A 266,277-nucleotide genomic window follows, 5' to 3' on the forward strand; every position below is an offset into this window, starting at 1 on the left:
ATATCATTAAATTGATGCGGACGACCAAATCCATCTGGCCAATTGTCTTTCAGGACCCTACACTACCGGCAGATAAAAATACTTCCATCTTCCCATTGTTTCGCAGAGGTAGAAATATTAGACATTGTGGTACATAAGGATTTCACTGAACTGGTGACGCCCCAACCCGCACACTTTCTGACCCGCAAGGTGGGAAACTATAGATGTGTAGGGTGTATAACCTGCAGTTCATAAGGAATGGGAGATAAGTTCAAGGATCCCCAATCTGGCAAGAAATGGGTCATTAAATATCCACTCACCTGCATGAGCCAATATGTAATACACCGGATTCAATGCCCGTGTAGACTTCTGTATATCGGCAAAACCATCAGACAATTGAAAGAACAGACGGCTTTACATCATTCCCACATTAGAACTGCAATTGAGAGGAAAGGTTCTGAACAACCAGTTTCCAGACATTTTAGGGACTTACATCATAAAGTTTCCAGTTTGAAATGCCATATGATTGATTGGGCCCCCCAGCCACAGTCGCTCAAGTGTGATAAAGTCACACCTTGATAAAGTTCTCAGATGGGGAAGAAGCGTGTCGGTGAAGCCCGCACCTGTTGAAAGCTGACGGAAAAGGTTCGTTACCAGGCTGGAGAATGCATCATCTTGCCTGGGGAGAAAGAATCACCGGGATCCCTATCCTTAGATACACGCTCATGTTGAACTGTATCTTGCAGTTCTCATTCTCTGGTAATTACCTGCCTCAACGCTGACATTTTTCTGCTATACAGTACATACCAAATGTTTTATATCTTATGTTTTATATACTGTGTATGTCAATTACATTTTCAAGCTGTACCATGCCATGAGACTATACGGTGAGGACTGGCGCTTCGTACTGTTTGCCCAAGATGTTCTATTTTTGTGCTTTTAATTGGCCAATTTATTGTATACCAGAATACGGGATGCAGTTAAAATCCCGGCGGTCGGGATCCCGGCGTTCAGAATCCCGATGCCGAAATCCCGACCGCCGAAATCCCGACACATTCTCCCTCCGTGGGTGTCCACGACACCCCCTGAAGGGAGAATAAATTAGTGTGCCGAGCGTAGCGTGGCACCGGGCCCGCTGCGTGGCGAGCGCAGCGAGCCCGCAAGGGGGGGCGATCCACGTCCCCCCCTTGTCGGCATTTCGGCTGTCGGGATTCCGGCGTCGGGATTCTGAACGCCGGGATCCCGACCGCCGTGATTCAGTACTGAATCCCAGAATACACACGGAGACAGAGTAATACTCAATTGTCCATAGAATATGTCTCACGTGTGTATGTGGTTCAGGCAGCGTGTCGAGGGAAATTTGCCAATTCCCAATGTGAAACACAGAAAAAGAAGGAAAATACACGCGCTACAAACAATGTATATGAAAAAGAAAACAATAAATTTATTATACACAAATTTGCACTGGCCAGTGACACCTAATGTTTAAAATGACAATAAAAACATGTGTTACACACTGTTTACTGTTAAAAACCTGGCTATGGGTTCCTTGGTAGATCTCCTACTGAGGTAGTTTATGTCCCCAAATTATTGTTGGTTAGTATTGTGTCAACAGCTTTTATGACACTCTGGACAAATGGACGGCAGTTTTGAATGTCCACTGTCTGGCTTGACAATTTACAATCAGAAAAAAGGGAAAAAAATACACAAGATGAGGATCCCAAATAAACTCGATTTCCACCTGCAGCTGAGTGCAGTGGCGAGTATACAAAGTTTTTGTACTGGTACTTGCTTTTAGGCAGGCAGGTGAAGGATCACACTTGGAGCTCCAAGAAAGGGGAGCAAGAGGCGCCTGTGGCTGTATAACGCGTTTCTCCGCCTCCTAGCAGGTATCAGTGGCTTCATCAGATAGTACCATGCCATGAGATGCATATTTTGTATTTACATGTCTTGATGGTCTACGAGATGGATTAATACAGCACGTGGATCTTCTCATAAGCGCCGGATAGGATATATAATCCATTTGTTTTTTTATGCAGGTTGGTTGGGTGAAGGATTAAGGAGACCTTCAAGAGGGTATGGATCATTTGGTCTACAACATGATGGTCGACAAACATTAGGTCGACATTCTGAAAGCTCCACATCGGTCTAGGTCGACATGGGACAAGGTCGACATGTGTTTAGGTCGGCAGGTCATAAGGTCAACACAATCATTAGGTCGACATGGGCAAGGTCAACAGTGAAAAGGTCGACATGGTGTTTTTCACAGTTTTTTTTCAGCCAAATGTCGACATGGACACTGAAACGTAGCACCGCGTCCCCTCGCATGGTGTGCTACGCTCGGCACACTATTTTATTCTCCCTCCACACCCTAGTGGATGGTAGGGCATGAAATACCACATGTCGGCACATGTCGGCTCCAAAAACAGTAAAATAAAACATGTTGACCTTTTGACTGTCAACCTTGCCAATGTCGACCTAGTCCCATGTCGACCTAATGTTTTCGACCTAATGCTTGTCGACCATCATGCTGTAGACGAAATTACTGTATCCCCTTCAAGAGTATCACCGCTTAGGCTGCTGTTTGCGCACTATGACTCTGTTACTATCATTTTTTATTGGTATTACCTGGTGGACTCAATGAAATTTCATCATTAACTGCATTTCTGCAATCTAGCGTCACTGTGATTGCTTCTGTCTCCATTACCTCTGCTATATGATGTATGGCTTTGCCTTAGTATCCTTTGAAAACATGTGCGTTGTCTGCTTTATTTGTTGTGTCGATTTCTACAGCCGTTTTATTTACACTGTTTGTTTATAGTTTACACAAGGTTTCTATGATGACTGCAGCAGTAGTTGTAACCACCACCTCCAGAAGCATCCGGCAGCCAGCAGGAGGTCACGCTCATAACATCACAAGGGCGCTGTGACACTGGGTGATAGACAGGGTTTCTGTTTTCATGTCTTGATCAAATAAAAATGCTAAATAAATGTTAGGGTGTGCCACCCAGAAAGCAACTCAGCCACACCAACCCAAGGGGAGCCGCGCACCAAATCCATACCCAAGACTAGCAATTCATGTCAATTTTAGGGCTTACCTATATAGTGCCTCCAGTTTGCATCTGTGGCTACCAGGGACCAAGCTGGTAATATAATACTCAAATCAGGTAGGTTGGGTGCTACTTGTTGAAGGAGTTCCAACCTTCAGGTGTACAGGTGTACACAATATTAGCTTATGGGGGGATCTTAGAATGCACACCCTATATACATGAGGTGCTATCATTCTGGGAATTGTAGTTCTGCTTCTTTCTTATTAATACACTTTTAGCTTAGTTTTTCACTTGTGTGCTGCCCTGGGGTGACTGGCGATGCCAACCTTTTTGGGGTTCCGCGCCCCAGATTCAAACTTAGTATTAGGGACCGACCAGAAATTAGGTCACCGTGAAGCTGGTTGGTAGGCAAATGTACATCTGTACACCTGAAGGTTGGGACCCCCACCCCCATGGCTATAACCAAGAATGGGGTACAACCATATTTCTAAAACAAGCACCAGACTCAAGGGACGGTCCTGGTTCCCAAAATATGGGGGGAAACATACTTTTTATAGTTCCCATGGAGTGCCCTGGAAGTTGCTTTTTTTTGTTGTTTTTTTAAAGGGGAAAATTGTGCTTAATTTTGTTAAAAAGCGCTTGTTTTAGGTGTTTTTATATAAATTGTGTATGTGTGTGCATGCCCTTAAAAACTGCTTTAAGCAGTAAAAGTAAAATAATAATTTGTTCCTATGGAATAAAGGCTATGTTCAGTGGCATAACTACTGCAAGGCAGCCCCAGCTGCCGCTTGGGGGAGCAAGTGGCAGCGGGGTCTGTGTGGGAGCCGGCACACTGTCGATGCACTGACATGCTGCTGCCTGCCACTGCGCACTGGATGAGCACCGGAGGTGAGTCAGCCGCAGCACGGGTGCGGCCATGGCAGAGATGACTAATCCCCCCACTGATTCAATTGACTGTACACAGAGCCAGCTATTGGGTACTGTGTAAGGATGGGCGGGCAGATGGGCATGCTAGGGCGGCCTGGGATGCGTTGGAGCCAAGGGAAGCAGCAGTGTCTGCTGGTCTCTCTTAAGGAGCCCATACACGCTCCGTTGTGGTCCGGCTCCGTTCTGTACTATGCGATGCGCGCTCCCGAATATCAAATAGTACGGTACAAAAAGTATGTGCTGCACATACTTTTTGTACTAGCTACACATCGTATCAGATCGCAGTACATGCACAATGCATGCGATCCGATACGATACGAGGTAGGCTGGCTAACTATCCATAAACTTACCTACATCTCTGGCTTCTATCTTCAAGCGGTAGCGGTGAGATCTTCTAGCCGCTCAATGTATTCAGCGGCTTCTCTGTGACCAGAAGTTCGGCTTATGGGAGCGAGACTTTTATTGAGTTCCCAAATTATTACATCCAACACACAGAGGAAATTGTGGATGTAATCCACCATCACCTTAACATCATCCCCAGGTGCTACCAATATGGACTCTACTGATCTTACAACAGTGATTGCCTATATTATTTTTGAATAATGTATTTGTGCATTTTTATCGACTAATGCAGTGGTTCCCAAACTGATTCAGCCGGTGGCAGGGAGGTATGAGCAGCTGGCTACGGCACTTACCTGTGCCTGAGTGCAAACGGTGGTGGCTTCGGGAGGAAAGCACAGCAGGCAGTGTGGAACAGCTGTCATTTTTTTATGTTTAAAAACGCTGCTGCGCCCATTTATTGTGATCCCCAAAGCTGCCCGCCCACCCGGGTGTAGTCTCCCTCAAGATTAGCTCCTGCACACATGTGCAGGAGCTTAATAGCAGTGGGACGGGATGGGACAGACTGCACGGACATTGGCAGAATGTACTTCCGGCTCCGTGGAGGTGCATGTGCGGGACGATTCCGTGGCTGTTCTGCTGTATTCTGAAGACTGGGGAGTCATTTCCAAGGGATGGCAACCAACCACAAAGTCACACTGGGTTAGGGGCAGTTGAGGGCTATAGCAGGTAAAGGGGAGGGTAGGGGGCTCCACCTGCAGTCTGTTGGCTCATATTGAGCGCTGGTGTGCTCCTAGGGGATCAGTGGGGACACTGGGGAGGAGGGTGTTAATAAAGAAAGTGCTATGGCATTCACAGAATGCTGGTCTGTGTGCCAGGACCACAGTAGGGGAGTGTCCCTGTCCAAAACCCTGTCCCTATTGTCCATCTGTGTCCCGGCTGTAATTCCGTCCCGGCTGTCCCTGTCCGTCTCGGTGTCCCTCTCTGTCCCTTCCATCTCTCTTGGTGTCCATGCCGTCCCTCACCTGCCTTTGCTGTCACACTCTCTGACCCGACCACAGCCTCCTCTGCACCACTGCAGAAGCCAACCACAGCCACTTCCACACCACCGCTGACCACAGCCTCCTCCTCCTCTGCAAGGTGTTATACATGTGGGGCATAACATGTAATGGGCATTACGGTGTGGTGTCATGTGTAATAGGTATTATGGTGTGTGGCGTCATGTGTAAAGGACATTACGGTGTGTGGTGTCATGTGTAATGGGAATTACAGTGTGTGGCATAACATGACCATTCCCCTATTGTCATGTAGCTACTCCTCTAGCTTTGTGTGACCACACCCTCTCTTGGCGCTATCAGTACCACCAAGAAAAATATGTTAACGAGTGTTGTCAATTGTTCTTTGAAAGAAAGTGAAATTAAAGAAATATATTTTTTCTTGGATTTATGTTTATTATTTTTACAAACAAGTGAATACTTTTAGCATTGTTTTAACCCAACTACTTTAAAAAAGGGACAATTTGTTAAATATTTTGTGCCTTCAAAAAGTCATGGAGACCCAAAGGGTGTCTTAAACTGAAAAAGTTTGGGAACCACTGAGCTAATGTGATACCCCCGGGAGGTTTTGGGATATATATTGTTTTTTATGTTGTAAAATAAATTATTAATTTATACAATTGCTGTTTATTTGTGTTTTAAGCACCATCCACAAACCCCAGTTTGTTCTACACACTGCACCGCCACCCGGGGTTTTACCCTGCAGCTAACTGTCAGTACTGCCTGGTTCAGACACTGGGGGTTATTCTGGTTTACGCACAAAGGCAAATTCACTCTCTAATGGACAAAACCATGTGCACTGCAGTTGGGGCTGATGTAACATGTGCAGAGAGTTAGATTTGGGTGTTATATTGTTTCTGTGCAGGGTAAATACTGGCTGCTTCATTTTTACACTGCAATATAGATATCAGTTCGAAGTACAAACCCCACCCAAATCTAACTCTGCACAAGTAACATCTGCCCCACCTGCAGTGCACATGGTTTTGTCCATTAGAAAGTGAATTTGCCTTTGCGAGTGAACCAGCACCCCCCCCCCCCCCCCCCCCCCCCCAAGAGTGCTAATCCCCAGAAGTAGGATTTTCTTTTTCTTACAGCCTCATGAGCAGCAAGGAAAATCAGGCTTAAATGCCATTTAGTAAAGAACCAAGAACTCTCAATTCATAAATAGCCCTCTGACGACAAGGAACAGAGTATGCACAGATCTCAAATCACCCAATCTTCCCTATTACAGCAGATTTTCTTGTCTATACAACATATGTGCCCCTCCCCCTCTTTCCACTTACCCCTAGGGCCACCATAACACTAATCACAAGATAAATGTTTATCACACAGAATTTTAATGTAAATCTGCAGCAAAATGTATGTACAGTAAATAATCCGGTTTTGCTTTATTTTTTATTCGTTATTCAAAACAGTTTGGAAGGTTAAGTACTACAGTATATAATACAATTTACAGACTAGATAGAAACTCATGATGGTGTCCATAGGAACTGAACTCCGCAGGATTATCATGTGTTGGCCAGGTCTTTTGTGGCATCAGAAGGATTAATGTTAGATGTTTTTTGTTCTGTAGTGAACTCAGATTAATTGGCCGATGCAGAGTTGGAGGTACAGTAAAATGGGCACATCTTATGGAAAATAAATGTGCATTAAAAAATAAGAGCGGTCTCACACTAGAGCCAGATGTATCAAGCTTCAAATAGTGATAAGTGGAGATAAACCAGCCAATCAGCTCCTACCTGATATGTTATAGGTTGGGTTTGAAAAATGGCAGGTAGGAGCCGATTGGCTGGTGGTTTATCCCTCTCCACGTTACCACTTTTTGAAGCATGGTACATCAGGCACGAACACTAATGCACATTCAAGGATACTTAAGCCTCTGTGTACGCAGCACGTGTCAGTGTGTACTTGCACCTTCCCTGTATGGGTGAACAGAAGGGGATATGGTCACTAGGTGGACCCTAATTAGGTAGACATGCATTAGGTCAACCACTGAAGGGCGACACTCAAAATAATTTGACAGGGTTGGCATTAGTTCAACAGTCAAAAAGGTTGACATGATTCTCACTTTTTATTTTTAAGCCGACAGGCAGTATTTCATACTCTACCATCCTCTATAGCATCGTGAAAGAATACAATACTGTGTTGAGCTCGGCGAAGAACCGTGCCCAAAGTTTGGCGGGTACAGCGAGCCATGCATGGGGGTGCATTACACTGAAATGATGTCCATGTCGACATTCAGAACAAAAAAAAACATAAAAAAACTCAGGTACTTGTTTCCTAGCACGGCCACAATCTTGGGCATCGTGTACCTTTAAGTTAAGGTACACGATGCCCACGATGGACCGGATTTCCTTTGAAATCAGGTCCATTTTGCAGGCAAAGGAAAAATCGCGGGCATCGCGTCCGTCGGGACCATTAACATTGGCCCCGACGCGATGCCCCCGATTTCCCCATAGGCTTCAATGTTAAAATAATTTTTAACATTGAAATCAGGAGCATCGCGTTGGTCTTGTGCCATTATAATGGCACAAGATGAGATGGCCTTGATTAAGTCCATCTCACATAGTAAAAAATGTGATAGTAGGGGAATGAAAAGGTCGGAGGACGCGCACCGCCGCCGCTCGCCACGCTTCGGGTTGGCGTCAATCATGGGGTGGGGTTTACGGTGTGAAATTTGTGGGTCTAGGGAATATTTTACATTGAATCCAATGTAAAATCGGGTCCCAGGGACCCTATTCACATTTGATTCAATTAAAAAATCGGGTCGGTCGCATCGCATGCGACCAAATCGCATGCGATGCGACAGACGCGATTTTTCCGACACGACCACCCCGATGGAAATCGGTGTGGCCGTGCTAGGAAACAAGTACCAAAACTCATGTCAACCTTTGGACTGTTGACCTTCCCATTGTCTATCTAATTCTTGTGCGACCTTTTGACCTTAGCCATGTGAACCTACTTTAGGTGTTGACCTAAGCCCGGTCGACCTTCAGTGGTTGACTTTAATAGGGTCGACCCAATGACCCATACTCAACAGAAGAGTGTAGATTTTATGAACATGTGCAGTGCGAAATGATGCAAGATACAGATGGAGCCACAGTCAGCCGGCCCACCAGATCTGAACGGCTGGGGACGCGCAAGCTGCTCGCGCGGACAGGGTGCTTCCCTGCACGTCTCCGCTTGAGGGTCACAGGCAGAGAGTGGGCAGCTGTGTACACCAGAACATTTTAAAATGCTTCTGGTAGAATTACACCCATGTAGGGATTCCGACGTCAGCATTGTTAGGTCAACATACTCGCTGGACATAGGGGGTATTCAAATAGCGGTGGCTAATGATACCACGCTATAGTAAACCCCCGCATTGCATATTCTCGCTGTGAATGAGGTGTACGGCTGGCACAATCCATTATGAAATGCTATTACACTGGTCACCACTCATCGCAAACTAGGAGTAGCCAGAGACTTACTCAGCGGCTGTGATGAATACCGGCCTATCCGGCCCGGTGCTGACATCACACCCCCTCCCCCAAACTCTAGGGCACTTCTGCGGTTTTCTTAGCACACCCATGAAACGGCTGGTTACCACCCCCAGACGCGCACTTCCTGTCAATCTCCTTGTAAAACGGATAGTGAAGGAAAAAGGTAGCAAGATTTCTTCTCTAGCAGGAGTCATCCACGTGCACATAATCAGTCGCTGTGCGAATTTGCAAAGCAGCAATCAAGTCTGAATCAGGCCCATAGTCTGTATCGATCATACTGAACCCAAGCCATCTACCAGCCATACACCAACAAAGCTGATCAGAACACCAATGCTTTCATCATTATCAATATGTTTTATAACAACATGAATAGAACAATATAACAATATGAATAAATGGATCATGTTCTGCAATACAGAGAACCCATATCCTACTAGTAAGAATCTGAGAGCGTGCATGGATTCCTGTACACAAACCTGTAGTCCTCTGCTCAATGATGCCTTGAATAGACATAGACAGCACCGGCTAGTGGCTAGACCATCATGTAGTACCAGCATCAGATGATTAGGTCATAGTAAAATCTACCGAGCCTTTGTAAGCATCCTTCCTATTGTATGAATATTATAGACACGTGTGCGCTTTGTACAGGTATAGAAAACAGGCGTCTTACTTTATACCCTTGTGTATAAGCATGATCACTAGCATGAATCCCCATATCACACCCAAGCCCTAATTACATTCTCACTTCATGCACTGAAAATGACACACACACCAATTATAGAACCGGTTGTAGGAGTTTCTAATTAACACTCCAGTACACAGCACAGGCTGTGGGGGATGTATTGGGAGTGTGTGGAGAATATAATAGTATGCCGATTGCAGCGAGGCACCGTGCCGGAAGCATGGCAAGTGGTGTACATGTTGACCTATGTCGACATTCAGGACAAAAAAAAGTTAAAAATAGACCTCATGTCGACCTTTTCACTGTCAACCTTCCCACTGTCGTCATAATGCTTGTGTTGATCTTCAGTGCAGAGAGTGGTTAAGAGCGGGATGTTCTAACATCCGCTGCCCTGTATCGCCGGGCATCGCATTATTAATAACCACATATGCTCTAACGCAAGGGACAGCTCTTGCGATAAGAGTTGTCCATTGCGATGCGGCACCGGTGCTGGACTTCCGAGTCTGTGACCCGGGAGTCCATCTGTTCATGTGCAGAGCATGGCGCCGGCCGCAGGGCATGCTGGGAGGGATCCGTGACCGATCTCTCACACAGTGCTGCGGTAAGAAGCCCATAGGCTTCTTCAGGGAATCACCAGCTTTTGCTGGCGATTCACTCCGCAGCAGTGACACTGCGGAGGGGGGACAGAACATACAGAAATGCGGTAAAAACCCAGATAACGGGTTTTTACCGCATTTCTGTGTTAGAGAATCGCCCCCTCAATGAGTAACTCCCAACCCCACCTTTGCACATCGCCTAGAACTGAAGTGATCCTATAGACCAGTGGTTCCCAACCCTGGTCCTCAAGTACCCCCAACAGTGCACGTTTTCCAGATCACCCAGCAGGTGCACTCAATATTCAGACACTTTTTAAAAGATCCACAAGTGGAGCTAATTATATCACCTGTGATTCTGTGTGGAGACCTGAAAAACGGGCACTGTTGGGGGTACCAGGGTTGGGAACCACTGCTATAGACCACAATATATCAGGTTAAACCCACAAAGAGCCAACATTTTTTTAGAAAATTTGAGTAATTACATTCTTGAACAGAGCCTAAAATGAGAGTACCCTTGTTTGAAATTCTTTAAATGTTTTAATGTGATACCATGCAGTTGCCCGGTATCACCTGTCCCAGCCACAGAGAACATGCTACCATCAAACACTAAAACCCCGTACACACGTGGGAGATATATTGCTCAGTTTCTCCTTTTCATCAGCGACCAGAGATGGTCGCTGATGAAAGGGAACCTCTGCCGGCAGTGCAGGCAGAGTGCAAGCTCCTGTGACCAGCGATTAGAACGGGTCTGAAAACGGGAGCTCGCACCCGGGGCACACTCCCATCACTGGCAATATGGTCGCCTGCGACCATATTTCCAGCGATTTCAGCCCCTATCGCCCCCGTGTGTACACAGCTTTACTTTACAGGTGATTGCGACAGACGTTTTATGGCCAGCTAGATTCCACTCAAATTAGGCCACTGAGATTCAGACTTTACTACATTCATAAAAATGTTACAGTTATAGAAAGCAATGGTAGGAATTAGCTCATAACAAATCAATATATTTCAATGTACTTGTCAAGAATTTTTGACCAAATAACCAATTGGCACTGGGTAGGTGTAAATGAAACTTTTAAAACTTTTTTTGGGTTTTAAAATAAATGTCAGCTTGATGGCCGAACCAAACCGCAGCTCCGTTCTTTCTCTGTAAATAAATAGCACTACAGTATTCACTACAACAGTGATGGCTAACCTTGACACTACTGCTGTTGTTGAACTACACATCCCAGCATGCACTGAATCAGTTTTAGCATGGTCAAATAGTAAACCTGTAGCAGGGCATGCTGGGATGTGTAGTTCCAACAACAGCTGGGAGTAGCAAGGTTAGCCATCACTGCACTACAACATGGTTGTGATGTGATTCATGGCAAAGCAACATCATCATGCCCTTGCTTTCAAAAATGGGCATAGGGGGCAGGAACCAGAAATACTAGGCGAGTACTGTATGTTTTAGATCCCATTAATTCAGTATAAACCTGGGGTAGCCAACTCCAGTTCTCGAGCGCTACCAACAGGTAAGCTGGTTTTAACATTGCAAACCTGCTTTCAACCAGTTTATATAAAGGTGTCTTAAAACAGGTCAAAAGCCAGTTAAATCCCTTTCATTTTGCATGTTGTAAATGGTATATTGCAGTTTCAATACCGTTTTTGTACCTTTCAGATTCAACCCGTTTCACCCATAGAAAGCCATACAATGTCATTTTAAATGGCCTTTTCCTGCTTGTGGGCGGGGATCATGCAGGGAGATCACCCTTGTGTGGTTATCATTTGTAGCAAATACAGTTTCTGAGCTGTTCAGACTGCAGGGAAAACGGCTCAGAAACATGAAGGATCCTGCTTTTAACACGTTTCAAAATACTGGTATTCTGTAACCGGTAAATTGACAATGGAGCTGTCACACTGCAGCCGTACCCGTTTTAAATCAATGGGAGAGGGGTATTAATGTTTTGCAGATCTCCTCACAGAATCACAAGTGAAGTAATTAGCTCCACCTGTGAATCTTTTAAAATGTGTTAGTGAGTAATGAGTGCACCTGTGTACATGTGAGCCGAGCTGGAAAATGGGAACGGTTAGCTCTGAAGGACTGGAGTTGGCTGCCACTGGTCTAAACTAACTCCACATAAGTACAGTGGTATGCACCTTCCAACACCATTTCCCTGTAACCAGCTCCTGTGTGGCACTTAAGTGACTGTTCAGTGGCGTAACTATAGTCCCGCAGCCCCCGCGGTGGTGGGGAGGTGCTAAGAAGGTGTGGGCGTCGGGGGGTCTGTGGGGCTATAGTTACTTGCTGCTGTCTGCCCGCTGGCGCTTCTGGGTGCGGGGAGCTGGGTGGCTGGCTACTCCTGTTTTCCGGCTAGCTGTCAGTGACAGTGTGGCCGGGCCGCACCCCCTGCTGCTGCCGGACACCAGGTAGGTGAGACGCGGCTCCTACTTGTAAACATGCTCCCCACATTGGCTGCCAGCGACGGGCACCCTGCCCGCTGGCACCACTTCTGTCGGGTCCCGGGCCGGCCCCGGCTGCTAACAGAAAGTGACGCACGGAAAATGGCTGCCCCCATACCTCAAAAGCTGTCTGCAGTATGGGGGCAGCCATTTTCCGATTGTCACTTTATATTAGCAGCCAGAGCCGGGGACCCGTCAGAAGCACTGGCGCTAGGAGGTACCGGCCGCGGGGGAGGAGAGCTTGTTAACTCTCCGTGGGGGGGGGGGAGGCGGTCCAAATTTGCGGCCGGGGGGCGAAAAATTTATAGTTACGCCACTGTGACTGTTCTTGCTTTCAATTTAAAAGAAAAAAAAGGGTTATTAGGTGTTAAGTCAAGTGAAAGATCAAAGTTCTATTACATGGATATACCCTAGTATTGTAATTAGTTAGCCCAATTTACTGTGTTTACGAATGTCTGTGTAATATAAAAGTGGGAAAGTGCGAAAAAATAAATAAAAAAAAAACAAGCAAATAAAACTAACAAGATCTGATTAAGTTTATATATCAAATGAAAACCATACTTTTATTCTTATTTGCAATCCAATTTGGTCCAATGTCAGTAACCCAAGTAAAACACTAATGGGGCCTATATGCGGGTAGATTTTACTAAGCGATCTGATCAATGCAGATCCCTCGGCACACAGCGAGGTGTACTGGGCGATCTGTCAGAGCCACTATCACTAGTGTGAGAACACTGGCCCCTGACTGGCAATCGCGCTAGATTTATCCTGCATGCAGGATATTAATCGCCGGTGGATAACGACACGCGGTACACATGGAGCGAGGTAGGGGCATTTTCTAAGCGATCTATTCTGATTGGTTAGAAAATGCCCTGCGTGTACGCCCCATAAGGGGAGTATTTATCAAAGCTCCGAGAGATACAATTATGAGAGATAGGTACCATCTGATCAGGTTCTACCATACACTTTACAGGCAGTGTTTGAAAACAAACATTCAGAAGCCGATTGATTGGCATTTTATCCCTTAACATTTTCTCTCTAATGTTGTGTACACACGGTGAGATTCCTTTGCTATTAGATTTAAGATTCGCGTGCTATACAATCTTTGCTATCTCTGTACTTTTAACATACAATCAGCATTAAATTTTCACTATATAGGGGAGTATTCAATGAATTTTTTTCTCCATGTGCAGCGAATCCTGTTTAGGATTTGCTGCACATTCGCAAAGTTCCGGAGGGCTGGAGCATTCGCTGCCAGCCCTCCCTGTCACCCTATTCAATGTCGCAGGCTCGCTGCCCCTGACAGTGAATTTTAATCAGGAGCCAGGGGACGGCGGCAGGCAGGGAGATGTAAGCCTCCCGGCCCCAGAATTTGTGGGGGAGAAGGAGAAGGAGCACATGAATAAAATAGTATGCCCCTTCACAGGAAAAAAAATTCTGATTTTTTTTTTACACAAAAAAAAAATTATTTTAAAAGATCACTTTCCAGTTCACCTAAAAAAGATGTTGAATGCAAAACAATGAATCATGGCGAAAATCAGGGAGAAAGCAGTTCTCCATCCTAGCATTGAATACACTCTTGGCGAACCCAGTGAAAACCCCATTGAAATACACCAGCGAATTGCAGCGAGCATGAAACGGAGAACTGGCCGGCATTCACTTTCGCTGAACAGTGAACATTGAATAGGGTGAATCAGATTTTCAGTGAAAAAGATTCACTGCAAGGAGGAAAAACAGCCCGATTCGCCAAAAAAAAACGGTGAATCGGGAGCATTGAATACTGGCCTTAGTCATTGCTGACCTGTCTATTTGGGTCTTGATTTGTGCTGTCACGGGAGCGCGCATCGGGATCGAAAGGTAAAAAAAACCCTGTGCGATCTGCATGTGATTTTGACTATATAGTCAAAATCCAATGTCAAATCTCACCGTGTGTACACAGCATAGGTTGGACTATGCCTGTTTTCTACCAGCTTTCAATATTTTACCTGTCATATGTGTAAAACCTTTCATTGCTCAACAGAATGAATATAGAACAGGAGTCTAATTCAGGCCTGATCGCAGGGCACATTTTGGTTGCAAATGGTCAAAACCATGTTGCACTGAAGATGGGACTGATGAAAAACGTGCAGAGAGTAATGTAGGGTAGACACCACAATAATCATCATAGTGAGCAGATTGTGAGACGCCCATACGATGGTCGCGCGATCTGTTGGAACACACAATATGCATACGTTCCGATCACAATCTGTACCCAGTTGAAGGGATCGTTTTCAAATCTGACTGCGGTAGGTATGATCTGCAAAATGACCAGTGGGGATGCACATCGGATCGGATCTAAAACATGCAATCGGTCGAGATTGTATTGAAATTGGGGGAATTTATGCCAAATCGTCCTGGCGTGTACCCAGCATTAGATTTGGGTGGGGTGTGTTCAAACTGAAATCTAAATTGCAGTGTAAGAATAAAGAAGTCAATATTCACATACAAATAACTCACCCAAATCTAACACTCTCTGTACGTTCCATCTGCCCCACCTGCAATGCAGCATGGTTTGGCCCATCTGCAAACAAAATGTGCCCTACGATCAGGTCTGAATCAGTCCCCATGAGATACTAGCCTCATCAATGCAAAATCTAACCAACCAAATAAAAACCATAACACGGGACATCATAAATAAATATCCTCCAGCGAATGAGGGGACATTACTGTGGAGCGCATTGAAGATACTGAAGATTGCAGGAAGAATCAATTTTCTCATCCAAAGATCCGGATTTACCTCTTAACTTCAGAGTCCAAAGAGAACCAGATCCACTGGGTAGGCAACAACTGTCGTGTCATTAACCCCTGTGCTGACATATTACTACCTCATGATGTACACGGAACATATCCAGAAGACAAGAATTGACTGGATAGAGAAATACAGTATAATTCCCAGGTTAATCATGTTTGAGTCTTTAGAGCAGCTTCTCCACAAAAGGCTGGGGGTCTTCTAATCTCTTCTAATACTTATTCACCTGGGTGTCTGCTACTTGGCTGGAGGAGCAGAACGGGGGGAACCTTCTTCAGGTCAGAAGTTGACCAGTGACCCTAAAAAGAAGAAAATAATAATAATAAACCATGTTCAACAGAAATATGAAGCATTTGCATAGGTAATCTAAAATTAGAGATGTGTAGAATCTGATTTATTCTGATTTCAAAGCAGGATCTTATTGGCTATCCCAAATCACATAACAGTTGTTGACAGTTGATAGCCAATAAGATCCTGCTTTGAAATCAGAGTAAATCAGAGCCTGCACATCTCTATCTAAAATAAACATACAAATAAAAAAATCAAGAATAACTCAAGCCAAAAATAAAATACCCGACAATGTGAATTGAGTGAAAAATGAAGAGGCTTTATTTTTAGAGTGTTCTATTTTCACAGTAGTTTGTGCCAGATTCAGGCTCACTCTCCCCCCCCCTGGTCTTTTTGCATACGATATATGGATACGATGGAATCCCAGCCAAGCCAGTCCATCACGGTTGCTATCCAACAGACCGCTTCTGCAGCCGGTGCGACTCGCAGACTCCGGTGCGATGTGCACGGGCCTGCACATCGTATTGGACAATCGCATGAAGAGCACCCAAATCACATGCGATTCGCCCTAGTGTATAGGCACCTTAACACCCAGACACAAATGCATTATGTAGCCTTAAGTGTAAGTGTGTGTTCATATTGTGTGTACAGAATCAGGTGTATAACAAACAGCTTGGGGGCTAATGCAATAAAATTATACTGTTCCTATAGACCCCACCTATAGGGAGAGGTGCAGATCGGACGGCGCAATGGTTAGCATTACTGCTTCACAGCGATGGGGTTGGGTGTTCGCTTCCCACCATGGCCCTAACCGTGTGGAGTTTGTATATTCTCCCTGTGTTTGTGTGGGTTTCCTCCTGGTACTCCCGTTTCCTCCCACAATCCAAAAATATACTGGTAGGTTAATTGGCTCCCAACAAAATTAACCCAAGAGTCAATGTGTGTGTGCGTGTGTGTGCATGTGGTAGGGAATATAGATTGTAAGCTCCACTGGGACAGGGACTGATGTGAATGTTCAAATATTCTCTGTAAAGTGCTGCGGAATCTGTGTGCGCTATATAAGAAACAAAATGAATAATAAATAAAATCGGCAGTGCTCTGCAATTCTGCTTATATTATCACAATCAGATTTTTCGGCCACATGAATTGTGATTAGAATTTTTTCCCATTTGGCAGAAAATGATATCCTAGTTATGGCATTCATTCTTTCAGGTGTTAAACATACAGTTAAATTATACCTGTCTGAACTACAATAATTATAGATCCAATAATCCCTTAATAATATAGAGTAGGGAAAGGTCAGATACTAATTAACGCCATCCACACAGCACCCCAGCCGGTCACGTGTCCAGATCACGTGACCGCGCCCGCCCCATGTGTCTACACAGCCTCATTCTTATTGGTTTAGTCTAAGATTGTTTACATGTATCTATAATAACATACCCTCCCACTGGAAGATTGGCAGAAGGTCTGACCAATCACTCTTTATGAAACTCTGACCCGTATTATTATTCAGTATTTTTTATTTTTCTACATTATGGTCTGTCTATATATATATATATATATATTATATATATATATATATATATATATATATATATATATACATACATACATACATACATACATACATATATATATGTATATCCTTGCCTCTCTGTTCATGCATTACTCTCTCCTCATTTTTATTGATATTATGATTCATGTATGCCCAGGTGCACTCATTTCCCTATAATGGGAGGGGTATATAAACCCTTAGCAAATGCTATGAGACTATCCTTTGATAAAGCTGCTCCTTTATGCAGTGAAACGCGTCAGGCACCACTGCACCAGCCACCTATTACCAGCCAACATCTGCCATCAACCAGCTCTCGGGGATCCAGACCAGCCGCCACCGGATTGTACCATCTTCCAAACAGACCGCTTGAATGGAGTCCTGAGGCCAATTTACTCAAAACCAACTGTTGGACTTTGCTTTTATGCCATCCTAAGAAGGATTAAAACCACCTGCAGTAAATATCACTCTAACCCTATATATGAGGAGACTCTTTATTTCCGGAAATAGGCGGCATTTATAGGAATGGACCCTATCTTCAGGCAACCAATCTTTTTAGGTGCTGGTGCATTTGTTTTATGAATTTGTTTATTTTTAAATTGTTTGTGCACTTTATATATTAAATGTGATACTGCTTTTATATGGTCTAGCGCTACTACTTTTTTGTAAATTATTTTGTTGATTACAATCTCATACAGAAACGGTCTGGGGGGTTACAGTAACCTTATATAGTCATTGGCTTTAAGAAAAATATAGTCTCTTGTTACTGGTACATCAGTCAGACTTACACATGAGACTCAAATTTGCCGGGTGTAGAAAAAATCATAATCATTGCTTTTGCCCGTTTCACAAAAAAGTTGATCCTGCAGACAGTACCATAAACTACCTTGCATTATAACAGGATCATATGAATAGTTTTCACAGGAACCCCTAGGGGCAAAGGTTCCTCATTGGCCAGTATTCAATGCCTCTGATTGTCCATATTTTCTGGGGAATCAGGCAATTCGCCGGATTTACAGGGAATTTTCTCACAGGAAAAACAATTCGCCCTATTCAATGGACACAATTCTCTGCAATGAAGAGCGAATGTCTGGCGATTCTCGGTTTGTGATTCTCCAGGATTCGCCAGTGGTTTTCAATGGGGTTTTTAGTGGAATTCGCCGGGAGTGTATTCAATGCTGAAATGAAGAACTGCTTTCTCCAGTGATTTTCGCCATGATTCTCCAATTTGCATTCGGCATCTTTTTTGGGGGAACTGTTATGTGTTCTTTTTAAATAAAGGGTTTTGTTTATTTTTGGACTCAAAAAATCATTAAATTGCATTATGTAAATGGTCTTGCTATTTATTTTACTGGTCAACGCACACAAATATATTTGTATTTCTTTTTTTTTTTAAACATAACATATGCAGGGGGGGCACTGCTGATTACATACACTTACATTTTGCAGGGGGGGCTCCGCTGATCTCACATAAGGGCTGCACCTGCCCGCTGGTGGGTGGCATGCAGCGGGGTCTGGCAGCGCAGGGTCATGTCAAGTAGCGCTGGCGGGCAGGAGGTGGGAACTAGTGGTTCTTATCCACTGCAGGGACCCCGCCGCTGATCTCACACGCAGGGACCTCATGCCAGACCCTGCTGCATGCCACCCACCAGCGGCCAGGGGGTCCACCATCCCCGACACGCCGCCCGCTCTGCTCCCCGACCCCAGAAGGGGAAAAGGTGGGACACTCAGCAGCTGTCAGCAGGGAGAGACCTGTCCAGCAGCAGCAGTCACAGTCAGTGGCGTAAGTTTGTTCCAGGTGCCTGGAGGCAAGATATTTATTGGTGCCCCCCCACACACACACACAAACCCTATATAACCTCTCTCACCCATTTCTTACCCTTACAGGGCCAGGCTGCCGCTGCAGCGTCTACTAGCCAGCTTCTCCAGGTACTGCTGTCACTCACCAGCCGGCAGCAGATCAGTCTCTTCAGTGGGCAGTATTCATGAGTCTACCTCCCGGCTGTTTGTACTGGGACTGCTGCTGGCTTGCTCACTCACAGGCCGCCGGCGGATGTCCGGCGACTTTGTCAGAGAAGTGAGCAGCCAGCAGCCGGGTGACAGGGGGGGCGGTGCCACGGTCGTCGTGCACCGAGTGTGTGGGGGGGGGGAGGGGGGAAGCTCCGGCAGCAGCTGTCACTAGGGAGAGACGGGTCTAGCAGCAGTCGCAGTCCTCTGGCAGCCCCAGCGATGTGATAGCAGATGTCAGCACCGGGGCTGCTGGAGCCGGAGGTCTGCTGCTGCTGCTGGACCCGTCCTTAGGCTGTGCGGCATCAATGTGCTCCCCCGCCGGGACTCCGCTCTATCCCCTGCAGTGGCAGTGTAGCCGCAGGAGCAGGGGAGAGAGCCAGGAGCACAATTTGTCATAGGGGGTAATTTTCGCCGTCAGGGGCTGAGAGCCCCTGACGCGTTGAATACTGCGGATGGGCGGCTGCTGGCAAATCTCCCAGCAGGGAGAATCACGGCGAAAGTGCTGCGAATCCTACACAGAATTCGCTGCCGCCCGCCACCCCAGGCCATTGAGTACTGGCCATTGAGAAAATCAGAAAAAAAACATTAAATTGAGTAAATTGTGTTTTTTATTTCTTATCCTTCGGGACAGTTATCTGGTAATGGACATAATTCACTTCTGTTTGTCTATTTGCCTATTACATTGGCCAAAAATAATTTGTATTGGTCATGTAGCACCAAAACTAGGGCACCCCTGCAGGTCCTTCAAGGCACCCTAGGGTGCCACGGCACACAGTTTGGGAACCACTGACATACACACAATATATTTATATAGTATGTTATCAATATTCATATACATTTAGCCCCCTCATGTGGCCTGAGTAGTGTACTACACCATCAACATTTCCTGTAGGTTTAACGGATGATACTAAAGATAACCACACGCAAATAGATTCTGTTGCTCTGCCCAAGTACTATTAGAATCAAATGTAACCAAGGTAAACACATATGTAAGCAATGAAATTGGTCCAAGTCCGGACATCAGCCACTAAGGGTTGAGCAGCTATATAATTTCTGGTACATAATTATTACATTTCACTGGACCCAAACATGTTCCGGGCACAATGATCAATATACCCTGATTTGATTAAGCAGTCTGATATTTGCTCACTTTCACTATTTTTTTTTTTTACATTTTTAAACAGTAAACACTACTGTGCTAGAATTGTGGCCATCACATTTTTAAAACTGTGAAAATGTATAAATGTAAAAAACTTAGTATGCAAACTGGTCCAACAATATAAGAATTTAAAATGTATATATTTAACCCCTTCCTGACAGAGCTAGTTTTTGCGTTCCTGACAGAGCCATTTTTTTCAAATCTGACATGTCTCACTTAAGTGGGAATAACTTTTTTTTGCTTTTACTTATCCCAGTGATTTTGAGATTGTTTTTTCGTGACACATTGTACTTCAAATTAGTGGTAAATTTGGGTCGATACAGTCTGTGTTTTTTTGTGAAAAATACCAAAATGTCGTGAAAAAATGGAAAATTTAGCGATTTGCAAAATGTTAAATTTTCTGCTTGTGAGACAAATAATCATACCACTCAAAATAGTTAATAACTAACATAGACCATATGTATACTTTATGTTTCCATCATTATTTCAACTTTCTTTTAATTTTTTTGGACACTAGGAGGCTTACAATATGAATAGCAAATTCTCAAATTTTCAAGAAAATTTCAAACACTGATTTTTTTAGGGACCAGTTCAGTTCTGATATGACTTTGAGGGACTTGTATGTGAGACACCCCCATAAATGATGCCATTTCAAAAACTGCACCCCTCACAGTATTCAAAACAGCATTTTGGAAGTTTGTTAACCCTTTAGGTGTTTCACAGGAATTAAAACAAAGTGTAGGTGAAATTTCAAAAATTCATTTTTTTTGCAGATTTGCAATTTTAATACATTTTTCTAAGGAACACAGTACATTTTACTAGAGAAATGTGACTAAAAATTGATTCCCCCAATTCTTTTGTTTTCAAAAATATCCTATATGTGGCCCTAGTGTGCACGTTGACCAAACCACAGGCTTCATAATAGAAGGAGCACCTACTTGATTTTGGAGCCTCCTTTTTATGAGATTATTTTTTAGGCACCATGTAGGTTTCTAGGCACCATAAGATGCTAAAATTTAGGAACCCCCCCACAAGTTACCCCATTTTGCAAACTACACCCCTCAGGGAATTCATCTAGGGGTATAGTGTACATTTCAAACCCCCAGGGGTTTCACCAATTGTGGTACAACTGGGCAGTGAAAATGAAAAATTACATTTTTTACACAAAAATGCAGTTCTGGCTCAAAATTTTTCATTTTCACAAGGAATGAAGGAGACAAAGCACCCCAAAATCTGTGCCCCAATTTCTCCCGAGTACCGCAATGCCTCACATGTGACCAAAAAATACCAGTTGGGTGCATGGCAGGACTCAGAAGGGAAGGAGTGATTTTTGGATTTTGCAGCTCAGATTCTGGTGGAATTTTGGTGGGTGCTATGTCGCATTAGCAAGACCCCCCAAGCACCAATACAGTGGAACCCCCCCACAAGTGACCCCATTTTGCAAACTACACCCCTCAGGGAATTCATCTAGGGGTATAGTGTACATTTCAAACCCCCAGGGGTTTCACCAATTTTGATACAAGTGGGCAGTGAAAATGAAAAATTACATTTTTTTACACAAAAATGCAGTTCTGGCTCAAAATTTTTCATTTTCAGAAGGTATGAAGGAGAAAAAGCACCCCAAAATCTGTGCCCCAATTTCTCCCGAGTACGGCAATGCCTCACATGTGAACAAAAAATACCAGTTGGGTGCATGGCAGGACTCAGAAGGGAAGGAGTGATTTTTGGATTTTGCAGCACAGATTTTGGTGGAATGAATGGTGGGTGCTATGTTGCACCAATACAGTGGAACCCCCCCACAAGTCACCCCATTTTGCAAAGTACACCCCTCAGGGAATTCATCTAGGGGTATAGTGTACATTTCAAACCCCCAGGGGTTTCACCAATTTTGATACAAGTGGGCAGTGAAAATGAAAAATTACATTTTTTTACACAAAAATGCAGTTCTGGCTCAAAATTTTTCATTTTCAGAAGGTATGAAGGAGAAAAAGCACCCCAAAATCTGTGCCCCAATTTCTCCCGAGTACGGCAATGCCTCACATGTGACCAAAAAATACCAGTTGGGTGCATGGCAGGACTCAGAAGGGAAGGAGTGATTTTTGGATTTTGCAGCTCAGATTCTGGTGGAATTTTGGTGGGTGCTATGTCGCATTAGCAAGACCCCCAAAGCACCAATACAGTGGAACCCCCCCACAAGTGACCCCATTTTGCAAACTACACCCCTCAGGGAATTCATCTAGGGGTATAGTGTACATTTCAAACCCCCAGGGGTTTCACCAATTTTGATACAAGTGGGCAGTGAAAATGAAAAATTACATTTTTTTACACAAAAATGCAGCTCTGGCTCAAATTTTTCAGTTTCAGAAGGTATGAAGGAGAAAAAGCACCCCAAAATCTGTGCCCCAATTTCTCCCGAGTACGGCAATGCCTCACATGTGAACAAAAAATACCAGTTGGGTGCATGGCAGGACTCAGAAGGGAAGGAGTGATTTTTGGATTTTGCAGCACAGATTTTGGTGGAATGAATGGTGGGTGCTATGTTGCACCAATACAGTGGAACCCCCCCACAAGTCACCCCATTTTGCAAAGTACACCCCTCAGGGAATTCATCTAGGGGTATAGTGTACATTTCAAACCCCCAGGGGTTTCACCAATTTTGATACAAGTGGGCAGTAAAAATGAAAAATTACATTTTTTTACACAAAAATGCAGTTCTGGCTCAAAATTTTTCATTTTCAGAAGGTATGAAGGAGAAAAAGCACCCCAAAATCTGTGCCCCAATTTCTCCCGAGTACGGCAATGCCTCACATGTGACCAAAAAATACCAGTTGGGTGCATGGCAGGACTCAGAAGGGAAGGAGTGATTTTTGGATTTTGCAGCTCAGATTCTGGTGGAATTTTGGTGGGTGCTATGTCGCATTAGCAAGACCCCCCAAGCACCAAGACAGTGGAACCCCCCCACAAGTGACCCCATTTTGCAAACTACACCCCTCAGGGAATTCATCTAGGGGTATAGTGTACATTTCAAACCCCCAGGGGTTTCACCAATTTTGATACAAGTGGGCAGTGAACATGAAAAATTACATTTTTTTACAAAAAAATGCAGTTCTGGCTCAAAATTTTTCATTTTCAGAAGGTATGAAGGAGAAAAAGCACCCCAAAATCTGTGCCCCAATTTCTCCCGAGTACGGCAATGCCTCACATGTGACCAAAAAATACCAGTTGGGTGCATGACAGGACTCAGAAGGGAAGGAGTGATTTTTGGATTTTGCAGCTCAGATTCTGGTGGAATTTTGGTGGGTGCTATGTCGCATTAGCAAGACCCCCCAAGCACCAATACAGTGGAACCCCCCCACAAGTGACCCCATTTTGCAAACTACACCCCTCAGGGAATTCATCTAGGGGTATAGTGTACATTTCAAACCCCCAGGGGTTTCACCAATTTTGATACAAGTGGGCAGTGAACATGAAAAATTACATTTTTTTACAAAAAAATGCAGTTCTGGCTCAAAATTTTTCATTTTCAGAAGGTATGAAGGAGAAAAAGCACCCCAAAATCTGTGCCCCAATTTCTCCAGAGTACGGCAATGCCTCACGTGTGAACAAAAAATACCAGTTGGGTGCATGGCAGGACTCAGAAGGGAAGGAGTGATTTTTGGATTTTGCAGCACAGATTTTGGTGGAATGAATGGTGGGTGCTATGTTGCACCAATACAGTGGAACCCCCCCACAAGTCACCCCATTTTGCGAAGTACACCCCTCAGGGAATTCATCTAGGGGTATAGTGTACATTTCAAACCCCCAGGGGTTTCACCAATTTTGATACAAGTGGGCAGTGAAAATGAAAAATTACATTTTTTTACACAAAAATGCAGTTCTGGCTCAAAATTTTTCATTTTCAGAAGGAATGAAGGAGACAAAGCACCCCAAAATCTGTGCCCCAATTTCTCCCGAGTACGGCAATGCCTCATGTGTGACCAAAAAGTGGCAGGACTCAGAAGGGAAGGAGTGATATTTGGAGTTTGCAGCACAAATTCTGGTGGAATGATGGTGGGTGCTATGTCGCATTAGCAAGACCCCCAAAGCACCAATACAGTGGAACCCCCCCACAAGTGACCCCATTTTGCAAACTACACCCCTCAGGGAATTCATCTAGGGGTATAGTGTACATTTCAAACCCCCAGGGGTTTCACCAATTTTGATACAAGTGGGCAGTGAAAATGAAAAATTACATTTTTTTACACAAAAATGCAGTTCTGGCTCAAAATTTTTCATTTTCAGAAGGAATGAAGGAGACAAAGCACCCCAAAATCTGTGCCCCAATTTCTCCCGAGTACGGCAATGCCTCATGTGTGACCAAAAAATGGCAGGACTCAGAAGGGAAGGAGTGATATTTGGAGTTTGCAGCACAAATTCTGGTGGAATGATGGTGGGTGCTATGTCGCATTAGCAAGACCCCCAAAGCACCAATACAGTGGAACCCCCCCACAAGTGACCCCATTTTGCAAACTACACCCCTCAGGGAATTCATCTAGGGGTATAGTGTACATTTCAAACCCCCAGGGGTTTCACCAATTTTGATAAAACTGGGCAGTGAACATGAAAAATTACATTTTTTTACACAAAAATGCAGTTCTGGCTCAACATTTTTCATTTTCACAAGGAATGAAGGAGAAAAAGCACCCCAAAATCTGTGCCCCAATTTCTCCCGAGTACGGCAATGCCTCACATATGACCAAAAAATACCAGTTGGGTGCATGGCAGGACTCAGAAGGGAAGGAGTGATTTTTGGATTTTGCGGCTCAGATTCTGGTGGAATGAATGGTGGGTGCTATGTGGCATTAGCAAGACCCCCGAAGCACGGTGAAATTATGAACCTAATATTCCATAGATGTGTGGTATATTTTAAAACACTCCTTTATACATAGGCCGGGTTTGTCGGGGCAAGTGTCACACTGGAAAATAGTTTGCTTTCTTATTCCCTTTTTATAGCAAACTTTGCACCTTTTTTGTGTCCTGCCCTTTTTTCCAGTGGAGGGGATTTCATCAGGAAAATGCTGCCCTGGTACAATACGGGGGCCAGTACTAGAAGTACTGGGGCCCTCTGCCTGCTGGTTCCCAAATATTAGGCCCTTTATGACTTCCTCTTGAAAGTGCATAAATGTCCCCCTCTGGCCGGTAGAACGGAATAGCACGTAAGCGTTATACAGTGCCATCTGGATGATATACACGGCCACCTTCTTGTACCAGATTTTTGTTTTCCGCAGGGCACTGTACGGCTTCAGTACCTGATCTGAAAGATCCACTCCGCCCATGTACCTATTGTAATCCAGGATACAATTAGGTTTTGAGGTGTGGGTACTGGTACCTCGTACAGGGACGGAGGTGGTACTGTCTCCGTGAATTGTTGTCAGTATAAGGACATCCCTCTTGTCCTTATATTTGACCAACAACATATTTTCGTTGCATATTCCCCTGCTTTCACCCCTTCTCATTACTTGGGCAATGTGCGTTTTTGGAAGGCCTCTTTGGTTCTTGCGCACAGTACCGCAAGCTGCTGTACCTCTTGAACCAAGGGCCTTAAACAGGGGGATGCTAGTGTAAAAGTTATCCACATAGAGGTGATAACCTTTATCCAGGAAGGGGTGCACTAAATCCCAGACAATTTTCCCACTAACACCTACGAGGGAGGGGGGGCATTCTGGCGGTTCAATTCTTGAATCCTTCCCTTCATAAACCCTAAACCTGTGGGTGTACCCTGAGGTGCTTTCACACAGTTTATACATTTTTATGCCATACCTTGCCCTCTTACTGGGAAGGTACTGGCGGAATTTAACCCTTCCTTTAAAATGTATAAGGGACTCGTCGATACAAATAAATTTTTCAGGGATGTACACCTCTTCAAATTTGGCACTGAAATGATCAATGACCGGCCTGACTTTGAATAGCCGGTCAAAGGTGGGATCATCTCTGGGTGGGCACTGTGCATTATCGGTGTAATGTATAAATTTAAGAATTGTCTCAAATCGAGTCCGGGTCATGGCCATACGGTAAAATGGAGTACTGTACAGAACATCTGTACTCCAATATTGCCTAATTTCTGGCTTTTTTACTATGCCCATATGAAACACCAGACCCCAAAACGTCATCATCTCTACTGCATCTACAGGGGTCCACCTAGCAAATGATGACGTGGGGTTTTGAGCAATAAACTGCTGGGCATATAAATTAGTTTGGTCCACCATTAAATTTATAAAATCATCAGAGAAAAATAATTTGAAAAAGTCAATTTCTCTGAGACCTGTGGAATCAAATTGGATTCCTGGCATGGCCAAAAACTCAGGAACCTGGGGCTCAAAATTGTCTGGTGGTGGGGTCCATACGAGATCAATTGTTGGGGGGGGGGGGTCTCAGCTGCTCTACGGGGGCGTCTTTGAGGGGGTCCCTCATCACCAGAGGAGGAAGAGGAGCTTAAGACGAATCCTTCAAATTCCCCGCTTGCATCACTGGCTGTGTCAGAGTCAGAAGCAAGCATGGCATATGCCTCCTCCACTGAATACATTCTCCTGGATGACTGGGAGGACATTTGGGAGGACATTTGGGATGCCATTTTTATTTTTGTGTTACTGGTAGTGAAATGTTTCAACACGTGTATAGTGTAGGGGGGGGTACAAACTTTATTTCAACCTGGGGGGAATGTAGTGTGTAATGTGTATGTAGTGCAGAAAAAAAAAATACTTTATACCAAAAAAGAAAATTGAAGGGGTTAAAAAAAAAAAAAAATTGAAGGGGTTAAAAAAAAAAAAAAATTGAAGGGGTTAAAAAAAAAAAAAGGTCCTGCGCCAAAAATTGAGCACAGATGTTGGTCAGTAACGTTTGTCACTGAACAGCGCTCAAAGGCAACAGGAATTTGATCAAAAAAAAAAAAAATAGATCAACCCTGCGCCGAAAAAGCTGATCAGTGATGTACGTCACTGATCAGCGCACAGTGGCCACAGGACACCCACAAAATCACAGTGTGTGTAAAAAAAAAATTAAAAAAAGACCACACAGCACCCACAAAAAAAAAAAAGGTGATCAGTGATGCGACACTGATTACCAGTGAGGGGCAGCAGGTGCACAACCTTTGGTGCAACTGACAGGTATATATAAAAAAAAAAAAACCTCTGTACCCCCAAAAAAGTTGCTGATCACCTCAGATATAGTGATCAGCACAAAAGGCGGGGGCAGCAGACACAAAATTTAGCACTCTCTATCACTCTCTGTCACTATCTCTCTCTATCTCTCTATCTCTCACTATCTATCACTCTATGACACTGCAGCAGCAGCACTGACAGGTATATCTATATATAAAAAAAAAACCTGCGCCCCCAAAAAGTTGCTGATCAGTTAATTTATACTGATCAGCACAAAAGGAGGGGGCAGCAGTCAGTTATATAAAAAATATATAGCACAATCTGTCACTATCTCTCTCTATCTCTCTCTATCTCTCTCTATCTCTCTCTATCTCTCTATAACTATCACACTGCAGCAGCACAAAATATAGCACTCTGTCACTAGGCCTCTATCTATCTCTCTCTCTCTATCTCTCTCTATCTCTCTCTCTCTCTCTATAACTATATCACACTGCAGCAGCACAAAATATAGCACTCTCTGACACTATCTCTCTCTCTATCTCTCTCTATCTCTCTCTATCTCTCTCTATCTATCTCTCTATCTAGCTATTACACTGCAGCAGCACAATTTCACAGCACAGTATCTCTCTCTATCTCTCTCTATCTCTCTATCTATCTCTCTATCTAGCTATTACACTGCAGCAGCACAATTTCACAGCACAGTATCTCTCTCTATCTCTCTCTATCTCTCTCTATCTCTCTCTATCTCTCTCTATCTCTCTCTATCTCTCTCTATCTCTCTCTATCTATCTCTATCTATCTATCTCTATCTATCTCTATCTATCTAGCTATTACACTGCAGCAGCACAATTTCACAGCACAGGAAGGCACAAGTAGCAACAGGATCCAGGAAGCATCCAGCACACTACAAGCACAGATCAAGCAGTGATCAAGCAGTGATGAAGCAGTGATCAGGTAAGTATGGAGCAAGGTTCTGGTCAGTATATCGCGGCAGCTAGGCACGGTGACCGCACTGCACGCAATTCCAGACCGGAATGGCGTCTGCAGTGCAGTCACCGTTAGTTTAAACCCCCCTCCATGGCTGTGATTGGTCCGTCGGTCCGACGGACCAATCACGGCCTTTGGGGGCGGGCGGGGTGAGGTGGGGTGACACCAGTGTCACCCTTACACCCCGCGGTGATTGGTGCTGTACTTTACAGCACCAATCACCTCCGATCCCGTGTCACCGGCGAACGTTATTCGCCGGTGACACAGGAAAACGCTGTGAATGGCTGTTCACACTGAACAGCCAATCACAGCGATCGCCGACGGGGGGGCGGCATCGCAGCCCCCCCTGGGCATGCACGGACATGTCTGCTGTCAGGGACAGCAGACATGTTGAAACTGTCACCGCGTCTATAGACGCGGTGACAGTTAAATGGCATGACGTACATTTATGCCATGTGTCGGGAAGTGCTTCCCGACCATGACGTAAATGTACGTCAAATGTCGGGAAGGGGTTAAAAAAAAATTCTGTCAAATTCTCTCTCTGAAGTTAAAAATTCATCCCTGAAGAGTTTAAAAAAAAAATAAAACAAAATAAAGTTTGTGGATAGCTTGTACATCTCAAACAGTCTCAATCAAAATCGGTCAGATAAAAATGGTTGGTACTCTTTACCTAGAAGGGCGCCCGCGATTGGAATCGCGGGCGTCGGGGTTAAAAAATCGCGGGCATCGCGGGTAAATCGCGGGTACATAAAAATCGGCTGCCCGCGATGACCGCGATTTTCCCATAGGGAACAATGTTAAAAAGGATGATTGACCGCGATTTTAATGTAAAATGCCTCAATGCCCGCGATTTTACCATAGGAATCAATGTTAAATGGGCTACAGAGCCCAAATAGGCACAATTAACCCTTAAATGTCCCCCCAAATTTTTTTTTTTTTTGACTTTTAAGTTTTTTATTGATTGTTACAAGTCACGTTTTACAATAAAGCAATACAAACAATCAAATGTATAACAATCATTTTTAGGGGGTTGGTACAGAAAAAAGAAGAAAAGGGTTGGGGAAGGAGGGGGAGGGGGGAAGGTACGGTACGGTTTTGAAGTTATCCTTTCTTGAGAGTTATCCTTAAGCTTAAATTTTTCCTAGCAACTGAAATTTCCCTGTGTGGTGATCACTCACTCTGCCCATTTTTCGTAAAATTTGCTCATTTTGAATTCTACCCATGGTGTCCACAATTTGGTCGCCTTGGTGTTAGGCGGTACGAAGAAGCGCCATCTTGTTGCTTCAAATTCGAAGTGGGATTGTACCTCCTTCAATATCTCTGCCAGGCCAGGCACCACCGTTGTTTTCCAGCGACGGGCTAGTAGCCGCTTTGTGGTGGCCAGTATGTGGCCTATTACATATCTGTCAGGTGGCAGAGCCGAACCAGGCAGGACATGAAGCAATGCCACTTTTGGTTGGGGTATAATGGTTTCATGTAGTATTATAGAGATACATCTGAACACTTGATTCCAAAGGTTTATAAGTGATGGGCAGGACCAGAATATATGATAGAGAGAACCTATTCCTCCACACTCGCGCCAACATGTACATGGGTTAGTGTTACTAATCTTATTGAGAAGGGCTGGTGTAATATAAAGCCTATGCAGTACTTTGAAATGTTGTTCTACGTGGGTTGTACAGTTAGAAAGCCTAAAACATATTTGGAAAGCCATTTGCCATTCCTCTTCTGACAGGCTTAATCCAATATCCTTCTCCCATTTAATCTGGGATGCTAGTTTGACGTATGTTTTAGGAGTGTTGATACAAGTGTACCATCTAGATATTGCTCCTTTTGAGTTAGTTTTAAGCAGTAATGCGCGTATGTCATTGGGTAGGGTCTTAAGAGATTGGGGTGATGGAGATATCGTATGCAGCCAGTGTCTTATCTGCAGGTATTTGTAAAAATCCGTTTTAGGTATTTCAAATTTTTCCTGCATTTGTGTAAAAGATAATAAAGTATTAGCCTCAAATAAATCTTTCAGTGTCCTAACGTTCTTGGTCGTCCATGTATCCAGGGACAAATTTGGTATTAAGCGTGCCATTCCCCCTATAGACAAATCTAGGGTAAGTTGAGTTCCTTCTGACGCCATTGACCTCAAGGCATACCAAGCCCTGCATGTCGTTTGTACAGCAACAGACTTTTGTATGACGTGTTTAGCCTCCTGTGGTGGAAGCCACAGAAGGTCCATTAGCGGGAACTGGGAGACCATTCCCCTCTCCACCGAAACCCATGGTTTGGGCTCATCTGATGCCATCCAGTCTCCTAAGGAAGAGAGCACCGAGGCCAACTGGTACGCCCTGAGGTCTGGATATGCCAAACCCCCATGTGATTTAGGCAGGGACATGGTCTTCCTTGCTAACCTGGGCTTTTTCCCCTTCCAAACATAAGAAGTAAATACTTTATTAAATTTAGCCAGTAGGGTTTCAGGTAGCAGAATTGGTATGGTTCTAAATAGATACAGTAATTTTGGTATAAGGACCATTTTTAAAGCTGCTATGCGCCCCATCCAAGATACATGTTGCATCATCCATTCCTGAGTCAATTTTTTAAAGCTTGACAGCAGTGGGATGTAGTTCCGTAGTAGTAAATCCTGAGTTTTTTTCGGGACATGTACACCCAAATATTTTATACTAGTTTCTTGCCAGGCGTATGAGTACTTATTTTTCAGTTGGTTTACCAAGGGGGAGGGGAAGTTTATCGGCAGTGCCTCCGTTTTGGTACAGTTTAATTTATAAAAGGACACCGCTGCATACTCCTCCAAGACTCTATGCAGACCTTCCAAGGAGGTACATGGGTCCGTGAGGGTCAAGAGGACGTCGTCAGCGAACAGACAAATCTTGTGTGATTGTCCAAACAGAGAGGGCCCTGAGATTGATGGAGTGGTTCTAATTGTCTCAGCTAATGGTTCAATTGCAAGGGCAAAGACCAATGGGGACAACGGGCAGCCTTGGCGGGTACCGTTTGTTATAGGGAAAGGATTTGACAACATTCCATTAGTTACCACTTTTGCAGTGGGGTTCGAGTAGAGAGCCAATATTGATGATAAGGCCCTACCTCTAATCCCAAACTTCATTAACACTTCTTTTAAATATCCCCAGTGCAGACGGTCAAATGCCTTCTCCGCATCCAGGGAGAGCAACAGTAGCGGTTCCGAGGCCGCGGAGAAGGCGTCAAGAACATCCATCACCCTTCTAGTGTTGTCAGACGCTTGGCGTCCCCCCACAAATCCCACCTGGTCTTGATTAATAAGAGATGGTAACAGCTTTGCAAGCCTGTTAGCTATAAGCTTTGCGTAGATTTTCACATCAGTATTAAGGAGTGCTATTGGGCGGTAGTTGGCCAGCATAGAGGGGTTTTTCCCTGGTTTGGGGAAAGCAGCTATTTTAGCTTCCAACATTTCAGTAGGGAATGTCCCCCTCAGGGTCGCTTCTTCAAATACCAATTGCATGGGGTGGGCTAGGGTGTCTTTAAAAGTTTTATAGAATTTATTTGGGTATCCGTCCGGGCCGGGAGCTTTCTCTGAGGGGAGATCTGATATGACTTTGCTTATTTCCTCCGTTGTCCAGGGTTTCTCTAGAGATTCCATGGAGGACTGATCTAAGGAGGGGAGGGATATTTTTTCTAGGAAGTTTGCAATACTCTCCTTAGTGGGTTGGGGTGTGTTTGCATCATCTTTCAGATTATATAATGAAGAATAGTATTCTGCGAATGCATTGGCTATTTCGGCTGGGTCCGACAGTTTTGTTCCCTTTAAGTTCACTATCCCCTTAATTCTCTCTTGTGCGATTTTACCTCTAAGTTTGCGCGCCAGGAGTTTCCCTACTTTGTCATTTTGTGAGTAAAATTTTTGTTTTAGCCTGAATAAGTTTTTGTTAACTTCCTGCAGGGAGAGTACGTTCCATTCCTCTCTTACCTTGAGTAATTCTTTATATAGAGATTTATTCGTGGGGGAGGATTTAAACCTAGCTTCTAGTACTGTCAGTCGGGTTTCAATCTCACTCATCTGCCTGTTCAATTTTTTACGTCGCCTAGCTATTGCTTGTATCAGTGTACCCCTTAGAACCGCCTTCAGCGTGCACCAAAAATTAAAGACCGTGGTATCCTTGGGGTCATTAGTGTCTAAAAATAACTTTAAACTTTCCTGCACCGATTCTTTGATACTTGGGTCGTCCAATAGATAGTCTCCCAGTCGCCACTGTCCCGCGGACGGACTCTGGTAAGCCATGTTCCATCTCAGAGACAATGCCGAATGGTCCGACCAGGGTATAGGAATTATATTCGCTTTTTTTATCTGTTGCAACGTCCATTTATCTGATAAAGCTAAGTCAATTCTTGAAAATGAATTATGGACCTGAGAGTAAAACGTGTAGTCTCTACAGGTGGGGTTTCTGGCTCTCCAGATATCATAAAGGGCAAACTCATTAAGTATTCGCCTAAATTGATGTGACTGATCTGTGGTTGTTGTTTTGGATAGAAGGTGTCGTGGGGAGTATTTATCAACGTGAGGTTCTAACACTTGGTTGAAGTCGCCCAGAAGTAGTACCTGGCCTGATTGGTTGGCACGCAAAGCCATACAGAATTTTCGGATGAACCGGGTTTGCTTGGTGTTAGGCGCGTATACATTTGCCAATGTCACTTGTTTATCTTCTAATTTACCCACAAGGATTAAATAGCGGCCTTCCTCATCTGCTATTTGCTTGTCTAATGCAAACTTACAGGTTGCGGAGAAAAGAATTGCTACCCCCGCCTTTTTCCTAGGTCCATTGGAGGTATAGATCGTAGGGAATTTGTGATTAGTGAATGTAGGCGCTGAGGGGGCCATGAAATGAGTCTCTTGCACTGCCACCACGTTCGCCTTCAATTTAGCAAAGTGGTGCAACGCTAGGTTTCTTTTATTTGGGGAGTTAAGACCCTTAACATTTAATGATAGGACATTAACCATAGTCGAATTTCAAGGGTAAAGTGCTAACGATTGCTGTAGAACAAGTCGGAGCTTTGGCCGCGTTGGCCGAGACCAGCTCGACCCCCGTGGTTCGCTCCGCTAATTGGGAACTCTGGGGACTAGAGGCGCACCTACTGCACCGTACCATAGGGATGGGCAAGGAGGGTAGATTAGGGTACCATAAAGGGGATGGAGAGTGCCAACTTGGCACTGTTAGATATGGCCGCCGCTGGGGGCAGCTCATTTAGGGGGCGTGGAGAGAAATTTGTGCCTCCGTCCATCCTAAAACTTTATAACTGACTGGGTATCAATAGTGCAATATATTAATAAAATATTAAGTGAACGTAACATTAATAGCATCCATATCATAACCATTAACATATCCACTGCAAGCCATACTGCCATTTGCATATGTCAGTGTCGGGAGGGGAGGCCACCCCACCAGTCCACCCCCGCCCCGGTTGTACACGAGGTCTGACCCATATTCAAGCCTCGTCGATCTGCTCGGGCAGAGTGGCGCTGGCGGAGCGCCCCCCCCCCCCTCCCCAGCCACAACATAACATTAAATGCAATTATAGAGCATGGCAGTTCCCAACAGTAATTCTCAGCTCAACGGAGCATAAAGGTTACTGGCATGCAGTAGCAACTAATAACAAATAAGATCGTTCAATTCACTTAGCCTTGGACCATTCCGTTTCGATCCTGGGGTGTCTTGAGTTTGCCGCTGAAATATCATTTAAGTTCCATTTCACAAGGAGCTTGACGCCCTCCTCCGGAGTTGTCACCACCGTAGTAACCCCGTTCTTTCGAACAATCAGCTTAGTGGGGAAGCCCCATCTGTACTGAATTTCAGCTTTCTGGAGTGCCTTGGTAACTGGTAGAAATGATCGGCGCCGAGCTATGGTGGCAGCTGAGAGGTCGCCAAATATTTGGAGATTGCCGAGGATTGAGTCCGCTCGTTCTTTTGATCGTGATGCTTGTAGGATTTTTTCTTTAAAGTGGTAATAGTGAAACCTCATGATAGTGTCCCTGGAAGCCTCCTGGGGCGCTGTTCTTGCTTTCGGGAGTCTGTGAATACGATCCAACAATAGGTCTTGTTCGCTGGCGTCTGGGAGCAGATCTTTGAATATTCTTGTGACATAATGTTCTAGATCTGAGTTATTTACTGATTCCGGGATTCCTCGTATCTTGATGTTATTTCGTCTAGATCTGTCCTCGAGTTCTCCCACTTTGTTGCGTAGAAGTTCCACCTCCGCCATCAGTTCCTCATGAGATGTTAGGAGGGTATTGTGAGATGTCACCATTTCTTCGCATTTATTTTCCAGATGTTCTGTTCTATGGCCAATCTCATCTATAGATTGCTGGCACGAATGCAGGGCTGTTTTAAATTCCGCCGTTATGTCTGACTTAAAGGATGCCAGCAGTTGTTTTATCAGACCAACGGTTAATGGGGCGTCGTCGCCCATATTAGAATCGTCCGTTGGGGTGCTCCTCCTTTGTTCACCCGTTGATGCTGCCGACTGGACTTTGTGGTTCGGCAGGGCAGGGGAGGGCGAGGGCTTTGAAGTCGATGGGGAGGGTTGGGTTCTGAAGAAATTTGTTTGTGGGGTATTGGAAATGTCCTTCTGTCGTTTCGTTGGCATGCTATTTCCGTATAGGGTTTTGGTTGAAAGATTCTTGTTATGGCGCTTTGCCCTTGGTCTCGATAACGGAATGGGCTCTGAATGCACTATTTTCGATAAGTAGGATGACAAAGGCACTTTTATAGAGTTACTTCATACTGGAGCCTATGCAAAGGTAAGGTAAATGGATTATTGGGTGTCTTTTCTCCCCTGAGTCACTAGGTGGTGCTGTGGGGCTATATCAAGTGTAATTGACTTGTTTCTCCAGGCTCTGTTCACTGTGCCCGGAGGCCTGCTTTGTTTTATTATAAGGTCAGTGAGGAATGATGCAGTGAGTAATCTTATCCTGACATGTACAGGGCACAGCTCATATCCCGTACAGGCAGTCTCTAGGGTGGTCAAAGCTGCCCGGTAAGCGATGGGGCTCTGTGAATCTGCACTTTTTCCCTCTGGGGGGGGGGACTCACTGTTCCCTCAGAGTCAGTGACATGGGCAGGGAGAGGAGGGTTTCAATTGTATGCCCCAGCGAGTATTCCCAGGTCAAAGGGGGGCCAGGGGTTCTTAGGAAGTCGGCACAGGGGGGTTAATATTGTGTATTTGGAGGTGCTCTGCTCTGTAGGAGGCCCAGCCGCCGAGTGCGCCTCCTCCAAGATGGCGGCCGCAACTCGGGCAGCGCTGCCTCAGGCAGCCTCCCTGGGTTCTCTAGTGGGGTGCCACCTCCAGGGCTAGCGCTGCAGGGCTGAGGGAGCTCTTTTAAGGGTGGCTGCAGGAATCGCCGCTCGCCCGGGCAGCCTCTAGAGCTCGCGGCGTCCCGCGCGCCACATCCAATATGGCGGCCGCGATTTAGGTTCCACAGCTCCAGGCGGTTCCCCTTACCTCCCTGGCCGGGATAGCGCTGGATCCTCAGCTGGTAGTGGGCAGGGGGTGCCTCTTCTCCGGTGGGCTCCGGTCAGTGATCGCTGGGGGGTCCTCCCGATGGGCTAGCACCTCACGTCAGGCGGCGGTGAAATCGAGGCCCCGGCTCCTAGGGGGTACTAGGCCGCAGTCCGCAGGGACCTCCAAACACGGTCCCCCGACTCCGCAGCCGTTCCCTCACCTTCCCCTTACTGTCCCCAAGCTGCTTCTGGTCCCTGGGGGCACGGATGGGCATAGATGGCGTGGATTCAGCTTGGATTTAGTGGCGCTGGACAGGAGCTCAGGGAGATCACGTCCTGCTCCTTCCACTGTCAGGCCACGCCCCCGTCCCCCCAAATTTTTAACGCCACCCCACGATCCACGCCAACCCGAAGCGTGGCGAGCGCAGCGAGCCCGCGAGGGGAGGCGGTACGCGTCCTCCGACCTTTTCATGCCCTACTATCCACGTCGGCGTGGAGTTGAGAATAGAATAGTGTGGCGAGCGCAGCGAGCCACCGAGCCCGAAGCGTGGCGAGCGCAGCGAGCCCCGCGAGGGGACGCGGATACCTTCACAGGTAAACGCGTCCCTTCGCGGACTTCACAGGTGTCCGCGTCGCCACGGACACCTGTGAAGCCCGCGAGGGGACGCGTATAACTGTGAAGGTATCCGCGTCCCCTCGCCACGCTTCGGGCTCGGTGGCTCGCTGCGCTCGCCACACTATTCTATTCTCACCTCCACGCCGACGTGGATAGTAGGGCATGAAAAGGTCGGAGGACGCGTACCGCCGCCCCTCGCGGGCTCGCTGCGCTCGCCACGCTTCGGGTTGGCGTGGATCGTGGGGTGGCGTTACAAATTTGGGGGGACATTTAAGGGTTAATTGTGCCTATTTGGGCTCTGTAGCCCATTTAACATTGATTCCTATGGCCAAATCGCGGCCATTGAAGCATTGAATGTAAAATCGCGGTCAGCACAAAATTTAACATTGAACCCTATGGGAAATCGCGGTGATCGCGGGCATCGCGTCGCGGCCGTTAATGTACTGCCCGCGATCACCACGACGGGCGCCCTTCTAGGTAAAGAGTACCAAATGGTTTTCTTCCAGGCACTGGACAACTGCATTTTTAAATGTTAATGGTTAATGTTAATGGTGATGGTGATGGGTGATGGGTGATTCATCAGCGAGGAAATAGATTTGTACTAACGATTCATTCAAGATTTGCTTGTTTAGGTAGCCTCCAGTATAATTGTGTAGATATTGATATATGGTTGTCCATCAGCAAACTAATTGTGAGGATCATGCAATTAAATAATTATTTGTGATGAATGCACCTGCTCTTAAGCTGGCCATACACCATAAAGGTGCCAATACAGGTTACAATTATTGTATACAATATTGTATACAATATCACATATCGGTTTTGCGATGAGATGAGATCTAGTACAAAAAGTATGTGCTGCATGTACTTTTTGTACTAGATCTCATCTCATCGCAAAACCGATATGTGATGAGATGTGATATTGTATACAATAATTGTAACGTGTATGGGTACCTTAAGATTTATTGTCCGATCTAGCTGGTAGGAACAAAAATCTGGTAATCTCTGAATTACTTTTTGTCCGTTTTCCAGCACTTTGAAGCAAATGGTCAAATGTTATTTGCTCCCAAACTGTAAGTTACCAGATTTTTGTTCCAACCAGCCAGATCGGACAATATATCTTTAGGTGTATGGCCAGCTTTAGATAATATGCACAGGGCCACCAGGAGGGGAGAGAGAGGCTATAGGAGCCTGTCCTCTCTCCCACTGCCCGGCTCTATGCAACTGGGAAGGGGTAGCAGGCCCCAGGCACCTCATCAGACCCAGGCATCAAGAGGAGGACAGGAGCGGGTATTTGCCCATTTCAGCAGTGCTGCAAAAGGGGTCAATATCCCCCATAGGAGCTGACCCAGGCCCCATGCGGATTCCTCCACCAAACCATGTTCCGGATAGTTAGTAGCACTCAGATGTGTATACAATTTTGATGTCAATTAGAATTTTGTAAGGAAACAAATGCATTTAAGAAACTACTGTTGGGAAAGTTTATTTGATATTCAGTTGCTCACCTTGGTCAGGATACCACACACTTGCAGTTGAGACATCCCTTCTCGCTCTCATCTGGAGGATTCAGTTTCCGTAACTTATGCTGTCTTATCTCTCTCACTAATGTGTAAAACGCGTCTTCCACTCCCTGGAGAAAAAAAAAACCAAGATACAAAAGCAAATATATTTATAAGAACATTGAATACATCAATAGTGGCAGAATAGTTCCTTCAGAAGGGCCCTTCTGAGTGATATCTTTTAATTTCTCATCTAGGGCCAGATGTATCAAACTTCAAAAAGTGATAAAATGAAGAGTGATAAACAACCAGCAAATCAGCTGCTACCTGTCAGGTCACATGGTGGTTGATGATGAGAAATTAAAAGATATCACTCAGAAGGGCCCTTCTGAAGGAGAGAGATAGAAATAGAGGGCGAAATGTAACAGGGTGCAAATTTTTTTTTTTGCGTTTTTTTTTGTTGCAAAAACGATTGTTTTCGGGCATTTCCCGAAAATTGCATATTTTATAGGGTGCGATTTGTTGCAAAAATATTGCACTTTTTGCCCCGAAATCGCCCATTTTGAAGTGGCGATTTTTAGTCACACTTCAATTCGCATCCAGATGTTTTCCCATTGGAAAGCATCTAACTCGCACATGTAAAAGGGTGCGATTTTTGGTAAGCGTTACCAAAAATCGCAAAAAAATTAGACCAGGTTCTGGCTGGCCCCCAGACCGGGACATAGGCCCGCCCACCAGCCAATGATGGTCCAGCATGGGGGTTTTCCCGGACTATCATTGGCTGGTGGGCGGGCCTATGTCATGGTCTGGGGGCGGAGCCCCAGATGTAAACAGAAGACCGGACCGTGATTACAGTGCTACTGGGCACCCGGAGAAGCACTGAAGACGGCTGTGAGTTCTCTCCACAGGTACCCCAGTGGATTCTACAGGACAAGGGGACCGATCTACTATCAACATACAGTAGGTGAGTATGGATGAATGGGCTCCGTGTGAAATAAAGTTGTACTGTACGTGTGTGTGTATTCATTTAACTATTTGTGCTACTGTGGGACTACAAGTCCCAACGGGCCCTTTATTGCTGGGACTTGTGGTTCTCCAAGTCCCTGCATGTGGTGCAGGGTTGCTGGGACTCAGTTCCACTGCAGTATACAATAATATTTCTATATTTTTAAACCATTTCTCAGCTCGATGCCCACCGCCCAGGGGCATCGAGGACAGCCCCGGGCTTCAGCATGGGCAGGTAAGTTCTGGAGGGGGGACCCCTTCTTTGGGTGGGTCCCCACTTCCCCAGGACCCCTGCCCATGCTGACCGGTCAGGGGGTGAATGCTTTGGCTGGGGGGACTTGTATAAAAAGTCTCCCCCCCGGCTGTGGCATTACCCTGCTGGCTGGTTGGGCCCGGTGCTGGTTCTTGAAATACGGGGGACCCCTAGTCATTTTGTCCCCCGTATTTTGGGAACCAGGACCGGCCCTTGAGCCTGGTGCTGGTTTTATAAAATCCAGGGGACCCCAACTTGTTCGTTCCTGTGATTTTATGAAACCAGGACCGGCTCTTTGAGCCCGGGGCTGGTTATGCTCAGGAGGGGGGACCCCACGCCGTTGTTTTCTTTTTTTTTTTTTTTTACACAAAATCGCATGTTTTAAAATGTGCACATTTTCATTAGTAAAAATCGCCCGAATTTGCCTCAAAATTCGCATCTCATTACATATGCGAATTTGCGATTTGGTGCGATTTTTTTTCTTACGAAAAAACCGCACCCTATTACGATAGAGATAGAGATATATATAAAACCTCTATATTGTTAACAATGCATGCTCCTGTGCATCGTTAACAATGGGGGATTGGCTGAACATTCAGGTCTACTTTGGCTATGTAGCCAATGACCCACATGTTCAACGGGTCCCGACACAGACATCGTTCAGTGTGTACACTCAATATCGTTTGACCAGCAGCACCGCAGATATTGTTCATTAGGATCATCGGTACCCCTAGTCATCTAGTGTGGATGGGGCTTCAGATTGAAAAAGTAAATCTGAAAAGAATAGGTAACGCCTTGCTGCCGCTAGGTTAGGAAGGGCTCTATTTAGGAATGAGCCATAACCCCTTTAGCACTTGCTAAAGGCTTAGCTTCATTCCAATTATTTATCAGTGTCTACTGTTAATCAATTTGACTGCCGTGGGGGCGGGGTGGGCATAGGAGGTTTTGCGAGTGGCACATGGGTGGGCATAAGACAAGGTGTGAGTGGCACATGTGGGTGGGCATAGAACATGGGGCCAGGTGCACTAAGCTTCAAAGATTATAGAGAGTGATAAACAGCCAACCAATCAGTTCCTACCTGATATTTTTCAAACATGAAAGTTAGGAGCTGATTGGTTGGTTGTTTATCACTCTCCATTTTATCACTTTTTAAGCTTAGTGCATCTGGCCCAAAGTAGGAGTAGAACATGTGGATGGGCATAGGAGCAGTTGTCAGTGCCTTATGGCAGGTGGGCATAGGAAAAGGTGTGGGTGGCACCTTTGGATGGTCATAGGAGCAGTTGGATTTAGTATTACCAAATAACATAGATTTAGTTTCAAACACCAAAGTAATTGAACATCTAGGGAACAGTGACCACAACATGGTTTCACTGGAAATCAACTCCAGTAAACTACAAAAGCCAGGCAAATTCCATCTGGTAGTACTTTATCTGAGGAGCATTGGCGCCTCCATCCCAGATTAACAATGGGGTGGAGGGAGCTCCGCTCTCCGAACTGCAGCTCAGTGTCTCTTCTCTGAGCTTCTCCCGAAGAGGAACACACAAAAAGTATCCAAGCACGCTAATTGAAATGCACAGTATGGAACCTGATCCCTAGAGGAAGAGAAGAGCCCCATGGCAGTGGGGCTCATTGGGGTTTTCTCCTGGGTGTGGTATAGGGTTCCGACAGTCATTAGCCCGACTGGCCGGACTCAGACAGCATGGCGAGCACAACAAAGCCCCTTGCAGGCTCGCTACACTCGCCACCTATTCTATTCTGCCTCTATGGGGGTCGTGGACCCCCACGAGGGAGAATAGCCGGTGGCCACCAGGAACCCATCTGTCGGTGTTTTAAACAGTCGGGATCCCGACGTCGGGTAAATGACTGTCGGGACCCTTTCTCTGGTGCACGTACACCAACACTGGTTTTCGACCATCATGAACTCTCACTATCTGATAGATCATGCCTGGGCCAACCTGTGGTTCTTCAGCTGTTGTAAAATGAGAAGTTCCAGCATGCCTTGCCACAATTTTGCTATTAGAGAATGTATGCAATGCGTGCAGGGAAGTGTAGTCTCAAAAACAGCTGGGGAACCACAGGCCAAGCCTGCGATAGATGAACACAGCCCCGATCAAGAGTAATTCAAGTAAATTGTAGAATCAGTCTGAGCAGATATGGCTCAAATGAAATTCACACATTTTGATTAGAACTGGGGGTGACCATAATAAATACAGTACTACAAAACTAAATACATTAATGTCAAGCAGATAGAAGTCCAAGCTATTATCTCCACATCTTCATATTTTTATTTGAACATGGTTACATTTCTGATGTGAAACATACCACTATTCTAAGTTGTATATGGGGCACTCCTAGTATAAAAGGCTCTGCACTTACCTGCCTAGTTTTGGCTGAGGTTTCAATGTAAGGGATGCCATAACTTCTGGCCAGGTCCTGAGCTTGTCGTGTCTCCACAGTTCTGGCTGGGAGGTCACATTTGTTCCCCACCAACACCATGGGGACATCATCTGAGTCCTTCACCCGTTTAATTTGTTCTCTATATAAAAGAATACAGAAAAATCTTAAAATGTTTTTACCATTTAAATGGCTACTTTAAAAAAAAAAAAAAAAGATTAAATATAGGGCACGATTTAGACCTCAACACTGAGCTGCAAATCCACAGCCCGAACGATTATTAAGGGACTGCAGGCACACGTATTGTAGCCAGCACCGGCATATTAACACTGGCTATATACAGGGAGACAGAGCAGCCGGCACTTGGGCGGGGGATACCCGGCTGATTCCTGGCAGTGACCAGGAAAACCGCAGGGGAGACCAGTCATTTCCTGGCTGATTGGTCACTGCACACATGGGGGGAAGGGGATGTTTCGATGGTGGGCGATTGCCAATGGATTTGCAGAAAATCGCAAGGGTGCAATGCCATTCGCTGCCTTGAACATGGGCTGGATTTCACTCTGGCAGCTAAACGATCACGGACCTCTGAAGACTAGAAGCCCAGCAATCAGGTGTGAATCAGGTCCATATTGTTAATGCTTTTATCAACCGCACTGATAGCACTTGGAACCTCTGTGGTCTTAAATGTTGGCACTTACCTGTAATGACCTCATTGTCAGTGGCAAAGTCGGTACTTATATGTTAGTTGGGCACCCACTATAGTTAGTACGCTCATACCCCCACTATCCATGTCGGCATGGAGTTGATGGTATATAGTGTGGCAAGCGCAGCGTGCCACCGAGCCGGAAGTGTGGCGAGGAGACGTGGAAAACTAAGCAAATAGCTTAGTGGGAGCCCAACTAACATACCGTATATACTCGAGTATAAGTCAACCCGAATATAAGCCGAGGCACCTAATTTTACAACAAAAAACTGGGAAAAAAAGTATTGATTAAAGTGGGACCCTCACTCGAGTATAAGCCGAGGGAGGCTTTTTCAGCATAAAAAAAAATGTTCTGAAAAAGTAGGCTTATATTCGAGTATAAATGGTAAGTACCGCAAAGTCTGAGTCATTGGGAAATGACTCAGGCAAAAGTATTTTATTTCTGTCCACCCACAAAAATAACAGATCTCTTTTTGTTTAGTGGCTATTATGTAATTTCACAGTCACTAACCGTTGACAGTGCTGTTAGATTATATATCTGATGAGGGGAGAGTTCTAAGCCTTTACCAGGAGCGGCCTGTTGTTGCCGGTGCGTGGTCTAGAACTGTGGGGTAAATGTATGAAGCTTGGAGAAGTGGCATCTATCCCCATAAAGAACGTTATATGCAAAGTGATAATGCACCAGCTCAAATATGTAAATTGACAGTTAGAAGCTGATTGGCTGGAGCATTATCACCTTGCACATAACGGGCCAGATTCTCTAAGCTTCAAAAGTGATAAAATGGAGAGTGATAAACAGCCAGCCAATCAGCAAGCCAGGGGGTGGGTGGGTCGGTATCTGTGGTGCGGGTCAGTGGAGGCGGCGATAGAAGCCCATAGGCTTCTATAGGGTAAAGCCACCCAGAGGTGGCAATACCCTGCCCGGCGAAAACGGGGCAGCCGGGGTGTTGGTACATTTGAAAATACAGAAAAAAAACGAAAACGGGGGTTTTACCACATTTTTCGCTTAGTACATCCTGCCCAAAGTGTGTAAAATACGGCTCTACAACCTACTAACCCCACTTGCTGAATTGGCAACAAACAAATACCCCTTTCACACCGAGCGTAAAATCTCAATTATTGCCCAGGTCCCGACTCAGGCCCTTAGGGCTATTTCACACTGTCCGGCTCCTGCTGGACGGCGAAATCCCGCACAGCCAGGAAGCCGTGCCATGCACAGTAGTTGCGAATGGACACTTGTGTCCATTCCCACGGGACGGCCACGGCCCGGCCGTCCGGTTGCAGCCGGATCCCGCCACTGGAAGGAATGGCTACTGGGCTGTGGCCATCCCCTCCATGATAAACTACTGGCCGTGCGGGTTTTCGCCACCCGGCAGGAGCCGGAGTGTGTGAAACCGCCCTTATTCTGACTCACTCGCAAAGGAAAATTTCTTCTCAAATGGACAATATGCAGATAGAGTTAGATTTGGGTGAGTTATTTTGTTTCTGTGCAGGGAAAATACTGGCTGATTTATTTTTACACTGCAATATAGATCTCACTTTGAAGTAAAACCCCACACAAATCTAATTCTCTCTGCACAAGTTACATCTGCCCCACCTGCAGTGCACAAGGTTTTGTCCATTTGAGAAGGAATTTGCCTTTGCGAGTGAACCAGAATAAGGGCCTCAGAGTGAAAGGCATATCCAGTCTTGTGCATCCAGAGTTCGGTACCACCAGTTGTGACCAGGGTTAATCCAATGTCTGAACAGGGGAGGCAACAGTGCGTGTGGTGTGACCCAGGTCATGCTAAATATCTGCTAAATGGCCGTCAATGGCAGAGAAGGCAGCACAGAAGACGGCAGACACAAGTACAGTATAAATGGGGTTGACCTGGGCCCAACGTGCGGTGAGAAAAGGGTCTTAGTCAGAAAGCAACATGCTAGATCTAGACCTTGCTTAAATACACTGAGTGCTGTAATAATTTTCAGCAAGAACTCAGGGCCAGAAGTATCAAGCTTTAAAAAGTGATAAATGAAGAGTGATAAAACAGCCAGCCAATCAGCTCCTGCCTGTCATGTTATAGGCTGGTTTTGAAAAATGACAGGTGGGAGGAGCTGATTGGCTGCCTGTTTAGAACTCTCACTTTTTGAAGCTTGATACATTTGTCCCTTAGTTCCTGAGCCTCTCATTAAATAGGACCTAAATCAGGAACTGGATTTCTGAACCTGCCCCAAAATTATTTTAAAGCGGTTTTTGAGTGCCTCCTCTCTTTCGGAGTTCCGGAACCTTTTTTCCAGACAAATAGTACTGGACTTACCTGTATTGATGAATATCTTCAAATGATTTTGTATTGTTGATGGCAAATACACATAAAAAGCCCTCTCCAGTTCTCATATACTGATCCCTCATAGCACTGTATTCCTCTTGTCCAGCTGTGTCCAAGATGTCAAGTAGGCAGGTCTCTCCATCTATAACCACCTGTTTTCTGTACGAGTCCTGCGGCATGAACAGGAGACAAAGATAAGGCAAACTGGAAACACATTCCCTGGTTTTAAGATTAAATTTTCTGAAATGCTTCAAACAAGCAGCACCCCAACCGCTTACCACCTGTATGTCGTACCCAAGCAAGCCCATACAGGGGCATTACATGTGCTGCCATTTACACTGACAGCAGTTACAGAATAGCAGACTATGAGGACATCATGTATAGAACCAGATGAGATCCACTGGTCAAAGACATACCCAATCAGTAAAACCTCTGAAGGCCTAGATACTTTTAATTAAAGATAATTATATACACATCTATATTTACTCTGAGAAAATAAACACAGTAAGTGTACACATGTAATTTACCATATAGGTCAGGCACTTAAATGTAAAAGAAAAAAAAAAGTACATATGTTCTTGGGCCTTATGTAATAGTCTGCGAGCAATTTATACCATATTGTTAAAGAGGAAATCCTTTACAAAACTCAGCGTGCCCATGGGCAGCACCTGCTGGGGTCGGCACGGCATTCCCCCTCCTCGCGGGTGAAGGGTTAAAATCTAGAATCCATGTAGCATATAAGAATTTGCACGTAGACTGTTTTTTCATGGTTACATCGCAAGGTCATTGTAAGCCTGAGTGTGTCTTATCTCTCTCTATACTGTTTCTATTTCCCCTTGGAATTGGTATGCAGCGTGCACCTGCATAAACTCTTGTATAATCGAAACCCCCCCTTGTTACTCATTTCTTTTGTGTATAATATTTTGTATGTCTCCTGTTTAATCTGCCCAGCAACTGTTAAACAGCCAATAACAAAGTACCACACATTTGTCCACACCCATGTATCATGTCTTTTAACTTACTGTGAAACTCCTAATAAACCAGAGTGAATCTTAACCTACTACTGTGTGTTTCATGTGGAGTTTAAGTTTCATCTCTCACGGGTACCTAAGGGGCCACCAGGTCGAGGGGCTACACATTTATCCTTACAATTTGAGGGCTTCGTCTGGGATTCAGCCGGCCGTCCCCTCCACGGGATTGCGGCCACCTGCTGAATTTGAGAATCTGAACTCACTCCGTGTTCCGGGAACACGTGACAAGGTAATATTTAAGTCCGGGACTTAATATTACGTAATTGTATGTAAGGAAATTTATGACGCCATAAATGTATCAGGGATACAAGGACCAGGGGTCCACGTCATAAAAAAGGACCTGGGGTCCACGTAAAGGTAATTCAAGTCCGGGACTTGAGATTACGAAACAGGTATCCGGGATACCGCAATTGAACCAGGGGTTCACAGAGAAAGCCTCCTCGATCTGATCGCCTAAATATATGTACGGTATGTACATGTTTGTCTGTTAATGTTGCAAACTGTGTATTTGTTTAAACACTCAGTAGACGGATGGTAAGTGTACGTACGCTGAAGTGTTCTGTCTGCCTTTATGTATGTTTTGTATTAAGGATACTCAGTGAACGGGTGGTAAGTGTACGCCACTGAGTGTTATTGCTGTTTAAAGTGATCCTAAGTAGATTTGCAAAGTGATTTGGCTACTGAATGTCATTTTGTTTAAAGTAATTTTAAGTACAATTGCGACTTGACTTGTGACAGATATTATTGTGACTATATTGACTGACATACTGTTATATTATGGGATTATATTAGAGTAAAGAAACAGAATATTCCCCGCTTTTACCAGGAGAGACATGTAAAGAATATGTTGCCCGTGTCTCCCCCACAAGTTACTATTTCATTAACCCTTGAGTAGACAATTTAGCGGGATAGATAGGATAATTAAAAATTGTCCCAAAACAATAATAACACCAATAGGATGTATAATATATTTAAAGAAAGCATGCAAAGGACGCAGCTTTACCCAAGGAGATATGAGACTCATTGTTAATGATATAATTGACCATTACAATAAATGAGACTGGGAAAAAGTTCCACTTATCAGTGTACCCTCAGTCACACAAACAACTGTAGGTTACCCACTTAATACACAAGAAGGCATAGATGCTATGTGGGATCAACTTGCTGCACATATGAATGAAGTGTTTAAAGCACGCTCATCTCTCCCCATAGCTGTAAGTTGTAAGCAGAAAGTGTCAGAAACAGTGACAAATTTCTGGAAAAGATTCAAGAAGTGCTGGACCGAGGAAGCAGGTCTGCCGCTTCTGCATAATGATAATTTACTTGTTTCCACTTTCATTAATAATCTGCTGCCGATGTATAGCCTCGCTGTGAAGCAGAGTGTTTCAACTTAAACCTCTGATACAGTGAAGGATTTTGAAAAACATTTGTATAAAAAGGAAGCAGCAGGTTGTTTTGAAGTTAAAAGAAACACTGTCACACCATCACATACCCCGTTCATACGCTTCCAAAATCAAAACAATCCTAGGAGACAGAATAAACCATTCCGTCCTCCTAGAGACAGACTACCTCAGAGGGCTCCTGCGGGACCCCCACCCAACAGGCAGACAAGCTGCTATAACTGTGAAAGGGATAGCCATTAGGCTAGAGACTGTCCGTTCCCTTCAAACAAACCCCGACAGATCAGTAACCCCATGCAGCCCAGCCAACCCAGACCTAGAGACAACCCCAGATTTCAGATTGACTGGCAGAGACAGACCTTAAAGGGCCATGACATAGGAAAACATGAATTTACTGTAATACCTGACTGCCCAATGAATTTGCTAGGCAGAGATCTTCTCTCTGTGCTAGAAATCACAATTAGTCCATCAGAAGCAGGAAAGGGAATTGATGTTTCATCACCACACTTGCTCATGACTGACAGTTCTGACCCAAACACAGAATTAGACACTGTAAATCCTCAGACATGGTCAACAGGACCTCAGAGCAATAAACCAATTAATTGTTCCCATTGCACCCACTGTACCTGATATAAACTCACTCATCTCAGCCATCCCTGTAGATGCCACCTACTTCTCAGTAACCGATTTGAAAAATATATTTTTTAGCATATCTGTGGACACCCAGACACAACTGTTATTTGCATTTTCTTTTGAGGCCAGCAGTTAACATGATGCAGACTGCCACAGGAGTATATTAACTCCCCTGTTGTGTACAGCATCGTGCTCCAAGCCACAACCCCCCTGGCACCCCCCTATGGTTCAGTCCTGCTACAGTATGCAGATGATCTGCTTATCTGTAGTTCAACAAAGGAGGCATGCCGAGAGGATGGTATATCACTGTTAAACTGGCTCTGTGAATGTGGGCACAAAGTGTCAAAAAGCAAAAATGCAATGGTGCAAAAAGAATGTTGAATATTTAGGTTTTGTCTTGACAAAAGGGGAAAGGAAAGTCAGCCCACAACGCATTCAGTCTGTACTGGGTCTGGTCCGCCCAAACACTATTATTGCAGACAGTGGATTTCTGACTGTTCCTACTATGATAACATTTTAAAACAAGCCACACTCAATGACAAACCTAAACAGATACAATGGTCACAAGAAATGTTAAATGCATATGAAAGCCTTAAAAAATGTATGTTGATGAAAAGTCCGGCATTGACCCTCCCAAACTATGTACAACCATTTCATTTATATGCAAGGGACAAAATGTAAAACCATGGCGGGTGTGCTGACACAAAAAATATGGAGGTAAGCTGCGCCCCGTGGCATTTTTTTTCCAAAGTGATGCCGATGTCGGTCCAAGGTATGCCTGCCTGTCTTCGGGCACTGGTGGCCTGTGCAATGGTAGCTGAGATGGCAACCACACTCACCCTAGGCTCACCCACTGTTCTCCATACCACACATAATGTTGTAGCATTACTTAAAGGGCTACACACACAACATGTCAGCCCAGCGTCTTAGTGGAGATGAGGTTCTGTTGCTAGGAAGCCCCTCACTCACCATTAAGTATGCAAACGCATCCTCAGGCCCCGCACCCATTCTTAATGCACTTTTAGGACTAAAGGGCTCCCAGGATGACATTCCTGACGATCATGACTGTTCTGCATCAATAGAGTCAGAGACCTCCCCTAGACTTGACATTTCCCTTGTAACAATACCAGGTTCTGACCATGTATTTGTGGATGGTTCTTGTAGTAGACCCAATGACTCGACATATCAGGCAGGCTACGCAGTGGTACGCCTCCCAAATGACATTTTAGAAGCGAGACCCATTCCATATCAATCAGCACAAGCTGCAGAACTCATAGCGCTCACAAGAGCTTGCCAAATGTAGAAAGATAAACCTGATCACTGAACTACAAAGCTCAGCATCACAAAAAAGACTTGGATGACTGGTTATTTCCAATATTGCAGAAAAATCCTATAACAGGATTGATCTGCAAAGAGGGGAAGCCATGCATACCACAATCAAGCGCCCCATTGTTCATTGCTTACTACCATGGGGTAGGACTTTATAGCAAAATCACCACAGCTATACTTTTGAGCAAAGACTTTTATATCACAGATGCTAAAACATTGGTAGATTAGTACATTAGCAGATGTATTACCTGTCTGCGCAACAACCCTAATAACCCAATGAAAGCAAAGCATCAACACCCGGAGTACCCAACTACTCCTTTCACACATTTGCAAATTGATTTTACACACATACCTAACAAAGGTACAAAACAGGAGTATGCTCTGGTCATAGTAGATATGTTTTCCAGATGGCCAGAGGCATTTCCCACAAAAGCAGAAGATGCAAAAACAGTTGCACGCATACTAACACAAGAAATCATCCCTAGATGGGGATGCCCGCTCCAAATAGATAGCGACAAAGGCACTGCCTTTACAGCAAAAAAATCACACAAGCTTTAGTGAAAGCATTTCAAATAGAGAGGAAATTTCACATTCCCTATCATTCTCAAAGTTCAGGGATAGTGGAGAAAAGGATAAACTTAGGAAAGCCACAGGAGGAACATTTAATAAATGGAAACAAACCCTCCCCATAGTCCTAGCAGAAATTAGAATGACCCCCCAAAAGACTCTGGGTTATTCACCCTTTGAAATTCTGATGGGAAGACTTTTTCCCACACCTTGGGCCAAGAAACCAATGATAGTCCAGGAAGGAGATCTAGAACAGATTAGAGAAGAGTATGTTAGGTCCCTCATCACCAGACTTAGTGAAATTGAACATGGTGTTATTTGTAAAAATCCTTCTAATCCACAGGAACCAACACACCCCTTCCAGGTTGGAGACAAGGTCGTTGTGAAGGTCCTCGCCAGAAATAAGAGCCCAGGAGACTTCACCTATGGTCCAGAAACAGAGATCGTAGCGGTAACAAGGACGGCTGTCCTTACAGAAGAGAGTCTAGTGTGGATACACGCATCCAGGGTAAAGAGAATCCCGAGTAACGTCCCGGATAGAGAACAGATCGAGGACGAGGTACTAACGAGGGTAGACAACCCTGACCTCCAACAGGACGAGGTACTAACGAGGGTAGACAACCCTGACCTCCAACAGGACGAGGTACTAACGAGGGTAGACAACCCTGACCTCCAACGTGGAGAAGAGGACCCATTCCATGATGACTCCAACTCTGGACCAGCCCCTGATATTGACCCCAATAACTTTGCTCGTTCTTGCTCTTTGCATTCCCCTTAAAGCTGAAGTAGATATAACCCAAAATGGTGAACTACTAACCCTATGGTTTAACTCATCTAACACTCATACTGCCACATTTGTACTTGATTATTTCCAGTTCCCAAAACTAGCTGATACACATAATAGAAGTAATTGTTATGTCTGTGCAAAATCCAGGCCTCATCTAGGCACTGTACCTTTAAACATCCCAGAATCCCAAGAGAATTGTTTTTTTCAGTTTATATAATGGTACTCGTACAAATGATAGTGAATGTGAGTTATGGAAAATGAAATATCCCATATTGTCAAAGAATTCTAACCCAGGAAACACCATCACCATTTACCCAGGTAACTACACATGTTATGTATCCAATGACACAACAGGAAGAAATTTAAGAACCTTTCCTGATGGATACTGTAGTAAATATAGACACATTGTACTTGTCAACCAGACTAAATCCCTTGGTGACATTTACTATATTTGCGGTGATATGAAGATAAGAACTAAGCTAGATACTCCTTGGCAGGGACAGTGTGCTCTAGCCAAAATTATTATGCCCTTACACATACTACCTGCAGAAATAGAGGCACCTTTGCCTGAAGACACAATTAATAGAAAGAAAAGGGAAACACCTTTAGGGAGTTTTGATCCACATGTATATATTGATGCAATTGGTGTCCCAAGAGGGGTCCCAGATGAATTTAAGGCCAGAGATCAAGTTGCGGCTGGCTTTGAATCCATCATACCCATAATCACTGCAAACAAAAATGTTGCTTGGATTAATTACATTTACTACAACCAGCAGAGATTTGTAAATGATACAAGAGATGCTTTAAAAGGCATTGCAGAACAATTAGAAGCCATATCACAAATGACATTTCAAAATTGTATGGCTCTAGATATGATATTAGCAGAGAAAGGAGGAGTTTGTGTTTATATAAGGAAAGTTGAAGGATGTTGTACATATATCCCTGACAATACAGGCCCCAATGGTAAAGTTACTCTAGCTATTAAAAAACTGGAGGATTTATCAATAGAATTGAAGAAGAATTCAGGCATCGATAACCCATGGAGCCAATGGTTTGGATGGTTTGAAAACTGGAAGCAGGCCCTTGTTCAATTAGCAATCTATATATTGATTATTCTTACTATTATCTGTATTGTTGTATTTTGCATTATACCATGTTGTAGAAAACTTGCTACCAAAGGTATTGAAAATACTCTTATGTATGAATCCATTGCCCCTGCACACGCAAATTCCCCTGAAGGCTACAAACAATATCTTGCTAAGCACAGAAATAAGGAATTCAGTAAGAAGAATCATATCATCTAAATTCATGATTCTAAGAGGGGATTGAAGGGTTAAAATCTAGAATCCATGTAGCATATAAGAATTTGCACGTAGACTGTTTTTTCATGGTTACATCGCAAGGTCATTGTAAGCCTGAGTGTGTCTTATCTCTCTCTATACTGTTTCTATTTCCCCTTGGAATTGGTATGCAGCGTGCACCTGCATAAACTCTTGTATAATCGAAACCCCCCCTTGTTACTCATTTCTTTTGTGTATAATATTTTGTATGTCTCCTGTTTAATCTGCCCAGCAACTGTTAAACAGCCAATAACAAAGTACCACACATTTGTCCACACCCATGTATCATGTCTTTTAACTTACTGTGAAACTCCTAATAAACCAGAGTGAATCTTAACCTACTACTGTGTGTTTCATGTGGAGTTTAAGTTTCATCTCTCACGGGTACCTAAGGGGCCACCAGGTCGAGGGGCTACACATTTATCCTTACAGCGGGCGGCATCCATGAATCGATGAAGGGATGGTCATGGGAGAATGCCAATTGCTGGGAGGCAAAAATGTGTAGTGTATGGGTTGCCTGTTACTTAAAGCCAGCCCTGAAGAGAGCACAATAGATTTGGCAGATTGTGTGCTCAGATCCAGGATGGCCTAAAATGCAATACAAATTCATAAGTTGGGCTTCAGAAATACTAAAAATTGATAAAGACTAGGGGGGAGATTCTCTAAGCTAAAAATGCGGTAAAAACCCCGTTATCTGGGTTTTTACCGCATTTTGGGATGCTGTAAGCATCCCCCACCGGGTTACCGCGGCGGGGGGCATCGCCAGAAAAATCAGGCGATGCCCCATAGAAGCCAATGGGCTTCTATCGAAACCCTCCGCCGCCCCGCATCGCCCCCTCCCCCCTCACCTGTGTCCGGGCAGCACAGAGCTGTGCTGCCCGGACCTGTGACCTCCTCCCTGCACTGATCCTCTTCCGGGCGCAGGGAGGAGGAGAGCCCGGCGCAGTAGCAGCAGCGCCGGGTGTGGGAGGGAGGGGAGAGCCGCCGGGACCTGCTGGGACCCGGCGACTTTCACCGCAAAGGACAGCTCTTAATGCAAGAGCTGTCCTTTGCCTTAATTATCGCATATGTTACAGCATATGCGATAATTAAATATGCGAAGGGGGGCGGAGATTCTTAGAGAATCTCCCCCTAGGGGCGGGATGTTGTAACATCCGCTGCCCATTATCGCCGGGCATCGCATTATTAATAACGGCATATGTTCTAACATATGCCGTTATTAACGCAAGTAACAGCTCTTGCGATAAGAGCTGTCCCTGCGATGCGGCGCCGGTGCTGGACTTCAGGTCTGTGACCTGGGAGTCCATCTGCGCATGCGCAGAGCGACCGCAGGGCACGCTGGGAGGGATCCGTGATGGATCCCTCAAACAGCGCTGCGGTAAGAAGCCCATAGGCTTCTGCAGGGAATCGCCAGCTTTTGCTGGCGATTCCCTCCGCAGCGCTGTCTCTGCAGAGGGACAGTACAGCATACAGAAATGCGGTAAAAACCCCGATAACGGGGTTTTTACCGCATTTCTGTGATAGAGAATCTCCCCCTTAATCTCTGTATATGACATTTTTTATAAAATACGCGCTATTAAAACAAACCGAATGAAATGCAACTGAACTGCGTTAAAAAGTATCAATATCCTTAACAGAGTTAAATACTGCCATCTAGTGGCAGAAGGTGAATACAACAACAGCAGCAAACTTTCATTTCTATGCACATAAGCACTATGGATACAGATGACAAGTTATTTAATTGTGACAAACCTATGTGAAAATACGGTGGAAAGCAAAAAGATCATGAAAGATAGCTACTTAAAAAACAATAAAAGACTTTTAGAAGTAAAAAAATAAATAAAAAAGGATGGCTCACTTCAGAAGGGCATAGCGACATCTAGTGGCAGCTGTAGTCATTGCACTTCTAATTATGTGTACTGAAAAATAAATTCACTACATGTGAAAAAGTAGTCTGCCCATATCTTGGCTATACATATACCCTTCTATTAAGCCACATTTAATTCATCATAGGCAATAACAAAGGCCTCAAATAAAGACATAAAAAAAAAAAAAAAAACATTTTTTTTCAACATCAGTATGTGTAATATGGATGAGAAAAATATATGGTCTATTTTGAAACCACCCTATCCCTAATATATGTCCTTTTGCTCACAAGCAGAAAATGTTTTTGCCATTTGTAAGGAAAAAAAAAAGGAAATGGCAGCTCAACGACGGTGGATAAAAAAGTACCACTGTTTGAAGGCAGGTGGCGTTGCTTTGGTATGGCGTGTTTAAACAACGCCATACCAAATTTCAGATTGATTCATAGGTTAGTTTTTTTTAACACCACGACAATGCACCAGCTCCCTCACCTGGAATTGTTGCGGCCAAATTGCATGAATTGCGCTATAAATTGTTGACGCCAGGGTCGGCGCCACCACTAAGCAAGTTTAGGCATTTGCCTAGGGCGCCGGCCACTGGGGGGCGGTAGTGAGCTGCAGCCGGGGTGAAGCAGCAGCCAGCAGGAAGCTATGCTGTTGACGCTACCGCAGAGCAGAGCCCGGAGAAGCTGCCAGGCCTGCAGAGACAACAAGCAAGCAGCTATTTGTGAGTAACTCTACTTATTTGGACCCCCACCGTCCCCGGCCCGTCCCCCCGCGTACTAGCCAGCTGCTGCGCTGACAGACAGACTCCCCAGTTATCAGGCCTGCCTGCTACAGCGGGAAACTTCGTAGCCCCTGTCAGTCAGTCAGCTGCCTGTCAGCGTTAATCCCCTGCCCGCCTCCCCACCCTGGATGGTCTGGACCGGACATCGACACACATGATGATGCGGGCGGCAGAGCAATGTACTGACTTTGGCGGGTGGAGGAGCCGCCGCCGCCCACCCAGCTACTTAGTGAATGTGTTTCACTAAGTAGCTGGGCGGGCGGGCGCTCCTCCACCCGCCGGAGTCAGTACATTGCTCTGCCGCCCGCTCGTGTGTTTCGGTGTCCGGTCCAGACCGTCCAGGGTGGGGAGGCGGGCAGGGGATTAAGTAACGCTGACAGGCAGTTGACTGACTGACGGGGGCGACAAAGTTTCCCGCTGTAGCAGGCAGGCCTGATAACTGGGGATTCAGAACTGTCTGTCTGTCAGCGCAGCGGCTAGCTGGTACACGGGCGGGCTCCGTGTGTTAAACAGTGAGTCAGTGGAATTAAAATTTTAAAAGAACCTGCATTTGCTCATGGGGGTGGCCGGGTGCGGTGTGTGTCTGCATCATATATGGTGGCAGTCATTTACAAGGTGGTTTTGTTCATTCTGACTGTTATCAGGATTTGAGTCTAGGGTAATGTGTTTTTGTTTTGGGGGGGGGGGGGCAGTATCCTGTAGGTTTGCCTAGGGCGCCTAGATGCCTTGCACCGGCCCTGGTTGACGCATCCACCATACTCACCCGACTTGGCTCCCTGCAACTTATTTCTGTTCCCTAACCTGCAAACGTGGCTTGCGTAGAAAAAAAAAATAGGATTTTGGGTACCTACCGGTAAATCCTTTTCTCGTAGTCCATATGGGATACTGGGCTTCACTACTATGGGGATTGAGACCTCCGCAGGAGAGACAGGCACATAAAAGAACTTTCAGTGTGGGTGCACTGGCTCCTCCCCTCAATCTCCCTCCACTAGTCAGTTAATGCAAAAACTGTGCCGAAGGAGAGCATGTGAGGAGTATGTGATAATGTATTGTGGTGAGATTCATCCAGCACACCCAAACGAACAAAAAACATATAAAAGAGGTGAATCCTAACAACTTAAGAGGACACCTGTAACTAGAACAAATCTATAGTCATATTTATCCTATAGAAAACAAGGCAATAAGCCTAACAATGAAGTAGGTCTGACAGCAGAAAAAGCCGCACTGAGGCGGGCTCCCAGTATCCCATATGGACTACGAGAAAAGGATTTACCGGTAGGTACCCAAAATCCTATTTTCTCTACCGTCCAATGGGATACTGGGCTTCACTACTATGGGGAGGTCCCAAAGCTACCAGAACGGGTGGGAACGTGCGGATTCTGCTGTAGAACCGCATTCCCGAACTGGGAATCCTCCCTGGCCAGGGTGTCAAACTTGTAGAACTTCACAAATGTGTGTTGCCCTGACCAAGTTGCGGCCCTGCATAGCTGCATTGCCGACACCCCTCGAGCAGCCGCCCAAGAGGTACCTACAGACCTGGTTGAATGAGCCTTTACTGAAAAAGGAAGCGACAAACCAGCTGATGCATAAGCCTGCTGGATAGTACATCTTATCCACCTTGCAATGGTACGCGTTGAAGCAGGTAAACCCTTCTTCTGCGCATCATAAAGCACAAACAGGCTGTCCGTCTTACGGATCCTAGCTGTGCGCTTGACATACCCCTTAAGGGTGAGGACCACATCCAAGGTATCTGGTATATCTGGGTGTGTCGCGCTAGAAGGAACCACAATAGGTTGGTTTAGGTGGAACCCTGACACCACCTTTGGAAGGAATTGTGGTCTAGTCCTGAGTTCCGCCCTATCGTTGTGGAACACAAGGTAAGGGCTCCGACAAGATAAGGCCCCGAGCTCGGACACCCTCCTGGCCGAAGCTAGAGCCAGCAGAACAACAGTCTTCCAAGTGAGGTGTCGCAGCTCAGACTCCTCCAGTGGAACAAACCGGGCTGATTTTAAGAAAGTAAGAACTACTTCCAAATCCCATGGTGCATTGGGAGGCACAAAGGGGGGCTGAATCCTCAGCACCCCCTGTAAGAAGGTTTGCACTTCCGGCAAGGCCGCAATCTTTTTCTGGAAAAACACAGATAGTGCGGAGATTTGGACCTTTAAGGAACCCAATCTGAGTCCCTTATCCAAGCCAACCTGAAGGAAACGTAGCAGACTGTTTAATCGAAAACTGGCCGGAGGCAAGTCATTCTTCTCACACCAGGCAATATATCTGCGCCATATTACATGATAATGAGACGCCGTCACCGGCTTCCTGGCTTTTATCATTGTAGTGACGACAGAGGGATGGAGACCCTTGTGGACTAAGATCTGCCGCTCAACCTCCAGGCCGTTAAACGTAGCCGCTGTAAGTCCTGGAAGACGAACGGGCCCTGGAGGAGCAGGTCTTCTCTTAGGGGCAGACGCCACGGGTCTTCCACTAGCATGGCCTGAATGTCCCCGTACCAGGCCCTTCTTGGCCAGTCTGGTGCCACCAGTATGGCCTCCGTCCCCTGATGCCGGAGCCGCTTTAGCACCCGAGCCAACAATGGGAGAGGTGGGAAGAGGTACACCAATTGGAAATCCCAGGTCCAGGTGAGAGCGTCCACCGCTATCGCCCCTGGGTCTCTGGTCCGTGCACAGTACATTGCTACCTTGTGGTTCAATCGTGAAGCCATCAGGTCGATCTGAGGGAGCCCCCACAGATCCACTATGGCATCGAACACTTGAGTGTGAAGGCCCCACTGTCCCGGGTGAAGATCGTGACGACTCAGGAAGTCCGCCTCCCAATTGTCGACCCCCGGGATAAAAATGGCAGACAGGGCCTGGACATTCTGTTCCGCCCAGGACAGAATTTTTGACGCTTCTCTCATGCAAGGCATGCTCTTGGTACCACCCTGCCGATTTATATAGGCCACAGTGGTGGCATTGTCCGACTGGACCTGGATCGCCTTTCCCTGTAACAATGGAGCTGCCTGTAACAGGGCATAGTAGACCGCCCTCAACTCCAGCTTGTTGATATGAAGGCCTGACTCCAGTGGAGACCATCGACCCTGTAGGCGGACTCCCTGTGTCACAGCTCCCCAGCCCCTCAGGCTGGCGTCCGTGGTTACCAGAATCCAGTCCTGGATCTGGAACCGTCTGCCTGCCAACAAATTGGATGAATCTAGCCACCACTGTAGCGAGATCCTGGTTTTTGTTGCAAGGCCAATCCTTCTGCGCATCTGCAGGGGGGAGCCGGACCATTTTGTCAGAATATCCAATTGAAAAGTCCTGGAATGGAAGCGGCCAAATTGTATTGCTTCGAATGAAGCCACCATCTTGCCTAGAAGCCGGAGGCAAAGATGGATCTGTACCAGAGGTGACTGTAGGACCTCCCTGACCAGCTGTTGTATTGCAGTGACCTTTTCCATCGGCAGAAAGACTCTTTGTTCCGATGTATCCAGGATCATGCCCAAGAAAACCATCCTCTGGGTCGGAACCAGCGATGACTTGGGCATGTTCAGGATCCACCCGTGGTCTCTTAGAACCTGTATGGACAGATTGAGAGCACTGCTTAAAGCCTCCGCCGACCCTGCTTTTATTAGCAGGTCGTCCAGGTATGGCACTACATTCACCCTTCGGAGCCTGAGTAGTGACATCATTTCCGCCATTACCTTTGTGAAAACCCGCGGGGCTGTCGACAGGCCGAAAGGTAACGCCCGGAATTGGTAATGGTCGTTCCCCAAGGCAAACCTGAGATAGATTTGGTGTGGGGGCCAGATAGGAATGTGTAGATAGGCGTCTTTGACGTCTATAGAGGCCAGGAACTCCCCTCTTTCTAGGCTGGCGATCACAGAGCGCAAGGACTCCATCCTGAACTTGAACACGCGCAGGAAGGGGTTCAGTGACTTTAGATTCAGGATGGGTCTTACTGAGCCGTCTGGCTTCGGTACCAGGAATAAGTTGGAATAATATCCCTGGCCCTGCTCCGTGTCTGGCACCGGTACAATTACCTGAGACTGAAGCAGCCTGGTAATGGCCCCCTGAAGGAGCACCTGATCTTCCTGGGATGCTGGAAGTGCCGACCTGAAGTATCGTCTGGGAGGGGGTTTGTCGAATTCCAGCCTGTAACCTAGAGAAATGAGACCTCTGGCCCAGGAATCCAGACCCGAGGCGTCCCACACATGGCTGAAATGCAACAATCGCGCTCCCACCGCGAGAGAGTCTCGTGGCGGGAAAACCCCGTCATGCTGCAGGCTTAGAGGAAGTCGCGGCATTTGGACGGTCCTGGGTGTTGGAGGTGTTAGGCTTCCTAAACTTGCCTCTCGTGCCCCTGCTGGCATTGGAGGCGCCCCTAGCCTTGGGGCGAAACCTGTTCCCACGAAAGGACTGCTGGGAAGCACCTGTGAAGGTACGCTTTGCAACCGTGGGGGCTGATGGAAGGAAGGTAGATTTTCCTGCCGTGGCTTTGGAAATCCAACCGTCTAATTCACTGCCAAACAGCCATTCTCCTGTAAAGGGAATACCCTCCACACTCTTCTTTGAGTCTACATCTGCAGACCACTGACGCAGCCACAAGGCCCGTCTGGCTGAAACCGCCATGGCTGAATTGCGCGCGTTTATTGCGCCCAATTTCTTTTGTGCCTCGCACAGGATTTTTGCGGTATCCTGAATGTGACGCAGGCTGTCCCCTATCTGGGCCACAGTCATGTCACCCAACAACCCTTCCTGAATCTGGGTTGACCAGGTATGAATAGCCTTGGCCATCCAGCAGCTGGCTAAAACTGGACGCTGGGATGCCCCACTAGCCGTATATATGGACTTGAGGGTAGCTTCCAGCCTTCTGTCCGCCCGTCCTTAAGGGTGGATACCCCTGGGACTGGTAACAACACCTTTTTAGAGAGGCGGGAGACAGAGGAGTCCACTACCGGTGGCTCCTCCCACTTCTTTCTGCCCAAAGGTTCAAAAGGATAAGCATTTGTGAACCGCTTTGAAAGGGTAAACCTCTTATCAGGGTTTTGCCATGCAGCCCTGAAAACAGTTTCTAACTCCGCCTGCTCAGGGAAGTATACTGGCTGTTTCCTCTGAGTCATGAAGAAAGGATCTCCTTCTGCGGATGCCTCCACTGGGAGATCTAAAACATCCCTAATGGCCGCCTCAGGAGCTGGTTCCTGCAGACCCTGCTCCTCACCCTCCTCCAATATGTCCTCATCATCATCATCTGTGTCAGGATCCATTGCAGTCGCCTGCCTCCTTTGAGGCTGTGCGGGGGGAGGAGGTACATTAAGGGTATGAAGAATATCCACCCTGGCAGCTAACATGGACAATTCCCTCTGAACCCTCTGCGTTTGCTGAGTGTTAGTGGAAAGCTGTGAAGCCACAGAATCCAACAAGGTCTTTATGTTGGAGGCCCAAGCAGGCTCCTGCTCGTCTGCCTGCGACGGCCCCACAAGCTGTGGGGGCACCCCACTGATCTGGGTGTCAGCACTGCTGGGCTGAGGTGACATACAAGCCTCACAAGTAACCTGTGACTTGGGCACAAACTTGGTGCTACACACCATGCAAGTGAACTTTTTCACCATGATGAGACAGTACTAACAATGTCTGCTGTACAATCTGCAGTACAACACAACCCCCACGCAGTCACACACGTGCACACACCGCACCACTGGATATGAAAAACAGACTATGTGCTTGTTTTATGCTGTGTTCTGTAACTAATCAGTGGGGAAAAAACAGAGCAATTGGGGAGCCAAGTACACCGTTAACCTGAACTCACAGATCTGGGTGAGCTGGTAACGCTTACACAGTGATATGAACAACACAGTGTCTGACTAAGCCAGATAGCGCAGCAGCGCTAAATCGCTATGAAAACCTGCTGTCTCTGCCGTGCTGCAAGTACCCGGATCCACCACGCCAGTGAGGAGCCCTCTGTAATGGAGTCTGGCAGCGTGTTGAAGAAGCAGGAAGTGACAGCGCGCGCCCAGCAGAGCTTGGTCCCGCTCTGAGTGAAGCCCCGCCCCCTGTACACGGAGCTGGCGCTTCTATATATTTATACTGACATTAATAAAGGTGTAAAATATATATAATACATTATAACCTGAGGGGTGTCCCTGGTGGTCCAGCGGCAGCACCCCTATGCCAGTTACCAGACGCGGTGTTCACGCGGTCCCTGCTGGAGAGCCGCCATTACTAGCCGTCGTCTTGCCGCACCAGAAATGGCTGCGGGGACCCCTTGTGGGACCCCCAGCCTGTACTCACCACTGAAGTCTTCAGACCTGTCAGGGGTGTGCGGCGGCTAGGAGACTTGCTCGCCACAGCGCAATGCTGTGCGGTGACAAGTCCCACGCAGGACCGAAATGTCCTGTAGCAGGGTCAGCTCTGCACCTGAAGAGGTCGGGGACTGACCCTTCCCCTGACACCCACGAAGCAGGACAGCTGTGTGGTCACCACAGCGCCCCAAAATAACAAACTTAAAAAATAAATGTAGAAAAACTCTGGAGCATCCAGAAGCACTGCCTCTCCTGAGGCACATTTTTCAAAACGGACTAGTGGAGGGAGATTGAGGGGAGGAGCCAGTGCACCCACACTGAAAGTTCTTTTATGTGCCTGTCTCTCCTGCGGAGGTCTCAATCCCCATAGTAGTGAAGCCCAGTATCCCATTGGACGGTAGAGAAAAATACATTTCATAGTGCAATTCTTGCAAATTGGCCGCAAAAATTTCGGATGAGGGAGCTGGTGCATTGTTGTGGTGGTGGGGGGGTACATATGAATCAATCTTAAATAAGGTATGGTGAAAGATGGTAGTACACAATAGTAATACAGACTTTCCTCAGCAACACCACCTGCTTCAAACTCAGGTACTTAATGATCCACCCTCATACTTTGCTAGAGTCAATATTAGAAGTGGTTGATAGCAGCCAATAAATTAACCACTATTGGTTGACATGGGACAACGGATTCCATAGTGGTTGATTCAATTCACAGTAATGTGAATATCGCCAGGAGGGAGTTCCCAGAGCTATTGAAAATCGGCACGCTTTTATGCTGGTACTCGCGAGTATTTGGATTGCGAGAACCGGCTTCTTTCGACTTCGTGCCCCCCCCCCCCCCCCCCCCACAATGCGGTCTACGCTGTGCTAGAGCAAAAAAAATTATAAGTGGATTACTGCTCACACCCCGAATCTACTTGGACACACGCTGATAACATTAGCTCCTGAAGCTCCCCACTACCGCTATTCACATTGCTGTTAATTGAATTGATCCCATTAGCTCAATGTAGCTCTAGGAAATAATTCACCTCTAAAGATGGCACCGTATGAATTGTTATATGGCAGTTGAGCGGTGTATGCACTGTACTGGTATCAAGACCAGTTACGTCTGCTGGCATAGTATTTTGGTTTACCGTGGACCCGTTTTCTAGTTACAAAGTTGTAATTTTTTGGCGGGTTTGAATTAGGTCTCAATGTTTAAAAAAATGTTGTTGTGTAAATGCTTTTTTGATGTATACAAATAAGGACAGTGTGTGAGGGGACCCTTCTCATCCTGCTGTTCCTGATTACAACTGAATGCAAAAAATGTATCACCGCTGTATTCTCCGGTAATACATCACTGCTGATGCATCCTTCAAAATAACACCAAAGGAAACCATGTATGTGTGGATGATGTGTCTGATGTGTGGAATGTAAAACCCTAGATTAGAATGTCACATTCATACACAGTTTTTAGTTAATTTTGCACAGCACTATGGGAAATTGGTTTTAGGTGTTCATAATTTTTTTTTACTATTCCTAATTCAGGTCTCTCTGCTATCACTGATTTATCACATCTGAAAATTATATAGGTTTAACAAACCCAAAACGTAAAATATTCTCATTTATCGATTCTTATATAAGAAAAGTTAACCAATTATTATTACTTTTTATTGATATTTGGTATTGTTAGATTGTATTCACCTGAGTGTTTTGGTTCTAATTAGTCATTGGGCAGTATTCAATGAGAATTTTGACGATGTGCAGCGAATCCTGTTTAGGATTTGCGGCACATTCGCCACTGCCCGCCGCGTTCCGGAGCCTTGCCGGCTCCAGTATTCAACGAGTCAGGGGCTCACTGCCCCTGACCGGCGAATTTTAACTGAGGACGGCGGCAGGCAGGGAGATGGAAGTCTCCCTGCCTGCCCCAGAATGTTTGTGGGGGGGAGGTGGGCTCCCCGGGAGCCAGGCAGCACAGGCTGTCCCCCGGGATAGCCAACAGGGGACCGGGTATTCACTACACCCGATCGTGCATATGTAATGATCGGGTGCAGTGAATATATGAATATCTAATGAGCGGCTCGGCTCCCTGCTGGCTGCTCTGTGTAATAAAAATTGCACATGAATAAAAATAGCATGCCCCTCCTCAGAATAAAATGCCTGATTTTTTTTACACCAAATGTAAAAAAACAAAACACTTTATTTTAAAAGTTCACATTCCACTTCACCATAAAAAGATAACGATTGCTACTCGGTGAATCATGGCGATAAAAACCTTGAAATGTATTCACCATCTGGTCATTGAATAGGGTGATTCACCGTTTTAGTAAAAAAAAAAAAAAAAAAAAAAAATCGCCGTACAGCACGAAAATAGCACAAAATCGCCATAAAACATGGCAAATCAGCCTCATTGAATACTGCCCATTGTGTTTAGATTTTGGAAAATCCACCCTCAAAGTGCTTTGGTTCAGATTCTTTGGTTTAAAATTAATAAAAAGAAAAAAACCAGAACCTGAAATTCAGATTTAAAAAATCTGAATTCTGAACTGTGGGATGATTTGGACCGCGTCTCATTTCGGAACTCCTCCGGGAATCCGACCGGTGCTTTGGATCAGTACGGATCCACAAGAAATTCGGATGGATTAGGATTCCTTGATTGCCGAATTGCACACTTCTAGTCACTGTCTATGTAATAATCCACACCCATTAGGTCAGTGATGGCTAACCTTGACACTCCAGCTGTTGTTGAACTACACATCCCAGGCATGCCCTGCATCAGTTTTAGCATGGCCAAATAGTAAAACTGTAGCAGGGAATGCTGGGATGTGTAGTTCAACAACAGCTGGAGTGTCAAGGATAGCCATCACTGGCCTAAGTCAACAGTCATTATTTTGACCACTACTGTTAGACAGTGTAAACATTGACGCAAGCAAAAGGTCAACAGTTTGGAGCTAAGAAGGGAAAGGGGGGACGTCATAGAAACTTTGAAATATATCATGGGTTTTAACAAGGTCCAGGAGGGAAACATTCTTCAAAAGAAGTATTATAACACAAGTACATGCACTTAGGGGGTTATTCTGATTCACTGGGAAAGGCACAATCACTCTCTAATGGACAAAACCATGTGCACTGCAGGGGGGCTGATGTAACATGCGCAGAGATCTGGGTATTTTATTGTTTCTGTGCAGGGTAAATACTGGCTGTTTTATTTTTACACTGCAATATAGATGTCCGTATGAAGTACAGCCCCCACCCAAATCTAAGTCTCTCTGAACATGAAACATCAGCCCCACCTGCAGTGCACATGGTTTTGTCCATTAGAAAGTGACTGTGCCTTTCCGAGTGAATTAGAATAACCCCCTAAAACTGGAGGGAGGTTCATCGGAAATCTGTGGGGAAAGGACTTCACAGAAAGGGTAGTGGACAAGTGGAATAGCCTCCCATCAGATGTGGTAGAACAGGCATGTCCAAACTATGGCCCTCCAGCTGTTGTGAAACTACAAGTCCCATCATGCCTTGCCATAGTTTTGCTAATAAAGAATGCTAACACTATGGAAAAGCATGCTGGGATGTGTAGTTTCACAACAGCTGGAGGGCCACAATTTGGACATGCCTGTAGTAGAGGCTGACAGTAGAACAACTTACACATACATGGGATAGACAGAAGGATAGCCTTACAAAGAAATTAGACTGAAATAGTGTTTGAGGTAACAATATGGTAAAAAAAAGGGGGAAAACTAGATGGGCCAATTGGTTCTTATATCTGCCGGTCTATGACCAGGAAATGGTCAAAGCTTGATTAGGGCGACACGAGTTTTCGTGTTTTTCTTTGTCTATGTCAACATCTGTCAATATGTACCCACAATTAGTGTAACATGTACCTTTTACAGTTCCCATTTGTAGTTCACGTGGATCGGAGTGTAAAAAGATCATGTCGGCCTTTTGTGTGTTGAACATGTCGGCCTATTGCTTGCGTTGCCTTTTTGTCGACCTTTTGACCCTAGTCATGTCAACCTATTTCAGGTGCCGGCCTAAAGGTGCCCACAGACGCTACAATTGTACTGTGCTATGCGTTTTTGACTGTACAATGGTTCTATACAATTTTTCTTCCAGCTTGCTATGAGATGTGCACTTGGATGCATGTGATGAACCCATGTTTGTAATGTTAAATTTCAGATGTAGTCTAAAAAGTACGTGCAGCACATACTTTTTTAGACATACAATATCGGGCTCCCGGGAACATAAACACCATCCAATAATTGTACATAAGATGCAATTTGTGCTTAAAAAGTACAAAACGCATTCGATAATTGATGCGTCTGTGGGCACCTTAAGCCCTATTGACCTTCAGCGGTCGACCCTATCACCCATACCCAATGTAAGGATAAAAGCATAAAATATATTTCTTCCAAAAAAAGAATAAGATTTATATTTGTTTTCATTATCGGATGAACTGATGAGTGACATGTTTAGATCGTAGTGGACAAGTGTTTTTACATAGAAGACGTTGTTGAAAACATGTTGGTGGAGCAGTCTCTGAATGGCGCGTCCTTTCCCCGGCACCAGCACAGGAGGACTGGTGCACTGGTCTGTTCCACCTGCACTCTATTTTCACTTAACCAAGCCCTGCTTACAAGTAGGAAACTTATCTGTTCTTAATGTTCAAGAAGTTGTATTTGTGTAAGTGCATTTTATGGAATACATAACCTAGTTATACAGGATAAAGCTTTGGAGAGTGTTTTCTCTAGGCTTGGCCCGGAAAGTCTAATAAACCACTGAATACAGAAGGACAGAACAAGCACGCTGCAAATCCTATACGTTCTATGGCTCAGAGATAAGAGAATGACCATAGACAAGATTGTTGAAAACCCTTCCTCCAGAAAAAAGGAGTGCGTGCTATATTATTATTAGGAGTAAGTGGGGAAAACAACAGACTTCCCCATATGCTCTTGGATTTTATTATTTCTGTAAACATTAATACAGGTCATGGTCAGCCGATTTTGTGCGTACCCACTGAACGAAATTGGCCCCCGATATCGCTAATACCCCTGTCACACCACAAAAATAACCAGGGTTGATCCTGGGTTGTTGCCGGGTCAGCGTGCGGTGTGAAAGGGCCATGTCAAATATCCTGAGTCCAACAACCCGGCAATCCGACCCAGGATAAAAGCAGTGTTCTTCCCAGGTTGCTGGGTAGTGTGAACAAGTAACCCAGGTAGAGCGACCCAAGTCCCATTCACTTCTATGGAGGAGGTAGCAGCATCACCTCAGTACTGCCTATACCCCCAGCCCCCACCTGATGCACTGCCGCCCCACCCCGCCCCCCAGATGACATCAGCGACCGGGTAATAAGCCGGGTCACTTAGCAGCAGGCAGTGCAAATGCTGGATCGCTCTCAGATCGGACCCATGTCCAAATCCTCAGTGCGACACGGCATTTGCGATGTGAAAGGGCACCGGAACCCGCTGAACATGCAGGTCCTTTGGCTATATATAGCTAAATTGACCTGCAATATCAGTAGACCTTAATCATCATTAACGACTTGTGGGAGCGTGCATCGGTAACGATACTGAGTGTACACAGACGATATAGTGAACGATATCGCTCAGAAAGCCCTTTCTGAGCGATATCTTTTACTATATCCTCCAGTCTGTATGGGGCTTAATGGGTTCATTTACTAAGATGGGAGTTGTTGAAGATGCAATTTTGCTATGGGCAACCAATCAGAATCTTTCCATTATCTTCTATGAGGTGCTAAATAATTAAGAAGTAGAGTCTGATCCCATCTTCAATAGAACTCCTATCTCTGTAAATAAGCCCCTACATTTCCCCAAGTCAGAAAAAAGGGGTGGAGCGCTGTTCTTATATTAACCTAATAAATCATTATCAGATATAATTACTTATATTAAAATAATATAGTATGATCAGTTGGGTATCACAATAAGATATATTTATTATAATATATATATATATATATATATATATATATATATATATATATATATATATATATATATATATATATATATATATAAATATCTATTAAAGATAAAAAATTCAAATAAAAATTAATACATTTAATGATGCAAAAAAATAGGAATAATAAATCTCATATGAATTAAAATACAATTGGAAATTAAGAACAATGAATGGTTTGTGGGAAAAGCATTATATAGTAAGATGCTTAATGCAGTCCCGCTTGTTCCTATTATGCTCCCCTATAAATTAGCAATCCACAGACATAAAGTCCATAGCAATATCTCTGGAAATTAATGGGTATCCATATACCTGACCGGGTCCTTGGTACAAACTTGGTTTTCCGGAGGCAAATGACTTGAATTGCCCCAGAATTGAGCAGGTGGTGGTGTCCCGATATGACGCAGTCCAGATTTCACTAAGATAAAGTAGGTGTGGAGTCAGGGAGCTGGTTCAAGCCAGGAGAGGAGTAGGTCCCACAATCTAAGCCACTAATAACCATGTGTACTAACGCATTTCGTCGTCTGCTGACAACTTTTTAAAAGGTATGACACTATAGACTGTCATGGTTTAAATACCATACAACAGGAAATATATCACAGCTCATTAGCATAATTACCCAACTGATCACTCTACATTAAAATATAATAAAATTGTTCTCTGATAATCTCTATTAGTAATAATTATTATAGGAGGCAGACCTACAATATATAATATTAATACTAAAAAAGAGAACAACAACCAGCATATGTTATGAAAAACAGTAAGAAGTGCCCACCTTCCGGTCAGTGGAGTGCACACCATCGGCTCCAACATATATTCATCAATAATATTCCTTTGGTGTCTAAAAGTTAGTCACCTGATAATAGTTATACCCCGTGAAATTAGCGCCCGCCCATAGAGGCATTTTGGAGAGTCGGGCCGTTTTCCCCAAGTCATTTAATGTTTACATTTACTTTGGTTTATTGAGTAAAATGGATGCATTAGAAACCCTCCCACACCCCGCCTACTTCACAATGAAGTGTTCAGGGTGCACAATGACATAATACGCTGTTAACTGTATCACCATGGCAATAGGATAGCATCACAGCAAAACATACACGTGGACGTCCCATCCCCCCTCCGAACCTGCACGAAGGATAAATACAAAAAGGAGTTAAGCATAGGATGGGCATGTTGCCCCAATTCTTACCTCCTTCCTGCACCAAATATCTGTGACCTTGGAGATATATAAAAGGTCAGAGCTCTGCTCAATCCCGAAACATACCTGCTTTCTATGTAATAAGTAAATATTGCATATGGCACCGCTACAGTATTCTCCAACAATATACCTTGGCCCTGTAAAATTCACTTACAACCTTACAAGTTTTCAAATGGTGATTACAGCTGTAAAGCTTCTTGCCAAGAACTGTACATTAACATACAAGGCTCATAGGCTCTGCTCAGACTGCTGCCTGCGGAAGGGTTACCTAGCAAGCCGCACATTTCTGACTGTTTTCTCCATCACCCCCTTCCTGCTAAATCATAAAACCTTCTGTCTGCAGATTAATATCCACTGTGCTTTCACTTACATACTTCCAGAAATACAAACGCCTAAGTACTTCTACATGTGCAATGAGACGGCCGATCTTCTAATATCAATGCTTTTATTACAAGGAGATCCTGTACGTCATAATGTGCATAAAAGTCTGGCTTTTACTATTTTTTCGAAGCTGGCAATAACGGTGGTACAGGTTGAGTATCCCTTATCCGAAATACTTGGGAACACGAGCATTTTGGATAAGGGACTTTTCCGTATTTTGGAAATTTTATTTTTCCCATACTTACCCGGTCCCCTGGTGGTACCCAGATGGTCCCCCGGCGGCCTTCGGGATCCTCTTCAGCCGCATCTCCAGTCCCAGGGGTGCACTGCCAGAGATGCCACTGGAGAGGATCCTGAAGGGCACCGTGGACATCTGGCGATAAGGTTAAGTATGGGGGAAAAAAAGGGGCGAGAGGAAAGCACACACACCCGAAATGAAATATTCTGAAAAACCAAGGTTTTCGGAATATTTCGGTTTTTGGAATACACAGATAGAGAGATCCGACCTGTACTGCAAGTGCCAAATGTAGACGGAGCACCAGCATTCTAACAAATGTATGAATCTCCTCACTCAGCGTTAGCGCTAGGAAAACGACATTGGCACACCAACACGGGATTCATTATGACATTACTGCTGCAGTGCACTGCAAAGGGTTTCATGGTCCTGACTTAATAATCTTACAATGAAACATTGCACTGTGATCTCAGTGTGTGACATTTAAGTTGGAAAATAGGTAAAAAATAAAATCAGTAAAAATGCCGACTGAGCATTGATGGGTAATCGCTGGAAGGGGTGTGGCTTATTAGACAGACAGTGGGGTCGATCCTATTCGGTACGGAAGATTCGCACTTGTAAATCATCACGGCACCGGGTGCACTTTCTGAATTCGCTTAAAGGTGCCAGCACCTCCATAGGGGTGGGAGTCATTATAAGTGAAATCGGCCCAGTTAATGGGTGCGACAGTCTTATTTCGGGTGCTGTTTTCAGCATTTAAACGGCACCCAAATAGCAACTCCCACCCTTCGGCACTAATAGACTCAACCACAGTGTCTGGATAGACAGTCATTAGGTCAATACCAATAGGTCAACAGGGTCAAAACGTCGACATGTTGAAGGTTGACATTTTTGTTGTCAATGTCAACACCTGTTCACAATCAAATATGCCGATTTGGACACTGATCCGTCCTAGCAGCGCCGGGTAAGGGAGGGAGGGGGGAGCCGATAGGACCCGCTGACTCACCGCAAAGAACAGCTCTTAACGCAAGCGCTGTCCTTGGCCATAATTATCACATATGTTTGAGCATATGCGATAATTATGTATGAGCTGCGGATGTTAGAACATCCCGCCCCCAATCCTACTTTAAAAATAGTCTGATCTGACAACCTTCAATGCTGTCGTTAATAGCAGCATTGAATAAGGGAGTGCTGGTATTTCCCCGGTCAGGACATTTTTGCACATATTGAATATCCCCATAAACAGAAATTTAGCATAATCCCATAAATAAATAAATACACATCACCAAAGAATAAAAAGTACATATATAATAAGTATAAAATAGCGATTAACTCAATAAAAAAATGACAATGACAGGTAAGTATGCCATAAGTTTCCCCCTGACACAAGTTCTTGGTAAATACAAAAAATAAATTAAAAAAGAAAAAAAGTGCACTTTCTAATAGACTACGCAGACAGAAATAAAAATATTACTTTGATTGAAGCTTATTAAATAAAAGTTATTCATTGTCAAAGGGAATTAGCCACAAATAGGGATGCCAATCCCGGGCAATATTTAAAAAAAAACAGGAATCGGGATTGAAAAATGCTCAATCCCAGGATTCCCGGATCTGCATTCCTTAAAAGAAAACCGCCCCTGTCCCCCATATTGACTTACTTTATGGGAGTGGTGGAGCAAGGCAGGTGGCAGTGGAATGGAGGCAGGGAGCGGGTGTGACACCGGAGGTGATTGTGTCACAGTGTGTGCGGCTGGGAGAGGTCGGTGGCGAGAGGGTTCTGGTGCCGGAGGTGCAGCACTGCGGTCTGCACAGCCTGACATATGACCTAGTCACGCTGTGCAGGCCGCACCCCAGGTCGCCATGCGCAATCTAATCCAGAAATCCTGGGATTGGAGTATCCCGGACATTTTGGGGCCAAATCTTGGGATCCCGCCAATCCCGATCCCGGGATTGGCCACCCTAGCCACAAGTCTATTTAATTAAATAACTACGAGAGAAACCTATAGTATTTTATATTAATAAATGGAAAAGTATGAAAACATTAGACATTTTCATTAAGAGACTCACCTCTATGGTAGGATCATATTCATCAACAAAGTGGTTTTGTATAAGCTGTATGGTTAAGGCACTTTTCCCAACGCCACCTGCACCCACCACCACCAGTTTGTATTCCGTCATTCTCCAGACACCCCTGTAAAAAACATGCAAAGACATTTTATCATCAAGTTAGGATACTTAAATATTTCGGACAGAAGTGGTTCTAGCAGTTTATTGTTGCAATTTATATTTATATATATCTCACATATACAGCCGTTGCATATCCTATTTTCCAATTCGCTTTGATCTTTAGAAGAAGAACTTATCAAGTTCCATAGTCAAATATACCTCAATTAAAGTTTTTATTAGGATTTGCTAGTGGAGAGTGATCCAACAAACATTACAAAACCTGTGCAGAATAGAAACTTGTGGACTGACCATGCTTAACCCTTTGCAGTCCACATTTTTTTTGCAATTCAAACAGTGGTTCAAATGCTTAAATTAATTATTATTTTTTAATTATTATTCAAAAATGGTCTACATTGAATGTTGGACGATGTTAATGTTCTTAATTTAAAGTGGCTCACCATTGGATCTGCTACTAGCGCTAGGGCTGTTGAGCCTGACTAGACATTGGATCTGAAAGGGTAAGGGCATACACACGTAGAGATGTGTGCTAAGCTATTTTGCTAAGCTATTTAGAGTAGGCAAATTTCCTGGTGTCCAGGTCTCCCATGGGGAGCACATACACATGCAGAGATTTGTGCAAAGCAATTTTGCTTAAGCAAAAAAAGGCCGGGTAGTGGTTCAGGATGAGCGATTGCGATCAGTATCTATCATTCTGTACACAGAGAGATTTGAAGACAATTGCTAAGCAATTTCACTAGATTTGGACTGCATGCACTGACTTAGTTAGCAGAAGATAAGTAAACTGTCGGGGCATACACACGGAGAGATGTGTGCTTACTTTCTAAGCAATCTAGTCAGATTGCTTAGAAAGATAAAACATTTGCCCCGTGTGTATTTCCCTTTACACACCAATCAATCAACTTCTAACTCAGTTTACAGATTGTGCTTAAAGAGACACTTACCGCTGGAGCCTGGATTGGTATGTATAGTGGTGTAAAATTAGTGTATGTATATCAATGTTATACTTTTCTCTGTGTCCAAGGGGGCCCATTAATGCCCCACATGCTGGGACTTGTGGATCGCCAAGTCCCAGCATGCGGGGAGGCATGCTGGGACTTGTAGTTCACCTGTAAAAAACAATGCTTTTTTTATTATTTATGTTTATCAGCACAGCATCCAACGCCCAGGGACAGCCCCCGGCTTCAAGCCTGGACAGTTGAAGCCTGGGAAGTACCCCCTTATTTGGGGGTCCCCACTCCCCCAGGTACACCGCCCAGAGCTGATCAGCTACGGTGTGCATGGTACGGCCAGGGGACCTTACGTAAAAAGTGGCCCCCGGCTATGGCATGACAGTGCGGGCTGTTGGAGCCCGGTGCTGGTTCCATAATACGGGGGATCCCCAGTTTCTTTCCCACATATTTTTGGAATCAGGACTGGTCCAAGAGTCCGGGCTGGCTTCAGAAATAAGGGGGACCCCTACGCTTTTTTTGTCCCCCATATTTTTGGAATCAAGTCCGGCTTAATGAGCCTGGGGCTGGTTATACTCAGGAGGGGGGACCCCACACCATTTTTTTAATAAATAATTTTTATTTTTACACGTTTTTTAATACAGAACCATGCACAAATCTCAATTATCTCTGCATGGTTCTGTCAAATTCGCAGTCAGAACCTGGTCTATTTTTTTTTTTTTTTTTAACAAATTTTGGAAATTTTTACCAAAACTCGCACTTTATTAACCCCTTGAGTGGTGTGTTTTACTGGGGCAGGACAAACCTACCAGGGCAGGTTTGTCCCACCCCAGCAAAACACACCAAAGATCGTAGGAGGCCGCCCCCCCCAAGCTCCACCTAACCTTCGCTAAGGCATTTGTACAGCGGAGGCTGGGCTCCCCTGCCACCGCTGCCCCAGCCGCCAGTCACAGCAGTGACCTCAGACGGCAGGCTTGGGAGGACTCGGGCGCCTGAACTCCCGAGTCCCCCCAAGCCACCCCGAACATCCCAGAGCCTGCTGCCTACGTCACTGCTGTAAACTGCATGGTAGCTGGCAGCTGGGGGGGGGGGAGCAAAGGTGATGGGGGGGGGGGAGGTTTGGGGGGGGAGCGACGGACAGCGCAGCTGAGCCCGGAAAATTTCCCTGGCATGCCACCCAAGGGGTTGAATTTGCGAGATGTATACTTTATAATGGGAAAACATCTGGATAAGAATTGGAGTGGGAGGGGAAAAAAATTTAAATAGAGTTAAAATTGTGCGATTTTCACGGCAAAAGGGTGCAATTTTTACCACGATTCGCATCCTATTAAAATGTGCTATTTTCAGAGAACGTGCGAATTCAGCCGTTTTTGTCAAAAAAATTTGCAAAAGTCTAAAAATCGCCCATTATCTTTGTTTGCAATAGGAACATTTTACTTTTAACAAATATTAACATGAGCTTCAAAATGTGATGTGCTACAATGAAAATACATGTACTAATAAAGGTCAGCTACCCACGGGGATAAGTATGAATTGCTTGTGCAATCTCCTGGCAAACACACACACATTTTTATAAGTATATATACACACACACACGAACACATTACACAATGTGGTGTCTTGTCTATGTATGTCATTTCTATAGCAGGTTTGTAATAAATCCACAACCCAGTGCTTCTGTAAGACAGTCTCCAAAGACCTATGTTTAACCCCATCCAAAAGGTCATTTCCTCAGCAACTCTCGGAGGGAGAGGAAGCTGAACAAAAGTTTCCTCTGCAGAAGACACATGGATTATACATAGCAATGAAACCGCCCTTTTGTGCTGTAAACATGTAAAGAAAATAAGCTACAGTATGTGCAAGATTGTCTATATACATAAAACAGAACAGTCAGCAAGAGCTTCTGAATCAATAATACACAAGGATGACCCAAATCTATATATAGGTCTAGTGTCTGATTGTATGTCTCCGAAATGCTGCCACCTGTTGGCAGCCAGTGAAACAACATCTTTCACACATGCACAAACACAGAGGCAATCACAAGGTAGCAGACTACCTTTGGAAGCATTTGCTTTGAACGGGCTTACTAGTTTGCTACATCAGGTTAAGATTTCCAGTTTATCATTTCCTGGCTTTCTTTCTTGACCTTTGTGCATCCTACTTACTCATACATTCTATGCCGGTGGTCTACTGTAGAATTACTTTCACAAAAAGCTTCCCAACATTGGGTGGGGTGCGCTAAGATCCGCAGCCCCTCTCCGACGCACATCGCCGGCTACCGCATAGATAAATTGTCACATATGCGATAATTATTGCAAAGGACTAAGAGCTGTCCTTTGCGTTGTGCAGAGGGTCCCCGGCAGCTCCCCCTCTCCCGTACGCGTCCGGATGCTGCTCCTGGGGGCGGGCTCTCCTCCTCCTCCCTGCACGAGGATTTGCAGTGCAGGGAGGAGGAGGTCACTGGTCCGGACAGCACAGCACTGTGCTGTCCGGACAAAGGTGAGGGGGGGGTCGATGCAAGGCGGCGTGGGTTGTTTTAAGAAGCCCATAGGCTTCTATGGTATATTACCAGCTTTTGATGGCAATACCACCCGCAGCGAAAAACCGGCATGTGGGTTTTCCTGCATATCGTAATGCAGTAAAAACCCAGATAACGGGGGTTTTACCACATTTTTCACTTTGTGTGTTGAGGACAAAGGGTGGGATGAACTCTTACAGTCCAGCACAGGCTGTTACATCAAACTGACTGAGGTAATATTTAAGTCACCTACACATAAGTAGTGTTTATTCTAGCACCCTGCACCTTTCAAAATCCATGCAGTTCCTCTTTCCTCCCTGAGGTGTCACTGACTGCCTGCTGTGGGGTCCTAGCACAGTCTGTTATGTATAGAGACAGGATTATATGCAATATAAAAAGCTTGAAATATGCATGAAAAGTGTTAAAATATGCTACATTAAATAATAAAAAAAGTAATTTTTAACTTATTTATTTAAAAATCAGCATACAATTAGTTGCAAATAAACCTTAAAAATAGGCCCACAGCATCTGCAGATGTCAGTATGCTGGCTGCTACAGCCGACTGCAGCGTCCAAAGCTCTTTTTGCATCAACTGCACGGACCCTCATCTCCAAAACCGATGGACCAAATGTCAGCATAGCGTGTGAGGGCGGCGCAGTGGAAGGCTTCTTCCCTGCGCCGCATACTCTCTGTGACACGGCATTTCCTCCGCGCTGAGTGATGTCACAACCCTTCCGCAAACCTCCTCTGCTTCAGAAGTCTGTCTCTTGGTGTAAAGTCCCAGGCCAGGGGCAGGCGAAGGTTCAGGAGCTTTGTAATTGTATCCGCCCCGACTGACTTATCCACATGGATTGGCAGCCTCGAGCAGTGTCAGACATAGCGTACATCCAAGGTTCCCCACACTGCGCACATATTGCCCCAGCCTGTACACTCTACCACTACCTGGCCAGCAGCAGCAGGGCAAAGCAGTGCTGTAACTCGGGGGTGGGAAGAGGACGGGGCCTAAAATATGCACCATCACTAGATTTTAGGTAAAATATGCAATAACCAGTGAGAATGGGCAAAACATGCAAATGCATATAATCCTGTCTCTAGTTATGTATCTAAATACAGACCTAACTATACTAGAACCATCAAAACACACAGCGACACCTCAGGCAGGAAAAGGGAAGAAACTTCTTAAATTTGAACAGTTGCAGGGTTCTAGAATGAACACTACTTAAGCATGCATAGCCTTAAAATTGTTATGTGCCTTTTGGGACAGTCTGAGAACCACTGCCTTAATGCATTTGACAACATTTATGAATTGAAAAGAAGCCAGATTTAAGAAAAAAAAATAAGACAATTGGGTAGCAGTCAATTTACAGACTGACATTTTACCTAGTGTTCCAGCTAGGCTGTTTTAGCAGGGCGCTGCACCCTGCCCGATTTTTAAAGGGCAAAAAGCACCCTGCCCCTCTCGCAGCGCCCCGCTAAAAACAGTCTCACGGGGAAGCCCAGCGTCTCCGTAGACGGCGATGCCCGGTGCTTCCCTGGCAGGAAAGAGGTGGCGGCCCGGGCACGCCCCCTTTCATGCCGGTGGCGGTGGTCCGCCCCACGGGAGCAATTTTAGCCCAAAAACAGACTTGTTCATACCTTACCATCCCAGTGGACCTGGAGTGGGAACAGAATAGTGTGTTGAGCGCAGCGAGGCACCATGCCCGAAGAATGGAGAGCGCAGTGAGCCATGCAAGGAGACGCAGTACACTTAGATGGTGTCCATGGCTACCTAGACACCAAAATATCCCACAGAAACGCATGTCAGCATGTTAAAGGTCAAAATTTTGACTATGTTGGTCAATTGAATATATCGGCATAATGGATTGTGTTGTATTGACCACGTTGGTATTTTGACTGTCAGTCAATGGATGTTAATATACAGAGTTCAGTAAAACATCTGTTGAGGAATCAGACTTAACCCACATTAACAGGTTTATAGGTTACACAGTACCTGGATGGGTTTACGGTATTCTAAGGACAATTAGCAACTGAGGCAGGAGCTGGCGGGTTAATAACAGTTCTTAAGAACAAGCAGCTCCTACATTCCCTATGGCGATCACATTTTGCTCCTACAAGTTTTAAATTCCTAGTGTATTATAAAGGGAAGAAACCTGACAAACATCTCTTTGTATTCTGTCCCCGTCTTTTGAACACAGAAATGTTATAGTAAGATGGTGGGGATTTCTAAGAACGCTCCTTGTGTGAGAAGCTGGAGATACTAACTGTATGTCTAATACCCCTTTCACACCGCACAAAAAAACCTGGGTCGATCACGGGTTGTTGCCTGGTCGATGTGCGGTGTGAAAAGTCCATGTCCAATATCCCAGGTGTAGCAACCCGGGAATCCGACCCGAGATAAAAGCATTGTTATTTCCAGGTCAGACCCAGGTTGCTGGGCAGTGTGAACGGGTAACCCAGGTTGAGCGACCCGGGTTCCGTTCACTTCTACAGAGGAGACAGCAAAGTCACCTCAGTGCTGCCTCCTCCCTGTCCCCCAGATGATATCAGCAATAAGCCGGGTCACTGAGCAGCTAACAGCGCAAATGCCGGGTTGCTCCCGGGACGATCCCATGTCCAAATCCCGAGTATGACCCCGCATTTGCAATAACTCGTGAAGATCGGCATCATTTTAGCCACACCCTCTCCGAGGACCCGTGTATGCAGGATTTATCATTATGGGGGCGGGGCCTAGACAGCGCACCCTAGCTAAATGTAATGTGATGCCGAGACTTTTAGTGCCACAGAGAGTGCAAATGTAAACATTACTAATCAGAATTGTAATACATTTTGCAATTAAACGAGTTTTGTTCATAATTTTGGCCAAAAAGTACGGACTTACTGTATTAACCACATCCAGGTAAGTCCAATAACATACTCTAGGAGACACCCCGCAAACCAGCCAAAATTATGCAAAGAACCGCTCATTTAATTGCGCATTTTATTCCAATCCTGATTAGTAATGTTTTAGACTTTCTTTCTGTGCGGGACTTTGATGTCTCTCAGTCATGCAGTTACATGTAACATTAGTAGAGTAAGAGGTTCATTGCAAAGTACAGTTACAAAGCAGTGTTACAAATACCTTAGGTATTATTTAAATTAGCAGCGGATGTAGGTTTAAAATCCAGTTATACTAATCCTCTGATCATATAGAAAACAAAATGCTGAAAGCTGGCAGACTGCCTACAGTTTGATGCCAGGCGTGCAGCGAGCATGAAGAAGCCAGTACACAGCAGGGAAGTGCCCTATCCTGGTTCTGCACAGATTTAACACCTATCACCACATATGACTGGCTAGCAATGTTGGGAACATGGAACCCCACCTAGATAATACACCGCTTACCACCACACACGCACATCAGAATTTCTATCAATTGATAAAAATTTTATTATTCCGTAAATCATTCTTCTCTGTCTATCTTGGGGTTAGTCCACATATTTTATGATTAGCAGCCACTTGTTTGGCCTATCACACTGACTAAAAAAAAAACAATGGAATTCTCCCAAAATTGTTTAAAGTCGGCTGCCACTAGAGGGTGCCCAACAGCAGCTATTCAATTGTTCTGCCATTGGAACACTCAGCAGCCACAGAGATTTTTTTTTTTCACAGCATCCTGAGGTGTAAGGAAAAACATGAGCAAACTCGGCACTTCGGGCATCCAAACAGTAGTTTGTACATCCAAAGCAGAACTTTAGAGGAGTTTAGCCATTTTCCACAGCTAAACCCTGTCTGTTTGGCTAAGACACACATGTACGCCTGAACCAACAATTGTATTGTGACAACTGTTTGGGCACAAACATCGCTGTTTAAATGCCCAATACAATTTAATTCCCCTCTTTGATTTTGTCCTGGACCTTCAACTTCGAGGCACCCCTGCCAAGTGCTTCACGGAAACCCAGTTTGGGAACCACTGATTTTTTAGGTCCAGATTAGGGGCGAGATGTACTAAGCCATGAAAAGTGATAAAATAGAGAGTTATAAACCACCAACCAATCAGCTTCTACCTGTCATTTTTCAAGCACAGCCTGTGACATGGCAGGTAGGAGCTGATTGGCTGGTGGTTTATAACTCTCCATTTTATCACTTTTCAAGCTTAGTACATCTGGCCCTTAGTCTTATTGCTGCTGACCATGTGCATTTGTTTATATCGTAGCTACTATGGGCGGGATGTACTAAAGGAAAAATGTACTAGGGTGGCGATACCCTAAAGAAGCCTATGGGGTTCTTTTCGCTGCCCACCGCAACCCCTCTGCCTCGCCGACTCCCCCTCCCTTGGGCTTACCTTACCTTCTTACAGGTCCTCCTGGACTCTGGAAGGCAAGCCCTTCCTTCCCCTAGCAATGCAGCCGGACGGGGGGGGGGGGGGGGTCTGGGAAGAGGCGCCGGGGACAGCTACGCTGAGCTGTCCCGGCTGCAGGGGAGAAGCAGGCTCCCAAGAGGTGACGGAGACCCCCAGCAGACCACATTACAGGTAGGCCTCCGTCATCACACTGTGATGCCAGCCGCATATGTTAGTACATATGCGCTGGTATCGCGGCGGGGGCATGGTGAAGGCTGGCGATGTATATTAGTACATCCCGCCCTAAAGGTTCGTTGCAGCAGGATAACAAGTTTGGTCACAGATCATGGGCCAGATTCTCTAAGCTTTAACCCCTTCCCGACATTTGACGTACATTTACGTCATGGTCGGGAAGCACTTCCCGACACATGGCGTAAATGTACGTCATGGATTTAAACTGTCACCGCGTCTATAGACGCGGTGACAGTTTCAACATGTCTGCTGTCCCTGACAGCAGACATGTCCGTGCATGCCCAGGGGGGGCTGCGATGCCGCCCCCCCGTCGGCGATCGCTGTGATTGGCTGTTCAGTGTGAACAGCCAATTACAGCGTTTTCCTGTGTCACCGGCGAATAACGTTCGCCGGTGACACGGGATCGGAGGTGATTGGTGCTGTAAAGTACAGCACCAATCACCGCGGGGTGTAAGGGTGACACTGGTGTCACCCCACCTCACCCCGCCCGCCCCCAAAGGCCGTGATTGGTCCGTCGGACCGACGGACCAATCACAGCCATGGAGGGGGGTTTAAACTAACGGTGACTGCACTGCAGACGCCATTCCGGTCTGGAATAGCGTGCAGTGCGGTCACCGTGCCCACCTGCCGCCATATACTGACCTGATCCTTGCTCCATACTTACCTGATCACTGCTTCATCACTGCTTGATCACTGCTTGATCTGTGCCTAGTAGTGTGCTGGATGCTTCCTGGATCCTGTTGCTACTTGTGCCTTCCTGTGCTGTGAAATTGTGCTGCTGCAGTGTAATAGCTAGATAGAGAGATAGATAGAGAGAGATAGAGAGATAGAGAGAGATAGAGAGAGATAGAGAGAGATAGAGAGAGATAGAGAGAGATAGAGAGAGATAGAGAGAGATAGAGAGAGATAGAGAGAGAGATAGTGTCAGAGAGTGCTATATTTTGTGCTGCTGCACAGGGGCGTAACTACCATAGGAGCAGGGGGTGCAGCTGCTATGGGGCCCAGAGCTGAAGGGGGCCCATCTTTGCTGTCAAACTAATATGTTTTGCATACATTTATCACCATCAGTTGCTAAATAGGGGGCCCTTACAAACTTTTGCTATGGGGCCTACGAATATCTAGTTACGCCTCTGCTGCTGCAGTGTGATATAGTTATAGATAGAGAGAGAGAGATAGAGAGATAGAGAGAGATAGAGAGAGAGAGATAGATAGAGAGGCCTAGTGACAGAGTGCTATATTTTGTGCTGCTGCAGTGTGATAGTTATAGAGAGATAGAGAGAGATAGAGAGAGAGAGATAGAGAGAGATAGTGACAGATTGTGCTATATATTTTTTATATAACTGACTGCTGCCCCCTCCTTTTGTGCTGATCAGTATAAATAAACTGATCAGCAACTTTTTGGGGGCGCAGGTTTTTTTTTATATATAGATATACCTGTCAGTGCTGCTGCTGTAGTGTCATAGAGTGATAGATAGTGATAGATAGTGAGAGATAGTGAGAGATAGTGAGAGATAGAGAGAGATAGAGAGAGATAGTGATAGAGAGTGTATATTTTGTGTCTGCTACCCCCCCTTTTTGGGGGTGCAGGTTTTTTAGTGTCCTAGAGTGATAGATAGTGAGAGATAGTGAGAGATAGTGAGAGATAGTGAGAGATAGTGACAGAGAGTGACAGAGAGTGACAGAGAGTGACAGAGAGTGCTAAATTTTGTGTCTGCTGCCCCCGCCTTTTGTGCTGATCACTATATCTGAGGTGATCAGCAACTTTTTTGGGGGTGCAGAGGTTTTTTTTTTTATATATATACCTGTCAGTTGCACTGTCAGTTGCACCAAAGGTTGTGCACCTGCTGCACCTCACTGGTAATCAGTGTCGCATCACTGATCACCTTTTTTTTTTTTTGTGAGTGCTGTGGGGTCTTTTTTTAATTTTTTTTTTACACACACTGTGATTTTGTGGGTGTCCTGTGGCCACTGTGCGCTGATCAGTGACGTACATCACTGATCAGCTTTTTCGGCACAGGGTTGATCTATTTTATTTTTTTTTTGATCAAATTCCTGTTGCCTTTGAGCGCTGTTCAGTGACAGACGTTACTGACCAACATCTGTGCTCAATTTTTGGCGCAGGACCTTTTTTTTTTTTTTTTTTAACCCCTTCAATTTTTTATTTTTAACCCCTTCATTTTTTTTTTTTTTTATTGGTATAAAGTATTTTTTTTTTTTCTGCACTACATACACACTACATATCCCCCGGGTTGAAATAAAGTTTGTACCCCCCCCTACACTATACACGTGTTGAAACATTTCACTACCAGTAACACAAAAATAAAAATGGCATCCCAAATGTCCTCCCAAATGTCCTCCCAAATGTCATCCCAGTCATCCAGAAGAATGTATTCAGCGGAGGAGGCATATGCCCTGCTTGCTTCTGACTCTGACACAGCCAGTGATGCAAGCGGGGAATTTGAAGGATTCGCCTTAAGCTCCTCTTCCTCCTCTGATGATGAGGGACCCCCTCAAAGACGCCCCCGTAGAGCAGCTGAGACCCCCCCCCCAACAATTGATCTCGTATGGACCCCACCACCAGACAATTTTGAGCCCCAGGTTCCTGAGTTTTTGGCCATGCCAGGAATCCAATTTGATTCCACAGGTCTCAGAGAAATTGACTTTTTCAAATTATTTTTCTCTGATGATTTTGTAAATTTAATGGTGGACCAAACTAATTTATATGCCCAGCAGTTTATTGCTCAAAACCCCACGTCATCATTTGCTAGGTGGACCCCTGTAGATGCAGTAGAGATGATGACGTTTTGGGGTCTGGTGTTTCATATGGGCATAGTAAAAAAGCCAGAAATTAGGCAATATTGGAGTACAGATGTTCTGTACAGTACTCCATTTTACCGTATGGCCATGACCCGGACTCGATTTGAGACAATTCTTAAATTTATACATTACACCGATAATGCACAGTGCCCACCCAGAGATGATCCCACCTTTGACCGGCTATTCAAAGTCAGGCCGGTCATTGATCATTTCAGTGCCAAATTTGAAGAGGTGTACATCCCTGAAAAATTTATTTGTATCGACGAGTCCCTTATACATTTTAAAGGAAGGGTTAAATTCCGCCAGTACCTTCCCAGTAAGAGGGCAAGGTATGGCATAAAAATGTATAAACTGTGTGAAAGCACCTCAGGGTACACCCACAGGTTTAGGGTTTATGAAGGGAAGGATTCAAGAATTGAACCGCCAGAATGCCCCCCCTCCCTCGTAGGTGTTAGTGGGAAAATTGTCTGGGATTTAGTGCACCCCTTCCTGGATAAAGGTTATCACCTCTATGTGGATAACTTTTACACTAGCATCCCCCTGTTTAAGGCCCTTGGTTCAAGAGGTACAGCAGCTTGCGGTACTGTGCGCAAGAACCAAAGAGGCCTCCCAAAAACGCACATTGCCCAAGTAATGAGAAGGGGTGAAAGCAGGGGAATATGCAACGAAAATATGTTGTTGGTCAAATATAAGGACAAGAGGGATGTCCTTATACTGACAACAATTCACGGAGACAGTACCACCTCCGTCCCTGTACGAGGTACCAGTACCCACACCTCAAAACCTAATTGTATCCTGGATTACAATAGGTACATGGGCGGAGTGGATCTTTCAGATCAGGTACTGAAGCCGTACAGTGCCCTGCGGAAAACAAAAATCTGGTACAAGAAGCTGGCCGTGTATATCATCCAGATGGCACTGTATAACGCTTACGTGCTATTCCGTTCTACCGGCCAGAGGGGGACATTTATGCACTTTCAAGAGGAAGTCATAAAGGGCCTAATATTTGGGAACCAGCAGGCAGAGGGCCCCAGTACTTCTAGTACTGGCCCCCGTATTGTACCAGGGCAGCATTTTCCTGATGAAATCCCCTCCACTGGAAAAAAGGGCAGGACACAAAAAAGGTGCAAAGTTTGCTATAAAAAGGGAATAAGAAAGCAAACTATTTTCCAGTGTGACACTTGCCCCGACAAACCCGGCCTATGTATAAAGGAGTGTTTTAAAATATACCACACATCTATGGAATATTAGGTTCATAATTTCACCGTGCTTCGGGGGTCTTGCTAATGCCACATAGCACCCACCATTCATTCCACCAGAATCTGAGCCGCAAAATCCAAAAATCACTCCTTCCCTTCTGAGTCCTGCCATGCACCCAACTGGTATTTTTTGGTCACATGTGAGGCATTGCCGTACTCGGGAGAAATTGGGGCACAGATTTTGGGGTGCTTTGTCTCCTTCATTCCTTGTGAAAATGAAAAATTTTGAGCCAGAACTGCATTTTTGTGTAAAAAAATGTAATTTTTCATGTTCACTGCCCAGTTTTATCAAAATTGGTGAAACCCCTGGGGGTTTGAAATGTACACTATACCCCTAGATGAATTCCCTGAGGGGTGTAGTTTGCAAAATGGGGTCACATGTGGGGGGGTTCCACTGTATTGGTGCTTTGGGGGTCTTGCTAATGCGACATAGCACCCACCATCATTCCACCAGAATTTGTGCTGCAAAATCCAAATATCACTCCTTCCCTTCTGAGTCCTGCCACTTTTTGGTCACACATGAGGCATTGCCGTACTCGGGAGAAATTGGGGCACAGATTTTGGGGTGCTTTGTCTCCTTCATTCCTTCTGAAAATGAAAAATTTTGAGCCAGAACTGCATTTTTGTGTAAAAAAATGTAATTTTTCATTTTCACTGCCCACTTGTATCAAAATTGGTGAAACCCCTGGGGGTTTGAAATGTACACTATACCCCTAGATGAATTCCCTGAGGGGTGTACTTTGCAAAATGGGGTGACTTGTGGGGGGGTTCCACTGTATTGGTGCAACATAGCACCCACCATTCATTCCACCAAAATCTGAGCTGCAAAATCCAAAAATCACTCCTTCCCTTCTGAGTCCTGCCATGCACCCAACTGGTATTTTTTGGTCACATGTGAGGCATTGCCGTACTCGGGAGAAATTGGGGCACAGATTTTGGGGTGCTTTTTCTCCTTCATACCTTCTGAAAATGAAAAATTTTGAGCCAGAACTGCATTTTTGTGTAAAAAAATGTAATTTTTCATGTTCACTGCCCACTTGTATCAAAATTGGTGAAACCCCTGGGGGTTTGAAATTTACACTATACCCCTAGATGAATTCCCTGTGGGGTGTAGTTTGCAAAATGGGGTCACTTGTGGGGGGGTTCCACTGTATTGGTGCTTTGGGGGTCTTGCTAATGCGACATAGCACCCACCAAAATTCCACCAGAATCTGAGCTGCAAAATCCAAAAATCACTCCTTCCCTTCTGAGTCCTGCCATGCACCCAACTGGTATTTTTTGGTCACATGTGAGGCATTGCCGTACTCGGGAGAAATTGGGGCACAGATTTTGGGGTGCTTTTTCTCCTTCATACCTTCTGAAAATGAAAAATTTTGAGCCAGAACTGCATTTTTGTGTAAAAAAATTTAATTTTTCATGTTCACTGCCCACTTGTATCAAAATTGGTGAAACCCCTGGGGGTTTGAAATGTACACTATACCCCTAGATGAATTCCCTGAGGGGTGTAGTTTGCAAAATGGGGTCACTTGTGGGGGGGTTCCACTGTATTGGTGCTTTGGGGGTCTTGCTAATGCGACATAGCACCCACCAAAATTCCACCAGAATCTGAGCTGCAAAATCCAAAAATCACTCCTTCCCTTCTGAGTCCTGCCATGCACCCAACTGGTATTTTTTGGTCACATGTGAGGCATTGCCGTACTCAGGAGAAATTGGGGCACAGATTTTGGGGTGCTTTTTCTCCTTCATACCTTCTGAAAATGAAAAATTTTGAGCCAGAACTGCATTTTTGTGTAAAAAAATGTAATTTTTCATGTTCACTGCCCACTTGTATCAAAATTGGTGAAACCCCTGGGGGTTTGAAATGTACACTATACCCCTAGATGAATTCCCTGAGGGGTGTAGTTTGCAAAATGGGGTGACTTGTGGGGGGGTTCCACTGTATTGGTGCAACATAGCACCCACCATTCATTCCACCAAAATCTGTGCTGCAAAATCCAAAAATCACTCCTTCCCTTCTGAGTCCTGCCATGCACCCAACTGGTATTTTTTGTTCACATGTGAGGCATTGCCGTACTCGGGAGAAATTGGGGCACAGATTTTGGGGTGCTTTTTCTCCTTCATACCTTCTGAAAATGAAAAATTTTGAGCCAGAACTGCATTTTTGTGTAAAAAAATGTAATTTTTCATGTTCACTGCCCACTTGTATCAAAATTGGTGAAACCCCTGGGGGTTTGAAATGTACACTATACCCCTAGATGAATTCCCTGAGGGGTGTAGTTTGCAAAATGGGGTCACTTGTGGGGGGGTTCCACTGTATTGGTGCTTTGGGGGTCTTGCTAATGCGACATAGCACCCACCAAAATTCCACCAGAATCTGAGCTGCAAAATCCAAAAATCACTCCTTCCCTTCTGAGTCCTGCCATGCACCCAACTGGTATTTTTTGGTCACATGTGAGGCATTGCCGTACTCGGGAGAAATTGGGGCACAGATTTTGGGGTGCTTTTTCTTCTTCATACCTTCTGAAAATGAAAAATTTTGAGCCAGAACTGCATTTTTGTGTAAAAAAATGTAATTTTTCATGTTCACTGCCCACTTGTATCAAAATTGGTGAAACCCCTGGGGGTTTGAAATGTACACTATACCCCTAGATGAATTCCCTGAGGGGTGTAGTTTGCAAAATGGGGTGACTTGTGGGGGGGTTCCACTGTATTGGTGCAACATAGCACCCACCATTCATTCCACCAAAATCTGTGCTGCAAAATCCAAAAATCACTCCTTCCCTTCTGAGTCCTGCCATGCACCCAACTGGTATTTTTTGTTCACATGTGAGGCATTGCCGTACTCGGGAGAAATTGGGGCACAGATTTTGGGGTGCTTTTTCTCCTTCATACCTTCTGAAAATGAAAAATTTTGAGCCAGAACTGCATTTTTGTGTAAAAAAATGTAATTTTTCATGTTCACTGCCCACTTGTATCAAAATTGGTGAAACCCCTGGGGGTTTGAAATGTACACTATACCCCTAGATGAATTCCCTGAGGGGTGTAGTTTGCAAAATGGGGTCACTTGTGGGGGGGTTCCACTGTATTGGTGCTTGGGGGGTCTTGCTAATGCGACATAGCACCCACCAAAATTCCACCAGAATCTGAGCTGCAAAATCCAAAAATCACTCCTTCCCTTCTGAGTCCTGCCATGCACCCAACTGGTATTTTTTGGTCACATGTGAGGCATTGCCGTACTCGGGAGAAATTGGGGCACAGATTTTGGGGTGCTTTGTCTCCTTCATTCCTTGTGAAAATGAAAAATTTTGAGCCAGAACTGCATTTTTGTGTAAAAAATGTAATTTTTCATTTTCACTGCCCAGTTGTACCACAATTGGTGAAACCCCTGGGGGTTTGAAATGTACACTATACCCCTAGATGAATTCCCTGAGGGGTGTAGTTTGCAAAATGGGGTAACTTGTGGGGGGGTTCCTAAATTTTAGCATCTTATGGTGCCTAGAAACCTACATGGTGCCTAAAAAATAATCTCATAAAAAGGAGGCTCCAAAATCAAGTAGGTGCTCCTTCTATTATGAAGCCTGTGGTTTGGTCAACGTGCACACTAGGGCCACATATAGGATATTTTTTAAAACAAAAGAATTGGGGGAATCAATTTTTAGTCACATTTCTCTAGTAAAATGTACTGTGTTCCTTAGAAAAATGTATTAAAATTGCAAATCTGCAAAAAAATTGAAATTTTGAAATTTCACCTACACTTTGTTTTAATTCCTGTGAAACACCTAAAGGGTTAACAAACTTCCAAAATGCTGTTTTGAATACTGTGAGGGGTGCAGTTTTTGAAATGGCATCATTTATGGGGGTGTCTCACATACAAGTCCCTCAAAGTCACATCAGAACTGAACTGGTCCCTAAAAAAATCAGTGTTTGAAATTTTCTTGAAAATTTGAGAATTTGCTATTCATATTGTAAGCCTCCTAGTGTCCCAAAAAATTAAAAGGAAGTTGAAATAATGATGGAAACATAAAGTAGACATATGGTCTATGTTAGTTATTAACTATTTTCAGTGGTATGATTATTTGTCTCACAAGCCGAAAATTTAACATTTTGCAAATCGCTAAATTTTCCATTTTTTCACGACATTTTGGTATTTTTCACAAAAAAACACAGACTGTATCGACCCAAATTTACCACTAATTTGAAGTACAATGTGTCACGAAAAAACAATCTCAAAATCACTGGGATAAGTAAAAGCAAAAAAAAGTTATCCCCACTTAAGTGAGACATGTCAGATTTGAAAAAAATGGCTCTGTCAGGAACGCAAAAACTAGCTCTGTCAGGAAGGGGTTAAAAGTGATAAAATTGAGATTGATAAACAGCCAGCCAATCAGCTCCTACCTGCCATGTCACAGACTGTTTGAAAAATGTCAGACAGGAGCTGATTGGCTGGTTGTTTATCACTCTCCATTTTATCACTTTTCGAAGCTTAGAGAATCTGGTGCCATATCTGGTTCCACAAACATGACAAGGACTTTAGTGTACTCAAATGGTCTCCACAGTCACCAGATATCAGCACGAGAGGATTTGGCAGAATTGTACTATGATTGCGCAAATGAAAAAATCAACATGGCCCAGAAAATCAGTAGTTCTCCCTAGTGTTACATTTATCAGCTCACTATTAGCCATTCGATCTCAGAATTATTATTTAGTAATGATGTTTTGAGCACCAGTGACTCACAGACTTCCCCCAAGGTCAGCAGCAGCGGACACGAATTGTATGGAAACGACAATCTGATGCCCTGTCAGCAGTCTCTGCTCACATTTCTCCCCACCAATCGAAGTATTTTCAATTAGAAGAGGCAGCGAAAATTGGGCCGCTACAGCTAAATATAACAGACGCAGGCCGACTAAATGGCTTAGCCTGCCAAAAAGCATATTGATTTGGAGAAATGCTTCCATTAGCAGTGTCAGAGAAAATGCATCTGATGTTCTCATGTCTTCACTGTGTTTAGCGCTCAGCTTTCCTGAAAACTATACAGACTGGGTAAGAGACAGACAAAGGCTGACACTTGGGGGTCATTCACTAACGAATGTTCAAATGTGCAGTATCCCACAACAAACAATTCATTTCAGTGGAACTACTCCCACTGCAGTGTTGTGTGTACAGCTGTGGCTATAGAACATTGCCCATATAAAACAGGGACCATTCCCAATGATGTCATCAGTGGCCTACAATCTATTCTACGAATGACGTATCCGCAAGAGGCCGCACACTGGGGGGCGAAGGTAGTTTACTCGCTATTAAGCAAGTTCGGCCATGTCCCAATGTTTTGGGGACCGCGCATGGTCTATTATGTACATGTGCAGCCCCCCTTTTGCAAATGACTTTGGCGACTTGCATAGTTGCTAAACCATTCGAAGCATCAGCGCGGGCCAGCGGCATTTATGGGAGTATCCATTAAACCTCTGGGCGTTCCCATGTGTTACTTTCACTGAGTGCTAATACATGGGAGAAAGTAAACACGGTCTTCTCCATTTGAAATTGGTAGAATCTGGGACTTGTGGTTCCACAACTAACAAAAGAAAACTTGTGAGAGAATATTTAGCACACTATCGTTTTCTTTATATATACACAGGTTGAGGGGGATATTCAATCCCCGACAGCATTGAGCAGGGTATCTAGGCAGAACGAGCCCGACATCACAAGCTGTCGGGCTCGTTCTGCCGAGAACGGCTGGGAAGTGACGAGCTGCCGGCTGCAGCTCGCCTCTTCCCGGCCGCAACTCACGGCCACGCCCCCTTTTCGCTCCCCAGCAGGCGGGACATTGAATACCGCCTGCATGTTCTCGGTCGAGCTGACCGAGAACGGGACTGGGTCATGGCGGTTGAGCCTCAGATTGAATACCCCCCTGAGTATCCCTGAGTATCCCTTATCCAAATATCCGTTATCCAAATTATGCCGAAAACTATACATTCCAGAAAGTGTGGGGGGGGGGGGGGAAACATGTTTCTTGCTAAAAGCACTACTGAGGACATGTGTAACAGCACTACTGAGGACACGTGTAACAGCACTACCGAGGACACGTGTAACAGCACTACCGAGGACACGTGTAACAGCACTACCGAGGACACGTGTAACAGCACTACCGAGGACACGTGTAACAGCACTACCGAGGACACGTGTAACAGCACTACCGAGGACACGTGTAACAGCACTACCGAGGACACGTGTAACAGCACTACCGAGGACACGTGTAACAGCACTACCGAGGACACGTGTAACAGCACTACCGAGGACACGTGTAACAGCACTACCGAGGACACGTGTAACAGCACTACCGAGGACACGTGTAACAGCACTACCGAGGACACGTGTAACAGCACTACTGAGGACATGATATTTAATTGGCACTAAATATGTGCAAGACAATGATTGCTTGACATTCAAAGTCAGTGCCAGAGATAGTACACAAACTTTTTTTTTCATGTTTGAAACCTTGTTTTATGCACCAATAGATGTGTTTGTTTCATGTGTTTGTACAACATGAATGCAAGATACCTAACTGAAATAAACAAATATTCTGAAATACGGAATAATCAGTTATCCAAAATTCTCCTGGTCCCGAGCATTTTGTATAAGGGATACAGTGGCGATTGACAGTGCAACTGGGCAGGCACTGCCTGATCAGTCTATAGATCTATCTGCAGATATCAGTAAGTTTGTACCCAGCTTTACAGTCCAGGTTTTAGCAATAGCCATGTTTGAACATAGATGGTTAAATAGAAATAACTCAAATACGAACAAAATCACCTATAGGCATCACTGACTGTGTAATGGTTAGCATTACTGCCTCACAGCGCTGAGGTCATGGGTTCGATACCCACCATGCCCCTGTGTGGAGTTTGTATATTCTCCCTGTGTTTGCGTGGGTTTCCTCCGGTTTCCTCCCACAATCCAAAAATATACTGGTAGCTTCCAGCAGAAATTAACCCTAGAATGTCTGTGTGTGCGTGTACATGGTGATAGGGAATATAGATTGTAAGCTCCACTGGGGCAGGGAGTGATGTGAATGTTCAACTATACTCTGTAAAGCGCTGCTGAATATGTGCACGCTATACAGGTTAAGTATCCCGTATCCGAATTATTCCCCAAAAAAATTATTTTATTTATTTACCCCCTAACACTATTTTTATACTTACCAAGTCCCCCGGCACCCACGGCAGGCCTTCAGCATCCTCTCCGTCGTCTCCAGCGGTCCCAGGAGTGCATTGCGTGAGTGCGTGCGCGCGCGCCGGTGATGTCACCGGCATGCCTGGGAACTCGCCGGAGGACTCCATGGATGCCAAGGGACCATCGGGGCACCACCAGGGTACAGGTAAGTAGGTTTAAAAATATATATTCCAAAATCCGGAAAAATCCCTTATCCGGTAACTCGTGGTCCCCAGCATTTCGGATAAGGGATACTCAACTTGTATAAGAAACTGTTAATAAATAATAAAATATCTGAACTGTTATAGAGTGCCTTGAAGAGCTGCTATATCTCCAACAGATAGCAGGGAGAGCATTATTAAACCTCCTGAAAAGTAGCGCCCCATATACACTATCCCATATACCAACTCTCTCGTTTAGTGTGTACACTCAACATTAATGATGCGCGCTCTCTAGTATGGTTAGTGACCACTGTACAGACAAGGGAGGACCTCTTTAAACCCTCGTCTGTACAGTGGTCATTAACAATCCACTACCCCTCCCGCCAACATACACACTTTCCGATGCCGGTGCTGCGCCAGGTCCCCGTTGCCAATATCGCTGGGCACACACATCGCCTAATGGAGGTCATTCTGGTCGATTTGCAAAGCTGTAAAATTCTAAAAGCCGCCGGTACAGATGCACACAGATTTTCCCCGCAAGCATGTGAACGGATTTCTACAGCACTCGCCAATCTAAGTCACCCTCTAGTGACTCAGATTTGCGGCACCCTGGTAGGGGAAGAGGGCGCGCAGCTGACATTCGGCGACGTCGGCTGCCCGCGTCATAGGCGAAAAACAGTGTCTATTCACACAGATGGCCTGTACATGCGCAGCCCATCACCAACGCTCACCATTGTGAATTTGCAACGGTGAGGATCAACCAGAATGAGGGCCAATGTGTACCCAGCTTAAAATTGGAGATGTTTTCATAGCATCCAATCAGATTTTAGTTATTTAGAAGATGGATAAATAAACCTCACAGACAGAAGGGCCCTGTCTAGAAAATATATAGAGACTATATCAATAACTATACCTTATTTAGTAGATGTTTTACCCTAATATTCCAGCTTTCCTTTCCCATGCAAGATCTGGACTTTAAAATCAGCCAACTGGATAGATCCAGCTAGTTCATACATCCCTAAATGTCATTGGGCGAGATTCTCTATTACAGAAATGCGGTAAAAACCCCGTTATTCGGGTTTTTACCGCATTTCTGTATTCTCTAACCTTCCTCCGCAGTGTCACCGCTGCGGAGGGAATCGCCAGCAAAAGCTGGCGGTTCCCTGCAGAAGCCTATGGGCTTCTTACCGCAGCGGTGTGTGAGGGATCCGTCACAGATCCCTCCCAGCATGCCCTGCGGCCGGCGCGTCAGTCTGTGCATGCGCAGACGGACTCCCGGGTCATAGACCCGGAAGTCCAGCAACGGCGCCGCATCGCAAGGGACAGCTCTTACCGCAAGAGCTGTCCCTTGCGTTAATGACCGCATATTTTAGAGAATATGCGGTCATTAGAAATGCGATGCCCGGCGAAGAGGGCTGCGGATTTTAGAGAATCCCGCCCATTGCCATTTATGAGGATGCAGGCTGGTCTATGCCAAATACCCATTCATTGCCACCTGCACAGCAGCAAGTGCCTTACACCTGTTTACCACTGCTCTACAATGCAGAGATGAATGGCTGCCATGTTTCCCACCACAGGGCAAACACACACGTTTGGGTACAACTGGGTTATATTTATTTCATAGCTCCATTCTGTCATGCCATACTCACTACCTCTTTAAACTACAGATCCAATGAATTGCTATTTTCTCCCCCTTCTCATCATCTCACTGTAACCCCAGGGGTTTATCAAGGAAATCGTTTTTTCCTTAAGTGTTGGTGGTAAATCTCACAGCCCTGGCCACACTCCAGGCCAGTGACAGAAAAAAGGGGAATAGGATTGAAATGTTGCAGCTACTGAATTCACTCTGGCCATGCAGCTCTTCCACAGCCAACTTAAAGAAGAAAAAACATATGTTTTCAGGTTAAAGGAATGAAGGAGCCCAAAGAAAGTAAGTACAAGGTGTCTCCAGCATGAGCCACACGGGCCCAGATAACCAGCTCTAGACACATATCCCAGGACCTTATCCCAGAAATTTTTTGTCTAATAAAAAGAGGCTAAAAATAATTGGTGAGAAAGACCATTGGTCAAAAAACTTTTTTTGGGGGGAGGGGGGGGGGGGGGTTCTATTAAGCCACCCAAAGAGGGAAAAAAAACTAAGAGAACATCTTCTCATGGAAATACATCCTACATGTGCTTCAATTTTTCTTCCTCTCCCGCTTTATTCTGGTGACCCTGCTCTCAGAGCATGTTCACTATTAATATATATGTATGTTAAGATATTATACAGTTAGGCAATCTAATGATAGCCAGAAGTAGTAGGACAGATGTGTCCACATGCATTTCACCTCCTTGTGCATTAAACTGCCCTTCCAGTCATGCCAACCAGTGTTGTGTAATGCGACTTATAGTGCATGCAGGATAGATTTACGTGGACACATCTGTATGTAGAAAAGCAAGTGAGGACTCCTCACTCTTGTATATAAAGATCAAACAACATTTATTTGTATGGCACCACAAGGGTTCCAGAGCACCTTACAAAGTACTGTGACAAGGACAGCAAACACAGGGACTCAAATGAAGACTTTAATGTTTATTTTGAACAGCTGGTCATAGCAATTCATGTTAAATCCATATGCAATCATTATTACAGGCGGTCTCAGCATCACAGACTTTTGCAAAGGTGCCAATGGTCCCTACAATAGCCCACATACTCCAGCCTATCACTTGGGCATCTAATCCACCATCAAAAGCAAGCTGACTCTGCCCTGGAAATCCTTATATCATGAAATCCCAGGTGCTGCTTATTATACACCTGGGATTCTGCTACTGCTCCCAAAACCTGATCTGGAACCTCCACATTACTTTCATGTGGGGAGATGCGGTCTCTGCCACAGTACATACTGTAAATAAGTGATCAAAACAAGGCATACATATGTTGAGATGTGTGCTTAGCAATATGTGCCAAGCGATTTTCCTTTAACTTCCTGGTGTCTAGATCACCCATACACACATAGCGATGTGTGCCAAGCTGATTCTGGCAAGTAAAAAAATAATAATAATAGCTAAGCAATCTAGATTGTGCCTGCATGCTCATATAATCAGAGCCAGCAATAGCCATGACTGTGCATTGCCATGCGCTGCACATATAGAGCAATTTGTGCTTAATTTCTAAGCGATTTAGAACGATGACTTAGAAAATAGTCATGTGTACAAAACAATGCAGGACAAGAAAGTTTTTATAAAATGGTTCCTCAATCCTGTGATATACCTATTCACTCTGCATGCTTTCTGCCCCCTAGCAGGGTGTGTTGTGGCAAGGGCCACAGTGCAGGTGGATGGGGGGAGAGGAGTATAGGAGGAGGGAGATTACTACTTTGTCCATTCTCCCTCCCTGCTGCCTCATATCCTGACCCTCCCTGCCATCCTCACTTCTTGCCCAAGGTCTACTTACCATGTCACCTGTCTGTCTCCCCCTCCTTCTAGATTGTAAGCTCCTTAGAGCAGGGCCCTCTTCCCTCCTGTTCTCACAGCACTCTTCTTGCATTTCAACTACAGCTCTCTAACTCACCTGCAATCTATTCTCGTTCACTTCCTTATATCTCAGCTGTATTGTATACTAAAATGTGTGCTATTAATTGTGCTCTGTTTTGATCTTCTGTCATTGTTATGTCTAGTTCTGTATATCCTGTACTGTTCGGTGTTCTATATGTACGGCGCTGCGTACCACTTGTGGCGCCTTATAAATAAAAATATAATAATAATCATTTCGGCATCAGCAAATAAGCAGCAACCAAGGTTTGGGCACAATTGTAAAAGGTGCCTATACACTAGTCCAATTTGGGCCGATTTCACCCCACCGGATGATTTTGATGTCCCCTTCGGGCACAATGTGTGGTCCTGTGCACATCGGACCTGAGCCAGAGGTCAGTCCTGCTGCACGTCCCACCTCCCTCCCCGCAGCGGGGAATAGGGTTACATGCGATGTATGATGTATCAATAGGGGGGGAGGGGGGCATATGGCCAACTTAAGAGTAGATGATAGCATATGTAAGGGAAGGAGAAGCGCATGATAGAAGAGGGCACAGCTTGTAAGAGCTTACATTCTAAAAGGGGAGAGGACAACCAACAGGGGTAACAAAAAGGGGGTAAGCCAGTGTCGAAGGAGAAAGTGAGCTAGACTGCAATAATAAAGGAGTGTTGAGAGCCAGTTTGAAGTTTTGTATAGAGGTTGAGTGGAAAATCTGATAGGGAAGGGATAGCATTTCATAGATCGTGAGGCACTGTGGGCTAAATCTTGGAGGCAGTATACATTTCTGGAGCAAAGAGGGCAGACAGGAGTGTAAAGAGAGATTAGGCCAGATATATAAATAGGAGAGGAGAGTATTAGGTGAGGGGTTTTGTAGCCAAGTAGGAGAAGCTTGAATTGGGTTCTGAAGTGGCTGTGTATGGGAGGCCAGTAAGAAGGAGGTTACAGTAGTCCAATATGGAGAGGACCAGTGAGTGTAGTCTTCCTTACCTCCAGGGCGAGTAAGGACCTGATCCAATAAATCTCTCTCAGGCATAACCTGCAGGACTGAAGAAGAGGAAGTAATTTAGGATAACTACAAGACAGCACTCTTGTAGTCTAGAGAAGATAGTTGTGATGTCAATATATAAAGAAATATTAAGGTTATGGGGGAAATACGACTGCAAATGAAAGTGAGGAGAGGTTCAGATTGGAAAAGTAGATTTGAATGTCATTGGCACATAGATGATATTGTCGGTTAAAAGAGCTGAGGAGCTCACTTTGGGGGAGATTCTGTAAACTAAAAATGCGGTAAAAATCCTGTTATCGGGTTTTTACCGCATTTTGGGATGTTCTAAACATTCCTTTGCCGGATTACCGCGACGGGGGGCATTGCCCCATAGAAGCTATGGGCTTCTACCGTGACCAACCGCCGCCCCGCAGCAAACCCCCCCCTCACCTTTGTTTGGGCAGCCGCGGACCTGTGACCTCCTCCTCCCTGCACTATGATCCTCTTCTGGGTGTAGGGAGAAGGAGAGGCCGGCGCAGTAGAAGCAGAGCCGGGTAAGGGAGGGAGGGGAGACCCGCTCACTTAATGCAAGAGCTGTCCTTTATGCATATGTGGTCTTTATGCATATGCCCTATATGTTACAGCATATGCAATAATTATGTTGGCGTTGAGTGGCGGAGTTGGGCTGCGGATGTTTGAACATTCCACCCTTAGAGAGGATCTATAAAGGGTGAATAGGAGAACAGGAGCTTGAAGAACGCCTACTATCAGTGAAGGGTGGGGGTGGTCATGAGAGGAGACAGAAAGAGTGGTAAGATAGGTATGAGGAAAGCCTCACACAGACTGAGAAAGTGAAGGATTTGCAGTAGTGGGTGGTCCACAGTGTCAGCAGCAGCAGAGAGGTAAAGGTGAATGGCTTGGTTTTGGTAACAAGGGTGTTATTACTGGCTTTCGTGAGGGCCAGTGGGGTGGAGAGGACAGAAGCCAGACTGAAGTGAGCCATGCAGGTAGTGGAGGACAGAAAAGCAGAAGGCAGTTGTAGACACTCAAGAAGTTTGGATGTAAATGGGAGTAGGGAGATGCGGCGATAGTTGGACAGTTTGAATTAAGGCTGTTTTTTTTTATTTTAAACAATGGGGAATACCGGGACATGTTTGAATGCAGAGGGGACAGTGCCTGAGGGGAGGCAAAGATCAAAGAGAGCAGGAGGAGATTGTCAACTGGGTAGGTGGAATGGATGGGCAGATGAGGGCCATAACTTCTTCTCCAGATGCAGGGGAGGGGTGGTCTAGGAAAGGAGAGGGTGAGGTACTGATGGCGTGGTGGTATGTGATGTATATTGTCAGTTTTAAATGCACAATAGGTTGCAAAGTCAAGGGTAGGAGGAGGAAGGGGGGGGGGGGAGAGTAGCAATGAGACAACATGGGTTTTAGAACTGGGAGGAGTCCCGTAGGGTGCCTGGTATTTAAACACCATGGTAACTTGCACCCTTTGCCAGCAAATTAATCCCCCCCATAGATTGCAGACCTTTTCCTAGTAAATTCTGAAGCACATCTTGCATCCTCAGTTTTAAAATACTCAGAGTACTTTATGCTTTTCCTGACAGCAGTGCTGGCTGCATCATTATGTCCTCAAAACAAGATTCTTCCAAAGTCTGAGATATTCATTTATCCTATTATCCTATACATATTCATAGTCATTCGGTTTTCTTCTTTTTTTTTTCCCAAGTAAAATATGTTTGAGAACTATGGCGCGTGTTCTCTTGCCGTACCAACGTGCGGTGCGGTCGGTAATTTCCGAAAGAACGCACATCTGAGAGTGAACTAGAATAAGGGCCTATGTGACAACTGGAAAATTTGTGAATACATTTGTTTTTTTCTGTCTAAAATGACTAAAGGGCCCATTAAGAAGGATTCCAAATACGATCACATTGTAACATGCAATCCTATCACGGAGATTTACCTTCCTGCACATGCAGGGGCCGAAAGGAGCCCATCCTTGCGATACACTCACCCAGGTCCCGGGGGATCTGGGCATGCACAGTTAGCACTGATCCCCTACTGACTGCACTGCGCCACCAGGAGTGAGGTCTTCAGCCAATAGGCTACAACGAGCGAACACAATCTCAGAATGGCGTTTGTCCCGGGACCTAATGCGATGCTGCCTGATATTGATACCTATAGGGGATGCGGCTAGTGGCACGGCCGGAGGGATTGAAGCAGGTGTTAAAATCCTGCTGTGTTAACTCCGTGATACATTCGGTGGATACTTAATATTTGTGGCTGATCCCCGATTACACCCACTTTTGGATAATTAGCAGCAAATATTAAATGATAAATGGGGCCCTAAACCCCTTATGTCTTAGTGATCATTTGTTCAATATGTGAAATAAACTAAAATATGGAGCATATTGTACATTTAAAAGTCAAGTGGAGAGTGAGTGAATGACACCCCTTTCAGACATACGGCAAAATCCCGGGATCTTTCACGTGCACAAACCTGGGATTAGCATATGTCTGAATGGCTCTACCCAGGATTTTAGTCGTCTAAAATCCCCGGTCCTGCGCACCTGCAATGGACCTGGGATTTTTAAAAACCCAGGATTGAACCGGGTCTAAAATCCCGGGTAGTATGTCGGGTGAGTCTTCACAATGCATGGCCAATAACACTACACAAGAAAGTATATTAACAAATGCTACATGTTCAGAAAAAGTATTTGCAGCAAACATATGTCAATGTCTCGGGAGTGCGAGATGGGAAACGTAGCAGGGAAGTCAATTCCTTCCTCCCAGCCACTCCCGTTATTCCCAGGAGAGTCCGTGTGCTTTCTGAGGTGGGAGCCTTAACCCTTCTCTTATAAGTGGGGGGACAACAATTTCTGCATGTTTCTTGCCAAGTAATGAAGTCTCCTCATATCTTAGTTGAAGTGCAATATACAACGATTCTCCCATTGTCCTCATGTGGGCACTGTGCGACGCTGTCCTATTGACGACAATATTCGTTATTTCTCAATGATACAGCAAGCAGGTTTGGGTCATAGGGTCGATACTATCAAAGTCGGAAGGTCGACTTGGACACCGTATCAGTGTCCTCGTGTCCCCTCACATAGCTCGCTGTGCTCGGCACACTATTGTATTCTCCCTGCACACCCTAGTGGATGGTAGGGTATGAAATACCGCCTGTATTGGAAAAAAATATTTTTTAAAAAGTGTCAACCTTTTGGCTGTTGACATTCCCATTGTCAACCTAATGCTTGTGTCGACCTTAGCCATGTAGACTTTTAATGATCAACCTAATGTACATCTGCCTTTATGCTATTGACCTAGCAACCATAACCCTGAGTTGCAATACTTCTACTTCATACCTCCCAACATTTGTCGACGGCGACTCGGGACGCATCTCCTGCACGCCGAAGGCGTGTAGAAAATTTTGGGGGCGTGGCCTACTTTCGGGGCGTGGCCTATACTCGCGGCTCCCGCGAGGCCACGCCCCCATTTTGCCGCTATGGGGGCATGACCCAGAGGCTCTGTGAGCCTCTAGCCATGCCCCCAGCCCCCTGGATGCGGGAATAGACGCTGTGCGCATGCGCACAGCGTTTATTCCCCGCTGCTTAGCAGCCGACAGGGGGGACTCCCAACAGCCCCCCCTCACCGCGGGACACTGCCGACCGCGGGAGGGACAGCGGGACAGGCCCTGATAATCGGGACTGTCCTGCTGAAATCGGGACTGTTGGGAGGTATGCTACTTATTAAATGGGAATATACTCCCAATGTATCCTTAAATAAGGATTCCTTTACATTGTTGTCCCTATACATTGGGTTTCACAGCGCCTGACAATTCATACATGAAAAAAAAAAAAAAGTTAAATAACGAATTACAGTAGAAGGCAATTTAGTACATGGTAATTAAAGACCACTCCATCAGGGGACAGGACACTGAAGCACTTATCAGAGTGGCAGAGAAAAGCACATAAGGAGAGAGGATCCTGCTTGTGGGAGCTTACATGCACCTCAGTATTACATTACCACGGTCAGGAGTCTGTGCACAGAATGCTGGAATAATGGAGAGCTGAAATGTATACCATTGCTACATATGATTAGTGTTAAGGTACCCATAGACGGTCCGTTCCCGGACCGTCCGTTTTGTACTATGCGATGCGCGCTCCCGCGCATCACATAGTACGGTACAAAAAGTATGTGCTGCACATACTTTTTGTACTAGCTAAACATCGTATCGGATCGCATTGCATGCACTAGGCATGCGATCCGATACGATGCATGCTAATTAAGACCCAAACGGATCCGTTTAACGGACCGTGTATGGGTACCTTTACCCTACAAGGTGAATCCTTTCATGTTTCCCCATTGCTTGGTTGTGCAAAGTTTTGCAGTAGTATATACTTTTCATAGGGTGCCCACAAAACACTTGTAAACCCTTCTACCTTTTCCATATCTCAGTGTAAGAAAGGAGCCAAACTTAGTCTTTGTAGCAATGGTCTAAAGGGGCATAAACACGGGCGATTTTTGCCACTTTTCTAAGCGATCTGTCTAGAACGCTTAGAAATTATGGGCCTTATTCTGGTTGAGTCGGATGGCTCCGAATGCGTACGGGCGGCCGATGGTTTGTTTTTGCGCATGTGCAGAGGCGTATCTGCGGACGCCTCACACATCCGAACACGGCGTGAGTTCCGTGCAGAAAATGATTATACGGAACCATCCGAGCAGGGGGTGGAGAGGGCTGTGAAGGGCTGTGTGGGCTCATTACCATATGCATACGCCCCGCATTTCATGGGGGCTCCCATGAAAACGCTGGGCGTACATATGGTAATCCGTCCGTGATGCACGTGTGGGGGGCGGACAGCTGACAGATGCCAGCTGCCCGCCCATATCCCTGCATTTGCATGGAGAAATGTCCGAATGGTCTGGAGCACTCAGTCCAGCGACCATCGAATGATGGGGGAGGTTCTCACAGATGAGAGTGCGTGTTCATATGGAAAATCCACTCGTGGTCCGTTCGGTCGGCGTCTTACCGCATTCGGACGGTGTGAGCAATCTGTACGGAAGGCGGGGCTAAGAACACTCCATTCCAGTCTGCAAATACGCATCCGTCCGAACCAACCAGAATAAGGCCCCAAGTGCGCATCACTCTGTATGTATGCCCCATAGCGATGGGGACACGCGGGACCACACATGGTCAGCTCAGATCTTGATCACATGAAGTCAAGATCTAGTTAGATCGCCTGCATTTGCATCGAGAACACAGATCACTCAGCACACATTGCTATGCGTGTATGGGCAGTCTAGCCAGCGATGTGTGCTAACTATATATAGTCCGACTTTGGACAAATACTTGATTGCTTAAAACCTCCCAATGTATTTGGTCGTAAATTTTACATTGTAGTTTCTCAAATGTATGACAAAGTATACAGGGTTCATACATTGGGGACACAATTCAGTGGTTTTGGGCATCCAATTCCCCTTTTCCACTAGCCTAAATATCCCGGGTTTTTGCACAGGAGTGTGCAAAACCCGGGATTTTAGGCAGGTGGAAACGCTCCCTGTAGAAATAATCCAGGTCGTGACACCCGGCATTTCTACCCAGGTAGTGACCAGAGTTGAACATGTGTTCAACCTGGGTCACTGTGTAATGTAAACGGGTAACCAGGGTCGATGCAACCCGGGTCCCGTTCACTAAAGTGCAAAAGCCGGTGCTGGGAGATGCTCTCATCTCCCAGCGACTCCCCGACCCCACCCCACGATGACGTCACCCGCCCGGCATTATGCCGGGTTGGGACTCTAGTGAGAATGGGTTTGCAAGCCGGGTCGCACCCAGGTTGTAGCCGGGTACAAAATCCTGGGTGCGACCTGGCTTGCAGATGGAAAAGGGGTATATTTTTCTGGTCTAAACAATAGTCACAGCTCAATTGTTGTTTAGGTGAACATGCATATCGCTACCATCGGCCACCCTCTAGTGGCAAGCGCAATAAAGACAACTGAATTTCCCCCCATTGTTTGCTGTGCATATACTAGAGTCCACCTTGATAATTGTTGGAAAGTCAACTAACAAAGCAGCGAATAAATTTGACCTGGTTAAAAAAAAAAAAAAAAAAATAACAAAATAGAGGCACTTTGGATCAGTGGTTTTTAATGTAATGGGGCATACACACGAAGCGATTTAAGCCCCATTTCTAAGGGATCCGACTAAATCGCTTAGAAATAAAGCACAGATCGCTCAGTGTGTATGGGGCATAAATCCTTCAACACTTTTCTTGCTTTTTTTTTTTTCATGTTTGATTGTCTTTGACATTACATAACCATTGTTCTCTGTGCTACAAACCGTTCATGACTGCGTACACAAAATTACAACACAAGCGTTTAAAGCCAAAAGAGGGGGTATCAGAGAAATAAAGGAAAGCCTACGAACCTTAAGTAATGCAATTATCAAATTCATTTCAGACTTCTCCAGATCTAATAAACCTATGAAGCCCCTACATACATGAACAGTTGGGAATAATATTGGTGACTCTGAATAGAGTGGAGTCCTCTAAAAACAAACAACAAACCCAGTACAAAATAAAAAAATATTACATAACCATGTCTTGGGAACAGCCATGTTTACCAGCATAATTGTAGATAATCTGCTGCTACACTATAAAATACATTTAAATTAGTCTACCATATTATCTGTCACACACTATATTGAGTTAACCCGCAACTGAATTTAAGGATGCCATGTGCCTGATTCCTGTTCACTCGCAAAAGCAAAGTATCTTTCTAATGGACAAAACTTTGTGCACTGCAGGTGGGGCTGATGTAACAGGTGCAGAAAGTTAGATTTAGGCAAGTTATTTTGTTTCTGTGCAGAGAGAATTAGATTTGGGTGAGTTATTTTGTTTCTGTGCAGGGAAAATACTGGCTGCTTTATTTCTACACTGCAATATAGATCTCACTTTGAAGTAAAACCCCACCCAAATCTAATTCTCTCTGCACTTGCTACATCTGCCCCACCTGCAGTGCACATGGTTTTGTACATTAGAGAATTTGCTTTTGCAAGTGAACTAGAATCAGGCCCCATGTCCCCAAAATGCTAAACCACAGCCTTTTAAAAACCCAAAAGTATAGACTAGGTTGTTGATGTACACATTATGAAGTGAAGAGGGCCTAAGCAGCAACTTGGGAATTGGCAATTATCATTCCAGACAAAATCCCAAAAGTTGAACACACAGTACATTATAGCAAATACGGGCATGCTGGGTACACACTGGCCAATATAAAAGACATTCAATTGAATGGGCAATATATTGTAAGCACAGCAGCATGTGTACCATTGATCTGTCTAGGAGGAGTGACATCATTCACAGACATATCGGGTGATATTTAATGATATGCGAATATGTGACTTTTGCGATATTTTCTCCAAAAACGGCCGAAATCACACTTTCACGAATTCGCATATTTAATGAGATGCGGAAAACTGCAAAACCCGCCGATTTTGCCGCGAAATCGCACTTTCTGAAAGTGCGATATTTACTCGCGCCGGAACTCGCATCCAGATGTTTTCCCATTGAAAAGTATACAATTCGCATATTTAATGAGATGGGAAAATGTGACTATAAAAAAAAAAAAAAAAAAAAAAAAAAAAAAAAAAAAAAAATCGCCAAACATTTAGACCAGGTTCTGATATGCGAATTGGGTACTTGTGAGTTATCTGGGCGTCCGATTTTGGATCCGATATCGTATGCGATATCGTATGCGATATCGCATGCAAATCGCATGCAAATCGTAAATACAAAATCGGGAGCCTCACAAGTACCGATTTGCTATTCATTTCATTACCCCACTATCCCCAAAGTGTGTCTATCAACGTGAACCCGAAGCGTGGCGAGCGCAGCGAGCCCGCGAGGGGCGGCGGTACGCGTCCTCCGACCTTTTCATGCCCTACTATCCACTAGGGCGTGGAGTGAGAATAGAATAGTGTGGCGAGCGCAGCGAGCCACCGAGCCCGAAGCGTGGCGAGCGCAGCGAGCCCCGCGAGGGGACGCGGACACCTTCACAGGTATCCGCGTGCCCTTGCGGGCTTCACAGGTGTCCGCGTCCCCTCGCGGGGCTCGCTGCGCTCGCCACGCTTCGGGCTCGGTGGCTCGCTGCGCTCGCCACACTATTCTATTCTCACTCCACGCCCTAGTGGATAGTAGGGCATGAAAAGGTCGGAGGACGCGTACCGCCGCCCCTCGCGGGCTCGCTGCGCTCGCCACGCTTCGGGTTCACGTTGATAGACACACTTTGGGGATAGTGGGGTAATGAAATGAATAGCAAATCTGATGCAAATCGCATGCTAAATCGCATGTAAATCGCATGTAAATCGCAAATCGGATCCGATATCGTATGCGATATCGTATGCGATATCGCATGCAAATCGCATGCAAATCGTAAGTACAAAATCGGACGCCCGGATAACTCACAAGTACCGCGAATTGTCCAGAACCCTGCACAGATCATTGAGATCTGTGCATGGTCCGGTGTTAAAAAATGTGTTAAAGTGTTTTTTGGGGAACAAAATGGCATGGGGTACCCCCTCCTGAGCATAACCAGCCCCGGGCTCATTGAGCCAGACCTGGTTCCAAAAATACGGGGGACAAAAAGCATAGGGGTACCCCGTATTTCTGAAACCAGCCCCGGACTCTTGGACCAGTCCTGGTTCCAAAAATACAGGGGACAAAAAATCTGGGGTCCCCCCCCCCGTATTTTGAAACCAGCAGCGGGCTCCAACAGCCCGTGGTGTCATTTTACATAAGATCCCCCGGCCGAAACATGAGCACCGTGGCTGGTCAGCCTTGGACGGGGTACCTGGAGGAGTGGGGACCCCCGCTATAAAGGGGTCCCCCCCCCCCAGGCTTCACCCGTCCAGGGCTGAAGCCCGGGGCTGTCACCGGCGTCCGTGGCCAGTGGACGCCGGCCTGATAGGGTTAAATCTCACATACGTAACATTGCTTTATGCAGGAGAACTACAAGTGCCAGCAGACCTCCCCCGCATGCTGGGACATGGAGAACCACAAGTCCCAGCATGCGGGGCATTAATGGGCCCGCTGGAACTTGTAGTCCACCTGTAAAAAATAATGTTAAAAGAAAAGACACACACAGAAAAATATAACTTTATTTTACATACACCTCACTTTTACACCAATATACTTACCAATCCAGGATCCAGCGCTGGCTCCCTGCTCCACAGCCGGTTTACCCAGCAAGGACAGCGGGCTGACCGGCTTTCTCCGACGCAGCTAACAGCCTCTGTAGCTCTACAGAGGCTGAGATCGTCTTCGGCTTATGCTTGATTGGCCATGGAGACGCATCGGCCAATCAAGCTCTCAGCCTCTGCAGCGCTGGGACAGAGCTACAGAAGGTGATAGCTGCGCAGGAGAAAGCCGGTTCAGCCTGCTGTCCATGCGGGGTGAACCGGCTGTGGAGCAGGGAGCCAGCACTGGATCCTGGATTGGTAAGTATATTGGTGTAAAAGTGAGGTGTGTGTGTATGTGTGTAAAATAAAGTTATACTTTTCTCTGTGTGTGTCTTTTCTTTTAACATTCTTTTACAGGTGGACTACAAGTCCCATCGGGCCCATTAATGCCCCGCATGCTGGGGCTTGTGGTTCTCCATGTCCCAGCATTCGGGAGAGGTCTGCTGGCACTTGTAGTTCTCCTGCATAAAGCAATGTTACGTATGTGAGATTTAACCCTATCAAGCCGGCGTCCACTGGCCACGAACGCCAGTGACAGCCCCGGGCTTCAGCCCTGGACGGGTGAAGCCTGGGGGGGGGTGACCCCTTTATTGGGGGGGTCCCCACTCCTCCAGGTACCCCGTCCAAGGCTGACCAGCCACGGTGCTCATGTTTCGGCCGGGGGACCTTATGTAAAAAGTGTCCCCCGGCTGTGACATGACACCGCGGGCTGTTGTAGCCCAGTGCTGGTTTCAAAATATGGGGGACCCCCAGATTTTTGAACCAGGTCCGGCTCAATGAGCCCGGGGCTGGTAATGCACAGGAGGGGGGGACCTCATGCATTTTTTTTGTTTGTTTTTTTACAAACACAAAATCGCACGTTACCTCCAATTCGCACATTTTCATGCCTAAAATTCGCCCATTATCGCACTTTTCTTTCCGGAATACGCACCTCATTAAATATGTGAATTTGCGGCAAAAATGCAATTTTAAAAAAAATGCAATAATGGGTGATTTTGAAAGTGCAAAAAAAACGCATCTTATTAAATGTCACCCATCGCGTCAGCTGCGCAGCACAGCAGAGGCACCAACATCGCAGCTGGGTGGGCAAATTCAAATGAGTCATCCGGCGGGGGGGAGGAGGCAGAGCTTAAAGCTGGCGTTGCCTCCTCCATAGTGTGACATTCCCGTTCGCTCGACTCATTTAACCCGTTCACATCGCAAAGCAACATGCCAACGAACTGGTAAGAACTCTGCTTTTACCGGTTAGTTTTGCTACCAGTTTTTGGAAACCGGTAACCCCGTTCACATCACACTAATTACCCACTCCACTGAGGCATCCTATCATTTATTCCCCCCCTACCTGGGCAATGCAGGGAAGGGGTCCCTGCGGCGTATGCGAGATCAGTGGTGGCGTTAGGGATGACCATCAATGATTTTGATGATTTATGGACGATGTTGAATACTTTTGCCATCGATGGGGGAGAACCAGATGGTTTCCCCACATCAATGGCATTGTAGAAACAATGTTTCTTTTTTTTCATTCAAGGTGCTGGGACACGGAGCATAGCTCTGCCCCCACAACCGGAAGCCCCACCCCCACATTTTGATTGATTCACCGGCCATTCAGTCAAATGTGATGGATAACCATTAATAGCTAATCAATAACTACTAGTTCCCATCTGGCGCAGGGTCCCCGCTGCTGCTGATCTCACATACGGATCCCCAGCGCGATCCCTTCCTGCGTCGTATATGAGATCAGCGGCGGGGTCCCTGTGGCAATGGGAACTAGCATTTCCGCCACTGATCTCACATAAGCCGCAAGGACCCACGTGCCTGACAGTGCTGTCGACCGGACCCTGCTGCCCAGCAGGATCCCTTCCCTGCCTTGCCCAGGTGGGGGGGGAATTATAGGATGCCTCAGTAGGGGGGCAGGGGGAGATAGGATGCCTAAGGGGGGAGGGGGGGAGGAAAGTGCCTGCGCTGCCCAGGTGGGGGGCCCAGACCTCCGTGCATATCTAATGACCGCAATGCATAGTTAACGCTCAATGTCCACCCGCTCATTAAATATTCACTGCACTGGGTCCTGCTCATTAGATAGATATGTACAGAGCGGGACCACTATTGGCTGGGTCCTAAATACTGTTTCAGAACCGTTCAGACTGCGAAAAAAGAAAAAAAAAACGTGTCTGAAACGGGAAGGACCCTGCTTTTTTACCGTATCCAAATACCGTTTTTTGGGAAACGGTAAAATCACTGTGGACCTTTCTGACCGCACATACAGATGGAGCCCCTCTCAACTATCTTCCATGGCTATCCTATTGTTCTCAGCAGCAATCCAATACATAGAATAATACAGTAGGGGATTAGCAGAGTAATCCTATTACTCACTTAATCCTATAAAAGGGCTAGTTGAAGTAGCGGTATGTTTGTGTGTACGGGCAATCCCCCATACACTCGCAACCGGGAATCGGCAGTGATTGACAGCTCAACTGGGCAGGCACATGTAAAGTCATAATGGATTGGGCGGTGTGTATGCAGAACATGCTGCTCCCATCTGTACTGGTGTATACCCAGCTGTAAAGTGCATTTGGGGGCGCAAATTCGGGGTCCACTGGTATAAAGAAATAAAGTTCAAACAGATTGCACATGGGCAAAAAACAAATGACATCATTGCAGCACAAGAACAGATTTGACTTTACTAATGAGAAGTCAGGAAGGAGATGTCAGTAGCAGAGAACATGCAGTCAGTAACAGCTTGGAACGTTAGCAGGTGCTTCATACTATCTGGAAAATAGATATTCCCAGCAGCATCCAAAGTGTTCTTAAGTAGCGTTTTCTGTGTCTAAAAGGAAACTTTCTTAAAATTTTGAGCACTTGTTTAGTTTCACGGCGGCAGCGGCCGTGCGTCTGAGTCCCCTTGCGCGGCTCGCTTTGCTCGCCCACGCTGCTGGCTCGGTGGCTCGCTGCGCTCGTCACGCTATCTAAAATTAACTCTATGCCAACGTGGATAGTAGGGGTATGAACTATCTTGTTGGCATAGAGTTCATTTGCCTTATTTTTGATAGTTTAGTGAGCGCAGCAGCTGGAAGTTCACGGCTGCCGTACTGCCGCCATGAAACTAAACAAGTACCAAATTTTGGTAATTTAAGCAACAAACCTGGCATCGCCGGAAGTAATTATGAATATCTGGATGAGTGCGTAATATTATATAATTATCATCAACTTCCATTTCTAAAAGGCGCACCAAAGTTTACACAAAGGTGTAAAGGTGCCCGTACACTGAGGCGATTTGGTCCGATTTCGGCCAATTGCGACTAATTGGACCAAATCGCCTCTCCCTGACATGCAGTCGGGTCCGATGCGCGGTCCCGGGCGCATCGGACCTGACCAGGCGGTCGGACTGGCTGGCCGTCCGACCACCTGTTCTGGGACCTCCCTCCAGGCGGAAAGGTGGGCGGGAAGCAGGGACTCATGCGATCCATCACAACGGAAGGTCCCGGCGGCTATCAGCAGTGTATGGGCACCTTAAAAGTTATATATAGAAAACAGTAACAGGATATTAGAGCATAAACATTATATACTGTATAATGGGAAACCAAAGCATAAGTGCCAGACATTAATAACACAACAAGAACAGGGACAAGGGCAGGGCAAAACACAGAAGCCTACAGTGGACAGTCGCAGGAAGCAATCAATTCAGTATTCTCTAATGCTGTACATATGGGCGAGAGGAGTCACTGATGGCTACTGAGCACTAGTGACATGCAGTGTGGTAGGGAGGGAGGGAGGGGGGGGGGGGGGGGGAGAAGCCCTCAGAGCTTACATCAAAGGTTCTCAAACTTGGTCACAGAATCACAAGTGAAATAATTAGCTCCACCTGTGGATCTTTTAGAATGTGTCAGTGACCTGGAAAACATGAACTGTGTGGGGTCCTGAGGACCAAATTTGAGAAGCAAGAGTAAAAAAAAAATTTCCAGAATTTCTCTAAATAGTTTTGGAGTAACCCACCTTGCATAGTCATCCTGGAAATGCTCCTACTGTATGTATAACTTGACCAACTTCATTCAGTATCATTCACCATTAAGTTTATCTTTTTGTTATTCATCCATTGCATGTTAAAAAAAATGATATCAATAAAACATCACTAAAAGTGCTGTGTACAAAGCTTTTTCTATACGAAGAAAAAACTAGTTACTCAAATATAAGACATTGGTTTGTTATGGGCCTTAAAAAAAAAAAAAAAAAAAAAAAAAAAAAACGATGCCCTGGTCCAAAGACGTGAGCACTGGAAACCCACCAGTGGATTGGCTCCCATTAAATACATGTCACTATTAATACATGTCACTATTATACTACATCCCCCAATATATAGTAATCAAATACAAATAACAGTTTGCACTGGTGAAATAATCCCCCTGCATCCAGTTATTCCAGCTCATATCATGACAAGAGTGCTGTAATTAGACATCTACATCCTCCTTGTTCTATAGGCAGATTTGATATAGGGGAAGCAGTTGGGGTGACTTCAGGACATCATGAACTCATGCTCCTTATCTTCTATATTAGGGACAACACATAAGAACATGTAAGGGAGTTGGCTGACCCCACAATGGCCACTGCACTTTCATCATGGCTACTAAGGTCACACCAGGACTGTATGAGCTCATTCATGCAGATATCCTGTGTAGAGGTGCACAGCAGCCAAACCATCCCATAGAGGTAAACAAGCACATGTGCTGATGCATGTTAGGTGCACACAGCATCCCAGGCATCCCTGCATTGCATCAGGTCATAGGACATGGGAAAAGATCAACAGGGTGGTTAATACATCCCAGTCACATCAAAGCCACACTCACCAGAGATCTGTTGCAGAGAATCACCCACACTAAAACGCAGCCAGCTCTTGGCATTGAAGATCTGCCTTATAAGTGGACGAGAAAAAAGTTTCAGCAATGCAGAGGGTCTGGTAGGGTATATCCACAGCAGCCTGCAAGCTCCGAAGCCACCCTGTGCGGGCTCCCATACGATGGGGTCTGCAGTGTGCAGATGAATGGGTGATCTGGGCGTTGCTGTCTATGCAGCTGCTGCATTGACTGCTCTCAGCTCTGGAACAATGTGTGCAGCCCACGCCCAGGGAGCTGCTGGATGCCACGCCCACCGGGGAGTCAGTCATCAGGTGCATCAGAGCTGGTATTGGGCGAGGGGGGCGAGTTTAACCCCGCCCACCCGTCACAGTCTATAACGCTGCAGCATGGGGAGCTGCCTGCTGTTGGAAATCTGCAATGGGTGATGGAGTAGTCTGTGTGCAGGCTTGCAGCACACTATAAACCGGGAGACATTTACTAAGATGGGAGTTCTATTTCACAAAGGATGTTGCCATGGGCAACCAATCAGAATCTACTTATTTATTTAGCACTGTCTAGAAGATAATAGATAGTATCTGATTGGTTGCCCATAGCAACATCCCATGTGAAATAGAACTCCCTTCTTAGTCAATTTCGACTACTGACTATACATTGTAAGGATCTTGTAGCTTCTGTAATGTTGTTGCATTTTACAATCCTCAAGCATATTCCTCAGGTACAGTATTGTGCAGCAGGTAACATACAGCTCCGAACATCAGACATTGCAAGCAAAATGGTACAATAATACCCCTTTCAGACATACAGCAAAATCCCGGGATTTTTCACGTGCACGTGCACAATCCCGGGACCAGGGTATGTCTGAAAGGTTCTACCCGGGATTTTAGTCCTCTAAAATCCTGGGTCCTGCGCACTTGCAATGGACCCGGGATTTTTAAAAATCCCGGGTAGTATGTCTGAAAGGGGTATTGTGCACTTTCTTGCCCCTACTATGTTGCCCATAGCAATCAATCAAATTCTATCAATTACCTATTGCTTTCTAGAAAATGATTGGTTGATATGGGCAACATACTTTTTTTTTTATTATTCATTTTTAGAAGCTTTAAATTACTCCTAACTTAGAGTTGTCTACCCTCCCGGAATGGCCGGAAATCAGATCCCCCTCCTGGCCCCCAGAAGGGGAGGCAAGTTTCCCGAAATGCGGCCAGTCTCCCGCACACCTCCCCCGTGTGGAACCAAATGATGTGAGTCGTGTCATTGTAGCCTAGCCTACCACTGTGCAACGCCTGAAAAACCGGCATTGCATGGCGGGGGCATGGCCACGAGGACATGATCGCGCTTGCCATGCCCTCAAACATTTGCGGCACCACCCCGCCCCTTTCCCATCCCGTCATTGGCCCATAACCGCCCCCCCCCTGCTTTTAACACGTTTTAAAATACCGGTATTCTGTAACCCAGTAAATTGACAATGGAGCTTTCACATTGCAGCTGTCCCGGTTTTAAAACGGTAAAAAAAATGGCAATATACCGTGTTAAAGCTGCAATGTGAAGCTGGTATAAGATGGGAGTTCTATAGCAACCAATCAGATTCTATGTCTTATTTATTTAGCACCTTCTGTCTAGAAGATAGAATCTGATAGGTTTCTATGAGCAACACCCCCTCTTCAATAGAACACCAATCTTTAATTTACAAGAAGGAATGTATTAGAACCACAAGGTAAATGCAGTTCTATGGCACTTGTCTTAAATTAAAAACACGGATGTCTTCTTATTGGGATTCGGTATGGAATCCCGGCGTTCAAAATCCCGACTGCCAAAATCCCGACAGGGGGGGACGTGGATCGCCCCCCCTTTACTTATTACTTTATTATTACATTATTACCCTTCTTTTATTTGTTTAAACCTCTGATTGCCAGATGCCCTCACCATTCAACAACCCTATAAAACCCAAATCCCCTGCTCTTCCTCCCCCCCCCCCCCCCCTCCCTCCACCCCTCCTCTTCCCTCTGTCCTTTGTACCTGAAGTAACCAGATGGAGTCATGTATTATGGTGAATTAAAGGTCACAATTTATTAATCTGATAACAAAATATACTGTTACTTAATTGGGTGGCTAAGATAGCACTGCGGTCCACCAGCCCTTATCATAGCTGAATCACGTAACTGCCTGGTGGCAAAGATAGCACTGCGGTCCACCAGCCCTTATGGCAACTGAATCATGTAACCACCTGGGGGGCCGGGTTCCCCTACTCGCAACAGAAAACCTGTAACTGCCTGGGGATCCTGTTTTTCCCCCCAAAACCAGGCCTGGCGCCATACCTTGGCTGGCCCACAGTACTTCCGCTTCCGATGCCAGGCCTGGCGCCCAGGGGCGGGCTGGGCCGGGGGGCAGGATGCCACATGCCCCCCGGGCCGGTATGTAGTGGCTGGGTCTGGGCCGGCTGTGTTCACTTACACTGCCGCAGTCGACATTGGGTCCTACTGCAGTGCCGCACACAGGCCTCCTCCATGGTGACAGCCCCTCCAAAAATGCCGCCTAGGAGGAGACAGACACTAGAGGTACTGCTGTACCTCTATTGTCTGTCAGAGGATGACAGCGCTGTTTAAAAGGAACCCCAGCATTTACTTAGGCTGCCGAGAGAATGAGGGAGGGGGGGTTGCAGTTTACCTGCGGAGGCCGCCTGCGGGAGCGTGGGTGGCCCTGCTTCAGGCAGGTACATGGAACTCTTTATGCTGCATGTAGTGAGGGGGCCCTGGAGGAGCTCATGGAGGCTGAGCTTAAGCTGACCCTGCTAGAATAAACTGCCTGTACTGTAAGTACATTGTTCTGCCTAGACTTTGACATGGTGTGTGTGTGTGTGTGTGTATATATATGTATGTATGTGTATATATATATATATATATATATATATATATATATATCAGTAATGAACAAACCGTGCCACTCCACAAGTTAAATCAGGTAAATATATGTTTATTGGGCATTATGGTTTGTGGCATTATGTGTAATGGGCATTACGGTGTGTGACAATATGTGTAATGGGCATTACGTTGTTGGCATTATGTGTAATAGGCATTACAGTGTGTGGCAATATGTGTAATGGGCATTGCGGTGCTGGCATTATGTGTAATGGGCATTGATTAATTGGCATTATGCTTAATGGGCATTGCGGTGTTGTCTTTATGTGCAATGGGCACAGAGGCGTAGCGAGGGCGGAGCCGGTGGAGCACTTGCTCCAGGCGCAGGTAGATAGCATGGCGCCGGAGCTGTGCTGGCACCGGCACCGCCAGCTCGTTCGCCCTCTCCCCCGCTCCCCCATTCCTCCGCTCCCGTGCCCGCTGTGTCCGGGAGAGACTAGAGACGCGCTGCTATGTAAATTTCACGTCTCATGCTGGACCGCTAGCCAATGGGCGCTTGCGGTCCAGCAGCCAATCAACTGGTGGCTGCTGGACCGCGAGCGCCTATTAGCTAGCGGTCCAGCCAGCGGGAGATATGAAGTTTACAAAGCAGCCAGCACGGCTCTCACCCGGACACAGCGGGGGGATGGGTGCACAGGACAGGACAGGACGGATGGCCTTTTTTGTGCACCTGAGCGCGCTGCCTCCCTGTCAATCACTGTGCGCCTCCCCGCCGCGTCATTTTCATATTGCAGGTCATCACGCCGCAGCAGCGGCCGCTCCTGACCCCACAGCCCTCAGCCCTGGCCGCCCGACCATCACTGTGTGTTCCCTCACCCGGCATTAGCTAAAAATGGTATATGGAGTCCACATTCATGAATGAAAATAGGTGGCTATGGTTATAAACAGACTGTCGCAGAGTGTGAGCAGCCGTTATCGCTGACAGCGGATCCTGCGGCAGTCTGTTTAAAACCATGGCCGCCTATTTTTATTTATGAATGCGAACTCCATATAGTTATAGTTATATGCTGCTCACCCCCCCACCAATGCGAATACTTTGTATGTGGAGGGCAGCAGCGCATCCATGTGGGATTAGTGACTGTATGAAGCCCCTTGGCATTGAGCATGAAGACCCTCTGCATTGAGCATGAAGACCCTTGGCATTGAGCATGAAGCCCCTGGCATTGAGCATGTAGGTAAGTGGCACTTTTGTGTCAAATGTGTAATGGGCATTATGGTGTTATATAGTATGTAATGGGCATTGCGGAGTGTTATATAGTATGTAATGGGCATTACAGTGTGTTATATAGTATGTAATGGTCATTACGGTGTGTTATATAGTATGTCATGGGCATTACGGTGTGTTATATAGTATGTCATGGGCATTGCGGTGTGTTATATAGTATGTCATGGGCATTGCGGTGTGTTATATAGTATGTCATGGGCATTGCGGTGTGTTATATAGTATGTCATGGGCATTGCGGAGTGTTATATAGTATGTCATGGGCATTGCGGAGTGTTATATAGTATGTCATGGGCATTGCGGAGTGTTATATAGTATGTCATGGGCATTGCGGAGTGTTATATAGTATGTCATGGGCATTGCGGAGTGTTATATAGTATGTCATGGGCATTGCGGAGTGTTATATAGCATGTCATGGGCATTGCGGAGTGTTATATAGCATGTCATGGGCATCATGTGTGGGCTTATGTGTAATTGGAATTACAAAGTTCACTAAAATGTGCAATGGGCATTACGGTGTGTGGTATAACGTTGGTCCGTGCCCACTTTTCACTGTGCAGGAGCCTCACCTACTTCATATTGGGGGGGCGCAAAACATGCCCTTGCTCCGGGCGCCGTGGCACCTAGCTACACCACTGAATGGGCATTACCGTGTGTGGCATTATGTGTAATGGGCATTACGTTGTTGGGATTATGTGTAATGGGCATTACGGTGTGTGGCAATATGTGTAATGGGCATTGATTAATTGGCATTATGCTTACTGGGCATTGCGGTGTTGTCTTTATGTGGAATGGGCATTACGGTATGTGGCATTATGTGTAATTGGCATTATGTGTAATAGGCATTACGGTGTGTGGCAATATGTGTAATGGGCATTGTTTAATTGGCATTACGGTGTGCGGCAATATGTGTAATGGGCGTATCCATGTTGGCATTATGTGTAATGGGCATTGTTTATGTGTAATGGGCATTACAGTGTAAAATTTTGCAGCCCTGTCCCTGTTTCGGGGGTGTGTGTGTAGGGGAATGATTGTTTAATAATTGGTAATACCAGCAGATGATCGACATTCCCGGCGATGATGCGGCAGCGCTCACCGTTCATCGCCGGGCCATACACACTGGGTGGCTTTGAGCTGAAAGATGCTCAAACCTGCTGTTTTGAACGACTTTCAGCTCAAAGTCACCCAGTGTGTATGGGCCTTTATTCCTTATAAGCATCATAGATTTTGACATCACTTGTTTTAGTCCTGGTTTGACGTCTTGATAAAAGCCAGTGCAGTGCATTGATACTTTGGGCCTTATTCTGGTTAGGTCGGTGCAACGTACGTACGGTCCGTTTCACCGTACGTTTTGCATACGCGGACGGTGAGTGTAAGTCCGCATACGGACGGTCACAAACACCTACAATGGGGAGTGGCGTACACTAGAGCTTACGCCACCGTATACGGACGGGTCTCGTCCGTATTCACACCGACATCTTCCGTATATCGGAAATAGATTTCTTAGATTTTAATGGAATTAAAAACTAGAGAATCCCACCTACCAAATGATACTGGGAACTAGGGGATCAGAGTTCAGAGGGAGAGCAATCTGCCAACGAGAATATAAAACTACATACCAGGTGTCTGGAGCTGGAGCAGTAACCAGCTGCTGGAAGGCTGATATCTCTGGTTCTGGGAACAGTAGAGACAAGCTACTAGTGTCCATAAAAGGGGGAGAGTCCCAAACCTGCTGTTTTGAACGACTTTCAGCTCAAAGTCACCCAGTGTGTATGGGCCTTTATTCGATATAAGCATCATAGATTTTGACATCACTTGTTTTAGTCCAGGTTTGACGTCTTGATAAAAGCCAGTGCAGTGCATTGATACTTTGTCACAATGGGAATACAGCTCCTGTTGGGATCTCCTGAGGAATGCTGGTAATAGTGCAGCCAAATTCAAGTACATGCTTGGTAATGATATCTTGATGTTTTCAATACATTTCTGGCATATTTCTATATTTCTCTCCTGACAAACCTTCTTTCTCCAATCCAAGCTTTTGGAAGCTGACCTTGTCATTCCATTCAAGGGTGGAACATATCAATGCATTGTTTTTACCAACCTCATCTGACAAATGTCCCATAGTATACTAAATTCTATTTAGTGGTTCCTTTTGCAAGTGTTGGTTGATCATTCACGGGACAAATCTAAATGACTTTTGCTGTTTTGGGAGAACTAAATGAGTGCATTAGCTAAGCTCAGTAGGATTTGGCCCTCTTTACAGTTCACGTGGACTTTGGAATATGTCTGACACTGTACAAATTCAATAAGAAGCCCATTTACCATAAAATCGCATATACAATGTGATATGGGTGGGATCTATGCCCAGGATGGCATTGCAATATGCAATCTATCTGCAGGATGTATGTCCCTGCAGACACAGAGGCAGGGGCTCTAAAAGGAGCCCATCCCTGTGATCTTCTGTGCCGGTTCCCAGCAGTGGAGTCTCTGTACTCTTCTAACTAGGGATGGCCATCGACCATCGATGATTCAAAGTCAATGGTTTATGACTGATGTAGAATAGGTTGCCATCGATGGGGAGAAACAAATGGTATCCCACCATCGATGTCAAGTTCAAACAAATAGTTTTGCTTTTCTTTTCTCGCCAAGGACCCGGAACACGGAGCATAGCCCTGCCCCTGACACCCGTGAAGCCCTGCCCCCATCTTTTTGCACAAAGGCCAATCAGTCAAAGAAAATGCATGACCACGGATATGTAAAAACATTGCATAGTATAGTATAACACTATCGATGGCAAGGCAACAATGGCCATCCCTACTTCTGACTAAGGGCCTGATTCTGGTTCACTTGTAAAAGCAAACTCATTCTTTAATGGACAAAACCATGTGCACTGCAGGTGGGGCAGATGTAACATGTGCAGAAAGTGCTAGATTTGGGTGGGGTTTGTACTTCAAATTGATATCTATATTCAGTGTAAAAGAAAGCATCCAGTATTTACCCTGAACAGAAAAAAAAAAACTCACCTAAATCTAACTTTTTCTGAACATATGCAGTGCAGCATGGTTTTGTCCTTTAAAGAATCAAGGAAAAGATTGTTAAAATCCAAGATGAAATGACTTGCTCTTCTTCAGCCAGTGACTTGCTTACTTCCTTTCCTGAGCCCTTTGCCACTTTCTCCTCATTTGACCCCACAAGTGAGGATGAAGTATCCACACTCTTCTCATCTTCCTACGCCACTAAAGGTGCCCACAGATGCTACAATTGTACTGTGCTATGCGTTTTTGTCTGTACAATGGTTCTATACAATTTTTCTTCCAGCTTGCTATGAGATGTGCACTTGGATGCATGTGATGAACCCATGTTTGTAATGTTAAATTTCAGATGTAGTCTAAAAAGTACGCGCAGCACGTACTTTTTTAGACATACAATTTTAGACATACAGCATCGCACAAGCCCATAAACACCATCCAATAATTGTACATAAGATGCAATTTGTGCTTAAAAAGTACAAAACGCATTCGATAATTGTAGCGTCTGTGGGCACCTTTACTCTCCTCTTGATCCTATAGTGAAGCTCTATCTCCTGTGCTTATCCCAAGGATAACTAAAATCTGTAACCTCTCTCTCTCTCTACTGGTATCTTTCCTTCTCTGTTCAAGCATGCACTTATTAAAAAAAAAACTAAATTCTGATCCAAACTGTCTCTCTAACTACCATCCTATCTCTCAGCTCCCTTGTCTCTCCAAGCTACTTGAGAGACTTGCCTACACTCGCCTCACACACTATCTTAACTCCTACAACTTATTGGACCCACTTCAGTCAGGCTTTTGCTCTCAACACTCCACAGAGACAGCACTGACTAAAGTAGACAATGATCTGCCCACTGCTAAATCTAAAGGCCATTTCTCACTTCTTATTTTTCTAGATCTGTCAGCTGCCTTTGACACTGTCGACCACTCTCTTCTCATACAAACACTACAATCCCTAGGTCTTCAGAACACAGCCCTTTCTTGGTTCTCTTCCTACCTATCTAATCGCTCTTTTAGTGTTTGCTTCTCTGATTCTAGCTCCTCCTCACTACCTCTGTCCGTTGGAGTACCACAAGGCTCAGTCTTAGGTCCTCTGCTTTTCTTAATCTATACCTCCTCACTTGGGAAACTAATCAACTCTTTTGGATTTCAGTATCATCTGTACGCTGATGATAATCAAATCTATCTATCCTCCCCAGAATTGTCACCATCATTATTGCTCCGTGTCTCTGAATGTCTTTCTGCCATTTCATATTGGATTTCATCTCGCCCCCTCATACTTAACATTTCCAAAACAGAATTAATTATATTTCCACCAGCCAAGAGTAGTTACCAACCTGATATTTCTATCACTGTTGAGAACACAACAATTAATCCTACCCCACAAGCTCGCTGCCTAGGGGTCATCTTCGACTCTGAACTGTCCTTCACTCCTCACATTCAATCTGTCTCTAAATCATGTTACATGCATATAAAAAACATATCCAAAATTTGTCCGTACCTTACACAAGACACTGCAAAAACTCTAATCCATGCACTCATTATATCACGCATTGACTATTTCAATAGCCTCCTTACCGGTCTTCCTAAGAAAAGATTCTCACCACTACAATCCATTTTGAATGCAGCTGCAAGGCTGATCTTCCTGGCTAGACGTTCATCGTCTGCTGATCCGCTCTGTCAGTCCCTCCACTGGTTGCCTGTATAGTACCACATTCAATATAAAATACTTCTACTTACATATAAAGCCATTAAGACTACACCGACTTATATCTCTTCTCTTATCTCAAAATATGTCCCCACCCGACCTCTCCGCTCTGCACAAGATCTGTGTCTCTCATACACACTCATTACTTCCTCCCACTTACACTTGCAGGATTTTTGTCGGGCAGCACCTACCTTATGGAATACCCATCCACGCACACTAAGACTCTCCTCTAGCCTCCAAACTTTCAAACGTTCCCTGAAAAATCACCTCTTCAGGCAAGCTTATATTCAGGACCCCCACACAACCTCCAGTAGCATTTATATCTAACTGCATCCCATCAGGACTGTCTTGTAATCTGATGGGACTGCCATGCTATGGAATTCTATTCTTATGTATCCCTCCTATTATCCTATTGTTGCCCTCGCCACGCTCTCTTAGGGGTATTCAATGCTCTGGCGAGCACACAGCAGCGAATCCTGTTTTGGATTCGCTGTGCACTCGCCGTGATTCACTGCCACCCCGCTATTCGCCGTCAGCTCCCAGCTTACACTATTCAATGCGTCAGGGACTCGCTGCCCCTGACGGCGAAAATAACCCCATATGGCGAATTACAGTCAGTGCTCTACTGCCGGGAAGGATGGCGACGGGACAGTACTCTGGGGATGGAGCTGGAGAAACGGCGGGGGTGCACGGGGACGGGTCAGCAGCAGTACCAGACCTCTGGCTCCAGCAGCCCTGGCACTGACATCTGCAATCACCGTGCAGGGTCTGCCGGAGGTCTGCTGCTGGAGCCTTCTCCCTACTCACACGGCAGTGTCCCGGCTCTCTCCGCTGCTGCTGCGGCTGCACTGCAGGGAATGGAGTGGAGTCCGGCCGGGGGAGTGCAATGACAGCCTGAGGATGGGGACGGGTTCAGCAGCAGTAGCAGACCTCCGGCTCCAGCAGTCACAGCGCTGACATCTACTATCAGCACGCTGGGGCTGCTGGAGCTGGAGGTCTACTGCTACTGCTGGACCCATCTTCTTACTGGTCAGTGGCGTCCTGTCCCGGCTCTCTCCCCTTCCTGCAGACCTCCGGTTCCTACACGCACAGCAGTAGCAGACCTCCGGCTCCAGCACCACGCTGGGGCTGCTGTAGCCGGAGGTCTGCTGCTACTGCTGGATCTCCTTTACTTATCAGTGGCAGTGTTTTGTCCCGGCTGTACCTTCCAATAGCAGCTCACGTCCCCCGCATCCCCGTCCCCCTGTTCATCTGGCTGCCAGTTCGCTGAGGAAAAAAATAAATGAAAAATAAAATAAAAAGAGGTGCTTGTAAAGGTGTAAAAAAAGCAAGACCCTTCAAATAAAATTAAAACTGATTTTTTGGTCATAAAAAAATAAAAGAAAACATTTATTTTACAAGTACACATAACAGTTCACCAAAAAAAGATGACGAATGTAAAATGGAGAATCCGGGGGAAAATCAATGGAGAAAGCAGTTCTCCATTTCAGCATTGAATACACTGTCGGCGAATTCCACTAAAAACCCCATTGAAAATCACAGGCGAATTGTGGAGAATCATTTACGGCGAATCGGCAGACATTCGCTGTTCATTTGTGGCGAATTGCCTCCATTGAATATGGCGAATTGTTTTTTCTAACAGAAAATTCGCCGTTAACCCAGCGAATTGCCAGATTCACTGAAAAAAACAGCGAATCTGAGGCATTGAATACTGGCCTCTGAGTCCGGTCAGTTCAGATCCCGACGTCGGGCTAATGACTGTCGGGATCCCGACTGTCGGAACCCTGTACGACACCCAGTGGCAGTAGCCTGTAAGACCAGAATTGTTCTGCTAATATCATGACATTAGGAAGGTATGGATAGTTACTAATAGTTACTAATATGTGAAAACAATTTGCCAGTCAAACTATAAGTCCCACTGGCAGTGCCGGTGCAAGGCACCAGAGCGCCCCAGGGGGGACGCTCCGGTGCTCACCCGCCCACCGGCTGCTGTACAGGAGGGGAGGGGGGGGGGCGCTGGGGGGGATGCTGCGGTGCTCACCCGCCGCGTCATTTCCCGGGGGTGGCGGGGGGTAAAGGAGGTGCCAGTGACACTCACTGCTGCGCTGGTACCTTCTTCTGCCGCTGCGGCTGTTGGGGAGAACCGTCCCTAGTCCCTGCTGCAGCCGCTGACTGCCTAGAGCTGCTGCACTGTTCCCCGCTGACGCCAATGGTGAGGGGCGGGCGGCAGCTGGGACCAGAGTCTCACCACCAGCGGTAGCAGCGCTAGGCAGCCATCGCCAGCAGCAGGGACGGGTTTTAGAATGGTGCTGGGAAACTAGAGATAGCTATTCCCAGCACCTGCCACAATTATATTTGATTTAAATGTTGGGCTGAAGAGGCGCCCTCCAGTGTCCATTCACAACTAATGTGTGCGGCACGGCTCCCTGGCCATGCGGGATTTCACCGTCCGGCAGGAGCCGGAGTGTGTGAAACCAGCCTTAGGCCGGTTTCACACACTCCGGCTCCTGCCGGATGGTGAAATCCCGCACGGCCAGGGAGCCATGCCGCACACAGTAGATTATCATGGAGGCAGTGTCGGACTGGGGCATGAAGGGCCCACCAGGGAAATCACTCTCAGGGGCCCACCAAGGGGCGTGTTGTGCGCCGCTGGCGCGCCGATTTTTTTGGGGGGGGCGTGGCCTAGCAATATGGGGTGTGGCCTATTTCAATTAGACCACACCCCCATTTTTGACGCTGTGGGGCATGGCTAGTGGCTCTGAGCTGCTGGCTATGTCCCCGGCAAGGACAGAGAGAGTGACAGCGAGGACACAGAGAGAGCCACATATGTATATTGAGGTCCCCCCACTTAGATAATAGGCCCCCATACAATACATAGGTCCCCCCACTCATATAATAGTACAGCACAGCACGTAGGCCCCCAATAAAATACACTACATATGCCCCCCACTCAGATAATTGTACAGCACAGCACATAGGCCCCCAATAAAATACATTACATAGGTCCCCCACTCAAATAGTACAACACATAGCCCCCCCCCATATAGTACATTACATAGGTCCCCCACTCAAATAGTACAGCACATAGGCCCCCATATAGTACAGCACATAGGCCCCCCATATAGTACAGCACATAGGCCCCCCATATAGTACAGCACATAGGCCCCCCATATAGTACAGCACATAGGTCCTCCCTACCCAGATAATATAGCACATAGGTCACACACACACACCTAAAAAAAAAAAGGGACTATAAAAAAGTTAATACAGCACCAACACATGGTTAGGTTAGTTACCTACCATTTTGCAGAAGTGGTCCAAAAGCAGCAAGCAGCTCCCTCTTCACCAGCCGGGAGGTCTCGGGACATCTACCCCCGCAGTTCTTATCCTGCAGCCGGGGGAGGTGGTTACCATGCGGGCGGGGATCTTTGTTTGGGGCCATGGTGGCAGTTGCTCCCGTCCCAGTGCAGAGTCCTGTGCTGCGCCGGCGGGAGTCGGGAGAACTGTCTGTGGCGTGTGGGTTCGATTTCACTATTTCAGCAGTGCCAGTGCGCAACCAAAAACGGCGCTGGCAGGGGATTCAATCAGGCTGCGCCCACCCTCTCTCCCCATGAGTGACAGGATGCCTGCGCTGCGCGCCCAAACAAGGTGCCTCCCTCCGTCCCCTGGGGTGGCCAATCCCCACACAGGAGGGGGAGGCACCCGCTCTACGCCGCCGCCAGCCGCCCAGCCTCCCTTCGCAATGCGCCCGGGCCGCACCGCACCGCACCGCACACACAACAGGGGGAGAGGGGGGCGGGTCGGCATAGCATGATGCGCAGTGCGCATCATGCTATGTCGACCCGCCCCCTTCTCCCCCTGCTGTGTGTGCGCTGCGGTACGGCCCGGGTTCTCAAGACATACGTGTTGCAAGTGAGTGTAGTCCCGGCTAGCCCCCCCCCCCCCTCCCCCGGTCTGTGTGCCGCTGCAGCGGCGCTCACAGCCTGCTGGCCTGGCCTGGCTGTCTGTCACTGAGAGTGACTGACTAAGCCAGGGCCGGGACAGAGAACACCGGCGACCGTCTCAGAGCTCTGGGTGTCACCCCAGAGACTGGTGACACCCGGTGCGGCCCGCTAGCCCCGCCCCCCTAAACAAGTGGGCGGGGCTAGAAATCACCGGGGCCCACCGGGGGATTCCCCGGTTCCCCGCCAGGCCAGTCCGAGCCTGCATGGAGGGGATGGCCACAGCCCGGCAGCCGTCCCTTCCAGTGGCGGGATCCAGCTGCAACCGTATAGTGTCCATTCACAACTAATGTGTGCGGCACAGCTCCCTGGCCGTGCGGGATTTCACCGTCCGGCAGGAGCTGGAGTGTGTGAAACCGGCCTTAGGGCTATTTCACACTGTCCAGCTCCTGCCGGACTGCGAAATCCCGCACGGCTTAAAAGCCGTGCCGTCCCTGCAGTGTGTAATGGACAGCTATGTGTCCATTCACACGGGACGGTCACGGCACGGCTGCCGGGTAGCAGCCGGATCTTACCACTGCAGTGTCCGGCTGGCGTGCCGTGGCTGTCCCGTCCTCACATGTCAGTGTGTGCTGAGGGCGATGGGGGCCTTTCACACACACCGGTCATTTGGTGTCCGGTTTTAGCTCTCCACCACCACCAAACTGACGTCACTTCAGTTTCTACCCTTAAATTTACACAGCACTGGCTCACGGAGCCGGTGCATGTGAAAGAGACAACTGTCAGGCAAAAAGCCGGAGTGTGTGAAACTAGCTCCCTAGCCGTGCGGGATTTCAACGTCCGGCAGGAGCCGGAGTGTGTGAAACCGGCCTAAAGCTGCCTAGTGGTGGCACCGGCCCTACCCACTGGCACTGGTAAAGTCTAGTACACCGAACTGATATGAATTAAATGATAATTACAAACTCAGAACATACATGCAGTGACCCTGATTACATGGCATAGTAAACAAATCTTTGCATAAAAAATAATGAACATTTTATTTTGCAGTCAATGCTTTACGTTTATTTCATTGTGATGTAGTGCACATATATATCCACATATACTGTATGTATTGTAATGAACATGGCTGCATGACTTAGGAAAGTTGCTGAAGCAGCCTGCTCCCTTCCCCAGCCAGCAGGAGGAGACCAGTCATGCTCCAGTTACCTAGGGTAGGGATATTTGGTTATGCTAATGAGAGCTGATTATTTGCGGTTGCTGTGACACGGTAACCCATAGCAGCGGGGCCTGGTAATGCTGCAAGGCGGTCTGCGCCTCACTCTGGGCCCGGAACACTGCGGCCACGAAGCCGCATTATTATCGGGGCCAGGTAAGCTGTGTGCGGGGGGGGACTGGAGCCCGGGGGTGCGTCCTGCGGTGACAATGAGAGGTGGCGCTGCGGGAATATGAGCACTGTGAGGAGGGGGCATTGCGCCTGCGGGCACCCGCACACTGTGATGGGCAGTGCGGGCACATGAACACTGTGAGGCGAGGGCAGGGGGATAATACAAAGTGCGCAATGAAGTGATCTCTATCATGGAGCCGAACTTTTGTAAGTAGTGTGATTATAGGGGTATGGGTGAAAACCGGACCAGGACAAAACCTGGGGCTGTCCTGTCCGGGGGGGGCTGCCTGTCACCAGGTAGAGGAGGAGGGGTAGAATAAAGCCTCCCTGTATACATACTGTACATCTGTACTGACATACTGTACATCTTATTTGTAAATACATAGGGGGTGATGTTTGGGGCTCTGCGCATGGTACATTATGTGCATGTGCAGCTCCCCTTTGATAACGTCTTAGTGGGACTTTCATAGATGCCGGGCCAATCGCAAGGATCTGGGTGGGCCAGAGGCGGACGGTGGCGAGAATGGGGGTCGCCCAAGGGAATGCCCAGCACTGTTCTATTGGCATCACAAAGAAAATGCTGGGAGTTCCCATGAGTATGTGGATGATGTGTGCCGGGCGCAGGCAGCGCTTCTGATGCTCGGTAAGCTGCAAGCTTAAGGCCCTCATTTACCATTGATCGCATTTACAATGCGATCTGGGCGGAATATTACCGCCCTGGATCGCATTGTAAAATGAGATCATTTCACCACAATGTATTACCTGTCAGGGCGCAGGGACAGGCTCCGAAAGGAGCCTTTCCCTGCGATGCCGGAAGCCGGAGTGTCTGCGCATGCGCGGTTACGTGCTGACCGCACTGCCGCTCGGGCAGTGCGATATGCACCCATAGGCTACAGTGGGCTATCGCCATATCAGAATGGCGAAAGCCCTGGGGTGCGAAGCCGAGCTGCCCGATGTTGATACATCGGGCAGCTTCTCATCCCCCATAGAAACCTATGGAGGATGTGGCCGGCGGCGCTGCAGGGGGAGATCGAAGCAGGGATCAGAGATTCCTGCTGCGGTCCTCTGTGATACATTTCAGTGATACTTAATATTTGCGGTTAACCCCCGAAAACGGGTGTTTTTGGGGATTTAGCCGCAAATATTAGTTGATAAATGGGCCCCTAAGCTCCGTACACAGTGATTTGGTCATTCAGCGATAAATCGCTCAGCGACCATAATTGCTAAGTGTCCCATTTTCATCAACGACCAGCAATGGTTGCTGATGAAAAGTCTTTGCAAGTGGAAACCGCTGGTCACAGGAGCATGCACCAGGCTGGTCGCGGAAATGCGCTCCTACTTATGAGGATATGGTTGCTCAGCGACCATATCCCCGGCGATTTTGGGTGAAATTACCCAGTGTGTATGTGGCTTTAGTGTCATTGCTTACCTATCGGTAGTATTTGCAGGCTGCTGGTCTATAAGGGAATTATATGATGCATTGTGTAGGCTGCCAGTCAGTGCAGCTGTGCAGCAATCAGAGCAGGCAGGAGCCTAGTAGTGTATTATCTCATTAAACAATAAAGGGTTAAATGAATCTAAAGCTTGCTACTAAAATCTGGATCATCTAGGCAGGATTGTACATGGTTGTATAAGCTGCTGATTACACGGGGTGTGTGGGTGGAAATGCGAAGTGCTTTTGTAGCAAACACAATTTCTTTCAGCCAGGGACCAGCAAAGCAAACTGCTGATTAATAAGAGCCTGATTCAGACCTGATCGCACATCTGCAAATTTGCAGATGACTGCGAGTAGGTAGCCACCTTCCAGACAGAAAGAACAGAAAACCCGCCCTGTGTAAATCTGCAAGTGAATGGCGAAAATATGGTTATCCGGTATCCTGTCGCACGCCCATGCGCAATTCACTCACCATAAAATGAATTTTCCAGTCTGTGCCAATCTAAGTAATGTGGCATACACACGGGGCGATATGAGGGCTATCTCTAAGCGATCTGACTAGATTGCTTAGAAATGAAGCACGAATCGCTCCGTGTGTATGACTCCCGGTGACGGCGATGCCCGGACTTACGCATTGCCTTGCCTGACTAGATTTATACTGCATGCAGTATAAATCCAGTGATCGCCAGTGTTCTCTCACCAGAGAACGCTGGCCATGACAGATCGCTTGGTACACATCGCTGGTGATCTGTGCTTAGCTGCACATAGGCCAGTGATGGCTAACCTTGACACTCCAGCTGTTGTTGAACTACACATCTCAGCATGCCCTGCTACAGTTTTACTATTTGACCATGCGAAAACTGATGCAGCGCATGCTGGGATGTGTAGTTCAACAACAGCTGGAGTGTCAAGCTGATGTTAGCCATCATTAACCCTAACCCTAATTACATACAACAAGCAGCAGCAGTTTTTCTCCAAAAACCGTTGTGTAGTCTTTACCCCCTTTTCTGTTCTTACTACCTTTATCTATTAATGGTTACCGCTGATTTTGGACACATTTAAGAATCCAATTACCTGACATTTTCTAATATAGACTGATTTAATACATATATATTACCCCAGACAGGTGACCCCCTAGGGAGTGTGAGTGGCGCTTTGACAGAAGCTGCTTCGACAGCAGCTGCTGGGAAGGGATAGTCGGTCCCAAAGAACATATGAAAAGAAAAAAAGAGAGAAAGCAGCGCTTACACTGTCAATTTTTTTATAAAATATTGAACTGATTTTACGTAAAGAATGGAATTTTTTTAAAACACATATAACATTTGACCATTAGTGTTTAAATCTCAATCAATAGATTGCACAGGTGTCGAATAAGTAGATCCTACACAGTTCCTGATTTGAGGTACTGTCCATTCCTATTTTGCAGCTGATGGTGCATGCTGGATATATATAAAAGAGATATTTACCATCCACCATACATGGGTATGCAGTCCAACACTGTTATGCAGGGTATGTACCAGCCTACCGTTGCGGGCCCTTGGCTGTCCTGTTTGCCTCCTGCGAACTAGGCTTCACCAATAACAGCTACGTTCGAAGGGGTAGATTCCACCCCAACCCTGGTGTCGCCTGGTCTTACAGATAACAAAGCTGCTACAGGAGGCAGGGATACCGCAAGAGTACCTGGCTTTATCACACTCACCTATGGTACAATAGATAACAGCAACATTGCAGAAAGGTGACACACTATAACCCCAAATACCAGGTGTAACAATACACAAGATGGAACCAAAGCAAGGAATACCAAAAGACCAGTAATGCAACAATGCACAAGATGATAACGGAAAAGATAATAAATGCACACAACCCCTGACTTATCTGTGATGGAATCCACAGGAAGTACAGGGGTTAAACAAGCTGACGCCGGCTATTTATTTCAAAATACCCGCCCCCCGGCAGCTGGTGACGTCAGCCGCTTCACCCGGAAGCCGCCAGAAGATCGGGTCGTTGACACAAAGCCGCTGTCAATCACTCGGCAGAGGCTCGGGGCATTGCCTGGCAACGTCCCAGCCGCCTCTTAAAGCACAGAACAGCAATCGGCGTCCGCCGCCAGCCCCTGTCCTCCCGGCCACTGCAGCAGAGGGAGCAGTGCCTGGAAGGGATGGGCGGCAGCAGCTAACAAACACTCCTGATTACCTCCTATTAGGTTGGTCCTGAGAGAGTACAATCCACCATGGAGGGTTGTTTGTGGTGTGGAAAATCCCAATGGCGAATTCCCATTGCAGGGATCCAAGCACAAATGCAAATGACCTTTTTGGGCTTGTCCGGATCAGTAGAATGTAGATTGGCCAAAACCAAATCTGGAACACTGTGGGGATCTAGGCAAGTGACGCATTTCGCCGTGTCAAAGCAGCTTTATCAAATGATGGATTCATGTTGCCCCTTTTCGGGTTATATACTGGATCGCTAGAACACTAATTGGTCAGATGACAAACATTAGTCAGTCCCAGAGGCAGAACTCTGGGAGGCAATGGAGTCATCTGCCGCCGGGCTTCTGCTCCCAAAGGGGCACCTCTCCCTGGAAGTTTAAATCAGTTATTTAAAAGCCAACGATATTGCTTCTGTGGCTGAGTTCTGAAATATATATACATGTTCTATCTATCGATCGATCGACCTATCTATATGCTGAACAGAATATATATATATTTTATATAAGGTTATAAAGGGTTGTGTGTGTGTGTGTGTGTGGGGGGCACCAATATATATCTTGCCTCCGGGCAACTGGAACGAACTTACGCCACTGGTCAGTCCAATAACATTAAAATAACCTGCAGGATCCAATATATAGCTAATATTAATAGTAAAAATAAGTCACAATAAAAATGGGGTTAAAAACATCATTTATTTTCTTTAAAGAAAATAACTTTGTCTGACTAATGCTTTCATTGGTGGACAATGATCACATGTATCCGCCCTGTAATTCCTAAACCAGTTTATGATAGGTTCCTGAGTTGCCACAATACATTATTGCCGAATGACAATAATACATTCTGATTATTGTTCATTTTTCACCAGTGTGTGGTGTTTGCTCTCCCTTATTACAGCTGTCAAATTAGAAATTGTCATATAAGTACCGCTGCAAGATAACTAAATATGTTCCACGGAACCTTTGTTGTAATTATTTTTCTGTGGATTACATTGTTTATTGTTGTGAATATTTCGCAGGCTTATGGTATGTACACACTGGTACAATCAGCATGAGATTTTGACTATATAGTCAAAATCGCATGCAGATCGCACAGGTTTTTTACCCAGTGATCCCGATGCTCCTGTGGCAGCTCAAAACCCAGATGGACAGTATTGCAATGACTATATAGTGCAGATCTGCACTATATCGTCCAAATTGCATGCATGTCAGGTGGCTTGCCGTGCGATTCAATCTGATGCATCGGGATGGAATAGCAAGCCTTATCGACCGTGTGTACACACCATTACAGGAGCTATGTTCCCTTCCTCTTTGTGACTATTGGTAGTCCTTACTGATACTGGTTTACTTTCTGCACCATATTACGGTTTTTACATTAGTGACGTTTATGTGTTTATGTTTGTCTGTTCACTAGACTGAATAATTCCAATAAAGGATATATAGTTTTTAACATATAATAATAAATGTTTAGTTTTAATTACCACATTTAACCGTTTCATTGCCAACATCTGTGAGAGATGCGTAAAATACCGGTTTAAATGCCAACGTCGCTCACATTTGTTATATAAATTCAAATAAAAAATGTTGTGTAAAAATAGATTCTATTTCCTATGTAAGGTAACCATTACAGGTGATTATGATTAATGCAAATGTTTGCTTGCCAATTTTCACACCGATTTTGACAACTTTACTTGACACTCAAAGGGTTAAGCGTGCCCCCCCCCCCCCCCCCCAAAAAGTGAGCATACTATTTTCTTCCTTCTTTGTTCACAGCTACAATTGTGTATCATTCAGATAGTAAAAGTTCAACAGTGTGTGCAGTGTTGAGGATTTCCTACTGATTTACATCTTTACAGTTTCACTTTAAACTGACAGAAGTTTGCAATGGCAATGTAAAACTGTTGCGTATGCTGCTCACACATATTGCTCTGTGAGTGTGTGGCTTCAAGACAATGATCTAGCAAAATTGATAAGATCTTGGTAAGGATTCGGTATGAAATCCCGACATGGTCAAAATCCTGACATTTAAAATCCCGACAAGGTCAAAATACCGACATATAGAATGTAGACAGGTGAAAAAGTCAACATGACTTTAGGTCGAAAGGTCACGAGGTCGACATGGGTTTTTTCACAGTTTTTTTACCCGAATGTCAACACAGTTGACATGGACACAGTTGGATGTCAACCGCATCCCCTTGCATCACTCGTGATGCTTCGGGCATGGTGCCTCGCTGCGCTTGGCACACTATTTTATTCTCCCACCACGCCCTAGTGGATGGTAGGGCATGAAATACCGCCAGTCGACACATGTTGGGTCAAAAACCAGTGAAAAAACCCGTGTCGACCTGTTGACCGAAAGTCATGTTGACTTTTTCACCTGTCTATATTCTATATGTCGGAATTTGGACCTTGTTAGGATTTTAAATGTCGGGAGTTTGACCTTGTCGGGATTTTAAATGTTGGGAGTTTGACCTTGTCGGGATTTTAAATGTTGGGAGTTTGACCTTGTCGGGAGTTTGACCGTTGGTCAATGGTTGTCGGTATTTTGACTGTCGGGATTTTGACTGCATCCCCTTGGTAAGCATAAGATCACAAGGAGCCACTGTAAACCAAAACATGGTGGCCCGGCGGCACCTGCCTGTGCAGTCGGGGGGGCTACCATAGAAATGTAAAGGCATCACATTTCTGCGATTGCAGATTGCATATGCATCATGGGGAGGGATTCGACATGCTGGACAGCCTTGCCCTTGCAGCCCTCAGCGTGATAGAGAAAGGAGTCGTTGCTTTGCTTTTAAAACAAAACCGTGTGTCTTGACCCATTGTCTAGTGGGCCGTTCAGCACAGACAACTGGAAGATATCACCGGTGACCGCAGGAGAGCACAGATTTGGTGCTCACACCGAATAATCTGGCTAATACGTGATTTTGGGATGGCCAGAATGATGTGTATCCAGCTGAGATTGCTAGTGTGTACCCAGCTTAACATGCACTCATTTGATCCAGACACTCAGCCCTCGTAACTCACATAGTAATGGTAGTAATTTTATTAATGGCAGTATGTTCGCTTCAATTTGGGAAGAATTATGGAGATTCAGAGCTGATATATCCACTGTCCCACAGTCCAGAGGATTATTTTAAGGTGATATTTTATTAAGAATTCTTGAATAAGAAATAAGTCTCTATCTCTAGTAATTAATGCATTTTACATTTTGTATTTTTTCCTTTTTTTTACAGCAGAGAACGATACATGAACAAGACATTGCCATTTAAAACTCATAGGAGACATTTATTACATTCTCTGAGTGGAGGGAAACGTAATGCAGCTGTAGAGATGTGAGAAACATCTGCTCAGATCAGGATCTCTGGCTGGTGAGTACAAACCTGCATCAGAATACATCTGAGACATTCATCCTGCTCATGTTTCACCCACAAATGAGCAATATTCCATCAATTTCCACATCAGTCCTTTCTGCTAGGATGGATATAGATATTATACAGCAGGCATCTCATGGCAACTATCCTTGACAGAATGTCGACACAAGGTGAGAATTCGAATTCTCACCTTCTTTGGTAGAAATGAATACATAATGACTAGACTCCATACAGTTTCTTTCACACCACAGTCTGCTCAGGCCAGTTTGACAGAAACCTCACCCCTAAGAGAAAAGTTACTAAAGTCCACATTTTTTATTATCGTAATTAGCATATGTGTGTCACCGTTTTATGGAACGATAGAAGATTATTTATCGTTGCTATTTATAATGTTAGTTATGTGTTTGAGCAACGCATCCCATAGGATGCTGCATGATGAGGACTTACCCAATAAAAAATGTCCACCACCGCTTACTTGTCACAACAGTGAAGGAGATGTTTGTATTGGGCATTTGATCACGCATGCTGCTGGAAGATCCCGCTCCTGAGAAATGGTACCCTTAAGGATATAGCAGATAATGCTATCTGAGGATGGCATTCTGTATTAAGGTAAAGCTTCAGAGAGCTTGGTAGATTGCCTAAAAGAAAATAAAAATGGAACGTGCAATAATCTGCATTACTTAACCGAATGCTGGCGATATCTCTGATGTCTCCCGCACGCAGGGCCGGATTAAGGTCTGTGGGGGCTGGTCAACAGAATTGTGGTGTCCCCCCCCCCCCCCCCACCCCAGCGGGGATCCGTGCAGGGCCGCAGTGGGGGCCGTGCAGCACTGGGGAGGCAGCAGGGTCCCTGCGGCAGATGGAAACTAGTAGCACTACTAGTTCCCATCCGCCGCAGGGACCCCGCCGCTGACTTCCCATCCGCTGCAGATGGACTTAATCAAGTCCATCTCATCTTGTGCCATTATAATGGCACAAGACCGACGCGATGCTCCCGATTTCAATGTTAAAAATATTTTAACATTGAAGCCTATGGCAAAATTGCGGGCATCGCGTCGGGGGCCATGTTAATGCACGTGACCGACGCGATGCCCCCCGATTTTGCCTTTGCCGGCAAAATGGACCTGATTTCAAAGGAAATCGTGGGCATCGTGTACCTTAACTTTAAGGTACACGATGCCCGCGATTGTGGCCGTTCTAGGAAACAAGTACCGCAGCTAGTATTTATCCTGCACAGAGACAAAATAACTCACCCAAATCTAATTCTCTCTGCACATTTTACATGTGCCCCCCTGCAGTGCACATGGTTTTGTCCATCTAAGAAGGATTTTGTCAGAAAGAGTGAACTAGAATAAGGCCCAATGTTCGGAAAGCTGATGAGTACTATATATCGCTGTTGCATTTGTTGTACATCAGAAAGATCTACGCACAAAAAAGAAGATAACTTGTTTGCTAAATAATGACCTCTTACAAAATGTGTTTCTTCCTTTATAACAATAAACATTATTGCATGTTACCGCCCTTGTAGAATGTTCATGTTAAACAATAGAGGCAGCTCTCAGGGCATGTGCTCTACACCCAGATATATTGCATTGATTTTTTTGCACTTTTACATTAATGTAAGATTTCTAGAATGCTCTCCTGAACCTCCTGAGGGATATTTAAGTGTTTCATAGGTTATTTGTGGTTAAGGGTCCTGCAGAGACAAAGCTTAGTGCACAGACGCTCTTATGGCTGTGTGTCAACAACCTGTTAATCTAATTGCATCAGATCTATCCTTATGAATTGAGTCACTGTATCTTAGTATAGTCCTTGCATGATAGAGGCTTATTTATCAAATGTTACAATCTTTATATTCTGCAAAACGGCATCTTTCAGCAAATATATATAGGTATGTTCAGGTTTACCTGTCCCAGTTCAGAAAAGCTGAATCTGTTGGATGGGTTTATTTCCAAGTCATTAAAAACCAAACACACATGAAAGACAAATCCCACATTTCTACATAGAAATTGGATATAAGACCTGATGAAACTTGTGGAATACATACGGATAACTGTCAGACGGAATGCTTGTGGTCAGAATACCGACACACCATCTCGATAGTTACCCCAGTCCCCCAATCCTAAAGGCCCATACACAGTAGACATGTGTTCAGTTATTGGTGAACAATATCCCTCGGACTTTCCAGTGCCCTGGAAAAACGATATTGTGCACACACTGAACGATATTCCGAGCGACCAAAGATATAGCTCGTCCAGTAATATGCACCTTCTTGTGAGCAATATAGACAAAACTGAGCAGCGTGTACAGAGGACAGAATCCCTTGTTAACGAGCCACGGGAGCACGCATAGTTTGTTGTGTACACATTGGCCAATATTTTGAACGATACACTCAGATGGGCCGAAATGAGCAAAATTGTTCAAAATATTGTCCAGTGTATACGCACCTTAACCCCCCCCCCTTCCCCCGCAGCCTAACCCTCCCTCTAGTGCCTAACTCTATCCTTCCTACACAGCTGCCTAAACCTAACCCTCCTACTTCCTAACCCCAACCCCCTTTTTTAATTGACTAACCCTCCCTCTCCGCAGCCTAATCCTAAATCCCCCGTTAGTGCCGGAACCTATCTTTTTACACAAGACACCTCCTGCAGGATTTGCATAGTTTTGCACAACCGCTGCATACAAAGCCTCACTGTGTCCACCTCTGAATCAGGTAATCCAACATGCATTCCACCCTGCATCACCCCCTAAATATCTATCTCTGACCCTGTGGTGCCATTATCCATAGCCCACTTGTGCTGCTGCAACTTTTAAGCACATTCTATTTAAAACTGCCTCTTAAACCCCCACTTTCACATCGCTAAGCCGGCTCTGGCACTTTCACATAAAATCTAAAGCTGGAGATACACTACTGTGATGTCTCGCTGCATTATATGCCACCAGGAGGGAGGTCCAAGGTCGGAGGTTGAACCTGCATGTCGGTCTCAGGTACCCCGCATCGGACCTGTGGGGACATCACACTGACACAATTTTGGCCTGTTCCGTCGGGAACGGGTGAAATCAGCCCAAATCGAGTTAGTGTATGGTGGCCTTTAGTCTCCCATTTCACAGAGGATGAACCGGTTTTAACTCTTCTTTTAACCCTGGTTGAATTCCCAGGTTGGTTAATCCGGGTTATAAACTTTGTTGCTTTCACACCCCGACCTGGGTCGGCACGTCAGCAGCCCGGCAATTATTCAGCTGGAGGTGCAGTATGAAAGGGGTAATAGCTAACTATAATGCCATCCTGTTATTAATCACAAAGTACCTTAATCTCTGCATTATATAGTGTGGGGCGTGGCCACAATGATGTGCAGACTTTTTGGGGGGCTGTCACCCACCCCCCCCCCCCCCCCTGTCAACACAACCCTGCGCCAGCCCCCGTTGTGCCTTTTCTGACTGACCCCTCCTGGCAACTGTAATTTAAAACCTTAATGATTAAGTCATTTATTCGCGCCAACATATGTTATGCAACACTAGAGAATAAATCATTTTGATTATAGATTGGGAATAATATGCTAAGGATTGGATACATTTCAGTAATGTGCAAATGTCTGCTATCATGTTATCTAGAATGATTTCAGATGCTGATACCATGACATAATCATTTATATCTATATGTATGTACATAATGAAGGTGACTATGAGTTAACTATTTTGGCATCGCTCCCGTGTTCCCTGTGTTGACTAAAGACCGTATTCCTGCATCTGTGCCTTTTACTGCTGCATCAATAAATGAAGTCATTGCTGACACATATATTTAACTGTTTAAATGAGCTGCAGGCAGCTGACGTATTGGCTGTATAATGGGAATCACAGCATCATTTCCATTAACAAATGTGTATTATTTGCTTCTACATAATTAAATACGTTAGTATACCATGATACAGTACACTCTATAGCCCAGCATGACTCAGCTAAATACATTTACAGTAAATGCAAATGTTATAGGTGTGCCCAGTATATTGAACATTTATGGTGACCAGCTCATACCAACCTATAGTGTCTAGTAGATTAAAGAAATCCGTGCCTAGCATATTATAACCTCTAGTGCCCAATAGATGATGAACTCGTGTGTAACCCATTCTAAAAATATTAGCAGTGCCCCAGATGAGGGCTGCCATCAGTGGAGTATAGCGGGTACTAATGTATTGGGCCCAGTCTCAGAGAGGGGCTAGCAGCCAGCTGATGATGTCACACTGTGATGTAGGATAGCCATCTGTTTTGTTTTTTTTAACTGTGTTTGCCATTGATGGCAGAGATCCAGTTATTTTCTGTTCTTTCTCCCTGGCACCAAGTCAGTGTAGATGTATTCGTGTGAGATAGAAATAGTGCATTCACCAACTAATGTTTGAATGTTTAATGTCTTGTCTTGCTTGTAAGCCTTAAGGCTCTCAGCCAATCACATTTGTATGTGTTTTTTTATTTTTTTATGTGCCCCCACTGCCCGGCTTCCCCTATGCTACCTGGCTCTCTGGTCCCCTCACCGCATTCACCACCCACTGCCTCTCTTCGTGCAGCCCCCCACCTCGCTCGGCTCCCGGCTCCCTCCACCTTCTATGTGCACTACCGCCCGGCGTCCCCTGGCCGCCTCCAGGCTGCACATAAGATTTTAAATCTTATGTGCAGCCTGTCCGACCTCCCGACTCCGACCCAATGCGCTTTCTTACACATGCTATTCGGGCAAATTGGGCCCGAATCGCATAGCGTATGGGAGCCTTACTCTGAATGTCAAGGCTTGTTGGACCTCTCTGTCCAACGGGTCAGATGCCAGGAAGTAGGATAAGGGAAGGGACAGTTACATCTGTACTGAGCCATACAATTCCATCCCCAGTGCACAAAAACATTATGTTATGCGCTTAGGGGCCCATAGACCAGTTCGATCTCCTGTTTAAAAAACCTCAAATCCTTTACACATAATTATGTGAAACTCCTCAGCACTGAGTAAAATGTAGCATGCCTTGAAACGCATCGGTAGCAGATCAGGGTGATGTGATCACTTTATATATCTTCAGAACGTGGAAGCTGCGTGTCTGTGGAGACTGTGTTGCCGAATCGGACAACCAGCAGTTAAAGGGCTTAACTGTACGGAGCAGTAGCGGAGACAAATGAATATGGTGGTTAAAGGTCCAGTTTAAATCCATTTTCTTTCAAGAATGGTTATTACTGGCAATGCTATAGTAGACAGGTCTCCCAAGGATCTAGACAACAGAATGAACAAACCTGTTTATTCAGAGGTTGGGTTTATGGACTGTGACATGTTGGAACCTGTTCTTGCTGTAGGCAGGAGACTGCAAACACACAGAAAGAGAGCACACATCTGAAACCTTAATTACAATTACAATTGGATTATTCTCATGTTGTAGCCACACATATAGGCAAATCTGGTTATAATGTAATCTGAAAATATTACTGTGTTTCTGACAAACAGAAAAGAAAGAGAAATAATGTAATGATGGTACTACATCAGTGGTTTTAAAATTGTGTGCCTAAGCACCCTGGGGTGCCCCAGGCTCCTGCAGGGGTGCCTTGTGTTGCCAGACCAAACCAGTGCTGCTGACTTCCAATCAGAAGCACAACTGTACACCACATTACTGACCCTAAGGGTGACAGGTAGGCACAATTTACTAGATGCCATAAAAAAAAATGTTGATACTCTTTGGTGCCTTGATTCATAAAAGTCTGGAAACCACTGTACTACATGTTAGCATAATAAGGGTATATAGTATAGTGATGGGGCAACATAATGGCATCAGATGTATACCTAATATAATGATGGAGCAACATGATGGCATAATAAGGATACATAATGTAATTAAAGGGCAACATGGTGGCATAATAAAGGTAAAGTGTAATGATAGGGTAACATGGCATAGTAAGGGTACATAATGTAGTGATGGGGCAACATGATGGCATAGTAAGGGTACCTAGTAAGGGTACCGACTGGTCTATACAAAATGTAGTTTATCCCCTTCACTCCTAATGGAGAGTGGAACTGCAGTGTTCTAACCAGAGAACACTGGTCAGCACAGATTGCCCATACACATATTGCTACATATGTCTTAAGGTGCGTACACACAGGGGCGATTTTGTGCAAAATCGTGGGAAATATGGTCGCTGAGCGACCATATTGCCCGCAATGGGAGTGTGCACCGGCGATATATCGCCGGGTGCGCGCTCCCGTTTTTGCCCCTGTGGTGATCTCTGGTCGCTGATGTAAAGTAGAAACTGAGCAATATATTGCTCAGATATATATTGCTCAGCAATATATGGCTGAGCAGTATATCTCCCCCGTGTGTACACAGCATTAGAGATTAAAGGGACATTTAAATTCTTGTTTATAAAAATTAGTCTGGAGTCTGTTTTGTAAGTCTCTACAGTGGGGACCGCTCAACCTGTAAGAGGAAACAAGTTTCAGAGCTTCTGTTAAAGATTGACCATTGAAATGAAATGAAGTTGGAGAAATTGTAGGAAGTTGTAATAATCCTTCAGCTGCTGAGCAAAGTAAGCATGTGGCAATAAAAGGCAGAAGAAGCTGTGATCAGGATTATGTGAAGGCCAGTAAGTAGCATCATTTAAATAGAAAAATGCACTTTTTGACGGAAACCCTTTTGTTGCCTGAGTAACCAAGTGATGGGGAGATTAAAAAAAAACCTGCACTCAGATATTCTTATGTCATTTGAGACAAGTGATTCGCAAACCTAACAATTCTGCTCAACCATTAGCTTTTATTTAATGTCATTTGGCTTCTGGTCTCTTAAAGTTGATACTGTAAACTGGTCGCCTACTAAGGTTATGTTTAGAATTACCAGTCTGGTCCACTGTGAGGGGGATCTGCGTCAAGTTCAGATAGGGTCAAGGGTGTTCCCAATTGACAGTTGTCACAAGACAAATCATTTGTACTGCATTTGACACTAGAGTTTATCTGGACATATTTAACAGAGGCCTCTCCTTGCTCTTTCTAGATGTTGGGGATCCTTTCCTGCCTTCAAATCATGGACTTGACTCTGTGAAATAAATCCCTGCCTAAGCCACATAATCACAGGAGTGAGCAGGTAACTTATGTTTTCAAGTATTTAGTGCTGTTACGAGCATTAGAGTGATTTGATTGGCTGCATGAAAGACTGCTGATGGGCTTGGTTACAGCATCACGGGGGGGACATGATTACACCTCCCCTGAACCGCTGGTCCCCTACATAGACCTGGGTTATCTATACACCAGCCCCTCTCTGCAGGTTGTTCTATCCCCACTCATTTGGAACATAGAACATACAGTTGAGGATTTTTTTTTTTCTTTTTTTGAAAAGTATTTTTATTGGGTTTTAAATTACAAACAAACATACAAAATAAAAAACATACAAAATAAAGTTAGAAAATGACCATACAGTACAAAGAATTAGTGCTATTGTTTGTTGGCATACAGACAAGCTGTGGTCTAACATTATTCAAACGTTCAAAATGACTTCTTTGGGGGGGGGGGGGGTGGGGGTAGGAAGAGAATGAGGGAGCATGGTATAGGGGTTTAAGCTTGGCAAAAAGAGAAGAGGGTTACAATTTCAATACGTGAGTGAAAACACAGCATTTCTTAATCATACATAGTCGTATCTTAATCTGGGAAACCAGTGACTATAAAAAAATAAAATAAAAGGATAGATACACTAGTTCTTGGGATTAGATTTCTGTCAGAAGCTAGACCCTTGTAGTGGGAGGATCGAGTTTTCATATAGTTGGTGTCGAGATATCAAGAGCATGCAGAAGTTTTTCCTGCATCTCCGTTGTTTTTGTCCTGATGTAGGGTTCCCATTTTATCAGGAAGCTGCGTGAAATTGACTGGGTAGCATGGATCGAGTTATATCTGTCGAAGGCCATATAAGTATTGAGTAGTTCCTCTACGTCTGTCAGGGTGGGCATGTGTTTGCTGGTCCAGGCCTTTAGAATGGCCTTCTTGGCCACAGTGAATAGTAGGGTTAAGAATGGGTTTAGGCGGCCATTTGTGTCTCCTACATTCCAAGCCTCAAAGTTCAAGAACATAATCGGGATTGGGTGGAGTTGTACCTTGAACTTCAGGTCTCTTTCTAAAAAATAGAGTATCTTATACCATAATTTCTTTGCATAACCACAGGACCATAAGTTGTGAATCAGTGAGGCAGAGTGGAAACCACACTTCAAACATTTGCCTGTTTCCTCAGGGACAAAAAAGCTTCTCTGCTTTTGGGATATATAAGCCTTGTTAATTATTTTGAAATGGACCTCCTGTAGAACCGAGGTCTGGAGAATTTTCATTGATGTTTCGTAATGTTTAAATATATCTTGTGTTGTCACCTGAGGAAAGTCTCTGGCCCACTGTTCTCGAGTTTTGTCTTGTAGTGACAATAGGGAGTTATTCTGAAGTTCTGAGTAAATCATTTTAGTTTTGAATTGGTTTGTAATTATTTTGTCTGACCAGGAGTGTAAAAGGGATCGTGGTGTCTCCACCATTATTCGGGGGGAAAGAGATTGTACAAAGTGTTGCAGCTGCATTATAGAAAACAGTGATGAACCAGGCAAGCCAAACATCTCCTGCAGTTTACTAAAGGTTAATATTTTCCCTCCCGGGTCGAACACCTGCGTAACCAGGCTGAGGCCCTTTTTCTTTAACCTGTTAAAGTTTGGATTGTTTAATCCTGGTGGGAATAGAGGATTACCACAAATAGGTATCCATTCTGAGGATTTTAGGTCTAGTCTCAGCTTTGTGCAAACTGTGTGCCAGGCCCTGAAAATATCCTGAAACAGGGGGTTTTGGTATATTGAGGAGGGGATCTGATGTTTTTTTAAATGTATAAGGGCTTTGGGGGAGTATGGGAAAAGAACTGCAGCATCGACCTTGTAGTGAGAATAGCAATCCGCCTCCTGTAGCCATCCCATAGCAAATCTAGCGAGGAGGGCATCTGCATAGGTGGGTATATCTGGAAGGCCCAAACCGCCTCTGTCCTTGGGCTGTTTCAATTTGGCAAAGGAGATTTTGGGCTTTTTGTTATTCCAAATAAACTTAGTGAATGCTTGTGTTAGTGTTTTTGTGTCAGCGGGGCTAATTTTTAAAGGTAACATTTGCATTGGGTACTGCATTCTTGGGAATATTACAACAGTTGAGGATTTATATAATTGAAAGCTCTGACCCTAGTCAGTAGCATCTTAAACATGTTGTGATGTGATCTATCTTTCCACTAATCCAATTGGTGGCTTCCTCCGTGTTTTCAGATAAACCATGAATGAGACATTAGAGATGCGTCCTGATACGCCTAGTGTCAGGGTAATAGATTTTGGATGGCAAGGACCCCTAAACCCCAGTCCTCTAAGCAGATATGAAGACAAAAGCCTGGTAGATGAATATCTATCGCCAGCCAGATTGGTAAGGATTCTTCACAATAGCCAAAAAAGGCCACTTTGGTTAAATGATGATAAGTCTTTTTCTCTTAGTTGTTTTCTCCATTTGTTTTCATCCTCTGCAGAAAGCACTTACTGGGGTAGATGATCTCCAAGAAGTTAAGGACCTCCAGATGTGTGTGGACACCAGGGAACACACCCTGGGGAATTTTGGTGAGGGATGTTTTTTAGGTGAGGGGTCAAACATCAGGCCCTGCATAAGCCATTTATAGGTTCTGTTATATTTTTTAACTTAAATAGTGTGCTACATATTTCTTCTGCTGAGGATTGTGCAGTGGCGTTTTTGAGAAAACCCAAGGCGTCAACAGTTTCTAGGTTGGCGCCATCTGGTCGATATACACAAGGCTGATTTAGACAAAAGGACGACACAAGCAAAGGTCAACGTGGCAATGGTTGACACATCGAAAAGTCAACATAAGGTGTTTTTCTTTTTTGGGGGTGAGGGTTTCCTACTTTACCATGTACTCCGTGGGTTCCGATGGACTTGGGCTCAGTCGTCATTGACACCAAAAAACGTGAAAAACTCACATTGACTTTTTCCGTGTCCACCATTTCCTTGTGTCAATTTTTTGTCTAATTAGATCTTGTGCATGTTGACCTTTTGGTGTTGAACTATACACTGTTGACCCTTCACACCATAACCACGCAAGAGATGCCCCCCAAAAGAACATAGAAAACCCTGACATGCACACAAATTCCAAATGTCTTCTACTTTAAATATGTACTATACATATATATGATATGGTGGGTATTTGTGAGAAGTGTGTGCCTATGTTGGACCAACAGTGTTGGTGGATGGTCTTATTTTTGTCTCTGAAGTCACAGGGAAGATGCGTAGCCAATAACCGGCAAGTTACATTTCTGACAAGTTGCAAGTTCAAAGAGCTATCCTGCACAAGCAGGTCATTCTTTCAGTGTCTTCATAGGTCTTGCACAAAGCCAAAATCATTCAGCAATGTGGGTGGTATTCAATTGTTATATCACGCCTGATCTCCCATCTAAATTGATGGTCGGGTTTAGCAAATCATTCGCACATTTCAGCTCGCCACCCCCCAGATAGAGCGAGCTGAAATGCTGCTGAAATACAATTGCATACCACCCTGTATGTGACCACTTCTGGCTGCTTTTCCCTTCAGTAAACTTACAGCCTCATTCAACCATTAAACTTTGGTTACCGTCAGCTCCAACACAGTTCAACAGACCATCACCATAGCTGTCACGGATCCCAGCAGCAGGGATGAACTGCTGCAGCTAACCCTACTCCTACTGGCTCCAGCACTATCTGCCGCTGCCAGTGATGGGCATGTGGATGGTGTCAAAAGTAGGCAGATGCTGCCGGTGAGTGTCCGCCGACTTATCGTTCAGTTGGGGGAAAAGTTCCTTCAACACCTGTACGATTAGTTAGGAAAAATCAAACCGGTTTTTGGCTAGTCGGAATAAAATCATTCTGATGAATGGCCAGCATAAGGTTGCCTCTCCAACAAACCTGTTGGCCCAACAAATTCTAAACTTGCATACACCCCTATTCTGCCTGGTACAAATGTAGCCAGCGTCAGCTTTGCAGTGAAGCAAAGTTGTCCCAAAAAGCATGCCTGAGAATGGTTTAATGCGTGCGAATGCATGTTCATGGCCATAGCACTGAGTGGAGCGAATGCCAGGTACAAATAGACTCAGTCCAGTGAGACATACAATATGCCGCAATGTGTATGCCCGTGTGTACGCATCGCAGTAAAGCTGGGCATGGCTACATATGCAAGTTTAAGGCACACTGAGGTCCTAAAACTAAAGGTCCATACACACTGGCCAATTTTTCCCAGCATGTATGGACAGCGATGATGGGGGGAAATTTCCCAGGGATAAGCCATCCACCCCGTCTCTCATCTGCTGGTAATACAACCAGCAGATGAGCCAGTGGCCAGCGATGATGCCCGAGTTAGCATCAGGACGCACTGCTCATAGCTGCCAGGTACACACTGGGTGGGTTTTGAGCTGAAAGCAGCTCAAAAGACAAAACTGAGCTGCTTTCAGCTCAAAGCAGTCCAGTCTGTATGGGCTTTAAGCATAATCAGCTTAGAACTTTAAAAAAGGCTCATTATCAAAACTTTTTGATGGTGTAGGTCAATAATACGGCCACAAGAGGGAGCTAAATATATATTAAGAATTCATGCAACACGTTGTTTTTTTAATTCAATAATTTTTTATTGTTTTTTTTACTTTTTTGTTATAATAACATTTCACATAAAAAGATAAAAAAAAGGTTAACAAATAAGGACTAGAATATGTAAAAATAACATTGCATGAAGTATAATTATATGGTTACGATAGTTATCTGAACATTAATTACTTTTGCCAGTGCAATAGTCATCCATCACGACAATCATAGATGTCGCGACTATGCAACAGGTATTTTTAATAGGTGTGAGTTCTATCTAGTTGCGTATGTGCATTAGAACATGCTCACAATTGTGCATTATGTCTGCAGGTAAGTGCCATTAGCTTTGTCTATACATGTGTACATATTATTGGTCTCTCTGTCCCTGAAGATGGGTTAGATCAGGATGGTAGGTTGACACCATACGGTCATCATGCTTATAGTTAAAACATGAACTGGTCGACGCAAATTAGTTTTTAGGGATTTTTTAAATTATTTTTTTAACTGTTTTATACTTTACAATCCACGTGGGTTCGGATTGGGCACCATGGTAGTGAAGCGAGGTACCTGACTGGAAGCATGGCGAACAAAGCAGTGTTAGTAATTGGGGGTCCACGTTCTGGGGTGGGGACATATGTAAAAAACTCATTTAGAATTTTCATGTTCACCTTTTGTCGCTGGCAAGCTTCTGCATGTTGACCTTTTGGTGTCGACATAGACATTGTTGACCTAATAAAACACCCAGGATGGGTGGTTGTGTCACCCAGAACTACATCATTTATTATGAAGAGTGAGTTTTTTATGGTGAGTGCTGTTTAAGCAATATGGTCCCATGCCACGTGTACCCCAAACCTGGGACGGGCCAGTGTAGTGGAGGAATGCATTTTGGTTATTTGATTACACCCCTGTATAAGCTTTCCTAGTAGTTTTGCAGAAGCTATGCTTGGTGACTGTGTCACCTTTTAAAAGCCAGTTGGCAGGTGAGCTTTAAACCAGTTAGCCTACCATTAAACTTCATTCTCATGTGATAGCAGTTACCAGGTTTAGAATTCCCAGTGGTTAAGTAGGACTTGCAGAGAATTGGGGTTCCTTGATGAGGGCTGCAAACTTAAATGTATTGATCAATATGTAAACGATGATAGATCGACACTCAATAGGTTCAACATGTAAATGGGTTGACATGGGAATGGTCGACACACACATAGGGCCGGTTCATATTCATTTACTGGGCAAAGGAAACCTTTGTGAGACAGGAACTGTGGAGCAGAAGCAGATATATAACGCCTGAGTGGGATCATCACCTAGCAGGAGACCCAGGTGTTGGTTGGATTACTGATAATCTGTCTGCCTGTGTCTCATCCAGTTCTTGCTGTGTGGATAACAAGCATGGTTGCGAGTGCGTTGACTATTGGCATTACCACGTATGCATTGTGTGTGTGTGTGTGTGTTATACAGATTTCATTTTAAAAAGTCCACTATAGCCAGAGATGGGCTGTTAATAAGACTTCTAATCCTCGTTCACCCATAAGGTGTATTAAATAATTGGCCCAGTAGACTTATAAACCTTTCACATCGCTCAAATAACCTGGGTCCGACCCGGGGCGCTGTGCACTGTGAAAGGGCCTTTTGAAAAATACTGGGTCCAGCAACCCAGCAATCCGACCTGGGTAAAAAGAAGGGTTCTACCCGTGTCAGTCCCTGGTTGCTGGGTAGTGTGGTCATATAACCCGGATCCAGCGTCATTTTTATGGAGGAGGCAGCAGTGTTACTGCAGTACTGCCTCCTCTCCCGCCCCCTGCCTGCAGCTTCGCCCTGCCCCCTGAATGATGTCAGTGACCCGACAATAAGCCGGGTCGCTGTGAGCCGCAGTTAGCACAAATGTCGGGGCGGACCAGTGTCCAAATCCCTGGTGGTATTAGTATGCTGTAAATGCCAAACACAAATAGATGTTTGCAGCAGAGATCAGTTAGTAGCTGAGATATTATAATAAAAATAATGTAATAGCAACTATCAACGTATTGTCACTTTCCTATTTGGTTATCACAGGGACTTACATGCCAAACTTAAGACAGCTGAAGCTGAACAACAGTATGATATTGTCCATCAGGTAAGAAATGTGTTGCTTATATGGGTTATATTTCATTTAAAATTTGCATAAATCAAATCAAACTAATTTTATACGAAGGGCATTTGATAGTGTAAACACACAGCTTTACAGTGAGGATATCACTATAGCCGGGTACTATAGCAGCGATGTGTGGTGAGATAATGGCTGCGGAGACACTGGCTAGTATCAGAGACAGATGTACACACAATGGAGGTCATTCTGGTTCATACGCCCTGCGTGTTTGCACAGGGGAGCAATGTTTAGCTACTGCGCATAAGCATTTATTTATTTATAGACTGTTTGCAAACGGACACAACAACTTTTATAGTCGACGGCTTGTTCGCACGAAGCAGTGGGAGCAGCGGGCGTGGGTCGCGCCCATGGGAACGCCCAGCATTTCTTGGGCGTCCCTATGAAAATGTTGGGCGTTCCCATGGTAAATCACCCATGACGCGGGTATCGGGGGCGGGCAGCTGACATCACCAGATGTCAGCTGCCCGCCCTGTTCACGTACAGGGGATACGCAAATCTGAGTCACCAGAGAGTGACTTAGATTTGTGAACCCTTTAAAAATCATTCGATGATCGGCGACGAATGGATGTTTATGCAAAATACCGATTTGCATGCAAGCGGGGGAAAATCAGAGTGCAGGTGGCAGGTGGCTTTTAGTTGGCTCGCAAAGCTGCGAAATTCGCAGCTTTACGAGTCAACCAGAATGACCTCCAATAAGAGCACAATGGTTTACATGGGCATTATACAAATGTATATACTGCCGGAAATTTGGTGACATTTATTTAAAGATGTGCGGAAACGACAGGCAGGGGAGGCATTTTGGGAAATCTAACAGTGTCTGTTTCCATAGCTGGAAGGAGGCTGGGGGAGGGAGATCGGAAGATCCCTCTTCTGCCATTGTACCCTTATATTAAAGTGGATCATGCCACATGAAGATAATATAAATTGAAGGAGCCAAGTTTGGGTCATAGGGGGTCAGATCGCAGCTACTTATTGATAATAATTAGGACTGCGATGTGCATTTCTAATCAGCCTTAGGCAGGCAATTCCTGTGAAATCTCCTGCATTATGTTATTAGTACATAGCAGGAATACATAATATCATGCAGAAACATCTGTTTCTACGTCATTTTCTAAACACCTTGATAAACAGGCCTTACCTATTTTGAAATTTCAGTTATTTTTTAAGTGCGTCCAATTATTCTGTAAAATACTATTGGAATTCCAAAATATTTAGCATGTTCCTGAGAGTAGTCTGCATGGCGTACTGATGGTGTTTTGTTTTTCTAGAGACCTTGGTACATCACTGTCACATCTGCAAGTGCTCTGGATGGCACGCTGTGGCCTTACAGACCTGGATGGCATCGCCTCCTTCTTTTCCTTAAAGGTAAAGCTGAGATGGTACTTTTTTAATTTTTTTCTTCAACATATAATTCACATCCAAATTAGTAGTAAATGAGACGTTGAACCTGCAAGTGGCTGTTATAACCTGGAAATTTATTTTTAACTGTCTTATTCTAGAAAGGGATGCTATCGGTCATTGGGCCGTATTCAATGCCACTGGCTAGGGTGTTTGTGCGGAGAGGATGGCTTGTTTTCATCAAGGATCTCCCCAAACAAGCCATCCTCGCCATGTAACCCTCTCACCGGCCGCTTGTCGTATTATGTGTTCCGGTGAAATACTCACCATCAGAGGACGGCGAGGATTCACAGGAATGGGGAGGTTCGCCACAAATGCAGCGAGCCTGCTGCATGTAGTGGCGAGCCTTGACATTTTGACAGCCTTACTCTCCGTTTTCACCTCGCTGAAAAGAACCAGTGGGTTGGAAAGGGCGAGTGAAGAGGGGTCAGCACTGCTCGCCATCATAGCTCGCCCTTTGGCATTGAATATACCCCATTGTGTTTAATCAACTTAGGTGAAAACTAGAAAAACATACCTGTCTGCTTTTTAGAATTTCCCTCTTCAAGGGGAGGTCAAAGGGGTACGGCCTTCTACAGCTAGGGGAGAAGCATTGCTGTAACTTGCTATTATTTGCATCAATACTACACCTCTTCACTGTGTCACATTGCAGGATCCAGGAGGGGGGGTCACTGGGCAGTGCAGGAGAAATACAGGAAATTAGTGAGTAACCCAGGCATTGCTGGAGAGGAGATATATATGGAGGAGAGAGGGGAGATATTATTGGATAATCATTTACTCAAAAGACCAATTTATGCAATTGAAAGCAAACTAGGGAGTTCACTAATGGTGGAAAAAGTGAGAAATGTCAGAGAATAAAATGAGAAAAGAAGAAAGACAACTGTAAACCTTGGACACTGTGCAGTAGTGATGGGCCAGTGGGGTAACTTGTTTAGTTAAACATTCCTTGGTTACAGTAATACCCCTTTCACACAGAAAATGAAATACCCGGGTGAAGCAGTTCCACCAGGGAATTTCATTAAATACATGGGTCCTTTTTCTGTGTGAAAGGGCACACCCGTGTCGTAAATCCCGTGTCTCCGACCCGGGAATTGACCAGGGTCGAGGACACGGGAATTATGACCCGTGTTGACCCTTTCACACAGAAGAAATACCCATGTTATTCAGCAAATTACCGGGTAGAAATTTTCAACCCGGTAATTTGTTCTTCTGTGTGAAGGGGGGTCAGGCTGCTCCCGGCAAATTGACACGCCGTGTATTTCCCGGGATTTTCAGACTTTTCTGTCTGAAAGGGGTATTAATAATACAATATTGTACACTATCCCATTACTTAATGGGCCCCATGCTATGCATTTGTATGTGTTTTGTGATTGTTGACTATAACATATGGACCAATACAGGAGCTGTACTTGGCTTACAATGATCTGAGGGACCTGAGCCAAGTGAGTATGCTTGATAATCTGGAGATCCTTGATCTGGAGGGAAACAACATTGAGCACATAAGTGAGCTGCAGTACCTGGCACTGTGCAGCAACCTGACATCGCTCACTATAGAAGGCAACGCCATATGTGTGCAACCAAGCCCTGAAGACACTGAGGTAACATCCTAATGATTTACTAATGTAGTGCATGGATGAGTTGGAGATTGATTACCCATTATAGGACCTTGGAAGTTTGCCTGTATTAATTGGAGATGATAGTGGGTACTTTACTATCTTACCCAGACTGCTACCTCTTTATACCTCCAGATAGTCCTCATACATCATTGCTGCAGTCACGCCAAACAGCCCCTCTAGCCGCAGCAGGTCTCGTGATGCTCTGGTAGTGTCAGGCGTACTTTTTGCCAAAAATGTGTCTTGTATATCTGTGTACGACTGAGTCTTGTAAATCTGTTTTTGCATGACAAGTTCTGTTATGCTTCATATATGCTATATACACTATATTGGTGCTGCTATCTAAAAGGTAGTGCACCGATATGCAGGGCAATGTATGAACTGTCAGCAGTGCTGACTGTTCCAACACCTGCCGCTATCAATTTGTGATTGTTGTTGCCCTATCTCCACAGCAAGGACAGCACTGTCCCTAGCTGCAGTGGGTCCTGACTCCGGGCTACATGTTAGATTTCAATAATGAGTAGGGATGCCAATCCTGGGGCATTATTTCAATCCCGGGAATCGAGATTGAAAAATGCTCAATCCCGGGATTGGCATTCCTAATATAAATTTGGGGGAGCGGCACAGGGGACAGCATTGCGGTGGAACAGCCAGGAGGAGAAGGCTGTTACACTTGTCACGTGTGACATTCTATGTGCCGCCAGGAGCAGTAGTCACAATGCGGTGGATTCCAGTGGCAGAGGTGCGGCCTGCGAAGTGTGACCTATGACCTAGTCATGCTACGCAGGCCGCACGCCGGCAGAATCGAGAACAGCCAGGCAGTGTCTGAGAGGGTGCTTAGACTGTGCATTGGACTGCACTTGCGCAATCTAATCCCGAATCCCGGTTTTGGATACTCCAATCCTGGGATTGACATCCCGGACATTTTGGTGCCAAATCCCGTGAGCCCGCCAATCCCGATCCCAGGATTGGCCACCCTAGTAATGAGGCAAAGCAGGAAGTGCTATAGCAGCGTGGTATGTGTTCCTATAATACCCCTCAATCACACACAATATACAAATCTCATATATCTGAGTATAATCAGCACAGTCTACTGGTACATCCTAGTAGCATTGTGTTGTGAATAAGATACCCTGTCTGCAAAAAATAATTGCCCAACATTAGCAGATTTGCACAGGACCTGGCGGCTCACTCAAGTCAGGCATCTGGCACTGAATGGCACATTGAGTCTAGATGTATGAGAACGTATCTGTATATGCTGTTCATTCCAGCAACATCCGGGTTAAGTATCCAACTCTAGCTGATGACCAGGTTGCAATAAAGGCCGATGCTGAGCACAGTATCTATTCTATGTTGAGTTCCATCTGTCCCCAGACAGAGACTCTAACAAGGTTATCAACTCTTCTGTCTGTCTCCGGCTCAACAGCCTGATCTTATTTCACCCTGGGTGAGATCATCTCCTCTGGTGATCTCATGTAGATACAAAGAGCCCTGGCCCCTGGTCTAATCATACCATGCTGTAACCTACAGCTTCTGATTATAAAGGGAAAGCATGTCAGAGGTGGTAGGTAACATATCATATGAATGCCTATGCAATATGCATTGCAAAAAAGCGTATTATTATTGTGTTATGTTAAACCGAAAATAGCAATGAGCTGTTATAATGGTACTTTTGTTTTGTTTTTGCTTAACTTAATATTAATAAAACATTCCATATTTTTTTTAATTACGTATTTCTAGTACTGCTCTTTCTACTGCTACAGTGTATTGTTAGAGAAGCCCTTCTTCTCCACGGGAGGTTTCTGTCCTCCCTGAGCTCGCCTGCGTTACGGTTTGCCAGTTGTACCGCCCGACTCAAACTCCCCACTTTGAAACTGGTGCCTTAAGGTGTCCATACACGTTACAATTATTGTATACAATATCACATCTCGGTTTTGCGATGGGATGAGATCTAGTACAAAAAGTGCAGCACATACTTTTTGTACTAGATCTCATCCCATCGCAAAGCCGGCGCACTCGCGGGTGCATTACCCCTGGGACCGGAGATGCCGCAGAAGAAGATCCTGAAGCCCGCTGGGGGACATGGTAAGTATTTAAAAAAAGGGGCGGGGGAACCAAAACCCGAAATATTGTTAAAAACCACAGTTTTTGGAATAGTTCGGTTTTTGTATATTCGGATACAGGATACTCAACCTGTACCTCATTTAGAAACAGATGGTGATAATAGGGACAGACTGCAGGATACAGGAGAGAATGAGGGAGGTTCTTGGCAAAAGTAGGAATGAAGAGAGCAAATTAATCTGTTTATTGGATAGCACCTACCTAATACCCTGCATATCTAGAATAGCAAAGGGAGGAGTACCTCCAGTTTGACAAATATGTTTTTCTGAATCAGTGTCCAGACTACGATTATCGAGCTGTAGCCAAACGTATGATCCCACAATTACGATACTTGGATGATGTCCCAACTGACCAGAGAAGCACGGCCATGCCAAGCACTCCCACACAAGACTGGTTGATGGTGAGAGATTGTATAAAAGAAAGTGCTGGGAGCCAGATAGATACTGCTTTAGGTAAGTATTGTTGTGAAAGGGATTAAACTACATTGGTTAGTAGATGCAAAATATTTTTGTGATTTTTTTTTACATAATTATAATAATAACTACTTAGAGTACGTGTACAGTATAACCAGGAAGAGTAGTCTGAAGAGATTTGAGGTGCGTCATTAGGATGTGCCCAGATACCTGGTCGATCCTGGCATGGCTCCCTCTATCTAACGTTATGACACATGTCCTGTGGCTAGGGGGTGGTCAGCAGAGAGAAAATGCTTTGCTATAGTCCTTCCAATACATAGGCCGGGAACACACTTGCTGATAAAATGATTGTACAGCCAACTAACAATATATCAGCTGGGTCATTGGCGAATGCTTACAGGTAATATGTGTGAGAATAACATAATTTATAGTCATATCCGGTGAACCCTGCAGCATGGCTGATGTGATATATAAACTATATTATCAGCAGAATACTTTGACTATGACGTCTCAAGTAGGTGGTATATTCAATGGACCGGCTGGCCAGACATATTAGGCGGACGATTGGTAAGTATGTATGCACAAAATTGCTTGTGCATAATCCTTACCAATTGTTGGCTTGGTCGGCCATATTGTCGATCCTTTGGCCAAGTGTGTACCCAGCATAATGACACCTATGGGAAAAGATATCCCTAATAAGAAACGGTACTCTTTACCTAGAACGGCGCCCATCGCGGTGATCGCGACATCGCGGGCAGCACATAAACGGCCGCGACGCGATGCCCGCGATCACCGCGATTTTCCCATAGGGAACAATGTTAAAAAGTCAGATTGATCGCGATTTTGCATTCAATGCCTCAATGCCCGCGATTTTACCATAGGAATCAATGTTAAATGGGCTACAGAGCCCAAATAGGCTCAATTAACCCTTAAATGTCACCCCAATTTTTTTACGCCACCCCACGATCCACGCCAACCCGAAGCGTGGCGAGCGCAGCGAGCCCGCGAGGGGCGGCGGTACGCGTCCTCCGACCTTTTCATGCCCTACTATCCACGTCGGCGTGGAGTTGAGAATAGAATAGTGTGGCGAGCGCAGCGAGCCACCGAGCCCGAAGCGTGGCGAGCGGACGCGGATACCTTCACAGTTATACGCGTCCCCTCGCGGACTTCACAGGTGTCCGTGGCGACGCAGACACCTGTGAAGCCCGCGAAGGGACGCGTTTACCTGTGAAGGTATCCGCGTCCCCTCGCGGGGCTCGCTGCGCTCGCCACGCTTCGGGCTCGGTGGCTCGCTGCGCTCGCCACACTATTCTATTCTCAACTCCACGCCGACGTGGATAGTAGGGCATGAAAAGGTCGGAGGACGCGTACCGCCGCCCCTCGCGGGCTCGCTGCGCTCGCCACGCTTCGGGTTGGCGTGGATCGTGGGGTGGCGTACAAAATTTGGGGGGACATTTAAGGGTTAATTGGGGCTATTTGGGCTCTGTAGCCCATTTAACATTGATTCCTATGGGAAAATCGCGGGCATTGAGGCATTTTACAGTAAAATCGCGGTCAATCAGGCTTTTTAACATTGTTCCCTATGGGAAAATCGCGGTAATCGCGGGTACCCGATTTTGATGTACCCGCGATTTACCCGCGATGCCCGCGATTACCGCAATTTTTTACCCCCGACGCCCGCGATTCTGATCGCGGGCGCCGTTCTAGGTAAAGAGTACCTAAGAAACATGTTAGTACACTAATCATAAAGAGTCCCATTTCTTCCCCTTAGTTCTTGTAAAAACAAACCGTTCCCGGTCTAACCTAAATAAACAGTTGTTTTGGGATTAGATGAGGTGAAATATGAGGTCACTTACAGAGGAGTATTCTGAGCTTATATTTGCAGTATGTGAACCCATCACAAGCCCAGATTCCATAGATGAGATTCGTTTGGCTGAGTTATAATTGTGTTATGTTTAATGATTAAATAGATTTATGGATCTATAGGTAGATAGACAATCAGCATATATCAGTAAACCTATGACACGTACATATACGCATACACCCACCAATATAATCTCTTTCCACATTGCTGTCATATATAAACATACATGTAATTTAGCTAATTGGTAAATGCTTTTTTTCAAGATGTGGGAAATGGCCGGAGAACACCAGGGAGGCCCAGCACAGCTCAGCCGGGACTTCCTAGAAGACCCCAGTCTGCACCAATGCCTTCAAGTGCCGGAAGGCCTATCACAAGCCTCAGAAGTGCAACAGTAAGCCCGCGGCCTGAATCCTCGGAGGACAGTCTTACAGAGAATGATGCCAGTGATCTAACACATGGTAATCTGATGCTTGTCACAATCCATGCGTCAAACCTCATGAGAAAAAGTGGAGACGTTGCCTACTGCAACCAATAAGCTTCTAGCATTTATTTATCTAGTACCTTCTACAAAAGGACAGAAGCTGGTTGGTTTTTATGGGGAACTTTTCTACTCTTCTGTTTGGAAGGTTTGGTACAACTCCCCTTTGCCACTTGTTTTGTCTTTTGCTTATTTTGTTGAATTTATTTTCTAATGAGCTGTAGTCTGTAGTCTGTAGTGGGGGTATTCAATCCTGGGTCACGACTGTTGATTCCTCCTGACAACCGTGACCCCGGCCTGTTTTCGCTTCACTCAACCGCATATTGCCAGGCGGGATTCGAAGTCCCGCATGCTGTTCAGTGAAAAGGGGGCGTGTCCATGTAAACGGCTGTGGATTGTCCAGATTCAGCCGTGTTCGCATCAATTCACGGGCGTTCTCGGCAAAACAGGCCTGGGACTATTCTGTCGATCTGCCTCTTCAATGCTGTCGGGCAAGACAGCATTGAATAGGCGCCCGCAGCTTTTTTCCCTGTCGGAAATAGCGGCGGGGATTGAATACCCCCCTTTGTCTTTTAGGGTGGGCACACAACAGTACAATAATGAATTGTGGTTTGTGGTACAGCATTATCTAGTGTGTACATACAATTGGGCGCTCTGGCTGGTTGCCTGGTCGTACTGCATGGTCCATCAGATGATATAGTGTACAAGCCTTTTAGTGTAAGAAGGATGGAATGAGGTATCATTAAATTGTGTATTGTGTACAACCAATCTCGCATGGTCCGGGCCGAAGGGAATACGGCCCGAAAATTGGGATGATTGGCTGTCATTTTGATGTGTGCTTCCTCTCAGAACAAAAAAACATACCTTATTTTACATTTTTATTGTAGTTAAAAATTTAGTGTCAGAACCAATATATTGTGCAGTGTAGTGCCACTGAATACTGCAGTCCTTACAATATAGTGCTTACGTATAATGATATTTTGAATTGCCTAAACCATTAACATTCTTTTCTGGACAACTATCCATCATTGATGTAAGAACTATTGATTTAGTGTAATGCGCAGTGCAGTTTGTATAACATAAAGTAATGCACCGACTGCACTGAAAACGGAAGCCAGGAAAGAGCCAATCAGTGGGAGTGAGAAGAGCAACATAGGAGTGGACACTTGAGATAGGAAATGAAAAAATAACGAAATCTGAGCTGTTCATATGTGGAAATAGCCCAGTCCTCCTCATTTGCTATGGTGTTCTTTTTCTGAGATTTTTTTCTTTTCCATACAAACAATACATTATTTTGAGATATTTAGTTGCACATACACCAACATTTTTGGTCTGGATACACTGTTATTGGTCTTAAAGCTGGGGTGTGAGTTTTCGTCCAGTGGAAAAAGGGTTGTTGGGGTGGGGGGGAGATTGGGATGTGGTCTTCTGGATTTTTGATGTAATGATCGGAGGCAGCCTGGACATTATTTTTATGTCACAATATTTTTTCTTTTACTATATTTGTAATCTTGCAGGTGTTGGTAAAGTCATCTGCGGGAATCCCATTAAAGCTCTCCGGGCCCGAAAGGAAAAGTTAGGGGTAAGCACCGTTTCCTTACACAGATTAAGTTGTTTTCTCCTCCGTACTATTATACCCCTTTCACACAGAAATTGAAATTCCTGGGTGAAGCAGTTCCACCTGGGAATTTCATGAAATACACAGGTCCTTTTTCTGTGTGAAAGGGTCAGTCCAGATCTTAAACCCAGGGTCTCCGACCCTGCAAATGACCAGTGTCAGAGACCCAGAGTTTTGGATCCGGGTTTACCCTTTCACACTGGCGAAAAACCTGTGTAATTGAGCAAATTACCAGGTCTAAATTTTAGACCAGAGAAGACTGTGTGAAGGGGGTCTGACAGCACGCAGCCGAATAATACAGCACTTCAAATGCCGGGTAATTGCCGGGTCATTTGGCCGCAGCTGCCTGATTAGCATCTCACCTGTTGGGTAGTGATTTTGAACCTTTTTCAATTCGGGGCACACCGAACAAGATTTTAAAATTGGCAAGGTAAATTATCTGCACCCCACGGGAAGAAAACACAAACATTAGCTCCTACAGTAATTAAAGAAATGCAGTTGTCCCTCACCCCTCCCCTGTAATCCACCACACACTGCCCCCATAGTAATGGCACACTATTTCAACCAAAGTAATTCCACACCATGCCCCCTACAGTAATTCCACCACATACTGAACCCAGCGTAATGGAGCAATTAGTAATTCAGCCCCACTGTAATTAAATAAATACCTGTATAAGTGAATAAAAAGTTTTTCCATCGGCAGTGAGAGCACTGTGAGGCGGCAGGGAGCAGCACAGGCACAGCCATGCTGGGAGGCATGATGACGTGACATGCATGACCTATAAGTCCTGCCACATATGAGGTCACAGGCCAGACTGTGGAAGACTGTGGCAGCGTTAATATCGACAGATGGGCAAGTGGCATCACCTGGGCGGCATCACATCTGACAACCTCTCGCGGCACACAGCGGCTGAAAACCACTGATTTACTCCCACCTCAGAATCAGGCCCATAATCTGTAACTAGGGGGTGTACCATAGAGTAAAAGATAGAACGGTTTCTTCTAAAGTAGGCAATTGTAATTAAACAATAAAAAGGTTTCAACATGTGGAATTCCATAATGAAATTAAATAAATTGCACATATAGGTAAATGGTTAGTGATTAAAAGTTAAAACTCTTACCTGCACAATATACCACTGATAAAAACCAACACAGACTTTCTGGACTTCACCATCTCCCAAAGAATCATACCACAATTATCCGGAGGATGATCCGTGAATTTGTGGGACTTTCATCATCTATTCCAGCATTCCACCAACAGGTGTCGGTCACCTGGTAACAACCTGCCGCTTATCTGGTATTGGAGAAGATCATTGTTTAATTTAAATTGTCTACTTTAGAAGAAACCGTTCTATTTTGTATTCTATGGTATACAGCCAGTGCTGGTACACCCCCTGGTTTTTTATTTTGTTTATTTGGGGCTGACAACCCCAGTACCAGCTGCAGTTAGTAGCGAACCTCTTATGCTCCGCCTTCTTTTCTTAGTATACCATAATCTGTAACTTTGCTTGTTCTGTACTTTCTTACTGCAAATTCCAGACATGGCTTTGTTTTTTCTATCTCACTAATGGATTTGACTGTTCCAGACAGCATCTAGTATATATAATACAGATTTCTATATTTCTCCTAATCCGATTTGATAACTTCTTTATTTTCAGTTAAGTTCTGGAACAAATCTCCAGTCCCAGGGACGTATGCCTGAGCACATATCTGACTCTGTGGTGGCGTCTCACAAAGATTGGGCTGATGTGTTTGCAGAACTGAAAACCTGGAGAGAAAAGCACCATGAGTAAGATATTGTGACAGATACATTGACTACTTGCATTATATCCAGTCATTTCAATAATGTATCTAGAACTTTATGGCAATGCTAGAACCAACTGTTGCTTGGAAGCACATTACATGAGTAGTCTCCCCCACAGACACATGGATGAACCTTTTCACGCCCTGCTTCTGTGTGCCTGCACATTGCTGCTGTACTGCTAAGGTAGCCGGTCCATCAGGACTCTCTACAGTAAAACATACAGTGACTTGGTACTCTGGGGCCGATTCAGACCTACTCGCACAGGTCCGAATTTGTCCCCGAAGGTACACGCTAATTTGCATGTACCGACCCCCACAGCCAGCTTCTTTTGGCGATATTTTCGCCGGTCCGCTCACTGCCTTGTTGACTGGCAGGGGGGCACTCCGGGGTGGACACCAAGTGTTTCATGGGCGTGTCCACAAAAACCGCCCCCGTCTCCTACATTAACTTACTTGGGGGGGAGCAGGTGGAGGCAGTGGGTGGGTCAGGTGGAGGCAGTGGGTGGGTGTTGCGCTGAGTGGTGAGGTGCCGGGCAGCTAAACTTCAGAAGTGGAGCCAGGAGCGGGGTCAGGGAGTGTTCCTGCGGCTTCGTGTGATCTGCGCAGCGTGACCTATGACCTAATCACGCTGCGCAGGTCACACACTGGGGTTGGAAACAGCCGGGCAGCGTCTGAGCAAGCGCATGTGCAGTCTAATTCCGGGATTGGAGTATCCAATCCCGGACGCTTTGGGGCCAAATCCCGGTATCGCGCCGATCCCGATCCCAGGATTGGCCACCCTAGTCCTGGGCTACCCTTCAGCTGCGAGCAGAGGAAAAGTGAGTACAGTAACTATTGAAAGATTTGGTACTTGTTTCCTAGCACGGCGCCCATCGCGTGGCATTGCATACCGTTATGAATGATGTACGATGCTATGCGATCTCCATGTTAAATGCACAGGAGTGCTTGTACAATTAAATATTGCTTAGGATCGCATGCCAACAAATGGCATGCGATGCGATGCGATATTTCATTGCACAAGCACCCATGCAATGACGTGATGGGTGCTTACAATGAGATGTGACCCCCAGTATCCACGCCATCCTGAAGCGTGGCGAGCGGCGACGGTACGCGTCCTCCGACCTTTTCATACCCCCACTATCCACATCGGCGTGGAGTTGATTTTAGACAGTGTGGCGAGCGTAATTCGTAATTCGTGTCCCCTCGCGGGGCTCGCTGCACTCGCCACACTATATAAATTCAACTCCACGCCGACGTGGATAGTGGGAGTATAAAAAGGTCGGAGGACGCGTACCACCACCGCTCGCCACGCTTTGGGTTGCCATTGATAGTGTGGGTGGCGTTGACACTGGGGGTGACACTATGGAATCACATTCCAAGCACCCATCTGTGTGCTTGTACAATTAAAAATCGCATCGCATTGCATGCCGCAATATTGCGTGCGATACGATGAGTTGTCGTGCGATGTAATCATGGGCGCCGTGCTAGGAAACAAGTACCAAAGATTTTTCCTTTGTGTGGGGGCTTGTGAGCAGATGTGTAAACTCACACATCCACTCGCAGCGTAGCGAGGGATTCGGGTGGTGGGGCGGCGTAAACCTGCTCAATAGGCTCTGAATAAACACTGCCTAGTGAGCAGGCCTAAATAACCCCCTCTGTTTTCATGTGTTTTAGGGTGTTGCAAAGGATTCGGAATGATCGAGCTCCACAGATCCTCACTATAACACACAGCGATGAAGAGCAAGGATATAGTTTATCTTCTAGCAGTGAAGATGAGGGTTTGGATGATACCGTGGACTCTCTGCGCAGTGTGAGTGTGTCTCCACAGACCTCCAGCCACAGTGCTCATTCACTTATAGGTGAGAACCGGTACCAAGGTGGTTAGATTACAACTGAGGTAAAGTGAAAGGCAGGAGTTCTGTGCTGTGCTACCCAACTATTCCCGTCTCTGTAGTGAGAGGACAGTGACTGATGTGATAGGATGTCAGAAGAGTAGGGTGGAGTCCTGTAATGAGGAGAGGACTTGTTACTCTTATTTTTAATTGCATACCTGACCAAGGGCAATGCTGCAAACTATGTTCATAATTGCTTGTAATACCCCTGTAGCGTTATATTGTAATACCCCAGAAGATAAATGTAAGGATTTAGTAGCAAGAATGTAGCAGACACGAGTTGGTTTAATGATTGTGTGATCTCATTAACTATCCCTATTATATCATTTTGAATTGGATTTTGGCTCAGTAATAATTAGTCAGACTTTTACACCTACAAGCCGAGATGCACCTGGGATTTTGTACCCGGCTCAAACCCTGTTGCAACCAGGCTTGTGACCTCTTTTTGACCAGCGTCCCCACCTGTCATAGTGCCGGGCAAGTTAAGTCATCCGGAGGCGGGTCCTCCCAGCCGCCGCTGCTCATACCCCGCTGCCCATAGGTATGTGGGGGGGGGGGGGGGTTGTATGTAAGGTGCTTGGAGGTGGGAAGGCAGGGTAGCGGAGGGCGGCGAGCGGCTTCAGTGAGGGGGCAGAGTGGCCTGCAGTTACCCCCTGCCAGAGGCAGCATCAGGGAGCAGAGCAGTGCTTCCCCGTCAGCACTGGGATGAAGTAACCCTCCATGTGCCTGCCAGCGGTAAGATGCCTTTTTTTGTGTGTGTTATCTGGCACTGTGGGGGCATGTGTGTTATCTTATGGGGGCATGTGTGTTATCTTATGGGGGCATGTGTGTTATCTTATGGGGGCATGTGTGTTATCTTATGGGGGCATGTGTGTTATCTTATGGGGGCATATGTGTTATCTTATGGGGGCATGTGTGTTATCTTATGGGGGCATGTGTGTTATCTTATGGGGGCATATGTGTTATCTTATGGGGGCATGTGTGTTATCTTATGGGGGCATGTGTGTTATCTTATGGGGGCATGTGTGTTATCTTATGGGGGCATATGTGTTATCTTATGGGGGCATGTGTGTTATCTTATGGGGGCATGTGTGTTATCTTATGGGGGCATATGTGTTATCTTATGGGGGCATGTGTGTTATCTTATGGGGGCATGTGTGTTATCTTATGGGGGCATGTGTGTTATCTTATGGGGGCATGTGTGTTATCTTATGGGGGCATGTGTGTTATCTTATGGGGCATGTGTGTTCTCTTATGGGGCATGTGTGTTATCTTATGGGGGCATGTGTGTTATCTTATGGGGGCATGTGTGTTATCTTATGGGGGCATGTGTGTTCTCTTATGGGGGCATGTGTGTTATCTTATGGGGGGCATATGTGTTATCTGACACCGTGGGGGCATATGTGTTATCTGACACCGTGGGGGCATATGTGTTATCTGACACCGTGGGGGCATATGTGTTATCTGACACCGTGGGGGCATATGTGTTATCTGACACCGTGGGGGCATATGTGTTATCTGACACCGTGGGGGCATATGTGTTATCCGGCACCGTGGGTCAGAATGTGAATTTTTACTCATTCCCTTGGTCACAATGTGAATTTCGGCGTATTCTCTGTGTCACAATGTGAATTTTGGCTTATTTTCCGTGTCAGAATGTGATTTGAATGCTAAATAGACACTGATATATAATATAATATAGAGGTGGCAACTGTACAGTGCTGGCAATTGGTATATAGGACTCTTTTTTTTTTCTTGCGGCCCACACAAGACTTAAGGAGCCCATACAAAGTCCGTTGTGGACCGGCTCCGTTCTGTACTATGCGATGCGCGCTCCCGCGCATCACATAGTACGGTACAAAAAGTATGTGCTGCACATACTTTTTGTACTAGGTACACATCGTTTCGGATCGCAGTGCATGCACAATGCATGCACAAGGCATGCGATCCGATTTAAAAGTGCAGAACGGAGCGTATATGGGCTCCTTTAGACCTTGATTATTCGGCCCAGTTGGGATTTTGAGTTTGACATGCCTGTTCAAGAACAATCTAATGTTGAGATACAAACCAGACTGTTTTAGAAACACCACAGCAGACAGTGACACCCCAGGCAAGAAGGAGGAACTGCAAGGATCTTACAAGGAGCAGGGTGCTAGAATGAAGACTAGAGCTCCATATTAGCAGCATGTTTGCCTGGCTCCCAAGTCACTGATATCTGGTTATTTGCACCTAACCTGTTGCAGTAGCTATGTCTCCTAATATGTGTATATGTGTATATGTGTGTCTCTACACATCTGCATGGGCCACATTTGTTAAAAATACACCCTTTCTGCATTTTATTTTTAAGGAGAAATTATTATTATTCTAAAATATTTTTTATAATATTCAGATAATCTATGTAACACCTGACAAATTCTATCTCAATTTCTTGTCCAAGCTGGTCCACTCTATCTGGGAGAGATGAAATTACAGGATGCCCCACAGCAGTCTTCACCTCCAATTACTCCATGTCCACCAGCTTCCACCAGTGCAAGTTCCAGGCCCAACAAGGGTGCCGATATAAGAGCCAGGCGTTTACTCCGAGTGTCCGACCAAAGCAAGACTACTGTGCTGAGGATGGGGGCAACCAATGGATGCTTAGGGGATGAGGCCTTTCTTCCAACAGATATTGATGACAAAACCAATAGAACATTGAAAATAACCCTATCTAATGACATAGAAAGTAGGGAGCTAAGTAGAAGGCGAGCCACTGGAACTGCAAAGCCTGAACCTAGTAATTCCAGGTATGTACTCAATATGTCCCTATTGCCAATAATATGTGAGGTGTGTATAGCTTGCTGTGAACCTTCCTTACTACACTCGTTTGGGTTACCATTGATTTGTTTCTAATTGAGGAGAACATGTTACATTTCATCTGTATCTATGGGATTTTTTTTACGTTAATGTATTAACCCTTTGAGTGCCGACCTCTCTGTGAGAGATGCGCAAAATATCAGCTAAAAATGCCAGCGTCGCTCACATTTGTTATATAAGTTCAAATAAAAAAGATAATATTTCCTATACAAGGTAAACATTACAGGTCATTATGGTGAATAAAAAGTTTGCTTGCCAATTTTCACACCAAATTTGACAAATTCACTTGGCACTCAAAGGGTTAATGTATACTGGAAGAGAAATTCATGCTTCTGGGTCCGACGCAGTTGCATTAGAAGATGCAGACACTGGCGTTGGCACATCTCGAATACGTTGTTTTCAAATACGCTGCCTGTCATTGGCCTGGCCATTCCTCCAAATGGTGCTGCAGCTTACAGGTCTTTGCAAGGGATACACATGGCATACCGGCACTCAGTATGTCGGCGGTCATAATACTGCCACCGGCATCCCAATAGTGGATATCCTGACAATGGCTGCAATGGCACACTAACCTCTGTCCTACCCCCCGCAACCTGACCTTAACTATCCCCTCTAGTGCCAACCCCCCCCAACTCCACAACCTAACCATAATCCCCCTTGTAGGTGCCTAAACCTAACCACATCCTTCACCTCCCTGCAGCCTAACCCCAAGTCCCAGACCTAGTGCCTAAACCTAAATCCCCTTTCTCAGCTTTCCGCTAGCTAGACACACATACACACACACCGATTGGAATCCCAGCTGTTGGTATTACGGGTTTTTTCATGTATTCCGAGTTACGGCACCAGTCTTGTGAAGGAAAGTAGGGATGCTAGCGTCGGTATACTGTATGCCGGCATCCCAACCACCAGGATATTGACCGCATCCCCACTGCAACAGTGGTCGCATCAACAGATCGGCACGTGGACAGTGTTTAAGTTGTGTTTAAGCTGCTTGTGGGCTTATGAAAAATGATCGGAGATGTGCGTAAATCTTGTGTTTACGTAAATCTCTTAATCTGGCCCATAGTTGCATACTACAATATTGGATTATTAATTATTAATGGATGGAAGAATAGATTATCAGTTGTTAATTATGCATGAGTTACCTCAATATGCTTCTTGAGTCTTACAATTGGAACCACGAACCCAGCCCGTGAATCACAACTGAACAGTCTAAATAGGAAGTGTAAATAATTTATTATTATTCTGATGCTCTTCTTCTTAAATATATTTGTATGGGGAAGCACAATGTATTTTATATTAATGTGATTTGCAGAAAGTCTATACCAGTATGTTCTACTTTCTGTTATCTTCTCAATCTTAAGCTCTACAGTAGACAAAACCACTCCCAAGATTATTCACCAGCCGGTCATCCGATCAACAAGGCCATCTCCACCAGCCATAACCCGCCCTGTTACAACCAAGGGCGTCCTTACCAGACTGCCCAATCGGCTGACCCTTACCACATCCAGCAGGACTCACAGTACGTAGGATGGAGTCTAGAGGAGACCTGGAGATCAATTACTGAGCCACAAACTGGAATTTTTCTAGAGTAGGCCAGTCGGCTGTCACAGAGAATATTTGTCACCAAAAAACCCTATATGTATATATATATGTGTATGTATATTATTAACAATTAAAGCTAATTAGATTGGCTGATAATTATCAGATGAATGTATTAGAATAGTGCTCCTCAGTCATTTTTATTTAACCTTTTGTGCTCAAACATGGGAATCCTTAAAACCTGGACTGTGACTTCCAGGACAGAGTTTGAGAAGCACTGCATTATAAGATATCAGCCTGTTTGATGAAATAATGTAATAAGCCATTTTATTTATGATAGCTTAATGCTCATTCATGTGTGTGTGTATAATTCTCTGAGGTTTGTCTCATGAGAAGAAACCGTTTGCGAACGTGGCAAGTATGAAGGGGGATGGACAAGGGAAGGTTTTGGTAGACTGAGGTGACCCTGCATATGCCAACTCCCTTTACTAGTTAAACTATAAACCATCTATTCATGCATAAATGTAAAAGCGCTGTAACTTTAAGGACCTGTATGAGAGATAAAGGGTAAATTCCAAGGACCGAAGCTCAAGATAAATGTCAGAAACCTGGTTCCTGCTTCCTACTGTATTTAGAGCATATGGAACAGGCATGGCATTGGCAATAGCCAATACATTAACTTGGTTATTCAGAGCAGCCTAAAACAGATATGTATGTTATATCTATGTGTTTATACTGTAGCACACTTTGGGTGAAATTTAATAGGGTGAAAGATTTGGTAAGAAATCTCCAGGGTTTTTTAAAAACAGCAATCATTTACACTTCACAATCACACTGGTTTTGCAATGTATGATTGCCGCTTTAAAAAAAAAAATGGAGATTTCTTACCAAATCTCTCTTTAAGCTTTCACCGTTTTTTCTTCTTTTAGCATGTTCAACAAAACAGAGTGCTAGTAACCCACCAGGTTTATCTGTTTTCACAAGCTTGTTTTCACTCTGCTTAGCTATAGTATGAATTCGGTTTGCTAACACCAAAAAAGTTGATATTACGTTATTTTCCTGTATGTGAATGACGAGTTTTAAGAGAACCGTTCCCCTACACATAGTGGAAGCAGCCATTTTGTTTCAAGTGAATTTATAGGCTTAATACTGGCACAAAATGGCTCTACTCTGTGTATGTGTTAGATACATCTAGATAAGTCTGTATATAAGATTTGATGACTTGGCAAGACAATCATATTTTTCTATTGCAAGAATTATTTTAATATAAAAATGTGTAAAAACAATAAAGTTTTTTTTATTTATGAGAAAATAAAGGACTAAGTCTTAGTTGTTTCGTATAGATGAATTTATTTTACATAGTTCTAAGAGGTGTACACATGTAATATTATGTCTGTGTAGCAGCAGACGCTCTTTATGAGCTTTGGTATTGGTCGCTGGTTAGACGGAACCTGCAAGAAGTTAGGAACACTTAGAATATATAAATAGATTTTAAATGAGTTTATTGTTATGGTTTATTTATATGGTGCCACAAGGGTTCCATAGCGCCTGACAATACATAGATGAGCGAAAAACTCAAAAGTAACAAATTACAGTACAAGGCAAATTAGGACAAGCACATGGTAAATAAAGACCGTTCCATCAGGGGACAGGACACTGAAGCACTTATCAGGGTGGCACAGATAGATTGTAAGAAAAGCACATAAGGAGAGAGGATCCTGATTGTTAGAGCTTACATCCTAAAGATTAGAATGTTACATTTTGCGTAAAAGCAACTGTATATACCACAGTGTATTATTTAATACTTTTAGAAACATAGTCTAATAAAGCATGTCATAATTATAAGAGAGGAGGGGTCTGTGGGCTCTGCATAGAGTCTCAGGAGACTGGCGTGGAGTCTACTGCGCATTCATAGGCCCCATGCCACGTTCCTGAAGACTCTATTGCACTTGCACAAATTTCCAGGAAAATAGCCACCGCACTATTCTCTCAGTGATGTGTTCTGCTTCTTCGATTGAGGTATAAGGTGGAGAAGAGGAGCGCCCATTCATAAGGAGAGATGTGCGGTATTTACTACACAGACCTATCATTCCTATTTGGGAGAAGAGGAACGTATCCCTGAATACAGGGACGTACCGTTCTACATTTGTAGCACCAGTGGAGGGAACGCTCACTCTTTCTTTTTCTATATTGTCATTTAGTAGTGTTGGAGTCACCCCATTGGGTGTACCCACCACAAGGCAGCTACAAGCGCACCCATACTACAAACTCTCGTTTTGTGTTTGATTCATAGACGATCATTAATTAGCCAAAATCTCCAGTGCATCTAGCCAAAATCTCCAGTGCATCTAGCCAAAATCTCCAGTGCATCTAGCCAAAATCTCCAGTGCATCTAGCCAAAATCTCCAGTGCATCTAGCCAAAATTGTCCACTAGCCAATAACTCACTGTTGTACAGGGCTTTAGGCCAATATTTAGTTACCCCTAAACAATGATCGGGGGTAACTGCTTCGCCACAGGGCTATTCTATTATCTCCGATAAGACAATGCATGCAGCAGCTTATCTCAGATTCAGTTTCACCCACCTTCAGATGAAAATGGGCTTTTTCGAGTGAAAATACATAGGTTTCACTGAAACTGTGTTATCAGGAGAAAATGTAGTATTTATTGGCCGTCCAAATTGGATAGCATAAAACAAAAACCAGCAAAACGTCAGGAAAGCACACCCGGTAATCGAATATCAGCCTAGGGTCCAGTACACCAGCATTTATACTCATACATACTGTACACACATATATGCTGCTGTTGTTGATGATGATTATGCATATAAATAATTTGCTTCCAACTCTGCATCAGCTCCTTAGCTGGGGTGGTGGAAATGGGCAGGAAGGAGTGCAGTAAAGCCTTCCCCCACCCCTGCAGCACAAATCTACCCCACCATGTGCTTTTCCTGTATTGTGTACCTCCGCAGATTGCTCACCCTGCCAGCACTGACCTATGCAGTGCACCCAGATGGTTTTCTCCGATGGTTTCTCTGCAGGATGTGGGTCACATGGATGTCACTGTGCAGGGTTGATCATACTACCGCACAAGTATTTGCTTTCCAATATATGCATTGGGTCCTTGTATGGCTCGCCCCTTACAGTGTAACCTTCGTAGTGTGCCCTCCATGGCTGCCTCATCTGGTGCCCTCGTGGATGGGATGAAAAATACATGGACCTGAGTATACATTTAAATCATCCATTTTGGGTAATTCCACCCAGGGTAATCCTACGCAGAGAGCCTAAAATGGCTGCTGCATCTGGTACCTTGTCAGGGTGGAGTACACAACCTATGGAAGTTATTATCCAAAATGCTGCACCTGCATTATGCTTACTGTGTGCTCAAGGGTTTCTTTTGTCTGTGACTGTACTACCAACATCCTCTGTATTACGTGCATTGTTTATTACTGTCTGTAAAGCGCCTTGAGGCCTGTTGGAGAAAGTGCACTATAGAAATTAAACTTACTTACTTACTTTTTAATAGCTGGTGGTACAAACTGTACTCTAGGGCAGGCATGTCCAAACTGTGGCCCTCCAGCTGTTGTGAAACTACACATCCCAGCATGCCTTTATATAGTTTTAGCATTCCCTAATACAGTGGTTCCCAAACTGTGTGCCTTGGCTCCCTGGGGTGCCTCAGGACACTTGCAGGGGTGCCCCAGTTTGGTGGTCCAGGACCAATTCAAATTATTTATGGTTCATTTTTTATGGGCAAAACCAGTGTTGGTGGCTGCCAATCATGAAATATGTGTACAGATGCAAATCCTGCCCTTTACCACATAACTGACCCTAAGAATCGCATATAAACCCAATCTAATTAATTTTGGGGGGGCCCAGGGGTGCCTTGAAAAAATTCCAATACTCTAGGGTGCCGTGATTCAAAAAAGATTGGGAACCCCTGCCCTAATAGCAAAACTTTGGCAAGGCATGATGGGACTTGTAGATTCACAACAGCTGGAGGGCAATAGTTTGAACATGCCTGTTATTGGGTGTCTGAGGGCAGAAGTCATTGCATTCTTACCCATCCATAATATTAAGCATGATACAGAGAATGTTCACAAGTAAAACATACATAAGGTAATGATGACAACTATAGATTTCTTTACCCATAACATGGCAGATGACTGTCCCTACACTCTTAGAAGATCATACGTGAAGGGTATCTGACTGAGGTAATTGAATCCATGCTTGGAGCGGGCTGTCTTCTGCACAACAAGTCTGACCAGTGGACTATTTGTATTCAACCTGCGCTGTAAACAGCAAAGACGGAGAAAACAAAGTTATTAAACTGCTACTTGCCATTTATAGTGATTACATGTATCTAAGGAATTGATTATAATAGTCTTACAGAGAGTAAGCCTACTTACAGGGTGCCATGTAACAAAGCGAGGCGAGTCCGTGGGCACCATTCCTGTAAAGTATAGAACAGGATAATGACCCTCCAAATACCTTCATTTACAAACAAATTCAGTGAACCACAATCTAAAGGGGCATACACACGTAGAGGTGTGTGCTAAGCAATTTTGCTAAGCTATTTAGGGTAGGCGATTTCCTGGTGTCCAGATCTCCCATGGGGAGCACATACACATGTAGAGATTTGTGCTAAGCTATTTTGCTTAAGCAAAAAAGGCCGGGTAGTGGTTCAGAATGAGAGATTGCGATCAGTATCTCTCATTCTGTACACACAGAGAGATTTGCAGTCACTTTCTAAGCAATTTGACTAGATTTTGACTGCATGCACTGACTTAAGCTGGCCATACATCAGAAAGATCGATCTTAAGATCGATTGTGCTCATGATTGTGTACAATTTCCCTTGAAATCCCGGCAGTCCTTGGTGGTTTTTGGACACACAATCTGCATACAATCCATCATACAATCAGTCATACAATCCATCTGCTGATGGATTGTATGATTGTGTACATAAGATGTGCACACAATCTGCATACAATCCATCTTACAATCAATTGAGATTGTATGATTGGGTACAATATCTTTCTGATGTATGGCCAACTTAAGTTAGCAGGAGATAGGGGCATACACATGGAGAGGTCTGTGCTTACTTTCTAAGCAATCTAGTCAGATTGCTTAGAAAATAGCACAAAATCGCTCCGTGTGTCAAACATCTGAATCTGTGTCCAATTTCGGCAAACACATGAATGATCGTCACTAAGGCCAAAACGGCAGATAGCATGGGGCACCATCAATGCGTCATATAGTAATAGCGGTCAGTTGCCGACTGCATTTACCCACTAACAATTAAAATCCCCAAATGATCTATTGTTATTCACTTGTTGGTCCCGTGGAAATTCCATGTACAATCACAGTCACTTGTGACCGAAGAAGTATACATTTCTATGAAGTAGATCAGTACAGTATTATTTCAGATTACAGTAGTAATGTAAATGGCAGTGTGATATACTATTATATACAGTACCCTGAGTCACACTGATATCGTATGGAAGGTTATGTGTAATTAAGTGATCGTATTCTGAAACATTTGCCATTTTTCAGTGTAGGTGCTCTTTAACAATGGTGTTTTATTGGTTTGTTGACTACGTACATTTTATTTAGACTGAGTTCTGGAGATAATGTACCTGAATTCCTGGAGGTCAGCGGGAATTTCTGTCTAATACCAGATGGATAAAATATACTGTGGGTTATCCTACTGTCAGAGTATGGCATGGCTGGCACACCGCAGGTCCTAGAGTAAATATATTTAGAATATTTAGATTTGGCCAGAGGGAATAAAAAGTCAAACATAGCAAAAACAGATAAACCCACACGCCTCTTTCCTTATCTTCAGCACGGCTGTGCGGCTAGTGGTTGAAATCCCACGCCAGAATTCCAAAAGGCAGCCACGCCACCGACAGCAGAATCCTGATCAGTGGACATGCCAAGGATGGAATCCCGATAGCTGGCATCCCAATCGTACAGTAATTATGCCTGGGTGTCAAAGAATTAGGCCGCATGGGGTCAGGTTTAGGCACTAAGGGGGTTTTTTCAACTGCGCATGCGTAGCTTTCGCTATGCGCATGTGCGGTGACCCCACACTGCTCACGGACGGGTCTCTCCATGCGAAAAAACCTGTCCGCAAGAGCACGGTCATTGTGGGCGGCATGGGGGTGTTTTTAGGGGAGTAGCTGGAATAATGAGGAAAACTGGGCATACACGGGGGTGTGCACCAAAAATGTACGGTGCTACAACCGCCTCGATCGGGGAACACACCGTGCATTTTGTCCCAAAAACAGGCGGACGCCAAAGATAGCTCCAGACCACCCCTAGAGATACCGCATGAGAGCGGACGCCTGGGTCTGCTAATTAATGCTGATTACTACTCAAACACAGACACCTGAATGTAATAAGCAATGCTACAGGCTATTAAGTGAAAACCATGATTTCACTACCTGCAAGCCACACACAGCCCTCAAACACATTGGAAGCATATCTTTCTACACTTCAACATGTAAAGGTTGGTTTCATTTTAGGTAAGATTCATTCAAAGACCTGCTTATATATTTCAAGGTAGTTATTTTATAACCATCTACACCCATTCAGAAAGTGTTTTTGTATACTTTAAAAAGCAGGACACTCAATTCACAGAAGTCGACATGTGTCAACTTTTTCGCTGTAGCACAAACATACCAGTTTTTTATATGGAAAAAGACACATAAACCACTTCTAAGAGCAACAATGATGTTTTTGGACTCCATTTCTACTTGCACTGTGGAGTACGCTCAGATATACGGAAGGTGTCGGTGTGAAAACGGACAAGACCCGTCCGTATACGGTGGCGTACGCTCTGTTGTATGCCAGTTAATGGTGGCTAAGAGCACGGTGGCGTACGCCACTCCCTATTGTCAGTGTTTGTGACCGTCCGTGTGTGGCTGTTCTGTGGGCGGACTTTCGCTCACCGTCCGCGTACGGGAAACGTATGGTGAAACGGACCGTACGTCCGTTTCACCGACCTAACCAGAATAAGGCCCTAAGTGGGAGTTAAGGTTGGGGGTGGAAGATTAGGGTTAGGCTGTGTGGGAGGATTAGGATGAGGCACTAAAAAGGGGGGTTAGGCATTCGCAGTGAGGGTAAGAAATAGGTGGGGGGGAATTAGGTTGCAGTTAGGGAGGTAGGGGGAGAGGGTAAGTGTTCTTACCCAGCCTCCGCCAGGATTCTGTTCAGCACAAAATCATTGTTGGTCTTCTGACCACCAGCATTCCGCACCGGTCATGCGTATGTATTCCATACAGTTAAATACATGATGCCAAAATATAAAATTTGGGGATGATGTGTCTAGTTCAATGTGATGGCAGACACAAAACTATCAGAGGGATTCAATACCGCTCCACCATGAGACCGTTCCTATAGAAATCAGTGGACACACACTATTGCCACTAACACTAGAGATGAAAGTTTACACTGCCCGGCACGTGTGTGTACTAAGGTCAGGTGTGTGCACTGCGAGTGTCATTAGAGACAGGGGTCTCCAAGAGGATTCCTAAATGCAGTTCATGAAACAAGGAAGTTCCTCCAGACAAGCTCCAAAACTTTTATTTTCATAGCTTGATGAATTTAAGTGTCGGGACTGTGCTGTGCTTAGTAGAGGTTAGTGTTATGGTGAATGGGTCAGTTACTGATTGTTTCTTTATACGCATATAACTGCCCCATTTAGCTTGGTGAATAGTCACCTCAGAGCTTTAAGCACACCTGTAACTAAATTCTGGATACTTAGCGTTGACATTTACATAATGCCAACATGGTGGATGTCAATAGTAACAATGTAGATAGTACGGGGGAAATTTAATAGGATGAGAGATTCAGAAAGTGAGAGATGTGGTAAGAAATCTCCAGGTTTTTTTAAAGCGTCAATCATTTACACTGCAAATCCAGTATGATTTCTTCTACGATCCCATGGCAGCCTTAACATTGGGATTTCATCCCTCCTCCTTGTAATTAGACAGGGGTCACTTGGGGAAGGGCAGCATGGAAGCGTGGCTCTGGTGAGAGTACTGTCCATGAAAGAAGTACAGGAGCAGGTTGGTAAGTCTCCTTAAAGAAACGTTATATTACCTGAACCGCCGCAGCAGGAGTACAGCCGGCGTGGTGACTACATGCTGTGGCATGTGAGACGCGCCGTCCGGGAGCAGCGTGTAAGACTACACGGACCAAGATTCAGAGCGCCGGAGGCTACTTCCGGTCGGCGCTAGGTCTCAGGAAAGAAGCGGTGACGCGTTTCCGCCGCAGCGGGACTACAGCGTACAAGATGCATTGTGGGGAACTCTATTTCCGGCGCTAGCACGCTACAGGCGCGCTCTGCACAGTTTAAAAGCCTCTGAAACAGCTGGCAGTATGGAGGCAGCCTGGAGACCAAACGGAGGTGCAGTGTTCCTGACAGTGCGGTGGCAGTTAGCTTCTGTTGATCTGGTTAAAAGGTAGGACGTGTTCCTTACTATACAGATGGTTTATATTCTTGTAGGAACATACCTTATGAGGTTTTATGTTCATACAGGTTCTCTGACATAATGGATCTGCCTTCTCCCACTAGAGAAGAAAGTGCCCCTGTGAGTTGAGCCCTGTTTATTTTTTGTACTAAGGATAGGGCATAGAGAGATATGCTGCATGAACTGTGACAAGAAGTTTGGATTTGTACAAGGCAAAACACTATGTGAACAGTGTGAAGTACAGCCTAAGGAGGATTCAGGAGCAAGTGGTGACAGTCATGCTAAAATGCTTAAAGATTTAATGGACTGGATGAGAGACTCCTTTGTTTCAAAAGCGGAATATATGGAACAGCAGGGGTCTAAAAGGTCTAGAGACCAAGCAGGTCTTTCGTATGATGATCCCAATACTTCTGATAATCCAGATGGGGCACAGGTTTCCTCTGATGAGCCTGGCGAAATTAAAGAGGACACTAGAGTATTTAATTTTGATACAGTTGAAATTATTCTGAAGAATATATATAAAACCATGAATTATAAGGATCCGGTGACACCTGTGGAGGGTGCGGATGTATTGTTTGAGGATAGGTCAAAGAAGACCAGGGGGTTTATTCTAGTTCATTCTTTCTGACAAAATCCTTCTTAGATGGACAAAACCATGTGCACTGCAGGGGGGCAGATGTAACATGTGCAGAGAGAATTAGATTTGGGTGAGTTTTTTTGTTTCTGTGAAGGAAAATACTGACTGCATGATTTTACACTGCAATATAGATCTCACTTTGAAGAAAAACCCCACCCAAATCTAATTCTCTCTGCACAAGTTACATCTGCCCCACCCGCAGTGCACATGGTTTTGTCCATCTAAGAAGGATTTTGTCATAAAGAATGAACTAGAATAACCCCCCAGATCTTTTCCTGTACACCGTGTAATCAAAGATGTCATTAATAAGGAGTGGACAAATGTGGAGAAAAAACAGGGTAAATTGTTCAGAGTAGATCGGATGTATCCCATCAAAGATGATGAGTTTGTTAAGTGGTGTGGATTACCAAGAATAGATGCAGCTGTAGCAGAAGTTACATCACGCACTACCTTACCTTTGGAGGACGGGGCCTCCTTCAAGGAAAACTGCACTTCTTCACAGCTGTATCCCTGAAAGCTGGAGTATCAATGGCATCAGTATCAAGGGCCCTTAGAATGTGGTGTACCACTCTTCATAATGACATTGAGAAAAAGATCTCCAGACAATATCTATTGAAGAATTTAGAGGTTATCCAAAAATCGGTGGAGTTCTTATGCGAAGCCTCATTGGATGTGACAACATTTGCAGCCAGGGCTATGTCAGCAGGAGTAGCCACAAGAAGAGCTCTATGGCTAAGGCCCTGGTCCGCTGACTCCAATTCAAAGAACCGTTTAGTATCATTGCCTTTTGAAGGAGCATTTTTATTTGGAACCAAATTAGATGCTCTAATTCATAGGCTCACTGGAGGTAAATCCTTGAAGTTGCCGCAGGATAAGAAGAATCGTTTTCAATATCCCACAAGCTCCAGACAAACATTCAGAGAAGCTAAATCTTATAGGCCGGGTAGACCATATAATCAGAGAGGGGCATTTGCCTCTTCACGTCAGTCCTTTCGTCAGAATTTCCGAAGAAGTGGCAGACGATGACAGTCAGCAGTTTCCCCCTGTAGGAGCCCGTCTGTTACAGTTTTCCAGCATATGGGGGAATTCAGTTCAGGACAATTGGGTACAGAACATAGTGTCCGAGGGTTATCAACTGGAGTTTGTTCAAGTACCTGCCAAAAATTATTTTATGGAGTCAAGAGACCCAAAGTCGATGTTGGAAAACAGAGAACTGAAAAAGATCATAGTCAATCTGTTATTAATAAAGGCGATAGAACCGGTTCCATCAAATCAAAGGATGGAGGGGTTTTATTCCAACCTTTTCCTGGTAAGGAAGAATACAGGGGGCTTCAGAACTATAATAGACCTGAGGCGTCTGAATAAGTACCTAGAGGTAAGAAAGTTCCGCATGGAAACTATGAAGACGATCACAGCAGGAATAAGAAGAGGAGACTTTATGGTGTCTCTGGACTTGAAGGATGCCTATTATCATGCTCCAATCCACCACAAACACAGAAGATTTCTCAGGTTTTCAATAAAAGGAAGACACTACCAATTCACGTGCCTGCCCTTCGGGTTAGCCTCATCCCCGAGAGTGTTCACAAAGGTGCTAATAACAGTGGTGGCGAATCTCAGAAAGATGGGGATTCTGTTATGGCCCTATTTGGAGGATATTCTCATAGCAGCCTCTTCCAAGCAGATTCTGAAAGAACATCTTCAGATAGTTATGGAACACCTACAGTCTCACGGATGGCTAGTAAACCGAGAAAAGAGCCAGTTAAAACCAACACAAAGAATTAAATTTCTTGGAGTGATGATAGATTCCGTGAGGTTCAACATTTCTCTGTCAGAAGAAAGATGTGTGAAGATAAGAGACCTTGCCGTCACATTGGCAGGAAGAAAAGTTGTGATTCTCAGAGATTGGGTGAGGCTTCTGGAAATGATGTCATCCACGATTGTAATAGTTCCATGGGCTCAATTGTTAGCAGGGAGCTAGCTGGTTTGACAGATACAGTACTGTAACCTGCATGGATGAGACAAGGTTATTTACTCACAACTGGCCACACGTAACAATACGTAAAAGATGACACACAAATGATGTACCTAGAGTATGGTACAGAGATGTAGGTAATATTACTGATCTCGTAACAATACGAAGGATGGTATAAGTAGTGAATCTGATACTCCACCAGAGATGACAAAGATGAAATAATCACCCTGATGTATACAGATCCCTACTAAATAAATGTGTGGTGTTTTACACAGTATATAATCTGAAACACACCAGATGGAGTAGTGTGTTACCAGGTTTTGATGAGACCGACTGGAGGTACCAGAACCGACTGTGTCGGCAGAACCACCAGCTCGACTGAATCGCTCAGCTGCAGGTTTACCTGTACTGACACTAAGGAGTAATGGCAGGGAGAACACACCACTCCAAAGCTCACATACAGGTAAAGGCTGGAACTCTCTGCAGCTGTTACAATTCAGTGTTCTAGTCTCAGGCTGAAAATCCCTCTCAGAGAACAGACTAGCAGGATTAGTCTAACAATTTGTACACAGATAAACTGGCTGACTAGCTGACTAAAGTCTCACAAATTGCTTCTCTAATACTGCTAACTGACTGACTAGACAAGATTTCAACTAAGTACAGGCTGACTAATTAATCACACAGGAATAATCACACAGGATAAGGCTGACTGACTACAGACAAGTCTGACACCTAAGTGAAAGCAGGAAATATCAGCAGCACCCGTTTGCAGCAAAAGCCTCCCTGAAATACCCTGCCACCGCCCACACATTTCCTGGTCTGATGTCAGAGCAGGATGGTGGCCTGACCAGACCAAAGTTAGCTCCAGCATTGTGGTCGCATCTGGGTTGCCATAGCAACCTGATGTGACTGCCGACGGCCGCTAACAGTACCCCCCCCTTGACGAGGGGCCAAGGAGCCCCTAAATCCTGGTTTTTCTGGAAATTTAAGGAAGAAGAGGCGCTTAAGCTTTGGCGCATTGAGATCACCATCCGACACCCAAGATCTCTCCTCAGGGCCGTAACCTTTCCAGTGTACCAAAAAATACAAGCGACCCCGCGTAACCCTGGAATTCAAGATTTTTTCCACCACAAACTCCCTTCTGCCCTGCACCATGACTGGAGACGGTTTCCGGAAAATGGTGCTATGCTGTATGGCAGGCTTGAGGAGTGAACAGTGAAAAGTGTTGTTAATCTTCAAAGTTCGTGGTAACAGAAGACGGAATGCAACAGGGTTGACCACCTTGATAATGCGGAATGGACCAATAAAACGAGGACCCAATTTAAATGAAGGTTGTTTCAATTTGATATTTTTAGTCGATAGCCATACCAGATCTCCCAATTTAAAGGAACAAGGTCTCTTATTTCTGTCAAATATCTGCTTATATTTTACTGATGCAGATGACAATGCCTGACCCACCCTTCTCCAAACATTCCTGAGATGAGTTGCAAAAGTCGAGCCACTGGGCTTAGACTCCGCAGCTTCAAAGGAACTGGCCTTCGGGTGACATCCATATAGGCAGAAAAAGGGTGAAACTCCCGTAGCTGAATGTGTGGCATTATTGTAGGCAAATTCAGCAAGAGGCAATTGGTCCACACAATCATTTTGGCACTTAGCCACATAACATCTCAAGAACTGTTCCAGTGACTGGTTGACCCGCTCTGTCTGTCCATTTGACTGAGGATGATAACCCGAGGACAGACTGAGATTGATACGAAACACTGCACAGAAAGCTCTCCAGAATCGTGCTACAAACTGGGAACCCCGATCTGATACAATATCAACGGGGACCCCATGCAGACGAACCACATGCTGGAGAAAAATTTTCGCCAAAGTCTTGGCCGATGGAAGACTCGGTAAGGGGACAAAGTGAGCCATCTTACTGAACCTGTCCACTACCACCCAAATGACCGTCATACCTGCAGACCTGGGAAACTCCACAATAAAATCCATGGACAAGTGGGACCACGGTCTACTGGGAATGGACAGAGGATGCAGGGGACCCACCGAACGTCCTCTGAGAGTTTTATTTCTGGCGCAAACCTCACAAGCCTGAACCAGATTCTTCACATCTTTAGGAATAGATGGCCACCAAACAGACCTAGACATGAGTTCTAGAGTTCTGGCCACTCCGGGATGACCTGCCACTCTATGCTCATGGAATTCTGAAAAAACCCGTTTACGGAGCCGTAATGGAATAAAAAGTAATCCATCAGGATTGTCACTAGGAGCCTGATCCTGCGACCTTAAAACAAGTGATAATAAATCTTGTGTGATGCCAACTTTGATCTTGGTAACGGGAATTATAGGTTTTTCATGTTCCCTAGAGTCCTGAATTGGAGCAAAACTACGGGACAATGCATCCGCTTTGACATTCTTTGATCCCGGTCGAAAGGTGATTACAAAATTGAACCGGGTAAAAAATAAGGCCCACCGTGCCTGCCTGGCACTCAGGCGTCTGGCTGCCTGCAAATATGCCAGGTTCTTATGGTCGGTAAGAATCGTCACCTGAAACTTGGCTCCCTCCAACCAGTGTCTCCATTCCTCCAGAGCACACTTTATAGCCAACAACTCCCTGTTACCGACATCGTAATTGACCTCGGCTGGCAAAAATTTCTTCGAAAAGAAGGCACACGGGTGTAATTTTTTATCCAGAGTGTCTTCCTGAGACAACACTGCCCCAACACCAACCTCCGAAGCATCCACCTCAACCACAAAGGGAAGATCTGGGTTAGGATGTCGAAGGACTTTAGCAGAGATAAATGCCTTTTTAAGATTAGCAAAAGCATCCTTAGCTTCCTTGGACCAATTCGTGACTTCAACCCCCTTTTTGGTCAGCGCCACTATGGGAGCCACGATGGTAGAAAACCATGGGATAAAACGCCTGTAGAAATTTGCGAAACCAAGAAATCTTTGAATCGCTTTAAGGCTAGAGGGCTGCACCCAATCCACGACAGCCTGCACTTTAGAATTCTCCATGCTAAATCCTTTAGGGGAGATGACATACCCCAAAAAGGATATTTGCTGTACCTCAAACTGGCATTTTTCCAATTTGGCAAACAGATTATGTTCTCTTAGCTTCTGAAGAACTGCCTTAACATGGGTTCTATGTTCTGAAATAGAACTAGAATAAATCAGGATGTCATCTAGATACACGACCAAGAACCTGTCCAGGAACTCCCGTAAAACATCATTGATGAAGTCCTGGAATACAGCAGGCGCATTGGACAACCCAAAAGGCATAACTAGGTACTCGTAATGCCCAGAGTGTGTATTAAATGCTGTCTTCCACTCATCTCCTTCTCTGATCCTCACAAGATTGTAAGCACCCCGCAAATCAATCTTGGAAAAGACTACTGCAGTACGCAGCTGATCAAAGAGAACAGAGATGAGTGGCAGCGGATAGGAGTTCTTAACAGTAATCCGGTTAAGCTCACGAAAGTCAATGCAAGGTCGCAATGACCCGTCCTTCTTGCCCACAAAGAAAAAACCTGATCCCACTGGGGACTGAGAAGGCCTAATGAATCCCTTTCTTAGACTTTCTTTGATATATTCTGTCATCGCCTGCGACTCAGGCAGCGACAAGGAATATAAACGACTCTTGGGCAATTTAGCTCCGGGAATCAAATCAATAGCGCAATCGTATTGCCGATGTGGAGGCAATATCTCAGACTCTTTTTTAGAGAAGACATCTGCAAATTCCTGATATGATGCTGGTAGCCCCTCTAATTGAGTCTGAGACATCCTAATAGGAAGACGACTGCAAGAAGATATACACTGATCTCCCCATCTGAGAATCTCCCCTGACACCCAATCGACCACAGGGTTATGTTGTTTGAGCCAAGGTAAACCCAAAACTACTGGTGCAAATGAACACTTAACTAAAAAGAATGACATTTTTTCAAAATGTGTAGCACCTACTGACAACTCAATGGAGGAGGTACGAGAGGAGATCTGACCCTGAGATAACGTCTCCCCATCAAGGCCACAGATGGTTATTTTATTGGGGAGTTTGATAATGGAAATTTTAGCCTGGTGAGCAAAACTGATGTCAATAAAATTTCCATCCGCACCACTGTCCAAAAAAGCCTTGGTATTAATGCAGTGGCCCTCAAATGAAATCTGCACAGGAATTAAAATGGATTTATTGGGGACTATGGAAGATAGGCCTGACAGAATTCTCCCCGTCACTCTCAGACCTTGTAGTTTTTCCGCCTTCTCAGGGCAGGATCCCACTACATGACCTCTTCCTCCACAATATAAACACAATCCCTGTACAAGTCTTCTGTTTTTCTCCCTGGAAGACAGTCTGTTAGCCCCAATCTGCAGGGGTTCATCTGTACCCCCCGCGTTCTCCTGACAGAAATTAAAGGAACGGACAGTGGAAACATCCCTCTCCTGACGCCGTTCCCTAAGGCGTCTGTCTATTCTAATGGACAATTGCATTAAGTTGTCCAGAGTTGCGGGAGACGGATATTGCACCAAAATATCTTTTATATGGTCTGACAGCCCCACTCGGAATTGACTCCTCAGTGCCGGGTCATTCCACTGAGTGTCATGTGCCAGCCGTCTGAATTCAGTACAATATACCTCTGCGGCTCTCTGCCCCTGTTTCAGGGGTCGCAACTGTGCCTCTGCAGAGGCTGTTCTGTCGGGGTCATCATACAACACCCCCAGTGCAGCAAAGAAAATGTCAACATTTCTTAGTGTGGCACTATTGGGATCTAGGCCAAAAGCCCAAGTCTGTGGGTCACCCTGTAATAGGGAAATAACTAGGCCCACCCGCTGTTCCTCAGAACCAGAGGATCGTGGTACACACCAGATGGAGTAGTGTGTTACCAGGTTTTGATGAGACCGACTGGAGGTACCAGAACCGACTGTGTCGGCAGAACCACCAGCTCGACTGAATCGCTCAGCTGCAGGTTTACCTGTACTGACACTAAGGAGTAATGGCAGGGAGAACACACCACTCCAAAGCTCACATACAGGTAAAGGCTGGAACTCTCTGCAGCTGTTACAATTCAGTGTTCTAGTCTCAGGCTGAAAATCCCTCTCAGAGAACAGACTAGCAGGATTAGTCTAACAATTTGTACACAGATAAACTGGCTGACTAGCTGACTAAAGTCTCACAAATTGCTTCTCTAATACTGCTAACTGACTGACTAGACAAGATTTCAACTAAGTACAGGCTGACTAATTAATCACACAGGAATAATCACACAGGATAAGGCTGACTGACTACAGACAAGTCTGACACCTAAGTGAAAGCAGGAAATATCAGCAGCACCCGTTTGCAGCAAAAGCCTCCCTGAAATACCCTGCCACCGCCCACACATTTCCTGGTCTGATGTCAGAGCAGGATGGTGGCCTGACCAGACCAAAGTTAGCTCCAGCATTGTGGTCGCATCTGGGTTGCCATAGCAACCTGATGTGACTGCCGACGGCCGCTAACATCAATGGAATATGAGAGAATTACAGTGGGCAGTACTTCCATACCTAAAAAGAAGATGGGCGAAGACAGAGAAGGTGTCACTTCCAGACAAAGCAAAGAAATCTCTGTCATGGTGGAGCAAACCAACATTAAGAGACAAGGTAACGTCATTGCAGGTTCCCAAGTTTGTAGTCATCACAACCGACGCAAGTCAGTCGGGTTGGGGAGCCCACTGCGAAGGAGAGACAGTACAGGGTCTATGGACAAAAAGAGAGAGTCTGAATTCGTCCAATTGGCGAGAGGCCGAGGCAGTATGGAGAGCTATCGAATCCTTTTCTCCAAGAGTCAAGAGGTCAGATTTGAGAATCTTCTCGGACAATACTTCAGTCGTGGCATACCTGAATCATCAGGGGGGTACGAAGAGCAAGTCCCTTATGAATGTAATCACAAAGGTACTGTCATGGGCAGAAGAGAATCTGAATTCCCTAACAGCCCTATTCATGCCAGGGAAACAGAATATTCTGGCAGATTTCCTCAGTCGCAATCAGATCCTCCCAGGCGAATGGGAATTGAATGGAGAAGTCTTCAGGGAGCTGACCAGTCGGTTTAGGGTTCCAGATGTGGACCTTATGGCGACACACTTGAACAGAAAGGTAGAGAAATTCTTCTCCAGATATTATCTGCCCCAGACATCAGCAGCAGATGCCTTTTCAGTCCAGTGGACATTCCAGCTAGGATATGTGTTCCCACCAGTTCCACTAATTCACAAGGTTCTAAAGAAGATAATGGAAGATCAAGTGGAAGTAATAGTAATTCTTCCTTTCTGGCCTCGAAGAGCCTGGTTCACAACAGTACAGAGATTGGCAGTTCTAGGTCCTTGGACTCTCCCAATAAGACCAAATCTATTAAAACAAGATCAAGTATTTCACCCAGATCCAGCTACTCTAGCTTTGACGGCTTGGAGATTGAGAGGAACTCCTTGAAACAGAAGGGTCTTTCAGATCAAGTAGTTGCGATCCTACTACAAGCAAGAAAAAAGGTTTCTTCAAGTATTTACTATAGAGTATGGCGTGCCTTTATCAACTGGAGAGGAGTAACATTACCAATACAAGAGACATCCACAGCAGAGGTCCTACAGTTCCTTTGTAGGGGATTCTCCGAGGGTTTGGCCAACTCTACTTTAAAGGTGCAGATTTCAGCCTTGAGCGTTTTGGTGGAGAGAAAGTTAGCAGAAGAACAACTGATTATAAGATTCTGTAATGCAATCAAGAGAATGAGACCACCAATTAGAGCGCTAGTAGCGTCATGGGATTTGAATTTGGTCTTAACGGCCTTGATGAAAGCCCCATTTGAACCCTTGTCAGAGACTTCATTAAGATATCTAACATGGAAGACAGTATTTTTAGTTGCCATAACATCGGTAAGAAGAGTCAGTGAACTGCAAGCCCTTTAGGCTGAAGAGCCTTACTTAAAGATACTTCCAGGAAGAATGGTTTTGAGAACAAATCCGCATTTCGTTCCCAAGGTGATTTCTGAATTTCACCTTAATGAAGAGATCTCTTTACCTTTATTTTATCCTGATCCGAAAGATGAAGAGGAAGAATTGTTACACAAATTGGATGTGGTAAGATGTATTACCGTTTACCTACAAAGAATGGAAGAAGTCAGAAAATCAAGAAGCCTATTCGTCATTCCAGAAGGAGCCAGAAAGGGGCTTACACCTACCAAGTAGACCATCGCTAGATGGTTGAGAGAGGTTATATCGTTCACGTATAAATTGGAAGGAAGAGAAGTTCCGGCAATCATTACGGCACACTCCACGAGGGCTACTGCGACGTCCTGGGCATTGAAGGCGAAGGCATCAGTCAAGGATCTGTGCGATGCTGCCACTTGGTCCTCAGTTCATACCTTTTCAAGGCATTATGAGCTAGATGTATCGAGAACCCAGTTTGGGGGTCAAGTTCTGCAGAGTGTGTTTCAGAATTAAATCTTATAGAGCATGCTATTGTGTCCCTCCCTTTCTTACTATGGCTTTGGTATTTCCCAATGTTAAGGCTGCCATGGGATCGTAGAAGAAAATATCGGATTATACTCACCGATAATTCCTTTTCTTCTTAGAGACCATGGCAGCCATTATTTGCCCTCCCTTTGTGTTCTTTTTTCCCAGGAATGGAAGGAGACACTCAAAAAGACACCAGGGTCTGGGAGGAGCAGGGATTTATACAGGAAGGGGAGGTCCCTGGGAAAAAAGTAACCTGTCTAATTACAAGGAGGAGGGATGAAATCCCAATGTTAAGGCTGCCATGGTCTCTAAGAAGAAAAGGAATTATCGGTGAGTATAATCCGATATTTTTGCAGTGTAAATAATTGCTGCTTTAAAAAAAAACGAGATTACTTACCAAATCTCTCACATTCTGAAGCTCTCCTCCTATTAAGTTTTACCCGTCATGTTAGAATTACGGTTAGGCTGCGTTATGGTTGGGGCTTAAATACTGTAAAAAGTCTATGTAGAAATACACAATGTCGATTTTTTGACATGTTGACATTGTGTAATTCACATGTTGATATACAGTAACATCCATGTTGCCATTCTGTATCGCACCCGGACCAAATTTCTAATCAGTTTGAATGTAACAACAAGTTGGGAAAATGTTTCAAGGCAAGGTGCAGAGAGTAATTTGTCTATGACTGGATTACCTGGGAGGTGCAGGTGGTGGGGACTTAGACAGACTATGTTCCATCATGGGCCTTCTGATGACTGTTTGATTCGGAGATGCACTTATTCTAGCAGTGGTATGCCAACCGGGTGACGCCACAGGTTTATATGAAGCTACAGGCTGAAAACAGAGATAAAGGAAACAGTATGAAACAGTATGAAAATAATTTGATAAAACTTGCAGGGACTACGTTAAAACCGGACCCGGACAAGACCCCGGAACGCCGGACCGGACATCAAACTATGCATACCGGAGCTTGTAGTGTCCGGTCTGGGGTCAGGGGTATCCTATTCGAGGGGGGGAATCCTGTGAAAGCTTTCACCAGGGACATGGGGAAGGGGAGATTACAGCCTCCCTGTGTGGTTCGGACCATTCTGGACTTTGCTACATGCCCGGACCATACAGGCAGGCTTTATTCTCGCCCTCTTCCTCTCCCTGGAGACAGACACCCCCCCCCCCCCGTACAGGACACACACACACACACACCCCTTCTCCCAGACCGGACACTACAAGCTCCGTAATGCAGCTTTTGATGTCTGGACCAGCATTCGGGGATCTTGTCTGGGGCTGGTTTTTACCCATACCCAAAGTTGCAACATAAATCCTTTTGGTTTAACTACCTGCACTTTTTAAAGCCGCAACAATTTCAGCTGATAGAATAGGGTCCATTATATTCACTACAATACAAGAAGTGTCCTTGTTCAATCCAGCGGTCGAGTCTGCTGAAGTCGTGACTGCTTTCTAAAGCTTCACATAATAACTCTGGGAGCAGATTATATTGCAAAAAATATTACAATGTTTATTGATAATGCTCTTTACACCCTACCTGATTATTTGGGCGTGACAGGACAGTAGTGCATTGTGGGTTGGTGCAGAAGTAAACCCGTCCTTTCCACACTAAATCTGTGGGTGGGTGATGGGAGATCTTTGCTGCAGATGTCCATACCTAAACCAAATGCATAAAACCATATCAGCAGAATTTTATTTCCGTAACACTTCTGACCAGGTAGGACTCATGACTCTCCACTACACTCAGGGGCATTTGGTGATGGTATATCCTCTGCATGAGTAAATTAACAGTTTTTCTATGTTACTTAAATATGAAATATAGGCCATCTGTTCAGTCATCCAGATGTGTTTCCATATTGGTCCGTGATTGAAACGACTGAGATAAACAACCAGATCACCATGTGTGTTGCCACGTTATGTCGATATGGGCCCATTGCTATGATACAATACACAAAAGGAGCAAGTCCACATAAAGTTTTTGAATTACATGTAAAACCTATGGAAAGAGCAAATGACCCAACTGTCCCTACACATCATGTGGTGTGGTCAGTGCGAGTACACGTCTCCTTACCGTGATGTGCTGCAGAGGAGGAACAAGGAGATTCTGTGGGAAGCGGTACATAGACACCACATGTCCAGCCTGAAGCTGCTGCAGGATATAGCCGCCTATATCAACAGGTTGCTGCTGGGAAGTGTTCAGTATTCGGATGAAGTAACCCAAAGAGTTTACCTCAACAATCTTTAGGGGACAAAGGAAGCTGCAGAAGAAAGAGGTGGAATGTTTATTAAGATTATAAATAACATTAATATATTAGTGACCAAATAAAATGGCATATCTGTGTGAAATCTAAACACTACTGTCTGCTTGCACCTGCACAAAACAACATCAACACATGCATAGAGGGGCATCCGCACACCCACACACATCCTTATGTGCACACGCACACGCACAGACAGGCATTCAGGTGCCCAGGGTGATAATGGGTCCTGAAGGGCAAGTTGAAGTGCTGTTGCCAGCGTTCCCCTGCTGAAAATTGAAAAAAAAAATTCTCAGAAATTGGGGATTTTCCTAAATATACCCCTAGTCTAATGTCCAGGGGTGGATTGGCCTAAGACCTTACAGGGAAGATTCCCGGAAGGCCAGCACCCTGTGAGGCCACTTATCAGCCAGACACTTCTTTTTTATGACCTGGTCCTGCACAGAGTTCTGGCTCCATTCCCCTCCTGTCTCCCCCACACACATTCTTTGCCGGGTCACAGAGCAAGAGTACCCAATGCTGCAAATACTCATCTAAGGAGGGCATCTATCAATATCCATTGTGATAACTAATAAAGGGACAGAAGTTGGTGCTATCTGGGGGTGTAACAACATCTGGGGTGTTTCTGGACTCCACTGGTGTGAATATGTGGAGGTGTGTGGTTTGTCACAGCAGCTTAAAGGTTTGGGGGCCACTAGACTGCCAAGCATATTGAAACCAACAGCTTTAACCCAGAACTTTAAAGAGTGCCAACATCTTTGAGATACACAAAAATATCTGCTAAAAATGCCAAAATCTCTGTGAGAGATGGGCAAAATATCAGCTTAAAATGCCAGCGTCGCTCACATTTGCTATATAAATTCAAATAAAAAACTTTGTGTAAAATATATATATATATATATATATACATATATATATATATATATATATATATATATATATATATATATATATATATATAGAGAGAGAGTTTTGCGGAACCGGCACACTCAATCTTCATGAAACAACTGCTGGGGTGCCAAACTCAGGCTACAGTCCAAGAAGGGGTACAGCCACAATATATATCAGTATAGAGAGCACTCACCAGTCTTCAGATAAGATGCAAATAAAAGGCTTTTAATACATCACCAAGGTTTCATGCAAATAGTCGACGTTTCGAGCCTCCCCGGGCTCTTTGTCAAGACAGACAGGATGGGTCACAGCCCCAGAAGTTATTTCACCATTGGTACATACAGGGTTTATATCCCCCTGAGACAGGAAGTACCATCACCAATCGCTCATATCGCTTACCCACTTATAAATCTAATCAAGAATCATACTACAATATTATAATATTAGCGAGGGCATACAGAAATATAAAGTGCTTACTTGTCCTGAAAAATCCCGCTAGTGTAGGAACTTCTATCACAGTATAACTCCTTAATCAGATAGCGTGCGTTCCACTGCACTGAAACGCATCTACAGGAAGTGCCTTGAACCAATAGACGGACAGCGCATCATCTGCAGCTGCCGTCTACACACATTAACATCATATCTTCACTTCCTTGTTTCTAGATGTTGCTAAGATACCGCTCACTCAGCTATTAAGCTACAGCGCAGCTGCATGCGTTCCATATCAATAGCTGGAACGCACAGCCATTGCTCATAGCGCAATACAATATTTTAAATAGAATAGAACCAGCGAATAGGTGTAGGGACAACCTGTCTCAGGTGCACAAACTAGTATTAAAGGCACAAACAAACAGCACACAACATATAATTTAAAAACAGGAGGGGGATCAGGGCAGGCCAAGCGGAGGTCAAAGGACCAATCACACTGCAGCCTATCAAAATTCCCCTCATCTAAAAATTATTATTAGAGTCCTGGCAAATATCAATTTTACTTCAGGTGGTGGATACATAGTTCATTACCTCATTAAAGAGAAATACTTCATTAAAGAAAGATACTATCCCACTAGGGGTATATAACAGTCAGGACACAATTTATATATTACTTCATACAAGATCTTAGAACAGGGTTATTTTAGAGAAAGATGTTCATGTGGGCTTTTTGGTTTAAACCCTTAGGAGCCACAGTGTCCAAGCGATGGATCCACTGGGCCTCCTTTTTTAAAAGCAGCAGCCCCCTGTCACCACCTCTTGGGGGAGGGGGAATCCAGTCAATGGCCATACACCTCAGAGTTGATAACTGGTGTTTCTCTTTAACAAAGTGGGCCGCCACTGGTTTGTCAGTGGAGCCTGTGGAGTAGGCCAATCTAATAGAGGATCGGTGTTGATTGATCCTTTCGCGTAGAGTCCGAATAGTCTTCCCCACATACATGAGGCCACATGGGCAAATCAAGTAGTACACCAGGTGATCCAGCTGACAGTATAACCGGTGTCTCAAATAGATCTTGATGCCACTATGTGGATGGCAGAAATAGGTACCGGTGATAAGTACCCGGCAGGTGGCACAACCAAGGCATTTATAGCACCCATTCTTCTTAGTGAGCCATGAGTCTTGATTGGCTTTGACAGGTTTCATATTGGGTCTCAATAAATGATCTTTCAAATTGGGACCCCTGTTGACACTTAGAAGGGGAGGAGCTGTGCCCATTTTTCTAAAGGCTTGATCAGACGTTATCAATAGCCACTGTTTCTTAATGATACGTTTGGTGTTATTGAAATTAGTATCACAGTGTGTATTGAAGATTATCCTTGAATTAACCGTCGGCTCTTTAGACTTTTTCTGCTGCTCAGAGAATTTTTTTCTGGCTTTAGTGAGGCTTCTACTGATAGTTTTCAGACTGTACCCCCTATCTGCAAATCTTTGCTTGCATTCTGTAAGCTGAACCTCCATAGCTTTTTTCTCAGAATTATTCCGCATTACCCGTAGGAATTGCGAAATGGGCAGGTTGGACTTCAACGAATCTGGGTGATGACTTGTAGCCCAGAGAAGGGTATTCCTGTCCGTTGGTTTTTTGTATAAGGTGTACCCCAACAGTGCCCCATTCTTAAGGACCGTGATGTCCAAAAAGTTCATAGAATGAAAATCTGAACTTGAGGTGAAGCGTACTGGTGTGTCCAGACTGTTAAGTGACGTGACCATATTCAAAAAGGATAATTCATCACCTACCCAAATCATAAATACATCATCGATGAATCTTTTGAAGTATTTGATCTGCCCTGAGAAATGCGGAAAAATGTGTTTCTGCTCATATTCATGCATATACAGATTGGCGAAGGCGGGGGCCACATTGGACCCCATTGCCGTCCCCGCCAGCTGCATATAATAAACATCTTGATAGAGGAAGTGATTGTATTTAAGCACCATATCCAACAAACTTAACATGTATTCAGTTGGAGGTCCTGAATAGGGCCCTTTGACCATGGCTGCTTTAACAGCTTCAATGCCCTCTGTGTGTGGAATGATCGTATATAACGAATTAACGTCTAGGGTACACAGAAGGCACTCTGGCTCCAGCACCCCCAGACCATTGATTTCACTCAGGAACTGTGAGGTGTCTTTGAGGTAAGTTGGAGTCAGTTGAACCAGCGGTTGGAGATAGTGATCTAACAATTTAGCCAGAGGCTGTAAAATAGATCCTCGGGCTGAGATGATAGGGCGCCCGGGAGGATTGACGAGGGACTTGTGGATCTTCGGCAGCGTATAGATTATAGGGCATACCGGGTGTTCCACTGTTAGGTATTCCTTGGTCTCCTCATCAATCCATCCCTGTATCACTCCTACCTGAATCATCTCATCGACCTTAAGTTTGATAGTCCCCATAGGGTTGGCGGACAATTTTAAATAGGTCTTATCATCAGCCAATTGTCTCTTAATTTCAAGATCATAATCCACAAAGTTTTGTAACACTCCAGTACAGAAAAAAGTGTTTAAAAAGCCTAGCACCTACGACCCTGTTAGTACCAATGCCAGCCTAAAAACCTTTTTGAAAGTGATAGACCAGCAATGTAAAGACTCAGCCAATAAAAATAGGATCTCTGATAATCTCTCCCCTGCTGAGAGAATAGCACTTAGAGAACTACAAGACGACACCTCAATAGTGGTACGTAGTGCCGACAAAGGTGGCTCTATAGTGTTACAAAACTTTGTGGATTATGATCTTGAAATTAAGAGACAATTGGCTGATGATAAGACCTATTTAAAATTGTCCGCCAACCCTATGGGGACTATCAAACTTAAGGTCGATGAGATGATTCAGGTAGGAGTGATACAGGGATGGATTGATGAGGAGACCAAGGAATACCTAACAGTGGAACATCCGGTATGCCCTATAATCTATACGCTGCCGAAGATCCACAAGTCCCTCGTCAATCCTCCCGGGTGCCCTATCATCTCAGCCCGAGGATCTATTTTACAGCCTCTGGCTAAATTGTTAGATCACTATCTCCAACCGCTGGTTCAACTGACTCCAACTTACCTCAAAGACACCTCACAGTTCCTGAGTGAAATCAATGGTCTGGGGGTGCTGGAGCCAGAATGCCTTCTGTGTACCCTAGACGTTAATTCGTTATATACGATCATTCCACACACAGAGGGCATTGAAGCTGTTAAAGCAGCCATGGTCAAAGGGCCCTATTCAGGACCTCCAACTGAATACATGTTAAGTTTGTTGGATATGGTGCTTAAATACAATCACTTCCTCTATCAAGATGTTTATTATATGCAGCTGGCGGGGACGGCAATGGGGTCCAATGTGGCCCCCGCCTTCGCCAATCTGTATATGCATGAATATGAGCAGAAACACATTTTTCCGCATTTCTCAGGGCAGATCAAATACTTCAAAAGATACATCGATGATGTATTTATGATTTGGGTAGGTGATGAATTATCCTTTTTGAATATGGTCACGTCACTTTACAGTCTGGACACACCAGTACGCTTCACCTCAAGTTCAGATTTTCATTCTATGAACTTTTTGGACATCACGGTCCTTAAGAATGGGGCACTGTTGGGGTACACCTTATACAAAAAAACAACGGACAGGAATACCCTTCTCTGGGCTACAAGTCATCACCCAGATTCGTTGAAGTCCAACCTGCCCATTTCGCAATTCCTACGGGTAATGCGGAATAATTCTGAGAAAAAAGCTATGGAGGTTCAGCTTACAGAATGCAAGCAAAGATTTGCAGATAGGGAGTACAGTCTGAAAACTATCAGTAGAAGCCTCACTAAAGCCAGAAAAAAATTCTCTGAGCAGCAGAAAAAGTCTAAAGAGCCGACGGTTAATTCAAGGATAATCTTCAATACACACTGTGATACTAATTTCAATAACACCAAACGTATCATTAAGAAACAGTGGCCCTTGATAACGTCTGATCAAGTCTTTAGAAAAATGGGCACAGCTCCTCCCCTTCTAAGTGTCAACAGGGGTCCCAATTTGAAAGATCATTTATTGAGACCCAATATGAAACCTGTCAAAGCCAATCAAGACTCATGGCTCACTAAGAAGAATGGGTGCTATAAATGCCTTGGTTGTGCCACCTGCCGGGTACTTATCACCGGTACCTATTTCTGCCATCCACATAGTGGCATCAAGATCTATTTGAGACACCGGTTATACTGTCAGCTGGATCACCTGGTGTACTACTTGATTTGCCCATGTGGCCTCATGTATGTGGGGAAGACTATTCGGACTCTACGCGAAAGGATCAATCAACACCGATCCTCTATTAGATTGGCCTACTCCACAGGCTCCACTGACAAACCAGTGGCGGCCCACTTTGTTAAAGAGAAACACCAGTTATCAACTCTGAGGTGTATGGCCATTGACTGGATTCCCCCTCCCCCAAGAGGTGGTGACAGGGGGCTGCTGCTTTTAAAAAAGGAGGCCCAGTGGATCCATCGCTTGGACACTGTGGCTCCTAAGGGTTTAAACGAGAAAACCCACATGAACATCTTTCTCTAAAATAACCCTGTTCTAAGATCTTGTATGAAGTAATATATAAATTGTGTCCTGACTGTTATATACCCCTAGTGGGATAGTATCTTTCTTTAATGAAGTATTTCTCTTTAATGAGGTAATGAACTATGTATCCACCACCTGAAGTAAAATTGATATTTGCCAGGACTCTAATAATAATTTTTAGATGAGGGGAATTTTGATAGGCTGCAGTGTGATTGGTCCTTTGACCTCCGCTTGGCCTGCCCTGATCCCCCTCCTGTTTTTAAATTATATGTTGTGTGCTGTTTGTTTGTGCCTTTAATACTAGTTTGTGCACCTGAGACAGGTTGTCCCTACACCTATTCGCTGGTTCTATTCTATTTAAAATATTGTATTGCGCTATGAGCAATGGCTGTGCGTTCCAGCTATTGATATGGAACGCATGCAGCTGCGCTGTAGCTTAATAGCTGAGTGAGCGGTATCTTAGCAACATCTAGAAACAAGGAAGTGAAGATATGATGTTAATGTGTGTAGACGGCAGCTGCAGATGATGCGCTGTCCGTCTATTGGTTCAAGGCACTTCCTGTAGATGCGTTCCAGCGCAGTGGAACGCACGCTATCTGATTAAGGAGTTATACTGTGATAGAAGTTCCTACACTAGCGGGATTTTTCAGGACAAGTAAGCACTTTATATTTCTGTATGCCCTTGCTAATATTATAATATTGTAGTATGATTCTTGATTAGATTTATAAGTGTGTAAGCGATATGAGCGATTGGTGATAGTACTTCCTGTCTCAGGGGGATATAAACCCTGTATGTACCAATGGTGAAATAACTTCTGGGGCTGTGACCCATCCTGTCTGTCTTGACAAAGAGCCCGGCGAGGCTCGAAACGTCGACTATTTGCATGAAACCTTGGTGATGTATTAAAAGCCTTTTATTTGCATCTTATCTGAAGACTGGTGAGTGCTCTCTATACTGATATATATATATATATATATATATATATATATATTTCCTATGGAAGGTACACATTACTAGTCATTATGATGAATATAAATGTTTGCTTGGCAATTTTCATACCAGTCTTGACAAATTCATTTGGCACTCAAAGGGTTAATCCTGCATTTTTTTTGTGTGTGGTGGTTCCGTCTACATTTGATTTACTGCCACCCATGTAAGGTCACTTCTTAAAAAAATTCCATGACCACATTTAGTTCCCAATCCACCCCCAAGTAATTACTAAAAACCTTATCAATGTATCCAAAATGTACTGGAATATCAAATACTATTTTTGGATTATTTATTTATTAACAGTTTCTTATATAGCGCATACATATTCTGCAGCGCTTTACAGAGAATATTTGCACAATCCCATCCCTGCCCCAGTGGAGCTTACAATCTATATTCCCTACCACATGTACACGCACACACGTTCGTTCTAGGGTTAATTTTGTTGGGAGCCAAATAACCTACCAGTATATTTTTGGATTGTGGGAGGAATCCGGAGGAAACCCACGCAAGTATGGGGAGAATATACAAACTCCGCACAATTAGGGCCATGGTGGGAATCGAACCCATGACCTCAGCGCTGTGAGCCAATAATGCTAACCATTACACTATCTGTGCTGCCCACCACTTCATTTTGTTAAATTTTATAGACCTCCGTTAAACACATGTTTTGTGGCCACGGGGCAAGGTGTAAAGGCTGTATAACTACTTTTCACTGTGTTGTGACATCGTTAAAAAGGTTTATAATATCGCTTATGGACAGTAGAGGGAGCCGGAGAGCAATGAATGTTTTACATGAACTAATGATTGTACAATGGGCCTAATTCGTGTTGTATGCAAAGCTGATGTAACCAAAGAGTGGTAGCAAAAACACAAACTTGTCATGGCTGTTTTTGGGGTGTGTGTATATGCCGCTATCTGTGATCATGTAAATACAAAACATATGACCTGCTTGCTACTGCCATGTCCAGTCAGCGTAGCCCTAGGACTTCCTTAGTATTTAGTGTTCCTGATTGTCGTGTATGATCTATGTACTCAACACAATGAGTTTGCAATGACTTCAGTGGGTATCTATGTTCTTTTATGGGCATCCGCAATAATGGTCAATTCCATAGCCGAAAATGATCGCAGCTGCATAGGCAAGTTCGTACTACCATGAGCTACAATCATTGTGCTACTGCTAGTTGTTGTTCTCAGCTGATCAAGTCGGGTATGGGTAAAAACTGGACCCAGACAAAACCCCAGGCCACCGGACCGGACATCAAAATCTGAAGTCCGAAACGTGTAGTGTCCGGTCCAGGGGGTGTCCCATCCTTGGGGTGTCCTGTCTGTGGGGCTTAATGTGACAGCTGTCACCAGGGAGAGGAGGAGGGGGAGAATAAAGCCTCCCGGTATGGTCCAAGCATATAGCAAAAACTGTCTGGACCACACGTGTAGGCTGTAATCTCCCCTTCCCCATGTCCCTGGTGAAAGCTATCATAGACATCCCCCCGGACAAGACACATCCAGGACGGGACATCCCCCGCACCGGGTACTACAAGGTCCGGACTGCAGATTATGAAGTCTGGTCTGGCGGTCCGGGGTCTTGTCCGGGTCCGGTTTTTACATAGTCCCAATCTAGTCTCCCTATACAGCCGCATCCTTTCTCCGTGAGCCGGTAAAGTGTAAATTTGATGGAGGGGTTTACCTATGACATCAGGTTGGGGCCGAGGGAGAGATTAAACAATACACCAAAAAACGGATGTGTGTGAAAGGCCTCCATCTCTCTTTGCACACACTGTCATATTAGGACGGCCCAGACACAGCATGACAGGTGGGAAATTCAGTCTATATTTCCGGCTGTAATCCCGTGGCCAAGTCTTTTCCGTGTTATACCCGGCAAAAAAAGTCCAATTTTTTTTGCCGGCCGGTCAAAACCAGTGTGTGTGAAATAGCCCTTGCAAGAGCAATTTCTATACTTTCATGTGTCCTATTATTGAGGCGCAGCACTGACTAACGTGTGTGCCTCAGCTTAAATTACAGCTTTACGCTACATACAACTTTCCAGAAAACAAGGGAGTCAAGATTCTTCTGCTTGCAATTTGTTACATTACATTCAAGCAAGCTGGATGTTACCCAGAGCCAGATTAAGGTCTAAATGGGCCTGGAGCTGAAAATGATCAAGGGCCTATTATGCGCAATAATAGGGGTTGTGGCCAGCACCTAATAATGTGGGTGGCGTGACCAGTGTTCTGTTTGGGTGGTCTGCTCATGGGTGTGTCTCTATTTGTGTAAATGCTCTCAACTAATTATATATGCCTGGAAAAGGCAGGGGGCGGGCATAAGAAAAATGCAGGGAGATATATTGGGTGCACTCCAAAGGTGCACCCGCAGGATCCCGATGTCCTAAAATACCTGTGGGGTGAGGTGGCACTGAAAGCCGAAACATGGTAGACAACATTTCAGCACCTTTTATGTGGTCACCTAAGTTTACCACACCATATACCCCTTATACAAATTATCATACCTCCCAAGTGTCACGATTTCAGCGGGACAGTCCCGATTTTCGGGTCCTGTCCCGCTGTCCCACCCGCGGCCGGCATTATCCCGCTGGGGTGGCAGTTGGGAGCCCCCCAAGCTGATTGAATAGATGCTGTGCGCATAGCGTCTATTCGCGGCCGAAAATGGGGTTGCGGCTAATTTGCACCCTCATTTGCATAGGTCCCGCCCCTTTCCGGACGCGCGAGTGTCCCTATTCCAGCAGCCAAGAAGTTGGGAGGTATGAATTATGCAACACAATAGTAACCCCCTTATACTGTACTTGCCTCTTACACATTATGCCACATGGAATGAGCCAAAATTCACACCGACTGAGACAAAATTCACACTATGGCACACAGATTAAGGCAAATTTCACATTTTGCCACATGGATTGAGCCAAAATTATACCAGGCATGTCCAAACAGTGGCCCTCCAACTGTTGTGAAACTACACATCCCTGCATAGTTTTAGCATTCCCTAATAGCAAACACATGATGGGACTTGTAGTTTCACAATAGTTAGAGGGCCATAGTTTGGACATGCCTGCACAATACCAAACAGATTGAGCAATAATGCACAATATGCTTCACAAATAGGGGCATTGCGCGCCAAAGGCGCGCATTAAAAATTGACACCATAATGCCTATTACATTTTAAGCCACACACCATAATCTCCATTACGTATTATGCCAAACAGCATAATGCCGATTAAAAATTATGCTACATAAGTGTTGCTCCCTACGTGTTCATTGCCAGGGGTTCCATGTTTGTTCATTGCCAGGGGTTCCATGCTCATTGCCAGGGGTTCCATGCTCATTGCCATGTGGGATTACATGCTCATTGCCAAGGGGGAACACGTGCTCGCGGTAGCTGGGGGACAGCCCCGGCTGGGCAGAAATGACAGCTGGGCAGAGAGCAGGGGGCTGTCCGGCTGTATTCAGAGCACTGCATGTCCCAGCTATTTGAAATAATACCCCTTTCACACTAGAAAATGCAGGGATTTACCCGGGAATATGGACCCACGATCATGCAGGGACATTCCCAGACTGGATCCTTTTTCACCAGTCGAGTCCCTGCATTTTCTGGTGTGAGGGGGAGAGAAAACCACCCCCGCCCCCCTTTAAACAACCAGCTATATCTTCGGAACCAACTGACCCAGTTATATGTAGGCTTCAAATGATTTTGGTCCAGTGAAACTGGGCCGTTTGGTTCCAGAGAAATCTGTCCTCAAACAACATGAACAGCCTTCGACTGAGATCAACCTCCAGCTTCTGTGATACAAAAGCCGTTGGAACCGGGTGGAGGTTGGAATTAGCGGGTCCCATGTTATCCTATGGGGAAAATGTTCTAGGTTTGCCTGGCGGTATCTCCGTGATCCCAGGGGTCTAGCGATGCGGGGCTAGGCTCGTTGGAAAGCCCTGTCCCTCAGCTACATATATATGGGGAGTGGGCCTGGAGCTGTAGCTGCATCAGGCACATTGTTAATCCGGCCCTGATGTTACCTATAAATCAATTCACTTTGTTGCCAATATACCTTACTCCTTCTCTGTGCACATACTGTAGAAACTGTTTCCTCTCTAGAAATCAAGTGGAACCTACAATACCCATTATTTAATTTTGTTCTTTTTATACACATCTGTTTATTCTAAAAGTATTTATCTTATTAATATTAAAATTAAATATATATTCTATAATAACAGTTGATTGCTATTAATTCAGTACTTTAGCGCTTTCTTACGCGTTTTAATAATAATAATAATAATAATAATAATAATAATGTTATTTATATAGCACTTTTCTCCTAATAAGACTCAAAGTGCTTCCATTAGCTTTTTACAGCACAAAATACAAAACAAACTGAACAACTTAACAAGGGACATTAGTTAAATGCTTGGGTGAACAGGAAAGTCTTGAGTCTGTTTTTGAATGTTTCCAGAGCGGAAGCTTCTCGAACTGAGCGGGGAAGTCAGTTCCATAGAGTTGGAGCCACAGCGCCAACAATATATAGTCCCTACCACACAGACACACGTACATATTAGAGTTAATATTTACATCAGAAGACAGGTAACCTACCAGTAAGTTTTGGACCGAAACCTGAATAGAAACTTATGAAAAGAAGATGCTGAACTGGAATAGTCAGCTTTTACAGCATTGCATTCAGTGCTAAAGGGCATAACCACAATATCTGATAGCAGCCTGTGATGGTGGAGTACTCTGACAAGCTGTGTGTTCTTTGGGATATAACAAGTCATTAGCAGCTTGTCATTAATGTATCAAGATTACCCGGTTTCATATCATTAATCTAGGGACCTTCTATTTTGTGGCTAAAGTATAATGCTGACTGGTTTTCTTATTATGTTCCTGCTTTGTGTTGTGTATAAGGTTTTTGTGTATCCATAAATCCATCAGATTAGGGCAGAATTGTCTCCATGACTTCTCCAGTTTCACAATTGCCTTTGGCTACTTCTGGTAATAGTCTCCCAAAACACAAACTCACCTAATGCTCAAACCTAATTATATTTATTGTACTGCAGCCTAATGAACTATTGCTTCTCTTTTTGATCTTCCATGCATGCCCTTTTATGGCCACACGTGGAATCATGCCAATCACTAAATCTTTCAAATTGGCTCACGCTCACAAATTTATTTCCGAACAATTCTATGGAGGAATACATATGAATGGCAGTAAGTCAAGATATCGGCAATTAAGAGACCGAGAGCGGCACCCGGAGCAGTAGCGCACGCAGGGGGGGTTTCCGAGTACCCAGAAACCCCTCTAGGAGTCTAAGGACCCTAAGCTGAAAGCTGAGGGTCCCCTCTTTCCATGAGTACAAGAATTTTTAAAATCGGACCTTGGGAACCGGAGATATCTGACTTCAAAGCAGTGGTCCCCATCCAAGCCTGTTAATTGCTCTTCCCAGTCAGATATTTCAGGTTCTGTCTGACATAGAGTTTTTATGAGGCTATATTCCAAAAGCTGAGACTATCCCCCTTTGAAGGACACTAGAACCTTGTCTCTACTGTTCCCAGAACCAGAGATATCAGCCTTCCAGCAGCTGGTTACTGCTCCAGTTCCAAACACCTGGTATGTAGTTATATATACTCGTTGGCAGATTGCTCTGCCTCCTGAACTCTGATCCCCTAGCCCCAAGTACCATTTAGTAGGTGGGATTCTCTAGTTTTTAATTCCATTAAAATCTAAAAAAATCTATTTCCAGGAACTGGAGATAGACATCAAAGCATATACTGGGTCACCTAAGTGTCCATCTCTGTGCTTTGCTCCGCTCCTCTGGAAACCCCCTTCTGAAAATCCTGCGTTTGCCCCTGCGGAGGGTCAGAATCCCAAGTAGCTCGGTAAGTATACTTACCCTCTCTCCCTACCACCAAAGCCGTATCTCTCTCTCTCTACCAGATGCCAAACCCTATCCTTCCCCCTTTAGTCTGTTACCCTCTCAAATACGCTCATTTACTTCTCCCTCCTCGTCTCTTGCTTGCCCAGCTTTTGTCCTTCCGAAAAAAGCGACGGGAGCTTTGTGCTGAGCGCACAGCACACAGCGCTGCACTATCGATGGTTGCTGAGCGATCTGTCGCGGCCAGGGTTTCACAATAGAGTGAACTCGGGCGATGACTAGATTTATACGGCATGCAGTATAAATATAGGCAGGCGATAGTGTTGCATGGTACTGTGCATCGCCGCCGCAGGGAAGCGTACACATAGAGCAATCAGTACTTCATTACTAAGTGATCTAGTCAGATTGCTTAGAAATGGGGCTTGAATCGATCTGTGTGTGTGGCCCTTTATACTTTATATCAGTCCAATAAAGAAAGACCAGAATTATATCCGATATAATGTAGGATATAACAGAATACCTCATTGGCCTGCAAAGGTCAAGGGTGATATTTCTGTTTATTCCCTTACACAGAAACTGGTTGCAGGACACATTTGTGCTCCCACAGAACAGGTCACGGTACAGTATTACAACACTTCTGTCAACAGAAACCTAGAATAGTATTACACTTTACGTATCATAGAACAATTTGTGTTGGATCAGTTTCTCAGCATAAATTCTCAGTGTTTTTTGTTTTTTTTGCTGTGTTCCAAAATCCAGTCTATATGACATAATAACAGGCCATGTTTTTCACGTCTTCTCACAGAATCACAAGTGAAACAATTGGCCTGATTCAGATGTCCACCGAGTGCTGTCCTGCACCGCAAAGTATGTTTAGCTCCTTGCTCATACGCAGGATCTGTTCTGTGGGAGCACAAAGGTGTCCTGCAACCATTTTATTATTATTAATATCCTTTATTTATATTGCGCCACAAGCGTTCCGCGGCGCCGAATTACAGAGTACACATAGTCAAAGCAGGAAAACAATAACTCAGGGTTGCCGACTTTAAGATTCTCCTCTCCGGGAGAAGCCCGGAGAGGAGAGTTTCAGCAGCCGCTCAGGGGGCGGGGCTTACGAGTGACATCACTAAGCCCCGTCCCATGCTGGTAAAGCAGGGAATTCACAGATCTCCGTGGAGGGGGCGGGGCTAAAATGACGCGATTGTGCCGTTTTAGCTCCGCCCCCTCCTCTGAGACCCGAGGATTGCGGCATTTTAATGCCGCAATCCGGGGGACAGCGGGGGTCCCCCCTGAATCCGGGAGGGTTGCCCACCCTTCCGGGGGGCCGGGAGGGGGTCCCGATTTTCGGGAGACTCCCAGAAATTCCGGGAGGGTCGGCAACCCTGCAATAACTTACAGTTGAAGACAGTACAGGACAAATACAGGGTAAATGATTATAGGAACAACAGCTGATTGCTGCAACATAAGTATCCAGGTGGCAGCAAACAGCGTGCTTTGGTGCAGTTGAAGATTACTGAAGTAAGAAAGGATAAGCACATGAGCTATAAGAGGTCCCTGCTCCTGAGAGCTTACATTCTAAAGAACTAAGAACCATGGCATCAGACCTTCAATGACTGACAGTTTTCCACCCCCTCCCCACCCACCAAATGGCAGCGGCGATGGCCTCTGTTTCTTGCTGTGCTCGCCATGCTTTGGGCATGGTGCCTCACTGCGCTTGCTATGCTTCCTATTGGCTGTCCTATTGGATGGTAGGGTATGAAATACCGCCTGTTTTGATAAAATTTTAGAAAAACTCATGTTGACCTTGTATCGACCTTCTGACCCTGTTTACCTATTTCAGGTGGCAACATAAGCCCTGTCGTCTTTAATGCCTGACCTAATGTATGTTGACCTTCTTAGTTTCGACCTGGCGACCGTATCCCCTTTGCCATAATCTCTCAAATGAAAAGTGATCATTTATCCACTAAAAAGAAGAGAACAAATCTAGAATAATCTCCTTGTATGCACCACTTATTCATAGCAATCAGTGCCATAAGAACAATGAAAGCATAATGTTTGTTGAACAAAATGATAAGCTCCACTGAACTAAACATGCATAAAATGCCACATATAAAACAAACACTGTAAACTCCAAAGGCAGAGGAATGAAAATTGCTAGCAGATGTTAATATGGTATGCAGCATTGAATACGCATATGTGAACTGTAGCCTGCTTCAGCAACGCATTTCACGCATCTAGGGTTTATTAAGACTAGATGCCCGAAACGCGTCATACATTTGTATATTTTTTTATGCTACAAGATAATAACACATACAATGATATATCTCTAAATGTGAAGCAAGCTCACCAAGAGACATCCTTAGTTCTTCTTGCATGGCAATCAAGGACGAAATGTTGGATGGCCACTTGCAAATATATGTAACCAAGATCTCTGCATTACTACTCTAAATTTCATTACCTACATTTAAGGTAAAGCATTATGGTAGGGCAGACCAAACCGGTCCTCAAGATCTACCAACATTTAAGGTGTCTTCCTGGCAACCTGTGGATCTGTAGAATGTGTCAGTTAGGAATGAATGCAACAGCTGTTTGAAAATGTGACAGTTAGTAATGACTGCACCTGTGCACAGCTAGGTGGTCTGGAAAATGTGACATTTAGTAATGACTGCACCTGTGCACCAGCTAAGTGGGCTAAAAAATAGGACAGTTGGTAATGACTGTGCCTGTGCACAGCTAAGGGGTCTGGAAAATGTGACATTTAGTAATGACTGCACCTGTGCACCAGCTAGGTGATCTGGATAATGTGACAGTTAGTAATGACTGCACCTGTGCACCAGCTAGGTGGTCTGGAAAATGTGACAGTAATGACTGCATCTGTGCACCAGTTAGGTGACCTGGATAATGTGACAGTTAGTAATGACTGCACCTGTACACCAGCTAAGTGGTCTGGAAAATGTGATCTGTAAGTAGATATCGAGGACTGGATTGGCCAACCCTGTATTATGGGGTTGATGTAGCAAGCAACGAAATTAATGGAGAAGTGGACCAGTGGAGAAGTAGTTCATAACATCCAATCAGTTTCAAGATAGCATTTAAAAAATGAAAGGTAGAAGCTGATTGGTTGCTATGGTCAACTTCATTGCTCTACTTTTCCACTCCTTTTATTGCACGGTACATCAGTTCCTATCACCTGGGTATCTATTGTAGTGGAATTTTTGAATAAACACAACTGCAGGAAAAGACACAGGCCCTGCTCATAGGGCCATAATTCAGAATCAGGTGGTCTGACTCCATTACAGACTCCACCCACAATAAGGCCAGACTCTGTGAGGGCTGGACCAAGACATTTTTCTGGGTTAGTTTTCGATTCTGCCCTTATCTTGGGTAAATAATGGCCAGTTTACCACTAAAGAAGCGTGAAGCAAAGCTAAGAATAAACACATTTGCTATTTTTGGAAATCTCAGTTGAGGACTCGGCCAAATTAATGCTCTGATATTAACACTACAGCAATTTCTTAGCTATTTATTAGAGGAGGTGCTGAAAGTTTATGAGACAATTATCATATTTATACGGAATACTTTGTAGATTACGTTTATAATTATTCTTAACATACTGTTAAACTACGCATTGTTTCTCATGATACAGTTTAGTAAACCATAGAATGACAGCTATTACAAATGCAGCCCTCTTCGCACAGGTCAAACTTGCCAACACTACCAATTTCCAGTAGCCACAATGGGTGTGACCTGTCAGAAATTTGGATCTAGAACAAAACCAAAAGCTCAAAAACATGAATATGAACTGAAATCACCCCAAGAAAGTGGGTCATGCAAAGGAATTTGGACCTGCCATAACAATGTTATTATACAGAATGCTCTGGACTTGTGGTTTTACTGTTAGGAGTTCTTAATGTTTTTTTCCTAATTTTAAGCACTAAAGATCTTAATGTACATTTAAAAGTTGCCCCTGTCTCCCCCCATGCTTCCGCTTCTACAGCTCCTCATAAGATTGTTTAGGCTTATAACAGTGATCACATATTTCTTACCTTATATATCCCCTCCCCTTTCGAATGTAAGCTCTCACGAGCAGGGCCCTCTTCTCTCATGTGCTTTTCCTTCTCTAATACCCCTTTCACACTTGCAAAAATATCCCGGGGTTTTGCATATGAGCGTGCATCAACCCGGGATTTAGCTTAGTGTGAAAGGATCTTGAAAGAATATCCCGGGATGAACATCCCGCGATTTCTACCCAGGTCCTGACCTGGGTAGATTCTGGAATCGACCCGGGATGCGGTCAATGTGAATGGTCCCGTACCCGGGATTGGGTACACAGGACTTTAAAAAAGCTGCTGATCTTTCAGAGCCCTGGAGTCCATTTCTAATGACATGCATATGTATTTGCAGGGATTTCCCGGGATCAGTGTGAATGGGGCTGTCCCGGGTCGATCCCAGTGATAAAGGGTACATTTCCGGGTAGAGTCCTTGGAAGCATCCGGGAACACATTCTCGGGTATGACCCAGCTCTGCGAGTGTGAAAGGGGTATTACTAAACCATCTTTGATGGCACCAATTCCTGCAGACCCCTACTCTGAAACCCTTCAAAAACAGACTTAAGACTTTCCTGTTTACTTAAGCTTTTCTGTAATTCCTTTAAGTATAGGTTTATGAAAGCTTTTCTGTACTTGATTGTTCCTGTACTTTATTACATTCATTCTATCTGTTAAGCTCCTTGAATCCTATTGGAGAGAGAGTGCTATATAAATAAAATTATTATTATTATTATTATTATTATTATTATTATTATTATTATTATTATTATTATTATTTATGTATGTACCCTGTACTGGTACTCTATTGTATTCATCTGTAAGTAATTTTTTCCTATTTTGCTTGTTCATTTATGTTATTTGTAATATGGTGCTGCAGATCCCTTGTGTATCACACATGCACAAAAGTGGACCCAGAGCATCTTTACTTGTTAGGTATGTTTGGACAGCTATATTGAAGTTATTGCTCTACATAGAGCATGCCGTCATGCATTGCTTGCTATGTTTTCCCTCTTTCTCTTTTCCCCAAGTGTTTCCTTTAACCTGTCGACTATCTCCTTGTGGTTAGTGGACAATGTTGTGTAATTGAGGGCATTTATACTTGTACTGGGCTTGTTGAATACTTCCGCTCCAGCACATGCCCCTCTGTCTTCTCTCCTGTACAGAGAGTTCTATCACATCTGGGACACTTTGATTCTGCTAGATAATGTGCACTGCAGCCAATGCCTGTGGGATTCCTGAGCTATTCTGTAACTATGTGACTCACTTGGCTTTGGTTTATGGTTGTAGTACACAGTTATGCTACTGTGATGGTGGGTAGGGGGTGTCGTCAGGGTGAGGTGGTGTCTGCACAAGGGGGTGTAGTTTTTCTTGGGGCACTGTGTGTGTGTGTGTGTGTGTGCGAGGGTATGGGGGCAGTGTGTGCATGGGTATGGGGGCAGTGTGTGTGTGTGTGCGAGGGTATGGGGGCAGTGTGTGCATGGGTATGGAGGCAGTGTGTGCGTGGGTATGGGGGCAGTGTGTGTGTTGGAGAACAGTTATGGGGGCAGTGTTTCTATAAAATTGCATGCAGTTCATGGAGGGGGCCATGATATCTTGTTAGGGCACCATGAGGTCACAATCCATCCCTGCCTGTATGATGTGGTTATTCTTTAGAGAACCATTTCCGGTATATTTTCTTCTTGACACAATAATTGCAGCATGGAATAATTCTTCTACAGTTTGCCAGACATATAATTACCCTGACAAAGTGTTGCAGATGTCACGACTTTCTCACAGCAATTGCAGTCATTTCCAGGTAGAGCTTTTTAGTGTCCCAGTTGTTACAGAAACTGTCCTTGGAGCCCTGAGGTGCACTCCCAGAGACGATGCCTGTGGGGCACAAACTTCTGTACCCACAGTCCACGGAGGATATAGAGGATGTACATCTAATTCAACAGACCCATCTGCAACAGGCATCATAGTGGCAGAGGCACTTCCTGGACCTTATGATCTACGCTGTTTTTTGGTGGAGGTAACCTGGGGCGGGCTGTGGCATCTTTTTCTAACATTTCCCTCAAGGTGAGCTGGTAGCCAAGGGGGAGTCATGATTCCCCCACCTGTTATTTTGATTTGGATCCCCCGTGCTGCTAGCTATCCAGCATGCTGGATTTTCTGCATTTATATATACTAGACACACACACACACAGTATATCTATATATCTATATATCTATATCTATATATATATATATAGATATAGATATATAGATATATACGTACCCATACACACACACACTTAAGTAGCAAGTCATTGGGTAGGTGCGTAGTATTTGTTGGATCTCTCCAGAATGCTCCTAAAATTAATTCTGGGCAATTGGGGACTGATGACGGTGCATTATTCTGTGTGAATATTCTATTATTGTGAAGGTACATAAAGTCTGTGAAGACACCCTTGTATAGGACACCCTCTAGCTTGGAGAAGTGCAGCAATTTGATATTGCATTATGAGTTATGTTAGAGAATGTCATCTGAATAGCTTCCCACAATCTTCTAGGTGCAGGATATTCGTTGCGAATGGACCTCTTCCTCAATGTCCCATAAGTGCTTGACTGGGTTTACAGTATGTCTGGGGAATGAGGTGGCCACACCAATAATCAAAGCTCTCCAGAATGCTCCTAAACCCAATTCTGGACAACTTGAAGCTAATGACATGGGGCATTATCCTTCTTGAATATTCCTTCATTGTGAAGGTACATGAAGGGTTGCAAATGTTCACAAAGCAATGCAATGTAGCAGTTGCCAGTAAATGATGTGTTTAGGTGGACCAGCAGACCCAACCCATGCCTTGTGGATACATCCCACACCACTATGGAACCGCAACCAGCCAGCACAGTACCTTGTTGAGATCCATGGGGTCTGCAGCACACCCGAAAACAACTGAAAAAGTGTCTCATCTGACCATGCACCATGTTGCCAGTGCTCCCAGGTCTAATGAGCAACATAATAAACCCAGATGAGGCGCTATGTGTCTTAACAACATTGAAGAAAAGCACGGTGGCGCCTTCCCAGCCATTCACAGGAATATAAAAAAAAACAGAACATAACCATCACGGAGAGCTCCAGCCATCAACCAATTAGCAAGTAGACAGCTATAAGGTATCTTGCAGCAGCCAGGGAATGTTAACTGGTTTCTGTGATTCGGTATAATTCACATTCCGAGTGGTTAGGCCGCATTCTCTGCCTCATCCCAACCAGGCAGCCCTCTCCTGCTCAAAGATATGTGGAAAAGTGGGGCCCCACAGCCTCTGCCCAAAGTTCCTATACTTTTACATAGCTCTGACGTAATATAAATACAAAGTAATTGAGCTAAGAAGTGTGTTGTGCGCCTCTACTGTGGTAAGCATATAAAGGAACACTATAAATGTGTAGCATTCCTGCATACAGAGTGACACCACTGGTGTAGTTCAACATTTTGGGGTGCAAACCCCATTGTTAAAGACTTTAAGCATAATGCTTCACAATTCTCCTAAGGACATCCCAGAGTCCTGTGAAATTAGCCAATGGAGTCTGGGGAGGGGCTTAGAACTGCAAAACTTTGGCCCTTATTCAGATCGGAACGGTACGGCCCGCGTGCGGCCGTACCGCCGATGTTTTTGGTCTGCACATGCGCAGAGGTGAATCTGCGCATGTGCAGCCCCCTTCGCCGCAGACGAATTTCGTCCGCCGCAAAGGGGGCGGATAGGGGCGTGAGAGGCATCATGCCCTCATTTCCCTATGTGTACGCCCCGCGTTTCATGGGCGTTCCCATGCAAACGCGGGGCGTATGCATGGTAATGAGGGCATGACGCCACTCATGGGGGCGGAAAGCTGACGTCGCCGGATGTCAGCTTTCAGCCCCCATACAAGCTACCACACGGACGATTGTCCGTGTGGTCTTAGCTTGCGGGAGCTGCCGCGGCGTGCGGACCTGCCTTCGATGGTCGACGACCATCGAATGCAGGGGGCAGCTCCCACCATGGTGGAGGCGTAGCCTCCACCATTTTAATGCGGATTGCCAGCCGTCCGGCGGGGATTGGTTTGTGCGGCCGGAGCCCCGTGTGCGGCTCTGGCCGCACCAACCAGAATAAGGGCCTTTATGCTGAGTCCTATGTTCCGCACGGGGCCTACTTTTATATTTGTTGCTTCATTTATATTAAGAGAGAGAGAGAGAGAGAGAGAGAGAGAGCCTCCTGGTGAAGTCCTGAATACTTGTTTAGGACAAAGGGGGTTATTCTGGTTGATTCGCTCGGATGTGAATTTGCACCCTTGTGAATAAACCAAACCCTGCCTTACGAATGGTTGGCTGCCGCCACCCATTCGTAAGCACGATTCGCACACAGGCTATGTTGCACAGTAACATCCATTCGCAGGCCAGGGGAACCTCCCACATCTTTCGATGGTCGCCGATCATTGAAAGATGTGGAAGGTGTATGCATATATAAGGTTGCTCTGAGCAACGGGAAATGGGCGGGCAGCTGACATCCTGTGATGTCAGACACCTGCTCCCTGCACTCACGTCACAGCCTAATTAGCATGAGAACACCCATGAAATGCTGGGCATTCCCGTATGCTAATGGGACCGCCCACCGCCCCTCTCCTCCCCCTGTCCGCTATCCTGGGTGCGTGCACTCGGTGAACAGACTGTGTATGCACAATCGCAGTAATGTCCCCGTGTGAACGTACTGCTGCTACAAATGGACCTGAATAAGGTCTAAAATGTGTTTATCCAGCTGATTCTCCTGCTGGGACTGCTGTTTTGTAATTATTGCTCGGATACGCCTCACTTCTTAACTTAAATACGGCGTTTGTTGAATAAATGTTGTTTACAAGATATCATTTCATATATTATCTTAATTTTTCCCTTACTCCACCCATGGCAAAGGTGGCCTTGATGGTTTGACCCAGCCTTTGCATCTGGTGATAGAAATAGCTTATAAGGATGATATAAGGTTCATATACGGTAGACTGTTGTCTTTATCTTTGGTACATGCCAACACACCACAAAAGCTCATTTACAATTTTTGTGTAAGGAAGAGTGCCCATGCCTCCTACATTACAACAAGACCCCTCAGAGTGCCTTGGCCTGGCCACTGTGGCTCAAGCACATGGGCATAACAGTAACCGATGAGAGAACCATAGACTCATTTAACTATGTCACTCAGCTAAGTCATGCCCAGCCTTCCTCACATACAGCATTAATGGCAGCTAGATAAATACAAGTCACACCTACTGCTTGCACGCATGTGAAGATAGGGGACATGTTTGGTGTCACGTTTGATACTGGTCGGAAGACACTAGTCCTGTCCCAGAAATATTGGAATTCCTGTACACGCCAATGTGGTGTTTACACAAAGGATTGCTGCAGGCCTTTGTGCATAGAACATTTTCCACATCAGTTATATAAGGCGCCTTGGGGTCTTCTCATAAAAATAAAATGTTTGGACTTCTAGTAGCATTCCAAAAAATAAATTATCCTGTCAATGTACTGTATGTACATGTCTGGGTATATTACAATATTTAGTATGGAGGATTTTCTGCATATTAAGGAAACTAAAAGTACAGAATGTTAAATGATTCATTATTTGCACAAGTGAAAAATAAGAAATAAAAACATAACTGAGACATAAGGGACCTTATTCAGGTTAACACGCAGCGATGCGAAGTTCACATTGCTGCGTGTCATTTATCGCCCGCACGCCGTTCGCATATGCCGCCACCCCCCTTTGCAGGGTGAATTCCCGCGCATTGCTGCAAATGTATGTTTAGCATAAATATCTATTCACAGCCTATGGGGAAACACCCACATCATTCGATGGTTCGCCGATCATCGAATTATATGGAAGGAACACGCAAAACTAAGACACTCTGGGGTGTCTAAGTTTTGTGTGTACTTCTAAGGGGAAAATGGGGGGCAGCTGACATCTGGTTATGTCAGCTGCCCGCCCCCGGCACCCACCTACCTGGGTGAGTACCATGGGGTACCGTCCATGATACGCAGGGGTTCCCATGGGCACGACTACCTGCCGCCGCCCCACGCCGCCTGCCAGCAGTGGTAGGTGCGAGCGCCCAGTGAACACACTGTTCGCCATGGCCGCTTCCAACCGGCGCATGCACACACGCAGATAAAAACCATTGTTCTCGCATGCGAGCGTACAGACCAGAATAACCCCCAAGATGTGTTGAGGAACAGAAAAATGATGCAATCTGCAATTATATATATACACCTTTCTGGAAGGAAGCTCACACTTGAGCTCGGGCTTAGCTTTTAAATGTAAAATATGTTTTTTAGAGATTTAAAATATAACTAATGTTAATTTATTTAAAATACATTTAGAAACAAGGTTAAACACATCTCTAGAAGTCATAGATAATTATTTTCTACTAAGAGAAATTGCTTAAAATCCACTATATTAGTATAATACAGTATAATAGGTCAATATCCCAGTGTCAAGTTTGAGAAGGACCAAATTGTGTTGAACTGATGACTCATGTTTACATCAAGTGTATGGCTGGATGTGTGTGCGTCATTTACATGGAAAAAAAAGATGACGCCAGGATGCATTATGGGAAGAAGGCAAGCTGGAGGAGGCAGTGTGATGCTCTGGGCAATGTTCTGCTTGGAAACATTGGGTTCCGGAATTCATGTAGATATTCCTTTGACAAGTACCGCCCACCTACACATTGTTGGTGACCAAGTTCACCCCTTCATGGCAAAAGTACTCCATGATAGCAGTGACCTCCCTGATGGCAGTGACCAGATACCATAGGTCACCTTCAAAGTTCTTGCAGAGTCCACGCTTCATGGTCAGAGCTGTTTTGGCAGCATAAGGGGGACTACACAATATTAGGCAGGCCGGTTTAATGGTATATATCCCAGTATGGTGAAGTAGCATTAATGATAAATGGTTAAATAATGATTAATGAGGGTGGAATTGTAACATAGAGCATGGGGCAGACTTTGCTGGACTAGTCAAAACTGAGCAGTACATATTAGGTAGGAAAGGAAAGAAGGTGGTGTGTATAAAAATGATCTTTATAAGATCTGCCGGCAGCGTCAGACTGGGGCTCCAATCTGTCAGAGGCTAGCCTGGCTCTCTCGGGTGCCGGACGGGGTGCTGACAGTCAAATTGCTCGACAGGCATTTACCCGACGTCGGGATCCCGACTGTCAAAACACCAACAGCCGGGTTCCCGACGGCCACCTGCTATTTTCCCTCGTGGAGGTCCACGACCCCCATAGAGGGAGAATAGAATAAGTGGCTTGCGTAGCCGGAAGGGGCTTAGTTGCGCTCACCATGCTGTCTGGGATCCCAACGTCGGGCTAATGACTGTCGAGATCCCGACTGTTGGACCCCTGTACCACACCCGGCTCTCTCTGTGCCCGGACTAGCCCACAAGTCCAATGGCCCCTTTGCATTTGCCCCAGGTGGTAGATGGCCAGTCCGGTCGTGCCTGCAGGTCAGAATGATATCTTTGCTGTTTATAGTTACATAGGGTAGATACTATGGAGGTTATTCTGATCGGTGCGGCCAAACGTGCGTACGTTCACTATTAACGTACGCTAGCCGTACGCGGCCGTTGGGGTTAAGTCCACCCACAAATCAGCCGCTTACGTACGGGCAGTAACAACGTAGAAGGGGAGTGGCGTACAACTGAGCGTACGGCAACGTACGCGGCCGGCCCAGCCCTTACACTCCGACAACTGGCGTACAACTGAGCGTACGGCAACGTACGCGGACGTCTTTCGTCCGTCTTCCCACCGACTTCTTGCGGAGATCTGAGCGTACGGCAGCTTGCACGGACGGCTCCCTATTGTTTTCAATGGAAAACTCAGCTTATGTCACCGCTCATGAGAGTGAGCGTACGTCCGTGTACGCTGGCATACCCTTCACATATATGGACCTGCAAATCTTGCCTTTCAACTACAATTCTGACAATTGATTATTTGATTGATTTGATTAATTAATCTATTTGTTATTCAATTATTGTTTTCTATTAACTCAATTGTCGGTACTTGTTTCCTATCTGGGCGCCCAGGTTTTCTACGTACGGCACCGTAATGAAATCGGATCGCATCGCATCGTACACATACACGATATTGAACGATGCGATGCGATGCGATCCGATTCGATTTCCCATAGGAAACAATGTGAAATGGCTCAATTTAGCCAAATTCTCATAGGAACAATAGTAAATGGGCCAAAAACACCCCTGAACATTGAAATGTCCCCCCAAAAGTAGTTGACGCCACCCCGCCATCAACGTGAACCCGAAGCGTGGCGAGCGCAGCGAGCCCGCGAGGGGCGGCGGTACGCGTCCTCCGACCTTTTCATGCCCTACTATCCACTAGGGCGTGGAGTGAGAATAGAATAGTGTGGCGAGCGCAGCGAGCCACCGAGCCCGAAGCGTGGCGAGCGCAGCGAGCCCCGCGAGGGGACGCGGATACCTTCACAGTTATACGCGTCCCCTCGCGGGCTTCCCAGGTGTCCATGGCGACGCGGACACCTGGGAAGCCCGCGAAGGGACGCGTTTACCTGTGAAGGTATCCGCGTCCCCTCGCAGGGCTCGCTGCGCTCGCCACGCTTCGGGCTCGGTGGCTCGCTGCGCTCGCCACACTATTCTATTCTCACTCCACGCCGACGTGGATAGTAGGGCATGAAAAGGTCGGAGGACGCGTACCGCCGCCCCTCGCGGGCTCGCTGCGCTCGCCACGCTTCGGGTTCACGTTGATGGCGGGGTGGCGTCAACTACTTTTGGGGGGACATTTCAATGTTCAGGGGTGTTTTTGGCCCATTTACTATTGTTCCTATGATAATTTGGCTAAATTGAGCCATTTAACATTGTTTCCTATGGGAAATCGAATCGGATCGCATCGCATCGCATCTTTCAATATCGTGTATGTGTACGATGCGATGCGATCCGATTTCTCTACGGAGAATAGCATGGTGCGCAATTAACTTAGCGGGCGCCCAGATAGGAAACAAGTACCCAATTGTCTACCTTAATAAAGACCCTAATAAAACTACATTTTAACCCTCATTACATGTATATTTGTTATGTTCTAATGTGGCATTTAAATCACTATCTATGTGTCCCCATATTGCTGTTACTTTTAAATCAAGTTATGTTGGTGTTTCTGTATATGTACTAAATTATGTCCATAATTAGTTTGTCCAAAATGTGTAACATGTATACCTACCCTGATGTTAAGTGTGATGTTTTAATCTAACAACATTAAACATTCATGCATTTTCACTATGTGTTATTTTACTCAAAAACACACACATTCACACATCAATCATTACCCCTCACCTCAAATCTCAAATATAAATTACATTACACATCTGTATGTACCTACCCTTACAAGCCCTCTAACATATTTATTATTAAAAACACAGGCAATTTAGAACACAATAGAAACTTTTATTTCTAACAAAAACAATAAGGGGGGGGGGGGGGGATAAAAATAAATTAAATGCGGGCCTCCAGTAGGCCAAAAAGTATTTGGAGATACAGGAGAGTCAGGACGATCTCCCGCATCAGGGCTGCCACCTCCTCCTGCTGCTGTTCAGTGTCTGTAATGAAGGGATAAAACAAAAAATTAATATATAACATACACAAATGTTTGTTGTATTTGTACATAATAAAAAGTTCAGAGTTATGTGTGAAGGCCACAAACATTTTGAAACTACATTGAAGATGGGTCTGCTGTAAACACAGTACTAAAAAATAATATGTTAACACACACATACTGTACATAGTAAATAACATTAATTAAATTACTCCTTCTTGAATGTATGTATGCTGAGACCCAATTGGTAGTTTGGTTTTGGGGGACTGTCCTCTAACCTCACAATTAGGCTGTGCTATTTAAGGGTTATGACATTGTTGTGGCTTAAGCACTCCTTACTATTTTAAATTTAGGACATTGCTGTACAAATTATAGGCCTACAGCTATGTTTGTAAAGCATGCATCCGCATGGCCTCACACACTATTAACAAAACAATCTCTACATTTATGTTGCACATCATGCTGGGAACTGGAGTTACCCAACACCTGGAGCCACATTACTACCACACCACTAATGTCGGATATCTCATTGGATGTACTGTTATGTCAATTATTCAAGGGGTGAGGCATGGCCACACTCAAAAAAACCACCAAGGGGACCCTTGTTCCTGGAGAAGGACAGGACACACCTCATGGTCGCCCTGCAGTGATATGTTGCAACTAATGTTGATGTTGGATACACATATGTGGTTGTTGTGATTGTTTATGTGTAGAAATGTGTAGGTAAACATTAGACACATTATTTACTTACGGCTACTTGAGCCATCCTGGTCGCCGCTGGTTGGCTGTGCGGTGGTTGGGGGGTTCAGGAGCAAGGGGGATGGGATGGGAATTTGGATAGAGGTAGTGGGTGTGAGTGGGGATTGGAGAGGTTTGGGGGTGGGTGGTGGAGAGGTGTAGGGGGGTTGGAAATGGGGTGGGGAGGGGGTGGGGGTAGGGGTGTGGGTGGGGGTAGGGGAGGGGGTTGGGGAGGGGGTGGGGGTTGGGGAGGGGGTGGGGGTGGGGGTTGGGGAGGGGGTGGGGGAAGGGGATGGGGAAATTGTGTGGGCCCCAGCTTGAGCCATTGTCTCGGCCTCCTCTTCCTCCTCCTCCTCTTCCTCCTCCTCTTCTTCCTCCTCCTCTTCCTCCTTCTCCTCTTCCTCCTCCTCTTCTTCCTCCTCCTCTTCTTCCTCCTCCTCCTCTTCCTCCTCCTCTTCCTCCTCCTCGTCTGGCTGCTCCAGGGCTGCCTGCTCCTGGGCTGCCTGGTCCCGGGCTGCCTGCTCCCGGGCTTCCATGCGTGCCCTTGCCCGTGCTGAAATGTTCATGTTGATGACATAGAATATATATATACACCCCCTATACACCCCCTATACACCCATATATACCCCCTATACACCCCATATACACCCCATATACACCCCATATACACCCCCTATACACCCCCTATACACCCCCTATACACCCCATATACACCCCATATACACCCCCTATACACCCATATACACCCCCATACTCAGGAACATATTTATAAAAAGTACAGAAAACATTTGCAAAAAAACGCAGACATACTAGTAATAAAAACTTACATCGGGCAATATGGCGGCGAAGTGTGCAGAGCAAAACTGGCTGCCGCCGGCGCAGGTCTGACCAGCGCCGCTCCACTTGCCCCAGGCTTCTGCGGACGCCGGTCGTGGAGTAGATTAGGCGGCGGGCAGCAGTATACGCCCGCCGCTTGTCCATATTACTCACATATGGGCCCCTGGGCCCCAGGTGACGGTCCATGACCTCAACCAAGGCCAACAACTCCTGGGTCGAAAACGGCCTAGCCCTGGTTGAAGTCATAGTGCCAATGGCGCAGTTAATAATTGCAGGTACATATATCACTTTTGGTGCTTGCTGATTGGTCTAAAAAATTGTTTGTTTGGTATTAACTTTATTAATCCTTCTTACATTAACAAACTGGATGCGAATAGAAACTTACGCGGACCGTTCCGATATACACAGACCAAAACCAACAGCAAGCATTCAATGTATAGAGAGGAACTGTATATACAGTGTGCGAAAAATAATACACGCAACCGTCTACTTATAAATACGCTGCTTAAAGGGGGCACAATACACCGATTTCCATGGAGAGCCGTACTGTATATACAGTGTGCGGAAAATAATACACGCAACCGTCTACCTTATAAATACGCTGCTTAAAGGGGCACAATGCAACATGTTGGTGTATGACAATTTCATACTCATTACATATGTAAGGAAAGCATTATAACGTGATGTTTTGAAATGTGACTCACAAAGCATACACGAACTCCAACAGATACCAGCTGACAACACTCATCATTGGAATGACAGGTGCACACATTTCACGCTGCAGAACACAATGCTCCACAACCTGTGTATGTGCATATACAGGTGATTGATCAGGTGCGTGGAGACCTGCGTAATTTAAGCGGCAATTATCGGCGGGAAATATCGGCGTAAATGAGCAAGTACATTGCGGGGAAAAATATACGCCCCCTTGTTCATGGCGGGAGATTAACATATAAATATTCAGTCAGATGCAGGCCACAATTGCTGCAAACATGTCTAGTTCAGACGATTCCGCAGCTGAGGACGCTCTCCAGAGAGCCAGAGCAGAATCCTTGCTTGAAAGATTGAGGCAGAGGGAGCAGGAGAGGACAAGGAGGACCCAAGACCAAGCGGGCCCCTCAGTAACAGGCCCTGTTCAACCTCCACCAGCTCCACAAGGGCCAAGCAACCAGCCAGAACAAGAGGTTGCATCTCTCCAAACAGGTGTGACCCAGCAGGTGCATGGTGAGAGAACTGGGGCCACCAGAAAACAAGCTGCAACATCGAGGGTGAGGACTGAGCAGGATACCACCACCAGAAAGAGAAACCCTGCATTTGTAGAGGCCGAATTAAGAATTTTAGTGCCCAGAGCACGCGAATGGATTGAATTGCCAATCAGGAAGCCGGGTGCCAGTGCAAGGAGAAACCTTTGGGACAAGATAACAGAGGAAGTGAACCAGGTGTCACCAGTGGTCAGAGATTGGCAAGCGGTGAAGAAAAGGCAAGTGTGTTTGTCCCCCTGATAATGTCATATGTGTGTACATATGTTACATGTATGTTTGGAGAATAATAGAAAGGTGTGTTTGTAGATAGTGCTACACTTCAATGTCACATGTGAACACAACCATGTCTAATAACCCACATTGATATATGAAACATGCACCATTGGTGTGATGTGAGGTTATGGGCACAGTTCTGCTCATGTGAAGTATGTGATGGGACAAGAGAAAGTGTGTTTTTGAAAGAGTTGTTGTAAAGGTGCCCATACACGTTACAATTATTGTATACAATATTGTATACAATAATTGTAACGTGTATGGCCACCTTTACATGTTCCATATGATGCAACTGAAACAAGAATGAGCAAACTGTGCACATGTAGCTGGTGAGAAACTACACATCCCAGTATGCCATCCCATAGTTAAATGACTCCATAATAACCACACTGTCAAGCTATGGTGGAATGTGTAGTTTCACAACAGGTGGAGGTGCCTAATTTGGCCAGGGATGATGTCATTTCTGCATAGTGATCTATGTATGTGCATTTAGTGGCCTAATGAATGAGATGAGACACTGAAATGCCTCCTAATGGAGACATTAATGTGTGTGTGGGACACATATGGATAAAAAACATAAGATCACCCACACTAGGAAATGTAACGTAGTCATGATGTTCACTAGCACAGTGGTGCACATATCTCATGGTGATATTTGTATTTTTAAACTTGTAGGTGGACCGACTTCAAAAGTACACTGAAGAGGAAGATGACTGACCGGTACAACCACAGCATGTCCACCGGGAGAGGTCCTATGCCCGATACTTTGGAGTATACCCCCCTGGAGCAGGACGCCTTGGACGTCATTGATGTGGGCGAGGTCAGGGGGATCTCCAATATGGACAGTGAGCTCCCGGCGGAGGTCTTTGATGCTGCTTTTGATGGTAAGTGACAGTAATGCATTGTATTTTGAAAGAGAATTTTTAGTGCGTATGTGATGGTGACATTGTTTTCAATTATTATCCTAGCAGAAGCAGAAAGCCAGGATGTACCGGCAGCATCTTCCTCTGCAGAGCCACAGGTGGAGCAAGTGGTCCAGCCTCCACCAAGACGTCGCCCCCAGCCCCAGCCACAGGAGACATGGGATGAGAGCGTGTTGGTGATGCTGGAGAGGATCGAGCAGCAAGGGGTGGATGCTGCGATCCGTCAACAGCAGGTGGCGGAATTTCTGGCGGAGTGGAAGGCCACATACAGGCTGCAGTGTGAGGCCTTGAACCGCATTAATGACACTCTGGCGGCTGGCATGCTAAGCATTGGCCAACACCTCAGCCGCCAGAATGAACTTCTTGCGGAGCAGCTGACCACCGCCAGGTCCCTAAGGGACAATCCCCCATCTGCTGGCCCACCCCAAGCTGCTCCCCAACCTTCCACCTCTGCTGACCCTCCTGTGTCTACTAGGGGAAGACGCCGCAAGCCAGCTGACCCAAAGGCCCCTGTCCCCAAGGCCCCATCTAAAAGGGGGAAAAAAGGGCCCAAATAATGAGACCTGGTTCACTTCCTCTGTGGTTGGACCCCAAATGTTTAAATTGCACTGGACATCCACTTCCTGAGTTGGCCATCGATCCATTTTCGTGCCATGGGCATTAAAGTTCTTATTTTGACCTCTACAAATGCAGGATACATTTTTGGTGGTGTGTATCTTGCTTAGTATTCACCCTGATTGTTGCAGTATGTATTCTGGTGTCCCCATTTCTTTCACCATTGCATTTGCAGGGTAACACATGTTTGGAGATATGCAACCTCTTGTTCTGGCTGTTTTTTTATTTTTGTGTCTATTTGATTTGTTTATTTGATTTCTGACATTAAAGTGTTCACACTTTAAGCTGTGATGCTGAACAGCAAATAAATTTATTTTACAAATTAAATCAAAATTGTTGTATGTGTAATTTCTTGTGTGAAACAAATACTAGATTTATGTGTACTTACTGACCAGGGTATTTTTGAACATTTGTTGAAGTGTGGTCGAAGTTTCCCATGTGTAACCCTCTCCATGGCCATTCCCATGTTCCTATCCAACTTTTCCCTGCTAATTAGTTTGTGTCAGCACATGTGCAGAGCAACTTAATAGGTGAGAAAGCAGTTTGTGTGCAGGTGAGGTAGCTCCTACAGTAGTAGGTAAAAGCAGGTCCAGAACAATGCTTTCCTCATGGAGTGGGTGAGGCAGACAAACAAGGGTGAAAAGGTAAATTTGTGTAGGAATGCATATGTGTCCTCCCTAAAAAAAGATGTGTGAATGGGCCAAACATGATAAAATTGCTTGTGAACAAACATGTATAAGTTTTTACATATATATGATTGGACAGTATCATAAGCAGATGTAGGAATCCTTTGTTAGAGAGATGTGAGTGCAATAATGTTATTGGTGGCATCTTACATCCAGAGTGTAGTCAAATCCAATTCATAGCAGATGAGATAGTGGTAGAGTTCTGTATTTTGGGTACTATACAAAGATTGTGTGCAAAATAGTGGTCATGGGCTTAAAACATTGCTGAAACATCCTTTGTAGGTGTTAGATGTGGTTTATGTTATTGTATCCTAAATACAAAACCTATGTTTGTATTAGAGTGAACACGTTGACACATGTCGACTTGTGTAGATTGAGTGTGCTACTGTGTAAAGTCTATGAAAGCACGTAGTGAATGTGTCTAACTGTTTAGCAAATAGCTACCTTAGCATAAATAAGGAGGTCTTCAAAAGATTCTTACCTTAAATTAAACAAACCTTTAAATGTCGAGAAGTATAGAAAGATAAGCTTCCAATGTGTTTGAGTGCTGTGTGTGGCTTGCAGGTAGTGAAATCATGGTTTGGACTTAATAGACTGCAGCATTGCTTATTACATTCAGGTGTATGTGTTTGAGTAGGAATCAGCGTTAATTAGCAAACTCAGCCGCACGCTGGCATGCGGTATCTGTAGGGGTGGTTTGAGATGGCGGTTGGCGGCCGCCTGTTTGGTGTCCGAAATGAACGGTGCCTTAGTCGATCGTGCGGTAGTAGCACCGCTCATTTTTGGTGCACACCCCCGTGTACGCCCATATTTACGCCCATTTTCCCTCATTATTTCGGCCGCTCCCCTCAACACGCCCCTATGCCGCCCCCAATACCCGTACACTCGCGTACAGGTTTTTTCGCACGTAGAGACCCGTCCGTAAGCGTTGGTGAGTGGTCGCGCCTGCGCATTGGCGAATGTACACATGCGCAGATCATAAAAAATCCCGGGACGTACGCGTACGGCCCGGCCGCTCCAACCAGAATAAGGCCCTATTAGAGGTGAGTTTTTAATGCATAATTTTTTAACAATAAAAATCTGAAACTTTTATTTACATAAAAAGCTCACAGGCATTGATTCTGCTTGTGAGAGATGTGTGGTGTACATTTGTAATAGCACTTATAAAAGATCCTGCCCTCGAGCGTGTTCCCTTCTATAGGAAGTTGAAATAAGAACAGTTTAACAGACTGTCAGAGTGACTTGGACGATTATTGTAATTAATTCATTCACGGGGCACCGATGTTTTGCATTTCTGCGCCTATGCAGATGCTGGGCGCGTGCGGCCATGACAAACAGAGTGTTCCACCGGTGCACGCACCCAAGATTGCGGGTGTGAGGCGGTGGGCTGGGCGATTCACCCATGGGAACGCCCAGTGCTTCATGAAAATGCTGGGCTATCCCATGGAAATCGCCTGGTGACGCAGGTGTGGGGGCGAGCAGCTGACATTACCTGATGCCAGCTGCCCGCCCATTTCTTGTCGAGTGTGCACGCAAATCTAAGAGTCACTTACAGATGGAGCGAGCTCCATCTTTGCAGGGGCTGGCGATAGAATCGCCAGCCCCGCTACTGCCAGGGCCACGCGCGCACGAGACAATCGTGCGCCCCTTTGCAAACGGAGCCTGCCGCCGGTCCCTGCCGCCTCCCCCGCTGGTCCCCCTAGCTTCACCGGACCCCCCCCCCCGAACTGGGCAGCGTCTCCCTGAAGCGGAGATGCTGCCCAGCCGCCGTGATACTGGTCCCAGTCTCTATCGCCGGCGCTCGTCAGTGCAAGGGATCTGGCAAGCACCGGCCAAGGATGATGCCCGCTCCATCTGTAGCAGGGGCGTAACTATAGCACCGCAGCCCCCGCCACCGCGGGGGGCGCTATGCATGTGGGGGCGCCGGGGGCTGCGGTGCTATAGTTAAACCCCCCCTCAATCCCCCGCAGACTTACCTATCGCGCTGGTCCCGGCGGCTCCGTTCTTCTGCTGAGGACCACCACAAAATGGCCGCCCCCATATAGCACACAGTTCTCTGAAACTGTCTGCTGTATGGGGGCGGCCATTTTCTGGTGGTCCTCAGCAGAAGAACGGAGCCGCCGGGACCAGCGCGATAGGTAAGGCTGTGGGGGATTGAGGGGGGGTTTGCATGGGCGGCGGGGTAGGGGTGCTCGGCGGGGCGGTGATGGGGGGGGGCCCTCCCCCTAACGGCGGGGGGGCGCCCAAAACGTAGCTACGCCATTGATCTGTAGATATGCGTGCACCCTCCACAACATTCAATGGCCGGCAACCATCGAATGATGTGGATGTTCCCCCCATAGACTGCAAATGGATGTTTAAGTTAAACATCCATTTGCACCCATGCGAACGAACCCGGCACGCAAGGGGAGGGGGCAGGCGGACTGGCAATCGGCGGGCAGCGTCTGGGGGACTCGCAAGGCTGCAAATTCATAGATACTAATGAGAAAACGATATAAGGAAGATCATAGAAAAACATTTAAATGCTTCATTCTCAGAATAAAGCATTTTTAAATGCTAGAAGGTTTACAAATATTTAATTTATTAATTATTTAATTTATTGATATTTAATTTATTAATATTTCATATATTAGGTGTATTTCTATACTTGAGGCCAAATCTGTCCTTTCAGTTCTACCAGGGTTGGAATGGCCCACCAGGGTACAAGGGGGAACCCTTAGTGGGCCCCACTGCCTGAGGCACCACCTCTTCCTCTGGGGATCACGTCCAAACTGTGCACTTAAAATATATACTACATTATACTTAATAAAAATAAAATATATGTAAACTTATACTGCACAGGACCGTGGTGTATGTTCAACATTGCTACTATTATTATGCATGCACTAGCAGTATTTACTGTATATATATATATATATTATCAAGGGCAAGGGGTCCATATCATGCACTGACCTCAAGCCAGACCTCTGTAGCAGCTGGCCAAACTCCCATTGGAGACTGATCACACCTCTAAACATCGGCCCATATCACTGCATTCCCCCCAGTCCAACACTGAGTTCTACTGTGCATCACAAGTCAGAAGCTAGGGAGAATGACCAGGTTACGAGATGACGTCATTACAGCTTTGAGCCAATAGGCTGAGATATATTTTGATAAATGCCGGAGATAAAGTAAGAAGTGATTTCAAAATCCTACTAATGGCTGCACTCAGGGACTTGAGAGTAAATATTGCCGTTGTTTCACAAGTGATAATAACCACTGCCGCCTTCTCATTGTCAGAAGTTCCTATCATGTGCCAATAAAAGCACATAATGATGTAAGTGTTAAAGTATTTGCTTAAAATTATTATTTCAACATCATTCTTTTCAGATTCTTTTGATGACTGCAAAATAAAAAAAAAATTGAAAATTGGAGAATTGTCCAAGCTGCTTTTTTGACAGACATTTTAAGATGCGCGATTATGATAAAAAAAAATGTTTTATATCAGAATATATAATAATCTGCTGCTAATAAGGATAGAAATGCTTAGCAGGTGAGTCACAGGTGAGTCACAGGTGCTGAGTCACATTGTTTTTCTGGTTGCCGTAAGTCAGTAACACATAAAGCATGAGAATGATCTGAATGCGAGGAATCACAAACTAATGAGCTAAAGTAGATTTGTTTACAAATACAACAAAACAAAAGAAAAAAACATATTTTGAAAAATGATCTGTTAACGAGGATCTGTCATCACTATATAAACCACTGGTGTAGTAACGCATTGCAAATACTGAACTTTACTTTACTCACAAGGCTTTATTATTATTATTATTATTATTATTATTATTATTAATCATTCATTCAATGGCACATTAACAATGCAGAGCACTCGGGCCCCCAAGCCATGGGAACCCTGTGCAGCCCAACATGCTCCCACCATTTATAGCCAGCAGAAAGTGGTGTGTAATGCAGAGAAGATGTAGGTGTCTACTCCTAGCATTGGGCTAGCTTTACTTTAGGCTCCACCCCCGGGCTTCCAATGAAGCCGTCTGCAGCTGATGTCCTGGAGTGGATGATCCGGACTTTGGGACTTGATGATATGTAATATGACTTTTACTACCGTGAATGCCACAATTGACAACTTGGTGCTGGTGTAGCCTTCAGTATATGTATTGCATGCAGGCTGTAGCTGGTCTTTTAGGGGGAAGTAGATGTTTGCATTTTGCTGTATAATAGATGTATTACCATCACCATGGTCACCCACTGCCAGTATAAAACACATACGATTTGAAACTTTTCACGATTTCTCGCCCCAATCCCTCAAAACTGGGTGAAGAGGGCCCAAATCTAATGAGTGTATGGCCAGCTTACGACCTAAGTCAAAAGTAACACAGAGAGTGGACCATAGCATGAATAATGCAAAGATAATTAGCCACATTTACAAGTCAGTAAAAATCTCTAGATACTGCCGAGATAGATATGGTAGGACTGGAGCAATAGATATCTTGGGTGAAATGTAATAGGGTGAGAGAATCAGAAAGTGAGAGAATTGGTAAGAAATCTCCAGATTTTTTTAAAGCTGCAATCATGTACACTGCAAAATTAAACTAGTTTTGCAGTGTACATGATTGCTGCTTTAAAAAAACTGGAGATTTCTTACCATATCTCTCACTTTCTGTTTCTTTCACCCTATTACATTTCACCCCTTATATCATTTGCACAGAAAGAAAGGGAACAGCAGTAGAGTGGCAACCAATCAGTACTGAAGTAACACCTATAATTTGCATAATATTAAATTATACAGAGCAGCTGATTGGTTGCCATGGGTGACTTCTCCTATGGTTCACTTCTCACTGTTTCATACCTCTACCCCTCTAGGCCTAGGTACCCTGGCGTTCCTTGGGACACTTGCAGGGATGCCTCAAGCACAATAGACTTCACATATATATATTTTTTAATTTATCAAGAAACTTTTGGACTAGGAGTTTGTTGGAAAAAAGCTGATACTCTAGGGTGCCATGGTTTAGTAATGTTTGGGACCCACTGCCCTAATGCTTGCAGCAAATTACCTCTCAAAGTGGCCAGCTTGACCTGGAGCTGTAGTAAAGCAGTCAACTTGGGTGGCAACCAGAAGAAACCCCCAATAAAGGGATAAGAGCCACTTCCCCTAAAACATTTGCTGCCACTTTCGGATTGGGGCAATGTGATGGTGCCACAATAACAGCAGTAACCACGCTGGAGGTGCTTAAGGGAGGCAGACAGTTTCTTCCAAGCAGGCCTTCAGTTACCTGACCTAAGGCGAAGAGAACAGTAATCCAAGCACTTCCTCTCAATGAACTCAAGCCTGGGACTACTCCATTCTCCCGAGAGCCGTAAGCACAAGTCCACACTCTCCAGAAATGGAGTTAATGGAAGTCCAAAGCCTATCTGCAGCAGCATTGCCTAGTTGATCCATGTCATCTGTTGTGCCCACCCCAGACATGGCTGCATCTACGACTGCAAGCACTTCCAAGTCCTCATGCCTTTCAGTGCCCACAGCTGGGGAGGAGAAAGACAGCTATGTATTGGCAGAACCCTCTATGCTATAGTTGAAACACTCGGATGGTTAGATGCATCATGATGCAGATACAAACTTTAAAGACAAGATCTTCTAAGATGGAAATTTAATTATTCTAGATTTTATAGCTACTCATCAAACTTGACCTATTGGACTTAGCGCTGTGCAATAGCATAAGAAAATAAGCAGTAGTTGGGTGATAATCTTGATTGTTATTCTGAAAACAATATTATTAAAGCACATACAGTACCTTGCGGTGTAACTGCGCTATGCCTGGGCACCTGCTGACAGGTAGGAACAGCTCCCACCCAGTAATGATTAGAGTGCATCAGAGGACGAGATCCTGGGTGCTGAGAATTGTATGCTACAGGCAGGGGGTATGTATTATTGTATGCTAGGGGGTTTGGCGCCCTCCTGCAAACTAAAAAATTGCGCCCACCCAAACTTTACAAAGGGAGGGGTTTGGCCACACAATAATGCTCCCACTCCAAATTACACCACACAGTAGCACAATCTTATTCACCTGACACAGCACCAGTGCCGTAACTAGCAATTTTGGTGCCATGTGTGGAAAAAACAGGAACAGTGCGCGCTGAAGGCGCGCGCAAAATTGTAGAAGCGTGGCTTCATGGGGAATTGGCGTGGTCACATAAAAGTACCAATAACACCATAATCCCCATAACACATTATGCTTCAAACCTCAAAGCCCATAACACATTATAGTAACCACACACAGTAATGCACATTATTTGTAATGCCACACATCATGATGCCCCTTGCACAATATGCAGAACACCATAATGCCCATTACACATTATGCCACACACTGTAATTCCCCTTACATAATATACCATGCATTATAATGCCCATATGACATTGACACACATTATGCTACACATAATGCCCCGAGTACTCCTGCATATGCCCACATTTGTAGTGTTGCTTATTCTTAACACCCACACCAGTTGTGAAAAGTAGTTGCTCTGCTTACAAGTAGTGCCCACAGCAGTTGCCGACAGTAGTAGCGCTGCGTAACCATATACCCACTCCAGATGCTGACAGTAGTACCTCTGCTTATACATAACACCCACACCAGTTGCCAAAAGTAGTTGCTTTGCTTATACACATGCCCACACCAGTTGCCTGAAAGTAGTACCTCTGCTTATACGTAGTGCCCACATCAGTTGCCGACAGTAGTAGCACTGTGTAACCATATGCCCACACCAGTTGCTGACATTAGTAGTGCTGCCTGTACACATGCCTACACCAGTTGCCGACATTAGTACCGCTGCCTCTACACGTGCCTACACCAGTTGCCGACATTAGTAGTGCTGCCTCTACACGTGCCTACACCAGTTGCCGACATTAGTACCGCTGCCTCTACACGTGCCCACACCAGTTGCCGACAGTAGTAGCACTGTGTAACCATATGCCCACAACAGTTGCTGACATTAGTAGTGCTGCCTGTACACATGCCTACACCAGTTGCCGACATTAGTACCGCTGCCTCTACACGTGCCTACACCAGTTGCCGACATTAGTAGTGCTGCCTCTACACGTGCCTACACCAGTTGCTGACTTTAGTAGCGCTGCCTGTACACATGCCTACACCAGTTGCCGACATTAGTAGCGCTGCCTCTACACGTGCCCACACCAGTTGCTGACATTAGTAGTGCTGCCTCTACACGTGCCCACACCTGTTGCCTACACACTTGCCCATACGAGTTGCCGACATTAGTAGCGCTGCATATAGACGTGCCCACACGTTGCCGACATTAGTAGTGCTGCCTATACACATGCCCACATCAGCTGCCGACATTAGTAGCGTTGCCTATATGCGTGCCCACACCAGTTGCCGACATTAGCAGTGCTGCCTATATACATGCCCACACCAGTTGCCGACATTAAAAGCACTGCCTACATGTGCCCACAACAGTTGCCGACATTAGTAGTGCTGCCTACAAACGTGCCCACATCAGTTGCCGACATTAGTACACTTACACTTTACAATGGTGGCAGCTCATCCTCTCCTGTTTCCTGGTGTCTTCAGTCAGCCAGCCTTGCTCCATTGTAGCCCCGCCCCTTCTGGTCCGTGTAGCCATGCCCCCTCCGTCCGTGTAGCTCCGCCCCCGTTCGGACCCTGACGATGACTATCTGATAATGAGCCAGGAGGGATCTCTGTGCCTCCGGCGCTGCTGCCTGTGATGAAGTGTGACAGGCGTAGCAGCAGCAGCCGGCAGGCACGGAGGACAGCAGAGGATGCAGAGCAGGGACAGTGGCGCCTCTCCTGCACGGCGCCTACCTGCTTTGCATCCTCTGCTGAGTGGGTAGCGCCGGCCCTGGCTACAGGATGCACCTGTGCTAGGCACCCACTGCTCTTAGAAAAGGACAAGTGAGCGGGGAGACAACTCGGTGGTGGAACTTGGCAGTAGAAAAAAACAAGAAAATATAGGAAGAACAAGACACAAAGACACAAATGGCAAAAAAGGAAAGAGAATACTATAGGTATACAATAGAGATAATACGACAACAGCACAGTGATGCAAATGGCACAAATTAAAATAAAAACAGTGTCTGATTAACCAATAAGATGATTAGGCTGCAGCCTAGGGTGTCAGGATGGGGGGGGGGGCACACATTGCAGGTGACAGCTGTGCAATAACACTGAGGGGTATCCTTAAGGGCTAATTTATTCCTTGCTTGTTAGCTATCACCTGTGCCGATGTACTGTGTGGAGTATAGTTCTTAAGGTAACTGTGCCAATATAACTTACTGATGGAACCATTACTTTATGTAATGTACATTGTGCTACAGCGCCAGCTGGGCAGCCTAAAGCCAAAGTCTCCTTCACATGCCACAAGCATTAGATCCTACATGCCAGGTGTATAACTCTCGTTACATGCACATGGGCAGTATGAAGGGCGAGTCCCTGAGCATCCATACACATGTGTGTTTAGCAGCACTACAAGGGGAAAAACATCCAAGGGTGTAACTACCATAGGTGCAAGGGGTGCAGCTGCTATAGGGCCAGAGCTGAAGGGGGCCCATTTTTATAAGTAATATGTTTTACATACATTTATCACCATCAGTTGCTAAATAAAGGGCCCTTAAAAACTTCTGCTATGGGGCCTATGACTATCTAGGTACGCCTCTGGATACATGTGTATTGGCCTAGGGCACCTGGATATAACTAAAAATCTACAGTATGACCAACTTCGATGCACAGAAGAAATTCTGTAACAATAAGACCTAGGGAAAGTTAAGCCTCACATTAATATGAAAGATCTGCCCCTTTAATAACCATTGGCTGCCTCAAAACTGCCAATCGTACAACTATGTTTGAAGCTTAAAGGCACATAACACCAACACCCAATAGGAGGGCTCATTCACCACAACCACACTGAGTATAAAAGCCATGAGGCGTATATAACACAGCCTTCCAATACTCAATCGATAAAGAAATGCTAAGAAACATAGGGGCTGTACACCTGTCAAACTGTAACACAGCTGCCCTAAGGCGAGCTCAGGGAGGACAGAAACCTTCCATGGAGCAGAAGAGGAGGAAAGTCAGTCTTATATCAGAGGAGCAGCTGTACAATAGTCACTACAAGACATTCAGAGAACATATTCGGAGCGTTGTGCATAACACAAGAAGTGAATTCTGAGAAATTTGACAATTCTGTTATTATTATTACAAAATATCCACTAAGATTTTTTTTTTGGGGGGGGGGGCGCTCAATATTTAACAAAACTTCATTTAATTGACATCAGATTTCTCGAGTATGGCCCTGGCATTTTTTTTGCGGGTATTTTGCACATCTCTCCCAGCAACCTTGTCCCTCAAAGGGTTAAAAATAGAAAGTATGGGAAGTAATGAAGTGTTATTTGGTATGGTATTTTATACCACTCAGGATTTGCATTACCAATCTTTGTGTTTATTTAAGAAAATTGGGGATATTACGGGCTACTAAGGAATGCAAGATAACCTGTGAGAGAAGCATTGTCGGCAATTAAACATTTATATAAAGAAGTCATTTTGGAGCAGTTCCACTACCTGGGACACAGAGCTCTACCTTCATTCTTAATCATACTTGCCTACCCTCCGGGAATGGCCGGGAGTCTCCCGAAAATCGGGTCCCCCTCCCAGGCCCCTGGGAAGGTGGGCAAGGCTCCTGCATTCCCCCCGGAGCTGGGGAAAGAAGTGCTGTAAATCGTATTGAAAAGTCAGCAAGTATGTTCTTAATGCAGATTTCTATCAGTAACCGCACATCCTGCATATGAATTGCATATACTGTACTGAGAATGAACAATCCCAATGGTTACAGTACGGCATCAGGGTTTAAGTGACTCAGGGGTGGATTTATTAAGCTCGGTGAAGTGATAAAGTGTCTGGTTTTTATCACCGGTCAATCAGCTCCTACCTGTCATTTTTCAAACCAAGCCTGTAACTTCACAGTTAAAAGCTGATTGGCCGGTGATAAAATCCTGCGCAGGTATATGTAACCAATATCTCTGAATTCTATTATCATGTAGTGTTAAAGATTGGTTACTATTACTATTCAGTGTGCTGGAGGAACCAATGTCTTGTTACTGACTAAGTATTAACCCCTCCCTTTCATGCACCTGAAAAGTAGTACTGAACTAATTTGAGCATCTACCACTATCTGTATTTTGGCCGGTGATAAAAACCAGACACTTTATCATTTCACCAACCTTAATAAATCTGCCCCTCAGTTTCAGCATAGTAACTCATATACTAGATCATTCTGGAGCTATTTAATAGCAATAACTGGGGCTAAATGGTATACATTACACAAGCTGCTTAACTACAGTAGTTACATGTTAAAGCATACTTAACTTTCTCACCACCAGGAACACTGGTAGGAAGGGTTAGGCAGCTGTGGACTAAAGGGTCAGTTCATGAAGCACAGTGGCTCCCAACCTGGAGTGCTTGTACCCTTGGGGGTAGTCTGCAGACCGGTTGGGGGGTACTTGAAAATAATATTGGTGATGGCAGAAAAAAAAAAGAAATCTCCAGATGGTGGAAGAAGTCTCCCACTGACGTGGAGATGAAAACGTTGCGTCACTTCTGGTTCCGTCTGCAGAGTCATCAGCATCTCTTTGTCTTTGCCCGACCAGAAATACACTGGGAGCTAACCATGCTGCCTTCAAACATCAGGGATCATCAGCCCCGCGCTGACATGGTTGAAGGAAGCAGCGGCACTAATTTTTCAGGTGTTAGCAGGTACCCTGGAGACAGTACACAGCCAGCGGCCATACACAGAGGGACCCGATTACTGACCGCACACTACTCCTCTTCTACTCCTTAATATAAGGTCACGCATAATGATATGCATACTGCCCACTTCCACTCCACTGCATTCATGAGTACTGTGGATATTTCAAGTTAAGAGGAGGAGGTGCTCATAAATGAATAGCCTAATTGGGTACGGGAGAGAAAAAGGTTGGGAACCACTGATGCAGCAGTAAAGGATGTATGTATGAGGGAATTCAAGTGTTTCTCATGCTGGCAGCCAGCAGATGTTGAACTAAGGAGCAATTCAAGTAATGCTCCACACAGTCACCAGCGCTGACATTACTGTTTCAGTGTTCCGTAATTTTAGGCTGATAACTAGTTTATTATTATTTAATTTACATTAGAAAGATCTTGATCTGAACAATATGTTTTAAAACATTTGCATTGAGTAAAACAAAGATGCCCTATTTCTGTCCATGTTCTGTTCTTGGTTACAAATATCGCTAAAGAGAGAAAGAATTGCAAGGTGGATGCAGACCAAAGAGAGGAAATATTCTTGAGAGGAGAATATTTGTTGCAGTCGATTAAAATTTAACTTTTATTGATTAATTCAGGTAAAAAGAAGAGAGGACACTGTCCTGTGCAGAGTTTTTAGCATATGGAATCCCAGAGAGTGACCTCCTTCTATTGGCTTGTGAAAATATCAGAAGTTAAAAAGTTTTAGACGTACATACACACAACATATACTGTGACGTGCAAATGCACGAAAGATAGAAATGTGTGTTTATAGGGATTAAAAGGGTTTCCCTTAGGCCTGTTATACTTAAGTGATGCTGTTATGGATTGGGTCCTTATGAGAGAAAGAAAGGGGAAGATGCAATATCGTGTCCCTTTTTTGGGATTTACTATCCCCTTAGGATAGATTATTTGAATCCCTTCGTTGGGATTTGATCTCTACTCAGAATGGATTTATTTCAGATCCTTTTTTTAAATATTTGCCTGCCATCTGGTAGGTATGGTCAGATGTGACATGTATGTCCTTGTTTGGTTACACAGGGGTGATTTATTAGTATCTAGATGAATCTAGTGTTTTCAATCACCTACACCGGGTGACCCGCCGAAGACCCGGAGTTTTGCGGCGGTGTAAAAGGGGTATCATTGTATAATGATTATGGAGCTTAACAAATATAGAAGATTAAGTGTAAGATTCTGTCACCCAAGACCTCTCTTCACTTCAGAACTCTAGTCTTTCCAATCAGTAATCAAGTCACTAAAGAATAATAAAGATTTCATCAACTTTATATTATTATCTTTTTTATGATCATTCAGGGGCAGCTTAGGACATTTATTTGAAAAAAAAATTTCAGTTGAAAATTTTAAATTGAAATTTATAATTAATTTTAGTTATATTGTATTTAGAAGTAAAGTCACTCACAGGGGACTTTAACAAAAACTTATCTTATGGAAAGTAAATTTTGGCCAAGAACAGGTTCAGGAACCCAGTTCCTGATGATGTCATATTTAATAAGAGGTTCAGGAACTGAGTTCCTGCTGGTTCCTGCTGAAAAATAGCACTGAGAAGAAGCAGAAGTAGTAGTAATAATAGAATCAGTATTATTACTAGTAGTAGTAGTAGTAGTACCAGCAATAGTTGCAGCAGTGGTAATAGTATCAGAAGTAGTAGTAGAAGAAGCAGAAGTAGTAGTAATAATAGAATCAGTATTATTACTAGTAGTAGTACCAGCAATAGTTACAGCAGTGGTAATAGTAGCAGAAATAGTAGTAGAAGAAGCAGAAGTAGTAGTAATAATAATAGAATCAGTATTATTACTAGTAGTAGTAGTAGTAGTACCAGCAATAGTTGCAGCAGTGGTAATAGTAGCAGAAGTAATAGTAGAAGAAGCAGAAGCAGTAGTAATAATAGAATCAGTATTATTACTAGTAGTAGTAGTACCAGCAATAGTTGCAGCAGTGGTAATAGTAGCAGAAGTAATAGTAGAAGAAGCAGAAGCAGTAGTAATAATAGAATCAGTATTATTACTAGTAGTAGTAGTAGTAGCAGCAGCAATAGTTGCAGCAGTGGTAATAGTAGCAGAAGTAGTAGTAGAAGTGGTAGTGGTAAACCCTTCTTTTGCACAAAACTGTAAGGAGATGCTGTCAGTGATTCCAGTTTAGTGGGAAACACAAAAGCCCATAAACAAACAGTACCCAAGGTGGAAATCTATATATTGATGCATCAAGACATTTGTTTGGCATTAGACAAATAGGAGAGTGCAGACAAACTCCAGGTAAAGTCTTGTTGACTCCCAGTCATTGCCATCACTAAAATGATGGAAGGATTAGTGGAAGAATATTTCCTTTCTCTTCTTCTGTCCCAATCCTCTCACCCCCAGGTAGTTACAGCTGATACGCCCATCATCTGATTTTTTTTGTGGCCTGAACCCATAACCAAATAATTACATGTGGTTTAGGCTTAAAAAAAGGCTACCCCCAATGTTTGGTGACTGATATAGTTTAATATTTGAAACAAGAGAAAATGAACTGACAGAGTAAGAGTTTCAGATTAAAGTATTGGACAGCTCTAAATAATTGTGTTTTATTTAAGTAAACTGAGTCCTCAACCTTAATCTCTGAACAAATGTTCCTATTATCGTGTGGTATTTGCAGAATCTATGGTTTCTCAGGACATATTTTTAATAGTATTTGCTTCTTGTTACATACATGCTGACAAATACCTATATAGGATTAGACTTGCAGAGCACCAACATAATAAATATTTTCCACATTCCCAACATTGCTATAGAGGGGGCCTCCTGTCTGCTTGACAAAGCTGTCATATCATGTAATTATTCATCATCTTAGACTGTCACCACTTCTGCGCTAAAGTTGGTGCACAGTAAATCTACCTCATACAGGCCCTTATTCTGATCGGTGCGGCCGGAGACGATTATGCGGCCAGGACCGTGCATGCGAAACCCCGCCTTCCATACGGATCGCTAACTCCGTCCGTACGCGGTAATAAGCTGGCCGAACGGACCGCACGTGTATTTTTCACGGAATACGCCTCCTCCATCTAAGGGAACCTCCCCCATCATTCGATGGTCGCAGACCATCGAATGCAGGACCGAGTGCTCCACCAGCACCCGCAACCTCAGACCACACGGACATTTTTCCGTGCAAAAGCAGGGATCTGGGCGGGCAGCTGACATCCGGCGATGTCATATGTCCGCCCCCTACACGTGCGTCACGGCCGCATTACCATACGTACGCCCAGAGCCGGCCCTAGCCTAAATGACGCCCTAGGCAAGATTTTGACTGGTGCCCCCTAGCACCGCCACTAGTTCCGCCTCTGACCCTGTTCCCCTTTCCCAGCACCATCAACCCTCATCATAGCAGTCATCATTTTGGTGCTCCTACCCGCAATATTTTAAATAGAAACAGTGCACACATTCGGTGCGCAGCCCAAACAGGGGTGTGTTCTTGCTGGGAAGGGGCATGGCCACACAATAGTACTCCCAATTCAAATTATGCCACACAGTAGTGCCACTTTATTCACATTATATCATGCGATGGTGTCCCTTATTCACTTTACATCACACAGTAGTACCACTTTACATTATGTACATTACTCCTCACATTATTCACATTATACCCTTAGAAAAAAATCCTGAGAAAATATTGTGTTTTAAGCACCTCCATGGCCACACTGCAACCCAGCACAAAGCAGTGTGTGCTGGGCAGAGGAGAAGATCTGCAGCTGCTGCTATCACTTAAGGGGAGGGGGCCCGGGGCCCCCACTGGGCCCTTCCATCAGACTTTGGCCTGGGAAATTTGTACCCCTTTCTCTCGGCAGCCCTTATAATACCACACAGTAATGTCCCTTACACATGACACACATTATTAATGTCCTTATAACCATAATGCCCCTTACACATTATGCCAACCCTTATTAATGCCCTTCATACACATAATGACATACATAATGCCCCTTACACATATGTTGCACATTATTAATGCCCTTATGCACATGACACACATAATGCCCATTACACATATGTTGCACATTATTAATGCCCTTATACACATGACACACATAATGCCTGTTACACATATGTCGCACATTATTAATGCATTTATACATGACACACATAATGCCCCTTATAAATATGCCGAACACTATTGCACAACCTACCCACCCGCAGACAGCACTCGCACAGCCGCTAACACTGTGACCTCTGCCTCTGCTTGGATACAGATGTTTCCTCATACATCTTGTCTCAATAGGCCATGCAGCTCCTGGCCCTTCTGCTAACGTTTGGTGCCTTTTTTGCTGAAAATTCGTCTTATTTGCATTGTTATGACCAGCACACACAAGGAGCTTCCGATGATTAAAATGATATGCGGCATGCCTATATTCTGTGTGTGACTGTGGCTGTACCTGCATACGGAATGCTATGTTACAGTGATTTCCATGAATACACTATTTCATATGCAGATACAGCCTCACTCACACACAGAATATAGGCATGCTGCATATCATTTTAATCAGCAGAAGCTGCTGATGCCCCTAGGCATTCCAAATGCCCTAGGCAATTGCCTAGTTTGCCTATGCCTAAGGCCGGCTCTGCGTACGCCCAGCGTTTTCATGGGAACTCCCATGAAACGCGGGGCGTATGCATATGGTAATGAGCCCAAATAGCCCTTCACGCCCCTCTCCACCCCCTGTTCGGAGTGTTCACATATCATGCGGGATTTGGCCGTACGCCCCGCTTGCACATGCGCAGAGATGCCTCTGCACATGCGCAGACACAAAACATCGGCGGGCCGAACGCACGCGGATATATCCGCACCGATCAGAATAAGGGCCTCAGTACCTACTTATAATCGGAATGCATCATTATTACCCATATTTTCCATATTACTAGAACGAACAAGACAGAAATTTCCAGCAAAATAAAATACACTTCAGCTGGTATTGGAACATTCAACTTACCAATATTTTCTATTTTTGTCTTTTCTTTGTATTCTATCATCTATATATGTCTAGTGTCCGTGATGAAACCTCATCAAGCTTTCAAAGCATTTGCTTCAAGCGGGCTTACTACTATACAATAATTTGGAGATATTCCATTCCTTTTTTATTCTAGGTTAGCTTTATACCCGCACTTTTCAGGCTTGTTTAATGTTAAAAAGTTGTCCCTTATTTTATAAAGGATGACTTTTTAACATTAAATAGGCCTGGAGAGTGCTGCCTGTTATTTATGCAATATATTGGATTTTTTCAAGGAGGGCACCACAGCAAAAAAAAAAAGAATTTGGCCACACCTATTAATTATTGAATTCGGGTGTTTTAATCAGACCCTTTGCCACAGGTGTGTAAACCCAAACACCTGCCATGCAGTCTTCACTTAGGAACATTTGTGTTACAACATGGGTCATTCTGAAGAGATTAGTGACTTTAAGCATCGTACTGTGATAGGATGCCACCTTAGATGATACTGGGGCAGATGTATTAAGCCTGGAGATAAACTGGAGATAAACTGGAGATAAAAAGTGAAAGGAGATAAAGCACCAGCCAATTAACTGTTTTTTCTTAAATGACAGCTGGGAGTTGATTGGCTGGTGCTTTATCTTCTTTCACTTTATCTCTACTTCTCTAGTTTATCTCGTCTCCTGGCTTAATACATCTGCTCCATTATAAAAAAAAGTGGAAGCATTTAGGAACAACAGCAACTCAGCCACAAAGTGGAGGACCACATAAAATAACAGAGCGGTAATGCTAAGGCAATGGTGTGTACAAGTCTCCAATGCTCTGTTGATTATATAACTGAAGAGATGTAAAATGCCACTGGCATTAATATAAGCACAAAAACTGTGTGGCAGGAGCTTAATGGAATGGGTTTACATGGCCGTTCAGCTGCTTGCAAGTCTCGTATCACCAAGTCCAATGCCACGTGTCATATGGAGGGGAGTAGAGCACACAGACACTGGACTATAGAGCAGTGGAAAAGTGTTCTGTGGGCTGACAATTTTTTTTTCCGTCGGATGGCTGAATCTAGGTTTAGCAAATGTAGAAACACGTTACATGCCTGACTGCATTATGCCAATGTGAAGTTTGGTGGAGGATAGATAATAGTATGTGGCTATTTTTCAAGGTTTGGGCTCGGCCCATTATCTCCAGTGAAGGGCACTCGTAATTCTTCAACATACCTAGACTTTTTGAAATGTGCAATACTATCAAATTTGGGGCCTATTCAGGAGGAGGGGGGGGGGCGTGGTGGGCAAGGAACAGCACCAGGGGAATGGCCAGCGTTTTATGGGCATCAGGGGGGGGGGGGGGTTTCATGGGACCAAATGAAGCATATCACTTAATTGAACCCCCTTCCCTGTTGTGCAATGTCTGAAATACTCGCATTGCACAGCAGTAGGGCATGGCCATGAGAACACGATCTCGCTGGTCACGCTCCCAAAATGTATAATACCTTTCTAGCTCTGCCCTGTCCCACCCAGTCAGCTGCCCCGCCCCCTGCCTCAAGGAACTGGCTCCCCTTCTCCTGGAGAGATCAGCCCAAAAGTAGGCAACCCTGCTATTTACTACAGAGGCTTGGCCAACCATAATAGAGGCTATATCCTGCAGACATCATGGATACAACAGTGCATGGTTGGTCGAATCCATGTTCCTGCTCTAGTAAGTAACTGATGAGAATGCAATGAACTAACCATGTATCATTTACATGCACTGTCCCAATCCTGACATTGGAGGAGGAAGGATTACTCTGTGCTCTGGGGGCCCATCCTGCACTGATTAAGGCTGTACTAGTCTTAGGGGATCTCTGATCAAGTAACTGCTGTACGAGCCAACACTACTTACACAGTTGATTCATTCATCATGTGACAGTAAAACGTAATTTTCCATTAGACAGCATACAGCAACAAAATAATAAAAATAGATATATATATTTATAGTTATTTATTTTGCAAAACGTCAAAATGCTCTTATTCAAAAGCACTAATTTGATACAAACCTTCTACAGAAGCAATAAAAGAAGAACTCCTCTTAGTTTGTGTTTTTGACGTTGGTCTGATAAAATCAGATGTCTGATTAGACACTTGTAATGCTCTGTTCTCACATAACTTATAAATTGCATACAAATCTCATCTGTAATTTGAGCTATTCACATAGCACTTGCCATACATTATCAGATCCTTCAAACATGACATTTAAAAATGTGTACATGTTAATTCAGCTGTTGATAATATGGGAAAGTATTTCTGTCGGAGCGAGTATGATCTGTTTTGCTCTGGGGGTGCAGTTACAGGTCTGACATTCTTATAGTAAAGAACACACAGGGCCTTATTGTAGTTCACTCTTAAGGCCTTCATACATTAGGCCGACTTGTCCTTAGGACAAGTCGGACCCAATTCTCCTGTGAGCCGCCCGGGAGCTCCACGGGAGGCTCACACACAATTTGGCACATTTGACATGTGATAAATCGCTTGCGATTTATCACATGTCGGGGCGCAGGGGGCGGGCAGTGAGGGTCAGGGGGCGGCGGTGCTCTTATTAGGGGGAGCAGTGGGGCGGGCAGCGGGTCCCTGAGTGCTAAGCTGGCGGCGCCGAGGAGTGCTGACCTGGCCGGGCGGTGATGATCATAGATATCAGCACAGCAGCGCTGCGGGACGAGACGCGCAGTGGCGGTATTAGATTTTAAAATACCTGTCAAATGACTGGCCGTTCTCTGATTGGCTGGCTGAGAGCTCAGCCAATCAGATAATGGCTAGTCATTTGACAGGAATTTTAAAATCTAATACGCGCCACTACGCGTCCCGTCCCGACTCCCGCAGCGCTGCTGAGTGCTGATATATGATCATCACCACCCGGCCAGGTCAGCACTCCCTGGCGTCACCAGCTTAGCACTCAGGGACCCGCTGCCCGCCCCACTGCTCCCCCGGTGTCTGTATGCATATGCCTGTCAGGTGGGCAGGCATATGCATACAGGGAGGTCGGACGTGATCGTATGTACTGACCGTCCGACCTCCCTGATCCGGTCCGATGCGCACGGGACCGCGCATCGGATCGGATGAGATATCACACACCTGCGATTTTGGGCCGATTTCACCCGATTATCGGCACAAAGCGCCGAAATCGGATGAAATCGTCCCAAAATCGCATAGTGTATGGGGGCCTTTAGAGGCAAATTCCTTCTTAGCTGGACAAAACCATGTGCACTGCAGGGGGCAGATGTAACAGGTGCAGAGACAATTAGATTTGGTGAGTTATTTTGTTTCTGTGCAGGGAAAATACTGACTGCTTTATTTTTACACTGCAATATAGATCTCACTTTGAAGAAAAACCTCACCCAAATCTAACTCTCTCTGCATATGTTACATCTGCCCCCCTGCAGTGCACATGGTTTTGTCCTGCTAAGAAGGAATTTGCCTCTAAGAGTGAACTAGAATAAGGCCCACAGTGTTTGGAGATGCAACATAATTGCCTACCTGACCCTCTCCATGCGGGAGAAAATGCTCTGCTCCTGGAATTCCCTGGTAATGTATGATTGCCATCACCTGTGGTGAAACACCTTTACCCAGCTCCCCACAGGTGATGGCAATCATACATTACCAGGGAAGTCCAGGAACAGAGCATTTACTCCTGCATAGAGAGGGTCAGGTAGGCAAATATGAGATACAAGGCAGATTCTAACAGTAATTTAGCGGTGGCTTGCAGACCTCAGGTCATGTAGGCATTCTGGTAATTAGACTTCTGTCAGCCAATAAATGGGTCCTCACATTTCAATGTATCAAATCGCCAAAATTACTCTATTTATAAAAATATATATATTGTTCTGCTACAAATCAAAAGTAATGGGTCACATGCAGAGGCAGAACTACCATTAGTGCACCTGTCACCCTCTTTCTGTCACCCACTGTTTTTCCCTGTCACCCTCTGCCTCTCCCAGTCACCCTCTGCCTCTCCCAGTCACCTTCTGCCTCTCCCAGTCACCCTCTGCCTCTCCCTGTCACCCTCTGCCTCTCTCTGTTACCCTCTGCCTCTCCCAGTCACCCTCTGCCTCTCCCTGTCACCCTCTGCCTCTCCGTCACCCTCTGCCTCTCTCTGTCACCCTCTGCCTCTCCCTGTCATTATCTGACTCTCCCTGTCACCCTCTGCCTCTCCCTGTCAACCTCTGCCTCTCCCTGTCACCCTCTGCCTCTCCCTGTCATCCTCTGACTCTTCCTGTCACCCTCTGCCTCTCCCTGTCATCCTCTGCCTCTCCCCGTCACCCACTTCCTCTCCCTGTCACCCACTGCCCTATTGAATATTGTGATCTTGGGTTGGGGTGGAGGAGGGGGGCCCCAAATAATATGGGCTCAAAATTGGCATTGTATGTGGTAGTTTTTGGAGGCATCTCCCTGTACTAGATGGCTGAGATACAATCCTTCATTGTCTAGGCTCCAGAAATACCATGAATAACCCCTTATTAATGCTGGACAGTTTCCACACATGACTGTGAGAGAAACATTTGGGGTTATTCAGACTTGATCCCAAATTTGCAGCATGACCGATTATCAATCGACTGCGTATGCATATGGTCAGTAGTGTTTATGCAATCATTTATTTCTCTGTGATTTATTACTGCAAATAATACCTTTTACACCAAAATCCTGGATCGGACCCGGTATTTGGAACACGGTTCCAAGCCAGATCGGATATGGGATTTGCACCGTTTACACTGTGGTGCCAACCCACAGTGTAAACTGGGGCGGCACTTGGAGATTACATCATCTCCAATCATCAGGACCGCCGATCGTCGCACCTGGGCCCTGGACCGCCATGCTGGGGGCAAGCCCAGCACCAAGATAAACTACCGGACTGCCCCCAGCCTTCATGTACCCCCCTAGCCCCCGTCCGTGAGGTGAATGGATGCCGCACACAGGCATCCATTCGCCTCCTCCCTGACAGTACAGTAGCGGAGGCTGTGTGTGCCCCCCGCCCAACCTCCATACTGACCGCAGGATGCTGCGGTCCGGAGGTTGGGAATCCCCCTTGCTTTAAATGGGAGCCGAGGTCGGACAACCCAGCATACCCGTTTACACTACCCACTACCCAGGTCCTGGCTGTGTTTCACCCTGGTCAGGACCTGGGTAGAAGTCCCGTCTTCTTTATTTTAACATTTAGATACTTTGCTCTCAAACATCCCTGATACAGGGTTTTGATCATAAATGTGTGAGGTTTCATGATATTCCCACTGCATTGTGACAACTGGTACTGGACTTTAGATAATTTACTTTTAACAATATTTTGTGATTAAAGCAGGGTTGCCGACTTTAAAAAGCTCCTCTCCGGGAGAAGCCCGGAGAGGAGACTTTCAGCAGGTGTTCAGGGGGCGGGGCTTAAACGTGACATCATTAAGCCCCGCCCCATGAAGGAAAGTGCCTCGATTTGAGGATCTTCGCAGAGGGGGCTTGGCTAAACAACACGATAATGACAATTTGGCCCCGCCCCCTCTTCGGAGATCGTCAGAAAAGATCATTAAAACGCTGCAGCCGGGGTGGGGGAAGCCGCAATCAGGGGGGAGCGGGGGTCCCCCAGAATCCGGGAGGGTTGCCCACCTTTCCGGGGGGCCGGGAGGGTGACCCGATTTTCGGGACCCTCCCGGACATTCCGGGAGGGTAGGCAACCCTGGATTAAAGTATAAATTTTATCAATAATAATTTAGTTGGAGGATGAAGAGAACTGGTTTCTTCATCCTCAAACTAAACTAAGAGAACTGGTTTTCTTTGTCTTGTTGTGTATTGTACACATTGTAAATGTACCACAACAGAGCTAAGAACTTTAAGGGAAAGGGAGAGAAGAATTCAACCAATAGCACCCCAAGTTGCATCACCTGCTAGCATAGGAGTAACTAAACCCCACCACTAAAGCTTGTGTGCCCCCCCTTACCCCCTCACCGCTGGCCCGTCGGGATCAGAGGATCTTCCTGTTTGTGGTCCCAGTGCTTCTCCTGTTACATTTAAAATACTGTATCACTTGCAAAATGGCTGCAAAAGGAGAAAAGGAGGCCACCGCCTCTTTAAGCATGCTTAATAACCATCTGCTGTGAGGGGGCAGCCATTTTGTGAGGAGTATTTATAATAAAAATATAAATGAACAGACAGGAAGCTCTGCTGGTCCCGGCAAGTTGGCAGCAACAGACTTGGCGGCGGCCCCATTAGCAGCAATAGCTTCTACAGACCCCGCGGTGCCCAAACTTACCTAGCACCTCCAAGCCACTGCGGGGTCTGCGGAGCTATAGTTACACCACTGCCTGCTAGTCTAATTTTTGAGAGGATGCTCTGCTACCCTTCAGCCATGTTGTGCCAGAGGCGCCAGTCACTTCATAGACTATTCTAGATTCAAGACTGGTAATGGTTAACTGGAGGCAGCTTCGATTTTTGGAGCTACACCACTGTTACACCACTCTCTCTCTAACCTCAGAGGAAACTAACGATAGGGATTAAAGGTGGAAAAAGAGGTGCCCGTGGGTTCTATCTATGCCAGAAGGATTTATGGTAGTGAGATACTTTACCAGTGGACTGTTGCAAGGATTTTATATACAGTGGTGATCAAGCTGCAGTAATATTCTTCTGTGACTGCTGCAGCGGGAAGCAGAGTTTAGAACTACGTTATTTCTGCTTGGAGTATGCATAGATGCTGAGTGGTAAGAACCACATACAGCAGTGCTTCCCAAACTTTCCCAAATCATTGCACCCCTATGCCAAACGTTAATGATGAATTAGGTAAATTGTGCTTACCTGCCACCCTTAGATTCAGTTATGTTGGGCATAGTTGTTGTACTAATTGTCCAGATAGTTTATGATTGGCAGCCTGCATCAAGTGTCTCGTGGCACCCCAGGGTGCCTAGGCAGACAGTTTGTGATCCACTGACAGACAGAGATCTTTTCTAGGGAATAAAGTACAGGACTGGGGCTGCATGCAACACTAATAACCGGCTGTACTCTACACCCGCCCCTCTGCACACAGCTGTATTATATATTAATTAAAACTCCACAAAATATATTTGGGACTTTGCATATTCTGCTTGAAAGAGCTCATTAACATCAAGTGTCCTCCTGATCCAACTAATTGGTGACCTAACAAAAGCATGCAAATAATAACAATTGTGAGCTCATTTTTTTGGCCTGCTAATTACCCTGCTAATAATCTGTGTGGGACAATATATATATTGCTTGAATTGAGCTTAATGACTCCTTTTGCTCAGAATTCTGTTCAGTAGGGCGTTGCATTATAACGATTCTCTCTTACTACTGATCAGTGCAGTTTAAATAAGAGCATACTCTTAAGGCCCATACACACTGGGCGACTTTGAGCTGAAAGCCACTCAAAACAGCGGTAATACCAGCAGATGAGCGGCTTTCAGGATGGCTTTGCATAGCGTTGTGCTATGCAAAGCCGTCTTCCCCCCCACTGACGGCGTTGGGCAGGGGGAAAGCCGCTCAGTGTGTATGCACTCAGCGGCTTGCCTCCCAGCGATGATACCGATCATCGCTGTCCATACACGCTGGACCTTCAGACATGTTATTGGTATATTTCTGTGTGTTTTATATTTTATATCAATGGATAATTGTGTTTTATTATTAAATTATACACTGCTTCTATATTTCTATATTATAGCACTGTTGACTTAACGAGCCATCTAACGCCACCCGTCGGGCCATGCGAACATCCCCGCCGCATTGCGAATGGATAATTAGCATAAACATAAATTCGCACAGGAGCATACCGGTGGGCACTGACGTCATGCAACATCTGCCACCCACCACCAGCAGGCATCGGCCTGCCTGTGTTCGCATGGGGACACCCATCATTTCAATGGGCACACCCACTATTTTTGTGGGCACTCTCAGGAAATGCTGGGCATCCCCATGTACCACCCCCTTACAGCCTCCATCCTGCCTCCATGTGACACAGCGGCCCTGCACATGTGTATGTTAGCATATACGCATACACAGAGCCAAAGCATTGTCACTGAGCCAGGCCCTAAATGTGGATATTGCACTGTGTAATGTAATTGCACATATCTCTAGATCATTTACATATTTGGCAGTTGCTTGTGTTCCCAAATCACAGGTCTGCATAGTGTACTTGTGCCTTATATAGAAGAGCCGTGCAATTTATAAATTCTAAATGGTATTTCCCAGTCTTATCCAATACAGTATTTTAAAAATAATGTTTTATAAGCCCCAAATCTTTGTATATAAGATACCTATTTATCCCACTTTAAAAACAAGCTGTAGCAGGGTAGAAATTCTATTGGACAGTCTGAAGCAATTATCAGATTTGTACAAACAAGGCAATGTGCAGCACCCCCGTACAACATATGGGGGCAGTGTATTACAACAGGGGAGGGGAAAGAGAATGTGACCTCTAGGCTTACTTACTTCTCCCTTGTCACTCTAAAGGCCCCCATACACTAGGGCGACTTGTCCTTAGGACAAGTCGCCCCCGACTTCCCCCTGAGCTTCCCCGGCTGCTCCCCGGGGGAGCTTGATTAGATTGGCACTTGATGTGCCATTTTTTACATGTGATAAATCGTCTCGATTTATCACATGTAAAAAACCCGGGGAGCAGGGGGGGGGGGCTACAGTGCAGGGCTGCTGGTGGGAGCAGGGGGGGCTGGGGACACTGCGGGGGACACAGGCGGCATAGAGCCGGGCAGAGGGAGCCGGGAGCTGTCAGTGCTAGAAAAAAAAACCTATACAATGAATGGGCAGCCTGTGGTTGGCTGAGCGCTCTCTCAGCCAATTGCTGACTGGCTGAGAGAGCGCTCAGCCAATCACAGGCCGCCCATTCATTGTATGGGCTTTTTTTTTTTATTCAGTGCTGACAGGCAGCTCCCAGCTCCCCCTGCCCGGCTCTATGCCGCCTGTGTCCCTCGCAGCGTCCCCAGCCCCCCCTGCTCCCTCCACCGCCGCGCCGCCCCACTAGGTCCCAAGTCGGGTGGTCGGACGTGCAGCAGGTCCGACCACCCGACGCAGATCCGATGCGCACGGGACCGCGCATTGGATCTGAGGGGACATCAAAACTAGCCGATTTTGGTCCGATTTCTGCCAGATCCGACTGATCTGGCCGAAATCTGACCAAAATCGGCTAGTGTATGGGGGCCTTAAGAATGTGACCTTCAACAGACCCAATCAGGATCAATCGCAGTGAGCCAAATTCGGCCCCTGCCCCGACGGTTGGGGCTTGCGCATGCACATTCCTGGGAGGACGGGGGCGGGCGGCGGGGACAGGGATCGCCCATGGGAACACCCAGTGTTTTATGGGCATCCCAATGAAAATGCTGGCCATTCCCATGGGTAAGCGGGCCGCCCACCCTGTTCTCGTCCAGGGCACACAAATAAAAGTCAGTTCAGACGGACTTCTATTTGCGAAGGCAGGCGAAATCATTTGATGATCGGCGACCATCGAATGATTTCTTCTGCAGCAGAAGCATGCGGGAAGCTGTGTTTTCGTTACACATCCCCTTGCATGGTACCAAGGGGATTCAGTGGTGGCACAGGGGGGGGTGGTATTCTAATGGGTGGTGGCCCGGGTGCTCGGTAAGCAATGTTCACAACTTACCGAGTCACCCTGAATGAGGGCCCTTGGCTGCTTGAGGTGCCACAAATAATTCAAGTAAAGTTTTTGAAAAATGCGGCTTGTAAGTCAAAAGGCTACAAATGATCATTTTAGATGGTATTTAAAAAAAAAACTATGATCTTAAAAGAACTAGAAATGATTCATCAAAGTCGTTACTAAACCTTTTTTCTTTTGAACCAGGAATAAAACCAGAACTACAGTCAGAGTAGCGAGCCAGTACTCAGGACAGTTACCCTAGGTACGCACTCTGATGTTCTCTCTGCAGATCAGATTATCAGTAATTGGAGCAATTATCAGATCAGTGTTCACCCCCTATTTGTAGCCTGGTGTATACGTTTTGTAATGTATCCGGAGCTCTTAAATTTTAAGCATTTCATAAGATTTCTCCTCCCGATACGACCGTTTGCAGGAATGTCTTGAGACACTCCTGTATAAACATGCATAAAATAATTGGGCTGAACAGCCAAAATCAGAAGATCTGTTCAATAATTGTATAGGTATTAGCCTAACTTGACTAATCTTAAGTTTATTAGAAAATAAACTGTATTTGTAAATGCAACAATAATAATTTCCATCTCTCTCTCTCTCTCTCTCTCTCTCTCTCTCTCTCTCTCTCTCTTTCTCTCTCTCTCTCTCTCTCTCTCTCTCTCTCTCTCTCTCTCAGATGGTTTGATTTAATAATAGGAATAGATATTATTGTGATGAGTATAGGTAGCCATCTCCTAGGGTATGACATGGTCATAGAGAAGCCAATAAAAAGATGAAAGTTCGCAGTTTGATACAACTGCCCTGTAACTACGATAGTTTTACTGGGCTATAAAATGTGCAAGCAACAAAATCAAAGAAACAACAAACTAAATCTAATACGCAATTGTTTCCTTCCTTGGAGAACTTGGGCTGAAACCCACACAGTTTCAAATGTATTGAATTTCAATTTAAATATGTTTCTCTCAGGGTTAGCTCTATAACACCCCCCACCCCCTTCCCAAAAAAGTCTCCACAGATAGGTGGTGATTCAGGTTGGCTCACAAAGCACATTTGGTTTGCTAATGGCCAAAACATTAGTGAGATTTGGCCACTTTTCAACCAATTCCGATGGATCGGGCCGGTGAAAAGTGGCCAAATCACGTGTTTGACATCCGGTGGGGGACAGGATTTAATTTATGGGGGGGGGGGGTGTGTGTCAAGGTCAAAATTTCCAGCGGGGGGGGGGGTGCACATTTAAAAGTTACACCACTGTATCAGAGAACTATCACCTCAAGGTATTGCTCAGGTAGGATGGATAGGACACTATACAAATGTAGTAAGACTGGACACAAAACAGACCATGGACAATCTGAAGTGAGAGATCAACTGTAGGTACTGTAGAATCCAAACCAGCCTGCCAGTGCAGACCCAGGTTTTTACTCTCCTGTCCTCAGGTGAACTGAACCAGGACTCGTTTTTCAGTGAAAACATGTTCTGTTGAATGAGTGTAATTCATTATGGGAACAAACATGTACAAGCTACTTATAGGCTAAATGGAGTTATTATAGGGAATTCTGCTGTAGAGAAGGACTTGGGGGTCATCATAGATTGGGTAATAAACATTGGGTAATAGTGCACACTGCTCAAGTGCAGCAGCAAAAGCAAACCGGACACTGGCATTCATTAAAAGGGGTATGGATTCAAGGGATGCCAATGTGATAGTGCCTCTTTACAAGGCATTGGGGAGACCACACTTGGAATACTGTGTTCAGTTTTGGGCACCGCACCTTAAAAAGGACCTCGAATCACTAGAATACAAAGCTAGGTTAACCAGGCTGAATATGTTTTCACTGGAGAAACGGAGGTTGAGAGGTGATATGATTAGTATGTTCAAATACAGGATTGGGAATCATATGGAACTGGGACAGGATTTGTTCACTAACAGGCCTGATGATTTGTTCACTAACAGACACGTGGGCCTGTACTAAGGCTTGAGGAAACTAAATTCTGTACTGAATTAAGAAGAGGATTCTTCACCATTAGAGCAGTAACATTCTGGAGCTCATTGCCGGTGGGGGGATTACAGCAACTACTGTTAATGAATTTAAATCAAAACTGGATACATTTTTGGCCACTAAGGGAATCCTATAGATATGACTTACTCAAGTCAGTAGTTACAAGTAAGATTGGTTGATCTCGATGGACTAACGTCTACTTTCAGCTACTTGTTACTATGACTAATCACTCTTCGTCAGTCAGATATACTAGTATAGGATTGGCGAATGCTGGTGTGGACTTTATGTCTTTATGCCTGTAATGGTAAACTGTGAAGTTTGGTGGAGGAGAGATAAGGGATGGGGCTGTTTTTCAGGGTTTGGGTTAGGCCCCTTACCTCCAGTGAAGAACAATCTTAACCCTATGAGTGCCAAGTGAATTTGTCAAAACAGATGAGAAAATTGCCTAGCAAACATTTTTATTGATCATAATGCCCTGTAATGTGTACCTTCTTTGGGAAATATAATCTTTTTTTACACAACATTTTTATTTGAATTTATATAGCAAATGTGAGCGACGCTGGCATTTTTTAGTGGATATTTGGCACAGGTCTCACAGAGATGTTGGCACTCAGTATACCAAAACATTTAGCTATGCTTCCAACTTTGTCGCAACAGTTTGGGAAAGGCCCTTTTCTATTCCAACATGACTGTGCCCCAGTACACAGATCACGGACTATAAATACATGGTTTCATGAGTTTGATGTAGAAAAACTTGAGTAGCCCTGACCTTAACCCCATCAAGCACCTTTTGGATGAACTGGAACAGAGATTGTGAGCCAGGCCTTCTCATCCAACATCAGTGCCGGACCTGATAAATGCTCTACAGAATGAATGGGCACAAACTCCTACAGAACCACTCCAAAATCCCATGGAAAGCATTTGTGGAAGCTGTTATAGCTGCAGAAGGGAGAACAACTCTCTATTAAAAGTATATGTATAGACAATGTTGTTACAGACCCTGTTTGTGTAATGGTCAGATGTCCGAATATATATAATTTTATCCTTGTGTAATGTTTTAAAAGATCTTGTTTATAGCACCTTTATTGTTTTTATATATAGTTATACATAAACATTATAATGGCAATTATTTTCATTACTGATATATTTCATGTAAGTGGTAGATAATGCAAAGGGTTTGTCAAGAAGATCCGGATAGAATATTATTATTTATTATCAGTTTCTTATATAGCGCACACATATTCCGCAGCGCTTTACAGAGAATAGTTGAACATTCACATCAGTCCCTGCCCCAGTGGAGTTTACAATCTATATTCCCTACCACACGTACACACACACACACACACACACATTCTAGGGTTAATTTTGTTTGGAGACAATTAGCCTACCAGTATATTTTTGGATTGTGGGAAACCGGAGCAACTGGAGGAAACCCACGCAAGTATGGGGAGAATACAAACTCTGCACAGTTAGGGCCATGGTGGGAATTGAACCCATGACTTCAGCACTGTGAGGCAGTAATGCTAACCATTACACCATCCGTGCTGCCCATATGATGCTCATACGAATATGATTCTGAACCATTGGGCTCAACGGGGTTAATCCACAATCAAACAATCAGGAGCAGCTAAATAAAGCTGATAATATCAGTCACCATTGTTGTGGATTTATTCAAAATCCTCCATAACCTGCAAGGAGGTTTCCTAAGACATATACGAGGAACAAGCACATACTGTTCAAAACAAATTACTTATCCACCACTGGCTATCACTGTTTCACCTGTGCAGTCATACTGGACTGCAAGTCAACAATACACAAACTTACATATGTCCAATTTAAAAATGAACCCAGCAGGGCTCCCAACAGGAATCTGGGATTACGTGACAGTCATACAACTGTTGTAAATATTACATGATCTAATAGCTGCTATTTCAAAGCATAGTATGTGGCTGAATTCTTGGAAACTAAGGAGTTATATAGTTCTGTCAGCAAAACTATACATATATATTACATGCTTAGAACTGGTCATATTAATTTTGGACTACACTTTAACAAAAAGTAATTAGCCTGATTAAAGTATTTTTTTTATTTAATAATTTTTTTTTTTACATATAAATTCAGAATAGAGGGTATGTACCTGTCTGCTACAGAAGGTGAAGCCATTCTCCTGTCTCTTTTTACTCATGGCAGCTGTAAGATGTACAACTCTGTTGATGTTACCGTAGCAACAAGTCCCATAGTCCAGCCTGCTCAGAAACCGGACCTGTTACAACTGAAAAGCAGGAAATGTCTCATTGACTAAAGAAACACAAGTCATTCTTCTCTCTGTTATCTGATACTACAGCTGAAAGTAAAACCTTTTAACTCCAATACTGCCAGCTAGTCGTCCTGTGTCATATATCCATAACATAGGCCCTTATTCAGATCTGTTCGCAGAACAAATTTGTTCTCAAAATGTGCAAAACTATGTGCACTGCAGGTGGGGCAGATGTAAAGTGCAGTTACATTTGGGTGGGGTGTGTTGAAACTGAAATCTAAATTGCAGTGTAAAAATAATGCAGCCACTATTTACCCTGCTCAGAAGTAAAATAACTCACACAAATATAACTATCTGCACCTGTTACATCTGCCCCACCTGCAGTGCACATGGTTTTGCCCATTTTGAGAACAAATTTGTACGCCGATCAGATCTGAATAAGGGCCAGTGTGAAGAGGAGGCAGTTACATACCTCCCAACAGTCCCGATTTTATCGGGACAGTCCCGATTGTCAGGGCCTGTCCCGCTGCCCCACCCGCGGGCGCACAGCATCTATTCCCGCAGCCAGGGGGCTGGGGGCATGGATAGAGGCTCACAGAGCCTCTGGGTCATGCCCCCATAGCGGCAAAATGGGGGCGTGGCCTCGCGGGGAGCCGCAAGTATAGGCCACGCCCCCAAATTAGGCCGCGCCCCCGAAAATTTCAACGCGCCTTCGGCGTGCAGCAGCAGCGTCCCGGCTACTGGGCTACTAAAGTTGGGAGGTATGCAGTTACAGAGCTGCCATGTGGTCTGATGAAGACATCCAGGAGCTTCTGAACATCAGGGGCGAGGAGAAAATCATGCAGCAATTGACGGGTATGGAGAGGGATGATCATGCCACTGTGTATCACAAAATCCTGGTAAGTCAGGGGATAAGAAAGGTCCCAGCAGTAAACAAACTGAAAGCAATGCACAAGAGGTTTATTAAAGTCCATGACCATAACCGCAACAAAAGCGGTGCAAAAAGAATGGAATGGAAGTACTATGAGGCATGCTATAACATATATATGGATACAACATACATATGCATGCTATAACATCTCTGGCAACTTTGCTGTCACCAATACTTGTGGTGACAGCAGGTCAATATTTGCGATTGTAGTAATCTGCCAGGTTTGCAGAAAGCTGCAAACAGTCAGGAACTCCAGGCTGCACATGTGTAGCTCATCGGCCAACATTGCTGCAAGGACCCACCTCTTCCCTTTTTATTCCCTGTGTGACCTTGGGTGGGATGTACTAAGGGAAAAGTGCGGTAAACCCCCCATTTTTGGGGGTTTTAGCGCATTTTCAAATGTACTAAGACCCAGCCACCGCGTCTTCGCCAGCTAGGGTATCGCCACCCTATATAGAAGTCTATGGGCTTCTTATTGCCGTCCGCCACAGATGCTGACCCCAATCTGAAGTCCAGTCCTCCGTCAAATTCCTCCTCCCCCTAGCAACCGGCTTCAGGGAGGAGGAGGCACCAGGGACAGCAGCTTCCCGTACAGGCCATAGAACTTGAAGAGGGAGAGACCACCACATCACAGGTATCATGGGGGCAGAGCTCCCCCTAGCCAATCTGGTGCCCTAGTCAAGATTTTCATTGGCACCCCCTAGTGAACTCTTCCATCTGTCCACCACCGTGCTGACACACCAAAAATGTGGGCATCCCAGGGACGGCTCACTTTATAAATTTGGGGTCCTACTGAACTCTTTCTGGGTCCCATCACATAATAATCTTTTAAGCTACCCCCCAGTAGGTGACAGGAGAACAGAGAGGGTGGTGAGGGGGCAGAAGAGGGGTGAGGTGGTGGGGCGAGAGAGGGGGAGTGAGGTGATGGGGCAAGAGAGGGAAGGAAATAAGGTGACGGGGGTGTTAAGGGACGGGGAGAGAAGAGAGTGTGGAGAGGAGGCAGGTCTGCTTACCAGCATTGGTGGGTCACCTGATCCCCAGTGGCATGCTCAGGGATCGCGTGAGGAAAGTTGCACAGCTGTGTGAGCTGTGTGTGCTGGCTGCCCGCTGATCTCAGCTCAGGCAGGCAGCACCAGCGGGTGACCCACTAACCACCAATGTAAACATGAGCCGCATGGGGGCCTCCGTCACCGCATTGTGATGCTTGTCGCATATGTTAGTACATATGCAATAGCATCGCTGCGGTAGCACGTTGAGGGACGGTGATGTATTTTACATCCCGCCCCTTATCTTTGTGAGCCTGAATAAAGGCCATTTTTAATGACATAGGTTTTGCCTGACTTACCCGGATTTTACAAAGTTCAGTGGAAACGGAGGCAACTCAGGAAAAACCCGAGACTAAGGTGCGGTGGAAACGAGGTCATGCTGAGTACGACACAGCAAAATCCCAGTTGAAAAATTATGGGTCTTACCCGGGATTGTGGTGGAAAAGCGGTATTACACAGCCCAGGGCTGGCACCCCGTGCAGCCATAGGCAGTGCTGTGGACACCTGCTGAGAAGGCAGGGCAATGATACTTGCAGCTGTTGAAAATTGATAGCTGTAGATGTCAGAACGGTCAGCGCTACTAACCATTATGGGGGAGATTCTCTAAGCTAAAAATGCGGTAAAAACCCTGTTATCATGGTTTTTACCGCATTTTGGGATGCGATAACCCGGCGGGGGGCATCGCCAGAAAAATCTGGCGATGCCCCATAGAAGTCAATGGGCTTCTAACGCGACCCTCCGCCGCCCCGCGCCGACCCCCCGCCGCCCCGTATCGCCCCCTCACCTGTGTCCGGGCAGCACAGCGCAGTGCTGCCCGGACCTGTGACCTCCTCCCTGCACTGATCCTCTTCCGGGTGCAGGGAGGAGGAGAGCCCGGCGCAGCAGCAGCAGCGCGGGGTGTGGGAGGGAGGGGAGAGCCGCCGGGACCTGCTGTCCTTTGCCTTAATTATCGCATATGTTACAGCATATGCGATAATTAAATATGCGAAGGGGGGCCGGAGATTCTTAGAGAATCTCCCCCTATATGAGGCGAAGCCGTTTCAGCACATATAGCCCTTTTATAGGGTTTCATAGCCCTCTGATAGGGTGAAATGCGTTAGTGAGGTAAAGCCCTCTGATAGGGTGAGATGTGTTAGTGAGGTAAAGCCCTCTGATAGGGCAAAACATGTTAGAGAGGTACACCCAGCCAGCGGCACCCCAGATAACCAGTACAGAAACCCGCAGCATTCACATGCCTGTTGCCAGGAGTTTCATGCTTGTTGCCAGGGGTTACATCACATTGCCTAGGGGTTACATGATCCTTGCCAGGGGTTTCATGCTTGTTGCCAGTAATTTCATGCTCATTGCCACAGGGGGATTAAATTCTTGTTACCAGGGGTAGTTACATGCTCGTTGCCATGGGGGAATAAATGTACATTGCAAGAGGGACTTATATGCTTGTAGCCCATGGGAAGTTTCTTGCTTGTTGCCCAAGAGTAGTTACATGCCAGTACTGGCTTTTAATTAGGACAATGTGGGCCTGCCCTGTGCTGTAAGCACCTGCAGCTGGGAATTGTGGCAGAGAAACCTCAGGCCCAGCTCTGCCTCATGGCAGCTCCAATCCCCACCTCTGAAGCTTCCCAGTCTGAGCATTCCAATTTACCTATGCTCTACTCGAGCTCTGCAAATGGGTCTCCATGTCGGACCTTCCTCCTCCACTTCACTGCCAGTGTTTGTGCTTAGCTGCCAGCTGCTGCGCAGGAAGAGTCATGCAGATGTGTGACAGGCTGCAGGTCTGAGCGGAAGAGGTTGCGTGTTAGTTCCGGCAGCGGCGTCCTGTCTGTCATTCGCGAAGGGTGACTCACTACTGGCGGCAGGCGTCCTGTGGCATTAGGACCCACTTTACCAGCGGCATTTGGGAACAATTATGTCCGCTGCCGGTGCCACTGTCTGTCATTTATTGTGACAGGTGCAGGCTGCTGCAGCTGGCAGCAGGGGCTTACACATAAATTTGTGCAAATATATGTAACCAATATCTCTGAATTCTATTATCATGTAGTGTTCTAGACTGATTATTAATACCATTCAGTGAGCTGGGAGAAACCATGGAGTTTTACTTACTCAGTATTACCCTTCCTTTCCATACAACCTGAATGGTATACTAAACTAATTGAGCACCTGCCACTATCTATAAGTATCTGGTAAGCCAATAGTTGCTGGATCACATAGAATTACTTCAAATCAATCTGCCATTGTTGACTTTTATCTACAACTGTTAGTAAATCAAACTAAAGATTTTTTTAAACGATACAAAGGATTTCAAAGATTGTAGAAGAAATTGAATGGTAAGAAGAGTTTATTCTAGCTAGTGGTGATATTTTCACACTTTTTACTATTATAGATATAGAAATGGGTCTTAAAGCTACCTCTTATTTTTAGACAAATCTGATCTCCCCATTACACATAAGAATTGTATACTGAAAGACATTAGATGTATTCGAACTGTTGTGGGTACCAGAATTGCCCCTAGCTATGCCAATTTATATATGGCATACGGAGAAGACTTCACAATATGGAGTGGGTGCCAGCTAGGGAGAGACCTACAATCACACAATATATTGATGATGTGCTAAAGCACATGATTTTCTATTGGGGACTGATGCTATTATAATCTTAGCTTCCTGTGTGAAAGAAGACTATCCCGGGACTCTGGATACTACCGTATTACCTCTGGAAGCGCAACCTGTTTGATGATGGTGAACCCTCTGATTTCCACTGAATTGTGGTTAATGGTGTTTTCACTCTTTTTAATTATGAGTGTGATCTGCAATAAATGTTGTTCCTATCCATGCAATACTGCTAAATGCCCTTCCCTTTTGAGTTTATGTAAGATACAAGTTGAAAAAAAAGAAACTTTAATGTGGAGCGAAGGGAAATCGGCATATGCAGCCGCTAAAACAACGAGACTCGCGGCTACATGCAGCGGACTCCCTGCATTAGTCGCGAGCCTCACTGTCTGGGGGAATCCTCACTGTCCTCTGATGGCAAGGATTCCCCCGCGACGTTGAATAGGGTGAGCGGCCGGCGTAGGGTTTAAAGGGCGAGGGTCGCTTGTTTTCAGCCGGGGAATTGAATACACCCCTTGAACTTTTCATAGGGTGAAAAAGCTGCTGTGGGCAGCGAAACGCGTAGGTGCAAACAGATGACCCCAGTCACCCTACAGATTTGCTACATCCAACACTGAACTCCACTCCAACCTACTACCTGCAGCTGGAGAAATTTCTCCATCCTTCAGTGGGACTATTGCCTTTCTCAGGTCTATTTCCACCAACAGGAATTCACACCTGGACCTCCCACTCATCCGAGGCGAACACTATCTTCTGGAGGTACGCTACCCCCTAATAATAGCCCGGTAACATCAAGGAAGGCACACAGTGCTCCCTGTGAGTGAAAAATATTTTCCAACACTGAGAAGGCTACCATCATCTTCTGAATGTCCCTCAGATAAAGTGAATTGGCCCCCCACAAATTCTGAGGTACCATCCCTCCCACTGTTTCCCCTGCAGTCCGTCTCTTGGAAATGTATTCCTTATATTGGGACACCAACATCAGATGTGAAACCATCTTTCTTCAAAAAATTGTCCGAGTGGATTACAAATCAAAGTCCTTTTCCCCACAATAAATCCAGTGGACTGGACAGTCGCAAACCTAAGGGTGACTATTCTATTTTAAGTCATTTGTCATTTGTTGTTCTTATGATATGTACAATTGTGTCCAATTTAATTGTAACTCTTTTTTTATACACCTGACCTTTCTTTTAAGGAATTTATGTTTTAAATTGCTTTTTTCGTAAACCCACCCTAGCGCAGTCGACCACCCCCCTTTTTTTCTTTCATAGGGTTAGGACTTTTTGTATTTTGCTCTATTGGTAAAAATCTTATTTATTTATTGTGCCTAATACTGGGATTTAGTGAAGAATCTTATACTTTTTCTCTAACTGCACTTCATAATTGTTGTGCGCAATCTGATGTATTATTTTTGTAAAGCGCCTTGAGTCCCGTTGGAGAAATAAAACTTACTTACTAACTTACTTACTAACTGTCTGAGTTAAGTCTTTGCTTACTTAAACTAGAGTAGAAATCTCTTTAGTAATATGTCTGATTTGAAGTGTTCTATAGCATGCTATAGCTGTGTGAGACACTGTTTTCTTATTTTGTAAATGAGTTATTCGTGGTTATGGTTAAGCAATGTACGATGACTCATACTATTAATTGTAACAATCTAGATCATATTGCAATGAAATATTGTATATTTAACCTAATAAATGTTTAAAAGGCACTTAGATACATTAGATTACAAGTCATTCTCTGCAATAAAAAATGACCAACCCTTTATAGCTGTATGTTTGTCAGGGTCAAATTACTTTTTGCTGATCAAATATGAGTCAGATGTCTACTTGTCCTCATATTAATACGATGGAAGTCAATATACTGTACCATATATGAAGACTAATGCATGTAACACAGGGGTTCCCAATCTTTTTTGAATCACGGCACCCTAGAGTATCAGAATCTTTTCACGGCACCCCTAAGCCAAAAATAAAATAATTAGACTGGGTTTATATGCGATTCGTAAGGTCAGTTATGTGGTAAAGGACAGTATTTGCTTCTGTTTGTACAAAGTTTATGATTGGCAGCCACCAGCACTGGTTTTGTTCATACATAAGGAACCATTAATAATTTGAGTTGGTCCTGGACCACCAACCCAGGGCAAAATTTGATGCACGCCTTCAGCGCGCACACCGTCCCCCTGTCGCCTTTACAGATGTTGGGAGGGGGATGCAGTTTAAATCCCGGTGGTCGGGATCCCGGCGTTCAAAATCCCGACGCCGGAATCCCGAACTCCAAAATCCCGACACTTTCTTCCCTCGGAGGGAGAATAAATTAGTGTGCCGAGCGTAGCGAGGCACCGGGCCCGCAAGGGGGGGCGATCCACGTCCCCCCCTTGTCGGGATTTCGGCGTTCGGGATTCCGGCGTCGGGATTTTGAACGCCGGGATCCCGACCGCCGGCTTTTCATGCCGAATCCGTTGGGAGGTATGTTCTGCCCTAAAACCAGTGGTAAGTGCTGCGCCATCTACGTAGTGCAGGGGGGTGGGGGGAGCCGGTTAGCACATATAAACATACATACAGAGATTAATGAAACATATGTGCTGACTGCAGGTCCCCAGAGATCAGTAGCATTAGGTCTATCACAGGCTCTCTGCAGGGAATACGGTCATTGGGTCTGCAACAACTAGATCAACAAGCATTAGGTTGACACCACTAGGTTGACAGGCAGCAAGGTCGACATGGCACATATAAAGGTATCTTTCACTGACACAGTAACCGTTTATCCAGGTGAAGTATCTCAAAGGCCAAGGTGGGTGCCTACCATACTCACTGAAGGAGTGGATGAAATACACACGTAGCGGTTTCTTTGTAAATAAGGACAGGTCCCTCTATTCTCATTACCTCACAGCGGAGGCGTGTATATGAAAAGAGGAAGAGGACCGGTCTCAGTAAAAAAGCATTTATTAAAGGTAACACCTGAAATGTGGCTTATGGCCAATAACCACATACAGAAGTCCAAATAAACAATACTTAAACAATAATGAATAAAAAAGAACTCACTTCTTCTGCCAACATGTTTCGGCGGTCGCAGCCGCCTTTTTCAAGGTGAAGAGTGAGTAACCTGGCAGTGTTTAAGTAGCACATGGAGAAAGCACATCCGGGTCAAATCCAATTAAAAAATAATAGTGAAAAACAAGTGTGGTGATGCCTTAATAGAGTCCTTATGGACTCGTTTTATCCATTAATGGAACAGCTAAAGTGATGGCATTGAAATAAAAGGGTTAAATGTTATAAAAAGCGGGGTAGAGTACAGTGGAACGCTTAATAGCGTTCCTACTTCCGCGTCGTGGAACGCATATTGGTAACCCTCGCCCTAATAGGGCAGCGTGTGTCACATGTATATTCACTGACACGCAGATCGGGCACCGCTTCCGCGCTGTGGAACGCACAGCCGGAAGATAGTGTCATCTTAGATGGATCAGCGCGGCACGTGTGACATACACGTACGCTGACTAGAATAGCTGCTTCCGCGCTGTGAAACGCACAGCCGGAAGCCAGTGGTGCTTATTTCTCAGCCGTGACACGCAAGGCCAGGAATGGCGATCGTGTCACAGGCTGTGTGGTCCCACAGTGGGGATAATAATATACGTGGGGCGAAAAATACATATACAGTGTAATATATGAAAATATGCTGGCATAAGGTGCCAATATAAAGGGCGATAGGAATATGTGTTGGTGCACCAATCAAATGATTCCCCCTTTTTTGAAGGGGAACAGGGATATTGTATGTGATTCCTCCATTTCCAGAACAATAATATAACGAAGTACATAGTGCAAAAAATGCAAAAAAGTGCAAAACAGTGCATATACATAATGTCAATCTATATAATTACAATGTTTTTAATATTAAAACTACATGATCAATACATAAAAGCCTATATATAAAAACATATAAAAATTATAGTTTAATATATAGAGATAGGGACATATATATAAAGAACCTATACAAATGTATATAAAAGAGTATATAAAAAGAGGATAATGTAAGTGTTAAGAACAGACTAAAATTACAGAAACCATTTAAGCTCGAAATCATGGTTTAAGCCTTCAGGGGATAGGGTGGACAAATTGAAAATCCACCTCATTTCTGTTTGTGCGAGGCGGACATCTCTATTATTATGCCTCCAATTATTCTTAACTGCCTCTAATCCCCAAAAACCAGTGATATATTTGGGGGAGCTATTATGTGTTTCGGTAAAATGTAATGAAAAAGGGTGTTCTTTAAAACCTCTTTTAATATTCCTCACATGTTCGGCAAGGCGAACTTTAAGGTTTCTTTTCGTTTTGCCGATATACAATTTGTCACATGCGCATCTGATGCAATAAACAACATAATTCGTATTACATGTAATGAATTGTTTGGGTTTAATGGTAGAGTTTTTAAGTTGGATTTCTGTGAATTTTCTGACCGCTGATGGGCATGCTGTCACGGCAGAAGGGCTGGATGGAGTCGTGTGGTGCACAGAAGCTGGAGACGGACCAGGGCGAGTAGGATTGAAACGTGCAGGTTTAATAACTGATTTCATAAATAATAAGTTCACTTAAATACTTCTTTAAGTGGCAAAAGAATAAATCAATAAGTCCAGCACAATATACTGCCAGTGGTAATTCTGGAACCAGTCTTTAGGTGAGCCAGAGTACATAGAAGAAGATGCAGGAAGAGGTTGATTTGATGATGGAAGAAATGGATCCGGAAGACTGGAAGAGGATGGAATGGATGGATGATGAAGAAAGGGAATTCTGGAACAAGCAGGGACCAGCACTAGATAGCGCTTGCAGCATTGGTGTCAGGAGAAAACCTTCCTTGGATAAGGTGCAGGGAGCAAGGCACCAGAGTCAGGAGAGAGACCCAGGATCCAGGAGTCAGCTCGGAGTAGTGAACGACTCAGAAGACTCATTGCACTGACACGGATCAGCCTGGGCAGCTCCACTATATCCCCAGGGAGTGGCTGCCATTGGCTGTCCGTGCAGGATGAGGAGGAACTCTCTACTCTGGCCCAATCCGCTACCTGCCCTTACTCAAGATGGCGCCGCCGGCCTCCCGGCGCCGCAATCGTCAAGGATGCTGCTACCTGATGCTCCGTCGCTGCCGCCTCTACCCAGCGCTGCCCCCACCTGCCCGCCTCAGAGTGGAGCCTGCACACGCTAGCCGGCGGCGGGCGCGGACGGGTGAGTACTGTACCCGCCGCGCTCCGTCGCGGCTGCGTGTGACAGTACCCCCCCTTTTCAGGGTGGCCCCAGGACGCCTATGGGCCTTGTGAGGATTTCGCTGCAGAAATTGCTTAATCAGCTTTGGAGCATGCAAATCAACGGAGTCCACCCAAGAGTTCTCTTCAGGACCAAAACCGACCCACTCCACCAGATACTGAGTACGAGCATTGCGGTGACGAGAGTCTATGATACGTCTTACCTCGAATTCGATCCCACTCTCGGAGTTAATCTTGGGTGGTTTGGGAACCTTCTTCTGATAAGAGTTCAATCTTAAAGGCTTGAGGAGGGACACATGAAAGGAATTCGAGATCCTTAGGGAAGGAGGAAGTTGAAGTCTATAAGCGACTGGATTAATGACTTGGGTGATAGCATATGGCCCAATGTACCGGGGAGCCAGTTTCATAGAAGGCAGACGGAGGCGTATATGACGGGTAGATAGCCATACCCGATCCCCGAGTTTTAATCTGGGCGCTGCTCTTCTTCTCCTGTCCGCCATTCTCTTATATCGAGCAGAAGATTTAAGGAGAGCGGTGTGGACATCCGACCAAATCTTCGCAAAGCGTTGGAGGGAAGTGGTCGCTGCAGGAACTTCAGAAGAGGGTAATTCTGAGAAGTCTGGAGATCGTGGATGTTTACCAAATACGGTAAAGAAGGGCGTGGTTCCGGAGGAAGAGTGATAGGAGTTGTTATGCATAAATTCTGCCCACGGGAGGAGATCTACCCAGTCATCTTGCGAGGACGAGATGAACAATCGAATAAAGGCCTCCAAGTCCTGATTCACCCGTTCCGTCTGGCCGTTGGTCTGGGGATGAAAGGCAGTAGAAAACTTGAGGTTAACCTTTACCGTGGCACAGAGAGCTCTCCAGAATTTCGCCACGAACTGTACTCCGCGATCAGACACAATTTCTTTGGGCAGACCATGTAATTTAAAAATGGTGGAAATGAATAGCTGAGCCAGTACTGGAGCAGAGGGAAGACCTTTTAATGGGACGAAATGGACCATTTTTGAGAATCGGTCAACCACTACCCAGATTGCTGTATGACCTATGGAAGGAGGCAACTCGCAAATGAAGTCCATAGATAGATGAGTCCATGGTTCTGTGGGAATGGCCAGAGGACGGAGAGGACCAACAGGAGTTGTTCTGGGCACCTTATGCTGAGCACATTTTACACAAGACGCGATGAAGTTGGTGACGTCGTGACGAATGGTTGGCCACCAATAAGAACGTGACAGGAACATCAAGGTCTTCTGTATTCCTGCGTGACCTGCGAAACGGGAGGAATGTGCCCATGATAATATTTTTTTTCGCAGTTCGAGAGGAACAAACGTCTTGCCTGGAGGAGGAATTGGCTGTACGGACACTTGAGCAAAAACCACTGGATCAAGGATTGGACGAGGAAGAATCTCTATATCAGAAGTCGTTTCAAAGGAACGGGATAGGGCGTCAGCTTTAATATTAGTGGTGCCAGGTCGAAATTTAATTTGAAAATTAAAACGTTCGAAAAACATAGCCCATCGGGCTTGACGAGCAGTGAGGCATTGAACTTGTTTGAGAAAGGACAAATTCTTGTGATCTGAATACACGGTGATCTTATGCCGCGCACCCTCCAGAAGGTATCGCCACTCCTCTAACGCAGTTTTGACAGCAAGTAACTCTTGTTCCCCAATGGGGTAATTCTTCTCTGCCGGAAGGAATTTTTTGGAGAGGAAAGCACAAGGATGTAATTCTTGATCCTCTCCTTTTTGTGACAAGATGGCCCCAATACCTTCCGAGGATGCGTCCACCTCGAGGATGAAGGGCTTGTCGAGATCTGGTTGGAGGAGAATGGGTGCCGTCATAAACGCCCTCTTTAACTGTTGGAAGGCTGAGAATGCTTCTGGCGGCCATTGACTTGGATCAACTCCTTTGTGGGTAAGAGCTGTGAGGGGAGCAGCGATGGTAGAGAAGTTCCGGATGAATCGCCGGTAATAATTTGAGAATCCTAAAAATCTCTGAATTCCCTTGAGTGTCGTGGGAGGTGCCCAGTCTTGGATCGCTCTCACCTTCTCTGGATCCATCTCGATACCAGTAGCAGAGAGAATGTGGCCTAGGAATGGAATGGAGGTGACTTCAAAAACGCATTTTTCCAACTTACAGAATAGTTGATTTTGACGAAGACGTCGTAGCACCTCGGACACGGTCTGTCTGTGATGTTGAAGATTGGAGGAGAAGATGAGTATATCGTCTAGATAGACTACAATGGAATGGTACAGCAAGTCCCGGAAGATATCATTCACGAACTGTTGGAAGACGGCAGGGGCGTTGCAAAGGCCGAAGGGCATCACCAGATATTCATAGTGACCGTCTCTTGTATTAAAAGCCGTCTTCCACTCGTCACCGGAACGGATTCGTATCAAGTTGTAGGCCCCTCGTAGGTCCAATTTGGTGAAGACAGTCGCTCCTCTGATTTTATCAAACAGTTCTGTGATAAGGGGTAAGGGATAGCGATTCTTTATAGTGATGTCGTTCAGACCTCTATAGTCGATACAAGGCCGAAGACCGCCATCTTTCTTTTTCACAAAGAAAAACCCAGCCCCGGCCGGAGAGGTAGAAGGTCGGATGAACCCCTTGTTTAAGTTCTCTTGGATGTACAAGGACATGGCCTCAGTCTCGGGTAGCGACAGAGGATAGATGCGGCCACGAGGAGGAAATTTCCCAGCCATCAATTCTATTGGGCAGTCCCAAGGCCGGTGGGGAGGTAAAGTGTCAGCACCTCCTTTACTGAAGACATCTGTAAATGGACGATACGGTACGGGTATAGACAAGGGTGGAGCTGAAGAAGATGAAGAGCAGTTATCCTCACATTGTGGATGGGTCTGGTAGACCGGAAGGATCTGAGGAATGCAAGTAGACTGGCAGACTGTTCCCCAGGCCTTGATCTCCATAGTGGTCCAATCAATTTGTGGATTATGTTTGGAGAGCCAGGGAAGACCCAGGACCATTTGATGAGAAGATTGTGGAAGAATGAAGAATTGAATGGTCTCTTGATGTAAGGCTCCGATGAGCAACTTCAGCGGAATGGTTTGATGAGTGATTTGTCCACTCCGAATTCGACTCCCATCCACAGCCGTGAGGACCAGCGAATGATCCAGAGGTTGCACAGGCAGGGCATGCTGGTTGACGAAAGAAGAAGAAAGGAAGTTCCCCGCTGCTCCAGAATCCAATAAGGCTTGAAGTCTTCTCTCGCCTTGGGGACACACAAGAGTCACTGGAATAGTAGAGTCAGTAGAAGAGGGAGATGGAAACAATACTCCTAATCGGACCTCCCTCTGGGGGATTAGGAGCGGTCGTTTCCCGGCCGCAGTGGGCAGGCAGCCAATAGGTGAGCAGATGAGCCACAGTACATACACAAATTCTCTCGCCGTCTTCGGAACTTCTCCTCGAGGGACAGGCGGGAACGATTGATTTGCATGGGTTCATCAGCTGGTGCAGCAGGCGAAGGAATTGCCTTGGGACCCGGAGCAACATTGGGAGAGAAACGAGGACGAAGGCGATCAGAACGATTCCTCTCAAGTTGGCGTTCTTGGAGTCGCAGGTCGACTTTGGTACATAGGGAGATGAGTTCTGCCAGGGTGGAAGGAGGATCGCGAGTTGCTAACTCGTCTTTGATGCGCCCAGCCAGACCGTTCCAGAAGGCAGATACGAGAGCCTCTTCGTTCCATCGAAGTTCGGACGCCAGGGTTTGGAACTGTACGACATATTGTCCCACTGGGCGACTGCCTTGACGAATCCTCAGGATCTCCGTGGCTGCAGAGGACACTCTGCCGGGCTCGTCGAATATACGACGGAAGGAGGCCACAAACTCTTCATAATTATTGAGAAGAGGGTCCGTACGCTCCCAGAGGGGGGACACCCACTCCAGGGCTGGACCAGCCAGTAGGGATACGATGTAGGCCACCCGGGTTTTGGGCGAAGGGAAATTGGAAGGCTGGAGGGTAAAATGCACGTCACATTGATTTAGGAATCCTCGACATCCTCTCGGAGACCCGTCATATTTACTGGGTGTCGACAGCTGTAGATGGTGAGGAACAGATGGACTCGCAGGAGCAGGAGGGGCAGAGACTCCAGCAGTGGGTGCGGCCGAAGCTGAGGGAGCCGCCTGAGGTGGTGACAAGGACTGGAGGAAGTGAGCCACTTGACGCTGGGTAGTTTCTACTTGTTCCAGGCGAGCCATGATGCCTTGAAGAACATCCGTCATGGAAGCCTGTGCTTCACCCGATTCCATCGGGTCAGTGCAAACTGTCACGGCAGAAGGGCTGGATGGAGTCGTGTGGTGCACAGAAGCTGGAGACGGACCAGGGCGAGTAGGATTGAAACGTGCAGGTTTAATAACTGATTTCATAAATAATAAGTTCACTTAAATACTTCTTTAAGTGGCAAAAGAATAAATCAATAAGTCCAGCACAATATACTGCCAGTGGTAATTCTGGAACCAGTCTTTAGGTGAGCCAGAGTACATAGAAGAAGATGCAGGAAGAGGTTGATTTGATGATGGAAGAAATGGATCCGGAAGACTGGAAGAGGATGGAATGGATGGATGATGAAGAAAGGGAATTCTGGAACAAGCAGGGACCAGCACTAGATAGCGCTTGCAGCATTGGTGTCAGGAGAAAACCTTCCTTGGATAAGGTGCAGGGAGCAAGGCACCAGAGTCAGGAGAGAGACCCAGGATCCAGGAGTCAGCTCGGAGTAGTGAACGACTCAGAAGACTCATTGCACTGACACGGATCAGCCTGGGCAGCTCCACTATATCCCCAGGGAGTGGCTGCCATTGGCTGTCCGTGCAGGATGAGGAGGAACTCTCTACTCTGGCCCAATCCGCTACCTGCCCTTACTCAAGATGGCGCCGCCGGCCTCCCGGCGCCGCAATCGTCAAGGATGCTGCTACCTGATGCTCCGTCGCTGCCGCCTCTACCCAGCGCTGCCCCCACCTGCCCGCCTCAGAGTGGAGCCTGCACACGCTAGCCGGCGGCGGGCGCGGACGGGTGAGTACTGTACCCGCCGCGCTCCGTCGCGGCTGCGTGTGACACATGCTTTACACATAGCGCAGTCTCCACAGCGGTGAAACCCATTATTACGCGTAGAGATAATATTCTGTTCCATCAAAGCGCTATTGACAAGTTTATCTCTTAAATTCGCGGCGCGTCTATATATAAACTTGGGTTTATTCGGTAAAATCTTAACTAGGATGGGATCCTCAAGTAAAAGTTTCCAGTTTTGTTTAAAAACCTGTTCGATAGAACGATGGTATGCATTATATTGTGTGCTGAAGGCTATAGTATACTGCTGGTTTTGAGAGGTATCTCCTATGGGTTTATCTTGGAGTAATTCATCCCTAGACATAGATCTAGTTTCTTCTAAGGCTCTCTCCAGCAGTGGCGGGCTGGGCCGGGGGGCAGGGTGCCACATGCCCCCCGGGCCGGTATGTATTTCAGTGTCTGTCGGCCAGGAGATAAACAATGCTAATCAGGGGCAGAACTACTGCCGTGCAGTGAGTGCAACGGAGCCCAAGCAAGTTCATTGTGCCGGCTGCCATCTGCAACGCTGCCGCCGTTTCCGCCCCTTTTTTTTTTCAACTTAAAGTTCGGCATCCGGCGTGAGGACTTGCAGACGGAAAAGGTTGATGGCTGACTGGATGTTGCGCCGCCGCAGCAGCGGTGTGTGTGTGTGACAGATCGGATCTTTGCTGCTGTGGATCCGATCTGAGACACTGCTCCCACAGCCCGGTGACAGCCGTCTGTGAGGCTGTGTCAGCTGCCAGTGCGTTCTAAACTCAGCTGTGTGATAGGGAGCGCAGGCAGCCAAGATGGCGCCCGGAGCGGCATAGGGGGGCGGGGCAGTGGCGTTCCGAGGCCGAACGGCGGGAAGCTAGGGGGGACAGGCAAGTATGCCTGACCCCTTTTCACACCTGGCACTACGGCCAGCCAGTCAGGGGGGAGCGGGGGAGAGCCCGGCCGGGAGGGGGTTAAAAGGCAGAGCTGGCGGGGGAGGCTGCATTCCACGAGGAAACGCAGCCAGGCAACGGGCGGCAGGAGGCGGGGGAGGGTCGAGCTAAGTGCATAGTGCAGGGTGGGGGGTGTTCGGCCCCGGGTAGAGGGGCCTCAGTGGCGGGAAGAAGCGGTGCGCAAGGCATCGGGACAGGAGGAGCCAGCTGAGGTTCGCAGATTCACCCTCGGTCGGGCCGCACGCCAGGCTCTAGCTGTCGACGGCAGGCCGTCCGGCTGCGCGCCAGGAAGGGGGTGATCCGCAGGGGGCTGGCTCACGGGAGGGGGCGTAGCCGAGGGCCTACAGCGTAGGCAGGGGCACGCCCCACGTCATAAATCAATGAAGGTCATTGACAGGTTGCTTGCCTTGCCCACCGTTCTCTGTCCCTACCCTGCATTATGTAATTAGGAGCCTAAATAAACTGTGGCCAATGATTCAATCCCAAGTACTGTCTCGGAGCATTATTTCGGTTGGGGTTGGGAGTGAGGTCACACGAGGGACACAGCACACAGCCCTCGCACCCTTAAGGGAGCGCAGGCAGCCAAGATGGCGCCCGGAGCGGCATAGGGGGGCGGGGCAGTGGCGTTCCGAGGCCGAACGGCGGGAAGCTAGGGGGGACAGGCAAGTATGCCTGACCCCTTTTCACACCTGGCACTACGGCCAGCCAGTCAGGGGGGAGCAGGGGAGAGCCCGGCCGGGAGGGGGTTAAAAGGCAGAGCTGGCGGGGGAGGCTGCATTCCACGAGGAAACGCAGCCAGGCAGCAGATCCCACCCACCCATCCCATTTTTGCGCAGGTAGGGGCCGGGACTCTGAAGGAATCGGGCATTGCAAGAGGGGGGCATGAAAGTAGGGGCCAGGCGAGGGGTGAGAGGTAATTAGGGGGCACAGGATTGTGTGTCATGAAATTGCATCCGGCGTGAGGACTTGCAGACGGAAAAGGTTGATGGCTGACTGGATGTTGCGCCGCCGCAGCAGCGGTGTGTGTGTGTGACAGATCGGATCTTTGCTGCTGTGGATCCGATCTGAGACACTGCTCCCACAGCCCGGTGACAGCCGTCTGTGAGGCTGTGTCAGCTGCCAGTGCGTTCTAAACTCAGCTGTGTGATTGTGCACTGCAGCCTGCGCCGGGAGTGGCTGGCGCGCAGGCTGCACAGTAAGCAGAAAGGAAGCCAGAGCCAAACGGCCATGCTGCATTTAACCCCATCCAGCCCAGCTCCCTAATGTGTTGGTAAGTCAGTGGCCACTGGCTACCAGAAGGGGACAAACATAACAAAAATAAAGGAGGTCATGTGGGATGTGTATCTTGGGTACAGTCAGTGAAAGCAGGGTGTGTAGTGGGAGTAAAGGATTATAGGGTGTACGTGGGTGTGGCTGGGATAGAAGGTTGTGGGGTGTATATTGGGGGACAGGATATGGGGTGTTTGAAGGAGATATGGGGAGTAGGGTATGGGTTGCATGTGGTGAGATATGGGCAGCCTGGATGCTGGGTCCTGGGGTAGCAGCGCATGGCCACTCACCACCCACCGACATGGCTCTGTGTGGTGTGTGTTTAGCTTCTTGGGTTCTGATGCGCTTAAAAGAGGACCGACAGACATTTGAAATATGGCACCTGCCCATCAGCCTATCAGAGTTCACGGACCACCAGCCTCAGTTAGTGATTGACTTGCAGACCGCAAGCTCCAATTGGTTCACTAGCCTGCGCCATATTTCAAATGTCTGTCGACCATGGTATGAGCCGCTCAGCAGCATAGCGCTGTATATATCCTTATGTTCTTGGTTTTCTCTACATTGGGAGTTTTACACCCTCCCCTATACAACAGCTGTAACTGCGCCCTTGGTTCTCCTTTTCATTACCATGCAGCATAAGTGTTTAATGATGCCACTTGGGGACTAGAGGACATGGCGCAACACTCCAGGTTTTAGTAATAGCAAATCTTTTTTAGGAAGTTCCGGGACTAAGCATGTCCCGCCTTCAGGGAAAATAGTGACAACAAGGTAGGATTTTCTACGTCATTGGTTTGTCGCTACCTTTCCTGAAGACAGAACATGCTGAGTTCCAAAACATCCATAAAAATTAGTTATTACTAAATCCTGGAATCTAGCCCCCCTAGGGCAACAAGACGCCCATTTGCTAAATATTCTTACTATAGGTATCAGTATCCTACATTATATATTATTGTATTCTAATAGGTGCAGCTCCAGAAGCTGTTTCATCTTTGCTGTATATTAGGGGGTGGGGGGGTGGGTGGGGGGGAATAGTGGTGAGGGTGGGCCGTTTGCTTGAGTTGCCCCCCGGGCTGAAAGTTGCCAGCCAGCCCCTGCTCTCCAGTGATGTATTATCATAGCCTTTATTTAAGAACTTGTCCTTCATTTTTTTGGCACTAACTTCAAAATTGGTTGAATTCGAACAATTGCGTTTTAGACGCACAAATTGTCCTTTAGGGACATTCGATACCCATCTTTTGAGATGGTTACTGGAAGGACAAATATAGGAGTTGGAGTCGGAGGGCTTATAATACACTGTGGTTTCAAGTTTACCATTCTCCACAAAGATCTTCAAATCAAGGAAATTAACTTCTACTTTGCTGATGTTAAACGTGAGTTGAATGTTAAAACAATTCTGGTTAAGATACTCACAGAATTTATTCAATTCTGCCTCCTGCCCCCTCCACACAAACAAAACATCATCGATGTACCTCCACCATTGGACCAGGTTTGCACCCCAGTCATGCCCGTGCCATACCATCAGGTTCTCCCATCTGGCCATGAACAGGTTGGCATAACTGGGGGCAAACCTGGTCCCCATGGCGGTACCCACCTCTTGGACATAAAAACAACCATTAAAATTAAAATAGTTGTTGAGTAAAATAAACTCTATACCCTTGGTCAATAGACTCTGTAGATCAGGTGAAATGGTCGTTTCGGCCAAAGCAACTTCCACAGACTGTATACCATCCGTATGCCGAATAATAGTATACAGGGATGTGACGTCTGCTGTAATAAGAAAACAGTCATCATCCCATGAAACATATTTAATCTTGTTAAGAATGTCTTTGGTGTCTTTGAGGTGCGACTTATTTGTAAGTACCATCGGTTGTAGATGATGATCTATGTAAAAGGACAGATTGGCCGTAATACTATTAGTCCCAGCAACTATGGGGCGTCCTGGGGGGTTAGTGGGATTCTTATGAATCTTTGGCAAGAGATAGAGCACCGGCACAGAATACTCATCCCTTACCAAAAACTCAGCCGTCTCGTTCTTAAGTGTGCCAGATGTAACAAATCCTTCAATTAACACTCTTAAGTTGGATAAGATCCTATGTGATGGGTCTGTCTTCAATTTTCGATAAGTGACACCATCATTGAGTTGGCGTAAGGCCTCGGCTATGTACATGGATTTATTTAAAACAACGACCGCTCCGCCCTTGTCGGCCGGCTTTATAATAATATTGGTGTTTTCCCGTAAACCCTCGACTGCTTCTCTTTCTATTTGGGTAAGATTATGCTTGAAGGTGGGTAGATTTTCCTTCAAAGTTTGAAATTCACTATTAACTATTTTTTGGAAAGATTCTATGAAACAGCCTTTGATGTATTGGGGATTAAATGTAGAAGGTTTCTTAAAAGGATTAATGTTTACCTCAGTATCTGAGGGTTCCTTAGCAGCAAAAAACTTTTTTAAAGTAATTTTACGGACAAATTTGTTAACGTCCAAATACAAGTCGAAAAAATTAAGAGGGTTACTTGGGGCATATTTAAGTCCTTTTTGCAATACCAATGTTTGTCCCTCAGTAAGCACATGGTCGCTAAGGTTATAGATCTTAGTGATCTTATCCTCTGAATTATCGATAGTGGATTGAGGGAATCTAAGAATTCTCTTCTTTCTATTCCTTTTACGTAATCCACCTTTTTTACCCCTTTTAGTTTTCTTCTTTTTATTCTTCTTTCTAACAATATTCTTTTTTGTTAGTGTGGAACTCACAGATAAAGATGACGTGGCATTTAATTCGTCCTCCATGTTGGACGGTGTCTGTCTAAAAAATTCGTAGTATGTTGATCTAACGCATTGAATCTATTGTGAGAGGCATACCTCCCAACCCAATTTAAATCATGATCTCTCTCAGGCTCCCTATTTCTAAATTGTTGTTGTACTGGAAAAACAGGATCATTTCTCCTGTTTTCCCAATTTTTGAAGCCATTTTTATGGGTAACTTTCTTCCAGGGTTTGGGTTTAAATTGTTGTTTAGGAGTCCTTTGCGGTAATGGAGTCCTAGGTAAATTAGTTCTAAGGACTTCACTATATAGTGGTCTCTCTATCGGTTGATGTTGATTGACCTGTCTTCTATTATTAGTCCGTTCGTTTCGCGGAGTTGATTTATTGGGGTTCGGTCGATGCCGTAATACTGGTGGCCCTGGATCGGGTCTCCCAGCTGGAACAGCATCTTTTTCTCCCTCCTCTGCGTGCCTATCACGTTGAAACTTTTTCTGTTTTCTACGCATTAGTTCTTTCTCATTTTTTTGGAGTTTAGTTTTAATGATATTTTCAAGCTCTTTATATTCTGCTTGATTTTTGAAAGGGTCTATCAATGACTCTAATTTCTTGATATCAGATTCAACATCCTCCATTTCGGACTTTCTTTCATGGATAATTAATTCCATTAAAGAAATAGAACATGTATTAAGGATTTTATCCCATCTCTGTACAAACATTTTAGAAGGGTTGTTAAAAGATGCTTTTTTTAAAATTTGAAGGCCTTTAGGTATTAATTGTACTGATAAGTACTTTTCTAGAGTAGTGATCTCCCACCAAAGGCGGCTTTCTTTTAGAAGAGTTTTCTCTAATCTCGACATAACATTATCTAATGTGTCATCAAGTATCTCGATATCATCAATTTTATCTAGTGAAAACACAGTATTTATGTGCTGTTGACGTGTATTCCTGTGAACAAACATAATAGCAGCCTAGAACGATATTTCAAACAAGTGCAAATATACAATGGTAAAAAAAGGGGGGGTGTGAAAAGTCCCAAGGCGCTATAGTATCCTTGCTGCCACTGGACCAAAAGGGAGACCCACTGTAGTAGTCCCGCTGGTAGATGCCTCAGGAAAAAAGAAGGTCTGGTGGCGCTGAATATTTGTATAGTCCACAGGATGATGTTTGTCTCGTGAAGTGGAGAAACAAAAAATAAACTTGTGTTAGAATGGGGAACACAATGAGAGTGTTGAGGTGAAACACCCAAGCAAGGGAAAGGGATCCGTACCCAGACTCACAGATAGAGGTGTGTGTACACGTGTATCAAGGTATCTTTAGGGGACCACCGATGTGTGTGATCTATGGACCAATACCGAGTAAGATGGGCTGGTATCCAGCGATTCGTACCGTACTCACTGTATATACAGGAGCTTGACACATATAAAGGTATCTTTCACTGACACAGTAACCGTTTATCCAGGTGAAGTATCTCAAAGGCCAAGGTGGGTGCCTACCATACTCACTGAAGGAGTGGATGAAATACACACGTAGCGGTTTCTTTGTAAATAAGGACAGGTCCCTCTATTCTCATTACCTCACAGCGGAGGCGTGTATATGAAAAGAGGAAGAGGACCGGTCTCAGTAAAAAAGCATTTATTAAAGGTAACACCTGAAATGTGGCTTATGGCCAATAACCACATACAGAAGTCCAAATAAACAATACTTAAACAATAATGAATAAAAAAGAACTCACTTCTTCTGCCAACATGTTTCGGCGGTCGCAGCCGCCTTTTTCAAGGTGAAGAGTGAGTAACCTGGCAGTGTTTAAGTAGCACATGGAGAAAGCACATCCGGGTCAAATCCAATTAAAAAATAATAGTGAAAAACAAGTGTGGTGATGCCTTAATAGAGTCCTTATGGACTCGTTTTATCCATTAATGGAACAGCTAAAGTGATGGCATTGAAATAAAAGGGTTAAATGTTATAAAAAGCGGGGTAGAGTACAGTGGAACGCTTAATAGCGTTCCTACTTCCGCGTCGTGGAACGCATATTGGTAACCCTCGTCCTAATAGGGCAGTGTGTGTCACATGTATATTCACTGACACGCAGATCGGGCACCGCTTCCGCGCTGTGGAACGCACAGCCGGAAGATAGTGTCATCTTAGATGGATCAGCGCGGCACGTGTGACATACACGTACGCTGACTAGAATAGCTGCTTCCGCGCTGTGAAACGCACAGCCGGAAGCCAGTGGTGCTTATTTCTCAGCCGTGACACGCAAGGCCAGGAATGGCGATCGTGTCACAGGCTGTGTGGTCCCACAGTGGGGATAATAATATACGTGGGGCGAAAAATACATATACAGTGTAATATATGAAAATATGCTGGCATAAGGTGCCAATATAAAGGGCGATAGGAATATGTGTTGGTGCACCAATCAAATGATTCCCCCTTTTTTGAAGCGGAACAGCGCGGAGGCGGTGCCCGATCTGCGTGTCAGTGAATATACATGTGACACACGCTGCCCTATTAGGACGAGGGTTACCAATATGCGTTCCACGACGCGGAAGTAGGAACGCTATTAAGCGTTCCACTGTACTCTACCCCGCTTTTTATAACATTTAACCCTTTTATTTCAATGCCATCACTTTAGCTGTTCCATTAATGGATAAAACGAGTCCATAAGGACTCTATTAAGGCATCACCACACTTGTTTTTCACTATTATTTTTTAATTGGATTTGACCCGGATGTGCTTTCTCCATGTGCTACTTAAACACTGCCAGGTTACTCACTCTTCACCTTGAAAAAGGCGGCTGCGACCGCCGAAACATGTTGGCAGAAGAAGTGAGTTCTTTTTTATTCATTATTGTTTAA

At 45.4% G+C, this 266,277-nt stretch overlaps 3 protein-coding genes across 9 annotated transcripts; 1 reads left to right on the plus strand and 2 right to left on the minus strand.

Moving 5' to 3' along the window:
- Positions 1–10,588: 10,588 nt before the first annotated feature.
- On the minus strand, positions 10,589–109,041 carry HRAS (HRas proto-oncogene, GTPase). The gene is made up of 6 exons (XM_083165279.1): positions 108,770–109,041; positions 70,606–70,729; positions 44,727–44,905; positions 41,709–41,868; positions 38,081–38,205; positions 10,589–15,642 (listed from the first exon to the last, which is right to left on the minus strand). Exons 2-5 carry the CDS (start codon positions 70,714–70,716, stop codon positions 38,086–38,088), a joined length of 570 nt encoding a protein of 189 aa, XP_083021405.1. The 5' UTR covers positions 70,717–70,729; positions 108,770–109,041; the 3' UTR covers positions 10,589–15,642; positions 38,081–38,085.
- Positions 109,042–122,720: 13,679 nt separating this feature from the next.
- Positions 122,721–162,646, plus strand: LRRC56 (leucine rich repeat containing 56). Of its 7 annotated transcripts, XM_083165288.1 has the most exons (16): positions 122,863–122,962; positions 129,671–129,753; positions 129,849–129,983; positions 136,991–137,080; positions 139,263–139,413; positions 139,514–139,619; positions 143,647–143,707; positions 145,009–145,105; positions 146,539–146,736; positions 149,147–149,324; positions 151,413–151,607; positions 153,145–153,209; positions 154,904–155,034; positions 156,723–156,907; positions 159,378–159,723; positions 161,158–162,646. In XM_083165288.1, exons 5-16 carry the CDS (start codon positions 139,270–139,272, stop codon positions 161,321–161,323), a joined length of 1,872 nt encoding a protein of 623 aa, XP_083021414.1. In that variant the 5' UTR covers positions 122,863–122,962; positions 129,671–129,753; positions 129,849–129,983; positions 136,991–137,080; positions 139,263–139,269; the 3' UTR covers positions 161,324–162,646. The 7 variants fall into 7 exon arrangements, with proteins under 7 accessions (XP_083021413.1, XP_083021410.1, XP_083021416.1 ...); XM_083165287.1 differs by lacking the exons at positions 122,863–122,962; positions 129,671–129,753 and adding an exon at positions 122,721–122,804; XM_083165284.1 differs by lacking the exon at positions 129,671–129,753 and having other exon boundaries at positions 122,837–122,962; positions 129,852–129,983.
- Positions 162,647–162,709: 63 nt separating this feature from the next.
- Positions 162,710–243,575, minus strand: LMNTD2 (lamin tail domain containing 2). Its single transcript, XM_083164605.1, has 8 exons — positions 243,447–243,575; positions 181,968–182,154; positions 181,434–181,553; positions 180,588–180,727; positions 166,971–167,077; positions 165,743–165,786; positions 165,482–165,625; positions 162,710–162,786 (listed from the first exon to the last, which is right to left on the minus strand). Exons 1-7 carry the CDS (start codon positions 243,470–243,472, stop codon positions 165,506–165,508), a joined length of 744 nt encoding a protein of 247 aa, XP_083020731.1. The 5' UTR covers positions 243,473–243,575; the 3' UTR covers positions 162,710–162,786; positions 165,482–165,505.
- Positions 243,576–266,277: the final 22,702 nt, after the last annotated feature.

This window comes from Crinia signifera, chromosome 11 (genome assembly GCF_055691185.1).
Source record: "Crinia signifera chromosome 11, ASM5569118v1, whole genome shotgun sequence".
NCBI classification, from domain to species: Eukaryota; Metazoa; Chordata; class Amphibia; order Anura; family Myobatrachidae; genus Crinia; species Crinia signifera.

Excerpts from the sequence above, each read along its gene's own strand:
- HRAS (XM_083165279.1), bottom strand. The coding sequence starts at position 70,716 with ATGACGGAATACAAACTGGTGGTGGTGGGTGCAGGTGGCGTTGGGAAA. Across the intron at positions 44,906-70,605 it reads AATATGATCCTACCATAGAG|GACTCGTACAGAAAACAGGT; the intron begins GTGAGTCTCTTA and ends TTCATGCCGCAG. Across the intron at positions 41,869-44,726 it reads GAAGATATTCATCAATACAG|AGAACAAATTAAACGGGTGA; the intron begins GTAAGTCCAGTA and ends TCTTTTATATAG.
- LRRC56 (XM_083165287.1), top strand. The coding sequence starts at position 139,270 with ATGAATGAGACATTAGAGATGCGTCCTGATACGCCTAGTGTCAGGGTA. Across the intron at positions 145,106-146,538 it reads CCTCCTTCTTTTCCTTAAAG|GAGCTGTACTTGGCTTACAA; the intron begins GTAAAGCTGAGA and ends GGACCAATACAG. Across the intron at positions 151,608-153,144 it reads TGCCAGTGATCTAACACATG|GTGTTGGTAAAGTCATCTGC; the intron begins GTAATCTGATGC and ends GTAATCTTGCAG.
- LMNTD2 (XM_083164605.1), bottom strand. The coding sequence starts at position 243,472 with ATGGCTTCACCTTCTGTAGCAGACAG. Across the intron at positions 182,155-243,446 it reads TCACCTTCTGTAGCAGACAG|CTTCCTTTGTCCCCTAAAGA; the intron begins GTACATACCCTC and ends TTTCTTCTGCAG. Across the intron at positions 180,728-181,433 it reads TGTCACGCCCAAATAATCAG|CCTGTAGCTTCATATAAACC; the intron begins GTAGGGTGTAAA and ends CTCTGTTTTCAG.